This window comes from Muntiacus reevesi, chromosome 1, assembly GCF_963930625.1.
Source record: "Muntiacus reevesi chromosome 1, mMunRee1.1, whole genome shotgun sequence".
In the NCBI taxonomy this organism is placed as follows: Eukaryota; Metazoa; Chordata; class Mammalia; order Artiodactyla; family Cervidae; genus Muntiacus; species Muntiacus reevesi.
The window spans coordinates 64,898,812-65,187,169 of record NC_089249.1 but is presented as its reverse complement, the minus strand read 5'-3'; the positions used below and the strand labels follow the sequence as shown (position 1 = coordinate 65,187,169).

The window sequence follows — 288,358 nt, the reverse complement described above, 5'->3', positions numbered from 1 at the left end:
ACATGGCCTTGCTGACATTTTGTTCAGGGATACCTAACCTCTAAAACTGTGAGTCAACAATTACTTTTTGTTTTAAATCACCCAATTTGTGGCACTTTAACACAACAGACCTAGTAAACTAACATACCCAATATTGTAGCCCTAAAAACCATCTATATGTGAAGATTCCCAAATTTATGTCTGTGGCTCACACTTCTCTTTAGTTTTTTATTTCACATCCCCATTTGGAAAACCAAAAGACATCTCAAACTCAATGTGTCCAAACTGTGTTTCTGGCCTCCATCACTTACCTTCACTTCCAGGCTTCTCCATCTCCATTGATGGCACTCCATCCTTCCTGCTGCTCAGCACAATACCCCTGGAGTTAACCTTGACACTTTTTTCTTTTCTGAAACCCTACATCCAATAGATAAAGAATTCATATTACCTCTGCTGATAAAGTGGACTTCCCCGGTGGCTCAGACAGTGAAGAATCTGCCTACCAATGCAGGAGACCCGGGTTCAATACCTGGATCGGAAAGATCCCCTGGAGAAGGGAATGGCAACCCACTTCAATATCCTTGCCTGGAGAGTTTCATGGACAGAGGAGCCTGGTGGGCTACATGTAGTCCATGGGGTTGCAAAGAGTCAGACACAACAGAGCAACTTTCACTTACTACTTATAAAATACAGCCAGAATCCAACTCTTTCTTACGTCCTTCACTAATGGCATCCTTGTCCAAGACACATCATCCTCTGTTCAGATTTCTCCCAATTTCATTCCTAGTAGAAGTCAAAGTCCTTACCATGAGCTGTTATGTCCTATAAAAATACCTTCTTCTTTTATTTCTTACTTGTCTGACCCTGTCTGCTACTGCTCCCCTGCCTTGCTCAACTTACAGTTCTCTTACAATTCTCTGCTAGTCCCGAATAAACTTGTTTTTGCTGGTAAAATAACCCACTATTTCATTTTTAAGTTCAACAGGTGTATACTCTTCCTGCTCTTCAGACAATAGCAATAAGACTTCTTTTAGTATACATACAAAGATGCACACAGACACAAACATGTTTACAAAAATGGGATTTTACTACTTGTATATTGTCTGGAAGTTTTAATTTTACTATATCATAGGCAACTTCCCATGTCAGCAAAGATAGATTTATTTCATTATTTTTGTCTTGTGTTTTCTACTACATGGATAGCTAGAGATACTTTTATCGGCTTGTGGAAATGATTGTTACCTGAAGTTTTATTCTAGCAAAATATCATCAATTTTAAATTGAGATATTTGGCAAAGAGATTGTCCCAGTTTAGCATTATCTATAAATAAATAAATTGTAAAAAAAGAAAAAAAGATCATTGGTAAATAATATTACTAATGAACAGATAATTAAGAAAATAAGTATTTTAATATTACCATCTAATAACGGTCATACTAGAGAAGGCTCACTTATTTTGAAACTATATACTATATATTAACCAGAAATCATTTTTACCATTTACTAAACTGGTTTGGGACTGGAATATCAGAACTCTCTGGATGCTTCTCTGTTCTACTGCACCTGGAGATAGACACTGTGGATACAGTTCTGACTGAAAGATGCTAAAGCTGCAGAGGCAGCAGGGTGGAACATAATTCATATAATACTTATTGAGTGGCTGGGAAGTCCAAGATCAAGGTATCAGAAGATCTTGTGTCTATGAGGATATGCTTTCCGGCTTGCATATGACTATTTTTTTGTAACTTCACTAGGTGGAGAGTATATATATAGAGAGAAGTCAAGTTCTCTTGTGTCTCTTCTTATAGGGGCACTAATCCCACTCATAAGGGTTCAATCCTCTCGACCTAACTAGCTCTCAAAGGCACCACATCCAAATACCATTGTATTGAGGGTTGTTGTTTAGTCACTAACTCATGTCTGACTCTTTTGTGACTTCATGGATTGTAGCCCTTCAGTCTCCTCTGTTATGGGATTTCCCACACAAGAATATTGGAGCGGGTTGCAATTTCCTTCTCCAATATTGGGAATTAGGCTTCCACAAATGAATTTTGGGGAACACAGACATTCAGTCCATAGCAGTGTGTGTGACTGTGTATGCATTTGGATGGCTGCACTCACAGGTAGACACCACCCAGAATAAAACCCACCCCTGTGAAACCAATTTCTGGGAACATTTGCTCTCTGTTCCTTTCGTGGCTTTCAGTCTGCCGGAGCTATTTTATCAGTCATATTGAGTTCGTGTCTACTTTTGTAAGACTTCTCCAACATTTTCTGTAAGCATACACAATTCAAAGGTAGAAAAGAAAACTACCTATGTATAAGATCACAAAAGAAGAACTAAGCTGTAGGTTTGAAGGCTTGTTCCCCAACTTATGGGTCCTACTTGTATGCATCAGGATGACCTGGGGGTATCTGACAAGATACAGAATCCTGGAGTCCAATCCCAGAACTGCCATATTTGTCAGAGGAACATTTCTCAAATCTAACACACCTTTTTTACACAAATAACAAATATTTGATAACAACCTTTTAGTATCCTGAAATGAAATTTATAATAATATAATCTACTTACATATAGAATTTTGAAACTTTAAAAGGATACTCTTAATGTTAACAAGAGGGCTTCCTTTGTGGCTCAGCTGGTAAAGAATTCTCCTGCAATGCGGGAGACCTGGGTTCAATCTCTGGATTGGGAAGATTCCCTGGAGATGGGACCGGCTACCCATTCCAGCACCCTGGGCCTGGAAAATTCCATGGACTGTACAGTCCATCAGATCACAAAGAATTGGACACGACTGAGCGACTTCCAGCTTCACTTTCAATGTTAACAACGATAATGAGCGATTATATCATATTTCTATCCATAACTTTCCTCACCCAGAGAAAAGCCAAAGCATCTATAAGATGCTGCACCATCTGGCCTCCTCTTTCCTCTCTGAACTCAGATTCTATTTTTCTCCTCGACGTCATACTTCTCAAGCTACACCAGTCTCACTTTCCCTCTAACAGCCTAAGGATGTTTGCATCTTTAGGGCCTTTGCACTGGCTCTTATCCATGCCTGAAACACTCTTTCCCAGATGTCCACTTGGCTGACTCCCTCACTTCCTTCAAGTCTTTTTCTCAAGAGATGCCTTCTAAGTGAAAATTTCCATAACCAACCTATTCATGCCCCATCCCTACTCCTGAGACTTCATTTTCCTTTCTCCGCTTTATTCCCTTTCTGAGCGCTTATCATTACTGAAAACAGAAAATATTTTATTTTTTTATAGTGTCTTCTCCGTCCAAATATTAGCTCCATGAACTCAAGGATTTTTGTCTTTCTTGTCTACTGACATAAAGTGGGTACTCAGAAAACAATTGTTGAATGAATGAACAACAAAACTCTACTCATTTCAATATGTTAACCCTACTAGATGACACCATGAAGTGGTCAGACACTTGCAATCATAGACAGGATCACTGTGAATATGAGGTACAAAAATGCAGAACTGGTCACCTAACTTTTAATGGTAAACCTAATACCATGAGTAGCAGTGATTTTCCAAACCGATGAAGAAATCTTGGCGATATCTGAAGAAATCAAAGTACACTCTTCCCTCAACTTACACAGTAATGGTATGTGTTGCCTCAGTCATTTTTCAACTCTTTGCAACCCTATGGACTATAGCCCACAAGGTTCCTCTGTCCATGGAATTCTCCAGGAAAGAATACTGGAGTGAGTTGCTATGCCCAAGATTCCAAGGGATCTTCCTCACCCAGGGGTCAAACCCGCATTTCCTGCAATGCAGGCTGAGCCATGGGGGAAGCCCACACAGTAATGGCATTTCTGAACAAACTGGTATATAACAAAACCACGCAAAACAAAACAAGGCAAACACACCTTCAGGCTCAGATTAAAATAGTCTGATTCTAGACTCAAAAAAATGCTATGAAACAGGTTTGGTTTTTTTTTTTTAGTCATTTGTGGGCCCTTCAAAAGTCACAGGTGAGAGGAATTGTTCTTTTTGCTTAGGATGGTCCCAAGTACTACAAGATGTTTAGTATCCTTGACCCCCATTCACTAAATGCCAGGAGTGCCCTCTAATCATTGTGACAACTCCCAAATGCTCCCATGATTTCTAAAATGCCATATTGAGAACCACATATTGAGTTATACGCTTTTTGTTCCAAGTAACAGAGGAATTAAACCCATATAGACAATTAAAAAAAATATTTATTGGGTCCTGTAAATGATGGGCTCAAGGCTACATCAGCTTCAAGGAAGGCCTCATCCAGGATCTAATAGGTTAGTCAGGACCTAAATTCTCCTATTTCTCACCCCTTAGCACATGCTTATCAGTATTCTGTTTCCTAAGTTTTGGTTCCACCCAGTATTCTCAGCAAAATGTCCTTGAGGCTTCATTCTGACCGGTCTCCATCCCTGAACCAATCATGTGGTTGAGAAGGATGGAAGTCCACCACTGCAGCTGGAAGAGAGGTCAATCCTTATGTAAACCCCCTTGCTGACCCCAGGAAGAAGCAATGGTTTTCCAAAGGAAATTTGAGGGTATACTGCCTGCAGGAGAGGGACTGGATGCCAAACAGGAAACAGCAGCTACCCACAACTCCTGAAGAGTCTATCTCTGGGAATGCAGCCTGCAACTCAGCAGCTTAACAAATTCCCCAAGGGATTCTTTTGATTTCTAAAAGAGCTTTATTGAGACATAATTTACATACCATAAATTTCATGCATTTAAAATGCAGAATTCACTCTTTTAATATATTCACAGTTATGCAAGTATCACATGATCAAACTTTAAAACACTTTCATCATCTCCAAAAGATACCTTGAACCCCTTTAGCAGTCACTACTAAACCACTCCACCTCCAGTCCTAGGCAATAACTAATTTCTTTCTCACTTTAGATCTACCTATTTCAGATATTGCATTTGAAAGGAATCACATAATATGTGGCCTCTTGTGTCTGGCTTCTTTCACTTAGCATGTCGGCACTTCATTCCATGTTATGGCTGAATAATATTCCATTGTATGAATAAGCCACATTTTGTCTGTACGTTCATCCATTGACAGACATTTGGGTTGTTTCCACTTTTTGGCTATTATGAATAATGCTGCTATGAATGTTCATATACATATTTTTGTGTGGGTGTATGTTTTTGTTTCTCTTGGTTAGATATCTAGAAGTGAACTTACTGGGTCATATGGTAACGTCATGTTTACCACCCTGAGGAACAAACTGTTTTCTAAAGTGATCACATCATTTGACAATCCCATCAGTAATGTACACATGTTCTAATTTCTCTATATCTTGCACAATACTTTCTCATCATAGCCATCCTGGTGAGTGGAAGGTGGAAGCTTGATGTTTTGATATTCATTTCCCTAATGACTAATGATATCCAGTAGCTTTCTATGTGCTTATTGACCATTTATATATCTTCTTCAGAGAAATGTAAGTTCAGATCCTTCACCCATTTAAAAAATGGATATGTTTACCATCTTATTATTGAGTTGTAGAAGTTATTTATATATTCTGGATACATGTCCTTTATTAGATATGATTTGAAAATAATTTATCCCATTCTTTCAGCTTTCTTTTTGTTTTCTTGATGGTGTTCTAGGAAGCATAAAGTTTTAAAATTTTTTTAAAATCCAACATATCAAACTTCTGTCACTTGAGATTTTGGTGTTGTATAAGAAATCGCCAAGGGATCCTTGTATATCCCAAAGTTTGAGAACCAAGGCCCCTGAAGGCATACTTTACTTTTATTTTTTCATTGATATATTTTAAGTGTTTTATTGGGTTAGGCCCTAGTCCTAGAGTGGTAAATAAAACAGGGCTCCTGACATCATGGAATTCATGTCTATAAGTGTAGCTATATTATAAACAAATAAACAGAAATATATATATATATATATATATATATAATAATTGGAATACATTTTAAATTGTGGCTCTGAGAGAGAGCAGAGGTTAGAAAACATTATTTAGATTGGTCAGGGAAGACATTTAAACTGACATGTCAAGGGTAAAAAGGATTTGGTGTAAAGAGTGAGGGAACAATACTCCACGTGGAACATGCAATATATTTCCCAGTTTTGTTCTGACTAGCTTTATGTAAAGTGCTGTCTTGAAAAGGTATTATAAGGACTTCCCTAGAGCTACAGTGGTAAAACATCCACCTTCCATGCAGGGGACACATGTTCGATCACTGGATGCGGAGCTAAGATGCCACACCCCACTGGGCAGTTAAGCCCATATGTCACAACTTGAGAAGCCTGTGCACTGCAACTAGAGAAATCTGCACTACAGTGAAGGCCAAGCACAGCCAAAAGTAAAAATAAGTGGAGTTCTATAAACAAGGAAATTTTATAACATGGATGAGTCATCATAGGTAGATTCTTCAGCCAGCATTTAAGATTCACTTGGATGAGGCCTCTCATCATCTTAATTCAGAAGTCTTTGGGGAACCCCAAATGAAATGGCTTATGAAACTCATTTGGAAGAAGAAAATTATTATATATCTTTTGTTTAAAAATTAATCCTTGCACAAAATCAATGTCATGTTTTTCACATGACTGTAATCTATACAGTGATATATACTTGAAGAATATTTTTCCCTTTTCGCTGTGTTTGACTGAATACTGCTCATACCTCAATATTAGGTTTAGAAGAAGAAAAAAACCTTGAGAGAGCAACTGAAAAAAATGCATTTGTTGCTAGCAGTTTCTATTCTTGAATGCACAGTAAGTTCTCAGTTTATGAGCTATGGGAGGAAAAGCCTTTGTGATAAATAACATATTTGATAATGAGCAGCAGGAGAAAAAAAGCTGTTTTCAGTTGAAGAGTTCAAAATGAAATAGAGTAAATCTGGGAAGGACATCTTTTGCATCATGGGTGGATACAGAGCTGAAAGAGCCATAACTGTTTTTGATTCTCATTGTCTCCATGCCAGTCCATGGCATATATTACCAGATCTTCCTTGAATGCTAACTTTCAAAAGGGTTTAGCTCTCTATAGCATTGAGGATTTACTTCCATTATCTCATTTCATCTTTCTAACTCTACAAATAGGCAGGTGTGAGTAGGCCTATTTAATATGATGAGCAGAGGTTAGAAAACATTATTTAGATTGGTCAGGGAAGACATTTAAACTGACATGTCAAGGGTAAAAAGGATTTGGTGTAAAGAGTGAGGGAACAATACTCCACGTGGAACATGCAATATATTTCCCAGTTTTGTTCTGACTAGCTTTATGTAAAGTGCTGTCTTGAAAAGATATTATAAGGACTTCCCTGGAGCTACAGTGGTAAAACATCCACCTTCCATGCAGGGGACACATGTTCGATCACTGGATGCGGTGATGAATATGATGAATAAGCTGAGAGCTGAGATTCGGGAAGGTTAAATGACTCTCCCAGGGTCACAATGCTTAGCCAGTGCCTGGGTCAACGCAGATTAAAAAAATAAACAGGGATTTCAGAATAAAAGTCCCAAATACCCTGAAGAACAAATTACTTTAAGGTCTTTCAAGCATCTGGCTTGCTGGTGACCTAGATTCTGTGTGGAGTTTCAGCTTCCAGTTTTTGACCAAATAAAGCAGCTGTCCCATAGGAATATTAAGGCATCCGTGCACTTTTTGTGTCCCTATTATCTCCTTTGTCCCTGAAGACAAGCTGGGAGTTTGGCAGGTGCTAGATAGTAAATTATCATTCTAAAACAGTAACTCAGCGGCCTAATATTAATACGGAAGCAGGTCCCACAGTGCCAACTTGTAGACAAGGGAATAACTAATACATTTATCAAAGTGCATGGATTTTAGAGTTATTTGAATCCTGTTCTGGGCATAGCATCTGTTTTTGCTGGAGTTTGGTGAACTGGGCTTTATAATTTCTTACCCAATTCATTTGCTACCCCTTTCCTCTCCCTTTAGTTTCTTTCTTCCTTCTCCACCTTCATTTTTAAAGCAGTTTTATTGTATGCTTCAACTTTTTGTCCTTTTATTAAGACTGCTGCACAGAAAACGCATGAGACTAGGGATGCTACACAACATGGGAACTGAGGAAGGGGGGTAAAACCACATGTGAGAAGGAACTGTTTTGTTCCCTGAACCCGCAGCGCCCTGGTCTGTGTATTGTAATTACTGCTCCCTGGCCTTGGCTCAGAGGTAGAGAGTAGCCTTGAAAAGATCTGTTTACATTCACCCTCCCACTCTCAGGAGTTGTGGGATCCACAAAGGCTGGTTTCGCGGGTGAATTCACTGTGATATTCCCAGGGCGCGGGACAGTGCCTGGAAGCAGGCAGATGCTCAGACACGTTGGCTGGATGAATGAAAGGTGAGCAGGGAAGGCGATGCCAGGAGTCGTCCACGGCGAGGCTAGAGGAGGAGAATGGGACTGTGCGGAGCCTACGGGAAGAATCCGAAAGTATCGGCGCAATGCAGAGAGAATGGCAAAGACGGCGTCCTAACAGCTGGAACTGGGACGGAGGAACGGGACTCGGGGAAGGCCCGAGGAGGGCCCACAAAGGTTTACGGGCCGAGAGGGTGGGGGCGAGACAAAGAGCAGCAGCTGAGGCCGACCGTGGGAAGAAATGGAAAAGTGGCCGGGAGGGAGGGGGGGCGCGAAAAGAAGGGGTGTGAGGGATGGGGAGCGGCGGCGCCGGGTGGGGAGGGGCGGCGGCGCGCGGAGCCCGGGCGGGGCCGTGCGGGGCGCGGGGGGTTCGGGGGGCCCGCCGGCAGAGGGGCTGGGGACGGCGGAGAAGGGGCGGGCGGCGCGGGCGCCGCGAAGTTACTCGGGCTGTGCCCTGGCCGGGTACGCGTGCTGGCGGCGGGGCGGCGGGAGGAGCGAAGCGGGGCTCCGCGGGCTGAAACCCGAAACCTCCGGTCCCCGAGCGCGGCGGGGAGGAAGGAAGCTGCTGCCGCGGCGGCGACGGAGGCGGGGAGGCGGCTCGGGCCGACCCGGCCCTCAGCTGCCGCGGCGGCGGCCTCTGGGTGAGTACCCGCCGGGGCGCGGGCGGGAAGTGGGGCGCTGACAGGCATGGAGCGGCGCCGAGTTCTTTGTGGCGTGCGGGAGGGCGCGGGGGTGCAGCCAGGCGGGGTCTCCGCGCCCCCGTCCCCCACGCCTCCCCGCCCCCACGGCGCTTTTTTATTTTTCCTCCGCGCCCCTTGGAGGTAGGCAGTTATCTTCCCCGCGCACTCCGCTTTCCTTCGGGGACCCGGGGCTCTTTGTGGTAAGATCTTGAGGGCGCGCCCCTCGCCTGCGGCCAGGGGCTTCTGAGAGGCCCATCCCACCAGGCCGCCTGGCTTCGCCCGCGCTGCCGGAAGCCCCTTTCTCGGACCCCCGGAAAGCGAGGCCCGCGCTGCGGCCCCGTGCCCCCAGGTCCCCTCCGGGGCAGGTGTGGGGGCAAAGCGGCCTCGAGCCTTAGCCGAAATCTGGGAGGACCAGGTGCGCTGCATCCTCAGTCGGGGCTTAGGGTGCTGTCTCCCGAGCTGGGCGGAAGGTGCGCTCATAAGTCGGGCGCCGGCGCGGCGTCTCTGCCCCTCAGGTCTGCCAGAGGACATTCGGTTAGTTTGGGGGTACTCGGCCCGCCTCCTAGGCCAGAGCTTAGCCCCGGTCCAAACCTTTTGACAAAGGCATGTGGGATAAGAACGTCTACCGAATAGCTGTGGTGTTCTGGGTTGAGCTCTCGTAACCACCCAGCGGTGCGTTCTTATCAGTTTATCTCACATCTTTGAGGCTGGTTTTGTGTTTTTACTATACCTTTCATCCGTTTTGTCTGTACTTTCAAGAGCCCTGAAAGCACCTCCTCCCTGTGAAGGTGGTGTGGTTTTGGAGGGAAAGAACTTTGGTTCCTTGCTGTATCCAGTTCAGTATTTGCGGGGAGGCTCGACGTGGTGGTGGTGGGGTGAGCGTCACTGTGCCCCCTCCCCATCCAGCCAACAGACTCAGCCCAGCCTCTTTTCCACCTGTGACCTGGACCCAGAAAAGAGCTTTGGAGAGCTACTGCATCGAAAAATATTAGATGGCTTTCCCTCATAATCCCTCGTGGCCACTGAGGTAGGTGAGGAAAGGTATTTCCCAGGCCCCCAGCAGAGAGAGGTGGTGGGAAGTACCTCAGATTGCACAGACAGGAGCTCTTCATCCAACTTTCTTTAACTGGGATTCTACCACCCGTTTGAGTCACTTCTTCCACGGTGCCTCTCTTCTTGTCTTAGTCTATACTCATTTTAGCTTCTAAGATGCTTCCAAGCACTTTAATACACACTTTTAAATTTCATTCATGTAACAGCCCTCTGAAGTGTTACTAGCAACTTTTACAGGTGAGGAACTGAGAGTCGAGAAAAGTACTCTGCTCAACAAGTAAGGAGCTAAGATATATTCAGGTCTTTTGACTTGCCAGTACTTTTCACATGGGCTTGCAACATACGTGGGTCCTTGATCTCAGGATTTTCCTTGCCCTCCAACTCCACCACCTTGGTGGGAACTTTTCACAAGGAGGCCTGCTTGGCATTTAGAAGCTAAGTCCAAGCCTAAAGTAGTCAAATCATTTTCTTTGTGTTGCAGCCCTGTGCAGGGGGAGTCAGAAATGAGGCCTGGCCATGTGATCAGAGGGTTGAGTTCATTGCTTGGGTTCTGTGAAAGACAGAATGGGGTGAACTGGAACTGATCTAAATGCCACCCAAAGGAGATACAGTTCTGTGATGTAAACTCTGCTGGGACCAGTCAGGAAGCCTGAGTGTAGAATGGCTATGTGGGGACTGTGTGTAGATGGCTATGTGGGGACTGTGTGTAGAACATACCTTCTGTAAAGAGATAGGAGCAGGTGTGACAAGGTTCTAGCACTTTGCTTAATCTGAATTGGGGAGGGGGGAGTGGTGGAAAGTTGCAAATTTTTAAGGAAGAAAGCTCCGTGTTTTTAAAATTGGCAACTAATTCAAAACAGTTTTCAAAGTATGCTGGGCAACCAAATCGTGTGTGTAGCCTGCCAGCTTGCAACCTTAGGAAGTACTTGCGGTCATTCTGAGATGCAATAAAGCATAACTGGAGGGCAGAACTGATGTTTTCTTGCTGTTTTTCTTTGAGAGCAACAAATATCAACAAAGTTGGAGGTAGTGCTACCTGGAGTTTGGAGTAAGGATTGACTTTCTGGCTCAATACTTCGTTCATTCAGCCAGTATTAGTACTGATCTCTGTGATTCTAGTCCTGCACCAAGAGAATACTTCCAACTAGTTTTTGTTAGCCAGTTTAACAAATCTAAAAACAGAGATGAATATGAATGCATAATATATAGCTTATTGATATTATATTATAAAATATGATAAAGTACTATTTGCATTTCCAACTTTAGGACCCACCTGAGTATATTGGATATGCTTTTAAAACTACATAAATGGGGATCATATATAATTATATGCTCCATGACTTAATTTTTTGAGTTAATAATCAGACTTGGATGTCTTCTAATGTCAATAACATAGATATACTTCATTCTTTTTAATGGCTACATAGTATTTTATAGTATAGATTCACCAGAATTCATTTAAACATTTTCCTGTTGAGGGGCTTTGAGATTTTTTTCCCAGCTTCATCTTTTATCAATGCTATAGTGAACATATTGAATGGTTTTCCTTGGAAATGAACAGAGATCATTCTGTCCTATGCAATATTGTTCTTTAAAGCATCGGACCTTACTTCCATCACCAGTCACATCCTCAACTGGGTGTTTTTTTTGCTTTGGCTCTGTCTCTTTATTCTTTCTGGAGTTATTTCTCCACTCAACTCCAGTAGCATATTGGACACCTACTGACCTGGGGAGTTCATCTTTCAGTGTCCTAGCTTTTTGCCTTTTCATACTGTTCATGGGGTAAGAATACTGAACTGGTTTGCCATTTCAGTCCCTTCTCCAGTGGACCACATTTTGGTCTTCATGGCCCAGATCTTTGCATCACAAAAATATCTTCAGGACCCAGATAACCACAATGGTATGATCACTCACTTAGCGCCAGACATCCTGGAATGTGAAGTCAAGTGGGCCTAAGGAAGCATCACTCGGAACAAAGCTAGTGGAGGTGATGAATTTCAGTCAAACTATTTCAAATCCTAAAACATGATGGTATGAAAGTGCTGTACTCAATATGCCAGCAAAATTGGAAAACTCAGCGATGGCCACAGGACTGGAAAAGGTCAGTTTTCATTCCAGTCCCAAAGAAAGGCAATGCCAAAGAATGTTCAAACTATAGCACAATTGCACTCATCTCACACGCTAGCAAAGTAATGCTCAAAATTCTCCAAACCAGACTTCAACAGTTTGTGAACTGTGAACTTCCAGATGTTCAAGCTGGATTTAGAAAAGGCAGAGGAACCAGAGATCAAATTGCCAACATCCTTTGGATCATAGAAAAAGCAAGAGAATTCCAGAAAAGCATCTACTTCTGTTTTATTGACTATGCAAAAGCCTTTGACTGTGGGTCATGACAAACTGTGGAAAATTCTTTTTTTTTTTTTAATTTAATTTAATTTTTTTTTTTTTGGAAAATTCTTAAAGAGATGAGAATACCAGACCACCTGACCTGGCTCCTGAGAAATCTGTATATAGGTCAAGAAGCAACAGTTAGAATTGGACATGAAACAACAGACTGGTTCCAAATCAGGAAATTTTTGAGTACATCAAGGCTGTATATTGTCACCCTGCTTATTTAACTTATATGGAGAGTACATCATGAGAAATGCTGGGCTGGAGGAAGCACAGGCTGGAATCAAGATTGCTGGGAGAAATATCAATAACCTCAGATATGCAGGTGACACCACCCTTATGGCAGAAAGTGAAGAAGAACTAAAGAGCCTCTTGATGAAAGTGAAAGAGGAGAGTGAAAAAGTTGGCTTAAAACTCAGCATTCAGAAAACTAAGATCGTGGCATCCAGTCTAATCACTTCATGGCAAATAGATGGGAAAACAAAGGAAACAGTGAGAGACTTTATTTTGGGGCACTCCAAAATCACTGCAGATGGTGACTGCAGCCATGAAATTAAAGGACTCTCACTACTTGGAAGAAAAGCTGTAACCAACCTAGACAGTATATTAAAATGCAGAGACATTACTTTACCAACAAAGGTCTGTCTAGTCAAAGCTATAGTTTTTCAAGTAGTCATGCATGGATGTGAGAGTTAGACTATAAATAAAGCTGAGTGCTGAAGAATTGATGCTTTTGAACTCTGGTGCTCTAGAAGATTCTTGAGAGTCCTTTGGACTGCAAGGAGATCCAACCAGTCCATCCTAAAGGAAATCAGTCCTGAATATTCATTGGAAGGACTGATGTTGAAGCTGAAACTCTAATACTTTGGCCACCTGATGCGAAGAGCTGACTCATTTGAAAAGTCCTGAGGCTGGGAAAGATTGAAGGCAAGAGGAGAAGAGGGTGACACAGAATGAGATGGTTGGATGGCATCACTGTCTCGATGGACATGAGTTTGAGCAAACTCCAAAAGTTGGTGATGGACAGGGAAGCCTGGCGTGCTGCAGTCCAGGGGGTCACAAAGAATCGGACATGACTGAGTGACTGAACTGATAGTGAACATGCTTATACCTAAGTCTCTGTATGTGTAGAGTATTTCTGGATAAAAGTTGTTCTTAGGAGTGAAGTTGGTGGGTCAAAGGAAATGTATGTTTTAAACATTTATTTAAGCAGAATTCCTTTTGTTTATTGGGATCTGGGGATTATTCAGAAAAAGAGATTGAGTTTATTTAATTACTTAGGTTTACTTGTTTGGAAACAGACATGTACATAAGGCGTAGGTAGTATTCAAAGGCTATAAATGGTAATACCTCCCTTCTACTCTGGCCCTCTATTTCCCTTTTTTGGCACAACTAATTTTGCCACTTTTTATGCATTTATAGGTAAATAAAATATTCAATTGTATTTTCAATTTTCTTCCTCTAAAAAAATTATTATAGTAGCACCTAAATACCCCATTTTGCTTATAGAATGTTAAGAATTTAGCATATATCGTGGAGACCGTTCCGTATCAAAGTTGTGTGCGTTTTAAACGCTGGCAGATTCTTCTAACTCTGCTCTTAAAAAGTACACTAATGGATTTATACTTCTTCAGATTCCTTAACAATTTTTCCACTGAATTGTTGGTGATTTCATCAGTTTGTGAGGGTTTTTTTAAATGCTAATTCTTTTCTTGTTAATAAATTAAGTATCTTGCCTTTTTTGTCTTCCCAGATTTGCTTATTGTACCTTTGGTTGTTTGATGTTTATGAGTTAGTGTTCGGAGAAGGCAATGGCACCCCACTCCAGTACTCTTGCCTGGAAAATCCCATGGACGGAGGAGCCTGGTAGGCTGCAGCCCATGGGGTCCCTAAGAGTGGACACAACTGAGCGACTTCACTTTCACTTTTGACTTTCATGCATTGGAGAAGGAAATGGCAACCCACTCCAGTGTTCTTGCCTGGAGAATCCCAGGGACGGGGGGAGCCTGGTGGGCTGCCATCTATGGGGTAGCACAGAGTCAGACACGACTGAAGCGACTTAGCAGCAGCAGCAGCAGCAGCAGCAGCAGCATGAGTTAATGTTGGTTCCTCAGTCGTGACTGACTCTTTGTGACTCCATGGGCTGTAGCCCACCAGGCTCCTCTGTCCGTGGGATTTTTCAGGCAAGAATACTGGAGTGGATTGTCATTTCCTTCTCCAATGTTTATGTGGTTAAGTCTATAAGACTTTTCTCTCTGGCTTCAAGTTTTCTGTCATTTAGGAAGCCTTCTCCTATCTGAAAATTAGTTTTTTTCCTAAATTCTCTCTTTCCTCTCCATTTTTCATTGCATTTTTCATCTAAAATTATTGAAAATTATTGCATCTTTTACTTTTTTTCAGTGTCTTTCCTTTCTGACACCAGGGAGGTCAAAGTTTGAATTTGAGATCAAGGTTGAAGGTCCAGGTTTGTTGGTGAGCCTCTAGCTAATGTAGCCTGTCTATTTCCTTTCACTTTTATTGTGACTTTTTTTTTTTTTTAACGAAATCTTAAGGATGAGCTGTTCTCCAGGTGGGAGAGAGAAAGGGCATTCTAGACAAGGGGACCACTGTCATGTGCAAAGTCGTGGCATTGGAGAGAGCAGTGCATGCTTTGAGAACCGTGATTTGTTCAGTATAGCTGAAGTGTTGGCTCCTGTAAGTGAAAACATTCTGCAGATGCCAGAGGATGGTATGTCATGACCAGGTTTGCGTAGCGGTGTTCAGCCTTGTAGCAGTGGGGAGGACAAATTGGAGTAGGGGTGAGGTTAAAGACAAGAAGGTGAGATAGAAACATCTGGTTGTCATTCAGGGAAAAGATGATGAGGCTCTGATCTGTGGTAATGGCAGTGCAGATGAAGTTTTGAGTTAGGAGTCCGTGGTACACTAAATGTCTATAAGGAATGGAGCCCACCAGCATTAATTGCTTTACATACATTCTCTCATTGAATCCTAGCCATTCAGTATGGATATCCAAAGCCCAGATATATCCATTAATCTGCCCAAGGTCACATAGAAAGTGTCAATCATGGCCATCGGGATTATCTGACAAGAGTGATCTAGGATGTCCTAGATTTCTGTCCTGAGTGATTCTGGTGGGTGGTGATGTTTTTTTCTAGAGTAGAGAAAAACATGAAGTACAGCATATTGAGATGATAGAAGCAGAGCTGATGAATTCTGAGGTATCTGGGTGTGACATGTGGGAGAGAACATCTTCTGGGTAGAAATGAATCTGGAGCCCCCAAGAGTTGTCTAGGCTATAGATGGAGATTTTGGAGTCAACCTTGTTTTGGTGAGTACAGAGAGGGAACGTACACAGAGAGAGGGAGAGGGAGAGATGAGCTATCAAACAGGACTCTTCCTTTTGAAAGTGGTAGAAAATCCAGTTCAAATTGGCAAAAGCAAAAAAGAAAGTTACTGGCTCATGTCACTAAAAGTCTGTAGCGTGTATTTGGCTTTATGCATGGATCAGAGTTCAAATGATTCATCAGGACTTTTTTTCTTAACTTCCCTGACTCATGCTCTCCCCTCATGGTGGCTAGGGGAAGTTGCAGATTCAAATCCAGTAGAGGGGGAAGTTGTGTTTCTCCCAGCAACAACCCCTTTATGTCTCAGAATCTGATTGGGTCAGAGGGAGTTGGAAGATGTTCTTGGTAAGGCTTCAGTGGTGTCACATCCATGAAGTCACATGAACTCAGAGGAGGAAAAGGATGACTCTTCACAAGAAACTCAGGGGCAACTGCAGAGCAAGTGGAAGAGATTAGAGGGAAGTAAAGAGTTAATTTCCTTTGTAGATGAGGAAGGAAGAAGTAGTGCCTCCCAGACAATATCTTGGGAAACTGTAATATTTAGAGTGCAGAATGATTCCAGGTAGATGTAAAACTGGTAGGAAACTGAGTGGGGAGAGGCAGAAGGGAGCGGGAACAAGGGAGACGAAGGAAAAGTCTCAGGAGAAAAATGAAAACTGTCAGAGGTGTCCGATGATGGAGAGACCACAAGGAAGGGCCCATTGGATTCATTTTTGATTCATATCTTTGCCCTCAGCAAGGATAGTCATTTATTTTAGACTTGGGGTTGCATTCTAGAGGTTCCTATTCCTACATGTATTCTGGGATGGCCAGGTAAGGGCAGAGATGCAGTCAGGAAACTTGGGTTTGTCAACGATTAGGTATTTGACTATGAAAAACTCACTTCACCTCTTTGGGCCCTCCAGTCCGTCATCTATAAAATAACACATTAGAATGAGTTACTTCCAAAGCTTCTTTAGGCTCTCAAGTGTTGGAGATGAGTGAACCTGATCCCTCCTTGACACCTGTTACCACAACCTTGGTCCAAGCCTTTATCTCTTTCTAGGGATATAGCAGCAGCCTCAAACTGGTGTCTCTGCCTCCATATATGGGTCCTACAGTCCATTCTTCACCTAGCAGCAGAATAACCCTTCTAAAACATGAGTCATATGCATCATTCCAGGGGCCTCTGTTCCCACATGGAATCTTATCCACACTCCTTACCACGACCCACGGTGCCCTGTGTAATCTGGCCCCTTGCTGTTTCTACAGTCTGCCTCTTTCCTCACTCTTCTCCAGCTTCCTTGCTATTCCTCAAACATCCCAAGCTCATTCTAGCTCAGGGCCTTTGCAAGGGTTCTTCCCGTGGCCAAAAATTCCCTTGTATCATTTTTTGGTCTCTGCTCAAATCCTTAGCTCTTTGGAGAGACTTTGCTGACTCCTCACTCCCAGCTCACCCACCGTTACTCCATTTTACTTATCCTTATAGCACCCACCACTCTTAGGAATTATTTTGTGTATTTTTTTATATTATTGTTTTTTATCAAGTTATTTTTTTCTTTTCATATTTTTCCAGATTGATTGAGATATAATTGACATACAGCACAATATGAGTTTAAGGTGTACAGCATAATGATTTGACTTGCATGAATCATGAAATGATTATCACAATAAGTTTAGTGAATGTCCATCATCTCATACAGATTCAAAATTAAAGAAATAGAACAATTTTTTTCCTTGTGCTGAGAACTCAGAATTTACTCTTGACAATTTTCGTATATAACATATGGCCATATTAATTATACTTATTATGTTGGACATTACATCCTTAGTATTTATTAACATTATAACTGGGAATTTCTACTATTGATTATGTATTTGTTTGCTGTCTGAGTCCCCTGTTCCCTAATGTAAGCTCCAGGAGAGGAGAGGTTTTGGCATGTTGCTCGGTGCTATGTCCAGCTGCAAAGTAGAGCTTAGCTCTTTAGGTATGCAGTAAATATTTTTTTGAGGTAGCTGAAGGAGGAATAAGAAGGGGGAAGTTAGAAGTGTCTCGGAACAAGTAGCAGTGTGATAAGGGAAGGGGCCTCCCCTGCTCCTCAGGGCTTTGTATTCTGGCATCTGTCTCAGATATGGTCTTCAGAAAAGTATATTCAGAGGAATACCATTTTAAGCCGAAATCTCAGTTTTAGCATTATGAGTTTAGTTTGCTGGGCTCTAAGATCTTCATGACCTGGATAATCACGATGGTATGATCACTCACCTAGAGTCAGACATCCTGGAATGAGAAGTCAAGTGGGCCTTAGGAAGCATCACTATGAACAAAGCTAGTGGAGGTGATGGAATTCCAGTTGAGCTATTTCAAATCCTAAAAGTTGATGCTGTGAAGGTGCTGCACTCAACATGCCAGCAAATTCGGAAAACTTAGCAGTGACCACAGGACTGGAAAAGGTCAGTTTTCATTCCAATCCCAAAGAAAGGGAATGCCAAAGAATGCTCAAACTACCGCACAGTTGCACTCATCTCATACGCTAGTAAAGTAATGCTCAAAATTCTCCAAGCCAGGCTTCAGCAATACGTGAACCGTGAACTTCCAGATGTTCAAGCTGGTTTTTGAAAAGGCAGAGGATCCAGAGATCAAATTGCCAACATCTGATGGATCATTGAAAAAGCAACAGAGTTCCAGAAAAACATCTATTTCTGCTTTACTGACTACGCCAAAGCCTTTGACTGTGTGGGTCACGATAAACTGTGGGAAATTCTGAAAGAGGTGGGAATACCAGACCACCTGACCTGCCTCTTGAGAAACCTGTATGCAGGTCAGGAAGCAACAGTTAGAACTGGATATGAAACAACAGACTGGTTCCAAATAGGAAAAGGAGTACGTCAAGGCTGTATATTGTCATCCTGCTTATTTAACTTATATGGAGAGTACATCATGAGAAACGCTGGGCTGAAGGAAGCACAGGCTGGAATCAAGATTGCCGGGAGAAATATCAATAACCTCAGATATGCAGATGACATCACCTTTATGGCAGAAAGTGAAGAAGAACTAAAGAGCCTCTTGATGGAGGTGAAAGAGATGAGTGAAAAAGTTGGCTTAAAGCTCAACATTCAGAAAACTAAGATCATGGCATCCAGTTCTATCACTTCATGGCAAATAGATGGGGAAACAGTGGAAACAGTGGCTGACTTTATTTTTCTGGGCTCTAGAATCACTGCAGATGGTGATTGCAGCCATGAAATTAAAAGACGCTTATTCCTTGGAAGGAAAGTTATGACCAACCTAGATAGCATATTGAAAAGCAGAGACATTACTTTGTCAACAAAGTAGTCAATGCTGTGGTTTTTCCAGTAGTCATGTATGGATGTGAGAGTTGGACTATGAAGAAAGCTGAGCACCGAAGTATTGATGCTTTTGAACTGTCATGTTGCAGAAGACTCTTGAGAGTCCCTTGGACTGCAAGGAGAGCCAACCAGTCCATCCTAAAGGAGATCAGTCCTGGGTGTTCATTGGTAGGACTGATACTGAAACTGAAACTCCAATACTGTGGCCACCTGATGGGAAGAGCTGACTCATTTGATAAGACCCTGATGCTGGGAAGGATTGAGGGCAGGAGAAGGGGATGACAGAGGAGGAGATGGTTGGATGGCATCACCAACTCAATGGACAAGGGCTTGGGTGAACTCCGGGAGTTGGTGATGGACAGGGAGGCCTGGTGTGCTGAGGTTCATGGGGTCACAAAGAGTCAGACACAACTGAGTGACTGAACTGAACTGGAATAAAGATAATGGGTAAAAGAAATAATAAAGGATAAAACCGATTAGCTTAGTAATCATTAGTTATCTTGTGACAGAAGTAATCAATTCAGCCTTATTCTCAGCATAGCTTCTGTCTCTTGTCTTCTTGGAGCATTTATGTAAATTTGTTTATGGAGGGAATCATTTTATTTTTCTTGATCTGTTCGTTTAGTGTACATAGGAACAAGTAGAATGAAACCAATTACTCCTATACAACAGGCTTTCTTAACCTCAAAACCACTGACATATTGGGCTGGATATTTCTTTGTTGGGGGTGAGCAGTAGGCTTCCCAGTGCATTATGGGATGTTTAGCAGCATCCTTGGCCTGAGATGTGACAACCAAAGACGTCTCCAGAAATTGCCAGATATCCCTTGAAGTGGAAGTGAAGGTAAAATCACCCCTCCTTGAGAACCACTCTTGTAAAATATTGGGGTAGTAACTGAGTTTGATTATTATCTAGAGTCTTCTAATTAGACATTTTCAGACCCTCCCAGCCATCCTGCTTCTATCTTTAGCTTTAAAAGATGAGATTTGCTCTTTCAGGGAAGGGGTTGTGGCCTGGAATATCAGTTCCCCTCACCACAGATGTAGGTAAATTAAAATTGCATGTTTTTCAGTCAGCTGGTCACCTGGGTGTCTGAGAGCCTGACTCAGCTGGAGCCTCTGCTTTAGTGGTTACCAAGCAGCTGAGTTCTTGGCTGAGTGCTTTCCTGCAGACTGAGTTGTCAGCCCTGAGCCCCCAGTGGGGTCAGATGTGTTTCCATTTTTCAGTCTTTCTCAACAGCCTTTCTCTCTTCTCTTTTATTCACTTAGTGGTCAAATGAAACCTCTTTGGTTTTAATTAAAATTTGAAAGGGAAAAGGAGAATTTTCTTTTCTTGACTTAAGTAGCTTTCTTAAACATTTTTTATCTCCTGACAGTCACTCCACTAGCTGCTTTCACACATGTTACTTCATATATTCTCCTTGGTAATCATATGAAGTTGGTTAATTCCACTGTTTTGATCTTTTTGGAGAAATTGAGGCTCAGAGATTTAGAACATAGCATGTAGTCACATGAAATTCAAACCAAGGTTTAGTTAAGTTTCTGAAAAACATGTTCTTTCTATTGAATATCAGATCAAAATGGATATTACTATGAGTAGGGGGGATATAAAATCCCACATTCAAAGTACTGTTGCATATTCAAAGGGGAAACTGAGGAAGAATTTATAATCCATCTGCAAGGGAAAGCATACTCACCTAAAACAGAAATTTTTGCTAAGACACGCATGTCTGAAAACGTAATGTTAAAGAACTAGATGTAAAGGGTGATCAGGGTCATTGTGAGGATGGGATGTTCCAGAAAGACTTCTTGAGACTTTTGCTGCTACGGTAGATGTAAGCAACTTCGGATGTTATTCGTATAAATGTCAGTAAGGACTTATGATAGTGATCACCAAGCTCTGCCAGACTGAGTGGATTCACCTGTGCTTTTGGTATCACTTCAGTTGGAAAAAAAAATTGCGTAATTACAGAGAGCTCATGTGAATCAATAATAGTGTAAAAGATGAATTCAAATTTTATTGACCACAATAGCATATTTATTGTGAAGAATTTATTATTGAAGAATAATAGTTCACATATGTGTGCAACATCATTTATTTGGTCTATAGACAGCAACGGCCACCCAGAGTTTGGGAATGCATGACTTAGATAATGTGTGATAGGATGGTTTATAGAAGAAATAAAAATAAGAGGGAAGCAAGGTAACCAAGAAATAATCTCTACCTTGCTATGCAAATCTATGCAAATAATGTCTGAAAATATAGCTATAGTCTCTTCAAGAAATTCATGTTTTTTAGATTTAGCCTTTTGGAAAATTCTAATGTAAGTCATTCGGTATATAACTAACATTATCTGCACTTATCTATTTGTCTTTCTGGTAGCATAAAATCCAATAGGACTTGACAATCTTTTTTTTAAATTCAGCAGTTTCCCTTTTATCATTTAAGAAAATATTAAAGTTGAATGGAGAGCTCTGAACTGTTTCAAGGGCCTTTGTTTTTCTTACTCATTTGGGCCATATAAGTACAGTTAGCATATCTTGCAAAGTGCTGAGAAGTAGAAAATTGACCTTCCCCAAAGGTGCAGAAGGGAATGGCATCTGTCTGACAGAAGCCATACCTGGAGGACTTTGCACTGTAGCCCTTCCTCAGTATATCAGCTTCTACTTTACATAGACCTTTCCTAAGCTTGACAAGGAAAGCTGCAGGTAAATATTCTCTGTAAGGGAAAAGGGCAGCCAAGGTTTGAATAAATGACAGAGAAAGTTTCAAAAGGAAACAGAATATGCAAGGCACACTTGGTCCTGAGTTGACCAAAAAGTTCATTCTAGGTGACTTCCCTGGTGGTCCAGTCACTAAGAATCCATCTTGCAATGAAGGGGTCACAAATTGGAACCATGGTTGGGGAACTAAGAACCCACATGCCATGGAGCAGCTAAGCCCTCGTGCCACTACTAGAGAATCTTTGTGTCACAGTAAAGATCCCATGTGCCAAAACTAAGACCCGACTTAGCCAAATAAGTTTGTTGCTGTTTAGTTGTTCAGTCTTGTGACTTTCTGTGACCCCATGGATGGCAGCACGCCAGGCTTCCTTGTCCTTTACCATCTCGCAAAGTTTGCTCAAGCTCATGTCCATTGAATTGACAATGCCATCCAACCATCTCCTCCATCACCCTCTTCTGCTGCCCTCATTCTTTCACAGCATCACGGTCTTTTTCAAAGAGGTGGCTCTTCGCATCAGGTGGCCAAAAGATTGGAGTTTCAGCTTCAGCACCAGTCCTTCCAATGAATATTTAGGACCGATTTCCTTTAGGATGGACTGGTTTGATTTCCTTGAAGTCCAAGGGACTCTCAAGAGTCTTCTCCTTCTCCAACACCACAGTTCGAAAGCATCAATTCTTTGGTGCTCAGCTTTATTGTCCACCTCTCACATCCAGACACGACTAATGGAGAAACTGTAGCTTTGGCTATATGGATCTTTGTCAACAGAGTGATATCTCTGCTTTTAATACACTGTATAGGTTTATCATAGCTTTTCTTCCAAGGAACAATCAGCTTTTAATATCATGGCTGTAGTCACCATCTGCAGTGATGTTGGAGCCCAAGGAAATAAAGTCTGTCACTGTTTCCATTGTTTCTCCATCTATTTGCCATGAAGTGATGAGACTGGATGCCATGATCTTAGTTTTTTGAATGTTGAGTTTTTTTTTTTTTTTTTTTTTTTAATTTTATTTTATTAGTTGGAGGCCAATTACTTCACAACATTTCAGTGGGTTTTGTCATACATTGACACGAATCAGCCATTGAGTTACACGTATTCCCCATCCCGATCCCCCCTCCCACCTCCCTCTCCACCCGACTCCTCTGGGTCCTCCCAGTGCACCAGGCCCGAGCACTCGTCTCATGCATCCCACCTGGGCTAGTGATCTGATTCACCATAGATAATATACATGCTGTTCTTTTGAAACATCCCACCCTCACCTTCTCCCACAGAGTTCAAAAGTCTGTTCTGTACTTCTGTGTTTCTTTTTCTGTTTTGCGTATAGGGTCATCGTTACCATCTTTTGAATGTTGAGTTTTAAGCCAACTTTTTCACTCTCCTCTTTCACTTTCATCAAGAGGCCTTTTAGTTCTTCTTCACTTTCTGCCATTAGGGTGATGTCATCTGCATATCTGAGGTTATTGATATTTCTCCCAGCAATCTTGATTCTATCTTGTGCTTCTTCCAGCCCAGCATTTCTCATGATGTACTCTCCATATAAGTTAAATAAGCAAGGTGACAATATATAGCCTTGACATACTCCTTTCCCGATTTGGAACTAGTCTGTTGTTCTATGTCCAGTTCTAACTGTTGCTTCTTGACTTGCATTCAGATTTCTCAGGAGGCAGGTCAGCTGGTCTGGTATTCCCATCTCTTGAAGAATTTTCCACAGTTTTATTGTGATCCACACAGTCAAAGACTTTGGCATAGTCAATAAAGCAGAAATAGATGTTTTTCTGGAACTCTCTTGCTTTTTTGATGATCCAAAGGATGTTGGCAATTTGATCTCTGGTTCCTCTGCCTTTTCTAAATCTAGCTTGAACATCTGGAAGTTCACAGTTCACGTACAGCCTTGATGTACTCCTTTCCCAATTTTGAACCAGTTCGTTGTTCCATGTCCTGTTGTGATTGTTACTTCTTGACCTACCTACAGATTTCTTAGGATGCAGATAAGGTGGTCTGGTATTCCCATCTCTTTAAGCCAAATAAATAAGTTGATTAAAAGAAAGAGGTTTTTTTTTTTTTTTTTTTTTAAGTTCAGGTTTTTCTGTAAGATGTTTTGAAAAGACCTGAACAGACTTTTTGTCCAACCCAATATAAGAGGGAATCACATCGCCCTTACCCGGCTTGAGGGAATCACTGTGTTTTCAGTCGTGTAGTGAAGACTCACAGGGATAGCCCCCTATTGAGTAACTGGGAAGCTGAGCAGTCTTCTCTAAAATTTCTAAAGAGAGCATTCCATTAGCACTGAAATCTGAGGTCAGAATTCCATTTATATTGGTATTTAATGACCTTGCGTCATCATGAAAATCATTATGATCTGTATACCTTATTTTAAAATATAGGAAAACATGTGATAGATTTTCATGAATTTTGCCTAAAGGCATGAAACAGAGTTTTGACATTTTAAGGTGATAAAACCCCACCAACTCATAAAACTCTGTTTCTAGAATGAGGCATTTCCAAGGATCAGCTTGGGTTTTGGTGCGTTTTTGAAGGGGAAATTGTTACTGGAGGCCCTGTCTCTCTCTCTCTTTTTTTGTGTATGTGTGTTTTTTAAAAAATTGAAGTAAAGTTGATTTACAGTACTGTGTTAGTTTCAGGCATATAGCAAAATGGTACAGTTATACAGACATGTTTTGCGTCTTCCCTGCAAAAAGTTGTCAAGATGCTCAGTGAAGTGGTAGTCGGTTGCTGAGAGGTCAGGTGAATATGGTGAATGAGGCAAAAGTTCCTGGCCCACTTCATTCAGCTTTTGAAGCATTGGTTGTGAGACCTGCAGTCAGGTGGTGTTGTGGAGAAGGACTGGGCCCTTCCTGTTGACCAGTGCCGGCTGCAGGCGTTGCGGTTTTCGGTGCATCTCATTAATTTGCTGAACAGATGTCATGGTTTCTCTGGGATTAAGAAAGTTGTAGTGGATCAGAGGGGCAGCAGACCAGCGAACAGCGACCATGACCTTTCTTTGGTGCAAGTTTGGCTTTGGGAAGTGCTTTGGAGCTTCTTCTCAGTCCAACCACTGGGCTGGGCATTGTGTACAATCCACTTTTCATCACACATCACAATCCAGTAGAGAAATGGTTCATTGTTGTGTAGAATAAGAGAGGACAACTCTTCAAAAACAGGAGTTTTTTTTATTTGAGGTCCATTCCCCTCCTCATTTGAGGAGGGCATGGCAATCCACTCCAGCATTCTTGCCCTGGAGAGCCCCATGGACAGAGGAGCCTGGCAGGCTAAAGTCCACAGGGTCACCTAGAGTTGGACATGGTTGACGCAACTGAGCTTTTGCATGCACAGCTCATGAGACACCCACTTGTTGAGCTCCTTCACCTTTCCAGTTTGCTTCAAATGCTCAATGACTGTAAAATGGTTGACACTGAGTTCTTCGGCAACTTCTCGTGTAGCTGTAAGAGGGTCAGCTTTGATGATCCTCTCAATTGGTTGTTGTCAACTTCTGATGGCTGGCCACTATGCTTCTCATCTTTAAGCCTCTTGTCTCCTTTGCAAAACTTCTTATACCACCACTGCACTGTACATTCATTAGCGGTTCCTGGGCCAAATGTGTTGTTGATGTTGTGAGTTTTCTCTGCTGCTTTATGACCCATTTTGAACTCAAGTAAGAAAATCCTTCAAATTTTCTTTTTGTCTAGCATCAGTTCTATAGTCTAAAATAAAGATAAAATCATTAGCAACTGATAAGTCATTAGCAAAAAAAAAAAGAGATAAATGCACATTAAAATGATGTATAACATGACTATTATTTAGAATGTATTTAAAAGATACATTTTGACAATGCAAAAACCACAATTACTTTTGCATCAAACTAATAGTACACCACATCAAGTCAGGGATCTGTTGACAGGAAAAAGGGGAGGATGGTTATTGACTGGATAATGAATAGTGTTTGCTACATCTGCAAAAATAATTCTCTAAAGGCAAGATAACACCTTGTGTGCAAAGATGTCCAGTGTTCCATTGTTAATTCACATTTTCATTTATCCCATATATCGGGCACCTTTCATTTGCCAGGTGCTGTTCTAGGTGCTGACCCCAAAATGTACAGACCCAAGATTTCTTACTGTCTTGGAGCATACAGTCTGGTGTGAGAGAGAGACATTAGCAAGATAAGTAAATAAGTACATACACGTGCAGTAAGGAGGAAAAGTAAAGAAAGAGAATGGGGCCATGAAATGTTAGAGAGGGGTATGAAACGTTAGGTTGTGTTGATTGGGAAGGTTTTGCTGAAAAGGTGACTTGAAGACTGAAAGGAAGTGAGAGAGCGACCTACAAAGATACCTTGGATAAAGGCATTCCAGACATAGGAAGCAGCAAGTGCAAAGGCCCTGAGATGGACACATGCTTGATGTGTTTGATAAATAGTATTGGCAGTTAAAAAGTAATTTTTTTAATGAAATTGGACCAGTAGTGGAGAGCCGGATCATGCAGGGCCTATTCTAAGTGATAGGGGAATACTTTTGGGGTTTTGAATAAGCAGTGACTTGTTCATGTATTTTGACTTCTGTTTTCATAGGCTCACTCTGGTTTCTGTGTTGAGGATGGGGACAATGGTGGATGCAGATGCTTTCTCTTTAGTGAGAAAACGATTTTAATAATTGCAGAGAAGACATAACCTGGACCAGAGTGACGGTAGCAGAGATAGAAAGACATGGTTGAGTACTAGATACATTTCAAAAGTAGATCCATTAGCCTATAGATTTGCTAATGGATCAGGCAGGAGATGTGAGAAAAAGTGAGGAGTCAGGAGTGACTTCAGAGTTTAGGGTCTGAGCAACTGGAAAGATGAGGATACCACAACATGAGTTGAAGAAACAGAAAGAGCAGATTTGAGAGGCAAAAGATTTGAAGTCTGATTTTGGACATGTTAGGCTTGTGGTACCTGTGCCATTCAAGTAGAGATAGTGAGTAACCAGTCAGGAACTCCAGGGAGTGGTATTGGCTTCTCTCTGCCTGAGCACCAGCTCCTGACCAGACCCTTGGTCCATTTGCTCTGGGAATCACCACGGGCACATCTGGCAGCAGCATCAGGTCGACGTGGACCAAGCTTGAGCAGGCCTGACCTAATCTGACCCAGCTTTGCCTTTGGGGTTTACTGAGGTCTCAGCTCCAGGCAGGCTGGCCTTTGGCCAGCATCTGTGGAGGCTTTCCTGAGTCTGCCCTGGGAAAACGGGCATTTCTGCTCTTCTCCCACCTGGGGAAGTAGTGTGGTCCAGGCTGAGTGTCTGGCTCAGAAAGCTGTTTCTGTAGTGAGGTCTTGCTTGACCTTCAGGCTGCTAAGGCCTCCCCAGAGAGCTGTGGTCAACCTGCCACTGCTTTCTCTCCCTTTTCCTAAAGCACTTTTCTGTTGTCTTCATCATGACTTCAGCTGGCTGTTTGTAGATTTTCTGGGAGGCTGAAGTGAACCCTCCCCATCTGTGTTGGCCAGAAAACACAAGGACAATGATGGCTGCTTTCAGTGTTGCTGGGGGAGGCTTGGGAGTCAGGCCAGAGGCCCTTTGAAAAAATTTGACAGTCCATGGCTCAGAGTCCAGCTTGGCTTAGTACTGAGTGTTCCTCACATTCTCTAACATGCATAACAAAACTGCACCAGAGGAGCTTGATGAACAAAAAGTGAGTTTCACTTTATCGTGTGATCTGGGGACAGTGCAACACGATGAATTGTTTTACTCAGCGATTTTTACCTTGGAAGTCACTGCTGGACTAGTCCCTAGTGAGGAATAATCTGGTGCAGACATAGCTTGTGTTTCCTCCTCTACTGCAGGAGGAGTTTACTCTATATATGTCTGAAGTTCTTTTCTTCTTCATCAGTGGTTGAGACACCGTGAAGATAGCTGACTTCCTTCATTTCATGACTGTCTAAATCCCATGGGGAGAGAAGTTAAAAAGAAGATACCCTGGTATATTTTCTCCAACTTTTTTTATTGCTGTAAAATAAATATACCTAATATAAAATTTATCATCTGAGCCATTTTTAAGTGTACAGTTCAGTGGTATTTGAGGCTTCCCTTGTGGCTTAGAGGGTAGAGCATCTGCCTGCAATGCAGGAGACCGGGGTTCGATCCCTGAGTCAGGAAGGTCCCCTGGAGGAGGAAGTGGCTACCCGCTCCAGTATTCTTGCCTGGAGAATCCCAAAGATGGAAGAGCCTGGTAGGTTACAGTCCACGGGTTCGCAAAGAGTTGAACATGACTTCACTTTTCACATTCTTTCAGTAGTATTTACTACATTTATATGGTACAGCCATTATCACCATCCATTTCCAGAACACTTTTCACCTTGCAAAACTAAACCCATTAAGCAACTCTCCTGTCTCCCTCTTACCAGCCCCTGGCAACCACCATTCTATTTTCCGTCTCTATGATTTTGACTACTCTTAAGTACCTCATACAAGTAGAATCATACAATATTTGTCTTTTTGTGGCTGGTTTATTTCACTTAGCATAATGTCCTCAAAGTTCATCCATGTCATAGCGTGTGTCAAAGTTTCTTTCCTCTTTAAGGCTGAATAATGTTCTTTTATGTGGATATACCATATTATGCTTATCATTTCACAGTCAGTGGACACTTGGATTTCTTTCACATTTTAGCTGCCTTGAATAATGCTGCTATGAACCATGGTGTACAGATATCTCTTTGAGATCTGTCTTACAATCAGTTGCTTTTTCTATCTGTTTGTATATTTATTTGGGCTGCAGTGCATGCTCTGTGCAATCTTTCTCTAGTTGTGGTCTGTGGGCTCTCCTGGTGGTGGCTTCTCTGTCACAGAGCACGGGTTAGGGCTTGTGGGCTTAGTTGCCCCATGACATGTGGGATCTTCCCAAACCAGCGGTCAAACCCATGTCCCCTGCATTGGCAGGCAGGTTCTTAACTACTGGACCACCAGCGGAGTCCCTCTCTTTGAGATCTTGCTTTCAGGTATTTGGGGTGTATATCCAGAAGCAGAATTGCTGGATCATATGGTAATTCTATGTTTAGTTTTTTGAGAAATTGCTGTACTGTTTTCCACAATAGCTGTACCATTTTACATTCCCATCAGCAGTCTACTAGGGTTCCAGATTCTCCACATCCTCACCAGCACTTACTATTTTCTGAGTTTTGTTTTGGACAGTAGCCATTCTAATGAGTGTGAGGTGATACCTCATAGTTCTGCTTTGCTTTTCCTAAGGATCAGTGAAGTTGAGCACCTTTTCATGTGCTTATTGGCTAGTCATGTATCTTTTCTGGATATGGAATTTTTTGTTGTTGAATTTCAGGAGTTCTTAATATATGCTGAATATTAATTTGTAGTCACATGTATGATTTGCAAATATTTTCTCTCAATCTGTGTGTTGCTCTGTCCCTGGGATCTTTTGATATACATATTTTTAAAATTTTCATAAAGTTCACTTTGTCAGTTTTTTCTTTTGTGCTTATACCTTTGGCATCATATCCAAATCATTGCCAAATTCAAGGTTGTGACTTGGAATATTTTTGTATCTCTTTAAAGCCTCACTCCCCCATATTTATTTATTTATTTCTCTCTTTCAATCAAGTTATTAGACCAATAGATCAGTAACACATTTTAGAATTCATAAATCTTTATTAATTCATTCTGCAAGCAGGGAGAGCATTCCAACTAGAGGCAGAAACCAGAGCAAATTGGAAATGGCAGCATGTAAGCATAACTGGCTGGAGCAGAACATACATAAAGGGGTTGGTGGGTGAAAAGACTGGAATTTAGACGAGGCCACACCATGTTGAATCTTAACTGCTGTGGTGAGAAGATAAATTGAAAGTAGTCTCATAGCCATAGGACCAAGTTGGAGAGCTGTTAACAAATATTCTCTTGAACTGGGCACTTAACCTTTCTGAGCCTCAATTTCCCCACTTTATTCATTTAACAAACACTTATGTGGTGCCAATTTCTATTTTAAGCACTCTATAAATATTAACTCATTGATTTTTTGTCCATCAACCATATGAGATACTTATTCCTGAGCAAGGAGTATTATCTCCATTTGACAGAGTGGGGAACTGATGCCCAGAGAGGTTAGATAACATGTCAAGATCATAGAACCAGTAAGTAGTGGAGCTGGGATTTGAACCCAGACTCTCTAGTTCAACTCATCCTCTTAACCATATGTTGTGCTGCTTCTCTGAAACAGGGAGAAAAATAATTTGTACCTCTAAAAGTTATTCCAGAGATTAAATGATGTATGTAAAATTACATTGTCTGTTGCACATTGTTTTGCCGATACTGATTATTATTAGTTAGTAATAACTAAAGAACACTTTGGAAATGGGTAAGATTCTCAAGGGCATAGAGAGAAAGGAATGGATCAAGTACTGAGTCTTGGGAAATGTTTTTGCTGAGAAGCAAGAGCTTAATTTTGGAAAGACATCTGACAGAGTCATGGCTGACACCTTTGGGGAGAGGGTCATGGTCAGTGAAGAGCCCTAGACTCCAGACTTTCAATCCTTGGCAAAGAAGATTGTTGAGGTTGGTGATGTTGTTTGATGTATACACAGAGGGGACCAAAGCCAGGTCTTTCCCACTGGCAAACCAAGAATTCAGACAAGGACCACAGGGTCACTGGGGTGCTGACTCTAGCTTCTTCTCCATCTTATGGTGCATGCTCCCAAACAGCCCAGGGTTCAGACCTGCTTTACAGGTGAAGCGGGATGTTTTGGATGAGGAAATTACTAGGTTTATGGTGCCCTTGTGGGGACAAGAACAAAGCACTGTGCATTGTAACAGACCCTGGGCTGACTGGGTGGACACATCCCTCTGGGGCTGCAGAGGTCAAGTTATCAGTCCCCCGTCTTGGGAACAACTTTCATGTGTGTGCTGGGGAAGGACAGAGGAATGCAGGGAAGCAGACCCAGGGATCCTGGGATCTCTCTCTGGCTATCAACGAGTTGTGTGGTCTGGTTTGTGGGTGGGGTGGGGGTGGGGGTTCACTGTCTCGCTCACTTACCTTGGTGGAAGACAAGGTTGTTAATTTGAATATTTTCCCCAGCTCCACCTCCTCAGCTGCTCCAGTTGGTGATTGATGTGTAAAATGCTTTGAAGTGCTGAGTTGAAGATCCCCTGAAAATGTGGCCAAAATAACATCACAGTGATTTCACTTGAGTTTGTCTGAAGTGGTGTTTGAAAACATTTCCTCACCTGGAGGGTTTTTTATTTGAACCTGTCGTACACCTACCTGTTGGCATTTGATTTCTTTAGATGAGGGCATCTGGCAGTCCCAGCTTTTAAGCTGCTCAGCTCTTCATAAAAATGGGAGGCCACAGAATGAGCCTCTGCCCCAGTTGTGTTTGTTTAAGAATATCAGAAGAGATATCCTAAAAGAAACTGTTTTCTCTGGAGAAGACTTTCGAAGAGGTCAGGTATATCTTGTCATGTCCATTACCCGTCTTAGAGAGGCGCCAAGAGTCTGCCTCCTACTGACTAGCATGATCTCACAAGACTCACCTGAGCCGTGGCCTGTGGCCCGTGGAATCTCAGGCCGTCCCTTGGATGGCCCTGTTTGTAATGGGTATCTTAGGGGTTAACGAGGCCTTCTTTTCCTCCTGGTGGTTTGTGGACTGGATCATGGATCTCCTGGGAAGTGAAAAACTTACTTATGCTTCCATGTGAAGAAACTCCATGATACTAGGGTCCATGGGTCTGTGGCATGGTCTGTGACAAGAAGAAAAGTTCTCAAGCAGGAGACTGAGGTAGGCAGAGCTTTGCCTGAGGAGTTGGCCTAACCTTGAGAAAGGGAACATTCCTGGTATCAGTGTCCAGAGAGGTGGAGTCTTAATGTGCTATATCAGATCATGTCAGGACTCTTCAAGTTGCAAGTGACAGAAACCTAGTCAAATTGGCATAAGTGAAGGAGAAAGTCACTGGGTCCTATAACCGAGAAGAACAAGATTCAGAGCCACATATTATTTCACCAGCATTTGTGAATGGACTCATTCAGTGTTCCCCCCACCTACCTCTTTCTCTCTCCCTTTCATTCTCACTCTCTTACCTTTCTTTGTCCGTGAGTTCTTTCTTTGTAGTGTCCAAGATGGTCAGCTGCTGCAATGCTAGGCCCACAGGGGTAGGCTAGTCCGTCCTCCAGCTGTTCCAGCAAGTGTCCTAGGTCCTGTGACCATGGCCTCAAAATATGGGAAGGTCCTTTCCCAAAGTAAAATCAGGGCAAACTCTTCAAATAGAAACTATAATATGAAGTGAAGGCTTACTGTGCGCCAGATCCTGTCCTAGGTGCTTGATACAAATAAACTCACTTGGTCCTCATAATTATTTGATGAGGAAGATAATGTTCTTTTAAAACTTTCTTTTTTTTTCCTATTTATTTTTATTAATTGGAGGCTAATTACTTTACAATATTGTAGTGGTTTTTGTCATACATTGACATGAATGAGCCATGGATTTACATGTGTTCCCCATCCCGATCCCCTGTCTCACCTCCCTCTCCACCCAATCCCTCTGGGTCTTCCCAGTGCACCAGGCCTGAGCACTTGTCTCCTGCATCCAACCTGGGCTGGTGATCTGTTTCACCATAGATAATATACATGTTTCAATGCTGTTCTCTCAAAACATCCCACCCTCACCTTCTCCCACAGAGTCCAAAAGTCTGTTCTGTACATCTGTGTCTCTTTTTCTGTTTTGCATATAGGGTTATCATTACCATCTTTCTAAATTCCATATATATGTCTTAGTATACTGTATTGGTCTTTATCTTTCTGGCTTACTTTACTCTGTATGATGGGCTCCAGTTTCATCCATCTCATTAGAACTGATTCAAATGAATTCTTTTTAACAGCTGAGTAATATTCCATGGTGTATATGTACCACAGCTTCCTTATCCATCCGTCTGCTGATGGGCATCTAGGTTGCTTCCATGTCCTGCGATGAACATTGGGGTGCATGTGTCTCTTTCAGATCTGGTTTCCTCGGTGTGTATGCCCAGAAGTGGGATTGCTGGGTCATATGGCAGTTCTATTTCCAGTTTTTTAAGAAATCTCCACACTGTTCTCCATAACGGCTGTACTAGTTTGCATTCCCACCAACAGTGTAAGAGGGTTTGCTTTTCTCCACACCCTCTCCAGCATTTATTGCTTGTAGACTTTTGGATAGCAGCCATGCTGACTGGTGCGTAATGGTACCTCATTGTGATTTTGATTTGCATTTCTCTGATAATGAGTGATGTTGAGCCTCTTTTCATGTGTTTGTTAACCATCTGTATGTCTTGTTTGGAGAAATGTCTGTTTAGTTCTTTGGCCCATTTTTTGATTGGGTCATTTATTTTTCTGGAATTGAGCTGCAGGAGTTGCTTGTATATTTTTGAGATTAATCCTTTGTCTGTTGCTTCATTTGCTATTATTTTCTCCCAATCTGAGGGCTGTCTTTTCACCTTGCTTATAGTTTCCTTTGTTGTGCAAAAACTTTTAAGTTTAATTAGGTCCCATTTGTTTATTTTTGCTTTTATTTCCAATATTGTGGGAGGTGGGTCATAGAGGATCCTGCTGTGATTTATGTTGGAGAGTGTTTTGCCTATGTTCTCCTCTAGGAGTTTCATAGTTTCTGGTCTTACATTTAGATCTTTAATCCATTTTGAGTTTATTTTTGTGTGTGGTGTTAGAAAGTGTTTTAGTTTCATTCTTTTACAAGTGGTTGACCAGTTTTCCCAGCACCACTTATTAAAGAGGTTGTCTTTTTCCATTGTATGTTCTTGCATCCTTTGTCGAAGATAAGGTGTCCATAGTTTCGTGGATTTATCTCTGGGCTTTCTGTTCTGTTCCATTGATCTACATTTCTGTCTTTGTGCCAGTACCATACCGTCTTGATGACTGTGACTTTGTAGTAGAGTCTGAAGTCAGGCAGGTTGATTCCTCCAGTTCCATTCTTCTTTATCAAGATTACTTTGGCTAGTCGAGGTTTTTTGTATTTCCATACAAATTGTGAAATTATTTGTTCTAGTTCTGTGAAAAATGCCATTGGTAGCTTGATAGGGATTGCATTGAATCTATAGATTGCTTTGGGTAGTATAGTCATTTTCACAATATTGATTCTTCCAATCCATGAACACGGTATGTTTCTCCATCTGTTTGTGTCCTCTTTGATTTCTTTCATCAGTGTTTTATAGTTTTCTATGTATAGGTCTTTTGTTTCTTTAGGTAGATATACTCCTAAGTGTTTTATTCTTTTTGTTGCAATGGTGAATGGTATTGTTTCCTTAATTTCTCTTTCTGTTTTCTCATTGTTAGTGTATAGGAATGCAAGGGATTTCTGTGTGTTAATTTTATATCCTGCAACCCACAGCAAGCATTACCCTCAATGGTAAAACTTTCTTTATATTTAATTTTTTTCTTTTATTTTGGCTGTACCCAGTCTTCACTGTGGCACATGGGCTCTTCATTGCAGTGCACAGTCTTCCCTAGTTGCGGCGTGTGGGCATTTGTGTTGTGGAGCACAGGCTGCAGGCATCTCAGGCTTCTCTAGTTGTAGCACATGGGCTTAATTGCCCTGCAGCATATGGGTTCTTAGTTCCCATGGGAACCCACATCCCCTGCATTGGAAGATGGATTCTTAAGCCCCTCAGAAAGATAATATTCTTTCTTACGGAGCTGGGCTTCAAGCCTAGGTAGTCCTTAGAGTCTGTACGTTTAACCACCATGCCACACAACCTCTAACAAGTACAGGGAAACAGCAGAAAAAAAGTCCATTGTAGGTTGATGAAAATCAGAATTCTAAGGTAAAAATAAGAGATGGAACCAGAACTTATCTGAATTTATCCAATTGAATAAGGGAAAGTGAGAGAATCCACCTTTATATTGTAGTAATTCTGCTTTTGCAATGCAAGACATTTCTAGAATTATTTCTTGGGAATTAGTATGCAGGCTGGTTTATAAAACACAATAGATACCTGTCTAAATATCCTACAGTGTTGCCTTGTTTATTAGCCCAAAATGTTATTGATCTCTTCCCTTGAGTGACAAGATTTGGCTTTGAATGATTTGAGGTTGCTGTCAGTAATCTAACCCAGCAGACAAGCCAGTGTCTTGGAAATATTCAAGAAAACCAAAGGCAGTTCCCAAAGAGGACTGACTGTGATGCTTGGAGCCATGACAGTAAAGACAAGGATACATCCAGCCTTTCTTGGTGACGTGCCTCAGTGGGCTAGCTCTCTTTCCCAGGAATAATTTCCGATATGTTTATTCAAACCTCAGTTGTGTTCTAGTCATATTGTTTCTTGGAGTTGCAGCCCAGGGTGATTTATTTGCTCAGGGCAGGACGTAGGGAGAGTGGGAGCCTGAAACACCTTTGTGTCTGGCAGCATCACTGACCAGGAGAGTGGTGATGTGAGTCACCCTTGAATTTGCTTCCATTCAATATGCCCTGACTTGTTGAGCCCTGAGTAGGCTGGTCGCCTGCCAGGAAGCCTTCCCTGGCTGGGATATTCCCAATCCTCTGTCTTGTTAAAGTATACCCCTGGGGGATTTGTTGGGACTTGTGCCAGAGGCTAGGATTCTGGATCCTGGGTGGGCAGCTCTTTGACCACATTCCCCTTCTGCTTTCTGGGGAGGACTGGACCAGATGATCTCAAGGACAGCAGCCAACCCTGGGTTCTCTGATTCTGAGTTCACTAGTGTCCCTGCTAATAGGACCACTGGATAGGAACCATGTCAAACAGTACTTTCTCCTTTTTTCAGCCTATCTTTTGGATTGGAAACTTTAACATCCTATTTTTATTTTTTTAGTGGCTACATTTATTATGCTAACACTCATATTTGACTTAACAATGACAAACTTTTGAAGGCTGGTCATTTATCAACAAATAATTACTGATGTACCTACTATGTGCCAGGTACTTGTCCAGGTGTTGGGAAACAGCCATAACCAAGTCTCTGGCCTGAGTATAAACTAACTTGTTAGGAATATTTTTAGTCCAATCATACCTTTAAGAGCTTCCATTTTGCTTAGAGTTTTAATTTCATCTTGGTTTTAAAGCTCCCAAGTTAGCTATTTTTATAAAACTTGGTGTTGATGTTTAACTTTTTAAATTTAGATTTAAATCATTTTTTTGCTGTTCTTATTTTAGATTCATCCATGTATTTACCATTTTCTGTTCTAACAGTTGATTCTTATACCCTACCCCTTATTTCTGGATTCAGTTTCCTTCATGAAATGTATTTTTAAAGGGATCATTCAAATAAGGAATGATCAGTAAACATTGAGTCTCTGTTTGCCTCAAAAGAATGTTGTGCCCCCTCTTGAATGGTATAGATTCCAGTTCTTTGCCTTGTGACCCAAAGTCATCCTCTCACACAAAAAACCTCAGCCCTAGGGGTTTTGAACTAGGTCTAATAAGCTTTTGGCCACAGTTGTCAGATTTCAACACTGGCTTTGCGTTTTCTCTCTGTTTTCTGTTACCTATGGATTTCCCTTTCTTTTTTCAAATTTGGCATTTTAAAAACTTTTGGATCATATTTAACCCAACATTTCCATGAATTTGGAGCAGGAAAAATGTTCTTATCAGCTGAGTTATTCACGTTTCCAGAAATGATTTCCATAATGAGTAAAAAACACTACGCGTTGCTCAAGTCAAGTAATTATACTTATAAAGTACTTCCTGTTCATTCCGTCATTTGCCTTTTTTATTTAAAGCATTTGTGTTTTATTCATGTTTATTCTATTTTACTGAAGTATAATTGCTGTACAGTATTGTGTGTTATAGGTGTGCAAAGTAGTGATTCGTGATTTTTAAAGGTTATAGCCCATTCATAGTTATTTTTAAATGTTGGCTATATTCCCCATATTGTACAGTATATCCTTGTAGCTTGTTTTATACCAAATAGTTTGTACCTCTTAATTACCTATCCTTTTGTGCCCCTCCCCTCATTGTGTGTGTTAATCTCTCAGTTGTGTCTGGCCCTTTGTGATCCCGTGGACTGTAGCCCACCAGGCTCCCCTGTCCTGGAATTTTCCAGGCAAGAACACTGGAATGGGTTGCCATGCCCTCCTTCAGGGAATCTTATCGGCCTAGGGATCAAACCTGGGTCTCCCACATTGCAGGTAGATTCTTTACCATTTGAGCCACAATTTACACTTTATTGAAGAGCTTTAAAAATAGTGATGGAATCCAGGTGGGTGAACCTATGATGGTGGAAAGACAAGAGCAGAACATACCTGGAAACAGGGCACTTGTGCTGTGACCTGAGCAATCTCCACTCTGCATGACCAGGCGATAAACACAGGCATTGCTTGTATTTGTACCCCTCATTGTAGCTTATTTTATACCTAATAGTTTGTACCTCTTAATTAATTCCCTCTCATATGCCTTTGGTAGCTACTAGTTTGTTCTCTATTATCTGTCTGCTTCTTTTTTATTATATTCATTAGTTTCATGTTTTAGATTGCACATATAAGTGATAACACACAGTAATTGTCTTTGGTTTATTTCACTTAGCATAATACTCTCCATGTCCATTCATGCTGTTGCCAATGAAAAAAAGTACTGTGTTTTTATGAAAGGTGAAGTTCATCCTCACTCCCAGGGAGCAAACAGTTTAGTGGGAATAAAGAGGAGCATGCTGGTAATTATAAGACATATTACGGGGACACTGCTTTGCTTGGCTAAAGTAATTATACCTCATGAAGTACTTCCTGTTCATCCTCTCATTTGCCTTTTATGTTTTAAATTTCTTAATCTTTCTAACTGCATTCTGGGAAATTTTCTTGAACCTGTTTTTATATTTATATTTGAATAGTGAGTTCATACAGATACCTGCAGTAAGCAAGCTAACACCACAGGGTTCTTCCTCACCTGTCTCTATTCTGTGATTTGTTTCTTCTTTCTCCCATAGTTAGAAATGTGTTTCCCAATGTAAGCGTGTATATTCAGTTGCTCTACACTCGGAAAGAATTGTAAACTTAAAACACCATTAACAACATCTCACCTGCTGTGTAAACATAGTGGTTCTCTTGTCTATACAATATATACCATTAAGAGTTTATAGTCAAAACGCTGCATTTAAAAGCTACTTGACTTAATTCTTTTCTTTGTTTGATTATTAACAATCTAGCACATAGTTTGGCTTATTTTTTTCTGTTTGCAATCAGTTACACATTTACTTTTTACATACATTTTTATTTAACTTAGTATGTAAAATATTTACATGGTTCAAAAGTCAAAACTGTGGGACTTCACTGGTGGCTCAGTGGTAAAGAACTCAGGAGACCCTAGTTCAGTCCCTGATACGGAAAGATCCCACATGCTGCACGCAGTTATTGAGCCTGTGCCCTAGAGCCCAGGAGCCAAACCATTGAGCCCACGTAACCCAGCTGCTGAAGTCCGAGCACCCTAGAGTCTGTGCTCTGCACCAAGAGAAGCCACCTAATGAGAAGCCCACACACTGCAACGAAAAGTAGCCCCTGCTTTCTGCAACTCGAGAAAGACCCACACAGCAACAAAGACCCAGCATAGCCAACAATAAGTAAATAAAATTTAAAAAATTTTTTACATAATCTACCTTTCCAGAAAAAAGTAAAAACATACTTCGAGAAGTCTACTTCCATCTGTATCTTAGTTTCTGGTTATCTTTCCTACTTTTTGCATAATTAAATGTGAAGAGTGAGAATGTGCTAAGTTGCTCAGTCGTGTCCGACTCTTTGAGGCCCCACGGCCCCTCTGTCCATGGGATTCTCCAAGCGAGAATCCCTGGAATGGGTTGCCATTTCCTTCTCCAGGGATCTTCCTGACTCAGGAATCAAACCCAGGTCTCCTGCATTGCAGGCAGATTCTTTAATGTCTGAGTCACATATGTTTATGTATATTTAATGTGCAAATCTGTTATTTCTCCCCCTTTCTCAAACATTTTCTTATAACTGCCTTAATGAATAAAATAACCTGTGCATCTATTATTTTATATTATGAACTTATATCTTCAGAGTAAATATCTAGAACTGGAATTGCTAGATCAAAGGTTAGGTGCCTTTGTAGCTTTGTTACGTATTGCCAGATCCTCCTCCCTTCAGTTCTTATACTCCGCATCTCATGTGAAGGGTAGGAGAATGCCTGCTTCCCCACAGCCTCCCCAGCAGAGAGTGTTGCTAAACTTTTGAATTTTTACTGGCCTGAAAGGAAAGAAATAGTACTTCAGTGTAATTTTAATGTCCATTCCTGTTATTTTTAATGAAACGGAACATCTTTTCATACATTTAAGTACAATTAGTGTATCTTTTTCTGTGAACTCTCTGTGTATGTTTTTTTTCAAGTTTTATTGAGATATATTTGACATATAATACTGTATAAGTTTCAGAGGTACATGATGATTTGATGTATGTGCGTATTGCAAAACGATTACCACCATAAATTTAGTTAACATCCATCATCTCATATAGTTGCCATTTTTTAAAAAATGTCTTTTACCCACTTTTCTACCTTTTTATTTTTAGGAATTCCTTATAAATTAGAATGATTAGTCCTTCTGTGATATATGTTTTAAGTATTTTCTCCCATTTTGTCATTTGTCTAATGACTCAGAATTTGTTTTCTTTACTGCAGTGTCATCACTTATACAGTTAAGCATAACATGCTTGAAGTGAAGTGAAGTGAAGTGAAATCACTCAGTCGTGTCCAACTCTTTGCGACCCCGTGGACCGTAGGCCACCAGGCTCCTCCATCCATGGGATTTCCCAGGCAAGAATACTGGAGTGGGTTGCCATTTCCTTCTCCAATAACATGCTTATAGGACCTTTATTTGAGATGTGCCCTTTATTTGAGATGTGCTTAATTGCTCAGCCGTGTCTGACTCTTTGTGACCCTATGAACTACAGCCTACCAGGCTCCTCTGTCCATGGAATTTTCCAGGTGAGAATACTGGAATGGGTTGCATTTCCTTCTCCGGGGGATCTTCTCAACCCAGGGATTGAACCAGTTAATAATTTACTTATAAGAATGAACAAAATTTAGAACTCAAGGAATAAAATCCAAAAATAAGCTAACAAAGAAACAGAAGGTGTAATTATAAAGTATATTTACCACACAAAACTTTAATACCTAACATACTGCATAGCTGAATCAAAATTCAGAATATTTTAGCAGCCTGGAAATATGAACCAAAATGCATAAAATGATGTTTTGTGCTTAGGCTTAAAAACACTAATTCCATAAGCAGGTGTCCTGGGGACACTTGCCTTTACATCAACTCATATGTGTATAAACAAACCTTGGGTTTTAACTGACCACACATTTGTATAAGTCCAACAGGGTAATAACAGTCGTTAAAAGTAAGTGCACTCTTAGAATGAACAATAGTAGAAGATTATCCTGATGATGGAGAAAATTTTCCCTTTATACTCACCATTTACCAGATATCCAGAATGGTATGTTCAATTCAGAGGACCACAAATCAATAGGGTCATTGAAATTGCTGAGCAACTGAGGAAGTCTGCATTAGTAAAGAGTCCAGAAGTCCCATCAGGAACCTGGGAGATTTAATCTGGAGAAAAGAAAGCAAGTCATTTGTGAAGTGTTTGAAGGCTGTCAAGGGTAGGTGGGGTGAGAATTGCTTGATGCTGTTCAAGCTGGCAGGATCTGTGGTTGTGACCTGTGAATGAGGCTTGCTGTAAAGGGAGAATTTCTAAACTGACCCCTAGGGCTGCTGGGAAGGGGAAGGGCTGCCTTCCTTACCTGCCAGCTGCTTATGGCCAAAGGTGTCTGGACAGGGGGTTCTGGTCCAGCAGAGACCATGGGCTGCTGCTGTGTAGGCAGTCTAGGCACCGGGGTTCTTGCTGCCTGGCTCGTGGAAAGCGATCTTTCCTTCCCTCTGGTGTCTTCTCTTTGTCAGGAATAAAAGCAGGTGGGGAGAATGATCTGTGGGATTTTTTGGCTAATTAAAGCAGATGAAAATTTTGGAGAAACATTTGTATGTAGGATTTGATGTTAAAATATGTCAACTTTGAGTTTTTGCTGAGAACCTGAGCCAGCATCCTGAGAGCAGGGACTGTCCCCAAAAAGGGTATTTGTGGGCAAAGACCTCAAACTCTTATCCTCTTATTCATGTATCTTTAGTGTTGGCTCCTTGCCCTTCATCCCCATGGCTGATAACAGCAGCAGTGTCTCGGTATGAATTGCACTTGTTAAAACCCTGTACTTGTTAAAACCCTGCTTAGAGGTCACAGACTGACCCCTATGGTAATCTTATTGTCCAACTTTAATGGGCACAAGAATCAAACCAGGAGTGGGGTTAACACACAGGTTCTGATTCGGTAATTCAGAGGTGGGCCCAATATTCTGCATCTCTGGTAAGCCCCAGTTGGCACCGATGCTGCTGGTTCAGGGTCCACACTGCATCCCAGGGGTCCAGAAGCAACAGTCCACATAAGCTATGTGGACTGAATCAGAGTCACCTGTCCCGTGCTTGTCTGAAATGCAGACTCCGAGGCTGTACCTCTGTTCTCTGGGGCTAGAATCTTCAGGGGTGGAGCCCAAGAATCAGCTCTTTGAGCTGGTACTGCAGGAGATTCTTAAGTACACTAAAGGTTTTTAACCACTGGCCCTGGGGAGAATGGACAGGAGGTTTTAGACTGGGGGAATGCATTGTCCAAGGGGATACAGTGAGTCACATGAAGAGTTGATTGTAGAACACCGGCTGCCTCTGTAGAGCTTGCATGAGGACAACTGACTAGGACCCTGGGGGCCGTGGCTGCCCTTCTGTCAAGTGCACGTGCTGTGGTTTGATGACTCCTCTTCTGTCCCCGGGGCTTGTCTTTCCAGTCGTCCAGCATGCTCTGCCCACCCCCTGCTGAGGTGCACTGACCATGAGCCTCAACTCCTCCCTCGGCCACAGGAAGGAGCTGAGTAACCTCACCGAGGAGGCTGGTGACCAAGGGGGCGTCGTCATCACAGAGTTCATCGCCATCGTCATCATCACCGTTTTTGTCTGCCTGGGCAACCTGGTCATCGTGATCACCTTGTACAGGAAGTCCTACCTGCTTACCCTCAGCAACAAGTTCGTCTTCAGCCTGACCCTGTCCAATTTCCTGCTGTCTGTACTGGTGCTGCCTTTCGTGGTGACCAGCTCTATTCGGAGGGAATGGATCTTCGGAGTGGTCTGGTGCAACTTCTCAGCCCTCCTCTACCTGCTCATCAGCTCAGCCAGCATGCTCACCCTTGGGATCATCGCTGTCGACCGGTAAGCTTGCCTCACGGAGAACTGAAGGATTTAGGAGGATGGGCCAAGGGGCAGCCTGAGAGAGCATGCCTTCCAAGCTGCTTCCGTTCCTCAGTAGGGTGCCAGGGGCTGTGCTGGAGGGGGTGAGAAAGCAGAGTTTTTCCTCTTCTTCCATCCCCTCAACCAGAGCACCTGTGATTTTATCTGATCTAGCTTGCATGTAGTTTTATTTTTTAAAAAAATTTCCAATACTTAAAAAAAGTTCTAGAAGCCTCTGCTTTTCAGGTGATAGATGGGAGACGGAAGCTGAGACAGGTGAGGTGGCAAAGAGGGCGCCAAATCCAGTTCTTCCCCAGGGTGCCGCCTGCTCTCTTTTGCTCAGGTTGGGCCAGAGCTGCACCAGGGCAGCCTAAGAGGAAATATTCTCTATCCTCCACAGTGCAGGGGCCTGTCCCAGATGGAAATGAGAGCAGGGGAGGGAAGACAACTGAAGGAATAAAGATAGTGCTACCTGGGAGAGACCGTCTGTGCCTTACAAAATCTGAGCTTTCCCTTCTTGTGGGATGGGTGGCTCTAAAAGCAAGAGACAGCCCCCAGCTCTACCTAGAAGATCCTTGCAGATGGTGAGTCGGGCTGTCAGATTTAGTTGTGCACATTCTACAGGGTTTGACAACAAGTTTCCAATCCCTAGAGTCATCTTCTTTCTTAGGATTTTGCCAGCAGTCACTTCGTTCATCCCAGGCAAGGGTTCAACTGCACAGAAACAAAGGGGAGATTCAGATTCTGTATGATTTGCAGAACCGGGGAGGGAGCTAGCAGTGGAGTCAGGGGAAACACAGAGGGTGCTCGGCAGGGCTGTCATCACTGGGTGACACGGGTCTCCTGGCTCCCTTAGAATTGTCAGGTTTTGACCCAATGAGTGGTGGCTGGATGGTCCACCCAAGGTGCAGCCCTCCACTAGGCCCAAGGCCAGACTCCTACTGGTTCTCTCTGACTGGAGGGTTAGAATGAAGGTGACTTCTCCAAGTATGTTCTTCCCCCACCAACAATAAAAATAATACTGAAAAGATAAAGAGTAAAATAAGACATGTATACATTCTATGCAGAGTTCCAAAGAATAGCAAGGAGAGAGAAGAAAGCCTTCGTAAGTGAACAATGCAAAAGGTAGAGGAAAACAATAGAATAGGAAAGACTAGAGATCTCTTCAAGGAAATAAGAGATAACAAGAGAACATTTCATGCAAAGATGGGCACAGTAAAGGACAGAAATAGTATGGACTTAACAGAAGCAGAAGATATTAAGAAAAGGTGGCAGAGATACATAGAAGAACTATACAAAAAAAGTCTTAATGACTTAGATAACCACAATGGTGTAATCACTTTCCTAGAACCAGACGTCCTGGAGTGTGAAGTCAGGAGGGCCTCAGGAAGCATTATAAGCAAAGCTAGTGGAGGTGATGGAATTCCAGCTGACTTATTTCAAAACAAAAGATGATGCTATTAAAGTGCTGCACTCAATATGCCAGCAAATTTGGAAAATTCCGCAGTGGCCACAGGACTGGAAAAGGTCAGTTTTCATTACAATCCCAAAGAAGGGCAATACCAAAGAATGTTTAGACTACCACATAATTATACTCATTTCACATGCTAGCTAGTATGTGAACTGAGAGTTTCTATATGTACAAGCTGGATTTAGAAAAGGCAGAGGAACCAGAGATTAAATTACCAACATCTGTTGGATCATAGAAAAAGCAAGAGAATTCCAGAAGAACATCTACTTCTGCTTCATTAACTATGCTAAAGCCTTTCACTGTGTGGATCACAACAAACTGAGGAAAATTCTTAAGGAGATGGGAGTACCCCACCACCTTACCTGCCTCCTGAGAAACCTGTATGTAGGTCAGGAAGCAACAGTTAGAACTGGACATGGAACGATGGACCGGTTCAAAACTGGAAAAGGAGTACGTCAAGGCTGTGTATTGCACTCTGCTTATTTAACTTTTATGCAGAGTACATCATGCGAAATCCTGGACTGGATGAAGCTTGAGCTGGAATCAATATTTCCGGGAGAAATATCAATAACCTCAGATATGCAGATGACACCACCCTTATGGCAGAAAGCAAAGTGGAACTAAAGAGCCTCTTGATGAAAGTGAAAGAGGAGAGTGAAGAAGCTGGCTTAAAACTCAACATTCAGAAAACTAAGGTCATGGCATCTGGTCCCATCACTTCAAGGAAAATAGATGGGTAAAAAGTCGAAACAGTGACAGGCTTTATTTTCTTGGACTCCAAAATCACTGTGGATGGTGTCTGCAGGCATGAAATTAAAAGATGCTTGCTCCTTGAAACAGAAGCTATGACAAACCTACACAGCATATTAAAAAACAGAGACATCACTTTGCTGACAAAGGTCTGTATAGTCAAAGCTATGGTTTTTCTAGTAGTCATGTATGGATGTGAGAGTGAAGAAAGCTGAGTGCCGAAGAATTGATGCTTTTGAACTGTGGTGTTGGAGAAGACTCTTGAGAGTCCCTGGGACTGCAAAGAGATTCAACCTGTCCATCCTAAAGGAAATCAGTCCTGGGTGTTCATTGGAAGGATTGATGCTGAAGCTGAAACTCCAGTACTTTGGCCACCTGATGCCTCATTGGAAAAGCTGCCTCTTTGGAAAAGACCCTGATGCTCAGAAAGATTGAAGGCAGGAGGAGAAGGGGACGACAGAGGATGAGATGGTTGGATGGCATCACCGATTCAATGGACATGTGTTTGAGCAAACTCCAGGAGATTGTGCAGGACAGGGAAGCCTGGCGTGCTGTGGTTCATGGGGTTGCAAAGAGTCAGTCACGACTGAGCGACTGAATAGCTACAAGACATCCGTAGACATAGACATACCCATAATCCTACTAATAAGAAGCAATCAATCACTGTTTACATTTTAGCATATTTGCCTCCAGGGATTTTTGGCTGTGTGCTATACATTTAGAAAATAGGCTCAAGGCACTGTGGTTTTGTGACCTGTTTTTTCACTTAACATGTGATTGTGAGCATTTTTCCCATGTGCAAATGTCCTTTGAGAACATGTCTTTAGTGGTTACATGGTATTCCATCTTCTGGATGGACTATAGTTTGTTTTTACAGTTCCCTGTTAGCTTACTATTTTATATAATAGCACTTTTGAAGAAGACATAGGTTTGTGAAATTGTGCTTTCAAAGTAAACACACTTTCAAGATTCTTGGTGTGTGAAAGGCAGGCTCCCCTTCAGAAGGCTGTACAGACGTTCACTCCAGTAGCCACTTGTCAGCATCCTATCAAGACTGATGATAAGCGTTACAAACATAAGTGAGATTTTGTTGGCAGTGGGATGGAATGGATCTCACTATTGTTTGATTTTCTTTCTTTTTTTTAATCATTACTTTTGGAATATCCCTTTCTGGGTCCTATGGAAGGTGGAGTGGGGGCCAACAGCTCAAGAGCAAAGTGGGGGAATTAGTTTTAAGTGCCTCTCACAGAGCTCTCTGTACATAGATGTTCAGTAAATAGTGGCAGCTCTTGAAGGCTGTAAGCTGCTTACTTGGATCTGAGACCTAGATAAGCTAAGAGTGAGAGGTTTTTTCACCAGCAAGCATGACAGATTCTCAAATCATGTCATCCAAATGCATCAAATGAGAGAGAATTTGCCTCTTTCAATGCTTTATTCTTTGATGCTGGGAATATTTGCTGGTATCTACTTTGTGAAAGGGTCTGTACTAAATCTCCAGATGGTAGGATACAGCATGACTAGGATGTAGCCTCTGCCAACCAGGAGTTCCCGGTTTTGTGGCAGAGGCTGATCCACAGGTGCTGATATGAACACAAAGCAGAAATAAATGCTGTCACAGCTCCCACTGCCACTGATTTTTTAAAAAATATTTATTTATTTGGCTGTGTTGGGTGTTATTTGCTGCTTTCAAAATCCCTAGTTGTGGCACATGAACTCTTTAGTTGTGGCCTGAGGACTTTTAGTGGCAGTCCAGTGGCTGACTCTGCCCTCCCCATGCAGGGGTCTTGGATTCAACCCCTGGTCAGGAAACTAGATCACATCCCACCGCTGAACCTGATGGTAGGTTCTGGAGCCCATGGGTGGGGAAAAGGTGGCATTTGAGCTAAGGTCTAACAGTGAGTCGAATTGCAAGGGCCCCTTCCACTTTTTCTCATACTCTTGTCTTTTTTTCCTCCCGCCCTACCCCTCGCCCACACACTGTCACATACACAGGAGCTGCATCATTAGGTTTCCTGCATAAAAGCCTCCACTTACTCATTTGATAAAAAAATCTACTGAGTACCTAATTATGCCTGACACAGTTGTTGGTGCTGGGAATATGCAGCTGAAGAAGCACATGGAGGATTTCACAGTGTAGGGGGAGAGACACGTGGCCAGGTAATTTCAGGACCGTGTGACGTACATATAATGCCGATGTGTTTAACATACTGTGAGATCACAGAAAGGAGCAAGGCAGAACGTGGTGAAAAAGCATGGTCCGTGTTACATAGCCGGACATCAGAGGAAATGGCTGCAGTGGCAGAAGTGACGTGTACGGACAGATTGACATCACAATCATCCCACTAGAGCTTTAACCCAGGCATCCCGGACCGTGCAGCCTGGCCCCCCTGTCACTCAGGGACAGAACTATGAGTTAAGAAAGGGCTTCTGCCTTACTATGACAACAAGTCACCAAGGCCTGGTTGTCCTTTGAAAATCATTCATTTCCTTCTGCAGGCACAGCAAGATGGATTTGGCCAGCACAGTGCTTTGCCCAGATCTTTGACTATAATATGCTTATATATAGTGCTATGAATTTTGATGTCTTCAAGTATTTTCTTGGCAAGTGCAATTTATTTTTTATTATTGGTCACTTGTGTGGCTGAAAGTACAAATTGACCGGACTGGCTAATTGATATAAGTGATTACCATCTGATCAGGATTTCAAATACCCCTTCTAACACCCCTGGATGTTAGTAGTTTTGGAGGTTGCATATTTGCCTTTTATGTAGGAAGCTTAATGATGCGGCTCTTGTGTATGTGACAGTGTGTGTGTGGGGAGTAGAGTGAGAGAGAAAAAAAACAGTGAGAAAAAGAGGAAGAAAGAGGTGGAGGAGGCAGGGAGTGAGAGAGAGAGGGAGACTGGCAAGAGGAGGTGGCAGGAAATGAGAAGTGAGGAGAGCGGGGTAAGAGAGAGATTGAGGTAGAAGAAAGATGGAGACAGCTTAAGAAGGTCAAAGAAAGCAAGGGTAGGGAGCATGATCTCAACTGAAGTCTTGTTAGCTGCAAGCCAGGCACTACACCCTGCTGTTAACATTTATCCCAGCGACTCCTCACAGCAACTGTATCAGACTCTGTTTGCAGATGAGCAAGTGCAGCTTTGCAAACTGGCCCAAGTCCTCATGGCTATTAAGTAACTTGTCCAATTCCAAGGTGCCAGAGGTTGGGCTTTTAGCCTTTAGTACAGTATGCAAAGTCAATTGTTGATCATCTCTTCCACCCAGTGTATTTGGCTCAGGGTTTGTCAGTCTCGGCACGACTGACATGTTGCGCCAGATAGTCCTCTGTTGTGACACGCTGCTCTGTGTAGGGTGTTGAGGGGAACCCCTGGCCTCTGCTCGCTAAATGCCAGTAGCACCTCCCGACTGTGACAGCCCCCATTGTCTCCAGACGTTGACATGTGTCCCCAGTTAAGGACCCTATGAGCTGGACCCAAAGAAATCCATGAGCCTGGTCAGCAGATGAGCCAGAAAGTCCATCTTGTAGCCCCATGATGAGAGAGCAAAGGTAGAGCGTAAAAGAATAGTTGGCTGGAGTGAAATTCACCGTTGAGATGTCAGTGTCCTAAACCTGCAATGTGGGTGCAGATCCGGGTGGGCAGCATCGTTTGAGCTGGGAGGATGTTCCCTGTGAACAAGCCCAATGTGGTCGCCTCTGACTTAGCCTTGAAGTTGTCAGGGTTTAAGGTCCTGTTAGGATATTTATGTTTTCATTCTGGACTGGAGTGAATGAAACTTCAGCTCTAAAATAGTATTTTAAAAGAAAGTAACTAGCATTGTGGGATGGTTACTTATAGTGCTGTCAGGAGATTTTTCAACATAATATAACATGTTCATTCCAAGGTAGCTGTAGTTGGCTTAGACTTTGCTTGTGTTTTTAGTGAAGCCATCTTATAAAAACAGGGGTTGTTTTCTAAGTGATTGGTCTCGTTGCAAGAGAGCTAAGCATTGGAGCCCTTATGGCCATTACAACTTTTGAGTTACACGTGACATCATGACAGCCTTTTTTGGGACCAAGAGTGGTGCTTGGGCTCATGTCTAAAGATGAGTTGTTGGAGAAAAGATAGAGCATTTCAGAAGACAGTTAAGAGTATGAGAAACAAAGGAAGAAACCCTCCATTTTGGCCTGTATTAACTTGCAGGGCATAAGGAGTTGCCTTTGTTCTGTATTTTCTTTTGAGCTTGCAAACTAGGCCTAAGTGAAGCTTAAGTTTAAAAAATGAAGTTTCAAAGCAATGAAACCCATTTTTTGTGTGTATGTGGGCAGATGTTGGCATGTTTATATCTTGATGAAGGTGTAGTAGATTTGTGCGTTTCAATGTACATAAATTTTTCCCCCAAAACCTTAAAACCAAAGCAGCCGCTGGAGGGTGTGGATATATACAAGCAGCACGCTGGCCTTTCAGGGGCTCTTCTGATTCTAGGAGACTGATCCCTCAGGAACCAGCACCAGCCCCCTGCTTGGGCACCCTGATGGGCCTCTGGGATTCAGCTGGGAGAAATCACTGTTACATCCCAGTGGAATTGCTCATGCTCCAAACTCTAGATAATCAGTGATACAAAGAAATTTTACCATTGAATAATAATCCTAACTGGTGTTGAGAATAGCCAAAAGGATATGTTTCAGAGGACAGTTTACTAATTGTAATGATTTTTATGACTGGTTGAACAGGGTTCGTCCAAGGAGCCCGGGACAGCTCACATTCCTCAGGCCTGGCCTCCCACACCCAGGTATTCTCCCTGAGGTATTGTCTGAGGTCAGAGGGCCTGCATGATTTTTAAATGGGCAGAGGAAAGTAGAAATCCCTGCTTTCTTTTTTAAAAGTGAAGAAAACCTTCCTGGAAGTGCCCCCAATCCTACCCTAGCAAACTCCCCTCACATTTCATTTGCCAGATGTTACACAGGTCAATGCCTCAGCTGGTCAGCTGGCAAGGGGTCGGATACCACCAGCACGGCCTGGTTCATCCCCTGGTGCTCAGCAAAGCCACGTGTCCCCTGTGGTCACAGCAGTTTTGTAGGAACAGAATGAAGATCCTATCTTCAAGAAGGAAGGGGGTACTTCCCTAATGATCTAGTGGTTAAGAATCTGCCTTGCAATGCAGGGGACATAGGTTCGATCCCTGGCCAGGAAACTAAGACCCCACGAGCCATGGGCAGCTCAGCCCCTGCACCATCGTTACTGAGCTCACCCACCTCAACTAGGGGATCCGTGTACCTTGATGAAAACCCCGCACGGCTCCGTGAAGATCCCGTGTGCTGCAGCTAAGACCTGACCCGGCCAAATAATTAATTAATTAACTTTTTAAAAAGAAGGAAGAGGGAAGGTTCAGTGGACAAAGACCCGGCTCTGTCCCTATTGCTGTTTAAAGAGAGGCCCCACCCAGCTCTTTCCCCCATTCTGGCACATTCTGTCCTTGAACCAGACTTGCATCCACAGTTTATTTGAAGGCTTTAACAGAGTAGCAGGACATCCCAATCTCCCTTGGAGACTAATTACTGACAACCTCTCTCTCTTAGTGTTAAGACCTGATCCCCATCCTAAGTGTTTCCCATTTTACGGCTGAAGGAACTGAAGCTCTGAGAGGCCTGATAACCCCCCAAGGACACACAGCTAGTAGACTGCAGAATCAAAATCTGAACCCAGGAAATTTCAGCTGCAAAGGCATGCTTCTTTCATGTGGCTTCAGTGCCTTCGCAAGACGCAAACCCAGATGTCAGTGTGAGACAGGACCTGCTTTACCATAGCCTGTGTGCAGGGTGTCCATAGTCTGTGTGTGATCTACCCCGTAATTACGGTCCCCTCCCCTCAGGCCTCACACTCAGAAGCACTCTTTCCAGGCTAGACCTTGGCAGGGCCTCGAGGTTTGAGACCAGCAGCCCGTCTTGCCACTGATCACACAGTCTACACAGAGGTGTAGACTGAGGCAGCGGCTCCTCCATGAAAGTTTATCCAGGCAGCTGGTGCAATTCAGGCTGTGGCCGCCGTCTCTGAGCTGCTAGTGCTTAGGGGTGATTCAGGAAGGCCCTGGTGGAAAAGTGGCTTCACAGTCAATGTGTGGTCATTTCCTGTGGTCCTGCCTGGACCAGGTGGCATCAGTGTGGTCATCCCTGCCCCTCCACACGGTGCCTCATGCAGAAGCCCCATCACTAAACAGCATTTGTTTTGGATAGAACGTCCGAGTCAGGAGGATGGTGATTTACCTTCAACTCCACGGTCTTACTCCTCCCACCCATTCCAGTTAAAGCATCAGTACTCAGCTGGCCAGCAAGGCTTGGTGCTCCCCAGCGCCCTGGCTCCTTGTCTCCCTGCCCCACCTTCACTCCTTGCCTGCCTGATTGAGCTACAAGCAGCCTCCCTGCTGCGCCAGTGCATGCGTGCTGAGTCGTCTCAGTCATGTCTGACTCTCTGTGACCCCTGGACTGAGGCCTGCCAGGCTCCTCTCTCCATGGCAAAATTGCTGGAGTGGGTTGTCATTCCTCCAGGGAATCTTCCTGACCCAGAGATCAAACTCGCATCTCTTATGTCTCTTGCATTGACAGGCAGTGCTCATGTGCATCTCTGCACCTTGCCAAGGCTGGCTTTCTGCCTCATCTGCTCCTGGACCAGTACCTCTGATCTCTTAAGAGACCTGTGTTTATGTGCCGTCTCCTCCAAGAAGTCTGCCCTGATTCTGCACTCTGGATCCAAGGCCCCATCAATATGAATCAGTAACTCTCTAGGCCTCCCTCCCTCACAGAGCTAAGGGATTAGCAACCACCCCTGGTCTGTGGATTCCAGAACAAGAGGATTTGCGGGAAATTGCTGGCATGTGCGTTGGGGACTATAGAGTCAGGTTGCCTGGATTTTTATCTTGTTTCTTCCTCTTCCTTGGCTGGGACAGATTATCTATCCGTTCTCTGCTTTTGGGGCCTCATCTGTAAGATGAAGATAATGACACTGTCCCCATGTCAGACGTTTGTGAGGATTAAATGGAGCCCTTTGCACTCCAGAGCCTCGTACTCTGCTTCTGTGCCTGTCGCCCTCTGCGTCTTTTCACTGGTGTTTCCAGCGTGTAGCCAGGGGAAATGGCAGTCCGCTCCAGCATTCTTGCCTGGAGAATCCCGTGGACAGAGGAGCTTGACAGGCTGCGCTCCGCAGGGTCCCAGAGAGTTAGACACGACTGGGTGGCCGAGCACACACACCAGAGCATAGCCCAAGGCTTGGCATGTGGCAGGCCTTCAGTTCATTGAGTGAATGAACCCCGTAATCCTTAGAAGTTATTCTGGTTTCTGAGAACCCTCTGAAAACTGCTCTAAAAGGATTAATGTTAGAAACACAAAAGTGATTTGGTTTGATGCATGATTCCTTAGAACTCCTGCAGATGCCTCAAGACTAGCCACAGCCCCAAAATGAGTGGACTCTGGCACGGCAGCTTGGAAGCAGGGCTGCCCGAGCTCTGTGTTCTTCCTGGGCAGTCATTCTCTGATGGAGAGTCCCACAGGGCTGCGTGATGTGGCCAGTCTGTGACTTGTCCAGGGAGGGCTGGGAGAAGGTGCTACTTTTAGAAGTACTCACCCTGTGGCTGAGTGGAATGAGAGAAATCCAACAAACTCCCTACCTCGGAAAGCAGTGGGCATCCATCCTGGTGTGCTTCTCCTCCATTTTGCCTCTTCTCACCTCCCTCCATCCCTTTTCCAGCTACTACGCTGTCGTGTACCCCATGGCGTACCCAATGAAGATCACAGGCAGCCGGGCTGTGATGGTGCTTGCCTACGTCTGGCTTCACTCCCTCATCGGCTGCCTGCCGCCTCTGTTTGGCTGGCCGTCAGTGGAGTTTGACGAGTTCAAGTGGATGTGTGTGGCCGCGTGGCACCGGGAGCCCGGCTATACCGCGTTCTGGCAGATCTGGTGTGCCCTGTTCCCCTTCCTGGTCATGGTGGTGTGCTATGGCTTCATCTTCCGAGTGGCCAGGGTCAAAGCACGCAAGGTGCATTGCGGCGCTGTGGTCGTTGTGGAGGTGGACGTACAGAGGGCTGGGAGGAAGAGCTCCAGCACCTCTACCTCCTCCTCGGGCAGCAGGAAGAACGCCTTTCAGGGCGTGGTCTATTCGGCTAACCAGTGCAAAGCCCTCGTCAGCATCCTGGTGGTCATTGGGGCCTTCATGCTCACCTGGGGCCCCTACATGGTCGTCATCACCTCTGAGGCCCTCTGGGGGAAGAACTGTGTCTCCCCAACCCTGGAGACCTGGGCCACGTGGCTCTCCTTTACCAGCGCCATCTGCCACCCTCTGATCTATGGACTCTGGAACAAGACGGTGCGCAAGGAACTCCTGGGCATGTGCTTTGGGGATCGGTATTACCGGGAACCATTTGTGCAGCGGCAGAGGACGTCTAGGCTCTTCAGCATTTCCAATAGGATCACAGGTAACTTGGAAACTTGTCAGAAAAGTGATGCCCACTCTCAGGTGTAGCCTCTGGTCCTCTTGGACACTCTGGCAGGTTGATGGGTGAGATCTCAGACTGACTGCAGCCTCGGGGCTTAAAGCATAAGTTTCCTTTAGGGAAGGAGCATCCCAGTGATTCCCAAGCAGATTTCCCAAGCTGTCAGGGCAGAGGACACGAGTTCTGTGACCCCAGCCATGGCCCACTGGCCTGTAGAATACAGTTATTTCTATCTAGAAAAAAAAGAATTTAAGCATTGAACTAGGCCACCTCCTCCTTTCAGTGTTCCTTGAAGCAGAGTCCTTTTTAAAGTGCTCTTTCCCTCCTCAGCTGCTCCTCCTGGACATCCTCCTCCTTGAGCCCTTCCCTCCGAGGTCAGTGGTTCCCATGTACTGTCCCTAGTAATTCAGGATGTGTTGAGGGCAAGCCTCCACTCCGTCATTGAAATGTCGCTATCTGATATGTATTAAAGCTGCCTCTCCATCTGATAATTGATTTCAGAGCTAAGTTTCTCTACACAATCCCATGCCCTTTGATAAGGAATTACTCTAGTTGGGATAAATTTTTTTAAACCTTTTTCTTTTGAGATAATTTTAGACTCAGTGAAGAGTTGGAAAAACAATAGAGAATTCGCATCCCCTCAGCTTCTCCTAGTGCCAACTTCTTGCCTAACCATAGCACCATGAGTGCATGGCTATTAACAACTGCAAACTTGACTCAGATTTCACCTATATTCCTATTGATGTCCTTTTTCTGTTCCAGGATCCAGTTCAGGATCCCATGTTGTATTCAGTCACAACATCTCCTTTGTCTTCTTCAATCTTTAACAAGTCTTTGTTTTTTGTCTTCCCTGACTTGACACTTTTGCAGAGTTCTGTTCAGGGATTTTGTAGACAGCCCCTCAATCTCTGTGTCGCTGATGTGTTCTCAAGGTTGCTGTTTTGGTAGGATGCTAGGCAGGTGATATGCTCTTCCTAGTAAGTATACCAGGGGCACATATATCTATAGGTCTTATTACTAGCTAGTTTTATTCTCGATCTCTTGGTTGATATCTTAGCTTGGGCTGCTACAACAAAATACCATAGAATATGGCTTAAACCAAAGACATTCATTTTTCCACAGTTCAGGAGGCTGGAAGTCTGAAGTTAGAGTGGCAGCCTGGTTGAGTCCTGAGGAGGGCTTTCTTCCTGGCTGTCCTCTTGCTGTGTCCTGCCATGGTGGAAGGTTAGGAGAGAGCAAGCTCTCTGGTCTTCCCACCCTCATGACCTCTTCTAAACCTAATTATCTCCCCAAGAACTCACTGTGAATACCATCACACTGGGAGTTAGGGCTTCAGTATAGGAATTTGGGGGAATACTATCAGTCCATACAGTTAGGTTGATGTCTGGCAGATTTCCCCACTGCAGATTCACTACTTTTTCCATTGTCATTAATAAGTACAGCAGAGGAGATACTTTGAGGTTATGAAAATATCCTGTTTCCGCTTCAACCTTCACTCACTGTTTGTAGCATGCGTTGGTGGATCTTGCCTCCAAAGTTACCACTCTGTTGTTTGAGGGAGATTGTCACCTGGATGAGCTGTTGGAAGGGAGACTCTGAGGGCACTTATCAGATCATATTCATGAAAAGAGCCACATAGTTCAGAGTGCAGTTCCAGTCTCTTGCCAGATGACTTTGGGCAACTGACTGCTTGAGTTAATTTTTCATTTCCAGGAAATCGACTTTCCACCTCCCCTCCCAAGAGAGTGAAAATTACAACTCTTAATTATGAGTACTCTGGAGTAGTGATGATAGGAGATCTGTTCCATGTGGCAGCAAACCAACATCACTAATTTATCTCATGGACTAATAGAGTGTTTTTTCTTGAGAAAGGAAGGAATTCTGGGACTTTTAAAAAAATTATTTATTTTTTAATTGAAGGATAATTGCTTTATAGACTTTCGTTGTTTTATGTCAAACCTCAACATGAATGAGCCATAGGTATACATATATGCTCTCCCTTTTGAATCTCCCTCCTTATTTTGACCATAGGAGAGAAAAAAATCTCTCGGGATAGGAGAATTTTAGCTCCTGAACTTCCACCCCTTGCTACTGGCAAGACTGTGATATCAAGTGTGACTTGTGAGCCAGGAGAAATACATTCAGGCTTTGGTTTCATTTTACTGATTATTTGTTCAGATTTTGTAAAATCAATTATCTTCCGGGCAAAAAAAAAAAAAAAATTGATATTAAGAATGAGGAAAGAGAATGGAGGAGGAGAAGGTAGATAGAATAAAAAGAAACATCTGTCTTGGGGGCCAAGATTTTCTGTGTGAGCCACTTGGGATTATCCTAGAAGAGCTTGTAAGGCTGTGGGCACAGATGGGAAACACCATCTGTGTTGGCAAGCTCAAGGCAGTGAGTGGTCTCTTCACTGAGGGAGAAGCAGTCTTGTGGGTTGTTGTTGGGCTGAAGAGTGTGTGGGATGATGGGTTCTGAATTGTTGGCCTTTCCTTGAATTGGAGTTGGGGGCATCCCTGCTATCTCTTCCCCAGATGTCCTGACTTTAGGAGGAGGGGAACACCATTGGCAAGAGTCTTAAAAAGAAAGCAGAGTGCAGTGCCCATCCCATCCCCGAACCTACTCTGGTCATACCAGGAAAACCCATGGCCTTTCTGATTAGGAGGGAGAACCCTGGCCTCCACCTTGCGTCCCTGTCCTCTGGCTGAGCCAGGGCTGTGAGCAGACCCGGATCTGGCACTCTCTGTAGGCATGACTTGCATCTGCAGACGCCTAAACCCCAGTGGGCTTTCCCTGCCCAGCCTGCTTCAGGCTACCTCTCTTACACTCAGAGAAGGGACTTGCTCTCTCCTGTTAGCACAGCATTAAGAAGGGTGATAAGATTCGTTCCAAAGCCAGCAAGAAAAGACTCAGAAGCCCTCTCTCGGTTTTGTTCCTCTCCATTTGCATGAGCACCTGGAAAGTTCTCACCAAAGGATTCAGCACGTGGAATTTATAAACTTTCCTAACAGTGCTTGTGAGCAGGTGCCGTGGCATTCCACAAACACCTGGAGTTTTCTACTGCCCCTGAGATGACAGGCGCTCTACACAGGCAGTCATGTTTATTAAGATTTCATATGTAGATTTCACCCATAAGCCATTAATTTTGGTTTTCTCATCCTATTAACCCCAAACTGAAAAAGTGCATCAGTTTAGGTTTTCCCTGGGTGCCAGCTCTCACCAGGCCACTATGATACCTTCTGCCTGTGAAGTCTCATTAGCAGATTAGCATGGCGCTCCCTGAGGAATTGAAATCTCTGGCCTCCCTGAGAGTTTCCAGGCAGGGCCACCTCATGGTGGGTAGGTCAGCTCTGGAGTGGACATTGATCCTAGCGCTGCAAGGTGCTGCTGCCGCAGCTGCTGAGTCGCTTCAGTCGTGTCCGACTCTGTGCGACCCCGTAGACGGCAGCCCACCAGGCTCCCCCATCCCTGGGATTCTCCAGGCAAGAACACTGGAGTGGGTTGCCATTTCCTTCTCCAGTGCATAAAAGTGAAAAGTGAAAGTGAAGTCGCTCAGTCGTGTCCGACTCTTTGCGATACATGGACTGCAGCCTACCAGGCTCCTTCATCCATGGGATTTTCCAGGCAAGAGTACTGAAGTGGGGTGCCATTGCCTTCTCCGGCTGAAAGGTGCACTAAAAGCTAATATTTGGTCTTAGGAGTTCAGTTCAGTCCAGTCGCTCAGTCGTGTCCGACTCTTCACAATCCCATGGACCACAGCACGCCAGGCCTCCCTGTCCATCACCAACTCCCGGAGTTTACTCAGACTCATGTCCATTGAGTGGGTGATGCCATCCAACCATCTCATCCTCTGTCGTCCGCTTCTCCTCCTGTCCTCAATCTTTCCCAGCATCAGGGTCTTTTCAAATGAGTCAGCTCTTGCATCAGGTAGCCAAAGTATTGGAGTTTCAGCTTCAACATTAGTCCTTCAGTGAAGGCCACACTACAAATCCAAAGCTGATAGTTGGCTGCAGGCGATTGGAGCAAAGCTGAGGATTTCGGGAGAAAGGGCCAGGAACTCATCTGGCAACACTGCCGCCAGGCCGACACCCAGGCATGGAGGGAGGCGTCTCCAGATGCCACTCCCACCTGCTGCTCGAAGCTCCTGAAACTGGGGATAGAGCCTTCCCAGTTATCTTCTGGAGAAAAGGACACTGACTTCCATTTACTAGAGGAAATGGCCCACCTCAAGGCCTTCATAAGGTTTGGACTGGAGGGTGAGAGGCCTGGGGCCTCTGAATTTTCCCCCACTTGCTTCTCCAGGTTCCTTTCCTGTGCCACCGAGCGGTCTTCTGGTTACTTCAGAGTGCCAGTTTCACCCCAGAATTGTATTCCTGTTCCTTTAGCCTCTGAAAGACACTCGTGCCTCTTTTGGCTGCGCCAGGCTTCTGATCTGACCTCTGGGCCTGTCACTTTGTGCCTTTTTCTTTCTTTCTTTAAAGAAAAAATTTTTTTAAGGGCTGGACTGAGCCCAGTCTAGTGTGTTGTTGCTTCATGTGAAGAAACTCAGGGTTGCTGCGCCCATTCTCTAGTGATAAATGCTGGATAAACACAGAGTAAAGAGTCTCCACTTGGCTGCCCTGTTTCCAGATCTCTTAGCTGAGCTGCACTGGCCTGGTGCAGAGTCCTCCCACTGGTGGAGACCAGGACTTGTGTCTCGCTTTCACCGCAGCCTCAGAGATGTATCCAAAGCCCACTGTGGCCTCAGCCATCCCAGTTGGTAGTGGATGCTCCCCCACAGGCCGCCTTCCTCGAGCCCGGCTTCCTGCTGAGACATAGTCATATTCTGAGGCCAAGACCCCGCAGGTGGGTGATCACGTTTGGAATCTTCTCTGGACCCAGCCCCCGACACCAGGGGGCAGCTCCTTGCGAAAGTGTTATCCGCATGTTTCATGTTTCATGAAAAGAGAAGGTCTGTCTGCATGGGCTGCCATGCCCCCCCATCTCCTCCTTGACTCTGAAAGAGGAAGGAGAGCATGTGTACTGTCGCCTTCTTCCCTTGAGGAATTATGATGAAAGTGTAGGCGGAGGCCTCACCTGTCTGTAAGCGTGCTGTGGGGAAACACAGGTGGTCGGTCATGGCAGGGCCTTCACGGCAGGTAGGTCTTCCTCAGGAGATGGGAGGATTTTCGCTTTTTGTGCTGTTTTTTTAATTGCTAAGAGTGCCTTTCTGTTGTCTCCATGGTCTTTGTGGTCTCCAGCTCTTTTGTTCATAGATTGGTTGTTTTCTTAATTTTCTGAGGACACCCAATTATAATTTTGTTTTCCTAAGCTCCCTGCATGGTGTCCTGCAGATCCTTTTTTTACTCCTTCCTCTTTTGTTCCCCCATTTCTGCTAGTGCTTTTCCTTACATGTCTCCTGATCGTCACTGTCCCTCATGGTTAATAAAGGCAGCCCTGGGCGCGTAGACTGAAGGCTGGAGGGGCTGGGCCGTTTTACAGGCTGCCCAGCTCTCGGGGTCTGTGGGGCTTTTCCCTCTGACGGGCTGGGTTTCCCTAGGGACGAGGCCTCTGGCCCCCTGCCCAGGATGAGTAAGGCAGTGGGGCGGGGGTCCCACTGTTAACAAGCAGCCTCTCATTGTTCCCTCAGTTTTTACCCCGTTGCCATGTGCCTGGCATCACTAAGGCCAGAGCTGCCCAGTTCACTCTGTCTGCTCTCCTGCCAACATGGAGGGCAGGTCCCTGGGGCCTGAGTTGGGACTAGCAATAGAGGGGACCCACTGCTTCCTGTAGAGTCTGACCACTCAGCCCGACCTGCTCAGAGACTCCGAGCCTTCAGTTCTTAAGCTTTTGGGGATCTCCTTCCAGTCCTCCCCTGTTGCCAGCCTCTGCTCTTTTTTGGGTCAGTTTCATTGCCCACCCCCTACCTTCCAACTTACAAACATCCTCTTTGCTTGGGGCTTTCAGCCTCTTCTAAAAAAATACCTTTTGGTATTCAGATAGGCTTGGAAGTTAAAGGAGCACCCACGTGCTGTGGTAACTGGAAGATCTCCCAGGACTGTTCACTGTATTTTCTCTCCCACCTGCCTTGTTGGTGTCTGACATTTGTCATGAGCTCTTCCCCTCTGGTAGGACCCAGTGAATCCTGTCACAGACTCCCTGGGATAAGAACAAGGGGTGAAGCGGAGGACAGGCAGCCAAGACCTTCGTGTCTTCAGTGAATGGGGAGCACCCTTTGCAGGGAGAGCAGGGTGGGCAGGAGAGTGGGCCTGGGAACAATCGTGTGGTCAATGCCGACCTTGCTTTGCAGACCTGGGCCTGTCCCCACACCTCACGGCCCTCATGGCAGGCGAGCAGCCCCTGGGGAACAGCAGCAGCACCGGGGACACTGGCTTCAGCTGCTCTCAGGACTCAGGTAAGCCTCCCACCTGCTGCATTTCTCCAGCTCCAGGCAGGAGCATGTGGGCGGGAGGAACGTCTCCCAGGGTGTAAGGGTGAGAGTCAAGAGTCTGGGTTCCAGTCATGGCTTTTTGCTTTTCAGCATCTCTGCGCCCCAGTTTCTCCCTCTGTATAACGGGAATCTCAGCTCCTGTTCTCTCTGCCATGCAGGGTTGCTGTGAGATTCGAATTAAGTGAAAGCCTTCAAAGTTAAAATGCCCAATGATCATGAATTGTTATGTGAATTATAATAACCACTGACCAGTACAGGCTCCAGAATCAACCTGCCTGGTTTTCAGTCTTGAGTTGGCTTTTTAAGAGCTGTGTTATCTCAGACAAGCTACTCAGCCTTTTTCTAAACTTTTGAGGCTCCCCATGTGCCCCAGAACTTGGGCGCCATCCCTTTCTCCCTTGTCACGTTTTCACATGTCCCAAGATCTACCTATGGGGAACTTGATCTCTCTGATGAAACATATCTCCATCAATATCCTCTAGACCCTCCCTTAGCTGCTGCCCAGGGGATGGTGCCAGCCCAGGGCTCTTCCCCTCAGCACTGGGCTCTGTGATATCACAATCTGCTTCTGTGCTCGCCAGCACATAGCTGGAGCACCTCATGAGGTGAGAGGCTCATGGCAGGGGTGGGCAGTGTCCCTGCATCAGTCATTCACAGAGCTGATGAAGCGCCGCATCCCAGGGTGGCGTCTGTCCACCTGCAGGGCATGAACCCAGGGTTCTGGAGCCCAGACCTCAGTGCAGCAGGCTAGCCATGAATATTTCCCTCCCTGCTCTTCCAACTCCCCAGCGGGAACCTTTCGGAAACTCCTCTCTGTCTTGATCTGTTTCCTCATCTGAGCCTGTATTGCGGAATTCTAGGGTGAAGGGCCATGGGCAGGGACCCAGATCAGGCCTCCTGTCTTGGAGCATCTCCCTTGGAGGCAGAACGTTCCCTGAGAATGCACCCCCACAGGCAGCCCAGAGGGTTAAACAGCTGGTCACAGCCTCCCTTGTAGACCAAAGTCCCTCTTGTAACTTGAAGGACAGGAAAGTCGCTGTTGCTCCTCAGGCCCTCTTACGTCTTCTCAGACAACCAGTCGGGATCCAGAGGCAGGGGCATTTGTTCACTAAACAGATATTTACTTGCCAAGCCCCTGCCTTGAGCAGATACTGCCCTATGTCCTAGAGATGTGCTGGTGAATGGCCCTCATGCGGCTTTAAATAGGCAAATTGTGTGGGCTGCAAATTATACCTCAGTAGTTCTGCTATTTCTAAAGGTCATAACAGTGATGAGAGCTGTGGGAGAGGAAGCCGAGTGCCATGAGGAAACATAGCGGACTTGTATGTGCTCCCCCTTGGGGAGAGCTCTTGGGAATGGGAGCGTTAGAAAGTTTCTCTGAAGAAGTGATAGTAAAACCTGTAGAGTGAATAGGAGGTGACCAGGTGAAAAAGAGTAAGGGAACGTGCTGTAGCCAGAAGAAAGAGCTTGGGTTGCGGGCTCGAGCAGACTGGAGTGTGAGCTTCAGCCTCCCTGCTCTCAGCCACGTCCTCGTGAGGGATGATTCCGCTGACTCGGCTCCTGCTGTGCCCCAGGCACCACTTCACAGCTTCACACGGCCCAGCTCATAGTTCTCATGACAATTCTGTGAGGTGGACAGAATTATCCCCATTTTGTACACTTTGGAGGATGCTGAAGGACTAAGTAACCTGTTTGTGATCCTAGATCTGTCCAACTTGGGAACCCCAGTTGTATAACATAGCCACCATATTGTAAAGTCCGCCGGAGGAGCACATCTGTGCAGGTTGTCCTGGGAGAACATACGTGGAACTCCTGGCTCTGCTTTCTTCCTAATTTGCTGAGCACCAGGCTTTGAAGGGTTGAAAGCTACAGACTAACACAGAGGAGGGCTGGTCCCAACCTCTGCCCCGGGGTGGGTCAGGGTTCCGCTAAGCTCTGCTCCCCTCCCCACCCCTCACCACCTGTCTACCCATTTCTCTCTAATAGAACTTCCTTCCTGTCTGCCTTTCCCCCTACTTTTTGAGGGGCATATTTTTCCCCTTTTTGATCCCTTTTTGATCCCTGAAGAACTTTACACATTCAGGGTTTATATGTTTATTTAGCACAGCATATTTTAACTAGAATGATAGAAATTCGAACTGTAAGAAAAATCCCTCTGAACACAAAGCCCCTTGAATAATGCCTCCCTCCCCCGCTCAGTCTGACTGCCCTTCCCCAGTCCAGGTCTGGCTGACTCAGCACTTCTGAGTATGTTAGTTCTGGCTGTAACCCATCCACTTGGATAACATCGCTGTTTTTGGTGTGCCTGAAAAGCAGCCCCAGTGGCTGGCTGCAAACTCCCTGAAATGGGACGAGAGACACTGTGTGTCCTGGACAAATCTGCAGGGCAGTTGGTTGCACCTGGTTGTGGGTTTGAATAAACGGGAGAGGGGTGCACGGGGTGTTTAGAGAGGGTGGGACAGAAGGTGAGAGGATCTGGCGTTGCCAGTTAGAGGTGCACAGTCTGCCCTTGGTTTTAGGAACAGATGTCATGCTGCTTGAAGACTACACGTCAGATGACAACCCTCTCTCCCATGGCACGTGCCCACCCAAGAGGAGGAGCTCGGTGACATTTGAAGATGAAGTAGAACAAATCAAAGGTTTGGTTTCTGTGACTGATGGCTTCAGGGAAATGGGGAAGTGAAAGGATCTTAGGAAAATTCCTCGGCTGAGCCTGCCCCCACGCCCACCACACTAGGGGTTCCGCCTTTGCCCATCCGCATGTCACTCGGGACCCGACCGCTCTCACTTGAGTCCTTAGGCTTCTAATCTTAGAGCACACAGCGTCTAAGGCTGGGCAAGCAGTGGGCTACGTAGACACACACTCACACGCGCACACACACACACACACAGCTGATTCCCATCTCCTCCCTCAGGATGTTACCTGACCAGTACACCAGTCTCTGAGCCCTCCAAAGTTTCTTTCCCTTATGGATGCTGTGTGGATATGAATCTGAACTCGGCCTCTCTGAGCCTCGGCTTTCACGTGTGGAAGGTGAAAATAATGGCCCAATAAGTGCTCCAGCTCCATGGCAGGGGAAGCTGCCGCCTCGATGCTCTTGCCCTCTTGAGGGTGCTGGGGCACTTGGGTCCTGTGAGAGGAGTGAGTTCTGCTGTGATCCGGTTCCTGCATTTTTGGCCCCACCTGTTCTGAATTCAGCCCCCAGCACTCTAGTTGCCTCTGGAATTTGGGGTCTAGTTTCCCTTCCAGATATGCTGACAGAAGTGCCATCCAGGCTGCCCAGAGATGGGAGAATCTCTTTTCCTCTGAATGAGATGTTGAGGGAGGGGCCCAGGAACTTTGATATAATTTCTTCAGAAATGCTGACTGAAAATAAATATGGGCCACATCAGAGTTTATGTTCATAATTCGTCCTATCTTTTCTATCCCTTCCCACCCCGATTCCAGATGAGTGGAAGTGTTCGTCATGGATGTCAAGGAGGCAGATAATGTCTGTTTTATGGGGAAAGTAGATTCAAGAACAGAGCTTGGATTAGCAGCCTCGTGGGCCTTATAACATGTTACTCCCAAATTTAAAAAAAATGGACTGAAGCCTTCCCCAATCCACCCAGCCCACATATGGCCAAGCTCGCTCCATCAGCCTCCATGTTGGGGGACCATATACCAAAGGCACTCTTCTTTGCAGACAGGGCGAGGGCCAGGCACTTTCAAGACCACATCAGTCCTCATGGGAGCGAGTGGCAGGGCAGGGAGAGATCACGTGTTCCTCCCTTCTCTTCTTGGAGCGTGGCATGCGAATTGCCTACTCCAAGCAACATGAGGATTAGGGGATAAGCTGTTCCCTCCAAAATGTCAGGAGAAAAATAGGCAGAGAGGTTAAGTCATCAGGATGTGAAATTGAAGCCCCCCCCCCCCCACCTGTTCACCTAAGTTGTCAGGGATCCTAGTCCTTGGGGAAAGGGCACCTGACCTTTAATGTCCTTTAAATCCTGAGGCTCTCCATGGCTCTGAGGCGTCTCTGAATGGGTGTGGAAAGGCCAGAGACAACATTTAGGTTTGTGGAAATTTATAGCCCAAACTGCTACACATTCCAGGGAGCTGAAAGACCAGAGAACTCTTTCACAGATGTAAAGTAAATGAAATTACTCAGTCATGTCCAACTCTTTGGGACCCCATGGACTACACAGTCCATGGAATTTCCCCAGGCCAGAATACTGGAGTGGGTAGCCTTTCCCTTCTCCAGGGGAACTTCCCAACCCAAAGATCATACCTAGGTCTCCCGCATTGCAGGCAGATTCTTTACCAGCTGAGCCACAAAGGAATCCCAAGGATATTGGAGTGGTAGCCTGTCCCTTCTCCAGCGGATCTTCCCAACCCAGGAATTGAACTGGGGTCTCCTGCATTGCGGGTAGATTCTTTACCAACGGAGCTATCAAGGAAGCCCAATAGAAAGTATTTATCAAGCCTTTCCTATGAGCCAGACCTAAGCTAAAGCACCTTAGGAAGAACTGTTTAATTATCACAGGAACCCTTTGACATTAGGGGTGTGCCATGATCTCTTTACAGATTAGGAAACTGAAATTAGATTAAATGACTTCTAAGATTTCCCAAATAGTAAGTAGGGAATTGTCGCCTAGGGACCCTCAACTCCAGAACCCACACTGGTCACCTGTTTGTCTCCCCTCCCCAGGTCAGTGAAGCAACAGCAGGCCAATCCTGGCCCCTCACTAACCCTTCTTCTGCCTTCTCTCTTAGAAGCTGCCAAGAACCCCATTCTTCATGTGAAAGCTGACGTGCACAGGTCCTTGGACAGTTACGCAACCAGCTTGGCCAAAGCCATAGAGGCTGAAGCCAAAATCAGCTTATTTGGGGAGGAGGCTTTGCCTGGGGTCTTGCTCACAGCTCGGACTGTCCCTGGAATTGGCTTTGGGAGCCGCCAAGGCAGCAGAACTCTCGCAGGTCAGAGGCTGCAGCTTCAGAGCATCGAAGAGGGGAATGTTTTAGCTGCAGAGCAGAGATGAGGGTGGACGCCCGTTACCATCTGTGCCAGGGTCCCAGGAGCAACATCTGATACGCAGTCATCTGAAAAAACACTGAAAACAATGTCTGTAAGTGACTTCAGTGTCTGTGTGAGACCACACGCGGGCTTCTTGTTGATCCCAGTGATGGGACCAGAGGCATCGAGAGCACAAAACAAAGCAGGTGGAGGCGTGGCCGAGACGATGTGGGACGTGGGGTGCAGAGGGGGCTAGAGGCCTCAGCTGGGCAGGAAGCCGCCGCGTGGGTCACTTCCTCTTCCTCACCACTGTGCCCTTGGGAGTCCCACCACGCACTAGAGGCCTCGGGACACTGGGGGATGGCACTTCCTCTGTGTGGCTGATGCGGGCCGTGTGGGGCCATTGGTTCTACCCTAAAGGGTCCCCAGAGGAGAGCCCAGGAGCCAAATACCCCAGACCCATGGTTACAGCCTTGCCGCCACTGGGGCCATCTGCTGATTCTAGCAGGGACTGTTGCTGGCCACTGGGCGGAGGCAGCGGGTCTGGGGCGGTGGTTGCTGATGACAGGCCTCCCTATGGACTGGTGCTTTAGTATTTTAAAAGAAGAGAGAAACCACTGTAAACAACAGGAGCAAGGAACAGATGCCAGATGTTTCATTTCTAGAATTAAAAAGAAAAACAACCCATTTGGTTAGGAAGCACCTTCATCTTCCGGACCTGAATAGGGCCGTGGGCCAAGCACTGCCGCGAAGCAGTGACTGCTGTCGTTGGAGGGAATCCCCTTCACACGGGAAGATCCCATGGAATAGGTTCCGTATGTGATGCTTGATGTACTCTTTAGATTAGCAGGCCTCCAGGGAAGACTCCCATGGTCAGCAGCTACTATCTTCCCGCCCTGAATGGCTTAAGACAAAGACTTGAAGGAACTCTGGACTTGGCCTCGGCAACTGTGTGCCGGCCCAGCTCTGCCTTACATCACTCGGGTCGCTGGGCTCCCTGTCACCTCTCGGTCATCCGGAAGATGAGATAGGGATGTGGAGTTGGACTGAACGGCGTGTGTGTGCTTCGTCATCCAGCCATGTCTGAGTCTTTGTGGTCCATGGACTGAGTGGCGGCAAGGGTCCTTCCTAACTCTGATCTTTGATGTTCCCTGAATTTGTTAGTGGGAAAACAGTGACCCATGGATCAGTATTTGCACAGCTTTTGGGTGCGATGTCTAATGGGCATGTGACACACTTCAGGCCTGATCCTGAGGGCATGGGCTGATCCAGTGTGTCTGTTTAGAACACAGTCCTGACAGGCTGCCAACCAGTAGGTCAAATAAATGGGTGCAGAGGGCGTGTCCTCACAGGTGGAAAGTGGGGCTGTGGATTGTGATGCGTATGTTAGATCTCTCCCCGCCCCCTGTGAGATGGGATGGCCTAATGTGTGGGCTTGCAACAGTGGCTGTGGTGGCTGAACCATCTGTTCCTGCCCTTCAGCCTAGATGATAGCAGCCAAGTGCAGGTCTTTCCCCACTTCTGAATTCCAGGTGGTCAGCAGGGGATAGATTCTGAGATCTCCCGCATCTGGTATAAGGCAGCTGTTGCAGAAAGTGCCTCACCTGTGCAGTGTTTTCACTGTGGTCTAACTGGTTCTCCAGGAGGCAGTGCGTCTTTGCTGTGTGGCAGAGACCAGTGGTTGGCCTGTCCCTTTGTCTGCAGTTTACAAAAGTCTTTTCCTTCGACTGGGGGCTGCTACCTTCACAGCAATCAAATTCATCAGTCTGCATTCTGGATGGAAGAGGGAAGAAGCAGAGGGCAGTCTCACCTGTGGGTTCTGCTGAGGTGATGTGCAGATCACTCAGATTCTGCTCTCACTACTGGCTGGCATTCCTAAATCTGAGGGCATTTTTGCTTTCTGTATTTTTTCCTAGCATTTGTCCGTATCTAGTTTCTAGAGGGACCATATTCCTGAGCTTCTAGTATGCTCTGAGGTGGAACAGGGCAAGAACCTAGGATGACCCACCCCCCACTGACGCCCTCCACCCCCATTAGGCCATTTTGAGTGCAACGAAGTGGCTTGCATCCCAGGAGTTGGAAAGTGCCTTCTCTGGACTATACCTGGCTGGGCTCTAAGAAGAGTCCTGAGACCTCCCAAGTCCTCACAGGCTGATCCCAGCCTAGCTGGGATACACTAGATTTCATCTAAGCCAATCTAGAAATACTGTACTTCCCAAAAGCATTCTGTGTTTCATCTTTTGTACTGAAGTCCATTGATTCATTCATCTACCAAGCACTGCACATCTAGTGTGTGCAAGGCATCAAGCTAGGCTCTGTGAGTAATAACATTAAAGTGTTTTCACTCTAATGTAGGAAGAGACCTAGAGGAGACTGAGGCTAATAAACAGCAAAGTCAAGTAATGGTTCTCGAAAGAACTGCAGGCTCTATAGGGAGGTGACTATTCCCAATTAGAAGGAGTTAGGGGTAGCACCCTATAGGAGGTGACTGAGCCAAGACTTGGAGGATATCTGGCAGCTAGAACCATATTCTGCATATTTAGGAATTCAAATACTCCTTATTCAGCCTGAGTGAGAAGGGAGCACAAACGGAGGTGAGTGGGGAGAGGACAAAGACACACTCCCCATACACTGAGGTTTCTGGGAGGCAGTTTTGGGGACACTTGTCCTTAGGGCAGAAAGTCAAAACCCCAACTGCCCTTGCTGAACGCTGGCCCATCAGCTTTCTTCTGCTGTGCAGCGGCAACCTAAGGCCTTCCTGAGGGGGCCGTGTGGGGAGTGGTAGGTGGGACATTCGGCCACTTATTAAGATAAAAACCTCAGTTCTGCATCTTCTAGTTTTGACAGAACCACCTGTAGGACTGTTGCCCATCTCTGCTTCTTTCATTGAGATTACCACTTGACTAAGTGCCCCCCATGCTCTCTCCCAGACACCAGGTTTGGGGGCTAGTGTGACCTGGAAGGCACGATGTCCCACATTGCCAAGCATACAGGTCACTACCTAGGCTTCTCCGAGGCGTCAATTCAGGGCCTTTGACGGCAGGTGGCAGCAGCGCGGCGGTGGTGTCACTAGTGGGAAGGAGCCAAGGATAAAGCTGAAGGCTTGTTTGCTTCTGGCTTAGAGCACCTTCTCTCATCTCGGGGTCTCCACTGCTGTCCTCAGCCTTTAAAGGACCACCCAGCTAGCTTGCTGACACTGCTCAGCTGTGTGATCTTAAACAAAGCACTGCTATAGAAATGGGGTTGAGAAATACAAGACAAGGGCCATCTGTTGCTAATGTTGCTGATGTTACTTGATTCTCATTTAAGGAGCTGCTGTGTAGTCTCTGAGCGACTGGCGACACTAACTCAAGTATTTGCAAAGGACAAGGAATCCTGGGGTGGACAGGACAGGAGAGGGAGGAAAAGGGCTCTGATACAGTGAGAGATAAGAAAGCTTTCTTAAAAGTGAACATGTATATTATCTAGGGTGAAAGAGATCACCAGCCCAGGCTGGATGCATGAGACAAGTGCTTGGGCCTGGTGCACTGGGAAGACCCAGAGGAATCGGGTGGAGAGGGAGGTGGGAGCGGGGATCGAGATGGGGAACACATGTAAATCCATGGCTGATTCATGTCAATGTATGACAAAAACCACTACAATATTATAAAGTAATTAGCCTCCAACTAATAAAAATAAATGGGAAAAAAAAGTGAACAATGCAAAGAAATAGAGGAAAACAACAGAATAGGAAAGACTGGAGATCTCTTCAAGAAAATTAGAGATACCAAGGGAACATGTCATGCAAAGAGGGGCTCAATAAAGGACAGAAACATATAGGACAGTAAGGACCTAACAAGAAGAAGAGATTAAGAAGAGGTGGCAAGAATGCACAGAACTGTGCAAAAAAGGCCTTAATGGCTGGGATAACCAAGATGGTGTGGTCACTCATCTAGAGCCAGACATCCTGGAGTGTAGTTCGTAGTTTGTTACTACAAACAAAACTAGTGGAGCTGATGAATTCCAGCTGACCTATTTCAAATCCTAAAAGATGATGCTGTTAAAGTCCTGCACTCAACATGCCAGCAAATTTGGAAAACTCAGCAGTGGCCACAGGACTGGAAAGGCCAATTTTCATTCCAGTCCCAAAGAAAGGCAATGCCAGACAATGTTCAAACTACTGCACAATGGCACTCATTTTACATGCTAGCAAGGTAATGTCAAAATCCTTCACAGTTAGACGTCAACAATATATGGACCAAGAACTTCCATATGTACAAGCTGGATTTAGAAAAGGCAGAGGAACCAGAGATCAAATTGCCAACATCCACTTGATCATAGCAAAACCAAGGGAATTCAGAAAAAGACATACTTGTGCTTCATTAACTATGCTAAAGCCTTTGATGGTATGGATCACAACAAACTCTGGAAAATTCTGAAAGAGATGGGGATACCAGACCATCTTACTTGCCTCCTGGGAAACCTGTATGCAGGTCAAAAAGCAACAGATAGAACTAGACATGGAACAGCGGAATGATTCCAGATTGGGAGAGGAGTACGTCAAGGCTGTATATTGTCACCCTGCTTATTTAACTTGTATGCAGAGTACATCATGCAAAATGCCAGGCTGGATGAAGCATAAGCTTCAAGATTGCCGGGAGAAATATCAACAACCTCAGATATGCAGCTGACACCAACCTCATGGCAGAAAGTGAAAAGGAACTAAAAGCCTCTTGATGAAAGTGAAAGAGGAGAGTGGAAAAAGCTGGCTTAAAACAGAGCATTCAAAACACTAAGATCAAAAAAAAAAAAAAAAAAAAAAAAAACACTAAGATCACGGCATCTGGTCCCATAACTTCATGGCAAGTAGATGGGTAAAAAGTCAAAACAGTGACAGGCTGGGCTCCAAAATCACTGCAGCTTGGTGACTGCAGCCATGAAATTAAAAGACGCTTGCTCCTTGGAAGAAAAGCTAAGACAAACCTAGACACCATATTAAAAAGCAGAGACATCACTGCTGACAAAGGTCCCTATAGTCAAAGCTATGGTTTTTCCAGTAGTCATGTACGGATATGAGAAATGGATCATAAAGAAGGCTGAGCGCCAAAGAATTTATGCTTTTGAACTGTGGTGCTGGAGAAGACTCTTTAAGAGTCCCTTGGGCTGCAAGGAGATCAAACCAGTCAATCATAAAGGATATGAATATTCATTGGAAGGTCTGATGCTGAAGCTCCAATACTTTGGCCGCCTGATGCAAAGAGTCAACTCATTGGAAAAGAGCCTGATGCTAGGAAAGACTGAAGGCAGGAGAAGGGGATGACAGAGTATGAGATGGTTGAATGGCATCATTGACTCAATGGACATGAGTTTGAGCAAACTCCTGGGAGATGGTGAAGGACAGGGAGGCCTGGTGTGCTGCAGTTCATAGGCTTGCAGGAAATTAGACATGACTGAGCAACTGAACAACAGCAACAGTGAGAGACCTTACTGGCTTGTTCAGATTTAATGAGTATTATTCTGTCCTGACAGTTGGTCCTTGAAATACAGATTAGACAGGTCTCTGGATGGACCACAGGATATATTCATGACAAGGGTTCAGCCTTGAGCCCCAGCTATCTCCAGTCTAGAAGGACTGTGGAGGTGATGTGGCTACAAAGGTTGAAGAAGGAAAGTAGTGTGTACTGAGTTACTACTCTGAGCCTGACATGTTAAGGTACCTGAGTGCCTGTTGTGTGCTGGACATTATTAGGCACTTCCAAATGCTTTATCTCATTGCTTATCAGCTCAAATGTGATATAATGGGGATAGCACAGGATTTGCTTTGGGAAGTTCTGGATTCAGATTCCACACTGTCACTGGTATAGTCAGTGTCCTTGGGCCAACTACTCAATCTTTGTGTATTGCAGTTTTCTCCTCTATAAAATGAATGTTGTATTCATTTTATATATTCATTTTCTGTGGGGACACAGAATCCAAGAGGGTCTTCCTTCTGGGTGATAATGTGGATTAAGGCATTTAGCACAGTACCTGGGGCAAGGCTGATACTGGGCCACTGCTGTTTTTCCTCCACTCTGCAGGTGGGGGTAGTATTTGTGCTTTACAGGGTTCTCAATGACAAGACGAGAATCTTGAAAAGTTACCAGTTACCCTACATAATCAGTGTCGAAGGTTGTTGCCACGGGTGGTCATGTTTGCCGTACACCACAAAGGGACGTGGTGAGAAGGGACGACAATAGAGGCGAGGGAGCAAAGGGTAACTAGCATTTGGGGTTCAGGAGATCAGAAGGAGTGGAGCTGAGCTTTTCTGTTAATGGCCATTGCAGATGATGGAGTCCCAGGCTGGTGTGGCATCTGGAATCAAAGCACAGCTCAGCTCTGACCTCCCTTAAGGGGCAGTCAGAAGGGACACCCGCCTGAGGTGTCACCAGGCTTCTAAGGGCAGCTCCTTCCTGCAGTGACAGTGATGCTTGGCAGTGGCCTTGGCACTTGGGTTCAGGCTCTGTGCCCCTCAGAGCCCCTGAGGGAAGAGGCAGTGCAGGGGCAGCAGACTGTGCGCCCACCCACGGGATACAGAGAGCCCCAGGTAAATTCCACGGGAGAGTGAAGAGAAATCAGAGTTTTCACCCTCAAGCAAAGGAAAGTGGCTGTGAGCACAGCCGTATATGACTACAAGAGGGGGCAGAGCTGGATCATCCTTCTGATTTGGGAAAGGGGACACACAATCCAAGGAGGCCTCAGGAAGTCCAGAGAATTGTCCAAGGTCTCAAAGCGTCCTTGGCCATGTGACTGAGAGAAGCAAAAACACAGCTCTGCAGCTTGAGGATGAGAGATAGTTGACAGTCATCATTAATAGAAGAACAGACCAGTGGGGCTTTATTGGGTCGGTAGAAAAAACTATTGTAAACCAAGGAATTTGGGGATTAGAATATCTGCTTGCCAGAACTATAAAAAACTGCAGGCCTAAGGAAAGTGATCAGATTTCACTGGAAAGAATTCGAAGAACAAACTCAAGTCTGTATGATTACCAAGAACACAGTTCTACTCATTGTTATTTTTAGGAGAACAAAATAGACAAAGCTGTTTTCATTTCCCTCAGAGAGCAATTCCCTGAGCAATATTAATAGCTTAAGAATTAAAAGCCACTTATGTTTTTCCTTCTGACACCACCATTTTGAAATACCACTAATCATAAGTGAGTCACACTTTCTCAGAGGAAAAGACAGTCCGGGAAGGATCACAGGCCTGAGCAAGCAAGGCCACACTGAGAGTGCAGGGGAAGGAGCCTGTGTGGCTGGAAATAGGTCAGTCAGTGATGTGTAAGGAACAGAGTCCTGTGCTGTGTTCTGATAATGGACTCCTGGATGCAAACCCAACCTTCAAGACAAAAGCAAGCTGATTCAGAAATACAGTTCACTTGAAGTTTTTGGATTTTTTTTTTTTTTAATTAAAAAAATGCTTAGTGTTAGTTGCTGAGTCATATCTGACTCTCTGTGTCCCCATGGACTGTAGCCCACCAGGCTCCTCTGTCCATGGAATTCTCCAGGCAAGAATACTAGAGTGGGTTGCCATTCCTTTCTCCAGAGGATCTTCCCAACCCAGGGGTTGAACCTGGGTTTCCTGCGTTGTAGGCAGATTCTTCACTGTCTGAGCCATCAGGGAAGCACCCCCCCGCCAAATGCTTAGGATCTTTATAAATCAGTATTTATAAACAAGTACATTTAGAATAATTTTGTTTGCCTGATTAAATATCTGGGTTTTGGCCTGTGTAGAGCTGTGCAAATTGTGAGTTCGTGCTTATGGACTGTGGACTCTTCTGGGCGTCTCCTCCTTTACCCGTACCCTTTTTCTGCAGATGTGTCCTTTTCTCAAGCCTCCCTTCCCACGGGCTGAAAGGCGGAAGGAGACTAGGCCAACTGTGGCACAACCCATACCACAGTCACCTAGGTACAGCATCCATGTGTTTTTAATAAACTCGTGCAAGAAAACTAGATTCACGGAATACTGTTAAATGACTGGGGAGTGACCAGGAAATACACAGCAAACACTGTTAAAAAATTCTAAGTTTTAAAGGATTAATGAAGAGCAGCGCTCTCTTGCTTGGTCTGCCCCACAACCAAAGTCAAAGGGCAGATGGTAGCGATTATCAGACTTGGTACAACCTCAAGGCATAGAGCCTACCACATTTATCTGACCCTGTACCTGCCAGCCCTAAAGCCATATTCCTTTTTCTGAGTGATTGAGTGGAACACTGAGATCCAGAGTCTAACCTGCGATCTTGGCATCCCCCCGCCCCCCCCCCACACACAAGCAGTGGATCATTGGAGTGGCCAGGACTCATCAACTCTGTCTCTGTATAATCTTTTCTCTTTGCTATCTTCTTGACTACTTGTCTGGCCTGCCCTGCTCCTTTATAACCAATTGGTGATACGTGCTCAATCATGTCCAACTCTTTGTGACCCCACAGACTGTAGCCCCCCCGGCTCCGGGGAATTCTCTCAGCAAGAATACTGGAGTGGGGGTGCCATTTCGCTCTTCCAGGGGACCTCCCCAACCCAGGGACTGAACCTGCGTCTCCTGCACTGACAGGCAGATTCTATACCACTGAGCACCACAGAAGCCCGTTGTAACATACAGCACAAAACTATAAAATCAGTAAAACTAAAGCACCTAATTCCTTGGACAAATACCATTTTTTAATGTGTGGGTTGCAGTTTGGGGTTCCTAGCGAAGTTGAACCAGAAGTTCAGAACTCCTCCACTCCCAGCTGCCCAGCCTCCTTCACTGTCAATATCTTGTGCCAAGTGAACGCAGTGAAGGGAAGTCATTGATTGTCTCCTGTTGTTTCTCCTGCCAGTCACCCTTGACCCCACTGCGTACTCCAGGTCTGCTCTATTAGTTTTCCAGCACTTCTCCATGCCTGTTCTAGTGGAGGAGACTGTTATTTTGTGTGCTGCAGTCATCTTTTCAGTTATTCTGTAAAGCCCTCTGACCTTTCATGTGGTCCTAACACAGCCCCTGAGACTTACAGGGTGAAACAGGACTGCCTCCAATTTAGGGAGGAGGACACAGAAGCCCAGAGAAAGCAGATGGCTTGAGCAGGTCACATAACTATTTGGGAACCAGAAATAGACCCTAATGCTTTTTGAAAATCATGCAGCTGCCCTGTTTCGTTAAACCTCTAATTCCTTTCCCTTTTGACCATTTAGCATATTCCTAATACAGATACATATGTGTCCTGCCCAGACTAAGAGCTAGACATTGAAGGTCAACTGAAGTTCCTGAGCCAACTAGTTTTCCCCTCTATCCAAAAGCCATCTGTCTTCTCTTAGCAACGTGTCCCTGGGTCCGCAGTCATCTGGGAGGAACCATCCCTGATCTCCACATGGGAATCTGGCCACACCTGTGAGTCTATTTGTGGCTCAGTCAGAGACGGCAGCATGACAGTTTAGGGGACAGGAGACAATTACTGAAATGTTAAGTCTATAGGAACCTGTAAGGTAGACCTGGGTGTAGATGCTTAAGTGAGGTGAAGGTGGACAGCAGCGAGGAGCAGGACCAGGAATTAGGAGACTGGATGGTCAACATATTCAGCTGAAATCTAGAAGGTGGAGACAGGAAGGCCAGAAGCCAGAACTCTTCAGAACAAACTTGTGTTAATATGTTACATGAGTATTCATGATGCTCTGAGATTGCATGGGGACTAACCCCTGTACTTGGGTAATGAGGGACCACTAATCATGAAAGATGATCATTAGAGATAAAGCACTTTGAAAGGAGAAATGAAAAAAAGGTCTTGTATATAATTCTGTCAAAGAGAAGTCAAAACAGAAAAGGTTATTAAATCTAGAAGAGATTTAGAAAATGGGTCAAGATAGAAAGGCATTAAATAAAAAGTCAAATTCAGGATATCATAAAACAACCAACTTCTTTAATTAGAAAGCAATAAACATGCAAATGGCAAGTATAGACATTTCTTTGAACCAATATTTTCACTATAATGAAAATTCATCTTCAACATTGATCCAAGCTCCCACATCTGAAGGTTAGGGAAAATATTGCACTTTGCATTTTCTAGCACTCCTCACACATGGCAAAAAGTTTTAAAAACATTTTGCTAGTTTTGTTTTACACACACTCCCAAATTCATGCACGCAATCATTCCAAACCAATGTTAGGTTATCCCCCTCAAAGGGAAAAAACTCAAAAAAACCACAACCTTAAAATTGCACTAAAGCTCTGTAAAGAAAAAAATATATATAATAAATGTCTTATACAAATTTCAGAACATCTAAGTGCTTGCCAGTAAGAATTGATTATTCTTCATCCTCATTTTCATTCTCCTGACCAGAGCCTTCTGATCTGTCACTCTCCAACCGGTCTGGAAAACACAGAAGACAAAAAAAAAAAACAAACACCTTTAGTATTACAATCAAAATAACTGTCAATGCCTTAAATAAAACTGATTAAAATGTCTATAATTCAAAATATCGTCATGTAAAAATCAGCTCACAGCTATGCGTAGAAGTTATTTTTGCCTCTAGAGGCAAAGAATAAAGGAAACAGCACTATTAACTTAGAATATTCATGTAATGCTAAAGATTAAAAAAAATTACAAAGTAAAAAAAAAAATAGATCTTGATCTATTGTGGTCTACTGCAATGATTTCAAACTGTGTTCCTTGGAGTCTAGGAGCCCTAGGAGTTATATCAGGTGTCACCAAAGGGAGTGAGAGGGAAGCTGTGCAAGAGAATCTGGGAATCACTCCCTAGTTGGCTCAGATGGTAAAGAATCTGTCTGCAATGCAGGAGACCTGGGTTCAATCCCTGGGTCAGGAAGATCCCTGGAGAGGGAAATGGCAAGCCACTCCAGTATTTCTGCCTGGAGAATCCCATGGACAGAAGCCTGGCGGGCTGCAGAGTTAGACACGACTGAAGCGACTTAGCACATAACACACATATTTCTAGTTATAAAAATATTTCTTAAATATCTGCTATGTTCCAGGATATAGTGGTGACCAAAGCAGCCACAGTGTCTTCTCTGTCCTCAAGGAGCTTATCTAGGTTGAACACTCAAGGGAGTGTACAATTACAGCCTGGTGAGCCAGCTATGGCATGTCCTCTCAAATTCCAGGCTTTACATTTGCTGTCCCTCTGCTTGGGACACTTTCACCTAGTTCTTCAGCTATAAAGGTTAGGCTTACTCAATACAACTATTTTTCCCTTTGTGAAACTTTCCCCAGACTTTCTCAGATACCCAACTTGCAGAATTATGAACTCCTTCCTTCAGGTTCCAGAATATTTTATATGTACCATATGATGATGATTCTAATTACAGTACTAGTCTATTTTCACATCTTCTTGCAGACTGAGCTCCTGGGAGGGTAGGAGTTATTTCTTTTTATCTTTTATCCTCAGGGCCCTAGTACAAGAGGTTCAATGAAGGCTTATCAAATAAATGAATATAAGTTTTACTAAGACAAGATATATTACATTAGAGTGTATAAAGAAGGCAAGGGTGTATAAAGTATCAAATCACTACTGCCACTAGGATGGAATCCTTTCTATCATAGAAACACTTCTCCAGGAAACTGGGAGAGGTAAAAGTTAGATGCAGTGGAAATAATTCAGGCTTCTCAACACCAAGAGAAGATGGAATCCTGAGATTTTATTATTCACAGGGGTTTAAATACTCCCAGTGAATTCTAAATTGTCAACACCAGTATACAGAAGGGATGTATGTTTAATTGTCCAGCACCAACTCCATTTCACTGTCAACCTAAGGAGATAATATATGTGTATATGATTTGTAACCTGAGTTATACAAGTTTTAGTTATTATATAAAAGTGTTCAACATACATTTGTAAGATAAAATAAGATTATAATAAATCTTCACAGGTCACTAAGGAATCTAAACACAGTGGAAGACTTTCTGATCAATAATAAGTTACCTAAGGGATGTGAGTATAAAAGAGATTATGCTATATTTATTGTGTGATATACTTTCATGGGAGAGAACAAAACATGAATTTGCTGTTCTGCTTACCTAGAGTATCATTAAGTAAGATGCCTGTCATCTTAGTGGAACATGTTTAAATCGCATCCACATATTTTAAAATGTGCAGGATGACCCAGTTCTTTTTGGTTGTCACATTATGAATGAAGATGGGGAAATGGAGGGTTAAGATGAAATGTCACAGCCTTGAAATCAGGGAGTTTACAGCAAAGTCCAAAGCAAGCAACATAAAGTCGAGTGAGGGCCTAGGGTCTCTTATACAGGTCACAGAGTAACTGACAGTGGCTTCTGGAATGAGGAAGAGGGCAGGATGGTGGTTCTTTTTTCAGATATTTCTCACACAACTTCGGCAGAGTCATCTCTCTCAGAATATAAACCCAATTTTCAAGAACAAAAGTAAATAAAATATTTTTGTCCACAGAGTACTACTGAGGTAATAAAACTGCAAAGCAGTTCAACACTTTCACAAATCTCTGGTTGGCAATTACAGGCCAAGGAGGGCTGAGGACACTGTTCTTTAAAATGAGAACTAGAAATAATGACTTAGAAAGCCACTGTTTTCAAAAGCAAGACAACACCAAGTTCCTATTATAAATAAGGGTTACATTTGTGGGAAGGCTCCTTTAATTCTCTTTTAGAAATACTTCTTTCTGAAATTATTTTTGATCAGGAAAAATATGAGATACTATTAATAAGCTGGCTGGGGCTGGAGAGAAGGGACAACAGAGATGTGAAAACAATTACCCAAAGGAAACCTGTATTACACAAAGAATCAATACAGTACTCCTGGTTAGCTAGAGATTTGATGCTAGAAGTTCATTCATTCACTCACCCATTCATTCACAAAACACTGACTGGGCAACTATTATGTGCTAGGCACTGTTGTTCTAGGAACTAGCTACCCAGATGTAAGTAAGACAAACTAGGTCTCTGGTCTTAATGAACTCAGTTTCTAGAAAAGAAAAACAGAAAACAAGACAATGTATTTTTCTCCTTTAATCTGTGTAACAAGACAAAAAATAAATGAAGTTAGAATAAGTACTTGAGGAAAAACAGGCAATGACCAGAGAGTGAGTGATGAGGAGGGTGTGCATATTAAGCAACTTCATACTGAGTGACGAGGGAACACTTCTGTAAGGAGGTGACACTGGACCTGAGACTCAATTGTATGTTCAGTTATTACTGAAGCTGGCAAACAAAGCTGCCTAAAAGGCAGAGAAACAGCCAGTGAAAAGGTCCTAAATATGCTAATAGCTTTATGAGTCTGAGGAGGAAAGCAGTCACTTATGGCTAATATGTAGTGAGCGAGCAGAAAACGAACTCAGTGGCTGGCAGGTCTATCTCTTATAGACCAGAGTATGAAGTCTAGGTTTTATTTTATGAGCAGTGGGAAGCCCCTGAGAGTTTTAAGCAAGGGTGACATAACCTAATAAACTTATTAAAAAAGGGAGTCAGCAAACTATGGCCTCTGGGAAAACCTTCCCTTAGCCTATTTTTGTAAATAAAGTAGTATTAGGGCATAGCCATGCCCTTGATCTACATATTATCTTTGGCTGCTTTTGCAACACCATGTCAGAAATGAGCAGCTGCAACAGTAACCACATGGCCCACAGTCTATTTACTTTCTGGCCATTTAAATAAAAGGTTTACTAACCCACAAGCAAGGAGGGGTAAGAAAGCCTTCCTCAGTGATCAATGCAAAGAAATACAGGAAAACAATAGAATGGGAAAGACTAGAGATCTCTTCAAGAAAATTAGCGATACCAAGGGAACATTTCATGCAAAGATGGGCTCAATAAAGGACAGAAATGACATGGACCTAACAGAAGCAGAAGATATTAAGAGCTGGCAAGAATACACAGAACTATACAAAAAAGATCTCCATGACCCAGATAACCACGATGGTGTGATCACTCACCTAGACCCAGACATCCTGGAGTGTGAAGTCAAGGGGTCCTTAGGAAGCATCGATATGAACAAAGCTAGTGGAGGTGATGGAATTCCAGTAGAGATATTTCAAATCCTGAAAGATGATTCTGTGAAAGTGCTGCACTCAATATGCCAGCAAATTGGGAAAACTCAGCAGTGGCCACAGGACTGAAAAAGGTCAGTTTTCATTCCAATCTCAAAGAAAGGCAATGCCAAAGAATGTTCAAACTACCACACAATTGCACTCATCTCACACACTAGCAAAATAATGCTCAAAATTCTCCAAGCTGGGCTTCAACAATACGTGAACTATGAACTTCCAGGTGTTCAAGCTGGATTTAGAAAAGGCAGAGGAACCAGAGATCAAACTGCCAACATTCATTGAGTCATAGAAAAAGCAAGAGAGCTCCAGAAAAACATCTACTTCTGCTTTACTATGTCAAAGCCTTTGATTATGAATCACAACAAACTGTGGAAAATTCTTACAGAGATGGGAATACCAGACCACCTGACCTGCCTTCTGAGAAACCTGTATGCAGGTCAGGAAGCAACAGGTAGAACTGGACATGGAACAACAGACTGGTTCCAAATCAGGAAAGGAGTACATCAAGGCTGTATATTGTCACCCTGCTTATTTAACTTATATGCAGAGTACATCATGAGAAATGCCAGGCTGGATGAAACACAAGCTGGAATCAAGATTGCTGGGAGAAATATCAATAACCTCAGCTATGCAGATGACACCACCCTTATGGTGGAAAGCAAAGAAGAACTAAAGAGCCTCTTGATGAAAGTGAAAGAGGAGAGTGAAAAAGTTGGCTTAAAGCTCAACATTCAGAAAACTAAGATCATGGCATCCAGTCCAATCACTTCATGGCAAATAGATGGGGAAACAATGGAGACAGTGACAGACTTTATTTCCTTGGGCTCCAACATCACTGAAGATGGTGACTACAGTCATGAAATTAAAAGACACTTGCTCCTTGGAAGAAAAGCTATGACCAACCTAGACAGCACATTAAAACGCAGAGACATTACTCTGCCAACAAAGGTCCGTCTAGTCAAAGCTATGGTTTTTTTAGTCGTCATGTATTGATGTGAGAGTAGGACTATAAAGAAAGCTGAGCACCGAAGAACTGATGTTTTTGAACTGTGGTGTTGGAGAAGACTCTTGAGAGTCCCTTGGACTGCAAGGAGATCCGACCAGTCCATCCTAAAGGAGATCAGTCCTGAATATTCCTTGGAAGTACTGATGCTGAAGCTGAAGCTCCAATACTTTGGCTACCTGATGCGAAGAACTGACTCACTGGAAAAGACCCTGATGCTGGGAAAGACTGATGGCAGAAGGAGAAGGGGATGACAGAGGATGAGATGGTTGGATTGCATCACTAACTCAATGGACATGAATTTGAGTAAGCTCAGGGAATTGGTGATGGACAGGGAAGCCTGGCGTGCTGCAGTCCATGGGGTCACAAAGAGTCAGTAACAACTGAGCGACTGAACTGAACTTACTGACCCACATTTTTTTTTTTTTTGCATACCAAGTCTATGTCTCTTTATTATTTTTTTTATAATTCTCTTTTCCCTTTTTTTATTTTTATTTTTTTTAGTCATTAAAAAGAATTCATTTGAATCAGTTCTAATGAGATGGATGAAACTGGAGCCCATCATACAGAGTGAAGCCAGAAAGATAAAGACCAATACAGCATACTAATGCATATATATGGAATTTAGGAAGATGGTAACGATAACCCTATATGCAAAACAGAAAAAGAGACGCAGAAGTACAGAACAGACTTTTGGACTCTGTGGGAGAAGGCGAGGGTGGGATGTTTCGAGAGAACAGCATCGAAACATGTATATTATCTAGGGTGAAACAGATCATCAGCCCTGGTTGGATGCATGAGACAAGTGCCCGGGCCTGGTGCACTGGGAAGACTCAGAGGAATCGGGTGGAGAGGGAGGTGGGAGGGGAGATCAGGATGGGGAATACATGTAAATCCATGGCTGATTCATGTCAATGTATGACAAAAACCAGTACAATATTGTAAAGTAATTAGCCTCCAACTGACCCACATTTTTAAAAAGCCTCCTCTTACTGCTATGGAAATCAGACTATATGAAGGCGAGAGCAGAAGTGGGGAGACCAAGATAGATGAATATGGACTGTATTCTGGAGTAAAGCTACCCTTACTGATGGAGTGAATTTGTACATGACTGGGTAAGTGCCTGTACATTCAGTGTGATGTTAGTTCTACAGATATGGCTATCTGGATCTATATGTGCCATGTTCCAGAGGTATGAATGAATGCTTCAGGGTTTTATAAACCATGTTAACACTTTGGACTTTATCCTAAGAGCATGGGCAGGCACAGAAGAATTTTAAAGAGGGGAGTAAACTGAGTAGATTGTAACATATTCTAGAAGAGTTTGGAATGGTTCACACACCATCTCTCCAAAGCCTGTCAAAGCTTCTAGGAATCTCAAAAGTGCCTTTATCTCTCATGAAGTTGCCTAAACTAAAAGTCTTTAGTACAGCATTCATGAGAATAATTTTGGGTGCTTTTTTAAAATGCAGAAGCTCAAATCCTATTCAGATATAATGAATCAGGATCTTTAGTGTACAGGAACCAGGTTATTTGTAGTTTTGAAAAGATTTAAAGTGCACTCTTCATTAAAAATCACAACTATAGCAGGATGGAGCTGACTTCCCAGGAAGCCTGTGGAGTAATGGAATGGCTGAAGTATTCTGTGGCTAGCTTGTGCTTCCACAATCAAAGTCTGTTAGAAACTGTCCTTGAATATACAGACATCATTGTACTTGGAATACAGGACAATGAAGAAAAGCAGAGCAAAGGAGTAGCAGACTCATCAAATAACTAGATATCTTAAGAATAAAAGCAGCAGAAATATCAACTCTTGGTTACCTTTTCGTATCAAGGATTTTACCTAAGAGAAACAAGAGGGTAAGTTAGGTTGACTAAGCCAACTACAAAGTGTCTCCCTTTGATTGCTGGCAAAAAACCACCATAGAAGGGAACTTTATATTATAAGCATCTAATTCTAAAATCAAAGAAAGACAGTAATAACTGAGTTAACAAACCATTGATACATCAGTACCCATTTAAAATAGATTCTTGCACAAATGAAAGGAGAAAGTTCCCTACAGGCAAACTCAGAAAGAGCCATTCACCAGACGAACTCTTCATATGAACAAGCACATTTATTTATCATAATCAGCAAATGTTTTTCCTGTTCTATAAAATGGTGCCTCCTCAAATCTGAGGTCAAGTGAATTTTAAGAGTTACTTATTCTTATTGAAGAAAACAGATCAAAAGATGTCATAGTGAATAACAAGGGGGCCAAAAGAAGTACTATGATAATATTCTGTTGGACTGCAAACATTTTTCTATTTTCATTTTAGGTTTATTTTTTGTTTTGCTTTGACCATTTGAAATTTTTATTCTTTCCTTGTAATATTTGATATTGACAATTTGAGGGTTTTCTTTCCAGCTCCTTTAATTACAGACATAAGGAGCTCCTTTCAATTCTTAGATGTACCACAATCTTCCAGGACTTAAGACAAATGCTATATACTCTTTTTTTCTGCCAGGAATACTTATGTCTCCCTTCCCCACTCTCTGAGGAAATTATATGCAATCTGCCGTTTATATAGACCTGAAAATCTGAAACAGAAAGGTGAAAGTGAAAGTCACTCAGTCGTGTTCAACTCTCTGTGACCCCACGGACTGTAGCCCACCAGGCTCTTCTGTCCATGGAATTCTCCAGGCCAGAATACTACAGTAGGTAGCCCATTCCCTTCTCCAGAGGATCTTCCCAACCCAGGGATCGAACCCAGGACAGAAGTTATCCTAACAAAGAGTGAGGGTGGGAGGGGACAGCATGACTGTAAAGATTCTGAGGTAGGGAAGAGTTTGAGGTACCCACAGATTTAGAGAGGGCCAGAGAGGATGGAGAGGGAAATGGCAACCCACTCCAGTGTTCTTGCCTGGAGAATCCCAGGGACGGTGGAGCCTGATGGGCTGCCGTCTATGGGGTCGCAGAGTCGGACATGACTGAAGTGACTTAGCAGCAGCAGCACAGAGAATAGAGAGGACAGAGAAGGAAAGAATGGAGCAGAAAAGCAGTAGTTTGAAATCAGGTCATCCAGAGGACTGCATGTCTTATTCACGACTTGAATACATGTTCCTGCAACTGAAATTCATAGGTAAAAGGAGAGTGAGTGCTTGAAAGCTAGTTTCAAATTCAGGCTTTACCGTTTATCAGTTGTGTGACCTGGAGTGAGTTATCAAAAATAATCTACTATGTAGAGGGCAGGAGCTAACTGAGGATAAATTTGTGAAATGATTGGCATGCTGCCTGATTCATTAAAGGTACTCTATACATGGTTGTTGTTGTTGTTATTAAATAATACTCAACATATAAAGAAATTTGTGTTATCAGTGAAGTGATAAACATTTTGTTTATAATCGAACTGGATACTTTCTATTGTTATGAACACATGTTATTCCATTCCTTCTTGAAAATTAAGTTGTAATATAATGTAATTAATTGTAATGTGAAGTTTTGTATCTGAAGCACTGAACCCCATGGTTTATCATCTAAAACAAACAAAAATTTGAAAAATACATTGAGCTATTGTTTCAAATCTTTGTAGTAATACATTTATTTTTATATGGGTTGTGATTGATTTTGGCCAAATGTATGATTAAAAGGTACTTACTATAACACATCTTAAGGTTTATGGTATGATATTCCACTCTGAGAAGAAAACCACAGCTGATAAAGTTTTGAAGTGACGTCATCTTTTTATTATGACAATTCAATAAAGTTGGCTCATGGGGATACAAATTACTGTACTAAGATCAAGAATTCATACCACTTAGTTCAAAAGTTAAGCTGCCTTCTATGTAGTCTGAGAGGACCTAATGCCAGCAAGAAATAAATTTCTTGTATTTAAAAAAAACAAGTTAAAAAGTTAAGGCCAAAAAAAAGTTGGCCTTGATTTTGTAATTTAAGGAAATTAATAAAATCTCTTTATTTTTTGGCTGTATCATGTGGGATCTTAAGTTTCCCAACCAGGTATCAAACCCCTGCCCCCTGCAGTGGAAGTGCAAGTGCTAGCCACTGGACTGTCAGGAAAATCCCTTTTTTCTCCCTTAAATATAAACCCCTTTAATGTCAATCTTAAATAATGTTTTTTCAAATATAATAATGATTTTAATAGCACACTGACAGTTCTTACCAGCTCGAATATGGTTCAGTGAAGCCAACATCCTCAACATGAAAGAAGCTGGAACTGTAATGGTGTTTCTAGTCTCTTCCAGCATGAGTTCATTTCGAGTTATAACCTATGAGGCAAGTTAAATAACCATGTCAAAGATCATAAAGTAACTGTATGTTTTGCTTAGATACTAGGAGAACTGTAAAGAATTAACAGGAATTACTTCATTCTTCACATGTATCTATATGGGTCTATATTACCATCTTAAGGCTACCCAATGCCAAATAATTACTTAAGCTTGTAATCAACAGAGTAAGGTCAGAAAACACTACTCTTTAACTGGAAGAAAGACAAAGGTCAAACGCTGAGGCTACCTGAAACTTGTAAGAATTCAATTTACTTTTACTTAAAATTTGTTTATAAAAGCAAAGCAGTCTACTTTGTGTCCGCTTATTATTTTTTCCCTCTAGTGGAACTAATATTTTTAGTGAGAGCACTGCTAAAATTATTATCCCTGGGTCATTTGGGCCCCTCAAGGAAAATGTTACATTAACTTCAAAAATAAACCTTTGGATGAGAGTTACCAATGAACTGTGTCTTAAGTACGGAGAACAGGACTAAAGGACACCCATGAACATCTAGGGATTTAATGTATAATTACAGGCAGAGGGAGAAAGAGGAGACCAAAGGGAATGGCAAAGAGAAACAGGAAGGAAGGAAAGCAGCAGAGGAAGAACAGACCCTAACCTGATCAGCAGTCCCCCAGTGACATTACACTTTCAACTCCTGCGGGTGCCCCACGGGGCCCTGTACGGCCCGGCCTCATTTGTCGGTCCCACTGAGCTGCTTTCTTAAGTGTCCTCTAGGTGTCAGCGCACGGATGGCCCATCTACCTTACAGTAACTTGAAACACGCTGACCCTTCTGTCTCAAAGGCTCCTTTGATCCTGGTCCACCTGGTAAACTCAGTTCAATTCTGATTTCCTCTGTGAAGAGACCTTCCCATTCCATTTACTCCAACTGAAAATTCCTTTCTACGAGTTTCCAGAACACTATGTGTACATTTCTGACATGGACCACACTGTATTCTGGTTGTTCATACATATGCCTGTTTTTTCTCACTAGTCTTTGGGTTCTGAAAGAAGGGGTTTATTTTTTTTAATTCAGGACTCTATCTGATATAGGGGCTTCCTACGTGGCACCTGCTTGCCAATACAGGAGACAAAAGAGACTTGGGTTCGATAGCTGGGTTGGGAAGACCCCCTAGAGTAGGAAAGAGCAACCCACTCCAGTATTCTTGCTTGGAAAATTCCATGGACAAAGGGGCCTTAAGTGTTTAATATAGGTCTATTGACATAATGAGTAAAAATATATGTGGGAATCTCACTATGAACTGTCAACTGTGATCTAGAGAATGAGTTTTTCAATTTATTAAGAGAGGGCTGTTGTTCAGTTGCCAAGTCCTGTCCAACTTTTTGCAACCCATGAACTACAGTATGCCAGGCTCCTTCACTATCTCCCAGAGTTTGCTCAAATTCATGTCCATTGAGTTGGTGATGATATCCAACCATCTCATACTCTGCCTCCTCCTTCTTCTCTCACCCTCAATTTTCCCCAGCATCAGAGTTTTTTCCAATGAGTCAGCTCTTCACCTCAGGTGGCCAAAGTATTGGAGTTTCAGCTTCAGCATCAGTCCTTCCAATGAACAGTCAGGACCGATATCCTTAAGGGTTGACTGGTTGGATCTCCTTGCAGTCCAAGGGACTCTCAAGAGTCTTCTCCAACACCACAGTTGAAAAGCGTTACTTCTTTGGTGCTCAGCCTTCTTTATGGTTCAACACTCATATCCGTACATGACAACTGGAAAAACCATAGCTCTGATTATATGGACCTTTGTCAGCAAAGTGATTTCTCTGCTTTTTAATACACTGTCTAGGTTTGTATTTGCTTTCTTTCCAAGGAGCAAGCATCTTTTAATTTTATGGCTGCAGTCACTGTCCACAGTGATTTTGGAGCCAAAGAAAATAAAATTTGTCACTGCTTCCACTTGTCTCCTCAAGCTGCCATGAAATGATGGGACTGGATGCCATGATCTGTTTTTTGAATGTTGAGTTTTAAGCCAGCTTTTTCACTCTCCTCTTCTATCCTCATCAACAGGCTCTTTAGTTCCTCTTTCAGTTCAGTTCAGTTGCTCAGTCATTTCTGATTCTTTGCAACCCCATGAACTGCAACATTCCAGGCTTCCCCATTCATCACCAACTCCTGGAGCTTATTCAAACTCATGTCCAAGGAGTCAGTGATGCCATGCTATCTTCTCATCCTCTGTCATCCCTTCTCCTCCCGCCTTCAATCTTTCCCGGCGTCAGGGTATTTTCCAATGAGTCAGTTCTTCGAATCAGGTGGTCAAAGTATTGGAGTTTCAGCCTCAGCATCAGTACTTCCAATGAACATTCAGGACCGATTTCCTTTAGGATGGACTGGTTTGATCTCCTTGCAGTCCAAGGGACTCTCAAGAGTCCTCTCCAACACCACAGTTCAAAAGCATCAATTCTCCAGCACTCAGCTTTCTTTATAGTCGAACTCTCACATCAATACATGACGACTAGAAAAACCATAGCCTTGACTAGATGGACCTTTGTTGGCAGAGTAATGTCTCTGCGTTTTAATGTGCTATCTAGGTTGGTCATACCTTTTCTTCCAAGGAGCAAGCGTCTTTTAATTTCATGGCTGCAGTCACCATCTTCAGTGATGTTGGAGCCCAAGGAAATAAAGTCTGTCACTGTCTCCATTGTTTCCCCATCTATTTGCCATGAAGTGATTGGACTGGTTGCCATGATCTTAGTTTTTTGAATGTTGAGCTTTAAGCCAACTTTTTCACTCTCCTCTTTCACTTTCATCAAGAGGCTCTTTAGTTCTTCTTTGCTTTCCACCATATGGGTGGTGTCATCTGCATATCTGAGGTTATTGATATTTCTCCCAGCAACCTTGATTCCAGCTTGTGTTTCATCCAGCCTGGCATTTCTCATGATGTACTCTGCTTATAAGTTAAATAAGCAGGGTGACAATATACAGCCTTGACGTCCTCCTTTCCTGATTTGGAACCATGTCCAGTTCTACCTGTTGATTCTTGGCCTGCATATAGATTTCTTAGGAGGCAGGTCAGGTGGTCTGGTATTCCCATCTCTGTAAGAATTTTCCACAGTTTGTTGTTATCCACAACAGATCTGTGCCTGGAGAATTTCATGGACATAGAAGCCTGACAGGCTACAGTCCATGGGGGGGGGTCACAAAAGTGATGGACACAACTAAGCAACTAACACTTTCACTTTACCTAGTGGAGGAAGTAAACTTTCCTCCATTATAGTGGTATCACCCCCATATCTGAGGTTGTTGTTATTTCTCCTGGCATTCTTGATTCCAGCTTGTGAGTCATCCAGCCTGGCTTTTTGCATAAGGAACTCTGAATATAAGTTAAATAAACAAGGTGAGATCTCTAGTCTTTCCCATTCCATTGTCTTCCTCTATTTCTCTGCACTGATCACAAAGGAAGGCTTTCTTATCTTTCCTTGCTATTCTTCGGAACTCTGCATTCATATGGCTATTATCTTTCCTTTTCTCCTTTGCCTTTAGCTTCTCTTTTCTCAGCTACCTGTAAGACCTCCTCAGACAACCATTTTGCCTTTCTGCATTTCTTTCCTTGGGGATGGTCTTGATCACCGCCACCTGTACAATGTCATGAACTTCCGTAAATAGTTGTCCAGGCACTCTGTGTATCAGATCTAATCCCTTGAATCTACTTCTCACTTTCACTATATAATAGGAAGGGATTTGATTTAGGTCATACCTGAATGGTCTAGTGGTTTTCCCTACTTTCTTCAATTTGAGTCTGAATTTGGCAATATGGAGTTCATGATCTGAGCCACAGTCAGCTCCTGCTCTTGTTTTTGCTGACTGTTTAGAGCTTCTCCATCTTTGGCTGCAAAGAATATAATCAGTCTGATTTCAGAATTGACCATCTGGTGATGTCTATGTGTAGAATCATCTCTTGTGCTGTTGGAAGAGGGTGTTTGTTATGACCAGTGCATTCTCTTGGCAAATCTCTGTTAGCCTTTGCTCTGCTTCATTTTGTACTCGGCCAAATCTACCTGTTCCTCCAGATATCTGTTGACTTCCTACTTTTGCATTCCAGTCCCCTATAATGAAAAGGACATTTTTGGGTGTTAGTTCTAGAAGGTCATGTAGGTCTTTATAGAACCATTCAACTTAAGCTTCTTCAACATTACTGGTTGGAGCATAGACTTGGATTCCTGTGATACTGAATGGTTTGCCTTGGAAACAAACAGAGATCATTTTTGAGATTGCATCCAAATACTGCATTTCAGACTCTTTTGTTGACTACGATGGTTACTCCATTTCTTCTAAGGGATTCTTGCCCACAGTAGCAGATATAATGGTCATCTGAGTTAAAGTCACCCATTCTAGTCCATTTTAGTTCGCTGATTCCTAAAATGTTGATGTTCACTCTTGCCATCGCCTGTCTGACCACTTCCAATCTGCCTTGATTCATGGGCCCAACATTCCAGATTCCTATGCAATATTGCTCTTTATAATATCAGACTTTACTTCCATCACCCGTCACATCCACAACTGGATGTTGCTTTTGCTTTGGCTCCGTCTCTTCATTCCTTCTAGAGTTATTTCTCCACCGATCTCCAGGGGCATATTGGGCACCCACTGACCTGGGGAGTTCATCTTTCAGTGTCCTATCTTTTTGCCTTTTCATACTGTTCATGGGGTTCTCAAGGCAAGAAAACTGAAGTGGTTTGCCATTCCCTTCTCCAGTGTTACTTCCTCTTTACTGTAGTCCATTAGAGTGGTATCACCTGCATATCTAAGGTTGTTGTTATTTCTCCTGGCAATCTTGATTCCAGCTTGTGCTTCCTCTGGCCCAGCATTTTACATGATGAACTCTGCATATAGGTTAAATAAGCAAGCCTTGATGTATTCCTTTCCCAATTTTGAACCAGTCAGTTGTTCCATGTCTGGTCCTAATTATTGCTTCTTGACCCGCATATTGGTTTCTCAGGAGACAAGTACTAAGTGAGTGTTTTCCTCAGTCATGTCCATCAATTTTGTGACCACTTGGACTATAGCCCACAATGATCCTCTGTCCATGGAATTCTCCAGGCAAGAATACTGGAGTGGGTTGCCACTCCCTTCTCCAGGGTATCTTCCCAACCCAGGTATTGAACCTGGGTCTCCTACACTGCAGGTGGATCCTTTACCATTCAGCCATCAGGAAAGGCCGGTGGCAGGTAACGTGGTCCATCTGTTTAAGAATTTTCCAACACTTGTTGTGATTCATAACAAACTACAGTTTAGCATAGTTAATGAAGCAGAAGTAAATGTTTTCTTGGAATTCCCTTGATTTCTCTGTGATTCAACAAATGTTGGCAATTTGATCTCTAATTTCTCTGCCTTTTCTAAATCCAGCTTGTACATCTGGAAGTTCTTGGTTCACATACTGTTGAACCCTAGCTAGGATTTTGAGCATAACCTTACTAGCATGTGAAATGAGTGCAATTGTGAGGTAGTTTGAACATTTTTTTCACATTGCCTTTCTCTGAGATTGACTTGTGGCCACTGCTAAATTTTCCAAATTTTGCTTACACGGAGTGCACCACTTTAACAGCATTATCCTGTTTTAGGATTTTAAATAGCTGAGTTGGAATTCCATCACCTCCACTAGCTCTGTTTGTAGTGATGCTTCCTAAGGTCCATGTGACCTCACACTCCAGGATGTCTAGGGCTCTAGGTGAGTGACCACATCATTGTGGTTATCTGGGTCATTAAGACTTTTTTGTATAGTTCTGTGTATTCTTGCCACCTCTTAATATCTTCTGCTTCTGTTAGGTCCTTACCGTTTCTGTTCTTTATTGTGCCCATCCTTACATGAAATGTTCCCATGTTATCTCCAATTTTCTTGAAGAGTTCTCTAGTCTATCCCATTCTGTTGTTTTCCTCTATATCTCTGCATTGTTCATTTAAGAAGGCCTTCTTATCCCTCCTTGCTATTCTCTAGAACTCTGCATTCACTTAGGTATATCTTTCCCTTTCTCTCTTGCCTTTCACTTCTGTTTTCTCAAATATTTGTAAAGCCCCCTCAGGCAACCACTTTGTCTTCTTACATTTCTTTTTCTTGTGGAAGGTTTTGGTCACTGCTTCCTGTATGTTACAAACCTCTGTCCATAGTTCTTCAGGCACTCTCCACCAGATCTAATCTCTTGGACTTATTCATCACCTCCATTGTATAATTATAAGGGATTTGATTAAGGTCATACCTGAAAGGCCTAGTGATTTTCCCTACTTTCTTCAACTTAAGCCTGAATTTTGAAATAAGGAGCTCATGATCTGAGCCACAGTCAGCTCCAGGTCTTACTTTTGCTGACTGTCAAGAGCTTCTCCATTTTCAGCGGCAAAAAAATATCAATCTGATTTTGCTATAGACCACCTGGTGATGTCCATGTGTAGAGTCTTCTCTTGTGTCGTTGGGAAAAGGTGTCTCTGTGACCAGTGTTCTCTTGGCCAAATTCTGTTAGCCTTTGCCCTGTTTCATTTTGTATTCCAAGGTGAAACTTGCATGTTACTCCAGTATCTCCTGACTTCCTACTTTTGCAATCCAATCTCCTATTATGAAAAGGATATCTTTTTATGGTGTTAGTTCTAGAAGGTCTTGTAGGTCTTCACAGAACCATTCAACTTCAGCTTCTTTGGCATTAATGATTAGGGTATAGGCTTGGATTACTGTGATGTTGAATGGTTTGCCTTGGAGACAAACCAAGATCATTCTGTCATTTTTGAGATTGCACCCAAGTACTGCATGTCAGACTCTTGTTGACTATGACGGCTACTCCATTTCTTATAAGGGATTCTTGCCCACAGTAGTAGATACAGAGGTCAACTGAATTAAATTCGCCCATTCCTGTCCATTTTAATTCACTGATTCCTAAGATGTTGATGTTTATCCTTGTCTCTCGTGCTTGACCAAGTCCAATTTACCTTGATTCATGGACCTAACATTCCTATGCAATACTGTTCTTTATAACATTACTTTCAGACACATCCACAACTGAGTGACATTTCTGCTTTGGCTAGGCCACTTCATTCTTTCTGGAGCTATTAGTAATTGCCCTCTGCTCTTCCCCTATAGCACCTTCTGACATGGGGGCTCATCTTCCCATGTCATATCCTTTTGCCTTTTCATACTGTTCATAAGATTCTTGCAGCAAGAATAGTGGAGTGCTTGCCATTTCCTCCTCCAGTGAACCACGTTTTGTCAGAACTTTTTTTCTCTCTTGGGTGGCTCTCATGGCATGGCTCATAGCTTTACTGAGTTACAGAAGCCCCTTTGCCATGACAAGGCTGAGGTCTACGAAAGGGTAAGAGGTAGCAGTATCAACCTTAGCTGCACTCACCTCCTCACAGAAGCTCAGTAATTCGTTAGTAGCTGACTAATGCAATGGATCCTTATTTTCCTTATAAGAAATACTTGTAAGAAATCTTAAATGAAACCCATAAATGGAAACTCTGGAGTTGAGGAGGAAATACCCAGAGTTTAGCTTTCATATCATACATCTTCCTGCTCCCAATCCTGCAAAAAACCTACAGCTTCTGAGAACTTAATTTCAAGACTAGTGATATAACAGCAGCTTCAGAAGCTGAGGAAACCTTAAAATAAAATCATAAGGTAAAGATTCTCTGATCATTTGTTCTGCTACTCATTTGGCTATGATTATGGAGAAAAGTTATAGTAAAACTACTTTCTTAAAAGGACACAAGTTGTTTTCTTTTTTAATTATTCTTCATTGCATCAAGCCAAAATAGTCAATCTATTCAACTATAATAAATTTTATCTGTTACTACCAATAATCAACATTCTAATTATCAAAATAGTATTTCAGTTTTTACCTCTCTAGTATTGTGGGCATGTTTTATTCTTTTCTTTTTCTTAAAATTTGACCTCATTAAGTAAATTAACTTGTTTTATGTTACCAAGTAACAAAAACTGAGCTGCTTTGATTGTTCTTAAAACAGTATTTCAGGGGCCTCCCTGATGGCTCAATGATAAACAATCTGCCTGCCAATGAAGGAGACACGGGACTGACCTCTGACCTGGGAAGATCTCACATGCCGTGGAGCCACCAACCCTTTGTGCCACAACTATTGAGCCTGTGCTCTACAGCCCAGGAGCTGCAACTACTGGACAACTGTAACAACCTCATGCCACAGCTACTGAAGTCCACATGCCTAGAGCTCAAGCTCTGCAACAAGAGAAGCCACTGCAATGGGAAGCCCACACACCGGAACTACAGAATAACTCCCACTTGTTGAAACCAGAGAAAGCCCACACAGCATCGAAGGCACAGCACAACCAAAAAACATATACATAAATAGATACAATTATTAAAGCATTTCAGGAACAAAATGAAATATGTTCTATAATAAATGTAACAAAAATCTTACTTCATCAGCAAGTTTTCGGTTAAAAATCCTTGATTCTTCTAGTGGTGACCAGATTTTTATGTCATAATCTATGCCAGATGAGGCAAGAACTAGAAAAAATCATTCACATTAATATAAAGCTTAGAAACATGCCATTAAGTCACGTAAATGTATAAAATATATATGCATGGATGTATATGTTCAGCAAAATTGAGTTAGAATGGACATTGTTCTGATACATTTAACTGTTAACTGAGAATACTGTTTTGAAGATTTCCTAAAAGTTACCCTATAATACAGTTTTAAGACCATCTTGAAATCACTCAAACTTTTTTCTTATTTACTGTTCTTTTATGAGAAACATGGGAATTTCAAATGGAATGCAAGAACAAGTCATTGCTCCTTTGTTCTGGTAAATTAATTCTGATATGTAAATACTAAAAGGCATGGAAGTTCAATTTGGTTAAGCAGGGAAAAGTTCAATCAACTGAAGCTCTTACAGCTTGATAAAACTTAGAAGAACTATTAGGAGAATAAACTCTTTAATCTATTTCCCTCTGTTTTCTGCCAAAAGTAGGTTGTAAACGTTTTTTTGTTTTAAACCCAAGAAGAGCAATACTTGACCCTAGTAGCTGCCTACTAGGATAATTTGGATTATTCTTATATATTTATTCTTAAAACTAGAAAAAAGTTGAAGCTGATTAATCATACTAATGCTTTTGAACCCTTGCCTTATTAAAGGCCATCTTACTTGGGTCAAACGGGTGTGGCTGCAGGCAGTTTACCACATGGTTATCAGCCTCCAGGAGCATTAAATGCTCAGCGGTGTGACGATCCCAGATGAAAATGTGGCCACAGTCAGAACCACTCATTACAAAGTTTGCACCCCAGAAATTGGCTTCTTTTATCTAAGGGTTAAGAAAAGCAGAAAATTATAAGAGATTTCAAATCAAAGTTATTAAAAAAGATTTTTCTATTCTCAAGTTTAAAAAATTAATTGGCTTAGAAAATAAAAAATTGAAGAGAGTCTTTGTCTTCCAGTATATTGACCATGACAGAAATTTATTAGTAGGGATAAAATGGAAGAAAATAAAGTCCTCCATGATGAAGATAGGTATTTTATTTTGTTTAATACTATATTTACAGTGCTTGAAACAGTACCTGGGCACATAGTAGGTGTTGAGTTAATAACTGCTAAATGAATGAATGAGATTTCTGGGTTATGGATAGTATAATGAAAATTTATATATATATAGATGTCACTGAACTTTCCAAAACCAGTTCCATTTTAGCTCTAAAAGATAATAAAAACAATTCATAGGAAAAAATGAATTGTTCCCCCCAGTATTTTGCTTTATGCCAAAAGAACAAAATTACCAACCTTTTTATTAGCTATCAGAAGTTCTCACAATCAAGAAGGAAAGATATAAATACATATTTACTTACATGAAGCAATGAAACAAAGGACATGTTAAGATTATTATGATGGAGTTTTTCAGCAGATGCACAAAATGAACCATCAAAAATCTTTGTATTTCAGATCAGAATTTTTGAAATCATATTATGTACAGCTGCAACTTTGATATTTTGGCAAAGCAAAGGAGGGGAGCCAATTTTCTTGTTACTTGGAACTACTATTATATTTATTTGTCTTCTATTTTTTTCCATTCCTATCCCTAGTTATTTCCACCCAAAATTTTAACCATAAAAACACAAGAAATACAAATTGATTGCTTCTATTAATAATGAGTAGTCCTTGTAAAATGAGTAAATTGCTACATGATATCTATAAAAAGAGCTAATTATTTCCTCATCCTGAAGTTACTTTTTGCCTCTACCCTAAAGAAAGGAGATTGAAATCAATTCTGTAGATACTTTTTGAAAACTCAATGAATATATGAGAACACTTTCAGATATGAATGGTTCAGAGTGACAGTTGTTAATCATCTAACAAGATTTTCTCAGTAAATAATTAATATTGCATTAGGTAGACAGACTTCTGGGTTATAAACACTAGAAAAGATCTTAGATATCATCTGGTCTGTTTTTACTTCATAGATGAGGAAATTAAAGTTTAGAAAGACAAAGTCTAAAATAAATCTTTGTCAATCTTTAAAAAAGTTATAATTGATCTGACTATATTTTGTAATGAAACTGGATTTTATACATCCAAATCTTTCTCTTTACAACCAACAAAAGAAACTAATATGAACTAAAAAAAATCTACTAGGAAGGTAGATAGCAAGTGTGAGAGAGCAAAAGAGCAGCAATGGTTACCTATACAAGCTAACATTTTTAAAGTTCTATAATAGTTCCTCAGTAGGGTAGAGTTTTCTTATAAAAAATAATGCTCTTTCACAACATATTATAGGACAAAAAGAACTATGTTTGGGTAAAGAGATAACTGTGAAGGGGCAATAAATGTTATGTACAGAGATAATTATATAGAATATAGTAGAATCAAACTGGCATATATAAAAACAATCATTATGGAAAAAAATTCATGCTATGAAACTGCAGTTCTTCGAAACAATGTCATGAGTATGTGGTACCATTGTCCTGGAGTTGCGATGGCCCTTATAAACCATCTTTACTAGTGGCCTTCTAATGTTCAAAGTATCCAACTCCTCCATTTCTTTCCTTTCTTTTCTCCGCCTGAAGAACTCCTGAATGCGGGCAACAGCAGAGCGTCTATGAATTACATATTAAAAGAAAAATACAGAAATAAGTATAAAACATTCACAGGCCACTACAGAATGATAGTGAGCAACATTAAAATCAAGTGAAATCTAGAAATTATTTAAACTCAACATTATCTCAATGAGGCATCCCCAGTCAAAAGCATAAAAAGGCAGACAAAACAGTAAGACTACATCAAACTAGTTGAGTTACTAAAACAAAATGTTTTAGTTGAGAGATCACTTAGAAATTTGGTACTGGTTGAGAGTAAATGAAATAGCATGCGGCACACTGTTTAAATGGCTATTTTATAAAAATATAATACAGACAAAATTAATATGCAATTTACTATAGATAAAACAAAACCTAGTCAATATTATTGGTCCTCTCCATATCAGGAAATGTAAAGGCATAAAGAGAAACCAAAATAAGAAACTAAAGGTAACATATAATTGCAGTGAATGTTTTGAGATTTTGTTTAAAGGTGTTCTCAGCAAAGAACAAACTAGTCAAGGAAAGAATATTGATATCTATGAATAAAACAAGGATCTTCTAATAGAATCTATTCTACATGAACTTCATATTAGAGTACAGAATGGAGCTAATGAGGCTGATTTTTACTCTCCTAAGAACCCAGTTGGGTTACAGGCTAGAAAGTGAAGAACAATGGACCCTCTTTAAGATTGATTTTATTACTAGAAGAAACTTTCCCCAACATCTACTACTAAATAACTGTTAGTTTGAACTTGTTGTTTAAAACATTATATTCTGAAGTATAATAGACAAAAATTCAAAATATATCAAGTGTCTACAAATCAGTACGAAAAATAAGTACTATAATAGAAAAATAAGGACATGAACAAGGAAATTACAGAAGAAAGAGACTGTTAAGAAATAGGCAAAAAGATGCTTAGCCTCACTAATAATAAAACAAATTCATCTTTTGGTATGTCTATCACATTAAAAATTTTTTACATCTATCAGAGTGGTTAAGAGCACAGGAAAACAGGCACTACTGGCAGGAGTTTGAAGGTTTTATGTATATAAAGAAAAAGCACTCTTTGGCTGTAAATTTTTCACTTAAGTAGAAACATATACAGGAAGGTATAAGTCAAAAAGGTGTAGCTCAATGCATTTTTGCAAAATAGCCCCATGTAACCAGCACAAGTATTGAGAAATAGGGAATAAATAGAATTCAGAAGTCTCCCCATTCTCCATTTCCATTATTATGCTGCACTATTCTGACTTCTAACATGATGGGTTAATTTTGCCTGTTTCATTAATTAAACAAAATCATATGATATATTTTGTATCTAGCTTCTTTAGCTCAATATTATATTTGTAAGATTCATCCATGTTGCTGTATTTAGCTGTAGTTCATTCATTCTCTTTGCTGTATGATACTACTTTACATAACTACATTATAATTTATGTAACCATACAACTGTTGGTGGACATTGGGTTGTTTACAGGTTTTGATGACAAAAATAGTGCTCTGATGAACATATGCACATATTTCTCTTGAGCATACATTTCGAAGTGGATATGCTGGACCACAGTATGTGCATATGATTATCCTTAATAGATACTCTCAAACAACTTTCCAAAGTGGTTACAGCAGTTTATAATCCCACTGGCAGTATATTACTGTTCCAGTACAATATATTTTTGAGTAGAAATTAAATAATATCCATTAAAACCTAAAACATGTATTTGTTTTGATGTAGCGATCTTTTAATGAATGTATGCTATAAAAAACAAGTTGCAAATATGTATTTTCACAATATATATATATACACACATACACACATGTATTCACCGCACTACTTTGAGAAACACTGGAATAATCTAAGTGTTTTATACCTAGAAAGGATAGGTTAAATAAATTAAGGTACATCTGTACACTGGAATACTTATGTCATTAAATAATACTTATGTCATTAAAATGACATAATGATCCATAAGCAAGAATATAGAAAATATCAGCATTATCTTAAAGAATCTATAATATAGGTTAAAAAATAATTCATAGAGGAAAAATTTATATATACATTGAGAATCTAGAAAAACAGACACTAAACTTAATAACACTTTCTAAAACAATTCTATAACAATTATGTGGTCTTATGAAGTTTTCTTTTTCATAAAATGGTATATTATAAATTCTATGGGCTATTTAGAAAGTGTTTTAAAAATGTTATCCTATGTCACACATATTTAAAAAGGGGGGGGGGTTCAAAATTTTAAGCTAGACATGATTAGAAACTTCCACAGAGAAAGCTGATATGTTCAGTTTACTCTGATTATCTCTTTCTGATTGGGAAGTGATAAATGGGAAGGGTTGAGAGTTCAAATGCTCTCAAATGAAACAATTAATATGATTAAAATTCTCTTTTTTCTAAAGTAGAAGAAAAAAGGACACTTAATCAGTTAAAAATATGTGAATGGCCAGAAACTGAAAAGAAAAATCTCTTGCTAAGAAAGTTGAGTATCTAGAAACTAATGCAACACTGTAAATCAACTATACTTCAATTAAAAAAAAAAAAAAAGAATAAGTAGAGTATCAGGTAGCAGAAGAAACAGAAATAACCTTGCTGATAAAGCAGAGGCCTTAGGAGCTATAAATGGAAAAAGAAACTATACAACACAGCAAGAATCAGAAGTTCAAATCATTTTTAAACAGCAGTGTGGCCAAAATTAAAGCTGAATGAGTAATGGGATGATAATAATTAAGAATTAGTGAAGATGGTACCAAATCGTAAGTGTTCATTTCACTTAAATGTTTGCTCTAGGGACTTCCCTGGTAGTGCAGTGGATAGGAATCAGCCTGCCAATGCAGGGGACATGGGTACAATTCCCGGTCTGGAAGGATTCCACATGCCAGCAGAGCAACTAAGCCCCTGCGCCACAACTTCTGATCTGGCACTCTAGAGCGTGCAAGTGACAACTACTGAGCCCGCGTGCTCCAACTACTGAAGCCCACTTGCCCTAAAGCCATGTACCATACAAATTCTGAGCCTGTGTGTTGCAACTACTGAAGCCTGTGCATCTAGACCCTGTGCTCCATAACAAGAGAAGTCACCATAATGAAGAAGCCTGCATACTGGAACAAAGGGCAGCCCCTGCTTGCAGCAAATAAAGAAAGTCCTCACACAGCAACGAAGACTGAGTACAACCAAAAATAAAGTGAATTTTAAAAAAGTTTTCTCTACAATATGGTCTAATTTACTGCTTAATGTTTGTTTGGCTTACCCATCCTGATAAAGAATAACACAGTGCAGCTTGTACTGTACAATTTAGGTCAAAGATTAGGGTACCTACCACTGTAGGAAATTATCTAAAACAGAAAAAAAGCTTAAAGTGCACAAATTTCAACTTAGAAGATAAAAAGTGACAGTAAATGCTATACTTGTATATACAATCAGATAATTCCAACACAGTAAACAGTTCTAAAGAAATTAATAAACTTAGAATGAAAACATTGAAGGGAATTCCCTGGCAGTCTAGTGGTTAGGACTCTACATTTTCACTGTCAAGAGCCTGGGTTCAGTCCCTGGTCAGGAAGCTAATATCCCACATGCTGCATGGTGTACATATATACACACATCACACATACATCACACACATCATACATAACGCATGTGTGCACCACATATAAAACACATGCATGTATCAAACAGATGTGCTACATATCTTCCAACCCAGTGGAACAAAAAAATGAAAAAAAAAAAAAAGAAGGATAAAAATCTTCATCCTAAAAATGACAGGAAAGTTAAAAACAAGGTATAACAGGAAAATCAGAAGTAAAAAGCTGGAAAGTGAAAAGTGAAAGGTTCTCAGTCATGTCTGACTCTGTGCAACCCCATAGACTATATGTAAGTCCATGTAATTCTCCAGGCCAGAATACTGGAGAGGATAGCCTATTCCTTCTCCAGGGGAATCTTCCCAAACCAGGAATCAAACCAGGGTCTCCTGGATTGCAGAGATTCTTTACCAACTGAGCTATCAAGCAAGTCCCCCCCACCCCAAAAAAAGTTGGAAAACAAGTCCAAAAATAGCCATGATAATAAGAAACTTAAAAAGACTAAATTGACGAAAGGAAAGAAAAAGAAACTGTTTCAGACATACCTAAAGTATGAGAACAAGGCAAGGGTTTCAGGCAAAAGGATATTGTGAGAATAGTAATCAAATGAAAATGGCATAGCTATGTTAATATCAGATAAGAGACTATGATAAAAAGTAATGTCAAAGGTAGAAAGGATTACTAGATATATAGTAAGTTCAGTTTACCAGGAAGAAATAACAATTTCATATATATATACCAAATAAAAAGCCTCAAACCTTGTTAAAAAAAGAAAATGACAGAACTACAAGGACATAATGACTTCAATACATCTCTCTCACTATTTTACAAGTCAAGCTACCAAAACACAGAGATAATTTGAACAGCACAATTAACAGTCTTAATCTAATGCTAAGCCTTAAATCAGAAGTGGCCACAGGTCTGGAAAAAGTCAGTTTTCATTTCAGCCCCAGAGAAAGGCAATGCCAAACAATGTTTAAATAACCATACAATTTCACTCATTTCACATGCTAGCAAAATTATGCTCAAAATCCTTCAGGCTAGGCTTCAGCAGTACGTGAACCAAGAACTTTCAGATGTACAAGCTGGATTTAGAAAAGGCAGGGGAACCAGAGACCAAAGTGCCAACATCCACTGGATCATAGAAAAAGCAAGGGAATTCCAAAACACAATCTACTTCATTAACTACGCTAAAGCCTTTGACTGTGTGGATCACAACAAACTGTGGAAAATTCTGAAGGAGATGGAACACCAGATCACCTTTACCTGTCTCCTGAGAAACCTGTATGCAGGACAAGAAACAACAGTTAGAAATGGACATGGAACAATGGACTGGTTCAAAATTGGGAAAGGAGTATGTCAACGTTGTATACAGTCACCCTGCTTATCTAAATTACAAGCGGAGTGTATCATGCAAAATGCTGACTCAAAGCTAGAATCAAGATTACTGGGAGAAGTATCAACAACCTCAGATAATACAGAGGTTAATGCACTCAGATAAAGCACTTTAGCGGCAGAAAGTGAAGAGGAACAAGAACCTCCTAATGAAGGTGAAGGAGGAAAAAAGTGAAAAAAGCTGTCTTAAAACTCAACATTCAAAATACGAAGTTCATGGCATTCAGTCCCATGACTTCATGGCAAATAGACGGCGGGGGGTGGGGGGGATGTGGAATCAGTGACAAGATTTCGTTTTCTTGTGCTCCAAAATCATTGTGGATGGGGACTACAGCCTTGAAACTAAAAAACGCTTGCTCCTTGGAAGAAAAGATATGATGAACCTAGACAGCATGTTAAAAAGCAGAGACATCACTTGTCGACAAAGATCCAGAGAGTCAAAGATACAGTTTTTCCAGCAGTCATGTACAGACATGAGAGTTGGACTATAAAGAAAGCTGAGTGCCGAAGAATTAATGCTTTCAAACTGTGGTGCTGAAGAAGACTCTTGAGAGCTCCTAGGACAGCAAAGAGATTCAACCAATCAAACCTGAATATTCACTGGAAGGACTGATGTTTAAGCTGAAGCTCCAATACTTTGACCACCTGATGTGAACAGTCAACTCACTGGAAAAGACCCCAATGCTGGGAAAGACTGAGGGCAAGAGAAGAAGGGGGCGACAGAGGATGAGATGGTTGGACTCAATGGACACAATTTTGAGCAAACTCCAGAAGACAGTGAAGGACAGGGAAGCCTGGCATGCTGCAGTCTATGGGTTGCAAAGAGCTGGACACGACACAGCAACTGAACAACATAATATCATGGTCACATAGAAAATTCTACATTAAAAATTAAAGTCACATGCTTTTCAAGCACACATAAAACATTTACAAATTTATCACATAATAGGCCACAAAGCCAGTTTCTATAAATTTCAAAAAATAGGTCTAAATCAACCATGTTCTCTGACTGCAAATTAAATGTTAATGAAAAAAAGCTGAATGCTAAATGTATACAACTAACAAAGTTAGAAAAAGAACCAAAGAGGAATTTTAAATAATAAGGAAGGAAATGATAAAAAAAAAAAAAAAAGTAGAAATATAAAACAAAGAGGTTAACAAATATGAGAGAAAACAGTTCAGTTGTTCAGTCATGTCCGACTCTTTAAGACCCCATGAAGTGCAGCATGCCAGGCTTCCCTGTCCATCACCAACTCCCAGAGCTTGCTCAAACTCACATCCATTGAGTTGCTGATGCCATCCAACCATCTCATACTCTGTCGCCCCCTTCTCCTCCTGCCTTCGATCTTTCCGAACATCAGGGACTTTTCCAACGAGTCAGTTCTTTGCATCAGGTGGCCAAATTACTGGAGTTTCAGCTTTCAGCATCATTCCTTCCAATGAAGAGTCAGGACTGATATCATTTAAGGTTGACTGGTTTGATCTCATTGCAGTCCAAGGGACTCTCAAGAGTCTTCTCCAATACCACAGTTCAAAAGCATCAATTCTTCAGTGCTCAGGCTTCTTTATAGTCCAATTCTCACATCCATATATGACTACTAGAAAAATCATAGCTTTGACTAGACAGACCTTTGTTGGCAATGTTATGTCCCTGCTTTTTAATTTACTGTGCTGTCTATCTTGGTCATAGCTTTTCTTTCAAGGAGAAAGCATCTTTTAATTTCATGCAGTCACCATCTGCAGTGATTTTGGAGCCCAAGAAAATAAAGTCTCTCACTGTTTCCATTGTTTCCCCATCTATTTGCCATGAAGTGATGGGATGGATGCCACGATCTTAGTTTTTGGAATGTTGAGTTTTAAGCCAGTTTTTTCACTCTCTTTCACTTTCATCAGGAGGCTCTGTAGTACTTCTTTGCTTCCTGTCATAAGTGTGGTGTCGTCTGCATATCTGAGGTTATTGATATTTCTCCCAGCAATCTTGATTCTGGCCTGTGCTTCATCCAGCACGGCATTTCGCATGATGTATTTGGCATATAAGTTAAATAAGCAGGGTGACAATATACAGCCTTAACATATTCCTTTCCTGATTTGGAACCAGTCTGTTGCTCCATGTCCAGTTGTAACTGTTCCTTCTTGACCTGCACAGAGATTTCTCAGGAGGCAGGTAAGGTGATCTGGTATTCTCATCTCTTGAAGAACTTTCCAGTTTGTTGTGATCTACACAGTCAAAGGCTTTGGCCTAATCAATAAAGCAGAAGTATTTTTACCCATTTCTCACCATTGTACATGTATTGAACCATTTGTCTACTAAAAAATGTTAGTCTTCATGAATCCATATTGATGGGGAAATAAGGCTGCAAAGTGCCTAACACACTTTTCCCAAGTACAATCCAAGGAAGACTGTTCGTACTATTCCCAGACATTTTAAACCGCCTAATGGACCATTAGAGGCCTGGTAAATGAATGTTACACAATTTACTCCATCCAATAGACATATTTTATTTGTGGTCTGTATGTTTTCACAGTGAACCAAAAGCCAGGCTACTGTCTCTTCTGAGGATAATCTTCTTTTGGAAAAGATTATCCCTACCTGGGGAAATTCTTAACTTCACAGTGACTGGCCAGGCGCTTCAAAATGTCTATACTCTTTGGCTAATTTTACAACCTTAATACTGAACCCTCAATCTTCTGGTTTAGTTGAACGCACTACTGGCATTATTAAGATTCAACTGGCAATATTTTTAAAGGCCCTCCAAGTACCCTGGCCAAAAGCATTGCAGCTGGTCCTTCAAAAACCTCAAGTCCACCTCTTGTAACTCATAAACCCTTCGCCTTTCACATAGTCACAAGACGCCCAAAGCACTTGGCTCCTGCTTCTTTTGATCTACAACTGACAAAAGAAGAGATACTCTAATATTTTGAAAGCCTAATTGCTTCTATTGAAAATAATGTTTTGGGAATTCCCTGGCAGCCCAGTGGTTAGGATTCTGTGCTTCCACTGGGAGTGGGCTGGGTATGATCTTTGGTGAGAGAACCAAGATCCTGCATGCCACACGGCAAGACCAAAAAAGGAAAGTTTTGACAGAGCAAATTTGGGGAAATGAAAACCTGAAGCATCACACCTTGCAACCTGGAAATTCCCTAGAAATTCTGTCTATTAATAAAGGCACTTCCAGGGAATTCTCCGGAGGTCCAGTAGTTAAAACTACATGCTTCAATTGCCAAGGGCACAGGTTTGATTCCTGGTGGAGGGGACTAAGGTCCCACAAGCTGCAAGGTACAGAAAAAAAAAAAAAGACACTTCCACATGAACTCTCTTCAACCTTGCTGGAAAGGATCCAAGTACTGCTACCAACTCTTGTGTCGCCAAACGTCAAGGAACAGACTCTTAGATTCACATGAGACACCAAAAGAAACCACCAAGCATATGTGTGTGTGTGTGTGTGGTATGTATAATATATATTTTAGAAAACTTATGAATTTTTACCTAACTAAAAAATTTATGACATTTTGATTCCACCTGTTTGACTTTGTATGAATAGAATACTAGATTTCTAATTTTTAAAAAAGATATGCAACAAGCAACAAAGATTTACTGTACAGCACAGGGAACTATAGTCAGTATCTTTTAATAACCTATCATGAAAAATAGTCTGAAAAATAATATATTTGCATATGTACAGCTGAATCACCTTATTGTGCGCCTGCAACACTGTTAAGTCAACTACGCTTCAATAAAATATATATATACATATATATAAAGAAAAAAAAGAGTGAAAATTTTAAGTAGAGAAAGAAAAAGAACAAAAGAGGGACACTCTGATACCTGATATTTTGAAAACTTCAAGTCTCACAGCTGAGACTTGCACATCGGCGGTTACTAGGAAAAAGAGCGTGACATCAGAAAATAATGAGGAGTCCTGCCCCAAGGTCACAGGTGTGAGGCCTTGCACCAGGGCTCCAGAAGTGGAGCCCAGAACCAAGGTCAACCCCAAAGCTGACTGAGCCCCTTTGTAACTGTTGCCAAAAGCCCCTGATCATCACTAACAACCATTCTGACTCCCAATTAGGCAAAGATGTCCACTCCAGTAAACACCCTATAGCACCCTAATCACCTAACACCAACCAGCAGGAATCCCGTCCAGCAGGAATTTTGTCTTGGGACTATAAAAATTGGCTATTAACTCCCGAAACTGTCAACTCTTCCTGATCTGTCAGGAAGTCGGCTCACTGTGCTCTCAGTACCCACATTATCCCTGCCCTTTCTCCTTAATAAACTTATTCCCTTCTGAAATGCTCTGTGTCTGAAAATTCTTTTCCAATCTGCACTCGGACTGCCTCAACAAATAAGCTCTGAGGCTTTTCTTAGGAATGCACTAAACTTAATTCTAAAAGTATAATATACTTCAGAAAAATCTGTAGGGGTAAAAAAAAGAACTGTGTATGTTGGCAGACAGATTCTTTACCACTGAGCCACCAGGGAAGTCCCTAACTTTACATTTTGAGCCTTTCCTCTTCCCTGAAAGTCTTTATATTTAACACTTCATATTCGAGAAAATTCTATTTCTAAAATGGTTCAACAAAACATTTTAAGACATCTCCAAGCTTAAATTCCCTGGGGGCTTAGTTTTAATGAAACTTCTCTTCTTTAAAAAAAATTTTTTTTAATATATAATGTATTTTTTTTCATTTATTTTTATTAGTTGGAGGCGAATTACTTTACAATATTGTAGTGGTTTTTGCCATACATTGACATGAATCAGCCATGGATTTACATGTGTTCCCCATCCTGAACCCCCTTCCACCTCCCTCCCCATCCCATCCCAAACTAAGCTCCTCAATCAAAATCAATTAATGATTTTATACAAATCAACATGCTTCTAGACAACTACTTTAATTACATTTCACAAAACATAGATGTTTGGTCAAAGACTTTGTGTTAAGCTGTTGCTGCTGAGAACCTATATGTACTCAAATCAATATTTCAAATTTCCTGGAAATCTTTCAATTGTACAAAACATTAAAAACTAAAGTGGATGATCCTGAATTTAATCTTGTATAAACGTTTGTGAGGTTATTCTTAAAGCTGCTGTAATGAAAACCTTAGCTCCAAAAACAAACAAATTCCCTGGGGGCTCAGATGGTAAAGAATTCAGCTGCAATGAGGGAGACCTGGGTTTGATCCCTGGGTTCGGAAGACCCTGGAGGAGGGCATGGTAACCCACTCCGGTACTCTTGCCTGGAGAATCCCCGTGGACTGAGGGGCCTGGCGGGCTCCAGTCCGTGGGACTGCAGCGTTGGACACGACTGAGCCACTAAGCACAGCACAGGCTTAAATTAGAAGCTTATACCAATCAAAGGGTCCATAAGCCTTATTTAAAAAATACAAAATTGGCACACTTTAGTAGTTAAAAAAAGCTTTGGCTAAACTAGACTCATTGGAAAAGACTCTGATGCTGGGAAAGATTGAAGGCGGGCAGAAAAGGGGATGACAGAGGATGAGATGGTTGGATGGCATCACCAATGCAATAGACACGAGTTTGAGTAGGCTCTGGGAGTTGGTGATGGACAGGGAAGCCTGGTGTGCTAGAGTCCAGGGAGTCGCAAGAAGTCAGACACGACTAAACGACTGAACTGAACTGAAGGCTAAACTGTAAAGAGACATTCTTAAACAACACTAAAAACATAAAGTAAGTTACTTTACCTATTGTTTTCAACATGGCCAAAAAAAAAATTCATTGTAAAACACACTTACACATAGCTAGAGTTGGGAACTCCCTGGCGGTCCAGTGGTTAGGACTCCATGCTTCCACTGCAGGGGTCATGGGTTCAATCCCTTGTCAAGGAACTAAGATCCCCCAATCCCATGTGGCATGGCCAAAAGCAAAAATATATATATACAGCTAGAGAGGTACAAATTAATCAATACTATTATTAAAATAGCTTACAGAAGAACAGATTTTAAGGTAGAAAAAATGGCTTAAACAAAGATTAGGAAAGAATTGATTTATTCAACCTGGAATTAAATGACTTAAAGGGTAATTCAGTAGCCAAAAATAGGTTAATATAAAAGGACACTATACTAACGATAGAATATGAGGACAAGAGTTATACCAGGTGAATTTTGAAGTAACCTGTAGAAAGACATTCTTTACTAAGCAGGTGTGAAATACTAAAAGGAAATCCAAGAGTCTCCTGGTCTAGATATTTAAAGAACTCAATACTCAAAATGTAGAATGAAACTTCTAGACTGTTGTCAAGAGAACACACTGGTCATAGCAAACACCCTCTCCCAACAACACAAGAGAAGACTCGACACATGGACATCACCAGATGGTCAACAGTGAAATCAGACTGATTATATTCTTTACTGCCAAAGATGGAGAAGAAGCTCTATACAGTCAGCAAAAACAAGACAGGGAGCTGACTGTGGCTCAGGTCATGAACTCTTTTATTGCCAAATTCAGACTGAAATTGAAGAAAGTAGGGAAAATTACTAGACCATTCAGGTATAACCTAAATCAAATCCTTTATGATTATACAGTGGAAGTGAGAAATAGATTCAAGGGATTAGATCTGATAGACAGGGTGCTTGAAAAACTATGGACGGAGGTTCGTGACATTGTACAGGTGACAGTGATCAAGACCATCCCCAAGAAAAAGAAATGCAAAAAGGCAAAATGGTTATCTGAGGAGGCCTTACAAATAGCTGAGAAAAGAAGAGAAGCGAAAGGCAAAGGAGAAAAGGAAAGACACACCTATTTGAATGCAGAGGTCCAAAGAATAGCAAGGAGAGATAAGAAAGCCTTCTTCAGTGAGCAATGCAAGAAATAGAGGAAAACAATAGAATGAAAAAGACTAGAGATCTCGTCAAGAAAATTAGAGATACCAAGGGAACATTTCATGCAAAGATGGGCTCAATAAAGGACAGAAATGGTATGGACCTAACAGAAGCAGAAGATATTAAGAAGGGGTGGCAAGAATACACAGAAGAACTATACAAAAAAGATCTTTATGACCCAGATAACCACAGTGGTGTGATCACCCATCTAGAGCCAGACATCCTGGAATGCAAGGTCAAGTGGGTCTTAGGAAGCCTGACTACAAACAAAGCTAGTAGAGGTGATGGAATTCCAGTTGAGCTATTTCTAATCCTAAAAGATGATGCTGTGAAAGTACTCCACTCAGTATGCCAGCAAATTTGGAAAAACTCAGCAGCAGCCACTGGACTGAAAAAGGTCAGTTTTCATTCCAATCCCAAAGAATGTTTAAACTACCACACAATTGCACTGATCTCACACTCTAGCAAAGTAATGCTCCAAGTTCTCCAAGCCAGGCTTCAACAGTGCATGAACCATGAACTTTCAGATGTTCAAGCTGGATTTAGAAAAAGCAGAGGAACCAGAGATCAAATTGCCTACATCCACTGGATCACCAAAAAAGCAAGCAGTTCCAGAAAAACATCTATTTCTGCTTTATTAACTACACCAAAGCATTTGGCTGTGTAGATCACAACAAACTGTAGAAAATTCTGAAAGAGATGGGAATATCAGACCACCTGACCTGCCTCCTGAGAAACCTGTATACAGGTCACGAAGCAACAGGTAGAACTGGACATGGAAGAGACTGGTTCCAAATTGGGAAAGGAGTATGTCAAGGCTGTATATTGTCACTCTGCTTATATGCAGAGTACATCATGTGAAATGCCGGGCTGGATGAAGCACAAGCTGGAATCAAGACTGCCAGGAGAAATATCAATAACCTTAGGTACACAGATGATACCACCCTTATGGCAGAAAGCAAAGAAGAACTAAAGAGCCTCATGATGAAAGTGAAAGACGAGAATGAAAAAGCTGACTTAAAAAAAAAAGAAAAAGCTGACTTAAAGTTCAACATTCAGAAAATTAAAGATCATGGTATCCAGTCCCATCACTTCATAGCAAATAGATGGGGAAACAATGGAAACAGTGAGAGACTTTATTTTCTTGGGCTCCAAAATCACTGCAGATGTGACTGCAGCCATGAAATTAAGACACTTGCTCCTTGGAAGAAAAGCTATGACCAACCTAGACAGCACATTAAAAAGCAGAGACGTAAAAAAAAGCAGAGATGTTACTTTGTCAACAAAGGTCTGTCTAGTTAAAGCTATGGTTTTTCCAGTAGTCATGTGTGGATGTGAAAGCTGGACTTTTAAAGAAAGCTGAGTGCCGAAGAATTGATGTTTTTGAACTATGGTGTTGGAGAAGACTCTTGGAGTGCGAGGAGATGAAACCAGTGAATCCTAAAGGAAATCAATCCTGAACATTCACTGGAAGGCCTGATGCTGAAGCTGAAACTCCAATACTTTTGCCACCTGAAGCGAAAAACTGACTCACTGGAAAAGACCCTGATGCTCGGAAAGATTGAAAGCAGGAGAAGGGGACAACAGAGAATGAGATGGTTGGATTGCATAACTGACTCGATGGACATAAGCTTGAGTAGGCTCCAATAGTTGGTGATGGACAGGTAAGCCTGGCATGCTGCAGTCCATGGGGTTGGCAAAGAGTCAGACACAACTGAGCAACTGAACTGTAGACTGCAGAATGTAAATTGAAATGATCTGAAAAGCATTTTCCAAGTTGTGGGATTTTTGGAGGCTTTCCACATAACAGGTTTGTGTTCAAATAAGTGTATAAAACAATGAATTAAGAAGAGCTAAAAAGGTTTCCTTGTTGCAGGTTTTCTTACAGGCTTTATTATACTAATGTGGTTTATAAAGTTTCAGACACAGGTATAGACAATGTAGGATTTTGCAAACTTTGTGACATCACTGTAATGTATCAGAACACTTAAGGCAACAGTAACCTCCATCTTCCTAATTTTATAACTAAATTCTTCCATCTTAAAATAAATTGAGCATGCATTTACTTACAAAACTTGAGACTGAGTTTCCCATTCAAAGACCAAAATATTAGGTTTTTATAAACATATAGAAACTATTCTCAGTCCCTATCTCCTACCCTGTCCTCTGCAACAGGAGAGTTTATGTAATAAACACTACATTTCTATGTCTCTATTTTCAGAACACCTATAAAACTTTGGTATGAGATCCAAAGTTGCTACAGTATATGCTAAGGAAACATTCCTAGGCAAATGATACTATAACCAACAAATAAGTTAAATTTCACTTAGTTATGCCTCACTGAATGCTCACTTTAACTCTAAACACCAGTATATGAAGTCTACTATATACACACTTTTCTCATATTTACGTAGTGGTTTTTAGAGAGAAAACCTCACTGGCTTGAACCTCCAAATTTAGAGTCTTGGATTTTTCAGAGTTAAGCTCAAATTTACCTTTAAATTATTTTTTTTTTAAAGTTTCATGGCCATATGGATCTATGAATAAAAATTTAGAAAAGATGCTACTTGTGTTTTTTAAAAATTATACTTTTAAGTGCTTTAAAGCCCTTGTTTATAGGTTGTCTATTGTTACCAATAACAAAGGCCTCTGGATTGGAATTTCAGTCACTATCTTTTACAAGTACCAGATATAAGAGATATGGATGAGTTGCTGGAGAGTATCTTGCTGTTTCTACTTCTGTGTTTGGAGTGGGATGGGAGTGGGTGAGAGAGTTTCAATTCTTTGCCTCAAAGTGTATTAGTAAATAAAAGTAAAGGATAGCAGGCTGAATGCTGCTATCTTTAGAAGGGTCTGTTTCCAAGGCTGGCCCTTGGCTGGTGCCTGGGAACTTGACTTTATGTTTCCTCCATTGTTCTGCCTGCCTGAGACAATGAACCCTGATATACCTGGTTGCCAAGATGGTCTGTACAAATAATGTGATTTATGGCGAACATCTACTTTCCTTCAGGATCTGGAACTCAGGTGGTTGTGGTTTGGTGCAGAGGGTGCCTATATGACTTGCCTTCAATAAAACTGGTGGATTTTGAGTCTTAAGCAGGCTTCTCTGGGCAGAGACATTACACTAGTGTCAAATGCCTTTTACTGCTGGAAAAAGGAGCACGTTGTATGGACCATCTTGGGTGGGAGAACATTGGAAGCTTGTGCCTGGATTCTTCTAGATTCTGTCTGATGTGTTTTTCCCTCTTCATAATAAACTATAGCCATGATTAAAAGTGACCCTCAGTTCTTTCTAGGAAGTAATCAAATGTGTGGGAATGCTGTCAGACCCCTAAGAGTAATTTATAGATTTTCATTTATTTCAAACTTTAGGAAGCAGAAGAAGAAAACAATAAGCCAGATCATCTAAGGAAATATGAATAAAAATTTGGTAGCTAGAATTTTAGATAAAAAGATAATCTTCTTTGCCAACTTTTATTTACGTATGCATGTATATATTATGCTGGCCTTAAAAGGAACTTACATCTTACACAGGGAAACATATACATACATATATGCAATAAATGTTATAGGTAGCATAATATATATAAAGGCATACAAAAGAAATGTTCAGTCCTACTTGGAATTATGCAAGGTATAGGCTAAGAAAAGTTTCAAAAGGAGCAGCTTAAGATGCATGTTGAAAGATGAAATGGCCATAATGATGATGATGGTTATAGGAGGTCATTTCAGTTAGAGGGGCATACAGTAAGTAAAGATATGGAGACACAGGTGCATTCAGAGACACTCTGAATATGGCCGATGTAGGGAGTATAAGCAATTCTTGGCAACAATCATAACACAGAGTGCCCTCCACTTCAATGTTTTAGCTTCTCTATAACTCATTTAGAGTGACATGGTACTTTTAAGTTGCAATCTTCCCTGTAAAATCAGATTGAGTGCTTAGGATTCAAGGTATAAATCAGAAAACCAAATAGGCCTGAAACAAATCCCATTCTACTATTATATAATTAGAAGTAGTAATTACCAATAGAATAATTTGCCAAAAGTTACATTCAAATATATTTTATGTTAAAACAACCTAGAAACACTAATACAAAAGTAAAAATAACTTTGAGATGTTTAAAGGCTCCTCATGAGAATAGGACTTTACCAAGGATTTCTATCTACTTAAAATATTTTTGGCTTATTCCATCAATTCTGGATCCCCACCAGGAACTCTTAATTTTACATTTCTGATGGTTGCTATATATTATGTTTTATGTTTTAGAAACATATGATAAATAACATACATGTGCCACTATAATTTTAGGTTAGTGAAAAGTAATTGTGGTTTTACACTACTAAACTTTGCCATTTGATATTGGAATACATTCTTATGTAGGGTTATGTTACACGTCATTTTAATGAACATCTCTCACTTTATGTTTTTTTGCTAATAACTTATTAATTGCTGTTGATTTTATATTTATTTTAGATTAGGAAAATGATGTTAGACAAAAAGCAAATTCAAACGATTTTTTAATTCGAGATCAAAATATGTCATATAGCAGCGGAGAAAACCTGCCACATCAACAACACATTTGGCCCAGGAACTGCTAACCAAAGGACAAAGCAGCAGTGGGTCAAGAAGCTTTGCAAAGGAGATGAGAGCCAAAGATGAGAAACGCAGTGGCCAGCCATCGAAAGCTGACGACGACTAACGGAGAGCAATCATCAAAGTTGATCCTCTTAAAAACTACATGAGAAGCTGCTGAAGAACTCAGTGTTGACCTTTCTACACTCATTAGGCATTTGATGCAAATTGGAAAGGTGAAAAGGTTTGGTAAGTGGCTGCCTCAAGAGCTGACTGAAAATTTTTTCAAAATTGTCCTTGTAAAGTATTGTCTTCTCTTATTCTATGCAACAACAACAAACAATTTCTTGATCAGACTGTGACATGTGATGAAAAGTGGACTTTAAACAACAACCTGCGACAACCAGCTCAGTGGTTAGACAAAGCAGCAGCTCCAAAGCACTTCCCAAATCCTAACTTGCACCAAAATAAAAAACGTCTCGGTCACTGTTTGGTGGTCTACTGCCAGTCTGATCCACTACACCTTTCTGAATTCCTGAAAAATCATTACATCTGAGAAGTATGCTCAGCAAATCAATGAGATGCACTGAAAACTGCAATGCCTGCAGCTGGCACTGGTCAATAGAATGAGTCCAATTCTTCTCCACAACAACGCCTGACTGCATGATGCACAACCAATGCTTCAAAAGTTGAATAAATTGGGCTATGAAGTTCTGCCTCATCTGCCATATTCACCTGACCTCTCATCAAACAACTGTCAACTTCAAGCATCTCAATAACTTTTTGTAGGCAACATGCTTGCAAAAACAGCAGGAGGCAGAAAATGCTTTACAAGAGTTTATAGAATTCCAAGGCACAATTTTTATGCTACAAGAACAAACTTAGTTCTCCTTGGCAAAAATGTATTTGGTGTAATGGTTCCCATTTTGATTAATAAAGATGTGTTTGATAATAATGATTAAATGATTAAAATTCTCAGTTTGAAACTACAATTACTTTTGTACCAGCCTAATAAGTACAAAGTTGATTTTGTCAGTAAATCAGGTTTTGAGTAAATGAATAATAGAACTGAAACTTTAACTTACATTTTAAAATGTGTCCCCCTGTTAGTCTTCAAACTACAGAAGTCTCTGAGGGCTAGGTATCACTTCATGTGTGATACTAAGTTACTAAGCTATTCATGAGAAAGTCCCTTTCTTAAAAAAAAAAAAAAAAAATCAGAATTTTAAACCTATGAAGAGACTTAGATTCAAATCCATTTTTTGTTACTGATCTCAAGCAAAAAGCTGCTAAATGCTACCCCAACTGAGTTTTTTAAAAAACACAACCTGCATTCTTCAACAAATTAGCTAATATTAGCTACTTGCTTTGAATATTTTGTTGAAGAATGCAATCCAGTAATTTAGTATCACACATCACTATTAGTTAATATTTAAAGTACATCATTTTAGATTATGGGCTTCCCTGGTGGCTCAGCAGTAAAGAACCTGCCTGCAGGAAACGTGGGTTCATCCCTGGGTTGGGAAGATCCCTTGGAGAAGGAAATGGCAACCCACTTCAGTATTCTTGCCTGGGAAATCCCGTGGACAGAGGAGCCTGGCAGTCAGTCCATGGGATCATAAAAGACTAGGACACAACCGAGCCACTAAACAACAATTTCAGATGACAGTTACTTTATCACATGACACACCTGAAGTGAACGTCAATCACATCTGCACACAAGAAATCTCTTTTGTTCTAGTCCCATGCAGTGCATGCAGCTAAACATGGTTTCTGAAAAGCAACCCAGTTTATAATGCTTTAGCACTTAAAGAGTTCAGTTAAGTTCAAAGAAGTATTAACTGTTAATAGGAAAAGTGGTTAGCTGTGGAAAAAGACCTAGCATATTCATCATAAAGTAAAATAATGAAGGAACATACTGAATTACCTCATTATTCTATCACCTATTGTTGTTCCTCTGATATTAAATCTAGTGAAGGGAACACAATAACTAAAGTCACTCACAAAGACTTCACTTCAAAGAACCAAATATTTAGAGCATGAAGGCCACGACTTTTATCTTTAATCATATAAATGTAAAATATTTTGTTACCCTTTGTGACTCAGGGTATTATGTGAGAATATGTCATTCGACTAAATGTATATGAGAAAATTAAAGACACAAATAGTTCACTGAAGATAGATTAGAAGGAAAACATTGTACTTAATCCCTTTTATCTTATAAAAAGATTAGAACCTAACCTTGTTACAGAATACAGGGAACTTGCACAGAGTCATATACCATCCACTGGAACACCTACATTAGCTCTCCAGAGCTGAGCTGCTCTTTAGGAACTAAATGATTAAGCCCTGAGCTGATTCATTTGTCCTAACCATAAGACTGGATAACAAGCAAGTAAAGAATAACAGAGCTTTTAACTCCCTAGGAGTTCAGTTCTTTCTCTATGATTATTTTTTTCTCTGCAATTTTAAAAAGAATAGACTTGAATCACTAGAAATACTGAAAAATGATTATAATGATGATTCAATAGATGACAACAAATTTACAGTATGCAAAGAATTTTGGCTTTAAAAATGAAGGCCATGTCCCAAAGTCCAGAGTAGGTAAATAGAACTGAATTTCTATGCAAATAAGAAACATATTTTTTAAAAGTGGTATCTTTAATCTTCACAGAAAAAATTTTTAGAGCATCTTAACTGAGTCTATAAAAACTATTCAAGACTATTTGAAAACTTCTTCAGAAAGCTTACTTAGATGCTTGTCTCTTTTTATAGAGTAAAAACCTGTTGGGTTTGTCAAGAGGATAAACTGTCAGGCCATCCTATCATTTACTAGAAGATGGATTTGGTGTGCTGAAAACAGTTTACATGAAGACCATCTAAACAATAAACCTCTAAACAAAAAACCACTTTTCTTTCATTCCAAGGGCACCTGTTTATGTCTCTAAATCCAATACATAAAATCCCTAAGAGATGTACATACTACTTTTATTTATTTTTTAAACCATATTAGAAAGTAGATATGTTTGATTATTTCTTTCTTCAATTTAGTTTCCATTTAGTGTTCTGTGTTCCTGCTATAAACAAAGTTAAAGGAGCTCTAACATGGTGACTCACATTTGTTTTCAACTTTGGTAACCTGTCAACAGAGGAACTTTACCATATACTATAGCTTGGTTTCTCTCTGTAAGGCTGATCTGCTATAAAGCAGGGATCAGTAAACTACCGCTCTTGGGCCAAATCTGACCAGCTGCCTATTTTTGTAATGAACCACTAGAGACCAGTGGTTTTTATAAATGGTTACATCTTATATGGTTATGTAAGTGCTTACATAATAGCCTCCATTTTGCCTCCTGGCCAGTAAAGCCTAGAATATTTCTTCTTTGGCTTTTTAGGAAAAAGTCTGCTGACCTCTGCTATACAGAGTCCCAGTTATATTTAGACTGAGACTAGCTATATTTAATAAGAAGGGATTTTAAAATACCTATGTTAGTCATTAAGGCTAACATTTTATTTTCTAAGACATTTCCTTCTCATGCTTGAGCTCAGCTCAAAAGTGAAAACGTGGGTCATATTTATTTAACCAAATTATAAGAATGCAAATCTTTATTTTAAAAAATTGTTAACTTTGTACTGCAAATAACTGTTTTGATATTTTCATTAAATGTGTCAAAATGGCTTAGCTACAAACTTTTTAGGTTTCATTTAAAAATTAATTGTGTGGCAAAAAATTTATGAGGTCATCAAATTAAAGTACAAATCTAAGTATATACTCTTTAACCATTTTTAATTTGGGGACCATTTCTCTGGCCTTACTAAACTAATCTTGACTGGGTTTCTCAAATGGCAGCAAGAGATGACATGTATCCTTTTAGTTTGGCATTTCATCCAAGTGAGATGTTTACTTAGACTCTAAGAACCAAATGTATGATTTTTATGGCAGAGTTTTGGAATTCTTTATTCCTTTGGAAATAGAAATTCTCAAAAACAAAAATCATATGCTTATTCTTAAGCTGGTGAATGATTTTTTTCATGTTCTTAAGAAGTAAAATTTCTTAAACTTTCTATCTTTAGAACAAAAAGTCAACATACTCATTCCTCCAAATTTTGGAGGTAAGATAAATGACCAGGGATGAAGAGCCTTAGAAAGGTACAGAAATAAAAAGTATACTTTATATAGGTAGTTCAAAATTTAATCAGTTTGGTACTCAGAAGTTAGGAATTATCAAAATTATTTATAGAAAAGTCAAAAGGAAGATCTTACACCATTTGCAAATTTTTTTTGGTAAATAGCTAGGGAAGAATAATGCAAATTTCAAAGGAAAACTGAGGTAATTATGAAACAGCCACTCTAATTACCTCAGCATTAGCTCAGTATGTACAACTTTGTGTATGTATGTGTACACACTGATATATATATAATATTGCACCTAATTTCATATATTTATTAAAACTGTTTTCTATTTATAAATGGCTTTTGTACTTGTCCTCTTCAATAAATTAATTTTCTCAAAATTAATTTTATTAATTTTGAAGAAGAATTTTATTATCTTTCTATTACTCTTTAGTAAGTTTACTGCTATGTCCTATAGAATAATATATAGGACAAATAACTAAATAATATATAGGACAAAAAAAGGCTAAATACCTAAACTGACTATACAGAATATTAAATAATAGTTTAAAAAAAAAAAAGCAGGGAAGCAAATACAGATCAAGAGGTGGTTTCAAATCTGGATCTAACCACGAGAGCACAAATTTAAGAGTACATGCGAGAAGTGGGGTCACTTTCAGGCTGTTGAACCTGATCATCTCTCCTCTGAAAGATTCTGCTAGTCTAGTTCAGCAAATGGGTTTCTTGGGTCAATGGCGCTATCAGCTGCCAATTCTGTGGCATGTCTAAACCTCAGGAGAATCCCTAAAATATATAAATCATGTAAGTATTACAAAAATGATAAGTAAATGATAATGTTCAATAGAAAGATAATATAGCATCTAGTAAGATATCCAAAATAAGGACAATATGCTGCAAGATGTTCTGCATTCTCTAGGACCCATTCTCCCCACAAATTCTCTTTTCTCATTCATGTTATACTACCGTGTTAAAAAAAAATTTTTTCCTTAGGTCTAGAATATACAAAATCTCTGCTTAGCACCTCAGTTTCCTCATCTATAATGCAGGCCAAGTAAAAGTGTTACATAATCAGCCTGAATACAAGATGCTAAATAATTATTTTTTCAAGTATCTAATATTTACCAAAAATATATAATTCCTATTTAAGCAAACAGACCTGGTAAGTGACATGGTACATTTTACCAGAAGTGGATACTTAAATTTCATTTTCAATTACTACCTTAGTATCATTTAAGCTTTGTAAGTATAGATAAAAAATGAAGGACATATGTTTGCTTACATAATTTGAAAGCCAAAAATATACAAGCATAAAACAGTTATAGTCTCTGGTTCTCCATCCTAGGTTTTAGAAACCATCAGTCTGATTTTCAAATTGTGCCATGCTTCCCAACCTTATTTGCATACATCAAGTGGTAATAATGCTCTATGGGACTCCCTCTGAGTATGGAAAGAAATGAAACTAAGTTTTACTTATCTAAAATATATACTAAGAATTTGAAGACTAATGTGTGTCAGGTGAAGACAAAATATTTGTTTAAAAATCACTGCAAAGGAAACACTTTGACCAAGTATGACTAAAGGCAGATACCTATCCATCTTTTCATAGTTAAGAAAAGGCAGCTAAACTGAACTTCAAGTTACTATATTCAGGAATTTGCTTGTCTTCTCTAGAGCCATTCTTATTATAAGTAATTGCTTCTTAAAGTCTAAGTAGTTACATGGAATGTCTTGGTTGTTTAATACACCGATCATTTATTTAGTGCTTTCAAAGTGAGACAAGTCCTTTGACTGATTTTTTTCTAAGTTCTGACAACAATTCTAAACAATTATAATCTCATTTTATAGATAAGGAAACCTAACCTTTAAGAGATACTAAGTAATTTGAATGAGGAAATAGCTAGTAAATGATAAAACCAGAATTCAAGTCATTATGCTCTTGATCATTGTATAACATTGCCACTCTTTAATGGTAAATTAATATTTTCATTGTATTTTTATTTTTCACTTGACAGAAATGTCAGAACATTTTATAAACAGCAGTACATTGAGCATAAATACACGTGATACAATGTCATGCCTGTGAAAACTAGGATATTTTAAAGGTAAAATTTGATTCTCTGGACTAGGACAGAACTTACAATGAGATATGATGGCACTAATTACAGAAATAATTTTAGGAACGTATGGAATGCAATATACTTTGAAGATCTACTTTACTTACTAAAAAAATAAAATATATCCTTATGAATACATAAAATCAAAAATGGAAAAAGTTATGAACACATAAGCAATTTAATTCTTTACTGCAGTTAAAATATTTGTTACTTGGTATGACTTTTCATTTCTGAAACAGAGTTACTTAGTAGAAGTCAGAGAAAGAACACAATGTTCTCAAAAAGAGAACCTTATCACACTACCTTAATCCAGGGTTAAGAGAAAAGTAGAAAAACTAAATGCTAAAAAAAAAACCAAATTGATAAAGACCAAGATCTCTATGAGGCAATGTGACAACTAAAGATAACCCTAACTCAGTAAATAACCTGTTGGTCATTCTCAATATTCCTTCCTCTGAATCTGTAAACTGAAGACCAAGCCTTTGTGCTGAAGATAAATAGCAATTCTTTCTATCTTCTTTATATTCTTTTGCTCAAAGAATGCAATATGTAATATGTGAAATTACTTATAGTTTACAAAATTCTATGAGTTTATATGACTGAGACACACTTAGAGGAAGTAACTGTCAAAAATGGAGAGACTCTTTTACATCACTTCAAGCAAAGAAATAAAGCCTTGTGAATTATACTTTTGTAGTTCATGTTAATTAAAAATTTACCCACCTGTCACCAGGTCCTGCTCGATACCTTGCACCTGGGATCAGGACTGGGTCGTCGTCACTATCATCCGTGTCCTGGAGAGCAGAGTCCCTGGTCAACGTTTCCTCACGGGCCGGGGGCCCAGTGGCTTCTGTTTGTGACTGAGGCTCAGGGTTGCTGGTACTATGTCTGGAAGCACTTGTAGTGCTAGTTTGATCTGAAGTTCCTGGTTCTTTGCCCTTTTCAGACAAAGTGGATTCTTCTGCAACCCCACAAGGGCTATCAAGATTGAAGTCATTTCTTTCTCCTGAGCCAGAATCCAATGACTCAGAAGTAAACTTATCTGATTGTGCTGTCAGAAAATAAAGTAGTAATAACTGGTCATGTCAGCAACACTAATTATTTAATCTAACTTCAGACATTTTCTAACATAAGTCTAATTCCCCTACATGAAGAACAAAATTCCACAATACATCTATTTGGAAATGGTCTCTAACTCTGGACAGACTAACACAGATTAAGGCTTCTTGTTTTCCTATATAAAGGAATTATCTAAGGAGAACAAAACAACTCACCTGTATCTATATAGTTTTGAACTGTGCTTTCTGGAGATGCACCTTCCTGAAGTGTCACATCCTCTGATGATTCTTCAGGAGCTTCTGGGAATTAAACCAAATTATCATTAAATCCTAACCTTTTTTTTTTTTTAGAAAAATAAACACCAATTTAATTAATATTCTAGGTTTCCTATACACAAGTAGTTCTTCACCCTTTTAGGGTCATATATATTTCTGACACTCAGATAAAAACTCCCCCAGAGTATAATACAAATACCATCTTTGTACCCACAAAACTGTAAAATACTATCAGGAACAGATGTGGGTATTTGCTATTTGTTTATCAGTTCTGCCCGCTGCCTCTTCCCAAAGTCTATGCATGGACCTTCATGAACTCTATGTGAAAAATCCTGCTTGAGATTATTCCTCCCAACTGACATTCCTCAATTTTGATTTTATTTTCCCCCTAAATGTCAAAGAATATAAACTTAAAAACTGAGTATTTTTCTTCCTTTTGTCATATACTTGGTCTAATTTGAACTATCATGAGCAAAGAGTAAAGTTAGCCCCACCATAAATTCTATTTGGCTACTGAAAATATTTATTGCTGGGATTTAATTCTAAAGACCTATGAAGGATTGGGTTTTTTTGTTCCTAATTGGACATTTGCTTGCTAGACAGTCATCTTATATGTATTTTATTCTTGTAAGCTCTGTTACGCTGAAGTATGTATTCATTTGATGAAAAACAATTCATGAATTCATTTATCAATTATGTACTGAAAATCTACTGTGTTCTAAGGCTGTACTAACCCCTAAATTTTATATGATGATCACATAAAAATATTCCAGGAAAGGGTTCTAAAAACATTCTCCAAATGGCTCTTCTTATATGAAACAGGATTCATTCATAACCTGTTTAGATTTTATTCTTTTTTCTTTTCCTCCATAAACAACCTATATACTTTGAAAAAATCAAGATAGATACTCCGGCTTTCACTGTTAGGTATAAAAATGGTAAAGATAACTCAAACCAACATTTATATCTAATATATTGTCCGTATGATGACTATCTATCCTGGCCACTGTGCCCACACAGGGGAACTATGCTTCTCTGTGATGCCTCATCTTACATGCTTAAGGTCCCTATCTTTTGCATTTGCTATTGATAATTCATCAGCAGCAGTAAGTGGACTACTGAGGCAAAAGTGAAAAAACAAAACTGTAGCACTGATGTATCAGAAAAATAGATAAACATCCAACATCGGGTTTTGTCAGGACAAAAGCAAAATATCACCTTACTTGCTTCATTCTCTCCTTCGGATGGTTGCACTGGGCTCTGTGGGGCCAAGGATTTCTCCTGATCGTCAGATTTGCAGTGGCTCCCATTTCCTCTGGAACTTGAGGCAGTACTGCTCCTACAATCAAGACAAGCTATTTCACCAAGAAGTTAATAAATGTCAACTTTTAGGATAATTTTTGTAATTTACAACTAGAGAAGCTGATCAAAAATCTCAGACTATAATATTTTACAACTAGAGAAGTTGATAAAAAAAATTCAGGATACAAATAAAACACAAGATTTATATTAGCAGTACCTGTGAAACATCACTTAAAAAAATCAAGGTGATTATTCTAATCCACTTTTAATATTAAAAAGAGATTAAAAAATATAAATTCTTCACTGACTGATGCTCCTATGATCTGGTATATATATACAAGTCTCTCTATTGAATTTTAACTTAATTACATAATCTCTCTTCTTGTCCTCACTACAGATGTTTCACCATATTAAAATTCTTACTGATTTTACAAACTTTGATCATACACCCTTTTAGACTTTGTTGTTCTAGGCTACTTTTAAATTGATACTTGAAAAGAGGCCTGGAAGTTCCTTTGGTCTTTGAATTGCCCTTTGTAGATCACTGCCAGTTCTAGATTGCTGTTCAAACATGGCAAGTGATCAACACCATAGTTTTCTAGAAGGAGAGAATGATGTTTTCTGTTTTAGTTTTAATACCTACCTGATGATAACCATAATCCTGTTAGAATTTTTGGCTAGAGCAGAACACCATACCAAGTTAAATAAATAATTTTCAATGAACATTCTCTGACAAATCATGATATATGTATAAGAAGGGCATTGAGTGGGAAAGAAAATAGAAGAAAATGTATAACAATCTTATTAAGGTTAAAATTAAATTCAGAAAAATGGAACAATTTCTTAAATTTAGTAAAGATGTGAACAAGAAAAAACTGAATGGCTACAACAACTTAAAAAACATTAATCATAGACAAATAGCAGTGACTCAATAAACAATGCAAATTATCATGGAATGTTTGTCAAAATTTTCGAAAAGCTTTTTTTGGCTAATTATGGAAGTCAATTTAACTTTTTAAAAATAGCATCCATATATAATGTATTTTTAAGAAAAATGCATATCTACATGGGTATATACACAGAGGAAAATATCAGAAAGGATATTTATCAGAAAAATATCAGAAAGATGACACCAATGTTAACTGTCATCTCAGTTGGGTTACTGTAATTTTTTTTAACTTTTCTTTAGATTCTTATTTCTTTTGCAATGAACATGTATTTCTTTTTAACCAAAAAATAATGTACAGCAATTCTGATAAAGATAAGCCAATGTGATATATAAATTTTTTTTCCCCCATTGAGAAAGCTATGATGCACAGTTAAATAGAATGCCCAGTGTAGAATAGTTATGATAGGGCACTGATGTAGGAATACAGAGCCATTAGTGGAAAAACAAGTAATCAAGTAAATACATTTAGCATGTGTGAATATGGTATTTTAAAATCATAGATAAATGACTAACTAGATTGTTCAATAAAAGGTACTGGGATAAAGGAAAAGCCATGTGGAAAAATTGAACTATAAGCCCTATATCATACTTTATGGTAAAATAAAATATAAAAAGATTATACATATTTTTCATATAAAAGCACAGAACTATAAAAGGAAATAAAGAAGAAATCTTCGCCTAATTCTGAGAATGACAAGGAGCATTAATTACCTCACAGGCTGAAACCATAAAGTGAAACTACCGTAAGCAAACTTAAAAGACAAACAATAAACTGGGAAAAATATCTGCAACAAATGAAAGACAAATGATATTCTCCTCACTTAATTCTATATAGCTCTTATAAGTCAGTAAGAAAAACATAACCACCACAGTAAAAAACTGGGCAAAGGATTTGAAAGGCAATTTATAAAAGATGACAATTGTAGCTATCAATTATATAAAGCTTATCGTGTGCCAGTCAACGAACTAAGCGCTATGTACTTTTTCGGCATGGTCTCATTAAATCTTCCCAAAATCCCTGAGGAAGGTTGTATTAAATATTCCCATTTTCAGATGAAAAAACTGGTATTTACAGAGGTCCAACAGCTAGTCCTGTTCAGAGTCCCAACTCTCTGTCTGTGTGCTCTATTGCCTTCCTGTCATCAAAGAAACTAAAATAAAAGCAAGACACCATACTAGCACAGATGAAAAAGACTGCATTTTTAAAATCTTTTTTACAATGAATACAGAATATTTTTATAACCAGAAAAAAAGGCTAACTACTTTTTTGATAAAGAAATAAGAAACTAGTGAATAAGAGAATATAATTCAGGTTAGTTTTCAAAGAAGAAAAAGCACCATTTAAAAGAAGAGTGGGACTAAAGATGTTTGGTTAAAATATGCTCAGATGAGATTCTTCATAAGAAATCAGTCCCTTCAGTACAGAAACATAAGAAAAGACTTAAGAATAAATATGATAATCTTTTGTGGTCTTAAATTACGTACTAAGAAAAAGAGCCATGGATATCATGATTTTTAAAAGCTGAGGTCAAACAGTAGAGATCATAAAGAAATTCTATTGACCATGCCTTCAAATATACATCTAGAATCCAATCTCCTTACTACCTCCACTGCTCCCATCCTGGTCCAAGACACCACCTCAGCCTAGATGCTGCAGTCCATGGGGTCATAAAGAGCAGGCCACAACTAAGTGACTGAACAAGACCTCTCACCTTGCTTACTGTCAAAGCCTTTTAACTGATCATCCAGTTTCTACCGAAGGCCTATTCTCTACACAGCAACCAGAGATATCCTTTTTCCTTCTCACTTCCCTGACTGACCTTATCTATTACTACCCTCTCCTTTGGTCACTCCACTCTAGCTACACTGTTGTTTTTTTCTTTGAAGATCTTTGAACACATTGAGACTGCTCCTACTTCAGTGCCACTGTACTAGCTTTCTCTCTGCATAGAATGCTCTTCCCCCAGATATGCATAGCTCACTCCTTCTTACCCTTGAAACTGCCCAAATGTCATCTTCTCAATGATGCCTACCCCTTCTGGGGATTTTCCAATAATCTTTACCTGCTCTACTTTCTTCCATAGCACTTAGTACCACTTAATAGGCTTCTGCTATACAATTCATTTATTTATTATGTTTATTATCTGCCTCCCATACCTAGATAGTAAGCTTAAATAGGGCAGGGATTTTTTTTTTTGTCTATTTTTTTCATCAGTGTATTACCAAAATCTAGAGCAGTCTTTGAAACACAGAAGGTATTCAATAATAATAAATGAAAATCCTATTTAATCAAAGATTTTAATATAAAAAAACACACAGAAACACAAATGGAAACCTGTAAATTAGAATAAATATATCAACATATAATTAATTATATATCAATAAACAATATATAACTATATTATATATCATTTATACACAACATATTATATATTATACTAACATATAATATATAATAATGTACAATTTAATATATCAATTATCTAGAATAATTAATATATTGGTTATTAAATGATTAACATAACCACCATACATTAATCACATGTGATCATATTAATATATAATTAATTATATTAAGAAAGATTGTATTGCCTATATATTAATTTATATAATAACAGTAATAAATTTAAATACAATATTTTGGATGTTGTCTCTCATGCAAAAGGCAATGAGACAGTGGCAAAGAATTTAGGAAGTTCACATAACTAATTTTTAAAAAATATTTAATTAGATTAATGAAAAATAAATATAATCAGAAACACCATCAAAAAGAATCTATACAACCACTGAAGTTCAAACTCACTAATAATAACCTAAATAAAGATTATTTCAAAATCAAATACATAAGTTACAAATAAATGAATACACTGATATTGAATACTGGCCTGGAGACAGCAAAACATGTACTTTCATATGCTGTTGGGAGAAATGTAATGACAGATGATCCTTTTGAAAATAATTTTTCAATATCTTTTAATTTAGATACAGTTTTATTTCTGGAAAAAAATACCCCAAATAATCATCTTAAAAGTAGAAACAAAGCTTGTAAACAAAGATATTCATAGTCTTATTTGGCAAAAATAAGGAACTTGACTGCCTAACTAAAAGGAAATGGATTAACTAAAGCTATGGTACATCCTTTTGGTGGATTCTATTAGCTGACAAAATAATATTTATGAAAACTAAGGAGTAATATGGGAATATTTACTATAAAGTTAACTCAAATAAATGTAGGGAAGAATTAAATATATTCAGTATCATTAAAATAATGTCAAAGCAAAAATATATATGTATACATACATAAACACACAATTTTACATAGGACCAAGCCTGCAAAAAGCTCCAAAATGTTAGGCTTATTAATTTTTGCACTATTAGTATACTGATGATTGATCTTCTTTTGCATTTTCTATCAGAGAAATATCCCAGGACCAGCAGTATCAGTATCACTTGGGAAGTTTTTAGAAATGCAAATTCTCTGACTCCACCTCAAATTCTGATAGTGGGGTCTAGTGATCTGTGTTTTAAGAAGCTCTCCAAGTGATCCTGAAGCACGCTAAAGTCTGAGAACCAAAACATTATTACAAAACAAAGATGAACTATTAAAAATAATATCTAATAAAATCCTACAAAATGGCTAAGAACATCTTTACAAAAATATTAACTTACCATTCATCTGTAAAGTTCAGTTTTATTGTGCTTGTAGTTGTTCCTTCTGTGCTGTAGTGCAAACTTAAAACTGGTTCACCTGTCCCTGGTTTGGGGCTCAGCTTTTCATTATTGTTATCTGAAAATTGTGTTTAAAACATTTGAAAAAAGTCTCTGAAATCAATAAAAAGATGACATTTCCTAAAATTTCTAAAACTTAAACTAGGCTGTCCTTGTCATAACTTTTTCTCACATCTGTTATGGTTCTCACTTAAAGTTCAAAAGCAAGTGTTACAGAAATACTCTATATCTCAAAGTGGCATTGAATCAAATTCTAGCTTTGCAACATGACTCCCTTTGATTCAGATGAAAATAACACACATTTGAGAACCATATTTAGTTGTTAGGGAATCAAAGAACATTAACATGAAATGACATACTTTATAAACTGGTATTTTTATTTAATGGAATTCTCAGGACTTATTTTCTTCAGCTGCTAAAGCACTAAGAATAATTATCATTGGCTCCTTCAGAAATTCTGAGAAGTAAGATGCAAGGGCTCCAAAAGAAGCTGTTTAGTAAAAACTTTGTTGCAATTAACTGCTATCAAATTCTTTCTGTTCTTTCAAATTCATAGACTTACAATCTAGGGAGGGATTATAGCCTGTACTCTATTGGGAAGGAGGGGGGAGAAAAATCTAGTTATTTTCTAAAACTCTGTTATAAGATCATACCTTTTGGTATATTCCATTCCCCCCTCCTGACTAATCTTGAAAGAAATTTGTTTTCTAAATTATGGGGAGGCAACTCCATCTTAAGATTCCATAGATAATACTCATAATACATGTCTATCTCAACATATAAAATCTTTATAAAATGGTAAATAAAAATTAAGAAACTCAGAAATTAATACAAATCACTTTAAAGTCACCTCTGCCTTCCTCTACAAAAGGAGTACTCAGATATTTAAAGACAAATTTGAACAGGGCTTTATAAATTTTTCATTTTATGATGAATAACAGCTAGGAGGAACACTAAAATGTATAGAGAATAAAAACTGCTATATAATCAAACATGTAATATTTCTTCCAGTTCCTTGCAGAAAGAAAACTCATCTGTAACAATTATTTTCTGGATACTATTTCGAGCACTTGATATAGTACTTGATGGTACTAAAAAGAAGCTTTCTGTCATGGAAACAGTATCAATTAAATCAAAATTACTCAAGATTTTTGGTTATTGGGCCCACTTTTTATTGCAAAAAAGAACTTTTATCTTTCTGTATTTCTTTTGAACATGCTAGAGCACTTACTAAAAGAGAATCTGACAGAAACTCTGCTCTAGCGTTTATCCTGTAAGAGGACAATTAACAGGACTTAAGAATACAGAATAGTAGCAGAAAGGAAAAAGGATTCTCTCCAAGAGAGGAGAAGCCAAGCTGATAAAATTCAGGAGTATCAATTCTTACATCATCACTTCTAACTCATGTGACATCCTCTCCTATAATATTAATTGCTTTTTGAAAGTAAAAGTATGAATCAAGTTATAAAGCAGGCCCACCAAACGGTATTCATTCTGTTTCTGTACTACTTCTGCTGACTATGTCCTTGATATAAACAGCTGCTGAGAAAAAAAAATTAACCATCCATTACAACTTTCAAAGATACGATAATTCAATGTTTTAGAGGAGGTATTTTACCATATGGCTTTCTTATAAAATAACCAAATTAACCTATCTTGAGCTTATGTAAAATTATCAAGAACAGGACTTTTTTTTGGTCCACACCATGAGGCTTGCAGGATCTTAGTTCCCTGACCAGGGACTGTGCACTCTTGGCAGTGAAAGACAGAGTCCTAACCACTGGACAACCAGGGATTTCCAAATGGCACTTTTAAAGCATCTGTCCTATCCTTGAAAACCTTTGAAATATTTGTTGTTAGTCATCTGTCCACATACAGTTTTCCCTTATTCTTTAGTTATGTTGCTGAAATTTCTGTTCCACTAATGCCAAAACCACAGTCATTCTTAAGATATGGAACTGGTGATGACAGCCAAAAGGCTGAATGATAAGATTAAGAGGTTAGTTAAGAGGTAGAGTTGGGGCTATTTTTTTCATTATCTCTCAAAAATTGTATAAACTGCTTTGCTATTATTTTTCTTTTAAAGTAAAGAAGGAATGGGGGGAGAAAAGCAGGTGTGAGAACTGTAGGACTGAATTTCTTAAGCCTACTTTGGTTAATAGGAGCGTAAGTTTTAAGAAGACATTTAACATCTGAAATTAACAGAACACTGTAAATTCAACTATGCTACAATAAAAAAATTTTTCTTTAAAAAGCTATTTACTGATTCATGTTGATGTTTGGTAGAAACCAATGCAATACCGTAAAGAAATTATCCTTCAATTAAAAAAAGTTTAAAAAAAGAAGCCATTTAAATGTTTTACCAAAACTTCCTTTTTGAGTAAAATTAGAGGCAGCTATAGATATCTACATGCTAAGACTAAAGGAATTTAGTAGACAGAGAGCTAGCTGTTGAGAGGTCAAAATGGTGTAGAAAACATCTACCAACCTCCAAGACCACCTCCAACCTCCAAAAGCAAGAAGCATCCTTAAGATGATCAGTGTGAATTAACACTTTCTTCCGAGGTTACCTATTACCAAGTTATTATTTAATCTCTCTGGAATATAACCCACACATTATAAAAATTCATGCAAAGCACAGCAGTACCTTTTAATTTACAAAATGACTACAGTTGACAGAATTTGTTCATTTAAACTGTCAATGAAGTCATCAGCCTGGAGTAAAATGGGCCCATCACTATATTAGTTACAAATACTTCAGACCACCCCTTGCCCCCATCTAGTTCTCTCTTTGCAGCATTAAATATAAATAATATCTCAGGCAGAAACAACGCACAGCACAGAACCTGGTTTCGTCAACTGAAGCACTGATGCAAGTATGTATCTGAAATTTAAAAATTTATTTCCTAGTCTTGTTCATTCTACTCTTCCTAATTTAATACTCCTCTTCTTGACTGTATACAATCTATCAGATTGAATTTTCTCAGAAATGTAGATAAATAAACAAATAGTTTCTAATAAAGTGCAAATTTTAAGCTAAAAATATCTGTAAAAATCTAAAGAACCAACAAACCAAATTTATTTTATTATCAACTTATTTAAAAAAATACTTGTAACCATTTTAATTTTCAGTAACTTGCTCTGTGTGTTAGAATCTGGATCAGCAAATACATCCTAAAAACTGCATTATTCAAATGCTTACTCAGAAATATATTACTGAAATATTTTTCTTAGAAAGTAGAGATTTTAATTTAGGAGGAGTCTTGGGGTTGAGAACTTAATCAAACCCAATGATTACATAGAATGCACCATCATGACAGTAACTAAAGTTTGTTGAACATTACTATGTCCCAGGATATGTATAACCTTTGTAGCACATACTTTTATCTCCATTTTACAGATGATGAAACTGATAATATTGTAGTAGATTCTTTTTCTCTAAGTTTCTTTCTATATGAAGTTCTTACTATACTATCTTGGAAATACTTCGAATACTAAGTAGAAAATAAGATTCCTTCAACACATATTTTAATTGAGAAATATCAATTGTTGGTATTATTTCTCAGAAATGATATATAATCCATATCAGCAACTTTGACAAAGTTCTGGTAATGCAAACTGTCACTCTGGCATCAGACTACTGGAAACTACACTGTATCTTTTCCAGAGCACCAAGAGATTAAACTGTAATAGAACTGTGGTGCGCTCAGCACAAGGACAGTGTGAGGGAAAAAATCACTTTAAATTTGATCAGCCCTGCTAAGGTGGCCACACACATCGCTTTGAGTTCAACCATTAAGAACAACAGGTGACATTAGTAACTTACAGTGATCTGTATCCAGGCAAACTACCACCCATTCAAACACATGCTTCAGAAGCACAGTCATAACAACATGAAAATCAAGACAATATACTGTAAAAAACTTCATTTTTTGGAGTTAGAAGTGAATAGTCAGTAACAGGAGATTCTGGAAAGCAAATTTAAAAGAAAAGATCCTTTCCAGAAAGAGCCCTTTTCAGATTAACGCACTGGCTCAGAAAAAAAATTATAGAATGGGCTGGAATATAATTTGAAAGGAACTTCTTTGACCTTTACTTAATTAGGGAGCTTCCAAGCCTTTCACAGTAATAACCACAAATAAACTTTTGTTGTTGTTCTTTAATACACATGTTTTCAAGTCCATGCATTTTGACTATGAAATGATCATTTATGGCTCTAAAAAAAAATGCTCAAAGTAGATAACAAAATATGCTATCTTGGTAACTAGGTTTGTATATCATCTAAATATTGATATGGATGTTTGGTCTTTTAGCTAGGATGTCCCTGGAGACCTATCCTATGTATAAATTTAAACAAAGTTATCAAAATGATGGTAATTAAGTAGAATATCACAATAATTAGTTCAGAACCACTATGCCTAACATTTTCTCTGCTGCTAGGTCACTATTCTAACTATACAATCATCCATTAATCAAGTATAGTAGTTGAGATAAGCTATGGATCATGTAGAAATAATCTATTCTTTGCCGCAGGGATTTTCTATTACACAAAGAACTTGTCAATATTTCTCCTTTTGTTATGACCAATGTTTAAAATAAAAATCAATTTACAAGGAAACAAAATGTATGATGAAATCCTCTGAAAAAATATTGACAGATCAATAATGAAGCTCAACTATCTTCACAAATTTTGCACCCCCAACTTGCCTGGCATACATAGAAAAGGCAAACATCTCAAGTATAATTTCTAGGCCAAAGTAAAATTTCCATTTTTATATGTCAGGAACTTATAACTTCTCTGCATAACTCAAGACTATTGGACATCCAAGTCTTCCAATCATTTGTATAAGCAGGCATATTCTGATTCAAAGTGGAGAAATTGTTTCTAGGAGTAGATTCTAAACAGAGAACTCCTATCCACTATATAGATGACTGTGAGGCAAGGCTCTTATTTTGAAACTCAGTGTTCTCACTAGTGTAATCTGACTTTATACAGAAATGAACTATTTTATGAAAGCCAAAAACAAAGTACAACTTTAACACTAATATTTACCAGGAAATCTCTCCTATATAATCTTTTGGAAATAATATTCTAGTCAAATTTTACTCCTGACAATCAAAATCCACCTGTATATCAATAACAATCATTTTAATCCAATATACTTTTTTCATGACATAACACAAAAACGTGAATTAACTTAAAACACGGGGTTGGGACACACACAGAATCAGCCTGTGCCTGGCTCCTTTTTCCCTCTGATATTTAAAATTTACGGACTGAAATACAGTTGTTGTTTTATCTATGCTTCATAGGCTTTCTTTCTCTGTACTTCAGAACTGTTAGTCTTATATCCCTCTGTTCATAAGTCGTCTATTCCTATTTCACTTTCAGTTTTGAGGGAGAACAGATAGTAAGAAATTAAGTAAAAATGTATACCCCATGTGGCACATAAACCCTACCAAAATTCTCATCCAGTGTTTTTCTTTTCATGACTCTTTCCTCAGCTATACTCTATTTTAAAAAACTCAAATCTGTCTGTCACTCTGATTGATCAGATTACCTAGCATGGTAAAATGTGACTTCCAGATGAAAATGAAAATGAACAGCTTAGAAGAACTCTATCACCACTTTCCCCTCCAGCTACCATTCTCCTTGCTTAATGTTTTGAAGTACTTTTCTTATTTTTCATCTTCATTTTTTCTCCTAAATCTGCCCTATATCAGTCCAGTGAAACTGCTCTCACTAATGAGACTGACCACCTCTGAACTTACTAATCTAGTGGGAGAATTTCTAGAACTCACCTACCCTACACTTGACCTCTCAGCAGCAGACGACTCTCTTGCATTTGAAAACGCTCCTCTCCCCGTCTCATGCTCTATAATACTTTCCCTATTACCTCTCAGTGTGGTCGTCGCTTCTCCATCCCCTTTATCAGCTCTCCTCTAGCAAAACATTTAATTCTGGAATTTTTTCTGATTTTTTCTGAGATGTTCTAGACTTCTCACGTTTTACTTTCATCTTAGATGATTTCACCTATTGTCATTTATCATCTACATGCAATACATACTTCAATTATCATCTACATGCATAAAGTTCTGATTTACTTCTCCAGCTCTGCCATCTTTGCTAAACTCCATAACCATACAATCAATTGCTCAACAGATTTTTTTACTTTGATGCCTCACACAGATTAGTCAAATTAAGCATATTCAAAGCTAAGCTTGTGATCTCCACCTCCTTCTACACATCCTCTTCCATATATTCTTCCTTTTCCAGGGTTACCTATTTTAGGAAGTAGACGCTCATTTAATTATACTCAGTCAAAACCTGGGAGTTATCCTTGGAGTGCTAGAAATGTCACCTAATCTCTATTATTATCTTGCCCAAACCATCACAAATAAATGTATAATCTAAGTCAAAAACACTGCATTTACTGTATAAAAGCATGTTTAAGACATAGCCTCACCCTGCTCCCTCCAAACAGGTTTTCACTGCTAAACCACCCCCCAAATAGAAATTCTGGAGTTGTTACTGCAGTTTATACTCTGGACTCCTCTTCAATTATTTGCCACATTCATCAAATCCTATATACTCCCATTCTAAATATTTCTTGACTCTCTTCACATTTCCACCTTATTTCTATCATCAGGTCAAAATCCTTACTGGAGATAAGAATTTTAAAGAGAACCTCCTAAGTGATTTAGTCTCTAGTCAATTCTTCATATTCTATTCAGAACAGACGAGATCAGGCCATATGTTCCATTTTAAATTCTTCACCAACTTCCTATTGCTCTTAAGATCTAAAACCCTAAAAAGTTCAAAAGGTCCTTCTCAATATGGACTCCACCTACCTCTTGAAGCCACAGCACACCCCAGCCATACTGGGATTCTTCTAGTCATTCTAATGTGATCCTCTCAGAGCCTCTGCACATGCTGTTAATATCCACTATCCCCTTTACTCCTTCTCCTTGACCTAACTTACTCACATCATCATCTTTCAGATTGCAACTAAAATGCCTCCTCCTCAGGAATACCTCATTTGAGACTGTGCCAGAAGAAACAAAGACTCAGTCATATGTTCCCCACTAAACCTTGTTTCCTCTTTTAAAATTCTTATGACACTTGTATTTATTTTCCACATCATCTTTATTGTTAGATGAGGCAAAGGGTAGTGGTTACCATCAAAGACACTGGAACCAGACTGCTTTGATTTGAATCACATTCCTAACACAGACACAATGTGTGACTTTAGACAAGTTTCTTAACCTCTCTTTACCTCAGTTTCCTTATCTGAAAATGGGGATAATAATGATACCTGCTGTATAAGACTGTGATGAGGATTAAGTAAATAAACATATTAAAGTTGCTCAGAATAAAGTTTGACACACACACAAAATGCAAAAGTGTCTATGTTATTATTATGGTTAATAACTATATTATTATTATTACTATTATTAATCAACTCTATGTTCCAAGCACAGGAAGCATCCTGGTGCCAGGCCTAGAATTTGCCACAAGATAATAGGCATCTAATATGAGTTGAATTAATGAAATAGATATGCAGATATGACTCTACTACTTATTTCACTTGTCTTTACGTATGTCTTGGAGTCTTGGCTTCTACATCAGTAAAATGAGGATCGTATCACCTCATTAAACTGCAACAAATGGGATAGTAGATACACACGGTGCCAGTTACATACTTAAAGCTCAGTGAGAGCTATTTTTATCATAGACAATTCTGAATTAGAAAACAATTTAACTAAAAATGTAGACACTGATTTGGGTAGCAAGAGGTGGAACAAGTGAGCACAGGCAAATGAACTATCTTACCTCCTTTTCCCCAACTTCCAAACAATGAAATATATCACTAATTGTTAGAATCTAAACTAGTAGTTGGGGAAAAGGAGATGACCTACTTCATTCTAAGCAACTAAGTGATAACTAGTTCGAGAGAATACAAAAAAAAAAAAAAAACAACTAAATGAAATATGATTTCACTAACTTTTTTCTTCTAGAATTTACATACAGTATACACAAATATTTTCCAGTGTGAATATTGAACTTAATTTCCCAACTAATACAGCAGACTTCAATCATTAGATATTTAATAAAAATTAAAGTTGTCAAAGTACATTTAAAATATCACTTGATGTAATACTGTCAAAATGACATTATTAAACTTTCAACTTGCTGACAGTATATAATCTTGAGGGAATAATACTTAACACAAGACACATTCAGTTTTTCCATTCCCAATCTACCCTAGTAGAATTAGTAAAATCTGTTTTACTGGTTTCTGACCATCCACAAGTGGTTCTGTAAGTAAACATTTCGTTAATGTCAAACGAAATCTGCTTATTAAATAATGGACAATTAGTATTTATGTTTCTAATGTACCAAATTAGCATTTTTATTTCTTTAAATCTAGAATAGAAAATGAGTGTCTGACATATGCGTAATTGCCTACAGGTCTAAGTTTCAAACTTAATGGCATTATCAACTTCCACTTAATGATTATCACTGTAATAAATATAAAGTAACTTACTACAGTCATGGCCATAATTTAAAACTCAGGCAAAATTATTTCCTTATACCCTCTCAAAAATTAAATGTTAAGATTATACATTTCTTTTGTTATTGTTGTTATTGTTACTAAAAGAAGGGGGAATTTCTGGCCTAAATATTTTTAACAGGAAAAATTTGCTAGTTTTATCAAGAGGTAAGAGCAGTACATGTCAGAAGAGGCTTTTTCCCCTTATGATTAAGTATGAGAGAGATATAAATAAAAGAAAAATCAAAACTACTCATTAGAATATATTATTCAAACTAAATGCATGACAAATGTAACTGTGCTTATTCAAATAGTTTCTAATTAGCACAGAAGGGTTGTCAATGTGTGTACACACAGCTCTAAGTTTGGAGAATAGAGCAAAGTACAACAGGAGAAAAACAACATATATGCTGTACACTTATTTCTTTAAAAAAATATTTCAATAAAACAAAAACTATTGAGGCAACCAGACAGCTGCATTTATGGTCTTAAGGTTCAAACTAAATATTTTAGACTAAGCTTTTTTTAAAAATTCAAAATAAATACATGAAAACACTGATTGGAATCAATCAGTTCAATTATGTATATAGAATTATTGAAAGAAAATAAATCTTTGCAGGGAAACATGTCAATTACTATTAAAATTTTTTTATTAGTAACATTTTTATCCTGGTAATCCCTAAATCAAAATAAAGAAAATCTATGAACTCTATGGGAAATTAAGTACCTGGACATCTGGAAGATGAACACTGTCAGGTAAGTATAAAACTGAATTATCAATTTAAAAATGTAATAGTGTCTCCTTAAAAGTAAGAAAAAAGAAATTTAAAATATGCTTAAGACAATCATTATATACTCAGGAAAAAACAATGTACTACTTTTTCCATTCTATAAGGTAAAATGGAGAACCAGGGTCTCATCAAAGATTAAAATAGCTTATCTGAGGACATTAATTATTCCCTATACATACTCTTCTACAAAGATTCTTTACTTTGTAAACATACTCAGTTATACCCTCCCAGACATTACCTTTTCTCTGTGTTTTCATTTCTAATGAAGAGCTTACTGAAAGAGTCGTCTACATAACAATGTCTCCACTTTAAAAAAAAATCTTTCTCCTCCAACCACTACAATCTGGCTTCTGCCTCCACATAATAACTGCAGTGCCAAAGCACTGCCAAATTCAAGAAAATTCCTCTGTCCTTTTCATATGTGACAGCCTTACATCACAATGCACTTACTGACCAGTTCCTCCCAGAACTTTACTTTTCCTGTGACTTTGGATGCAGCATTGTTTCTGCCCTATTTCCCAGCTCACTCTTTTTCTCTCTCCTCAGCCAGTTCCTTTTCTCTGCTTGCTCTTTGTAGTGTAGACTTTCCTCTTTTCACTTAATCCTCTCTTCCTAGACCATTTTATTCATTCTCACCATTTCAACGGTTATCTGTAAGTTGACAATTCCTATTTTTATCTCCACCTCAGACTTCTCTGGTGACTTCCAGAAACTATGATATTTCTCCATATGATGTCCAAAGGTAATTCAGACTAAACATATCAAGAAAATCTCATGTATCCTTTTCCCCCTGTAACTGGCAGTTTCTCCTGAAATCCCTATCTCAGTTGACAGTATTACTATCTATTGCCCCATCGAGACACCTGGGTTATCATTCTCTCGTTTTTAAAAACTAACCTTTCTCAAAGTCCCATCAATTCTAGCCCTTAAATATTAAAACAAGCAAACAAATAGGTCATGTGACCTTTTACATGGTCTTGCCACCTTCAACTTTACTCCCTTCCAATCAACCATCTATAAAGCTGCCAATATGATCCAACACATAAATCTGGTCATGTTTCTCCCAAGCTAGAATAATTTCTAGGGCATCTCACTGCTTAAACAATTGTTTTATTCACTCATTCAAAAAATATCTACTGTTTAATGACAACAGATATGGTGTTAGGCAGTGAATGAAAACATTCACAGAATACAGAGAAAGACAGGTATTAAACAGTCCCTAAAATAAAGGTATGATTATAAATTTTGACAAATGTGATGAAGGACAGCAGGTCACAAAGAGATAAAGAGAGGAGAACTACTTTAGATTAGAATGTCATACTACTTTTGGAAAAGTAGTATCTAAGTGAGTTTTGATGAGTAGAAGTTGCTGAAGACAAAAACATTTTGGTAGAGACAATAGCATTCACAAGAGATTTAAGAGGGAAATGAGCTTAGAGTGTTAGAAAAACGAAATAAGGCCGAATTGTCAAGAGCTTAGTGAGTGAGAGAAAGGGCCAGGTGTGTATGGCTCTGCAAGCCAAGGTATGGATTTAGATTGCCTTAAGGGCAAACAGACCGTTTAAAAGTTTTATGCAAGTGGATAACAATATGCTTAGATTTACATTTTTAAAAGTTTACTCTGCCTGGTGATAAGAGAACAGATACAGCCTGAAAGGATGTGAGGAGACCAGTTAAGAGGTTACTGTATTAGTCAAGGTGAGAAAGACAGTAGTGGGAAGTTTCAGTTCACTTTTATAGTAGAGGTTATCTCTAGGTGATAAAACCCTGTCATGTAGAAGTCCCCAGTACATTAAAAGATGTACCGCTAAACAAAAAGGCATGTAAAACCTCAGGACTTAATTCATTTGGATATGCTGTCATGTGAACATTTCTGCTCAGAGAACTTCCTACCAAGTTACACTGTTGATGGTCTATCATCATGCAGCTTCTGCCAAGCCTACTCAGTATCTGACCTTTTATATAACATCTCCACTCATAACTGCAAAGCAAATATGCTTTACATGGCCCAAAAAATACTCCTGATTTCTGCCCCCGAACTAGCTTACCCTAGTAAATGGAATCGTTTACCCAGGCATTGATGGCAAAAATCTGGGAGCTATCCTTTATTCTCATTTCTTTCTGTCATATGTCATAACATATATAAATTAATTACCAACATAAATATAACATTCAACATAATTCTATGGAAATTTTTCTGTAAGATTAAATAAAATATGAATTTGGCTATAAACTCTTCAGTAGTATTTACATTCATATAGACTTACCAAAAAAAAAGATTATCTGACTAGAGAGCAGTTCTAAACAGTAGTACAATATATTATATATAATATTATAATTGTGTTTTACACTTTAATCATTCTTTACTGTTAATACCTCTACCATAAATGTATAAAGATAAAACATGCATAATTTCTTAGTTCTCAAATTCACTTATGAATTCATTCGTTTTCAAGAACAGAAAAACCTATAGCAAATATTTGCCATCTCAGGTCTATAAAGAATAATTTAAGATCAGATGTACAGAAGGAGTTTTTAAATTTGTTTCAAAATTAGTTTCTGAATAATTCTCCAAGAAGACAGTTAAAATTAGATCTATTTCACACTAAACAGGTACTTCAGCAATATTTCATTTCCCAATGACAAATGAGTCACCCTACATACATACGTAAACTTAAAGCTTATGGCTTTAGGGCTAAGTTACATTTTTGAAAAATATTTGTAAAATCTACTTCATCAACCTCTGCTTAAGGCTCCAAAGTAGACTGTACACCTCTCCTACTTCAGAAGGCAAGTGGAAATGGAAGTTATTTTCCCTTCTGATTGGTGACTTTGGAGCTTATCTCTGCATTGACAATCGTATTTCTTAAAGCTACCTAGAGTTCAATCATCAGATAAGTGAGACATAAGACAAAGTATTATGACAGCAATGTAGTAATGCAGAACATTTTTATGCTCAAATAACTTTTTCAAAAGTAGCCACTAGGTAATATGCTAACCTCACACCTAAGTTCTACACACAATTTTATGACAGCTAGAATTTGTAAAAAGGGATCTTTTTTATATACATATAATACTATTATAGGAAGAGATTTCAAAGAAATTAGCTTACACAGAAAATAATTTGTATGGGCCAAGGAGGCTCTTTGGGCATAATACCACCTCAGATAATTTAGCCCACAAAATACTGGCTAATTAGACCATAATCACAATGAAATGCTATGAAAAAGTGAGAGAGAGCTTGGTTTATGCATTGCAATAAACTATGGATGGATGGGCATAGCGCATCTCCTGTTGCACGCACCCTGTTGCTCGTCAAGTGACATGGATCCAAGCTGTTTGTTAACCACAGAAGAAGGAGAATCTGAAACAAAAATGAGATTTTAACTTAAAAGTAAGCAGCAGAAAACTGCACAGCAATGTCATGATCATCTCTAAGCTTAAGAAACAAATGTATAATGGTGGTGAATAGAAGTAAGTACTGTGGTGTATTTCCCAAGCAGTGAGTAAGCAAGGCCATGTGCTTAAGATATGTTATTCCAGGCAAGCATTTAGCAACTTTGAGAATGAGTTGAGAAAATGTTCTTCTACTTCCATGCATATACTTTTTATCAAATTCATTTAGCACAGGCACAAGGTGCAAGGTAGATAAAATAGAAACAGAGTATCTCCCTCACCAAAAGAAAGACTCCTTGTCTTTCTCAAACCCTCTTTCCAGCTCCTTAAGATGGCTTTATTTTGGATTGGAGGATTCAAAGCATGAAATGAGATGCTCACTACACTTAGCTAGATGTTATCTTGAGTTGAAAAAGGAACTCAAAGACATAAGACAAGGAAAATGGTTTATGAGAAATATTTAATGACGTAATTACCATTATAGAAACATAGTAACTTTTAAAAACTCTACGGTATGTGGTACATATTAAAACTGTACTGTGAAGCCTTTGGTTTCTTTAGGTGTCTGGTGAGAAAAGGAAAAGAAAGGCAATGAAAAGGCTTACGGTTTGGGCTTCATGCTTTCTACCTTGGCTTCAAACAGAATGTTTTATTTTTACCCTTTGGATACACTGAGTTTCTATGTAAAAGAATTTGTTTTATAAATAAATGGGTTCTACTGTTTGAAAAACACTAGTATAAAGTAAGGCAGCATGATGAAATGGAAAATGCACCAGTCTAGGATTAGTCAGTGTTAATTCCTTTGGTTTTGACAATAAATTAGCTGTGTGACAGATGACAAGTCACAATATTTTTAGGTCTAACACTCTCCTTTCTTCCTGGTCATTCTAGAGATCTGGTAACTAAGAAAGGCATGAGGGAACAGAAGGAGGTAGCTACTATTACTGGTTTGGGTTCCAGTGTCCTAGTAGAGCTACAGGAAAAAAGAAAATGTGGATAGCAAGCATACATAGCTCTCCACTAAATGTAAGAATAATTCCTAGTTTCTAACAACCTATGCTCTGCTGCTGCTGCAAAGTCACTTTAGTCATGTCCGACTCTGTGTGACCCCACAGACGGCAGCCCACCAGGCTCCGCCTTTGCTGGGATTCTCCAGTCAAGGACACTGGAGTGGGTTGCCATTTCCTTCTCCAATGCATGAAAGTGAAAGGTGAAAGTGAAGTCGCTCAGTCGTGTCCGACTCTTAGCAACCCCATGGACTGCAGCCTACCAGGCTCCTCTGCCCATGGGATTCTCCAGGCAAGAGTACTGGAGTAGGTTGCCACTGCCCTCTCCGAGCCTATGCTCTAGTTCTTGGCAAATGTTGTTCATAAAAACTCTGCACTTTTGACTGATCAGTAGCTATTTATAATGACACATTATTCTCCCAACGTAAGTATTTCGATTTATGAGTGACCATAACTCAATAGCTAAGTTTTCTAATGTATCCTTGATTCTTAGCAATTTTATACCACTTGACTGCTTGTACACTTAAAACTCTGAATCCCACTACCAGGACTACTTTTATTAATTTCAAACTGTCTACCTTCTGAGGTAACCAGTTTGGTCATAAATTTTTACACTACTAGATTTTCATAAAGCATGATCATTATTTAAATAATAGTATCCTTATCACTGCTTCATCAGAATATTCAGGTCAACAAATCTGTTGCTGTTGTGTAGTCACTAAGTCGTGTCCAACTCTTTTGCGATCCCATGGACTGTAGTCCACCAGGCTCCTCTGTCCATGCGATTTCCCAGGCAAGAATAGTGGAGTGGGTTGCCATTTCCTTCTCCAGGGGATCTTCCTGACCCAGAGATCAAACCCATATCTCCTGCAAAGGCAGGCATTCTTTACCTATGAGCCACCAGGGAAGCGCCAACAAATCTGTACTAAACAAAAAAGAAAATGGAAAGACGGTAATTTAACTGGTTCCCTAATCTAGCCATACTATTCTTTCTTTTATAAGACTTCTCAAATACCAATCTCTGAGTTAGATACAATATTCCTGTTTATGTTCTTTCTGAAGAGCAGATGAGTCGATCTTTGGAAAAAAACATAATTATATTCTTTAAGAAAAACGAAAAAATGTGAGTCAGTGAAATAAATATTGGAAAATCTTTCTAGAAAGTCTCTTATGAAATATTTTTTATCCCTTTGGATCCATTATACATTCCATTATACTCTTCCTAAGAGCCTGAGAACAACTTTCCATGCAATCTTTTTTCAAATATTTAATTTTGTCACAAATATTATGGAATGCACAAATCTTAAGAAATAAAGTGCATCTTATGCAAGTTTTTAAATAAAACACACTGAGAAAGGATCAAAATGCTGTCATCTCAAAGAACTGTGTATTTTCAAACTCTTGAAGTATTTAATTAATGAAGCTTAGGTTAAGGCAGAAAGATAATGTTAAATTAAAAGGTCTTCCTTCTTGGTTTTACAGTCTGTCCAGATATTATACATATCTGGGGAATAATCTTTCTTCACATGTTGAAGATCAATTTTTAAGAAGAAATCCTTCTTGATCATTGCTTCCATTCTATTTTTAATTTTGGGTACTATGCAACTGTTTTTGAAATGATTACTTTCCTGTTACATAAACATTTGAAGTAAAATGTTTCTATATCACTAGATATTCATAAATATAATACCTATAACTTCTAATTTACAGAAATACTTCTAAATATTAACATAATAATCATCAGAATATCTAATATTTAAAAAAGTAAGTATTATTTCAATGGTTTTTGCTTCAATGTTTGCATACTCTACTCCAACTCTCTGTGAAATATCTTCTAGAAAGCACTATTACAAAATAAAAATTGACTATATGGTCCCATGATAATTTATTACAAAATGCAGTACAGTTGGTCAGCTTATTGCCAGTCTCTTAAATTATTATTATTTTTAAAGTAGAGATAAACTTTAAGCAAAAACTCCTTCAGTCTAACCCAAGGTGTCTCATGCCTAACTACTATATATCCCCAAATATTTTGTGTTCTAGTTTTGAGAGAATTCTTTAGCCCCTTGACATTCAAACTTTCTTAACTGTAGGAAAAAATAAAGAATTATAATTTAAATAACAAAGACTCTAGTCAGACTCCCTGGGTTCAAATCCGGCTTTTCTACTCAGTAATATTGTAATCATGGGCAAGTTATTTAACATCTGTAAGTCTCAGTTTCTCCATCTGTAGAATGGGGATAATTATGATATCTACTACATACTGTTCTTGTGAGGATTTAATGAGATAATCTATGTAAGCTACTTCAATAGCACATAGGAAAGGGTCAACTAATGTTATTACTTGCTTGTTTTTCTCAAACACAGTACTGAATGAAAAACATGGAGCACAGTCCCACGTTTAAAGTTCTAAGCGACCCATCACTGTGTTGCTTAGGACCCTATCATTTAAAGTTGTTAAAAAGTACTTGCAGAACTAAGTCAACATCACATCTGATTTACTACATCCTCATGTTATAAACACTAAAAACCTGGGTCAAACGCATCCACTTGAGAAGTGCTACCTGCAGTTAACATCATGGACACTGTGGGCAACTGGATGTTGTACAGAAGACTGTTTTCACAGGACTGGGTAAATGCTGATTTTTTCCAATATGGCTCAGTTTTGAAAAGCCCTTTAAAATATTCACCAATGTTTTATACCCTTTACGGGGTATAAAAATTACTTTTTTCTTTTCCAATTGGCAAAACCGTGCCATAAAGTGAAAAAACAGTTCCTACCTGACACCCCCTCTAGGCTGGCTCCATGCTCCAGTGGGGCTCTGTGGTGGTTGGGCCAGTACCAGCAGACTCCACAGGGTGCTGTCACTCTGAGCAGGAGCCAGCAACCCATGACTTCAGGGGACCTGAAAGGGAAAGAAAGAGTTGGGTTCAAAATCAGCCATATGCTGAATGCCTCTGCCACAGCTGCTTATGGCATTCATCTGAGAAACATACATACAGCTCATTCAAAACCCTGAATATTATCAATCTTTCATGGTCGTAATATGAGGATAACTTTAGGTATTTATAGTAAGTTAAAGCTACTATAATTAAGATAGTCCAATATTATGTGTACTTTTTTCTATTTAGGAGTATAAAAACTTTATACAGTATTCTCTATTCCATCTTTATGCCACGCTAACTAAATAAATCAATAGCTGGGAAACTGAGGCATAAAGCAGTCAAATGACCTGCCCAAGGTCGTTTTTCATAAGGCCAGGAATAAGAACTCAGCCAGTCTAACACCTAGACAGTGATCTGATGAAAGTAAATTTATCTCTTTATGATTAAAAAGTCACTGAAAGATTAGAAACGAGTTGTGATGCATTTCCTAAAAGTCTAAAAAAAGTGCACTTTTTAAAAACTAAAAATGTGAATATTTTACAGAAATATATACTAATTTTGAAAAATAAAATATTAGAAATTAGCTATGAATAATTGTCATTTACAGGTGTCAAAAATTGTTTTAGAGCAGTGGTTTTTGAATTGTGCTTCTGAGAGCAGAGGTGGCTTGGGTGTGGCAAGGAGGGACGAGGAATTAGGCTGTCATTTCTTAACACTCTTCTTTTTGTTCAATCACAACAGTGTGTCATTTATGTATTTTATATTAGAATTTCCCCATGAAATTCTAATTTCACAGCTGAAAAAATGGGAGGGGGAGAATTGTTTAAAATGTATATTAACATCTATCTTATACAGCTAATTTTAAATACTGCTTGGCGCCTTGGAGAATTGTTTAAAATACAATCTATCTTATACAGCTCATTTTACTGTTTGATGCCTTAGAATGTTTTAGCTTTCAATTGCCAAGAAATATTGGCATCAGACATGTTCTCATTTGATCCCATTAAAATGTAGACTCTATAAAATGGCTTGAGGGTTTGATGCCATTTTCCTACAGAAATTAGGTATTAGGTAGCTTCATCTAATATTTTTCCTGTCACAAAATATTCTCATGAGTCCTATACTTTGAAAAAAGAATAAAATATTTACCAGACAATGTAATCACTCAGAAATTCTGCATTTGTTAAAATTTCTTGGTTTCCAAAATTACATTAATGCCTCCTTTGAATATCTTATACCTCAAAGACTTAAACAGGTGAGATGATGATAGAAATATAATTTACTGAGAGTATCATCATTTGCTGACACTGTGAGGATATCAAGACAAAACGGTATTATCTATGGTGAAACAGATCACTAGCCCAGGTGAGATGCATGAGACGAGTGCTCGTGCTCAGGCCTGGTGCACTGGGAGGACCCAGAGGAGTCGGGTGGAGAGGGAGGTGGGAGGGGGGATCGGGATGGGGAATACGTGTAACTCTATGGCTGATTCGTGTCAATGTATGACCAAACCCACTGAAATGTTGTGAAGTAACTGGCCTCCAACTAAAAAAAAAAGACAAAACGGGAAAATGTTTTATGAGAACTGAGCATTAATCTATTGCTAAAAAGTTAAAATATAGAATGTTAATTTTCTGCTAACCATATTCATGATTTTAGTAGAAGTACCTAGCATGAGTGAATGGATCAATTAACGTCCATAATATACACACACAAAATTGTATTCATACATTGTGAAATGTAAGAAAATGTTTTGTGAATTGTTGTTCAAATATAACCAATCTCTCTGTTGAATTTCATAAATTTAATTTCTACTCTGTATTTCTAAAATTTGGATGTTCCAAAATGAAGAATTTTGCATTAACTCAACTCATCTTTCCTCCTTCTCAAGATTTACTAAATGGACAAGATATTCTTTGTAACAAACTAACAATACATTATTCAGCTGTTCTTAAAGTTTTTAGTTACCAAGCAGTGTTCCTGCCATGTGAAGAAAGAATAAGATAAAAGTAAGGCTAACAAATGAACCTAGGGCATGTTAGAGGTTAGATTACCAGTAGTCTTACATGCATGCTGCGTCAGAAAGCATACGGTACAGACGTATACAGCCTATCTCACGCTGTAGGGCAGAGCAGACACACACTGAGTAAGGGGCCTCTAACGTCGGTCCATGTGGGCAGCCTCAGGGGCCCAAAGGAGTTGTTCAGTAACAACAAATAAGATTAACGTGTTTCTCAGCTGCAAAACTGGCAAGGTATCTGACTCAACACTGGCTTTGTAAAAATTACCACAAGTGCACTGGTTATCAAACTAGGTATTATTTAACAAGAATGATGCTAAGAGTGGGGAAAACAGCATCTTATTCACAAAAAACATATAACCACCCTAAAGTTTTTTGATTCTAAAAAGAACTGGTTTCAATTCAAATTAATGAACTAGATATAAAGACTCAGTGTCAATACTTTCCTAATGTCCACAATGTGTATTTCTCTACCAATAATGTAGGCAGTTTTGTTTTATACTCAAATTCACTCTAATGTTTGGTTTGTTATCTGCTAAATTTCAGTATTTTAAAAATATTTATACATGTAGAGACTTCCTTCTTATTGCTTTATATGTTGCATATTTTTACTTTTAAAACCCCTGTGCTAACCCTGTGTGTGTCCTCAGTCATGTCCCTCCCACTCTGTAACCCCATGGACTGTAGCCCACCAGGCTCCTCTGTTCATGAGATTTCCCAGGCAAGAATACTGGAATGGGTTGCCATTTCCTTCTCCAGGGGATTTTCCTGACCCAGGGATCAAACCCAGGTCTCTGGCATTGGCAGGTGAGTTCTTTACCACTGAGCCAACAGGGAAGCCCTGTGCTATACAGCACAAAATCATAGCAAAATGTCTTAATACTAAACGTTACAACTGTAATCGAATCAAACTTTCTTATTAATGTATGGGAAAAGATTGCTCTACGGTAAAAAAAAAAAAAAAAAAAAAATGAGAGAAAAACATCTTTGCCTCACTGATATTCTATTTATATAATACCAAGTTAAAAATCAGGTCCATAATTTGTCACAAATATCATAGCTATATTGCAGTTATTTAAATCTATTTTATTTCACCATGGTATTGTATAATATGCTTTTGTTACCACAGCACTTAGTGGAAACAGATATTTATTTATAAAGAAGAGGTTATCCACTTCTAACAATATACAGATTAATTCCAAGTAATTTAGTCAGTTCTCAAAGTAATTAATTCCCAACTCATCACTCCTTAGAGTGGCAAAATAAAGTATGTCAAAGTAGTAAATCTCATTAGCATGACAGCACCTACTGTAGTACCTATAAGATGTATATTTATTATCTTTCTTGAAAGAATTAAGCTGACATTACTCTATGCTGTGTCTCTCACTAATTCTTTCAACAAATGTTTACTGAGCATCATGAGCTTTTTGGCTATTAAAAAGAAGTGAGCCACTAAAATACTCAGTGAAAAAGAGAGTAGTACAGATTATTACTGTCTTATCAGAGTTTTATATATTAAGAACAGGAACATAAAACCAGAATATTTTTCCTGCCCTACATATGAGAAAGTTGAGTATGTGTAGGAGGACTATGAAAGCAAATATTGAAAATTTTCAAATGATTACAGAATTTTAGCCAATGGCTAAAATCTAGCATTACTATGTTTATGTGGTAATAGAAGTACTGGTTAACTCTCAAAGCAAAAAAATAAAAAAGAGGAGGAGATAGGAGCCATAAGCACAGATATCATTTCAAGATACAGGAAATTTCAATAGAAATATCAATGCAAGCTCCAAATTCACTAGATTATTAGATGGTAGCTCATTAGTTGTAGAAGTAATAAATATTTGCCCTTCTCTAAAATTACAAATAAAATAATAGATTATTTTGTATTCTTCTCGCTAGCAAGTGCTGTTGGCAATCTGTCCTTCTAGCCATGTGATGATAAATTTCACCATATACTAAAAATGAAGAGAAAAGCTTCAAGCGCATCAGCTTTCTTTGAAAGGGGAAAAGAGAAGCATCTTATACACAGCAGCAGTGTTAAAAACAAACAAAAAAAACTATACCAGCTGCTTAATGACACTTGATATTAATAACCTGAAGTCTGAGGGTCCTGTGAAGAGCCCTCATGAGAAGACTGATCAGAGGTGGAAGGCTGTTGCTGGGTGCGCGCAGCTAGCTCCTGCTGCCTCTGCTGCTCAGCCCTCTTAAGCCTCAGTTGTTGCAGGCGCTTACGGAGCAAAGCTATCTCAGGCCCCCTTAGAAATTCTGATACAGATAGGAAAACAAAGATGAAAAGATAGTAATGAAACAGAAAATAGTAAGAATGCAATTATACTTTAAAGAGAGAAGGGTATAAATAAAACACATCTCACAGAAGAATACTAAAAGCAAACTACTCATAAAAAATCACTGATCATTAAATTATGATAAACTATACACACTTATATACCCAAATGCTTCTGCTTAACTACGATGAATAAGACAGAGTTCTCTAAGAACATTTATGTAATTATACAGAGTGAAAGTAAAATCTTTCATAGTGAAACATTGAAAAGTGAACATTCCTTTCCTAATTGCATCTCCTTTTACAATTAGAAAATATCAGTTATCTCATTTAATCTATACACAAAAACTACTTTACAAATTTCAATCAGATAATAATTAAGATTATGAAAAAGTTATACATTTGGAAACAATTCTTGAAATTTATTAGTAGAGAGCCCTTTAAAAAGGTAAAAGCTACATATTTTTCAGCTAAAATGTTTCTTTTTATGTTAGAATTATCATTTACTTTATCTTTTAAGATGAATAATATACATAATCTTTAACATTTTCTTATACTTCATCTGAAGCAGTGGCCATAGATAAAAAATAGTATAGCATGAAATTGTGCAGAAAATGCTGAGTACCTAACTAAGTATGAGGCACTGTTTTAGGTTCTTCAGATAAGTAAAAATTGAACAAAAAAACAGTTCCTACTGATGTGTTCTGAGAAGAAAACATACTGCTTTGTATTTGTATGTTTGTATCGAGTAGGGATAACTGCCATGAAGTACACTGGGCAGGGTGAGATGGGGTGATGAAGACAGAGGGGACTGGCTGCTGTTTCATACATGACCACCATGGAAGCTTGTTCTCCTAAGATGACTTTTGAAAAAAGACTTCAAAGATATATGGGAGTAACACACATGGCTATCTGGAGGAAAACTGTTCCAGGCAAAGAAAAAAGTACAAATGCTCACAAGGGGAAGTGTACTGGATGTGGGATATATGTTACAGGTAATGAAAGAAAAATTTGCTGATAGCTTGAATGCAGAGTAATCCCAACGTTTTCAGTGTAGATAACAGGAAAAATGAAGTTGCCATTTATTGTGACAGGGAAGAGCAGAGAAGGAGGAAGTAGTACTTAACAAAAAAAATTAGTATCCAAATGGAGAAACTGAATAGGGACTCACTATAATAGGTTAGAATTCACCAGTAAATCTGGATGTCAATGACAATGTTACTTTCAGTAACTGAAACAGTAAGTAAAAGTAAAGAAGTCTAAGAACCTAACTGAAGGGAAGAACAGCAAGAATAAGGAGAATGCAAAAAGGAGATTGGGGGACTGAGTGAACCAAGTTCTATAAGCTCAGGGATCAAAGTATTTCAGGAAGGATAAAGTTAGCAGCTGTGTCTGCTGATAAATGAAAAAGACACTGACCAAGAACTAACCACAAAAAAAAAAAAAAAAAAGAACTAACCACAAAGAAAATGGCTTGACAAGAGCCATTTGAGTGAAGTCACAGAGGCCAAAACCTGACTGGAATAGGTTCAAGAGAAAAGGGAAGTATAGAAGTAGAGGGACAAAGCATATGTACTTTTTCCAGAAGTTTTGCTGTGAATGGGGAAAAGAGAAACTGGCTGACTGTTGGTGGGAGAATAGAATCAAGGGAGGTTTGCTTTTTGGGACAGACTACATATATTCGTAGACTGATGGACATACACTTAATTGGAAAGAGAAGAGAAAATAATAAGTGGGCAAATGCAGGAATGATGTCCTTGAATAGACCAAAAGAGATGAGTTGCAATAGATAAGAGGAGGAATTGACTTTAGACATGTACATAAAAATTTCATCCACTCTAACAAAGTGGATGTACTACCAAGTATATGTGTAGAAATTAGTTGTAGATCTGATGTAGGGAGTACATGGAATTTCTCTCAGTGACACAGCAAATTATATAAATTACCAAATAACTTTCAGTTAGTTCAGTTCAGTCACTCAGTTGTGTCCAACTCTTTGAGACCCCATGGACTGCAGCACATCAGGCTTCCCTCTCTATCACCAACTCCTGGAGCTTGCTCAAACTCATGTCCACTGAGTCAGTGATACCATCCAACCATCTCATCCTCTGTCATTCCCTTCTCATCCTGCCTTCAATCTTTCCAACATCAAGGTCTTTTCAAATGAAGTCAGTTCTTCACATCAGGTGGCCAAAGTATTGGTGCTTCAGCTTCAGCATCTGTACTTCCAATGAATATTCAGGACTGATTTCCTTTAGGATTGACTGACTGGATCTCCTTGCAGTCCAAGGGATTCTCAAGAGTCTTCTTCAACACCACAGTTCAAAAGCATCAATTCTTTGGCACTCAGCTTTCTTTATGGTCCAACTCTCACATCCATACATGACTACTGGAAAAATCACAGCTTTAACTAGACGGACCTTTGTTGGCAAAGTAATGCTCTGCTTTTTAATATGCTGTCTAGGTTGGTCATAACTTTCCTTCCAAGGAGCAAGTGTCTTTTAATTTCATGGTTGCAGTCACCATCTGTAGTGATTTTGGAGCCCAAGAAAATAAAGTCCGTCACTGTTTCCATTGTTTCCCCATCTATTTGCCATGAAGTGATGGGACTGGATCTTAGTTTTTTGAATGCTGAATTTTAAGTCAGACTTTTCACTCTTCGGCTTCTTTTATATAGATTATAAGAGTGCAAATTTGGTTTATTGTTTCAGAATCAATCATGCCAGAGATACGTTTGTTACCACGTCCTCTATTTATAAAGAATTTTATTCAATTAGCAGTTAAGATTTCACAATTCAAGTATCATCAGTCTTTTACTGCCAGTTCCTCCTAGAAAATTCTCCATACCAAGTAGGATAGTATTCACTAACAAATAAATTGTAATGCTCAATATTATTGTGTCTTCTTTTTAAGTATATATGTACTCTACAATTATTGTCAGCATAGGAGTAACACTTCTAGCAATATAAAATAAAGCACTATTATGCAGCCATGAAGTTTGTCATTTTATACTTCAAAAGAAATTACCATAGAGAGATAACAGATACATCAAGTTTTGCTTAAAAAAAAAAAAATCACAAAATATTCATCCAACTTCATGGTTGTTTCAAACCATCTCTCTTGCAGAGACAAAAGTTTTATGGGGATATGAGTCTCCATCCTTGACCCACAAGACAATGACGATATAGCAAATCTACTGTAGCAGGCTCTAAGTATAAGCAGTGATGTTCTATAACTTGGAAAATTAAGATTTAGTTATGATAATGTCATGAACATTAATTCAATGCTCCCAGTGCCTTTTAAAGAAGGATTTGTTTGCTTACTTACAAGGCTGGTTGTATGTTTAAAAGTTTAAAAAAAAAAAAAAATGAGGCTAGGGAAAGAAGTCATCACAGATCTAAATAGAAAAGGCAAATTTTGAATTAAAATTCCAAGCAGAAATACCAGTCTGAGCAAATAGTACTGTTAGCAGTTTGAAATATTAAAGGCATGAAAGATACATATATATTCTTTTAAAAATGTATGAACAAACATATACCACCTGTGATACGAATAAATACTTGGAGACTTAGTCTTCGCTAACATTAACCAAAATCAAAAGTGAATACGAGTATCTTTGGGCTGAATTTTAAAAACAATAACAACAACAACAACAAATGCTCAACAATGATCCAGGAACTGCTAACGGGAAATTTGTACTTCCATCTGATACTACTAACTCTACTCTTCTTGTTTTTAAAGGATCTAGGCAAGTCTCCATAATGACAATTCCTACTGATGTAAAACAACAATAAACTATAGGTAAGCTCAGCCAGTAAAGAATCCACCCGCAATGCGGGAGGACCTGGGTTTGATCCCTGGGTTGGGAAGATCCCCTGGAGGAGGGCATGGCAATCCACTCCAGTACTCTTGCCTGGAGAGTCCCCACGGACAGAGGAGCCTGGCGGGCTACAAACATGCCATGGGGTCGCAAAGAGTCAGAGACGACTGAGCAACTAACGAGCACAGCACAGACCCGAGGAAAGTCCATCTGGTTGTAACCTCCAGTCCTGCCTCTCTTCCAGTACATAGGTTCTTTTGTCCTGGATGCTGGATTATTTTTACATGTCATTTGGTGGTACTTTATCTGCTTGCCATCACTCCCAACTTGCTCCTTCGTTCAGGTGATCCTTGGGTATTTTTCCTCCTAGAATAGAGGCAGGAAATAGATGGGCTCCAGGCTAGGTATTTACAACTGGCCTCATGTTTACATTTCTTGGGGCTAAAAAGATGGGCTTCAGGCCAGACACTTACAACTAGGCTCCTGTTTGCATTTCCTGAGACAGGAGATAGGCTAGATATTTACAACCAGCCTCCGTCAGAAACAGAAATAACAGAAATTGGGTAAATAGCCTGACTTCGTCTCCTTGAGGACACTTTAAGACAATAGTCATGGCAGACACTAAGAGGGGCTAAATCCTGTTGAGAAAAGATCGAGAGATCGAGTATTATCTACCCTTGGGGCAAGGGAGACATTGCACATGTTCAGAAAGGCTTCTCAGGGGTCAAAAGGAGGGGATACCAACCCATAATGTGTGATGTCACAGGTGACCCACTGGCCTCTGAGCTGGAAATCATTTTGGAAAAAATTGTGCATGCATACTGGAGAGGGTCCTAAAGAATTTCAGATGTGGAAAAAGAAACCAAGTAATTGGCCAAAGATAAAGACCCGGAAGAACTGCTCTATATAAATGATTTAACTTCCTCTTTAGGAAGTTAAATGTGCTCCTCCACATTAGGGAGGATGCTCACACCCTTTCTCTCAGGATGTGCATCTCTGCCTTACTTCAATTTTAACTAAACCATTTCTCTGCGTGCTCTCTCACTTGTTGTGCTGTCTCTCTAATAATAAACTTTGTACCTGTTTTAACAGTTTTGCCTCCATGAGAAATGCATTTTTCAATGGGGCCAAGAGCCAGGGAAAACTTGCTTCTAGCCAGTAGCCCTTGCTGGTCTGATGGTTAGTATTTCTGATTTTCATCCAGGTTTTTTGTTGTTGTTGTTTAATCATTAAGTTGTATTCAATTCTTTTGTGTGTAGCCTGCCAGGCTCCTCTGTCCATGGGATCTCCCAGGCAAGAATACTGGAGTGGGTTGCCATGACTTCCTCCAGGGGATCTTCCTGACCCAGGAATCAAGCCTGCGTCTCCCTCATTGCAGATGGATTATTTACCACTGAGGCACCAGGGAGGCCAGGCTACACACATTCAATTCCTGGACAGGGAACTAAGATCTCACTTCATGTCACCATTCACTGCTATTTTCAAGATCAGAACTGGTCATTCCTTTACTGATTTACAAGTTCCTCTGATCTCTTCTTTAGTTTTCCCAAAGTGGTCATTAACCTAATAGTTCCACTTTTTTCTACTCTCTAAACTGCATATATCTCATCTGATTAGACTCTGACCCTTTAAAGGAAACTGTAAACTGGATTATCTCAGCTTTGAAAAGGTTGCTTTGCTATGCCATACAACAGAGTTTTTACTTCCCCAGGAATTTTTCAACAGAGCTCAATTCCGCCATAAAGATTCTGAATAGACCTAAATAAATGTCAAAACTTGAGCTGACACAGAAATCTGTAAATAAGCAGGAATCCACACATAAGTTATTATGTACTATCATAAAAAAATTCAGTTCTCATGGTCTGCTGCTGCTGCTAAGACACTTCAGTCGTGTCCGACTCTGTGCAACCCCATAGACAGCAATCACCAGGCTCCCCTGTCCCTGGGACTCTCCAGGCAAGAACACTGGAGTGGGTTGCCATTTCCTTCTCCAATGCAGGAACGTGAAAAGTGAAAGCGAAGTCGCTCAGTCGTGTCCGACTCTTAGCAGTGGTCCATTAATTAGAAACACATGGATCCTCTAGGTGACGCGCCGCTCAAGGTGAGCCCCCCAAACTAAATTTTTTATGTACTGATATCCTTTACCCAATCCAAAGAAACCACTTTCTCTTTCTTAGATTAAAGTAAGACCAAAGGATGAAATTAAAGTATAACACATTAGAATGACTGTCTCATTTAACACACTCTCATTACAAGAAGCTCCTTATCATGGGAAAAAATTACAAATAACACACAAAGGCTTAGTTTGAGAAACAACTAAAACTAATGTCTGATAGGCATTATTGAGAAAGAAAAAAATATTTTGTAGTTACTTTGAAATATTTTTTATAAATAAAATTATGAAGATCTCATTTTAACCTTATATAGTTTCAGCTCATATTCATACCTTTCTGGTCTTTAAATAGGTAATCTTATAACCATATTTTCAAAAGCACCATCTTTTGTTAAACATTCAAGAAAAGACCATGAATAAGAAACAAAATGTCTAATCAGATTCTGTGCTATGTATACAGAATGTAGTTTCAAATGGTCTATGTGAATAAAAATAAAATTCAAGAATACAAAGGGTGAAGAAATTCAAATTTTAAAAGAGTGACCAACTGACTTCAAATTCCACTTGAGTATATTATCTTCCTAATTCAGCTATAAAACTCAAAGTCAATTCAGTGGCCCCTCTAGATACACTACTCTTCAGGCATGTACTTTATATATTCATGTCACTGTGGCTCCATTTTTTCTCCTACCCATATTTTACCTGTCCTGATTTCATCATGTATCAAAATGATTTTTTAGGACTATTTCCATAAGTTACCATAAAATATTTCTGGAACAAAGTAAGAAAAAAGTATCCAGTCTTATGTTGTCTGGAAAGCCAAGGGCAAATAATGAATCCAAAAACAATAAATTACTGGATATCTATTCACAGCATCTTCCCTACATATCATCAAATTTGTGGAGCCTACTGGAAACATCCAGAATGAATGAAATGGAACTGAAACTATAAAGACTATCAAATACATTACATAGGTTATACCAGCTTAAAGGACTTAACAGTATCTTTAAGAAACTTATGATAGATAAAATCTCTGTCCTTATGAGAGCATATTTTAATGAGAAAATAGTCATAAACGAATCAATAAAAAATACAATAATGCCAATAGGGCTACACAAGACACAATGAAACTCTGGGGCAGGAAGGGAAGGAAGATGAACCTCGCTGTGAGAGCTATGAAAGGCCCCTCTGGGTGACATCTGAGCTGAGAACCAAAGAAAAGGGAGAACCAAGGGAGAGTTTCTCAAGTACAGAGACCAGCAAGTCTGTTACAAAGACTCAGAATCCAAAAGAAAGCTTACCATATTCAAGGAACTGAACTGAAATCAGTACAGCTACCTATGATGATCATTAGGAAGACAGAGGATGGTACGAAATTAGCCGAGAAAGGTAGACAAGGCACCAGCCATAAAGGTTAAGTTCTTTTTCCTCTTTTATTTATATTTAAAATGCAATCAAAAGTCTTTGAGGAGTTTTAGATGGCAAGTTACAAAATCTGATTTAATAATAAAGTACTCATTTTGGCTGCTGCATGGAGAATAAAGTATAAGGGAATAAGAGTACTGGGTTGGCCAAAAAGTTCATTTGGGTTTTTCCATGACATCTTGTGCAAAAAACTTGAAAGAACTTTTTGGTCAATCCAGTAAGATGAAAAGTAAAGGGTATTTGAGACACAGAGAAAATAGATGATGAACTGGGTGAAGGACATGAAGGAAAGCAAGGAATCAGATCAGTAACCCATAGTCTGTTAAAATAAGAAAATAAGCAGTAACTATAATTTACTAAGATATGAAATGATCAAAATGAAAGAGATTAGTGAGACAGGAAGGGTAGGAAGATAAATTATAGCTGGACATATTAGACCAAAAACAATAAATTACTGGATATCTATTCACAGCAAAGATAATCAAAACAAAGTGTTAAATAAGCAGTTGGACACAGGAGTAAGTAACTCAGCGTAGAAGATCAGATTGTCAGTATACATTTGGAGATATTAAATGCTCCAGGAATTGATACAATTTTATGAGGGACAAGAGTCCATGTAGAGAAGACAGCACAGGCTATGGGGTTCTACTAAAATATTGACAAGTAATTATAGAATGAGAAATATCAACAACGGTTACTGAAAACCAGAGATGCTAATAAGAGTTAAGTAGGCAAAAGTGGTATCACAGATGCCAAAAAAGAAAAGTGCTTCAAGAAAGAAGTGACAGACTATGCTAAATACAACTGGGTTAAAAGAAAGAAGTATACTTTTGGGGCAAAATGGAAGTCACTAGTGATTCTGACAAAAAGTTTCAGTGAAAAAGGAAGTTAAAAGGCAGATTAGGATTGGTCGGTAAGCAAGTGGAACATGGTGAGAACAAGGAGACAGTGTATGTCAGCTACTCTCATGAAGACTGATTATAAAAGGAGCAAAGACATGGGTCTGGAGGGGGATGTGGGACAATTAGATTTTTTTTTAAGACAAGATAATAATAGAGCATGTTTGAGGAGGAAAAGAAAAATTCAGTAGGAAAGGTAATAATAAAGATGCAGGACAAGGAGTAAACTCCTTGAAAAGATGGAAAGAGATGGAAACTGCACTGGTTAGCTTCTGTTAGGAGCAGATATACTTCTTCCCACAATGTGACCACTTCTGTCATAGACAATGTGAGTACAGATGCTGGAAAGTTGAGAGATTCAAAAGTAGGAAGGTGAATGCTTTTTTCCCCCCCACTATGAATGAAAGAAGGTTATCAGCTAGCGAGCAGGATGAGGACAAAGTGTAGTGCTAAAAGTCTGAGAGACATAAGGTGTGAAACTGACAGTTGGAGAGCAATTGTGTTAAAAGACTATTCTAACACACAGTGCGGAGCACCCAGTGAAATCTGTGGTCATAAATTTCCTCACTAACATTCAGTGACTCAGTTACAGACTAAGAGAAGGCAAATAATTCAGTTCAATGAGATGGAGTGCTGCCCAGCAAGTCTTCACATTCCCATTGTGCCTCTCCTTCACCCCAGCAAAAGTGACAGAAGAAAGGAAGGGACATAAATGAAAAATACAAACATTTACAATAGAGAGATATTCACAGAAAAAGCAAGAAGGATATGTTTTCATTTTCTCTATTTCTATGCAAGACAATAACAGAAATCATGGTTCTAAGATGACACTCCCACCAATATAGGCAATTCCTACTACTCAAAAACCCATCTAGACTTAGAACTGAAAAAAAGATTGAAAAAAACAAAACACAACATAAACAGCATTAAGTCCTTACTGTTAAAATGCTAAAGCCTAATGTCAAAACAATCAGTGACATAATCTTTAGATGTTACATCTAACATCAAATCATTTTCCTCAGTAGCAATACTATCTTAGTAACATGGAAATATCCCCATTTTCCATAGTTTAGTCAGCCGAAATTCTTTCCATAACCTACCAGTTAAAAGTCTTTCTTATCTTTGAAAAATTTATAGACAAAAGTGCTAAGTAATGTTCAATGTCAGAGGATCACCACAAAAATGTTTTTTTTTCTTCAATGATTCAATGACTGCAGTATCTAATACTTACATCAAATATTAAAAAGGATTTAATAATCTGAAATGCAGTACTAGAATGTGTTAAGAAGCTATGACAAAATGGAAAAATGAAATTCCCTACAAGGTAGTATAGTCAGAAATGTGTTTAAGAAACAACTGGAATCAGGTTAAGACTCAGTGGAGCATAAAAATGAGATAGACAATCTTCTTGCTAAGCTGAGATCAAACTTACAATTGATCAGACTCTTTAAGAGTATTCCCAAGAATGTTATCACTTCAAAAACTCTTATTTTTACCAATTTTACTTGTTTTGGAAAGCAAACTTTTAGCTGATTTTGTCCCAGCTTCCCAAACCCTCCAAAATAAGTTATTTCCCCAAAACTTGAAATGCTGAATCGATGAGAATGTGGAAAACCTAATTTTATAGCTCATCTTTAGCTCACTGTTATAGGTAAATTATACACATCTATTATTTAACTGTCATGTAACTGACTCTGGCTTCTACTCTCATAAAAATTGAAAATAAATTACCAAAACTGGGATATACTGATAAAAGTGCTTAATTTAAAACACCTCATATCTGGTGATCTGGTATCAGATTTCAGAGAAGCAAGAATAAAGTACCAACCTGGCAGTTAGGAAAGCTGTTAGGAATTTTTTTTATAGGTTTTAGCTTAGGCCTCCCAGCTGTATCTTTAGTTGCTAACATTTTTAATTATATATGAGTAAAATACTTCCTTACAAATCCCAAAGAAAAATATGAATGAACATCTTATTGGTTATTATAATTACATGTATACAGTTAAAATGCCAAGTAAACTACAGACATATATGCTAAATTACTGATGTAAACAGTAGTACATTCCATGGAGGAGGGGTGTGTGAACATGAGGAATACTGAAAAGAAAATACAATTTTAGTAGAATTGAGAAGTTGATTTTTTTTCATTAAGATCAAATACCAAGAAGATCAAGATCTGTTAAAATTTTTTTCATGTAAACAAAGGAGAAATAATTCTTTTGGTAAATTGCATATACATATAACAAAAGACCATATAAAATTCACCATAAAGAATGTATTGAAAGTATTTCATGATTTGAAGAAAAATAATTAAAAAATAAATAAATACAAAGTAACTAATAATAAATAATAAACAAATAAATAAATTAATTAAATAATAAAAACTAAAAATAAAACTATATTTTCATTAAAGCCTAAGAAAGAAATTTTGTTCCATAATGGTCTATAATGGCCTATAAAAATAATCATTAAGTCAATACATTAAACTATGTCTAAACACTATCTTCTGATACTTACATTTTATAAAGAATTGTCTTGGGTAAACTGAAGGTTCCTGCTATGTGATAAAATTCATGCAAGTGAGGCACACTTGAATTCTGTTTTTAAGTTACATATTCATGTATTACAAGTAATTTTGATCATTTTTTTCAGCAAGAATAAGTTGATGTAATTCAGTTCCTTTCAAAATAACCCATTAAAATGTTTTCATTATCAAAAATCATCAGATGAATCACAGCCTATTTAAAGAATAACATCCTCACCAGACTGATGATGTGTATGGTGTCCAGACGCCTCAACAGACTGCCTTTGTTCACTGTCTGGAGAAGACAGCAAAGAAGTAGAATGAGGGCTTTCTGTAGATGATGTCAAATGACCCTGAGTTGACACAGTAGAGGATGTAGAAGGCTGAAGAAACTGTTCATCTGGAGTATCTACTTCCATTGCAGTTTCACCCACTTCCAAATCAGTACTTGATGGGACGGTAGGAAGAGTTGAAACATCTGACTGATTCGTCCCGCCTTCAAAAAACACATTGTAATACAAACTGTAATACTAAATGCTTTCCAAAACTAACTGCTCTAAAGAAATATGTTCAAGAAATATATGTGCACACACATACACAGAGAAATAAATAGATAATTTCAGGGTATCAAAAGCACCCACTGGTGGTTTGGGTGCTTAACCAAACATGCTAATTAATAGGGGTAAAAAACCTACCTATGGCACATTCCTGTTAAAATAATCAACCTTCCAAGCAAAATGCTCAACATCGTAGCTTGACTTAGACAAAGCTAAATAACAGCTTGCAAGATGCCTGTAAATAATGTCTTGTTCCTTAAGTTTGAAGATGATAATTCTGATTTAATAGATGGACAGGGAAACCTGGCATGCGGCAGTCCACAGGGTCACAAAGAGTTGGACACCACTTGGTGACTGAACAACAACAAAAGGATAAGGGACTTATATTAATATATTTCCATTCTGTAACATAATAATATCCTTGGGAAAATATTTAATAAAAAATTTTACTAACAAGAGTAAAGCTACAATTAGGTTCCCAATTGCCATTTCACTAGCAGTAGAGCTTTAACCACTAAACTAACATGATGCAATCATGATTTTAAAAGGCTTGAATATCTGCTATGTGTTGCGGCAGGCCTTGTGCTATCTGCAACAGAATAATTAAGAACACTCAATAAACATTAAAAACTTTCCTGATTTTGCTTCAAATCTATATTATTAAAACAAAGATACAGAATGAATTAATCAAGTTCATGTCTTAAAATAGAAGCTACTATAGAATATAAATTTTTTTCCTTTAATTATCTTGATTTAAATATATCTTAGTTTAAATTTAAGCACAAATGTGATAACCCTTAAGCAAATCCATAGTCTAAGAAATTTTTTTAAGTTTATATATGCAGAATTTAACAAGAACTATTTATAAAAGAAATTCAATAGAAATTTTCATTTTGGGACTTAAAGCATTTAGGAATTAACTTTCATATTCATGATTTTTGACAGAGATAGGTAACTTGCCAAGATCATAAAGCTGGAAAGTAGTGAACCAAAATATGAAAACAGGTCAGCTAATACCTGAAATAGCAATTAATAACCATTGTATATAAATAACCAAAAGAAGAAACTATTCAATTATATAAAACTTACTTATCCACAGAGTTTAATCTACATCCACTCTCAAGAGTACATACAAATGGACTTACAAGGCAGAGTATCAGATTCTCTTACTTTTCTTGAGAAAAGCAAACAATGAGGGCTAACTAAAGGAAAAAACAATACCCAACACCCTTTGTCCTCTACTGTTCCACATAATACGGTAAGAACTTTATGATCCCTAAGGATATAAAATATGGTATACACTAAATAATATAAATAAAACTGACTTCAAAAAATAGTCTTTGCAAGCTTTCTGGTAGCTTTAATTAATAATGAAAATTACCTCTGGATCGAGATCTTCCTCGTCCTCTGTTGCTTTGTGCAACTTCACTTGCTTCTTCAAACCACCTTGATAACATGTCAGACATTCTCTGCATCAATGACACATTGGGACTTTGCTCTCCTATGATAACAAAACAGGTCTTATCAGTGAACTTAGTAATAAGTCAGGATCTTTCATTAATGTAAAAATCTATATTTGAAGGCCTTTAAAGTGAAAGTAATTTTAAAAAATCAAATTGCTTAAATAAATTATATGAATGCACATGTAAATCTACTAGGGCTGTCATCACATTTTATAGTAAATGTATATATGAATCACTCTCCGTCTGTATTTTGAATTCCTCCTACATCTCTGCCAATCGTGAGGTACTTCCACACTCCTACCCTTACTCCAAACCACATCTTTAGATCTAAGAGTACACAGATAGGAAGAGCTCATGAATTTTAAGTTGAACAGATTGAAAACAAAGCATGAGCTCTCACTTAAATTTCCTTAAACTGAATTTATTTTCATCATCATTTACTGCAAATTACATATAGTTGAAATCAAATGAAACCAGAAAATGTTTTATCTTTTTCCTCCCCCCTTTTCTTCCTTCAAATATTTGAGTAGTCTTAAGGGCATTATCAAATTAACTATCCCATCAAATTGAAACTGTGATAATTCTATTCTACAATCATATAATTTAAAATAAAAACTATTTTTGTATTTTCTATGAAAATAAAATTTATTCTATGCTTTATTACCTTTATATAATATAGCCTTATATTTTAAAATATGATGTCAAATAATACAAACACTAATATATTGGAAAATATGCTTTTGATCTTAAAAGCTTTCAGAAATCATTAGAATAAGACTTTGGCTATAGACCCATTTATTATATAAAATCACAAACATTACTTCTATTTTACATGTGCACCTTAACACTCCCAAATAGTAGTTTCTTATGCTTACCAAAGGCATCTGATAGAAGGGAAAAAAAAATTTTTTTATGTGCTCTTATAAAACTCTCAGATTGGAAATTGGGAGCTTTCAATTCTCTCTATATCAAATACAAAGGCAAAAATTATAAAGTCTGATAATACCCAATCTTTCTGTGGCAAAGAATGTATTCTTAGACTTTCAGTGTGAATGCAAAATAGTATATACTTTTCAGAGGGTAATTTGATAACTATCAATATTAAAATCCACTTATCCAGTGACCCACACATTCCACTTTTAGGAATTCATCCTAAGACAGACTTACACAAGTACATGTACAAAGATATATGTACAAAGATGTTTGTCACTATATCACTTATAAAGCAAAAAAATAGAAACAAGCTAAAATATTAATTTTTTTAAAAGTTGACCAAATATAGTTACCATCTCTTTCTCGTTCACTCTCAGGCCTTGCTCGGGGTCCAGTATCTGACCAATCACCACGAAGTCTCAAACGTTTAACTGGAGGCTGTCGTAACTAAAAGATGAGAAGAAAACTCGTTTGCTAAATTCTTAAAAACTGGAGGCTGTCGTAACTAAAAGATGAGAAGAAAACTCGTTTGCTAAATTCTTAAAGCACACCGTAAGTCTAATAGAGTCTTTCCATTTTTTTGTTTAACTTTCTTTATTGAGATGCTTAAATCAAAATATGGGACTTACCTGGTGGCTCGGTGGTAAATAATCCACCTGCCAATGCATAAGACATGGGTTCAATCCCTGGATTGAAAAGGTCCCATGGAGAAGAAAATGGCAGCCCAGTTCAGTATTTTTGCCTCAGAAATCCCATGGACAGAGGAGCCTGGCAGGCTACAGTCCAAGGGGTTAAAAAAGAGTTAGACATGACTTAGCAACTAAACAGCAACGAAAAACCAAAATATGAAAGACAGCCATAAATATCCATTGATGTTGACAGCCTATACTTAGTATCTTCAACCTAAAGACTGAATGCAACTTTAAAATCATGTAAATGTGATATCAAATCCCATCATTTTTCAACTGACAAGAGAAAAGTTGTCTAACTACATTAAGCCCAAGCTTTCTATTACGAATGATAAATACAGTATAGGTAAAGTAGCTACACACCTAGCTGGCAATAGGAGTACCCACTATTCTCTTGTTATTACTGGCCATCTGCTCTCCGGTTCTCCCCCAGCATCTACTCCAACCTGCATTACTCACCTCAGTGTCTTTACTCGACCTCGTTCTCATCCTCAGCTACTAACTCTTCCTACTACTTCAGAAAAGATAAAGTCAGTTCTACAGAAACGATAGCAATCTCCTCAACTTCATTCTATAAACTTATCTACTTCCAAATTTCTTCCAATCTTTGTTAGCAGATGGATCATTTGTTGTGTTTAAGCCTAATCTCTATTTGTGCTTTTTATTTCATTCCTTGAATAATTATTCTATTTCTATACCTACATTCCTCTCTTCTTTCTTGATTCTTCCTCACAATATACTAAAGGTTCTTATCATTTTTAATAGGTAAAACACTGCAATTTCTTATTTCTATTCAGCTACATTCTTTTCACATGCTTTCTGAAGTTTTACTGTCAAGCTTCTTTTAAAAAGTCTGTACTCATTCTATTTTTACCTACCACTCTTCACTCAATTCACTGAAGTCAACTCATTTTTCCATTGAATTCTCACCCATATCACCAGTGAATGATCAATTGCTAAGTTCACTGATCAATGATAAAATGATCAAAAATCCATTTCCAATTTGAATGGCACCTTTTAGAAATTCTTCTATTTGATACATATGGTATCTGACACTCTTAATCACTCCCTTTAACTTTCACATTTTTAACATCTTTTTATTGATGTATAATTCACATACCATAATATTTACCCTTTTAAAAATATTTATCCTTTTAAAGCAGACAAATCAGTGGTATATATTCACAAAAGCTATGCAGCTACTTGTATCTCACTAATCTAGATCATTTTCATCACTCCCCACTTGCCCCTCAACTCTCCTCCTGATAACCACTCATCTACTCTGTCTCTATGGATATGCTTATTCTGGACACATCATGTAAGTGTAATAATATAATATGTGGCCATTGTGTATTACTTCTTTCACTTAGCATAGTATTTTTCAAGGTGCATCCACACTATAGCATGTATCAGTATTTCATTGCTATTTTTATGGCTCAATAACATTCCACTTTTTAAATATACCACATTTTGTTTATTCATTCACCAGCTGATAAAAACAGCTCTTTCCACTTTTTGGCTATTGTAACTAATGCTGCTATGAACATACGTGCAACTTTTTATGGGGACATGTTTTCAATTTCCTTGGGTATATAACCTAGCATGAAATTGCTAAATAATATGATAGCTTCCATGTTTAAATTTTGAGGAATTGCCAAGCTGTTTTCCAAGGCACCTGTACTATTTCATACTCCTACCAGTAATGTATGAGAGCTCTGATTTCTCCACATTTTCATGAACACTTACACTTGTCACTGGCTTTTTTAGTCAATCTATGAAGTGGTGCCTCACTGTGGCTTTGATCAGTGATGTCGAACATCTCCATATGTGCTTAATGGCCATTTGTATACCTTTTCTGGAGAAATGTCTATTCAAATCCTTTATCAATTTTTAAAATTAAGATATTTATCTTTTCATCGTTGAGTAGCAAGTGCTCTTTATATAACATATTCTGGATACTAGATTCTAAATCATAAACCAGATGTATGATTTGCAAATATTTTCTCCAATGTTGTGGGTCACTCCCTTATATTTTAACATAACATTCACTTTTTCCTCCTCACAATTTAGCAAGTTTTGATAGAAATTTAGTGATAGCTTAGTGGTAAATTTTCTATTTTCTCCTGGAAACTATACTGAGCAACAAGGAGAATGGGGGACTTTCCATCCTCAGCAAAGGAAACAGAAACTCCTCTAAAATAGTCCATATTATATTATAAGTATGGTTAAAAGCAACTGAGAATAACAAAACCTGCAGAGGAAGTCACAAGTGTGAAAAGGAATAATTAGAAGATGCCTGGTGTGGTAGCTGTTTAAATGTCAGACATATAATCATTTCCAGAGAGAACCTCACCTGTATATAAATTGTACTTAGAATAACAAACTAGAGCTCTGTTCCATGGTTACAAGAGAGAAATTTTTATATTGTACAGGCAAAGAACTAATGTTATAATCTCAGCAAGTATATCTGGAACAAGATCTTCAAGTTAAAAACAGTCCCAAGTTTGATTTTTTGAGATATGCAAAATAATCTAGTCAAGAATCCTGAAAATGGTACAGTCATTCCATAAAAAATCCTAAAAAAGATATTCAGTCAGTCATTCCATAAAAAATTTTTCAGCACATTTTATGTGTCAGCCACTACACTTGGTATCAGGGAAAGATCAACAGACAAAACATACAAAAATTCTCAATGTCACGGAGTTTACAAAATACGTGAAATTAAACAAGTAAAATATACAGAGAAAGTTGTGTTACAGAATAAAATCAAGTGGAAAAGGGAGAGGTAGTACCAGAGAATTGACAGATACAATTCTAAATAACATGGTATGTTAGGGTCTAATGGAGAAAAAAACAAGTGCAAAGCACTGTAAGAGGTAAAGGAAGAAGAAATCCAGCTAATCTGGGGGAGGTCATTTCAGGCAAAGTAAATGCAAAAACTGTAAGACAGAAGCACACTTAGCCTGCCTGAGTCAATAAGTAACTAGATGTGGCTAGAGGAGAGCAAACAAAGGAGAGAGCCACAGAAGTGACAAGAACCAGGTAACATAAGATCCACTATATGGGCCTCAGTTGTGAGTGAGGTGGTGGGCCATTTTAGAGTGTGGATCAGAAGAGTGGCATGATTTGACTTATGTTTTAAAAGATTCCTTTGGCTACTGTGTAACTAAGGATTGGAGAGGGTGGTGTGAAAGCAGGGACCTAGTAAGAAAGCTATCATAATAATCCAGGAGAGGTGCTGATGCCTTGATCAGTGTTAGTGGTAAAACGGGAAGTAATACTAGCACATTTTAGATACAGGTTTCCCCTGCTATCTGACAGCAGAATGCTCCTATGAAACCCTTTTTAAGTGAAAGTGGAGTAACACAAAGAAGCAATTACATTAAGACACATCTTGCTAACTGATGCACAAAATAAATCAAGATAAGGCACAGATGTTTACAGACACAATTCAATACTACAGAGCTTAATGCTGAGATATAAACACAATTCAAAGCCAGGGCAGCTTGACACTGAAATGCCAAGTGTAGTTCCCTGGAAGGAGTGTGGTGGTAGCACTTGCTGCTCAGGGTGCGCACTGCAAGCAATCACTAGGTGCTATTTTCACTTTTCACCTTTCTTTTCTGTAAAAGTGAAAATCCTCTTTGGAATTTTTAGTCAGTGAAATCAGGTACTGATGCAGGTCTTCAGTAAAAGCAAAGTGATACAGAAGCAACCTTTCGAAAAGCTGAGGACATGTGTAAAACTTTTAGGGATAAATCATGAGGACCAGGAGAAAATGAGAGATGGGATTCAACAAAGCAATCCAATAATGTGCTAGGTAGGTGGGGAAAAAAGTTAAAAAGATATGAGAGAAAGAGAAAAGAAGAAAGAAAAGGCAATAAAAAGAAAAAAGGAGTACCAAAATAAAAGAAAAGGAGAAGTGGAAAAAAAATTTGAATAAGACAAACGAATATGGTAAATAAAGAAGGGGAACATGAACTCCCTGGTGGTCCAGGGGCTAGGACTCCATGCTTTCACTGTGAGAGCCAGGATTCAGTCCCTGGTGGGGAACTGAGACCCCGCATGCTGTGCAACATGGCCAAAAAAAGGGGAACAGGAGCAAAAGAGAAATTATTAGAGGATATAGGAAATAATCCTGCAGAAGGAAAAGGCTACCCACTATAGTATTCTGGCCTGGAGAATTCCATGGACTGTATAGTCCATAGGGTTGCAAAGAGTTGGACACGACACGACTGAGCAACTTTCACTCACTCAAAGGAAATAATATGGAAAAGAGACCCCTACAAATTAATAAAATATAAAAATATGAAAACACAAGAAAAAAATCATATATTTACTTTTATTCAAACTTCAAAAACCTGCTCAACAGTTTCTTATGCTCCAAATTAAATACAATTATTCTGTCTTTGGTCTACTTATATGGAACATTAATTATTACATATAATTGTTATTTTAACTTTCACAATTTGTTTGTAAATCTTACTCTTTTATCTATTCATTTGCAAACTCCTGAATAACAGGTCATATCTTTGTAACAGTCAGCCTTGATTTTCTCAAGTTTAATATATTTCTCAAGTTTACTGTACTATCATACAGTAGATACCAAATAATTATTTGGTGAGCTGAGAAGAGCTTGTCTGAACATTACTACAAAGAATTTAACATAAAACACTGAAAGAAAAGATGGTTATATTAAGAGGAAGACAGTTTATTAATTTCTTTTCCTAGACAAACCTGTAAATTGTTTCATTTATTACAATAAGCATAATTTTTATACTTTTAATCCATTTCCAGAATTATTTTTCTTAATTTAGTTAATTCAACAAAGAACATTGAGAAAAACATGTTAAAAAAACAACTGCTCATGACTCAGCCTCATTCACTCTGATTATATAAACATCCTTTGGTTAAGTTTTCTATGGCATAAAATCTAGTTGACTCGCTTAAAATGTTTCTGCATTTCCAACTCTTTCATTATGTAACAACATTCACACAGTTTGACTGTAACATTACTAAAGTTCAGTCTTTCAAGAGGAAATTACATAGTAACAACAGAACAGATTTCACATTTTCAATCAGACCAATAATCTCAAAAATAGCTTTCATTAGCAACATACTCTCTTCATACGCTTCTTAATTCAGTTAAATACAGTGCCACAAGTAATGTTGATTTTTTGTTTTATAGCCCTGTCAACCTGGAAATATAAGAAATGGATTTAGTTTTCCATCTCTAGGAAATTACAAAATAATTTAGGAATTAAAAAATCATTGTCGTTCTTTAGTACCTTTAAAATGTATTTATTAGTAAGAGGTGAACCAATACGTAACAGTCACTGATAACTAATAAAAAGCAATGGTTTACTTCAAAAGACATTAACAATCCAAAGAATAGAGTGGTTAAACACAGGACATGTAAAAAAAAAACAACAAAAAAACCCAAAGTGAAAAATACAAGGCGAAACAAGCTTAAGAGGCAAACATTATTCTACTGCTATATACTGTCAATGACATATTATTTCTGGTGTCTGCTTTTCGTAAGAAAATGACTGATTATTTTAAAGGCATTTTAGAAACAGTAATTCTTTCACCTATCTTTCAAAAGATAATATATCTCTATCTAGAAATTGATGAAGAAAAGGGTATCTATAGATACCAGTTCAGTTCAGTTCAGTTACTCATTTGTGTCCAACTCTTTGCAACCCCATGGACTGCAGCATGCCAGGCTTCCCTGTCCATCACCAACTCCCAGAGCCTGCTAGATATAGGTATGTACACAGATACATATACATATGTATATGTATATAAAATGTAATGTATCAACTTCCAAGACACAAAATGTTTATATACATGTACCAACAGGAGTTTCACCTATTACCATTTACTATTCACAGGAGACAGCAAGCTCCTCTTCTCCTGATTCTGTATATGTGTTGTATTGTGTGTGAATGTAGACACATTTTAACTTACCTTTTCTCACTCACTCATGTGTATTTTATAAAGTGTACCTACAGATAATAATACATGCCACTAGCTCATAATTGTGAACAAGGCAGAATTCGAAGAGAGGAAGGAGGGCTATCCACACGTGAATAGTAAATATTTTTGCATGAATATAAACATTAAGTCTCCTGGAAGCTTATACATCACATTTTTTTTTTATTATTTTAATTACCTTTTCTGCAACTATCAGAACTGTTACTCTTTCTTGGTGCTGCTATACATTCATTAACATGGAGAAACATTTTGCTATTAGACATTTACTCTTTAAAATATTATACAATACTTTCATCTGCTACCTTTTCCTAATTTATTACTCCCATTCTTTCATGCATGTTTCATGTCTTTGCTCCACAGACTGTATATGCCGTGAAAACAAACTATTTTTTGAAGCCCTTAAGGCTTCAAATTTAGTAGTTACTGAATTAATGCCCCAAGAGTTACTGAGTTAATGTTTTCTGAATCGAATAAAAGAACATAGTTTTCAGGAAATTTACCTCTTCTCTTCTCTCTTCTGCAGAAGGAGTTTTAAGTTCTCGTGCTGTATCATCTTTCGGGTCAAAAAGATATATATAGTCTGAAGAGTAACTAACAAGAATCTCTTGACCATCTTCACTGTAACACAGAGATGTCACCCTGCATGACTTATTATTAAGATGGGAAGGGATAAAACGAGCGACCATTCCAGTAGTTCCTCGGCCTGCATAATTCCCTAATAAGAAAAAAGAAATTGTTTAAAATTTATAATTTTTTTCAAGAAAAACACTTTAAAAACTCATCTGAATTATAAGATATGTATTTAATGTAGCAAAGTAAATCCAAGCTATCATATTCTATTACTGGAAAAGACTCTGTTATCAACAGTCAGATTTTGTAACAAAATGAAAAAGAATACAGCATAAACGTTATATTATCTTCCAAAAAGAATTCATGATTTTCTAGAATTCCAGAATGAGTCAATGTGGTTTTTTTCCAAAATATTAGCTATTTAATCATTTTAAATGATCTATTATTAGAGGCTTAGAGTCATACTAAATCATCTCTTAAAATTCTCCAAATTAAGATAATTTTCATAAGGTAAATCAGAAAGTTGACATTTACTAATATACTAGGTAAAACAGTATAGTATCTTTTTAATAAGATTTATCTTTTACTTTATATCATTAAAGGATTTTATATTGCTGTGAAATTCTCCTCTTATAAAATAACAGAGTGGGAATATCACTTTAATTTTAATTAATTTTGACAGTCATCAATATAATGCAATATGACAGGGAGAGGTACAGTTGGCACTTGGTGCTTTGCAGGCCCAGAAATGCTAAATTTACATAAAGCTGCATTATCTTGCACTCTGAGGTTTTGCCTTGCCCAAAAGAGCAATCATGTCTCATCCACTGAGAAATGATAGTTGGGCCTACAGTTTCATATTATATCACTACCATTCCCATTAAATATGTCTATTCAAATAGATAAGACTTCTCAATCATAGTGCAAAAAATGAAAAAAGATGCCCTCTGGTTTTCCCATTTCAATATTGTATGTCCACTTTCACTGGACATAAACTGACATTGAGATAAACACTGTTAATTTATGATCAAGTCCACTTTTATTTTTATTTATAAATCTTTATGTATATATGGGGTGTGTATGTGTGTGTGTGTGAAAAAGAGGAAATCTTGACATTCCTTGGCAGAAAATTTTGACCTTCCTAACAGAAGTTGGCTTTGAAGTGAATATTTCAGAAGTGGTTTGATCTCAAAGCAAAGGAGGAACAAATAAAGAGTTTAATGCAAATTCAAATTCAGTACTGCAGCACCATTTACAGTACTTTAGCTAGGCTACATGAGATGATTAGATAGCATTACCGACTCGATGGACAAGAGTTTGCGCGAATGCCAGGAGACAGTGAAGGGCAGAGAAGCCTGGTGTGCTGCAGCCCACTGGGTCACAAAGAGTTGGACTCGACTTAGCAACTGAACAATAACAAGCTAGGCTCTGAAGTAGGCATGAACATATGACATACATTAATACACACCCAAGTCACTGTTCTTTCCTAAACTTTTCTCCCCACCACGCTTACTACTGATTAAAAAGACGGCAAACAAAAACCAGGAGAGCCAAATGTTGTGGGCTGAAGTGTCTCCCCTGAAAACGTATGTATACCAAGAACCACAGAATGCGACCTTGTTTAGAAATAAGGTCTTTGTAGATGCAATAATTATCAAGATGAGGTCATAATGGAATACAACTTAACTAGTGTCCTTATGAGGGGGAAATGTAGACAGAGATACACACAGGAGAGAATGGAACGTCAAGATGGAAGCAGAAATTCAACTGATACATTTAAAAGCTAAGGGAGATGCTAAAGAGTGTCAGCAACCTCCAGAATATAAGAAAAAAGCAGGCAAAAGATTCTTCCAGACAGCCTCCAACAGAAAACCACTCTGCAACACCTTGATTTCAGACATTAAGCCTCCAGATATATGAGAGAATAAATTTGTTATTTTAAGTCACCCAATGCAATTCCAGTTGAGCTATTTCAAATCCTGAAAGATGACACTGTGAAAGTGCTGGACTCAATACGCCAACAAATTTGGAAAATTCTGCGGGGGCCACAGGACTGAAAAGGTCAGCTTTCATTCCAATCCCAAAGAAAGGCAATGCCAAAGAATGCTCAAACTACCACACAATTGCACTCATCTCACACGCTAGTAAAGTAATGCTCAAAATTCTCTAAGCCAGGCTTCAACAGTACATGAAACTTGAACCCCCAGACGTTCAAGCTGGTTCTAGAAAAGGAAGAGGAACCAGAGATCAAATTGCCAACATCTGCTGGATCATCAAAAAAGAAAGAGAGTTCCAGAAAAAACATCTATTTCTGCTTTAATGACTGTGACAAAGCCTTTGACTGTGTGGATCACAATAAACTGTGGAAAATTCTGAAAGAGATGGGAATACCAGACCACCTAACCTGCCTCTTGAGAAACCTATATGCAGGTCAGGAAGCAACAGTTAGAACTAGACATGGAACAACAGACTGGTTCCAAATAGGAAAAGGAGTACGTCAAGGCTGTATACTGTCTCCCTGTTTATTTAACTTATATGGAGAGTACATCATGAGAAACACTAGAGGGCTGGAGGAAGCACAAGCTGGAATCAAGATTGCCGGAAGAAATATTAATAACCTCATATATGCAGATGACACCACCCTTATGGCAGAAAGTGAAGAAGAACCAAAGAGTCTCTTGATGAAAGTGAAAAGGGAGAGTGAAAAAGTTGGTTTAAAGCTCAACATTCAGAAAACTAAGATCATGGCATCTAGTCCCATCACTTCATGGCAAATAGACGGGGAAACAGTGGAAACAGTGGCTGATTTTATTTTTCTGGGCTCCAAAATCACTGCAGATGGTGACTGCAGCCATAAAATTAAAAGACGCTTACTCCTTGAAAGAAAAGTTATAACCAACCTAGACAGCATATGAAAAAGCAGAGACATTACTTTACCAACAAGGTTCGTCTAGTCAAGGCTATAGTTTTTCCAGTAGTCATGTATGGATGTGAGTGTTGTAGTTGTACTATAAAGAAAGCTGAGCGCCAAAGAATTGATGCTTTTGAACTATGGTGTTGGAGACTCTTGAGAGTCCCTTGGACTGCAAGGAGATCCACCCAGTCCATCCTAAAGGAGATCAGTCATGGGTGTTCATTGGAAGGACTGATGCTGAAGCTGAAACTCCAATACTTTGGCCACCTGATGCGAAGAGCTGAGTCATTTGAAAAGATCCTGATGCTGGGAAAGATTGAACGCAGGAGGAGAAGGGGACAACAGAGGATGAGATGGTTGGATGGCATCACTGACTCTATGGACATGGGTTTGGGTAGACTTTGGGAGCTGGTGATAGACAGGGAGGCCTGGCGTGCTGGGGCTCACGGCATTGCAAAGAGTCAGACATGACTGAGTGACTGAACTGAACTGAACTGAACTGAATTTATAATAATTTGTTATGACAGCTCCAGGAAACTAATACATGAAGTGCTACAACATTCTAAAGTGATAAACTGCAAAAGCATCACCTTGATGGGGTCATAAAAACTTGGAGAAATGCTATTTTTTATAACAATCCATAGTATTTAAGTAAGTTCTATATATTGAATTTTATGTCAAACTAAAGAAATTTTAAAATCATAACAGGTCATAAAGATGTATCCCTTGAATTGATACAGCCTCATATTTTCTCTAATATATGTCTTCTTACCTGTAGCTCTTGTGCCCAGCATTCGCCGATCATATATACGTACTGAGCTATCAGAACAACCAACAGCAAGATAATATGGTATTGGTGGACAAATAGCTACAGATGTGGCAGCACGTCGGCAGTTAATTAAAATATCCTACAAGATATAAAAGAATATTAGTTACATATGTTTTACAACAGATAATAATCTACTTAAAATATTTTCCCTTCAATTATAAGAAAATCTGTCTCAGAAATCCTAATTCAGCCAGTATGACAAATGAAGCAGAAAAAACAACATGCTTCCAAAATATTCCCATACTCAAGAATAAAATGAACATTATAATTAGAAATACTAGAAAACGCAAATATTTCCTATGTAATATGTCATTACATTAATATTATTAAAAATGCCTGCTATTATTGGTCCACTGGACAGTAAAGATGGAGGTATAATCCACCTTTGTCTATGATAAGTATATGGATTATTTATATGGTACTCATGATATCTTAATTTTAATTAGTTATTAACATATAACAAAAGTATCATGACCTGATTTTAAAATATCATGACCTTATAAAACCATCCTCCTCACCAGTTCAAAAACAAAGTATGTACACACATATATACAAACTATGCCAAAGACAGGCTTTATGGTAATGTCACTACTTCTCTCTACACAAGCATTAGAAAATGTAAGGGCTATCATCCCAAAGATACAGTCTTAAGGTATCCTGTTAATATACTCTTTTGTCTATAGGCTAATCCCTCACTCCTCTCAGAAAAGTCAAGTTTTTAAGTTACAGTTATGCTGTTTTATGTATTTAATTATTGACCTCAGAACTTTATTCCTATTACAAAGAACGTATTCATCAAATTCCATTCATCATTCTAAATTGTTAGTACTTAAGAATTACCCTACTTACCTGCTTTTTTTATACTGTATCTATTTACTTTTACATATAAAGACTTCAGAAGTATTACTGAGGAAAAATACAACAATATTTTACTGTTGTTGTTTTAGTCTCTAAGCAGTGTCTGACTCTTTTGCAATCCCATGGACTGTAGCCCACCAGGCTCCTCTGTTCATGGGACTTCCCAGGCAAGAATACGGGAATGAGTTACCATTTCCTCCTCCAGGGGATCTTCCTGACCCAGGGATTGAACTCACATTTCCACATATTGTCAGGTGGATTCTTTACCACTGAGCCACCAGGGAAGCCCTTATTAGTTTTATTTATTCTTTAGTTTTACAACAAAGTTTCTGATTATAAAAGCAAAATTAACTCCAACTACACTGTACAATACTGCTTAAAAGAATCTGACTTAACAAATTTTAGGACTTATTATTTAACAAAAAACAGGTATACTAAATGCCCCTCATAAATAACTGACTATTTCAAACTTATTTCTGCCTTCAGTTCAATACTCCTAGTTGTATGTGTATACACATATATACAACACAAAAACTGATAAAAAATTTTTATTTCTATTTTTTCTTTTTCTTCTCTGTTTTGAAGTATAAAATAATCTCTTCTCCTAAGGCATGTTAACAACAATAACTAGTTTCATTAGTGAACACTCAACCTGATTATGGCAACCCACTCCAGGATTCCTGCCTGGAAAATCCCATGGACAGAAGGTCCTGGAGGGTGGGCTACAGTCCATAGGGTCACAAAGAGTCAGACACGACTGAGTTACTAACAACCTGGATACTAATAATTTTTTTTTTTTTTTGGGTAACTGTCAAGAAAAATGTATTTAGAGTACTTTAAAAATCTTTTTAATTGGAAGATAACTGTTTTACAGTATTGGATCTCAGCCATAGGTTGGCAGTACTTTCTTATTTCATTTACAACTCCAAAATGATCTGAGACAAAAGCTCCTGTCTCTGAGTAACATTTAGGGTTAGTAGTCTGGGGCCTTAGACTGACTGATTTCACAGGTGTTTTTCAAGTTTAAAACACCATTTTAAAAAATATAAAACTAAGGCCACTCTCAGCTTCTGACACAGCCCACACTCTAAATAAATCCACTTCTTATTCAACTCCCCCTTCTTATTCAACTCCCCCCCAAAATACAAAATTGACAGTGAAGCTCTATGTTTAGAGAAATGAGCTAAATCAACAATGAACATATTGATAAATTGGAACCTAATTGTCTAAAACAAAAGATATATAAATAAATCTTGGATTACAGGACAGGGTAAAAATAAAGAGAAGACATCAAATTACTATATGCTTTTATCAGTGCTACTGGTAAAGCCAAAGCTGCCTCCATACATAAATTAAATACTTCAAGTTTTTACAATGCCATGGTATATACTGAACAATTATATAAATCTTCATAAATGTATTTGAATTGCCTGGTTTAATATACCTTCCTTAACTTCACTACCAACATTTTAATTAAGAAAATTTTTAATAAAAAATTAAAATTTATAAAATAATTTTAATTATTTTATAATTAAAATACATATTTATTAAAGATTTTAAAAATAAAAAAATGTTAAATTTACTGATAAGCTCGTAACCCAGAGATAACTTACTGTCCAACTTTAATCTTAATTTTTTTCATTATTTATATAAAAACTTGATTCTTACATCTTTGCAATCTTCTTTTGTACAGCTAGTTTTGATGCGTGTATCAAACCACCTAACAGTTCCATCTTCACCACAAGACAGAAAGGTATACGGGTCATTAGGTACAGTCATAATCTGAAGATGGAAAGGTAATTGTACAGGTAATGTTAGTGAACATTTAAACAGATGGCTTTGAAAAATATTACTGCTATAACATAAAATGATTAAGGCAAAAGCAACTAAGAACCATTTATTGGAATTATTTATGACTTACCCATACTATAATGCAAAATAGAGCTATACATATAGATATATGCAAAACATAACTGCTGAATTAATGTGATTCATTTACTTTCATTTGGAATCAATGTACCTCCAGATACAAAATTCTTTAAAATTATAAACGCCTTACAACATGACAAGAAAAATCTTACCCTTGGAAGCCTGTTCAAACTTTAAATAGTCAAATTTTTATGTTTTCTGGATATGAATTTACACTTGCTTTAGAAACAAAGTATAAAATTTTCTTCTCTGACAATCTTTATAAAAGCCGGTAGTGCTAAATCAAGCACTCAAACTGACCTCTCAAAAAATTTTTGAGTGATGGTAATGGTTCTATAACCACATAAAAGTACTAAATTGTCATGAAGTGTACAGTTAAAAATGGTAGGAATGGCAAATGTTACATTATGCATATTTTACAAAAAATTAAATTTTTTAAAGAAATGAAACATTTTAGAAATTCCTGTATCTATTTCTGGTTTAGCAATAAGACTATAAGTTGAGGCTCTGTGTACCCTCCTATCCAACATATTCCCCCACCCTTCTCTGTCCCAAGAAATAGAAACTACCAAAATTGGGTGTTTAGCAATCCCACAGAGACTTTTATGCACCCATAAACAATGAAAAGTAGGTTCCCATGTTTTAAAACTTTGTATACACAAAAAGGTATTCGGATTAACTAGTCTTCAAGGAAAAAAAATTATATTTGTATTAATTAGGTATTTATTAGGATTTGTATTTATTAGGATTAAATACAAATTATAATCCTAAGTAAATATCACTAGGCATTACTGGAATGACCAAAACGAAAGGGATTTGATAATATCAAATGTCACTGAGGATACAGAACAACTATGACCCAGCAATTCCACTACAAATAAATGTCTGCATAAAGTCACCTAAAGATGTGTACTATAATGTTCAAGGCAGCACGATTCATATCAAATACTTGAAAGAACCCAAATAACCAGAAAGACAATAGGAAGAGAAATTTTGATTTATTCTTAAAATAAAATACTAAAGCAAAAACAATAAACACATTATTTTCAAGTTACATAAAACTAGTGAGTAAAAGTAAGAAAATTTCTTGCCAGAAACGAGTGGAGTAACATCTTTAAAGCAGCAAAAGAAAAAAACTGTCAAACTAGAACTCTATATCCACAGAAATATCTTTTTAAAACAAAAATAAAAGACTTTTTCAAAAATAAAAAAGCTGAAAGATTATTCAATAACATAGAAGTTAGCAAAGGACACCTCTTACCTATCAACCACTATTTTCATAAGAGTTTATATGCAACTCAGCCATATCAAGTCATTTACATATTACCCAAGTCTGTTTTCCTCATACAATGACATATTTGAGTAGTTGTGATAGATTATATGGCTCCCAAAGCCTAAAATATACACTATACACTATCCTGTTACAGGATAATTTTCTGTAAAACCCTTGCATTAATAGACCAGCACAATATAACTGTATTTTTTAAAATTCTTCATGTAAAAAGAAAATAATGCCAGTAGTAATCTGGATCTATGCAAAGGAATAAAAGATTGGAAATAATAAATATGTAAGTAAATATAACATATTTTTTGTTTTAAAATAATTTTAAAGATAATTAACTATTAAAGGAAGAACATTAACAACATATTAAAGAGTTCATAAAATATGTAAGAATAAAAGATTTTTAAAAAATGAATTTCTAGGGAAGGAAAAATGGAAGCAGAGTGTTGTAAGATTCTTATACCATATTTGAAGTGGTACAATATTACTTGATGGTACACTGTGATAAAGTTTATGATGTGTAATTCCTAAAGCATACACTAAAACAACAACAAAGAGTCACAGCTAATATATCAATAAAGGAGATAAAGTAGAATCACAAAAATACTCAGTTCTTCTAGAAGAAGACAGGAAAATTGACGGAACAGAAAAAGAGAAAAAACAAAACCCAAGACACAAAATTTAAATTCAGCAACTTCTATATCAATTATATGAACTGTAAATGATTAAACAGCCCAATTAAAAAGCAGATATTGCTAGACTGGATTAAAAAAAAAACTATAACTTGATTATAAGAATGAAATATAAAACCACAGATAGGTAGACTAGAAGTAAAAGGATAGAGGAAAGAAATATCGCAATAACTGCAAAGATGAGAAAGCTAGATCTGCTGCGTGTGTCATATGTGTGTTTGTCACTCAGTCGTGTCCAACTCTGTGATACGATGGAGTATAGCCCGCCAGGCTCCTTTGTCCACGGAATTCTCCCGGCAACAATACTAGAGTGGGTAGCCAATCCCTTCACCATGGGATCTTCCCGATCCTGGGGTCAAGCCCAAGTCTCCTGCATTGCAGGCAGATTTTTTACCATCCAAGCCACCGGAAAGTCCCAGATTTGCTATATAAACAGCAAATTTCAAGGCAAAGAGTATAATGGGAATAAAGAGAGTCATTTTACAATTATAAATGAGTCAATCCATGAACAGAAACATTAAAATCCTGAATGTTTAGGTACTTAAAAATAGATCTTCAAAATATATGAAGCAAAAATTGAGGACTGAGGAGAAATCAACAATACGAAAATATTAGATTTCAACATTCACCTTTCAATAACTGATAGAACAAGTTATCAGAAAATCAATAACTACATAGAAGAACTGAACGTGGTTATCAGCCACTTATTGATATAATTGATACTTATGGAACATTCCACAAACAAAAAAAATAACACTTTTTAAATGCATAAGATAAATTTACCGATAGACTATATTCTGGGATGTAAAATCAGACTGATTAAAGTTAAAAAGATTCAAAAAATTAAATAGATTTTTAAAAATTTAAAAGATTCACATCATATAAAGTACATATTTAACTATAAATTAAACATCAGAAATCAGTCCATACAAAGACAGTTAAGCAAATGATTAAAACACCTTCAACTGCAATAACCCAAAGGGGAAAAATAACTCAAATGTTCAAATATTTCCAAGTATTTGGAAACTAAATGACATACTTCTCAATAAACAATGAATCAAGAAAGAAATCACAATGGAAATTAGAAAATACATTTAATACAAGAGAAATGAAAGTTCAGTATATCAAAATTAGGAAAACCTAAGGAAATACTCAGATTTCCCCAGTGGCTCAGCAATAAAGAAACTGCCTGCAATGCAGGAGACGCAGGTTTGATGGATCCCTGGGTGGGGAAGATCCCCTGGAGGAGGGAATGGCAACCCACTGCAGTAACCTTGCCTGGAAAATGCCATAGACAGAGGAGCCTGGTGGGCTACAGTTCATGGGGTCCGTGGAGGAGTCAGATACTACTGAGCAACTAAAAAACAACAAAGAAACTACCCAGCAACTAAAAAACAACAAAGAACTACTCAGTGGAAATTTTGTTTTACTTGTTGCCTCTATTGGAAAGGATAAAGGTCTCAAATCAGTCACTTCAGCCTCTACTTGAAGAAACTAGAACAAAGAGAACATTGAAACCCACCACAGTAAAAAGAGAAGGAAAAAGTAGATATCAAAAACAGAAAAAGAAAACAGGAAAGTAGAGAAAATCATGGAAACCAAAGTTGGTTCTTAGAGATGATCATTAAAAGCAACTGAATCTATCAGGCTGATAAGAAAAATAAAAAGGCAATACAAACTATCAATATCACAAATGTTAGAGGTGGTATCACTATAGATTCTACAGATGTTAAAAGGATAAGAGGACTTTTCCTGGTGTCTAATGGCTAACACTCCCTACTCCCAACACAGGGAGCCCAGGTCCAATCCTTAGTAGTGAGCTAGGTCGCACACACTACAATTATTAAGACTGTGCTTCCCTGGTAGCTCAGCTGGTTCAGAATCTGCCTGCAAAGCAGGAGATCTGGGTTCATTTCCTGGATTGGGAAGATTCCCCTGGAGGAGAGCGCTCATATTCTTGCCTGGAGAATCCCTATGGACCGAAGAGCCCAGCAGGCTACAGTTCATGAGCTCGCAAAGAGTCAGGCACAACTGAGAGAATAAGCACAGCACAGCAAATAAACAAAAATATTAAAAAAAAAAAGCATAGTGAGTACTGTGAACAACTAACACCCACAAACTCAGTAACATAGGCGAAAGACAGGTTCCTTAAAATGGGTAACATACTGAACCTATTAAAGCATAAAGATACAGCCTGAATAACCAAATATTCACTTTAAGAATTAAATATGTAGTTATAAACATCTTACAAAGAAAACTCCAGGATCACATGGCTTTATTGGTAAATGTTCCCAAAGGTATAGAAACAAATACTTCTATACAAAAAATGAAACGGACAAACATTACAAGTTACCCCAACGAATCAGCATTATGCTGACAACAATAGATAGTGCTTAGGAACACATCTGCAAAAAAAAAAAATAAACCTTAACAAAATAAACACAACAACACAGAAAATGGGTAATATATAAAATATGACTATGTGAGGTTCATCACTGGAATGCTAAATTGGTATTAACATTTGAAAAATAAATGTAGCTCACTGTGTTAAGAAACTAAAAGAAAAAATATATAATTTTTTTTCAAATAATGAAGAGAAAAACATTTGACAAAACCCAACATCCATTCCTGGTAAGTTTAATATATAAATAGAAAGGAATTAACTGGATAAAAAAGTATTACTAAAATATACTTGCTGTTATACTTAATAGTGAAACATCAAAGATCAGGAAGAATGTTTAGTCTTACTATTTTTATTCAATATTGAACTGAAAATTCTAATAACAACAAAAAGAAATAAAAGAAGTCCAGATGGGAAAAAAAAAGTAAAAGTGTCTCTATATTCACAGATGACATAATCATCTAAGCAGAAAATTTCTATGTGATTTTTTTCCTAAAAAGTTATTGAAACTAGTAAGTGAATACAGCAAAACAGGGGAATACAAGATTGAACATGAAAACACTAGCAACAAAACCATCAGAAATTAACATTTTAAAAATAGTACCATCTACAATAATATGACAAATATGAAACATTTAAGAGTAAGTCCTAAGACACACAAACGTAAGTCACAAAGCACTGCCAGTGGCATAGAGCCCGCGTAAGGGAGACATGCCGCGACCACAGACTGGGTGAGCAGCGCTGTCGGTGCTCCCCAAGCCGACACACAGACTCAGATAAACCACAGGAGAGCTGCAGTGAGCACTGGCCATTACCAGAGTCATGTGGAAACACAGAATCTAAAATACCTCAAACAATTTCAAAAAAGAAGAAAGGACTTATACTACCTGGTTTTAAGAGTTAATATTAAGTTACAGCAATAAAAACAGGGTGGTACATGCATAGTGATTAATCACTGGAAGAGAAAAAGATACTGCCCAGAAAGAGACAAAAATAGATATGGTCAAATGACCTATGATAATGATGCAAAAAAAGTTCAGAGCCGAGAAGCAATGTTGGAAAACTGGATAGCCACATGCAAAATAATGGACTTAAAGCAGTATCTCAGACTTCAGTAAAAAACTAACACAAAATGGATTATCAATCTAAATGGAAAACATAAAACTACAGAACTTTTAGGAGAAAATTTTTGTGACATTTGGTGAAATAAAGATTTTTTACTCATGACATTGGCTCCCCCTCCTCCAAATAATAAACTTGATAAAACGGACTTCTTTAAAATTAAAAAATTTCTTTTTGAAAGACAGTGTAAACAAAATGAAAAGACTAGCCACTGACTCTGAGGAAAAAAATTATAAGTCAAATGCCTGAAAAATATACAGAACAAACTTTTAAAACCCCTCAAAATTCAATAATAAGAATTAAAACAATGGGCAAGGGCTTCCCTGATGGTCCGGTGTCTAAGACACTGCCCTAATAACACAGTGGGCCTGGTTCAATCCCTGATCGGGGAACTAGATTCTACATGCTGCAACCAAGAGGTCACACGCCTCTTAGCTGCCACTGCAACTTAAAAGATCCTGCATTCCACAAGACCCAGAGCAGCCAAATAAAGAAATAAAAATGTTTTTTTAAAAAATGGGCAAAAGACTGAACAGACAATTCACCAAAGAAGCACATGAAGAAATGGGAAAACATGACTCAAACAAAAGAATAAAGTAAATCTCCAGAAACTGACTCTAATAAAATGCAGATATATGAATTACCTAAAAAAGAACTGCAAGTAATGGTAATAAACAGATTCAATACGCTATGTGCATGTGAGTGTGTGCACTAGGTCGCTTCAGGCATTTCTGATTCTGCAATCCCATGGACTGTAGCCAGCCAGGCTCCTCTGTTCATGGGATTCTCCAGGCAAAAATACTGGAGTGGGTTGCCATGTCTTCTTCAGGGGATGTTCCTGACCCAGGGATTGAACCCAGGTCTCTCATATCTCCTGAATTTGCAGGTGGGTTCTTTACTACTAGTGGCACATGGGAAGCCCCAATATGCTACAAGGGAATACAAATAGATAACTAAACAAAATCAGGAAAACAATGCATGAACAAAATGAGAATATTACCAGGGAGAAAGAAACTGGAAAAATGAGAGAAACAGAAATTACAGAGTTGAAGAATGTAACTAAATTCACTAGAGGAGGATCAACAACAGGCTCAATCAGGCAGAAAAAAGAAACAGCAAATTCAAAAACTGCCATTTGAAATTACGAAGTCAAGAACAAAAGAAGAATGAAGAAAATTGAAAAAATCCTAAGGGAACTTAGAGGATAACACTAAGATGACCAATATTTCCACTATGGAATTTCCAGAAGGAAAAAGGCGGAGGGGATGGAAAGCTTATCTGAAAAAATAATGGCCAAAAACTTCTCAAATCTGAGGGAAAAAAAGAACATCCAGATTCAAGAAACTCAGGAACTTCAACTAGGATGGACCCAAAGAGGCCCAAATCAAGACCCACTATAAACTACTTGTCAAAAGTAAGTTAATCTTGAAAGCTGCAAAAGTAACATGAACCATTACATATAAAGGAGCTCCCACTAGATCAGTGGGTTTTCTCAACAGAAACATTACCTGTCAGAAGGGAGTAGGATAATATATTCCAAGTGCTAAAAGAAAAAACCTGCAAACCAAGAATACTATATCCCCCAAAATTATCCACTACAACTGAAAGGGAAATAAAGACCTTCTCAGATAAAAAGTACAGAAGGTTATCACAAGACCTGTCTTACAAGAACTGCTAAACAAAGTCTTTCAAGTGGAAATTAAAGACACTAGACAGCAATACACAGCATATGATAATAAAAAGATTGTCACAAAAGTAAATATACAAATACAGAAATCTGTAATACTGTACTGGTGGTGCAAAATCACTTTTAATTTAGGTATAGAATTTAAAAAATAGAAGCATTAAAAGTTATTATGCTTTTATGGTGTTTGTGACACTGGTAACAAAGCGGGATAAGGATGTAAAGGAACAGAATTTTTGTATGTGTTTTAAGTTAAACTGTTCTCAGTGCAAGACAGATTTTGTAACTAAGTTTCATGTAGTCCTCATAATGAACACAATGAAAAAAATCTATAAAATATGCCCCCAAAAAGGAGTTAAAGCATGCCGCTACAAAAGAAAGAGCAATAACAACAATAAAACATAAGAGAAAGCAGACAAGAGAGAAAAAGAGTGAACAAATATTTGTAGGACATACAGAAAAAAATTTTTAAATGGCAGGAGTGACTATTTTCCTATCAGTAACTACTTTAAATGTAAACGGTACAGTACTAAGGGGGAAGTTTATAGTAATAAATATCTACATTAAAAAAGATTTCAAATCAACCACCTAACTTTACACTTCAAAGAACTGAAAAATAACAAATTAAAGCCAAAGTTAATAGAGGAAGGAAATAATAAAGATTAGAGCAGAAATAAATGATACAGAGAACAAAAAAAAAGTAATTAAGTTTTTTTAAAGAGCATCAAAATCAACAAACCCTCACTGAGACTAACAAGAAAAAAGTAACATAATTCAACAAAAGTCTGAAATAAAAGAGGAAACATTACAACTTATACCACAGAAATAAAAAGGATCCTGAGACTATGAACACCACAAATGGAATGACAGAAGAAATTAAGAAATTTTTAGAAACATACAGCTTACCAAGACTAAAAGATAGATAAACAAAGGGACAAACCAAACAAACCAACACTACAGTAAGGAGACTGAATCAGTAAACAAAACACCTGAAGAAAGGGAAGCTCAGACCAGATGGCTTGAAAACATGTATATTTAAAAATTTTTCTTCCAAGGAGCAAGCACCTTTTAATTTCATGGCTGTAGTCACCATCTGCAGTGATTTTGGAGCCCCCCAAAATAAAATCTGTCACTGTTTTCATTGCTTCCCCATCTATCTGCCATGAAGTGATGGGACTAGATGCCATGACCTTAGTTTTCTGAATGTTGAGCTTCAAGCCAACTTTTTAACTCTCCTCCTTCACTGTCGACAAGAGGCTCTTCAGTTCTTTGATTTCTGCCTTATCATAAGGGTGGTGTCATCTGCATATCTGAGGTTACTGATATTTCTCCCGGCAAACTTGATTCCAGCTTGTGCTTCATCCAGCCATGTATGAATTCATTAATCCATGAAATTAAGACACTTGCTCCTTGGAAGAGAAGTTATGACCAACCTAGCCAGCATATTAAAAAGCAGAAACGTTACTTTGCCAACAAAGGTCATCTAGGCAAAGCCAGGGTTTTTTCCAGTGGTCATGTATGGATATGAGAGTTGGACTATTAAGAAAGCTGAGCACAGAAGAACTGTTGTTTTTGAACTGTGGTGTTGGAGAAGACTCTTGAGAGTCCCTTGGACTGCAAGGAGATAAAACCAGTCCACCCTCAAGAAAATCAGTCCTGGGTGTTCATTGGAAGGACTGATGTTAAACTCCAATACTTTTGCCACCTGATGTGAAGAACTGACTCACTGGAAAAGACCCTGATATTGGGAAAGAATGAAGACAGGTAGAGAAGGGGACGACAGAGGATGAAATGGTTGGATGGCATCACCAACTCAATGGACATGAGTTTGGATAAACTCCGGGAATTGGTGATGGACAGGGAGGCCTGGTGTGCTGCGGTTCATGGGGTCGTGAAGAGTCGGACACCACTGAGAGACTGAACTGAACTGAAATAAAAATTCTCAGCAAAATGCTAATTAAAAAAACTCCAACATAGTAACATACTAACAAGATTATTCATCATGGTCAAGTGGAATTTACTTTTGGAAGGCAAGGATGGTTAAACATACACAAGTTATTAAACGTAATTTCATCATAATAACAGAATGAACAAAGCCAGTGGAGGAGATGGAATTCCAGCTGAGCTACTTCAAATCCTAAAAGATGATACTGTTCAAGTGCTGAACTCAGTATGTCAGCAAATTTGGAAAACTCAGAGGACTGGAAAAGGTCAGTCTTCATTCCAATCCCAAAGAAAGGCAATGCCAAAGAATGTTTAAACTACTATACAATGTTACTACCATACAACTACCATACCACTCATTTCACACGCTAGTAAGGTTATACTCAAGATCCTTCAAGCTAGGCTTCAGCAGTACATGAACCAAGAACTTTCACATGTAAAAGCAGGATTTAGGAAAGGCAGAGGAACCAAAGATCAAATTGCCAACATTCATTGGATCATAGAGAAAGCAGGAAATTCCAGAAAAACATCTATTTCTGTTTCAATGATTATGTTAAAGCCTCTCACTGTGTGAATCACAACAAACTTGAAAATTCTTAAAATAATGGGAATACTAGACCACTTTATCTGTCTCCTGAGAAACCTGTATGTGGTCAAGAAGCAGAAAGTTAGAGCCTTACATGAAACAACTGAATGGTTCAAAGTTGGGAAAGGGGTATGACAAGGCTCTATACTGTCAACCTTAACTCATTTAAAGAGTATATCATGCGAAACGCTGAGCTGGATGAATCACCAGCTGGAATCAAGATTGCCGGGAGAAACATCAATAACCTCAGATACAAAGATGATGCCACTCTTAACATCAGAAAGTGAAGAGGAAGTAAAGAGCTTCTTGATGATGGTGAATGAGCAGAGTGAAAAAAGCTGGCTTAAACTCTACATTCAAAAAGCTAAATAAGATTATGGTATCTAGTCCCATCACTTCATGGCAAATAGAAGGGCAAAAAGTAGAAACATTAACAGATTTCAATTTCCTGGGCTCCAAAATCACTGTGGACAGTAATTGTAGCCATGAAATTAAAAAAGATGACTGCTCCTTGGAAGGAAAGCTATGACAAACCTAGGCAGTGTATTAAAAAGCAAAGATCAGTTTGCCGACAAAGGTATATATAATCAAAAATATGGTTTTTCCAGGAGTCATGTATGGATGTGAGAGTTGGATCCTAAAGAAGGTTGAGCACCAAAGAATTGAATGCTGAGTACTTTATGGTGGTGCTGCAGAAGACTTCTGAGAGTCCCTTGGGATGCAAGGAGATCAAACCAGTCAGTCCTAAAGGAAATCAGTCCTGAATATTCACTGGAAGAAATGATGCTGGAGCTGAAGCTACAATACTTTGGCCACCTGAAGAGCAGACTCACTGCAAAACATCCTGATGCTGGGAAAGATTCAAGGCAAGACGAGAAGGGGGTGGCAAATGATGAGATGGTTATATAGCATCACCGAATCAATGGACAGGGATCCATTTGAGAAAATTTAGGAAATAGTGATTTTGAGAAAACTCTGGAAGATAATGAAGGACAGACAAGCCTGGTGTACTGCTGTCCATGGGGTCACAAAGAGTCAGACAGGACTTAGCAACTGAACAAGAGCAAATCAAAATCTAAACACAAAAGACAAAACAATAATCTTTCTAAAAGAGAATCTAAAACAGAAGAACATCTCCATAACATTCAGAAAGGAAAAGATTTTTTTGAGCAGGATACAGAAAGCAGGTACAATTTTTTTTTTGTAAAAAGACCAATATATTAGACAACACAGAGAACTTTTGTTCATGAAAAGATACAATCAGGAGAGTGAAAATACAACCACAGAGTTGGAAGAGATAGTTTCACATGCTGAAGGTGAAAGAAATTCCAATAAATCAACAGTAATAATGAAATAAAATGGAGAACCCAATAGAAAGATTAGGAAAGAATTCTGAATAGGCACTTAACAAAACAGTATATCTAAATAACCAATAATCTATGCAGTAACCTCAGCAGTAACAACAGTAAAAGGCATTTAAATAAGCCTGTTTAAAATTAGAGATTAACCATATTTACTGTTGGCAAAGATGAGGAGCAAAAGGAATTCTTCTTATACGCTCTTGGTGGGAACGTACGCTGTTACACTTTGGAAAAGCACTTGGCACTATCTCTAAAATAAACAAATACATATCCTATGACAGAAAAAGTTTACTTCTAAACATAAATATACTGAAAGTCATGTAAAGTATGTTCTTCAAAATAGAAATCAAATTTAAAATTTTCATCAGCAGAACAGATCCATCAGCTGTGGTTTATTCACACAATCAAACACTAAAAAGCAGTGAAAATAAACACACTATAGTGGTACCCAACATGGATGAGTTCCACAAATGTAAGGTAAGATTCTGTTCAGCAAATGATATCAAATTTAAAAATAAACAAAAGACCATTTAATATGACTCACTGCATATAATGTTCAAAAACAAAAAAACTAAAGTGGTTAGAAAAATAAGATGATGGAAATCAGGATAAAGCAGCTTCAGGAAGTCCTTAATGCCTTATATTTCTTGATCTTTGTGGCTGTTACATGAACAAATTCACTTTGTGATAATTTACTGAGATATACTCAGTGTTTCGTACTTTTCCTTTATGTTTTGTACTTCAATGGGGGAAAAAAGTTTAATGCTAGATGGAATAAGAAGGTCTTAACATATATCTAAGCAGAATTCCAGAATAAAAAAAATTCAGAGAATGGTAAAGAACTAAAAACTTATTATTTATAAATTTCCCTCATTTTTCAAGATTCCAATTTTTCAGACTAAGAAAACATATAAATTCCAAGAAATATCAAAAGGAAATCCATACCTCGATACACTGTTGTGACATCAATGAAGGAAAAAAAAAAAAAAAAAACACAAAGAAAAACAGAATTAAATTCAGTCAAGGAAGAGATAACTTAAATACAAAGGTATCACAATTAAACTGTTGATTTGACTGCTCAACTTCAAAAGTAAAGTCAGAATACAGTGGAATATCACCTGAAATAGAGTACCTGTCAAACTAGAAGCCTGTATCTAGTAAGACTACCTCTGAAGAACTGACATAAAAAAGGTATTTTCTAGAAAAGGATGAAAAGGGAAGAAGTGAATGATATAAAAGGAAAATAGGACTAAAATGGTTTTATATCTGCAAACTCTGACTTAAAGGAACTGGTAAAGAATGTACTTTAGCTCTGGAGCACTAGCACAATGGCATCTGGCTGCAAAATTGGCCCGTGCATCCACAACAGTGACCTGGCCAGTTTAGGGGCCGAGTACCTTCAGGTGTTGAACTCTGAGGCTTATTATCTGCACCTGGATGTAACAGACGGGCATTTTGTTTCCAACATCACCTTTGGTCACCCCGTGGTAGAAAGCCTCCAAAAGCAGCTAGGCCCGGACCCTTCCTTTGACATGCGCATGATGGTGTCCAGGCCAGAACAGTGGGTAAAAACCGATGGCTGTAGCAGGAGCCAATCAACATACCTTTCATCTAGAGGCTACTGACAACCCAGGAGCTTTGACCAAAGACATTCAAGAGAATGGAATGAAGGCTGGCCTTGCTATCAAACCAGGAACTACAGTTGAGTATTTGACACCATGGGCTAATCAATCAGATAGATATGGCCTTGGTTATGACAGTGAAACATGGGCTTGTAGGGCAGAAACTCATGAAAGATATGATGCCAAAGGTTCACTGGTTGAGGACCCAGTTCCCATCTTTGGACACTGAGGTTGATGGTGGAGTAGGTCCAGACACCATCCATAAATGTGCAGAGGCAGAGGCTAACACAGCTGTGTCTGGCAGTGCCGTTATGAAGAGTGAAGACTCCAGATCTGTGATCAACCTGTTAGAAAATGTTTGCTCAGAAGCTGCTCAGAAATGTTTTCTTGATCGATGAATTCACAAGGAGCCCAGTGCTCCTGCTTATGAGATCTTTACTAGAAAACGAGAATACTGACTACCAAATCATACCACAGTTGAGGCAATGCTGCTTTTCTGGGAAATCAGTCATTCCAATGACTAAAATCCATCATGCAGAGTGTTCCAAGAGGCTGAAAATTGTAGTGTATAACTACATTTTTAGTGATGGAATTGAAAGATTAGTGTGGTAAAATATCATTTTTACTGGGAGACTTGATTTTCATAAAGAGTAAATATATGGATGCATTAAGGTTACAAGCAGAAAAAAGTGTCTTAATGCGTAAAGAAGGCATGTTAGCTACTATGAAAAAAATTTTTTTTCTAAATTTCTAAAAAGAACTGTCTTCGGTTTCTTCACTGTTTTCTGAAAGCAAAAGAAGTTCTTCAGTTTTTCCTGTTTCATGTCATTTTTGATTTGTGTACGTGTGTGATAATTAAGTTTGTATGTGTGTGATAATTAAGTTTGTATCTGCCTAGGAATAGCATACTTACTCTCCTAGCTTCAAAAACATTTGTTTTTCACTTTGCACCTTATATTTGATACATTAAAAAAAAACTGTATAATAATAAAAAAAAAAATGTGCTTTAGGTACCAAATGACCCCACACAGAAAACCTGTAACAGAAAAGGCAAAAGTACAAGCAAAAATGTAGGTAAATCTAATAATAACAGTAAATACTAATAAAACAATTATAATATTTTTGATTCAGAAGATAGACTATACCTACACTGTGAACAATATAAGCATATAAAATTAGACAAGGGATGGAAAGATTATAATGAGCTAAGGTATACACTCAGGAGAAAGGCAAAGGTACTTATTGACTTTAGACTTTGTCAACTACTCTTGTAAAATACGAATGTCTATCTTCCTTGCGATAGCAGAAACAAAATGGGCCAAAGGCAAACTTTCAAGAAATTCAGAAGGATGTCAAAAAGAGGATGGGGAAACCAATAACAGAAAATATTTTCAAATAAAAAACTTATAATAAGATATATAAATAATCCAAATATATCAGCACTCACAATAAACACAAATTGACTGAAATCTCCAGTTAAAAGCCAGATTTGTGAGAAATAGATTAAAAAAAAATCCAGCTACAGAATACTATTTTTGTAAGGATGTATCATAACATGAGGGTACAGAAGAACTGAAATTCAAGTAATGAAAAAAATATACCATGTCAGCACCATATGAGAAAACAATGAATCATTTGATACAAAGAAAATGAAATGACAAGATTACAAAAGAGCTTTCTGAAGAGTAAGCAGTTTTTCTGAACCAAAGCAATATAACTGAGTCTCAGCTTCATTTCACCTCATTTTAATTCAGCTCAGGGCTTGAGCTTATTAATAACCTTTAGGAATCAGATTCCTTTGTTTAAGTGTACTAGCATCTCTTCTGACATTTTGAAAACCAAGCCAGCAATGACGTCATATAAAACAGTGAGAAAGTGGTAATGAGATTAAAGCCTAGTATAGAGCCCTATAGCACAATAAAGAAGCATCTTTAAAGTGTGATATCTGTTTTCTTATAGTTGCTCAAGGAATTACAAACCCCATTACTATTATTCACATCTTATTCCTTAACTTCATTCACAAGCCTATCAAGGTACAGTTTCTCAAAAACTGAAATCTAGACTTTTTGTCAATAATAACTTTACTTATTTATGCATGAGTATGTACATACACACATCTATCTACACATACATACACACTTACACAAAACACATACACTTATATATATATCTCATATAGATAAATCAAAGTAATACTGTACCTCATAGGTAGTTCCATAATGGCATGTAAATTGGCACTGTCTGTTAGTTTCTGCATCTTGCTCAACATTGGTATAAAATATTACTCCATCTCCAGAGCAGGATACAATCTGCTTATCATTTGTGCATGGTAAGAACTTTGCACTAAATATATTTGCTCGGTGCCCTGAACGAATTGTTGTCAAAACCTAAAACACAGAGAGGAGTTTTTAGTAATTTATTACTAAAGAGTAAATTTATTACTAATTACTAAATTACTAAGAGTAATTTTTAGCAATTTATTATTTCCTAAAAAGAAGCATTCAAATTCAAACTTAATATAATCTTAGCCAGGAATAAATTCTCATTAACACTCTCAGCTCAAATGAAAAATTATCATTTGATTCCAAGCTATTGGGTTGGCTAAAAAGTTTGTTCAAGTTTTTGTGTAACATGGAAAATCCCAAATGAACCTTTTGGCTAACCCAATATTATAATTAGAAGAAAAAAAATCAGAATCTCACATATTTTATTTCCCTCTGAGATGTAAAGAAGATTAAGTATATCAACAGGAATAGCGCTGAAACAAAGTCCCCCTAAAACTAAGTTCCTCTGCAGAGTTTATGATTAACTTCTCTATCCAAATTTTATTTCCTGTCTACTCCAATATCTGTTTCTCTCATGACTGAGGAGAATCAAAGAAAATGGGACTGAGACCAAGCAGGAACCTGTGAGGCCATCCCAGGCATAAAAGTCAGTGTCTTCCATCTCTTGTTTGTAGGAAAACGGCTTTCAGCCTCCTAGACCTTCCCTGAGTTCCAAAAGGCAGATTCAGTTACTAATTAGAAGACAGCAAATGTAGAATGGGTTCTGGTTCTTTGCAGTAACCGTTTGATATACTTCTCTGAGTTCTACAAGAACTTAAGGCCCCTAGCCAGAAGGAGGCTGGAGATTCCTAGAACAATGTTACCTCACCACCAGCCAATCAGTGGGGGTTACACACCTGGCAGCCCTCCCCCCAAATTCTGCTTGTAAAAATTTCTTCCCTGAAAACCATGGGGAGTTTGGGTCTCTTAAGCAGGTGCCTACCTGTTCTTCTTGCATGATCCTTGCAATAAACCTTGCTCTGTTCCAAATTCTAAAATTTTGGTTTGTCTGGCCTCATTGTGCATCAGGCACACAAACGGGCTTTACAACAGTGCCTTGCAAATTAAATATGTATATTTCTACCTATTTGGTATATGTGACTCATTCATAAACTCATAGTAAATATGAAAAGACTATCTTGATTGACTTTTGAAATTGTTTCCTAAATGATTATTAAGTCATTCCCTTTCAGGATGAAAAAATAAAAACAAACTGAATCTCAAAGAATCATAAAAGTAAAGCAATAAAATGGTACAGAAGTTCCCACTTCTGTAAAGAATAAAGAAATTCCTACACCTAAATCCTTAATAATTTAAAAGATCAGAATTCCTGTGACAGAAGTATGGTTTAAAATAAACATTGCAATATTTGTAACATACATAGCAGATAAAAGACCAAATCCCCCTACAGTGCTTAAAAATTGAAAGGAAAAAAAAAGGGCAAAAGATCTGAATAAAGTCCAAAGATAAACAAATGGGCCTTAAAATTTTGAAAAAGCATCAAGTTCATATAGGAAATGCAAATTGAAACTACATTGAGATCACCAATTTCAACTTTTTAGATTAGCAAAAATTCAAAAGCTTGACAGCATACTGTATAAGTGAGTGTGGTGGGGAGGGGGACACCAAGCTCTTTAAACAATTCTGGTGGGATGCTAAATGGTGCGAGCCCAATAGAAAGGAATTTAGCAATCCCTCACAAAACTACATATGCATTAACTCTTTGATCAGACAAGTCTATTTCTAAGAATTTACTCTGAAGGTATATACATTCAACAATATACATAAAAAAAAAAAAGCAGTTATTTACTGAGTCATTCACGATAGCAAACAAAACACAGGAGACTGGCTGAATAAATTCCAGTACATCCCGACAATGTACATACAATGGAGATTTAGCGCAATGGAAGTATCTGTTGTGGTTTTGTATTTTAAAATATGCTTGAAAAAAAGGGAGAGTATGTCAGAACAGAAACACAAAGTTTCTTTAGTTCACTTTAAATGTCTTACTGAACAAAACTAACATACTACTGTAAATCAACTATACTCCAATAAAATTTTTTTAAATAAATAAAAGAACAACAACAAAAAATGTTTTACTGAACAAACTGGAGCAATTTGAGGAAATGCTCATATTTACCAAATAATGTCAATTAGTAAATGTGGAAGAAATGATAGAATTAAAAAACACTATTTGTAATGACATTATAACAACTGATTAAGGCAAGAATCAGTGAATATTGAAACCACTTTATGAAAGATAGCTATGAAAAAGAGTATTTACACAATCTCAACACACTACTCCTTAGATAAAATCACAAAGGGTAAATACACCCTCACAATGGAAAGATCAAATTTAACATCACCAGTCAGGGAACAAATTAATATCACGTACCACAACATCATCCATAGAGAATTCTTAGCAAAAATGTTTACTTTTAATCAATTCATGAAGAAACAATCGGACAAATCCAAATGGAGGGACATTCTAGGAAGTGACTTGATAGTCAATATAACAATAAAACAACATATCAATGTCATGAAAGACCAAGAAGTTGCATGAACTATTCTACAGCAGACAAAGAAAATATGACAACTAAATGAAATGCGTGATGCTGCACTGGGGGCTAGATTAAGAGATGCAAGGCAGTGCTAAAGAACATTACTGAAACAAATGGGAAAATTTGAATGTATACATATATATTGTATATATGTACATGTACTAGATGTGGATATATGTAATATACTATAGATACATGGTAATGTATATATAATATGCTGGTTTAGTCAGTAAGTCATGTCCAACTCTTGTGACCCCATGGACTATAGCCTGCCAGGCTCCTCTGTCCATGGGATTGTCCAGGCAAGAATACTGGAGTGGGTTGCCATTTCCTTCTCCAGGGGATCTTCCCAATGCAGGAATCAAGCCTGGGTCTCCTGCACTGCAGGCAGATTCTTTCCCAATTGAGATATAAAGGAAGCTATATAATATACTACAGATACTATGCATACTATAGATATGGCAGGCATATACAAGGATATGCCTGCATAACACTAAAGAGAGGATGTTACATTCAACAGTCACTGCAGTCACCCGAAATGGTTAACCCTGAGGGGAACTTAGAACAGTGATAAATAGGCTGCCAGTCATCAAGTCATCAGTCTCTGCAGACACCCCCAATGGTGTACCCTGAGGGGATTCAGGATGGCGAAAAAAAGAACCTTACAAAGTTAAGGGACAGGACAAAGGAACAATTTCATTAAGCCCAGATTCCATTATCTTCTCCAAGAAAAGAAAAAATTTATCTTCCTAAATTTATTAACCTGAGATGTTTGGGTTTTTTTAAATTAGCATTAATCTTTTGATGTTCTGATTACCTGGAGTTTTGGGAGTTGTTTTTTTCTTTTGCAGAAACTTTTATACTTATCCTGGCTCCCCTTTACCTCTTCAGAACAGCCCTTCAGAGCTATCTGAGAGGCTGTCTCCCTGGCTTAAGTCCTCAGTATGTCCACTGAATAAAACACAATTCTCAACATTGAGGATGTGCATTTTTTTAGTTGACAGTACAAAATCATATATATTATATATATAGCATACAGGCAATTCTCATTACTACTGGTAGTTGTGTTCTATAAAGTCACCACTAAGATTACACTGTTTTTAATCAATAAGTTGTGTCTGACTCTTTTGTGACTCCATGGACTATAGCCCATTGGGCTCCTCTGTCCAAGGGATTTCCCAGGCAAAATCCTGAGTGGGCTGCCACTTCCTTCTCCAAGGGATCTTTCCTACCCAGTTATCGAACATATCCTGAACTGGCATGTGGACTCTCTACCACTGAGCCACCAAGGAAGTCCTAACACTGCCTTAGCACGTGCTGTATCCATTAGCAACTGCTCCTACGGACATACAGGGTTAGGTTTCTGTGAGGCTCTGTCGCAAACTTTTCATCAACAAATCAACAAGCAACTCTGTTGTATGTGTTTGTTTAAAGACACTTTATTTAATACGTAATGTTGATTCATTAACAATGAACTTAGGGCAAAGAGTAGTATAATTCACATCTAAATATTCATTGGAAGGACTGATGCCGAAGGTGAAGCTACAATACTTTAGCCACTTGATGTGAAGAAATGAGTTATTAGAAAAGACCCTGATGCTGAGAAAGACTGAAGGCAAAAAGAAAAGGGGGAGGCAGAGGATGAGACAGTGTCACTGACTCAATGCACATGAATCTGAGAATTACGGGAGATAATGAAGAACAGGTGAGCCTGGCAGGCTGCAGTCCATGGGGTCACAGAGTTGGACACGACTGAGCGACTGGACAACAAACAGTAACAAATGAAGCTCATCTAACATATTTTCTCTATAAAGTATATTCCAGGTTTCTTATACCTAGGAAGACTAGACGGTACTCAGCAAGATAACTGGGGACCCTTTTAACCATTGAAGTCACCAACAAAAAGCACAAAAATGCAAAATGAGTGATGTTCAATATATCACAAAAAGGATGCAGTATGCTTTCAGTATTCAATGTGAAACAAGAAGCATCAAGCAGCACCTTGTTTGATCTCATCTGAGAACATGTATACTGATGTATGAGTTATGCAATTCAAATTTTTTTGCCACTCTGTACATGTGAATGGCCATCATTGACCAGAAAAGCATTGAAAGTTATTGACATGGAAGGGTAAAAATAAATTTAATGAGTTCGTAAATTTGCAAACATAGAATCTGTTAAGTAAAGAGGATCAACTCTATATTCAATATTACACATCCTGACCATGGTAACTGCATTACAGTTATATAGGATAATGTTCTTGTTCTTAGTAGACAAATGTCAGAGTATTCATGAAATGCATGACACCTCCAAATTATTCTGAAATACTTTTTTCAAAAGTCTATTTCTGGATGTTGACTGTATTACGTTTTTAACTTATCAATCAGTTTTCAAATTTAAAAAAAAATTAGGAAAAGATACATCAATTTTATTTTTGGTTTGGTTTCAAGTAAGTATGTACAATATAAGACTAATTGACAAATTCATTAACTGACAGTACGACACTAAACCAGAACATAGATAAATATTAGCAGCTAACTACCCTGACAACTTAAGTGAAGCAAATACTTAAATTTAGATACTTAAGTATTACAAGTCACTTCACCTAAGTCCTGTGTCACAAACAAGGATTGCTGAGTACGGTACAGTACTCCACTGTAAGTCTTATCTGTTGCTGATCAGTCATTCAGTTCTGTCCCACTCTCTGCAGAACTCCAGGCTTCTCTGGCCATTAACACACATTTAATTAGGGTCAGAAAAAAAAAAAAGAGAAGAGTCTTTGCACCTACATTAATCAAAGCCAATGGACAATAAAAATTGTCTGTAAAACATGTTAAACTTTTTCATTCCTCTCTCCAAGTGTAAAACACTGAGACCTGCTCAAGTAAAGTACAAGAAATAACAGAGAATAATTAATGTAAAGCTTTTAAACAAGACAGAATTACAGACTTTAATGTCATCATATATTTCAGCATAATTTATCAACTCACATATATTTCAGCATGGTTTATCAAGTAGTTAAGTACATATAATTACACACAATGTATGCTAGGTCTTTCACAGTTTTAATCCGATAGGTCTTTGACTTTAGTCACCTTCAGCAGACATTATTAACAATTTGATTTATCTCCATTCAACAGGTTTATGCATAGCTTCAAAAACAAAAGCAGGAATCTCATTCAATATACTAATGTGTGTTGGCCTATCACATATCACTCAAAAATGGAAAGAATTTATTAATCAGAGTAACAATTAGTAAAAACTGAAGTCCTTTCCACTGAACAAATCTGTTCTCTCTGAAAAACATCTCTTCATTTCAGATATCCCACTCCAAATTTATTTCCTCTCTAGTATTCCACACCTTAATAACATCACTATCCACCCACACCCAGTTGATCACTATCCACCACACCTTGACCACCTAGTTGATCAAGTCAAAAACTAACATTTCTCTTTCCTTAATCCACTATATAAGAAAGTGGCAATACTAACAAAGGCAATGCCAAATAATGCTCAAACTACTGCTCAGTTGCACTCAATATGCCAGCAAACTTGGAAAACTCAGCAGCAGCCATAGGACTGGAAAAGGTCAGTTTTCATTCCAATCCCAAAAAATATTTAAACTACCACACAATGGCACTGATCTCACACGGTAGTAAAGTAATGCTAAAAATCTTCCAAGCCAGGTTTCAACAGTACATGAAACTTGAACTTCCAGATGTTCAAGTTGGTTTTAGAAAAGGCAGAGGAACCACAGATCAAATTGCCAACATCCGCTGGATCATCGAAAAAGCAAGAGAGTTCCAGAAAAACATCTATTTCTGCTTTAGTGACTATGCCAAAGGCTATGAATGTGTGGATCACAATAAATTGTGTAAAGTTCTGAAAGAGATGAGAATACCAGACCATCTGACCTGCCTCTTGAGAAACCTATAGGCAGGTCAGGACACAACATTTAGAACTGGACATGGAACAACAAACTGGTTCCAAATAGGAAACAGAGTATGTCCAAGGCTGTATATTGCCACCTTACTTATTTAACTTACATGCAAAGTACATCACGAGGAACGCTGGGCTGGATGAAGCACACGCTGGAATCAACATTGCCGGGAGAAATATCAATAACCTCAGATATGCAGATGACACCACCCTTATGGCAGAAGGTGAAGAAGAACTAAAGAGCCTCTTGATGGAAGTAAAAAAGGAGAGTGAAAAAGTTGGCTTAAAGCTCAACATTCAGAAAACAAAGATCATGGCATCTGGTCCCATCACTTCATGGCAAATAGATGGAGAAATAGTGGAAACAGTAGCAGACTTTATTTTGGGGGGCTCCAAAATCACTGCAGATGGTGACTGCAGCCATGAAATTAAAAGGTGCTTACTCCTTGGAAGAAATGTTATGACCAAACTAGACAGCATGTCAAAAAGCAGACACATTACTTTGCCACCAAAGTTCGTCTAGTCAAGGCTATGGTTTTTCCAGTAGTCATGTATGGATATGAGAGTTGAACAATAAAGAAAGCTGAGCACTGAAGAACTGATGCTTTTCAACTGTGGTGTTGGAGAAGACTCTTGAGGATCCCGTGGACTGCAAGGAGATCCAACCAGTCTATCCTAAAGGAAATGGGTCTGAGTGTTCATTAGAAGGACTGATGCTGAAACTGAAACTCCAGTACTTTGGCCACCTGATGCAAACATACTACTCACTGGAAAAGACCCTGATGCTGGAGAAGACTGAAGGCAGAAGGAGCAGGGGTGACAGAGGATGAGATGGTTGGATGGCATCAACTCAGTGTACAGCCTAGTATGCTGTAGTCCATGGCATTGCAAAGAGTCGGACATGACTTAGGGTCTGAACTGAACTTCCCTAATTAATAGATAATTGTTGGACTAATTGTATTTATGTGTATACAGTTAAAAATTTTACCAAAGGTTGGAATTTGTTTTTAATTGTGGAAATGGGTCAATGTAATCAATAGAGAGGCATGCTACTGGAGGTAAACCGCAATAAGAAAAATTATTATTTTTCTTAATTTTAAGAAAAAACTTAAGAAATTTAAGAAAATTTCTTAAGAAATTTCTTAAGCAATTTAAGAAAAAATAGATGAGCAGGTGCAAACAGTTATAAATTTTAAAAACTGGAAGTATTTTCCTACGTATGCTTTCCTTGGATTAACAGAGTATAATCCTTTTTCAGAAAACATCTAAAACTAATGGCCAACAGAGATGTAAGTTGGCAGAGTAACAATATAAAATGAATATAACATATTGTAAAATACGATTAGCAACAAATGTGAAAGTGAACTAGCTACAATGTCTATCACTTTGCTGATCCTCAGGTTACTGTCACTCATCTAGCTGGACAAGCAGGTATTGCTTTCTTTGTGCATCAAGTTATACACAACACTTCTAAAACTTCAAGCTTGGTTCAGGAGTATCCAGTTAGAAGATATTAGCTCTTCAATCTCTTAGTAAAAATCACCCCTCCCCAAATTCACCCCTACTCCTGTCTAATTTCCTGACAGAAATTTCTTGCCTTCTTTTACTCACACTTATTGAGCACCTACTGTATAACAGATAATTTATTAAGTGTTGAGGAAACTAAAAAGAAATTGTCGTTGTCCCAAATAAGTTAGAATCTAATAGTGAGCAACATGCAAACACAAACATAGTCATTGCTGCTGCTGTTGCTGCTGCTGCTGAGTCACTTCAGTCATGTCTGATTCTGTGTGACCCCACAGACACCAGCCCACCAGGCTCCCCCGTCCCTGGGATTCTCCAGGCAAGAACACTGGAGTAGGTTGCCATTTCCTTCTCCAATGCATGAAAGGAAAAGCGAAAGTGAAGTCACTCAGTTTTGTCTGACTGTTAGCGACCCCATGGACTGCAGACTACCAAGCTCCTCCATCCATGGGATTTTCCAGGCAAGAGTACCGGAGTGGGTTGCCATTGCCATCTCCACATAGTAATTGAGTTATCCATAAAATACAAGAACATGGGGAAGGAATGCCTACATTCACCTAGAGGAAATTAGAAATTATTACATTATTTCAGATGAAGCTGAAGATCCAATACTTTGGCCACCTGATGAGAAGAACTGACTCACTGGAAAAGACCCTGATGCTGGGAAAGACTGCGGGCAGGAGGAGAAGGGGATGACAGAGGATGAGATGGCTGGATGGCATCACCGACTCAGTGGACATGAGTTTGAGCAGGCTCTGGGAGTTGGTGATGGACAGGGAAGGCTGGCATGCTGCAGTGCATGGGGTCTCAAAGAGTTGGACACGACTGAGCAACTGAACTGAACAGATAAGAACTGAGGCTCAAAGGATGAAATTAAACTTGCCAAGTAGGTAGGAGGTGCATGGGAAAGAAGAACACACCACTAACTGAGAAAAGTAGAAGCAAAGCATAGAAGAAACAAATAACATTTTATGCTCTAAGAACTAAAGGTAGCTGGATGAAGCCAAATCAAACTTTTGCATATATTCAGGGTTTCTTTAACAGAGTATGCTCCAAGGCTGCCAGAGGACTAACTTCCTTCTGTTCCATCTATACCACGAGAAGAACTTTCGGGAGTCCTCATGGTACAGACAGAGTCCCAAAATACTGCATAAAGTCTCTACAGGAGTCCACACATGATCGGGACCCTGAGCTCTGTTTCTAGTCACCTTGGCCTTCAAGGCCGCCGAAACTGAAGTGTAGATACAAGGCTGACAAGTATCTTCAGGGCAAAAGTTATCACGCTCACTTCTCTGGATTCACCTTTTTCCCCTCCATTTTGTATAATTTTATTTATTTATTTACTTTTGGCTATGCTGGGTCTTCGTTGCTGGGTGGGCTTTTCTCCAGCTGTGGAGGGCAAGGGCTACTGTCTAGTTGCAATGCACAGGCTTCTCATTGTGGTGGCTTCTCTTGTTGTGGAGCACAGGCTCGAGCATGCATGAGCTCAGGGTTGCCACTCCCAGGCTCAAGAGCTGTGGCTCACAGGCTTAGTTGCTCCACAGCACATGGAATCCTCCCAGATCACGGATTGAACCCGTGTCTCCTGCACTGGCAGGTGGATGCTTTACCACTGAGCCACTAGGGAAGACTTCCCTTCTATTTTAGACTGATAATTCTTTACTATCGAGATAGCTTTTTGTTACTTTTAGTATAACTTTTTAATCAAGTATTTTTGAGTTCATTTCAGTAGGAGAATTGGCTGGGACTTCCCTGGTGGTCCAGTGGTTAAGAGTCTGCCTGCCAATGCCAGTAGGAGAATTGGTCCAAAGAATCTAGCTGGTAACTTTAAGGGGTAAAAGCTTTTATATAAATATCTGAGATCTATGATATATATAATTAAGATATGATGCCATTAATAAGGAACACTTAAATCTATCTTTTAAAAGTTTCAAAAATTTTATATGCCATAAATTAAGTTTCCCATTAACTCACAGGATCTAAAAATAGAGAACTGTAAGAACAGGTATGATCTGACTTAAGATTAAAAAACTTTACTTTCCTATGTAATGAATTATCAGTGCTTGAAAACAATAAATATTCCTATATGACAGCAAATTTAGATCTATTAAAACCACTATAAGAAAACTATAAAGTTTTTTTATACTTAAAATCTATTAAAGTATTATCTGTTAGTCATTTCTCAAATTGAAAAGAGTAATCACTTTAAAGGGAAAACAAAATCTTTTAAAAATTATTCCAATAGGTATATTCAGAAAATAATTGAAAGCAGGGGCCTGGAGAGAGATTTGTACTGTTAAGCTCATAGCAGCATTATTCACAATAGCCAAAAAGGTGGAAATAACCCAAGTGTGCACTGGCAGATGAAAGCATAAACAAAACGTGATATATACATACAATATCAGCTTTAAAAAGAAAAGAAATCCTGACACATGGATGAAACTTCCGGACCTTATTCTAAGTAAAATGAGCCAGTCATAAGGAAAAATACTGTATACTAACACTTTATGAGGTACCTGGATTAGACAAATTCAAGGAGATGGAAAATAGAATAATGGTTGCCACGTGCTGGAGAAGGGAAGAAAGGAGCATTACTGCTTAACGAGCAGCGTCAGCTTTGCAAGACTAGAGTTTTGTGGCTCAGTGATGGTGATGATATCACAACACCATGAATCAACTTAATGTTAGTACACTGAATTCTAGAAAATGGTTAACATGCTGAATTTTATGTAATGTATATTTTCACAAATTTTACTTCAAAAAGGAAAGCTCTATATTTTTTAAAAAATCAAAAAAATTATTCCATTGGTATCTAGATGAGTGATTTAAATACTATAAACATTAAGCTTCTGATGTGTGCTGCATGCTGTCACTACGCTTGTGTGCAACTCTTTGCAACCCCATAGACTGTAGCCCACCAGGCTCCTCTGTCAATTCTCCAGACAGGAATACTGGAGTGGGTATTCCCTTCTCCAGAGGATCTTCCTACCCTAGGAACTGAATCTGGGTCTCCCGCATTGCAGGCAGATTCTCTATCTGACTCACCAGGGAAGGTCCAATTTCTGAATGTGATAATCCAAAAGTATTCCGCATATACATTATTCTAGGAAGTCTTCTCTGTTATAAGAAAAAAGTTCTTTGAGTATTTGCAGAGCTAAGACAACCAAGATTTGGAAACAGCAAGTTTCCCTCTGCTGTCAAGACAGTTAAGTAAAGTGCTCTCTCCTTCAATGAAGGAGCGCCTCAATATGAACCTCTTTAGGCTGCAGAACCACAGCATTTATTTAGTTATCTAAACTATTTAAATGCAGAAAAATTTTTTAAAAATGAACCATTTATTCTGTAAGATTGCTAATATTAAAACTTTAGTCTGATAACCTACAATGTTTTCATTCACATCAAAGTATCTGTATACCTAACTACTTATATAAAGTCAGAAAAAGAGCCAATAAGAATTAGAACATAATCCTAATTAAAACTCAGTATGATATCCCAGTTTACTGAATTGGATGTTATGAGCATTTTATTAGAACCTAGCCACTCTGTGTAAACTGATAAAATTCAGTTTCTTAAAATGCTTGGCTGATTTTGTGATTATAAGATTAGATTCTGTGAGCATAAAAGAAAAAAAAACACATTTTTCCCCATGAAGAATGGTTTATTGAGATACCATTTTTTGCAATTTTATCCACATGAATAAATGAAGCATATTTAAATTTTCTAGAGTTGAATGAAATCTAATGTTTTCCTAAAGAAACTAAGTAACTGCATGCAATAACTTCTAAATTATGTAATAAACTTTAGCAAAATAACAACATTCTTTGCAAATGCCCACTTCATGGTTATGCACCATTTGATTTCGGCTTCTTTTTTTTTTCTCATTAAGTTGTAGATTTTTAAAAACCACTTTACCTTTCTGCTGTAAGGATTACTAATTACTAGCTTGGTGTCATCTGAGCCAGATAAAATATATTCTCCAGTCTCATTCCAACAGATTGTATTAACCTAAGAAGAAAGCAAAAGAAGAAATATAAGCAGACTCAAAGTAATAATAAGTATGCCATCTTCACTTAGTTGATGGTTCAGAATTTTTTATCACTAATGAAATTACACCTATGGCAAATAATATTTACCAGTTTACTTAGTGAAAATATATACTGAATACCATTTAGCAAACACGATGTTCTATAAATTTATAAAGACACATAAATTAAGTATGGGTCTTTCTTAAATTTTATTTAAATTTACTTTAAATAGTCCATTTTATATACAGGGATATAAAACCAAGTCACCTAAAAAGGAATTAGAAAAACTCACTAAAGAGCTATAGCATTCAGGCTGTGTGGTACTGTCATGATCACAAACATATATATAAATCAATGGCATGGAACTGAGTCCAGAAATAACCCTTATACTTATGGTCAGATAATTCTTCATAAAGGGGCTAACTAAGACCATTGAATGGAGAAAGAATAATCTTTTCAACAAATGGTGCAGTAACCACTAGATATACACAAGCAAAAGAACAAATTTGGAACCCTACTTCACATCATATACAAAAAGTAACTAAAAATGATCAAAGATTTAAATGTAAGAACCAAAACTTTATAACTCATAGAAGGAAACAGGTCTCAATCTTCATGAAAACTAAAACCACAATAACCACTTTACATCCATTAAGATGGCTATAATAATTTAAGAAAAAACATAGAATATAAGAAGAAAATGCCAAGAAATTGGAACTCTGATACATTTCTGGTAGGCATGCATTACAGTACAACTATCTGGAAAGCAGTTTGGAAGTTGTCAAAAATGGAAACAGTTACCCTATGAGCCAGCAATTCCATAACAAAATGTATATACCCAAGAGAACTGAAGACATATCACACAAAATCTTGTACACAAAAGTTCATAGCTACATTATTCACAACAGGCAAAAACGGAAGGGAAGTAATTCAAATGTCTACCAACTCATACTGAGTGAAGTAAGTCAGACAGAGGAGAAATATCTTATGATATCCCTTACATATGGAATCTAAAAAGAAATTATACAAACGAACTTACTTACAAAACAGAAAGAGATTCACAGACTTAGAAAATAAACTTATGGTTGCCAGGAGGAAGGGAGTTTCAGAAAGTCATGTACAGGTTGCTATACTCAAAATGGATAACCAACAAGGACCTACTGTACAGCACATGGGGGTCTTCAGTGTTACGTGCCAGCCTGGATAGGACGGGGGCATGGGGGTGAATGGATACACGTGTATGTATGGCTGAGTCCCTTTGTTATTCAACTGAAACTACCACAACATTGTTAATCAACTCTAACCCAATGCAATAAAAAGTTTTGAAGTTTGGAAAAAAAAGATATTTTCCCCCCTACCAAAAAAGTGACTAATTCATTTGTTCACAATAAAATACCCCACACAATGAAGTATTATTCAGCCATAAAAAGAAATAATAATACATGGTGCAACATGGATGAACCTTAAAAATATTACAGTAAGTAAAAGAAGCCAGTCTGAAAGGCTACATATTATGTGGTTCATTTACATTAAAATTACAAAATAAGCTTATCTAGAGAGACCAGAAAGCAGATTTAGTGACTGCCAAGAGCTGGCAGAGGGGGAATGGGTGTGACTGATAACTGTTATGAACTTTCTCTTTTGGATGGTGAAAATACACTGGAATTAGGTAGTGGTGACTGCTATATAACATTATGAATATATAGTAAAAAGGCACTGAACCAAACACTTGAAACAGATGAATTTTTACGGAATATGAACTATATCTAAGTAGTTTCAAAAAAATTACTGACTTCCACTTTTCAGTCAAGATGGAATAACAAGAACCAGATTTACTATCACATCTGAAACAACCAAAAACAGCAGAATATACATTCTTTTTAAGTACACATTAAATATTTACCAATACAGAAAACATTTACTTATGGGCCATAAAATAAGCCTCAAGATATTTAAAAGACTTCAAGTTCCACATAAATATGCTCTGTGTCCAAAACAGAATTAAATTAGAAATCACTAACACAAAGAAATATTTGAAAACAATAAAATAACAGACGGTCAAAAAAGAAATCACAGAATTACAAAATATTTTTAACTTTTTTTTGGCTTTTATTAAAGCAAAGCATATCTCAATTTATGGACCGCAGGTAACACAGTGCTTAAAAGCAAATTTATAGTACAAAAACACTTATATTAGAAAGATAAAGGTCCTATAACAATGACTTTTGCTTCTACTCTGAAAACTATAACAAGGAGACCAATGAAATCAAAAGTCAAAAGACAGTTGGAAATAATGAATATAAGAGCAGACATCTATTAAAAAGAAAACAGGAAAACACAGAAAACTGGTAAAACCAGAAACTGGTGCTTTGAAAAGACAAATAAAATTAAGGCACCTCTACTCAGATTAATCAAGCAAAAGAAAGGGGTGGAGGAACTTATTACCAATACCAAAAATGGGAGCAATAACACATAACATCATTATGAATACTTGAGCATGTAATATAATACCGTGAACAACTTTATACAATGAATTCAATGACAGAGAGAGCTAACAAAAGTTTTGAAACATATATACTAAACAAAATTTACTCAAGACATTGTCCATTTTTTTTAAACTGTAGTTAAAATTTTCACCAAAGGAAACTCTCCAGGCCCAGACTGCTCTACTGGTGAAATCTGCTGAATATTTCTTTTAAATAATGAAAATTCTGCACCAATTCTTTCAGATAATTAAAAAGAATTGAACACTTCTAAACTCACAGGCACAAGCTGATGGATCAATATCCTTAATGTACACACAAAAATTCTAAAACAATGTAAGCAAACTGAATAAAACAGTGTAAGAAAATAGATAATACATCACGACTCAAGATTTATCTCTGAAATGCAAGAACTGTTTGACACTCAAATCAATACAATCCATGATATTAACAAACAAAAACAGAAAATCATATGATCACTGCAATAAATGCAGAATAGACATTTGAAATATATCCAAGTAACAATTCATAATAAGAGCTCTAAGCAAAATTGAAAGGAACTTTCTTCAATCTGACAATGAGTATTTATTAAAAAACAATCATACTAAATAATGAAAGACTGGATGCTTTCCCTCTACGATTAAACAAGACAAGGAAGTTGGCTCTCACCACTTCTGTTCAACACTCTAGAATTTTAGAGAGTACAGTAAGATAAGAAAAAGAAATAAAAGGAAATCAGACAGAAAAGAAGTAAAATATATCCTCAGATTACATGACTGCTTATGTAGAATAATAAAGCTGGCTTAAATAAGCTCAACATTCAGAAAACAAAGATCATGGCATCCGGACTCATCACTATATGGCAAATAGATGGAGAAACAGTGGAAACAGTGGTTGACTTAATTTTGGGGGGCTCCAAAATCACTGCAGATGGTAACTGCAGTCTTGAAATTAAAAGACGCTTACCCCTTGGGAGAAAAGTTATAACCAACATAGACGACGTATTAAAAAGTAGAGAAGTTACTTCGCCAACAAAGGTCCATCTAGTCCAGGCTGTGGTCATGTATGGATGTGAGAGTTGGACTATAAAGAGAGCTGAGCACTGAAGAATTGATGCTTTTGAACTATGGTGTTGGAGAAGACTCTTGAGAGTCCCTTGGACTGCAAGGAGATCCAACCAGTCCATCCTAAAGGAAATCAGTCTTGAGTGTTCACTGGAGGGACTGATGTTGAAGTTGAAACTCCAACACTTTGGCCACCTAATGTGAAGAACTGACTCATTTGAAAAGACCCTGATGCTGGGAAAGATTGAAGGTGGGAGGAGAACGGGATGACAGAGGATGAGATGGTTGGATGGCATCACTGACTCAGTGGACGTGAGCTCCAGAAGTTGGTGATAGATAGGGAGGCCTGGCGTGCTGCAGTCCGTGGGGTCACAGAGTCGGACACAACTGAGCTACTGAACTGAGAGAATCATTAAAAAACGGAATGGACTAACAAGTTTAGGAAATTTGATGCACACAGATCAACACCATACTCCCTTGCTATCCATGAGGATGAGTTCCAGGACAACCTAACAAATACCAAATCTGTGGATGCTCAAGTCTCTTACACAAAATGGAACAGTACAGTCAACCCTCAGTATCCATAGATAAGAAACTTGTGAACATGGAGGGATGACCATATGTAAAAATAGACAACATCAGGGATTAAAACCACATTTTAGGGACTTGCCTGGCAATCCAGTGATTAAGATTTTGCCTTCCAATGCAGGAGGCATGGGTTTGATCCCTGGTTGGGAAGCTAAGATTCTATATACCTCACAGCCAAAACATCAAAACATAAAACAGAAGCAATACTGTAACAAATTCAATGGTCTACATCAAAATAAAAAAAATTTTAAAAAAAACACATTTTGATATCACTTTTTGATATCTACTTGTTGTTCGGTCACTAAGTCGTGTCCGACTCTTTGTAACCCCATGAACTGCAGCACACCAGGCTTCCCTGTCCTTCACTATCTCCCACAGTTTGCTCGAACTCATATTCATTGAGTTGGTGATGCCATCCAGCCATCTCAGCTTCTGTCACTCCTTCTCCCCTTGCCTTCAATCTTTCCCAGCATCAGTCTTTTCCAACCAATTGGTTCTTTGCATCAGGTGGCCTAAGTATTGGAGCTTCAGCTTCAGCATCAGTCCTTTCAATGAATATTCTGGGTTGATGTCCATTACAATCGACTGGTTTGATCCCCGGGCTGTCCAAGGAACTCTCAAGTCTCCTCTAGCACCACAATTTGAAAGCACTCAGCATTCAATTCTTCAGCATTCAGCTTTTCTTTAGGGTCCTACCCTCACATCCATGTATGACTACTAAAAAAAAAAACATAGCTTTGATTACACAGTCCTTTGCCAGCAAGGTAATGTCTCTGCTTTTTAATATAGTGTCTAGGTTTGTCATAGCTTTTCTTCCAAGGAGCAAGTGTCTTTTAATTCCATAGCTGCAGTCACCATCCACAGTGACTTCAGAGCCCAAGAAAATAGTCTCATTGCTTCCTTTTATTTCCCATCTATTTGCCATGAAGTGATGGGACCAGATGCCATGATCTTAACTTTTTGAATATTGAGCTTAAAGCCCACTCTTTCACTTTTGTTTCACTACCATCAACAGGCTCTTTATTCCTCTTTGCTTTCTGCCATTAGAGTGGCATCATCTGCATATCTGAGGTTGTTGATATTTCTTCCAGCAATTTTGATTCCAACTTGTAAGTCTGCCAGCCCAACATTTCACATGATGTACTCTGCATATAAGTTAAATAAGCAGGGTGACAATATACAGCCTTGACATACTCCTTGCCCAATCTGGAACCAGTTCCTTGTTCACATCTGGTCTTAATTGTTGCTTCTTGTCTTGAATATAGGTTTCTCAGGAGGCAGATAAAGTGGTCTGATATTCTCATCTCTTTAAGAATTTTCCAGTTTGTTTTGATCCACACAGTCAAAGGCTTTAGTGCAGTCAATGAAGCAAATATAGATGTGTTATGGAATTCCCTTGATTTCTCTATGAGATCCAGTGGATGTTGGCAATTTGATCTCTGGTTCCTCTGCATTTTCTAAAACCAGGTTTTACATGTGGAAGTTCTCGGTTTATATACTGTTGAAGCCTAATTGAAGAATTTGAGCACTACCTTGCTAGTATGTGATATGAGTGCAACTGTACAGTAGTTTGAACATTCTTTGGCATTGCCTTTCTTTGGGATTGGAATGAAAACTGACTTTTCCAGTCCTGTGGCCATTGTTGAGTTTTCCAAGTTTGCTGGCATGCTGAATGCAGCACTTTAACAGCATCATCTCTTAGGATTTGAAATAGCTCAGCTAAAAATCCATCACCTCCTCTAGCTTTGTTCATAGTAATGCTTCCTAAGATGCACTTGACTTCACACTCCAGGATATTTGCCTCTAGTATCTACTAGAATGTCTAAAATTTTTTTTAAAATGAGTATATCAGGTTTGAAGGAAGAAAGCTAAAACAGTGTAATAGTAGCAAATTTCAACATACCACGTAAACAATGGATAAATCATACCAACAGAAAGTCAACAAGGAAACATTAGATTTGAAATATTTAGATCAAATGAATCTAATACATATAAAGAATATTTGATCATCAGCAGCAGAACATTCTTCTTAAGTGCACAGAGAACATTCTCCAAGATAAATCATATTAGATCACAGAACACGTATTAGCAAACTTTAAAGAATAAATCATACCAAGTATCTTTTCTGACCGCAGTGCTATGAAAATAGAAATCAACAGGAAGAAAACTGAAAATTTCACCACATGTGGAAGTTAAGTAACACACTCCTGGACAACCAGAGCATCAAAGAAAAAAAAAATCAAAAATATCTTGATACAACTGAAAATAGAAATAAAACATATGGGATGCAGCAAAAGTAGTTCTAGGTAGGAAGTTCACAGCAGTCAATGCCTACATTATGAAAAAAAAGAAAGACCTCAAATAAACCACCTAAATTTACACACCGAAGAACTAGAAAAGAGAAAGCCCAAAGTTGGCAGAAGGAAAGAGACGATAAATATCGAGCAGAGAGGACTGCTGTTACCAGGGACCCTATCGCCTCTGTGAGCCACTGCTGACCCACGCCCCCACAGGAGACCCTCCAACACTAGCAGAGGATGCTGTAATACCCTTAATGATACCCATGGCAACTGTATTTCTAACTGGAGGATTTATTTGAGCCTTATCACAAAGAAGAGCCAGTGCCCTCATCTCACAGTAGAGCTCAGGCCAGAGATCTAGGGCTTCTTACATCCATGGCCTCAAGAGAACTGGATTTTACCGTCACAGTGCCTGTGAACATCAAAGCAACCTCAGCCTGGCGAGCCTCACTTTTCAGCAACAAGCTTCCTCGGAACAAGCTGATTCCTTTCCAAGAAAATCAACCTCCAGGAACTCAACTTTCCATCCTTTCCTGCAAAGTTCACCATTTCCCGTGGAAACTGAGTCATCTGGTGACTCTCCCTTCTTCCAGTATCTCCTTCACCATCAACACTTTCCACAGTCTGGGCCATCCTGACTTCCAATGGCACAATAACAGTCTTCGAACTGGCCTTTCAACACCACCCTCACCTGCCTAAGTCAATCATAAAGGTTTTCACCGAATCCTAAGTAGGAGCTTTTGTTTTCATTTCTTTTTTATCTTTTACTGAAAGGAAATCACAAATATACTAAACAGAATTTTGAGGATATGACTTAAATGCCTAATGAGTTTCCAAGCTAAAACGTACACACACTAGTTGGATACGAAAGAAAGTGAAAGTGAAAGTCACTCAGTCGTGCCCAACTCTAACTCTATTCTCTATTTTATTCATTTCTGCTCTGATCTTTTTTTAACCACAAATTATCTAAAGTTTTTATTTTAGTCTAAGATGTGCTGTGCTAGGTTGCTTCAGTCGTGTCTGACTCTCTGGACCATACCCACCAGGGTCCTCTGTCCACGGCAGTCTCCAGGTAAGAATGCTGGAGTGGATTGCCATGCCATCCTCCAGGGGGTCTTCCTGACCCAGGTACTGCACCTCTCTGAGGTTTCCTGCACAGGCAGGCCTGCTCTTACCTACATACCCTGGGATTCCCAGGTTGAGCAAGTGGTAAAGATGCAGGAAACCTCAAAGAAACGGGTTCAAAAAAAAGATCAGAGCAGAAATGAACAAAATAAAAAAATCAGAGCAGAAATGAATAAAAAAGAGAATAGGAAAATAATAGAAAAAGATCAGTGAAAGTATGAGTTGGTTTTTTGAAAAGATTAACAAAATTGACAAACTTTGTGTTAGACTTAACAAGATTATAAAAATATAGATGAAAGAAAAGACATTACAACTGAAACCACTGAAACGTAGAAAATACTAATATGAAAAAATATACAGCAACAAATTACATAATCACCAATAAATTCAGAGGAACATATACCTGACCAAGACTGAATCATGAGAAAAGAAAATCTGAAGAGACAAATAATGAGTAAAGAGATTAAATTAAAAACTTCCCAACAACAACAGGAAAGCCTTTGGCCAGATAGCTTCACAGGCTTTAAATGTTTTCCACACATTTAAAGAAGAATTAATACCAATCCTTCTCAAACTCTTCCAAAAAACTGAAAAGGAGAGAACACTCCCCAACTCATTTTCTGAGGTAAGCCTCAGAAACGTAACCTTCACATCAAGGCCAGATAAGGATACTACAAGAAAACCACAAGCCAACATTTCCGATGAATACAGAGGCAAAAATTCTCAACAAAATACTAGCAAATCAAATTAAAAAGCACATTAAAAGTATCATACACCATAATCATGTGGGAGTTATCACCTGGATGCAAGGATGATTCAATATAAAGGAATCAATAATTGTAACACACCTCATTAATGGAATGAAAGGTAAAAATCATATGATTGTCTCAAAAGATGCAGAAAAGTTTCTAATTCAACATCTTTCAAAATAAAATTCTTAGCAAACTAGGTACAGAAGGAATATACCTCAACATACTAAAGGCCATACATGACAAGTCCACAGTACAGGTAACGTCATACTCAATGGTGAAGCTGAAGAAAGCTTTTTCACTATAATCAACAGCAAGACGAGGAGGTCCAGTTTCATCGCTTTTATTCAACACAGTACAGGAAATTCCAGTCAGAGTAATAATTGGACAGGAAAAAGAAACAGAAGGCATCTAAACTGGAGACGAAAAAATAAAACTCTCTCTGATTAAAGATGACCTCATCTTATATACAGAAAATTCTGAAGAATTCACCAAAAATTTCTCAGTGCTAACAAGTGAATTGAGTAGCTTTAAGATATAACATAAACAAAAAACAGTTGCATTTCTATACAACAAAACAATGAACTATCTGAAAAAGAAACAAAGAAAATGGCCCATTAGCATCAAAAACATCAAAATATATTCAGGAATAAATTCAATCAGGGAGCTGAATGATCTACCTGGTATCTATATAACCAAAGATGAGAAACACTGAAGGCACAAATAAATGGAAAGACAGGTGTCCTCATGTATGAGAACAGTTAATATTATACTATACTACCAAACAGCCGTATATATATATATATATATATATATGTATATTCATGGCTGCTGCTGCTAAGTCGCTTCAGTCATGTCCAACTCTGCATGACCCCATAGACGGCATCCCACGAGGCTCCACTGTCCCTGGGATTCTCCAGGCAAGAACACTGGAGTGGGTTGCCATTTCCTTCTCCAATGCATGAAAGTGAAAAGTGGAAGTGAAGTCGCTCAGTCATGCCTGACTCTTTGTGACCCCATGGACTGCAGCCCACCAGGCTCCTCCATCCATGTAATTTTCCAGGCAAGAGTACTGGAGTGGGTTGCCATTGCCTTCTCCAATATTCATGGCAATCCCCATCAAAACACCAAAGGTATTTTTTCACAGAAATAGAATTCTAAGAAATCCTAAAATTTGTATGGAATCACCAAAGACTCCAAATAGCCAAAGCAATCTTAAAAAATTAAAATAAGGCTGAAGGCATCAAACGTCTTGATCTCAGACTATATTGCAAAATTGTTTAATCAAAACAATATGGTATTGTCTTAAGAACAGATACATAGACCAATGAAACAGAACAGAGCCAAAATAACCCACGCATATACGGTAAATTAATTTACAACAAAGGAGCAGAGACTACCCAATGGGGCAAGAACATTCTCTTCACTAAATGGTGCTGGGAAAACTAGATGGTCACATGCCAAAGAAAATTACCATGAAATGGATTAAGGACTTAAACATAAGATCTGAAGGCAATAAAATTTCTAGGGGGGGAAAAATGTGAAAAGCTCTTGACAAAGATATTTTTGGACATGACAAAATTAAAAGCAAAAATCAACAACTGATAATTACATCAAACTTAAAAGCTCTGTATAGCAACAGAAGCAACCAACAACATTAAGCAACCTACAGAAGAGGAGAAAAATATATGCAAATCTTCTATTTGACAAGGGATTAACATTCAAAATATATAAGGAACTCATATAACTCAATAGCAAAAAAAAAAAAAAAAAAAAAAAAACCACAAGTAATCTAATTTAAAAAATGGGCAAAGGCTCTGAATAAATATTTTTACAAAGAAAACATACAAATGGGCAAAAATGACACTAAAAGGTGCTCAACATCACAAATCATCAGAAAAATGCAAATCAAAATCACAATAAGGGAGGTGCCTCATGGTCTCACGGTTAGGACTTGCTGCTTTCAATGCTCCGGCATTGGTTCAACCCACAAGATGTGCAAAATGGACCAAAAATATATAAATAAATAAAGCACAATGAGATATTTTCTCACACTGTTTAGAATGGCTATCATCAAAAAATACAAGAGATAAGAAGTACCGATAAAGGCATGGAGAAAAGGGAACCCTTGTGCATCATTTGTGGTGAGGAAAACTGATACAGTCAACACAGGAAACAGTACGGAGGTTCCTCAAAAAATTTTAACTAGAACTATCATATAATCCAGCAATCCCACTCTTGGGTATTTATCTGAAGGAAATGAAAACACCATCTTACAGCAAACATTGTCCTCAATGGTGACAAACTGAAAGCATTTCCCCTAACGTCAGGAACAAGACAAGGGTGCCCACTCTCACCACTACTACTCAACATAGTTTTGGAAGTTTTGGCCACAGCAATCAGTGAAGAAAAAGAAATAAAAGGAATCCAGTTGGAAAAAAAGTAAAACACTCACTGTTTGCAGATGACATGATCCTCTACATAGAAAACCCTAAAGGCTCCACCAGAAAATTACTAGAGCTAATCAATGAATATAGTAAAGTTGCAGGATATAAAATTAACACACAGAAATCCCTTGCATTCCTATACACTAACAATGAGAAAACAGAAAGAGAATGAAACAATTCCATTCACCATTGCAATAAAAAGAATAAAATACTCAGGAATAAACCTACCTGAAGAAACAAAGGACCTATATATAGAAAACTATAAAACACTGGTGGAAGAAATCAAAGAGGACACAAATAGATGGAGAAATATACCATGTTCATGGATTGGAAGAATCAATACAGTGAAAATGAGTATACCACCCAAAGCAATCTATAGATTCAATGCAATCCCTATCAAGCTACCAACGGTATTTTTCACAGAACTAGAATAAATAATTTCATAACTTGTATAGAAATACAAAAACCTCAGTCAAAGCAATCTTGAGAAAGAAGAATGGAACTGGAGGAATCAACCTGCTCGACTTTAGGCTATACTACAAAGCTATAGTCATCAAGACAGTATGGTACTGGCACAAAGACAGAAATATAGATCAGTGGAACAGAATAGAAAGCCCAGAGATAAATCCACGCACCTATGGACACCTTATCTTTGACAAAGGAGGCAAGAACATACAATGGAGAAAAGACAATCTCTTTAACAAGTGGTGCTGGGAAAACTGGTCAACCACTTGTAAAAGAATGAAACTAGAACACTTTCTAACACCATACACAAAAATGAACCCAAAATGGATTAAAGATCTAAACATTAAGACCAGAAACTATAAAACTCCTAGAGGAAAACATAGGCAAAACACCCTCTGACATAAATCACAGCATGATCCTCTATGACTCACCTCCCACAATATTGGAAATAAAAGGAAAAATAAACAAATGGGACCTAATGAAACTTAAAAGCTTTTACACAACAAAGGAAACTATAAACAAGGTGAAAAGACAGCCTTCACAATGGGAGAAAATAATAGCAAACAAAGCAACTGACAAAGAATTAATCTCAAAAATATACAAGCAGCTCCTACAGTTCAAATCCAGAAAAATAAATGACCCAATCAAAAAATGGGCCAAAGAACTAAACAGACATTTCTCCAAAGAAGACATATAAATGGCTAACAAACACATGAAAAGATGCTCAACATCACTCATTATCAGGCAAATGCAAATCAAAACCACCGTGCGGTAGCATCTCATGCCAATGAGAATGGCTGCTATCAAAAAGTCTACAAACAATAAATGCTGGAAAGGGTGTGGAGAAAAGGGAATGCTTCTGCACTGTTGGTGGGAATGCAAACATGTACAGCCACTATGGAGAACAGTGTGGAGATTCCTTTAAAAACTGGAAATAGAACTGCCATATGACCCAGCAATCCCATTGCCGGGCATACATACACAACAAGGAAACCAGAATTGAAAGAGACACATGTACACCAATGCTCATCGTAGCACTATTTACAACAGCCAGGACATGGAAGGAACCTAGATGTTCATTGGCAGACGACTGGATAAGGAAACTGTGGTACATATACACAATGGAATATTCCTCAGCTATTAAAGAGAATGTTATTTGAATCAGTTCTAAAGAGGTGGATGAAACTATTATACACAGTGAAGTAAATCAGAAAGAAAAACACCAATACAGGTGTTTGTCAATGGATTAACACATAAAGAAAATAACATAAACATACTCACACACACACACATACATACAATGGAATATTAGCCATAAAAATGAATAAAATCCTGACATTTGCAACACAAAAATGAACACTGCAGGCAAGATAAAGAATGACAAATACTGTGTAAGATCACTTATATGTGGACTCTAAAAATGCTCCACTAATAGAAACAGAGAAGACTGGTAGCAGAGGTTGGAAGATGGAGGAAATAAGATGTTAAAAAAATATAAACTTCCAGTTATAAGATGAGTAAGTTCTGGAGTCTAATGTACAGCATGGTGGTTACAGTCAACATTACTGCGCTATATACTTGAAAGATGCTGAGAGAGTAAATATATTAAATGTTCTCACAACCATCATGATGACAAAATGGCAATTACGTGACATGATAAATGTGATGACTAAGCTTACTGTGGTAACCATTTTGAAACACATATACATATCAAATTACTCTATTTTACACGTTAAATGTGTATAATGATATATGTAAAGTATATCACAATAAAGGTGGGAAAAAATAGAGTAAAAGAATATCCATGAAACTAAAATGAGTGGTTATACACTTCAGGGAGCAGAAAGAAATGGAGAAGACAGAAACAGAAGTGGGAGCCATATATACTTTTTTTTAATACCATGAGAAGTTCAATTCAGTCACTCAGTTGTGGCCAACTCTTTGTGAGCCCATGGACTGCAGCATGACAGGCTTCCCTGTCCATCACCAACTCCCAGAGCTTGCTCAAACCTATGTCCATCAAGTCAGTGATGCCATCCAACTATCTCATCCTCTGTCGTCCCCTTCTCCTTCTGTCTTCAATCTTTCCCACCATCAGGGTCTTTTCCAATGAGTCAGTTCTTTGCATCAGGTGGCCAAAGTATTGGAGCTTTAGCTTCAGCATCAGTCCTTCCAGTGAATATTTAGGATTGATTTCCTTTAAGATTGACTGGCTGGAACTCCTTGCAGTCCAAGGGATTCTCAAGAGTCTTCTCCAACACCACAGTTCAAAAGTATCAATTCTTCAGCACTAAGCTTTCTTTGAAGTCCAACTCTCACATCCATGACTACTGGAAAAAACAAAGCTTTGACTAGATGGACCTTTGTTGGCAACGTTATGTCTCTGCTTTTTTTTTTTTTTTTTTTAATTAGTTGGGAGGCTAAATACTTCACAACAACATATCAGTGGATTTTGTCATACATTGATATGAATCAGCCATAGAGTTACACGTATTCCCCATCCCGATCCCCCCTCCCTCCTCCCTCTCCACCCGATTCCTCTGGGTCTTCCCATGTCTCTGCTTTTTAATTTACTATGCTGTCTAGGTCAGTCATAGCTTTTCTTCCAAGGAGCAAGCATCTTTTAATTTCATGGCTTCAGTCACCATCTGCAGTGATTTAGGAGCCCAAGAAAATAAAGTCTCTCACTGTCTCCATTGTTTCCCCATCTATTTGCCATGAAGTGATGCGACCAGATGCCATGACCTTAATTTTCTCAATGTTGAGTTTTAAGCCAATTTTTTCACTCCCTTCTTTCACTTTCATCAAGAGCCTCTTTAGTTCTTCTTCGCTTTCTGCCATAAGGGTGCTGTAATCTGTGTATCTGAGGTTACTGGTATTTCCCCCAGCAATCTTGATTCCAGCTTGTGCTTCATCCAGACTGGCATTTCTCATGATGTACTCTGCATATAAGTTAAATAAGCAGGGTGACAATAAACAGCCTTGATGTACTCTACCATGAGAAGGCATTACCTATTTAAAAAAGGTGAGGGTGGGATGTTCGAAAGAACAGCATGTATATTATCTATGGTGAAACAGATCACCAGCCCAGGTGGGATGCATGAGACAAGTGCTCGGGCCTGGTGCACTGGGAGGACCCAGAGGAATCGGGTGGAGAGGGAGGTGGGAGGGGGGATCGGGATGGGGAATACGTGTAACTCTATGGCTGATTCATATCAATGTATGACAAAACCCACTGAAATGTTGTGAAGTAATTAGCCTCCAACTAATAAAAAAAAAAAAGAAAAAATGAAAAAAAAAATTGATGCAAAATAGGACAAAAATCTTTGTGCAAGCAGACAAAAAACAATGTGCAAGCAGAAAAGGTATCTTTAATCTTGTAAGAAAAGTTTACTTTCTACTCATCCTTAGAAAAATATTTGAGTATACCCAGTTAAATCTCACAGTGAATTCAAAACTGGAAAGGTACAGAATCCACAGCTTATAAAAACTTGAGAAAATCTTAAAGGCAGTCATACAGTATGGGAGAATCCATTTGAAATCAACACCAGGAAACTCTCCTTTGAGGAAGGAGAAAGATTTGACCTCAGATTCTTAAAGAAGGAAATAAAATTCAACACGTACACATGATTTGTCTCTTCAATAAACACTTCGTAAGTACCAAATATATGCAAAGCACTCATCTTGACACTAGATGAAGAAAATAAATTTATGACGATGTATCTTGGGTCTAGAGTGCTGCAGCAGAGGGAGGCAGGTGGCTAGACTGCGAAAAAATAAATGCATAATTATAATGTCACTACAGTGGGGTAAAAAAACAAAAGACAAAGATATAGATGCGATGTGAGAGCTTTTAGGGTGGTCAAGGAAAGCATCTCTGTTAGGTAATACTTAGAACTAAACAAAATGAGGATGTAAGCTTAAAGATATGTGAGGAGGAGAGTTCTAGGTAAGAAACATAAAATACCTAAGGCAGAGGAGTACTTGGTATATTTAAAGAAACAGCAAAAAGATTAGTGTGACTAAAACAAATATGTGTAAGCCAGAAACCCACTGGAGAGTTTTGAGCAGTTAAGCATGTTCATGTTAAAACAGATGACATATTATATAATTTTCTTCCTACTCTCTCCTTATTGTGAAAAGTTTTAACAAAAACAAAGAAATGTACATAGTATAACATTGTTAACTGAATTTTGACTTTTAGAATACATAAATTTCAAAAAAAAAAAAAAGGATACATAAATTTCAGAAGACAACAATGGCTACAGAATACAAAGTAAATGTAATCAACATCAACAATATAGAATCATATATAGCTGAAAAAGATGTGAAATAGAGACAGGAAGGTGGAAGAAGGGTGAAAGCTTTAAATAACTATTTTACAGAATGGGGATTCAAGAAACACTGTCTACAAATGACAGGAAAAAAAGATGTTTAAGCATGTAATTTACAATTAAAGTGATAACTAGAGAGACTGAGAACAGTAACAAAATTTGGGGGAAGCCTATGTCTTATAAATTAGTTAGTTTCTCTTCTGTAATAACAAGAAATTAATGGACAATGCTCAACGTTGGCAAGTCAATAAAGATAAGAGTATCACAGAGATGAAAGAAATTACCAGAAGATCTGAAATAAAAATCGATTAAAAAAGTTTTCTTAAGAGGGTAAGAAAGAAATAAGGGAGTGCAGGATATGTCTGTTGCTTTTTGCTATATTCCATTTTGAACCATGGTTGTTCAGCCGCTAAATTGTGTCCAGGTCTTTGTAGCCTCATGAACTGCAGCATGCCAGGCTTTCCTGTCTTTTGCTATCTCCCTGAGTTTGCTCAAACTCATGCCCATTGAGTCAATGACACCATTCAGCTATCTCATCCTCTGTTGCCCCTTCTCCTCTTCCCTCAGTCACTCCCAGCATCAGGATCTTTTCCAAATGAGTCAGTTCTTCGCATCAGATGGTCAAAGAATTGGAGTTTCAGCTTTAGCATCAGTCCTTCCAATGAATATTTAGGAGTGATTTCCTTTAGGATTGACTGGTTGGATCTCCTTGCAGTCCAAGGGACTCTCAAGAGTCTTCTCCAGCCCCACAGTTCGAAAGCATCATTTCTTTGGCGCTCAGCCTTCTTTATGGTCCAACTCTCACATCCATACATAACTACTGGAAAAACCACAGATTTGACTAGATGGACCTTTGTTGGCAAAGTGACATCTCTGCTTGATAATACACTGTGCAGGTCTGTCACAGCTCTTCTTCCAAGGAGCAAGCGTCTTTTTAATTAATTTTGTGGCTGCAGTCACCATCCACAGTGATTTTGGAGCCCAAGAAAGTGAAATATAACACTGTTTCCACTTTTTCTCCCACCAGTTTGCCATAAGCATTTATCATTTTGATTCATTCACCTCAAGAATGGTTTTGAGTTTTAAAATACATAATACATTTCTAAACTGTATTTATACATTATTCCACAATCAAAGATAGGAAAAAAAAAATAACAGCTTAGTAGTCATGGCGCACAGGCTTAGTTGCTCTGTGGCATGCAGAATCCTCCCAGATCAGGGATCAAACCCAGGTCGTCTGCATTATCAGACATATTCTTTACCACTTTACCACCGTGCCACCAGGGAAGCCCAACACAAAGGATATAGAAACAAGGTAAATGACATCACAAGGAAATAAACCAGTATTTAGTATGAGGGACAATGTTTAGGAAAATTGACTCCATTTCTAAAACAAGTCAATGGCAGGGACAAAAAAGGGGAAGATTATTCTACATTAATAGGGATTTAAGAGGTACAGCCATCAAAGTACAGATGTCACTTGGATCCTCTTTTGAACAAACAACTATAAAAAAATATTTTTAAACAATGGGGAAATTTTTATTTTGAACTGTATATTAGATGATATCAAAAATATACTCAGTCATTAAATTATAAAATGCCATTTTGATTATGTAGGAAAAATGTCCATTACTCTAGCACATGAGAATGAATGACCCATCAATAACCAGCAATGAAACGGAGATCCTATTATGATAATTGTATAGCACTAATGGAACCAGAGTAGCCACAATTTTCATGGATTCAGATTTACAGAACATTAGCTAATAAATTTCAGGTATCTGAAGCTGCTTAAAAAAAAAAAAAGAAAAATGCCCGTTACTTTTAGGTTACATATAAAAGTGAAATGATATATCTGAGATTTGCTTTAAAATAATTCAGCAAGGAAAAAACATGAACTAGAAAATGTGCCAAAATCTTAACTGCTAAATCCAAGTGCTGAGTATATAACAAGCAGGACTCAAGTTTTCATAACAAAAATTTTAAAGGACTTTATTTTTATCTGATTAATTTCAGGGTGCTACTAGACAGGCAATTTGGAATGTTTAGTACATAATTTTATATATAAATTGAGTTCTGAGAAGAAGTAGAAAATTATAAGTTATGTATTCTAGCCATGGGACTGAATGGAATCACTTAGAAAAGTGGGAGGGTGGGAGAAGCCAAGATAGAGTGTTGGTATGTCTAACAATTGAAGGTGGAGAAGTAGAGAAGTCAGGGAAGAAGATAGAGTAGATGCAGGAAGTCACTGAGATAGAAAGAAAACCAAGAGAGTGTGGTGTTACCAGAAACCAAGAGAAAAGTACTTCCAAAGGGAAAATGTATTCAATGAATGTCTAAAAGTTTCTGGAAAGTTTGGAACTTTCCTAGAAGTTCAGTGGTTGGGGGTCTGCCTTGCAATGAGGGAGACATGGGTTCAATCCCTGGTGGGGAACTAAGATCCCATATGCCACAGAGCAGCAAGACTCACATGCAGCAACTAAGATCCAACACAGCCAAATAAATAAATACTTAAAACAAAAAATTTCTGAAAAGTGACTAATAGATTTGGAGACATGAAGATCACTAGTGACCCCTCACAAAAGCAGTACCAACAGTGAAAGAGATGAAGGCCTTTTGATCATCATTCTTCAAAAAATCTCCCATATATTTTCCTAAATTCAAAATATGTTTTAATGTAAAACAATTCTCCCATTTTATTACAGTTAGTCCAACCTCTTCTGGAAGCATTGGGGCATTTCCTCAAACATCTGAATACTTAGTATTACAGTTCTCCACAGTTGAGAATTAACTATTACTTACACAGCCATCATGCACATTCAAGGTTGCTTCAAGTTTTAATCTTTGGATAAATTCTCTTCTTCCTGTTTAAAAAGAAAGAATGCTTAGAAAAGTGTAACAGTGTTAAGAGCCTAGCAACTGACCTGAGGTAGATTCAAGCTCTAATTTGAGTGACACTGGGCAAATTAACCCCTCGTTAGCCCTAGTTTCCTCATTAGAGTACCTGCCTACCTCATGTGGTTACTGTTAAGAATTAAGTGACTCAAGGATATAAAGGGCTTAGCACATTATCTGGAACCACAATAAACACTCAAATGTTCCTTTCATTCATTCATTCATTCATTCACCAAATATACTACCTGCTTACTCCATTTCAGGTGGTGGTATAGGAGCTAGGGATACAATGGTAAAATAAAAAAGACTCCTGATTCTAGTTAGCTTAACAAAAGACAATATACAATATGTGACAGTACACAAAACGGTATAAGGAAAAATAAGGCAGCTAGAAAAAGACTTAAAGAAGACTGGAGGTGGGTAATACAGTTTTCAATTTTAAACTGGGTGGCAAACAGTGTTTTATAAGATTCCACCTATTTTTAAACACATCTCAATTTCAGAAATGCTAAAATACTTAAAATTCATTTCACAATGATGAAATGTGACAGGAAAAAAAATAAAATCAGCCTCACTGTCCATCAATAGCAGAACAGTTATAATACTTCAAAAGTAGAATAAATTACTCCTTTGAAAAAGAGAAACATGTTTCTTTAGGAACGAATCATCTTTACCAAAAATGGACCAAAAAAGCTTCATGTTTATTCAGAAGCTGTAATGAAAAGAAGCTGAATATATGACAAAGAGTGGTAATTAACTAAGAAATCAGCCTGATGAGATTTCAAAATTAAATTTGACTATGCTCTCTGTATACTGTCACAGGGGACAGATTTCTCTACTACAGTTTTCTTGTGTTCAGTGTGAAAAGCAAGATCTTGAAGCCAAACTGTTTTCTTTGTCCTTGTTTATAACTGGTTAAGGTGGCTATATAATGGATGAACAAGTGGTTAAAAATTCTGTGTGTGGGGAAGGTGGGAAAAGGGGGGTATGGTTCTTATTAGAATAAAACAACCTGCAGAAATTCAGCAAAGTATTTTCACAAATTACATTATACTTTATATATAATCAACTTTCCATATCTGATTTTCAGTTTTGTTTTTTTCTTTTTCTCATTGACTTTATAATTTATTTAGTTGCCCTATTGTCTATTTCAGCCAGTTTTAAAACATTTCCTTCACACAGGATATGTGATATGATTCATTCTATTTTTCATCAAGTTTAATTTTCTATCAGATCCATTACTACTATAATAGTGAAGTGAAAGTCGCCCAGTCGTGTTTGACTCTTTATGACCCAAAGGACTATACAGACCGTGGAATTCTCCAGGCCAGAATACAGGAATGGGTAGCCGTTACCCTCTCCAGGGGAATCTTCCCAGGTCTTATATGAACCCAGGTCTATAATACAGCCTACATAAACAGACAAATGTATTGATTTGTCTCTTCAAATAGGTAGCAAATTAAAACTGTAAGCCTTCTAAAAGAATATCAAGTTCACCACTGAATTAATGTGCAATGTCTTCAAGATGGATTTAATTTGTGCCACTTGATAACAACCTTTACTGGATTTGTAACTGTCTCTTTCCACTGGCTCACTGCTTCATGGTTACTGTTTTCCCTTATCCAAATCTGTCCCAAAAAATATCTTAAAAAAATGCTAACTGTGGTAAACAGATAAAATTTTTAGAAATCTTTCCTTTGGCTGTCAGCATCTGTGGTATTCTTAATGAGCTGCAAGTTAAGAGTTCAGAAATAAAGTATTCAAATTAAGATGATGGTAACTAAAATTCATTAAAATGCTAAGAAAAAAGTATTAAAAACTTTTTTCTAAATTTCTAAACATCTGGGTTTGAAAACATGGCTCTCGTCATTTCCAACTAGAGGAAATGGCAGTGCAACATGAGAGAACAGAAGACAAAGTGAGTAATTTGAGCAAGAGCTCTCATATTTGAGCCTGTACATAAAAACGTGCCCTGAGACAAGACAGCTCCCGAATGATATTTTTGTATGTGACTTAGGAGCTCAAAATGACTACTGTCCAAACATTCCATAAAAAGGGCTTCGAGAACAACCTAGTATAAACCTCCTCAACTCTTCTGATAATTAAATGCACTACACCAAGAAACAGAAGCTGAAACCTAGGACAAAATAAGAACTGTAAGTTAAAAAACTGAGTCCTCTCAAATTAAAACAAAAATAAATTATTACCTATTATCAAGAACTTTGGCCTAGCTGTAAGCTAACAAGTTACCTGCCACCATCTTATGGATGCTAGCAGAAGACACAAGACTCCAGTCAGAGGCAAAGAACCATTCTACTCTAGCAGAATGAGCTTCAGGATCAATGGTTCCTCTTGTCCAATTCCGACAGGGCAATGTAGAGAGGGGTCTGGGGGGATACTGCACATGCAATGGCTTTGAATCACAGCTGGAGTACCCTGAACTGGGGGAATCCAAATCTTATATCAAGCAAATCTACCTAACCTTTGTCCCAAAAGACATTATCTTTATTATTCTGGACAATAAACAAATCTGCCTTCTGCTTCACACAGATACTGAATGCTCTATCTCCCAAGCCTGTTCCCTAAAAAAAAAAAAAACAATTCTTGTAAAGACAGTCCAGAGCAAAGAAGCCAGTGCCTCTGCTCAAAAGACGTACAGAAATACAAAGGAGACATGGAGAACTGTCTCCCAGCTATTACACATTTATTATGGATCAATGTACCTACCATTGTGGCTTTTTATTCAAGTATTTCTGCAGCCCAAGCTGTCTCATTTAATTCCATCTCTTTCACATTCTATTCTATGTGATAGATTGTAAGCTGCATTTTAAAAAAAGGAACACTCTTTTGCTGACCGAAGTATCCTAAATGCCTAGAACAGTGCCTAAGACAATGTAGAAACTGAACATAAGTTTTCTGAATCAGTGAGTAAAATAATAGGATCATAATACTTATTTTGGTCTTTAACATGTTTCCTTTCAAAAAGGTGAACATCTTTCATTGCAATACTGCTCATATTTAATGGTTTTGTAACTTACTAAACTGTTTCATAACTCATTTATTCACGTACCTATCCCTGTTATTAGACCATGAGTTGCTTGGGACAAGAAATGTTAGGCTTAAATATATAACTTGGATCATTATACATGTATATGGGACAAAACTTAACAACTCAGGGCCTTAGTACTATATTTGTAAAAATTTTATATTTGATGGGAATAATACCATCAACTTCACAGGCTTATTGTCATAAGCAAATTAATCAGCATATGCAAAACTCATAGATATGTCTGATCTACTACAGACACTTAAGAATAGTTCTCTCCTAAAGGGAACCCTCCTACACTGTTGGTAGGAACATAAATTAGTTCAGCCATTATGGAGAAAAGAATGGAGGTTCCTTAAAAAACTAAAAATAGAGCTACCATATGACCCTGCAATCCAACTTCTGGGCATAGAGCCAGAGAAAAACATTATCTGAAATGATACATGCAACCCCAATGTTCACTGCACCAATGTTTACAATAGCTAAGACATGGAAGCAACCTAAATGTCCATCAACAGATGAATGGATAGAGAAAATGTGGTACAATGGAACATTACTCTCCAAGTAATTCTGCTTCTTTGATTGAACTCATTTATGACTAACACTTTCAGCAAACTAGCAACAGAGGGAAACTTCCTCAATCTGATAATAAGCACCAGTAAAAGACCTAAAACTTATATTTAATGGTGAAAGACTGAATGCTTCCCATTTAAGATCACACAATACAAGGAAGTTTCACTTTCACCACTACTATTAAACACGTTCCTGGAAGTTTTAGAGATAGAGATAATGTAAGAAAGAAAAAAAAGGTACATACTTTGGAAAGTAAGAAATAAGAGAGCCCCTACTGAAAGATGATATAATTTTCCATGTAAAAAATCTCCTGGTATATACCTCAAAATCTCATAAGATGTATATACAGAGAACATCATGCGAAATGCCAGACTGGATGAAGCACGAGCTGGAATCAAGACTGCTGGGAGTAATATCAATAACCTCAGACATGCAGATGACACTACCGTTATGGCACAAAGCAAAGAAGAACTAAAGAACCTCTTAACAAAAGTGAAAGAGGAGAATGAAAAAGCTGGCTTAAAACTCAACATTCAAACAACTAAGGTCATGGCATCCAGACCATCACTTCATGGCAAATATATGGGCAAACAATGGAAACAGTGATAGACTTTATTTTCTTGGGCTCCAGAATCACTGCAGATGGTGACTGCAGCCATGAAATTAAAAGACACTTGCTCCCTGGAAGAAAAGCTATAACCAAACTAGACAAAGCAGAGACATTACTTTGCCAACAAAGGTTCGTCTAGTCAAAGCTATGGTTTTTCCAGTAGTCAGGTATGGCTCTGAGTTGGACTATAAAGAAAGCTGAGCACCGAAGAATTGATGCTTTTAAATTCTGGTGTTGGAGAAGACTCTTGAGAGTCACTTGGACTGCAAGGAGATCCAACCAGTCCATCCTAAAGGAGATCAGTCCTGAGTGTTCATTGGAAGGACTGATGTTGAAGCTGAAACTCCAATACTTTGGCCACCTGATGCAAAGAGTTAAGTTACTGCAAAAGACCCTGATGTTGGGAAAGATCAAAGGCAGGAGGAGAAGGGGACGACAGAGAATGAGATGGTTGGATGGCATCACCGACTCAGTGGACATGAGCAAGCTCTGGGAGTTGGTGATAGAGGTGGCGTGTTGCAGTCCAAGGGGTCGCAAAGAGTCAGACAGGACTGAGTAACTGAACAGAACTGAGCAAGATTACAGAATATAAGACCAACACATACCAAAAAAGAAAAACATACTGTTATATAATAATAATGAATGGGCAGAAGTTGAACTTTAACACAATACACTTAAAACTGCTCTTAATTAAAAGAAAATTAAACATTTAGACATAAGTATAACAAATTTTGCTAAGGATCTGTATCCTAATAATTACTGAGTTGGCCAAAAAGTTCATATAAACTTGTAGCCCAATCCAATACAAAATGCTGATGAAGGAAACCAAAGAACTAAATAAATGTAGCAATATACGGTGTCTATGGATCAGAAGACTCAACACAGTCAAGATGTCAGTTCTTTCCAAACTGATATGTAAGTCCAATGCAATTCCTATCAAAATTCCAACAAGGTTTTTTGGAGATAAAGACGACTTTACTATAAAATTCATATAAAAAGGCAAAAGACCTAGAAGAGCTAAAACAATTTTGAAAAAGAAGAGTTGAAGGGGGAAACATCATTCAACCTGATGTAAAAACTTACTATATAGCTACAATAAGCAAACAGTATGATATTTACAGAGAGATAGACACACATACCAATGAAAGAGAATAGATAACACAGATTAGACACACACAAATATGCCCAAAAGGTACAACAGGAATTCAACAGAGACAGTTTTTTAAATAGTGCTAGAGCAAGTGGACATTCACAAGCACGAAAATGAACTTCAAGTTAAATCACATACCTCTTACAAAAATTCACACATCATTGACAAGAAACATATTAATTTATCTTTTGTTACTTGAAAGTATTGAACTGAAATGTTCAATATTCACTTATATAACAAATATCCAGCCACAGGAGTTAGTTTCTGCAAAAATTCCCCAGCCAATAATGTGACAACACAATGGACCCTGAAATTAAATGTAAAAATGTAAGATTATAAAACTTCAGAGAAAACACACAGGAGGTGATCTTTAGGACCTGGGGCTAAGTTAAGAGTTTTTAAAAATGATACCAAAAGCAAAAGCTATAAAAGAAAAACACTGATAAATCAAACCTCATCAAAGTTAAAAACCTTTACTCTGCAAAAAACTCTGTTAAGAGAAGAAAAAGACAACTACATGTTGGGAGAAAATATTTGCCAATGGCATATCTGACAAAGGACTAGTACCTAAAGTATGTAAATAAGTCTTAAAACATAACAGTGAAGAAAATAATAGTCCAAACAGAAAGTGAGCAAGAGACATGAAAAGACATGCCACTAAAAATATCAAGACAGCAGGACTCCTCCAAGCACCAACAACCAGCTGCCTTAGGACCTGGTCTTACCTGCCAGCAGGCAAAAACCAGACCCAGGATTCCTTCACTGCACAACCAGCCATACCATGACCTGACCCCAGCCACAAACAGCTGGAAGCCTCTGCGCTATTAAAAGCCTGCGAGCTGGCCCCATGTACCAGACTGCCACAGCAGTCAACCTCAACTACATCAAAAGGCCCCATGTAGTTCACACAAGGGATACCCCAAGATCATACAATTCTAGCAACCTGAGAGGAACGTACTTACTGACTCACCAAGATAACTACTATATTAGGCCACTTATCCAACATCAGGAAATACAATGGGCCTATCTAATACACAGAAATAGAAATAGATAATTAGGAAAAATAAGACGACAGAGGTTTCAACTGAAAGAAGAAAATAAAAATCCCAGAAGAAAAACTAAATTGGAGACAAGCAATTTATCTGACAGAGTTCAAGATAATGCTCAAAAGGATGCTCAGTGAACTTGGGAGAAGAAAGAACACAGTGAATAGTTTACTAAAGATTTAGAAAATATAAAGAAGAACCAAACAAAGCTGAAGAATACAAAAGCTGAAATTAAAACTACACTAGAAGTAAATAAGATGGCAGAGAGAAAAGAATCAGCAAACTGAATGATAGAGTAGTGGAAATCACACAAGCTGAACAGAAAAAGGAAAAAAACAATCTTATCAAGTAAGGATAGTTTAAGAAATCTCAGGATTTTCCTTCATAGTCCAGTGGTCAAGATTCTGAGCTTCCACTTCAGGGGACATGGATCTGATTCCTGGTCAAAGTACTAAGATCCTATATGCTGTAAGGTATGGTCAAAGAAACAAACAAAAAAAAAAAAAGATAGACTTTGGAAACAACATCAAGCACACAAAAATTCACATTATGGAAGTTCCAGGAAAAGAAGAGAAAAAAGGACACAGGACCTATTTGAAGAAATAATCACTGAAAACATTGCTGCGCATGTGTGCTAAGTCTTATCAGTCGTGTCTGACTCTGTGTGACCCTAAGGACTGTAGTCCTCCAGGCTCCTCTATCCGTGGATTCTCCAGGCAAGCATACTGGAGTGCATAGCCATGCCCTTCTCCAGCAGATCTCCCCAACCCAGGGATCAAACCCAAGTCTCTTACATTTCCTGCAGTGCCTGGCAGGTTGGGTTCTTTAACACTAGTGCCATCTGGGAAGCCCTGCTGCTGCTGCTAAGTTGCTTCAGTTGTGTCCAACTCTGTGCGACCCCACAGACAGCAGCCCACTGGGCTGGGATCTCCGTCCCTGGGATTCTCCAGACAAGATCACTGGAGTGGGTTGCCATTTCCTTCTCCAATGCATGAAAGTGAAAAGTGAAAGTGCAGTCGCTCAGTCGTGTCCGACTCTTCGCGACCCCATGGACTGCAGCCTACCAGGCTCCTCCATCCATGGGATTTTCCAGGCAAGAGTACTGGAGTGGGGTGCCATTGCCTCCTCCGCTGGGAAGCCCTAACCTGCCTAAACTTCCCTAACCTGGGTGAAAACAAAAGACATCCAGGTCACAAAGCTGATTATCCCAAAAACATCCACACTGAGACAAAATATAATGAAAAAGGCAAAACTAAAAGAAAAACAATCTTCCAAGCAATTAAAAAGGAAAAACAATCAGTTACCTACAAGGAAACTCCCAAAAGACTACTAGATCACTTCTTAACAAAAGCTTTGCAGTTCAAAAGGGAGTGGCATGATATATTTTAAGTGATGAAAGGGAAAAAACCTACAGCCAAAAATACTCTATGCAGCAAGGCATTCAGATTTGATGACGAGTTCATTTTACAAATAAAAGCTAGAATTCAGCATAAGTAAACTAGCTTTACAGTAAAATTTAAAAGTATTCAAGCAAAAAAAGAAAAGATTAAAACTAGAAAAATGAAAATTATGAAATAAAAAGTTTCACCAGTAAAGGCAAATATACAGTAAAGGTAACAGATCAACCACTTATAAAGCTAGTAGGAATGTTAAATGACAAAGGTAGTAAAATCATCTATATCAACAATAAGTAATCAAGAGAAATACAAAACAAAAAATGTAAAATATGACGTCAAAAACATTAAACAAGGGACTTCCCTGGTGGTCCAGTAGTTAAGATTCCACCTGTCAAAGGAGGGGACACAGGTTCAATCCCTGGCCCTTGAAGATCCCACAAGCCATGGAGCAACAAAGCCAGCACACCACAACTACTGCACCCAGGCACCACCATTACTGAAGCTCACGCACCTAGAGCCCGTGCTCTGCAAAATAAGAAGCTACCACAATGAGAGGCCTGCACACCATAATCTAGAGTAGCCCCCTCTTGCCACAATGAGAGAAAGCCTGCAAGCAGCAACGAAGACCCAGCACAGTCAAAAGGAAAAAAAGAAAAAAGAGGGAAGAAATAAAAATTCAGAGTTGTTAGAATGCTTTTGAACTTAAAATCATCAACTTAAAATAAGCACACACATATAAAGGTGCTTTATATAAACTTTATAGTAGCCAAAAACCAAAAAATCTATAAAACATACATATACCAAAAAAGGGCTTCTCAGGTGGTTCAGTGGTAAAGAATCTGCCTGCCACTGCGGGAGACTCAGGAGACACAGGTTCAATCCTTGGATCAGGAAGACCTCGTAGAGATGCAAATGGCAATCCACTCCATTTCTTTCCTGGAAAGTCCCATGGACAGAAGAGCCTGGTGGGCTACCATATATAAGGTCACAAAGAGTTGAACATGATTGAGCATAAACACACATACATATCAAAAAAAACTGACACTAAACACTAAGGACGGTCAACAAATCATAAGAGAGCAAAAGAAGAATACAACTACAAAAACCTCAAAACAATTAACAAAACTGCAATAAGTGCAAATTTATCAATAATTGCTTTCAAAGTAAATAGACTAAATACTTAAACTAAAGACAAAGAATAGCTGAATGGATGAAAAAAATAAGACCCATAAAAATGCTGTCCACAAGAGACTCACTTCAGGATGAAAGATGCAAAAAGACTGAAAGTGAGAGAATGGAAAAAGTATTCGACACAAATGAAAACAAAAAGAAAGTTGGGGTAGCAATACTTACATCAGAGAAATCAGACTTTATAACAAAGACTGTAACAAGAGACAAAGAAGGAAATTACATAATGATAAAATGATCGATCAAAAAAGATATAGGGAATTCCTTGGTTCTCCAGTGGTTAGTTCGTGGGGTTTTCACTGCTAAAGCCCAAGTTCAGTCCCTGGTAGGGGTCCCACAAGCTGCATGATACAGCCAAAAGAGACAAAAGAAAAAATATAATAATTGTAAATATATATGCACCTAACATAGGAGCACATACATACATAACACAAATATTAACAGAGAAACTGACAGTAACATAATAATACTAGGGAACTTTAACACTCCACTTACACCAATGGATGGATCATCCAGACAGAAAATCAATAAGGAAACACTGGCCTTAAAACAATACATCATGCCACTACTGGGCATTTATCATGAGAAGACCATAATAGAAAAAGACACATGTAACCCAATGTTCATTGCAGCACTATTTACATTAGCCAAGACATGGAAGCAAGCTACATGTCCATTGACAGATGGATAAAAAAAAGTTGTACTATATATATACAATGGAATATTATTCAGTCATAAAAATGAATGCATCTGAGTCAGTTCTAATAAGGTGGATGAACCTCGAGCCCACTATACATACTAAAGTCAGAAAGAGAAAACCAAATCTTGTGTATTAATACATATATATATATATATGTTTTTATATATATATATAATCTAGAAAGGTCATACTGATGAACCTATCTGCATGGCAGCGATGGAGAAGCAGACCTGGAGAACAGACTTAAGGACATGGCAGGAAAAGGGAAAGGAGAGGGTGGGATGAATGGAGAAAGCAGCATGGAAACAGTAATTACCGTATGTAAAATAGACAGCCAGTGGTAATCTGCTCTATGACTCAGGTAGTTCAAATCTGTACTCTGTGACAACCTAGAGGGTGGGATGCAGTGGGAGGTGGGAGGGAGGTTCAAGAGGACGGGGACATACGCATACCCACGGCTGATTCACACTGATATACAGCACAAAACACAACATTCTGATGCAAATATACCTTGATTAAAAAATACTTTAAGTAACTCCCAAATAAGAAAAAACCTATTCTGTTCATCAGTTCAGTTCAGTGGTCCAGTTGTGTGCAACTCTTTGTGACCCCATGCACTGCAGCATTGAGGAGGTGACGCCATCCAACCTTCTCAACCTCTGCTGTCCCTGTTATTCAAAAGCAGAATACACATTCTTCTCAAGTGCACAAGGAGTATCTCAAGGACAGATCATAAGCTGGGTGACAAAGCAAGTCACTATAAATCTTCTTAAGATTCTTCTTCAGCTGTTGAGAACAAGAGAGTGGAGGAATAGGTGGACGGTGGAAAACATCTGTCTCCACGGATACATCAGGAATACACCTTCAGACACAGAAGTGCATGCGGAACACCAGCTGAGAGCGGACAGGAGTACCTGACCAGCGGGAAAGAATATACAGAGTCATGCAAAACTTGGTAGGATGAAGGAACGAGGGGGGAAAATAGGAGTGTTAGCAGGACTGGACCTGCCCTCGGTGGATGGGGGAACTGAAGCAGGGGTCCAATCCCCACATTGGAGCAACTGTCTGAGTCAGAGGAGAAACATTTAAGTCTGAGTGAAAAAGCTGATCTGTGGCAGCCTAAATGGGATGAGAATCAGACAGTCCTTGCCGCAGCTTTACATACCCTGGATACCGACGCAGGTGCCCAGGAAGGTGCAGCAGCTGGGAGCTGTAGTTTAGGGGCTGTGGAGCAATCCCAGGGCGAGGGTTGCAGAGAGACTGCAGAAAGAAGTATCAAGGGTATGTGAGGGAGGAGATTGTGGTGGGAAATGCCTGTGGAGGAAAGCTGGGCAGCCCTGGAAGCAAGGCAGTACTGCTGAGTCATGCCTAAGGGGTGGAACCAGCCATAGCCTCTCTCTCCCCAGAGGCCAGCAACGGCGGCTGAACAATAGAGAGACTGGCCCACCAAACGCCTGACTCACTGAACTACAGAGCAGGAGCCCGCCCACAGTGCCACTTTAAGTGCCCGACATGCCAGTCTACAGAGCAGGACTCCAGCCAGGGGGGGCCTCTATGCGCCTGATGCCCCGAACAACAGAGAAGCACCCCAGGCAAGAGAGCCCTTTGAGTGCCTGACCAGGCGGAGCTACAAAGGAAGACTGGCCAAAGAGGCCTTCTGATTGCCAGCTACAAGAGGCTCAAAAAGAGACTCTGATAGGGCCATAACTCCTGTGGCTGGGGCAGTCCACTTTGCACTGCCAGGGTCCCCTCAAGCCAAGCAGCTGCACTATCTTCGTGCTCAACTCTCACTGGGGCAGAGCTGCCACAGGCAAGAAAATCTTGCATCTATGCATGCAGGGTCGGTTCGGTCATTTCCAACTCTTTGCTACCTGGCAGACTGTGGCCTGCCAGGCTTCTCTGTCAAGGGGGTTCTCCAGGCAAGAACACTGGAGTGTATTGGCCAGTACTGGTTGCCATAGCCTTCTAGAGCACTCTATTTCCTGCTACCCTAGCCGTCAACCCCCCTGAGTACCTGGTGCTGCCAGAACCCCTGCGACCCAAGCAGCTGCACCTCCTCCACACCTGGGCCTCACTGGGGCAGACCCAAGCCCTCCAGGGCAGCCTCAGGAGCAAACCCCAGTGGACAACCCACATGCAGAGGTGGAAATAAAACCACAATTGAAACCCAGGGGCAGTGTGGCTAAGGAAGAAGACCCAAAACCTTCCCACCAGCTGTACAAGCTGCAGATTAAATCCACAGGATCAACTAGGCAGACTGTCTATGGTATATATAAATGGTCACCGAGAACTCCCACAAAAGAAAACGCACTAGCTCTGATAGCTGTGGAGAACAGAGGCAAGAACACACAGGAGTAGGACCAGATAAGAATCTGAGCTGTCCCCACAGCAGGTCCAGAGATCAGTACAGTGTCGGAGGGCATCCTAGGGAGGTGAGGTGGACTGTGACTCCCAGCGAGGCAAAGGACTGTGACAGCAATCACTCAAGAAAAACATTTATTATTCTTATGCTTTGACTTGTTCTATAGATTTCTTTTTGATTTTTGTTCTTTGTCCTTATACCCCTCTGTTGTAGTTGTCGGTATTGTTGGCACTATGAAATTTAATTAAGCTTTTGAGCTTTTTTTTTCTTTCTCAGTCACATTTTTTATTATTGTAATAAACCTAAATGTTGGGCGTTTGCAGTTTTGTGGAGTTTTCCTTTTTTTTTTTCTCTTTAATTTTTAATTTCTTAAACCTATTATTAATTTTTCCACATTTACTCCTTTGTTTGCTTTTCCTACTGTTCTTTTCTCCTTGCAGTTAATCTTTAATGTATACAAATCTTCATCTACCTCTATTTAACTATTCTTTCTTTCTTTTCTTTCCTCTCAACATATTTTTTAGTTTTGTTTTCACTATGTTATTCCCCACTTGGCACCTTGCTTTAGTTTTGTTTTCTGGTATGTGCTTTAGTTAGTCTTGCTCTTAACTGGTAAATATAATTTTTTATTTCCTTTGTTCGCCAGCTCAATCTACTGTGTACTTTATTTTAGTTGGACTGTCTTCACTTTGCTTATGGGTGTACATGTATATTCCATTATTTTAATTATCTTTTGCCTGATTTTATAACTACCATTTGTCTGGGGTTCATCTTTGGTATCTCGTTTTTGGGTATTTGTTTTAATCTCACTTAATGCCCTAATAAACCACTTGTGGAATCTTTGTTCCTAACCAGAGATCAAGCCCTGAGACTTTGGAGTGGGAGTACTGACTCCAAGAGCCTAGACTACCGGAGAACTAATACTAGGGAGCATCAAATAGTGAGAAGTTTCACAAACGAAGCCACTTGAATACAAGACGGGGCATCACCCAACCATCAGTAGCATCCTGTGCAGGATGCCTCATCTAAACAACAAACCAAACAAAAATACAAACCCAATCATCAGCAGACAGGATTATCACCTCATTCAGCCTTGCCCACAAGAGGAAAAACAAACAAAAAAATTCAGCACAAATCTCACCCTATACAAAGCTTACACAAACCAATGGACCAACCTTGAAAGTGAAAGTGAAGTCGCTCAGTTGTGTCCGACTCTTTCTGACCCCATGGACTGTAGCCTACCAGGCTTCTCAGTCCATGGGATTTTCCAGGCAAGAGTACTGGAGTGGGTTGCCATTTCCTTCTCCAGGGGATCTTCCCGACCCAGGGATTGAACCCAGGTCTCCCTCATTGTAGGCAGACGCTTCACGCTCTGAGCCACCAGGGACCAACCTTAGTAGGGTAGAAACCAAAAGGAAGAAAGAATTCAACTTTGAAGAAAGGAGACCTCAAACACAATAAGTTTAAAAAAAAAAAAAAAAAAGAAAATGCAGAGAAATACTACACAAATGAAGGAACAAACTACAAACACAGAAGTCCAAATAAATGAAGAGCAAACAGGCAAACTACCTGAAAAAGAATTCAAAATAATGATAGTAAAAATGATCAAAAACCTTGAAAACAAAATGGAGAAAATGCAAGAATCAATTAACAAACACCTAGAAGAATTAAAGAATAAACATACAGAGACAACACAATTACTGAAATTAAAAAAACTCTGGAAGGAATCTATAGCAGAATATCTGAAAAAGAAGAACCAATCAGTGAGCAGGAACATAAAATGGTGGAAATAACTTCTGAAGAGCAGAATAAAGTAAAAAGAATGAAAAGTACTAAGGACAGTCTCAGAGACCTCTGAGACCATATCAAACACACCAACATTCGAATTATAGGGGTCCCAGAAGAGAAAAAGAAAGCGTATGAGAAAATTTTTGAAGAGTTGAAAATCTCCCCAACATGGAAATCAAAATAATCAATCAAGTCTGAGAGGCACAAACAGTGCCATACAGGATAAACCCAAGAAGAAACACGCTGAGACACATACTAATCAAACTAAGACTAAACACACACACACACAAAAAGACTAAACACAAAGTAAGAATATTAAAAGCAGCGAGGGAAAAGCAACAAGTAACATAAAGGGGAAACCCCATACGTTTAACAGCTGGTCTTTCAGCACAAACTCTGCAGGCCAGAAGGGGGAATGGCAGGATGTATTTAAAGTACTGAAAGGGAAAAATCTACAACCAAGATTACTGTACCCGGCAAGGATCTCATTCAAAATTCATAGAGAGAAAAAAAGCTTTTCAGACAAGCAACAGTTACAAGAATTCAGCACCACCAAAACAGCTTTAAAACAAATGTCAAAAGGACTTATATAATCAACAAACACAAGAAAGATCTACAAAATCAACCCCAAACAATTAAGAAAATGACAATAGGAATATATGTATCAATAATTACTTTAAATGTAAGTGGATTAAATGGTTCAACCAAAAGACACAGACTGGCTGAATGGATACAAAAACAAGACCCATATGCTGTCTACAAAAAACCCACTTCAGGCCTAAACACACATATAGACTGAAAGTGAGAGGACACAAAAATATATTCCATGCAAATGGGAAGCAACAGAAAGCTGGAGTATCAATCCTCATATCTGACATTATAGACCTTAAAATAAAGAAGATAACAAGAGATAAGGAAGGACACTACATAATGATCAAGGGATCAAGCCAAGAGGAAGACACAACAATTGTAAACATCTATGCACCCAACATAGGAGCACTTCAATACATAAGACAAACACTAACAGACATAAAAGGAGAAACTGACAGGAACACAATAGTAGGAGACGTTAACACGCCACTCACACCAATGGACACAGCATCAAAACAGAAAATTAATAAGGAAACACAAGTCTTAAACGATACATTAAATGAGATGGATCTCATTGATATCTTGAGGACATTCCGTCCAGATGCAAAGGAATACACCTTCTTCTCAAAGTGCACATGGAACGTTCTCCAGGACAGACCACATCTTGGGTCACAAATCAAACCTCAGTAAATATAAGAAAATTGAAATCGTATTAAGCATCTTCTCCGACTACAACGCTATGAGACTAGGTATCAATTACAAGAAAAAAGCTGTAACAAACACAAAGACAAGGAGATTAAACAATACATTTCTAAATAACCAACAGGTTACTGAAGAAATCAAAAGAGAAATCAAAAAATTTCTAGAAACAAATGACAATGAAAACATGACAACTAAAACCTATGGGATACTCAGCCGTTAAAAAGAATTCATTTGAATCAGTTCTAATGAGATGGATGACACTGGAGCCCATTATACAGAGTGAAGTAAGCCAGAAAGATAAAGAACATTACAGTATACTAACACATATATACGGAATTTAGATAGATGGTGGCGATAACCCTATATGCAAAACAGAAAAAGAGACACAGAAGTACAGAACAGACTTTTGAACTCTGGGGGAGAACGTGAGGGTGGGATGTTTTGAAAGAACAGCATGTATATTATCTATGGTGAAGCGGACCACCAGCCCAGGTGGGATACATGAGTCAGGTGCTCGGGCCTGGTGCACTGGGAGGACCCTGAGGAGTCGGGTGGGGAGGGAGGTGGGAGGGGGGATCGGGATGGGGAATACGTGTAACTATATGGCTGATTCATGTCAATGTATGACAAGACCCACTGAAATGTTGTAAAGTGATTGGCCTCCAACTAACAAAATAATATTAAAAAAAATAAAAAATAAAAAAAAATAAAATAAAATAAAACCTATGGGATGCAGCAAAAGCAGTTCTAAGAGGAAAGTTTATAGCAATACAATCCTACCTCAAGAAACAAGAAAAACATTGAATAGATAACCTAACTTTACACCTAAAACAACTGGAAAAAGAACAAACTGCTCCCCCCACCAAAATTAGCAGAAGGAAAGAAAGCATAAAGATCCGAGCAGAAACAAATGAAAAGAAATGAAAGAAACAATAGCAAAGATCAGTAAAACTAAAAGCTGGTTCTTTGAGAAGATACACAAAATTGACAAACCTTAGGCCAGACTGATCAAGAAAAAAAGAGAAGAATCAAATCAACAAAATTAGAAATTAAAAAAGAGAGGTTATAACAGATAATACAGAAATACAAAGGACTATAAGAGACTAACTATGTGGCAATAAAATGGATAATCTGGAAGGAATGGACAGAGTCTTAGAAAAGTTCAATCTTCCAAGACTGAACCAGGAAAATATAGAAATCATGAACAATTCAATTATAAGCACTGAAATTGAAGCTGTGATCAAAAATCTCCCAAAAAACAAAAGCCCAGGACCACATGGCTTCACAGAATTCTATCAAACATTTAGAGAAGAACTAATGCCTATCCTTTAAAAACTCTTTCAAAAAACTTCAGAGAAAGGAACACTTTCAAACTCATTCTACAAGGCCACCATCACCCTGATACCAAAACCAGACAAAGACAATCAAAAAAAGAGAACAACAGGTCAATATCACTGATGAACACAGATGCAAAAATCCTCAACAAAATTTTAGCAAACAGAATTTAGCAACACATCAAAAAGTTCATACACCATGATCAAGTTGGGTTTATTCCAGGAATGCAAGGATTCTTCAATGTATGCAAATCAATCAATGTAACACACCATATTAAATTCAAAGATAAAAACCATATGATAATCGCAATAGATACAGAAAAAGCCTTTGACAAAACTCAGCATCCATTTATGATTAAAACACTTCAAAAAATGGGCATAGAAGGAACCTACCTCAACATAATAAAGGCCATATATGATAAGCCTACAGCAAACATTTTTCTCAATGGTGAAAAACTGAAAGCATTCCCCCTAAGATCAGGAACAAGACAAGGGTGTCCACTTTCACCACTATTATTCAACATAGTTCTGGAATTCCTAGCTATAGCAATCAGAGAAATAGAAACAAAAGGAATCCAGATTGGAAAAGAAGTAAAGCTCTCACTGTTTGCAGATGACATAATACTGTACATAGAAAACCCTAAAGATAGAGTCAGAAAATTACTAGATCTAATCAGTCAATTTTGCAAAGTTGCAGGATACAAAATCAATACACAGAAATCACTTGCATTTCTATACACTAACAATGAAAAATCAGAAAGAGAAATTAAGGAATCAATCCCATTCACCACTGCAACAAAAAGAATTAAATATCAAGGAATAACCTTAGCTAAGGAGACAAAAGAGCTGTACCTAGAAAATTATAAGATACTGATGAAAGAAATCAAAGACGACATAAACAGATAGAGAGAGATTCCATATTCCTGGGTAGGAAGAATCAATATTGTGAAAATGACAATACTACAAAACACAATCTCCAGATTCAGTGTGATCCCTACCAAATTACCAAAGACATTTTCACAGAACTAGAACAAATAATTTCACAATTCATATGGAAACACAAAACACCCCTAACAGTCAATGCGGTCTTCAGAAAGAAGAATGGAGCTGGAGGAATCAATCTTCCTGACTTCAGATTATACTTCAAAGCTACAGTCATCAAGACAATATGGTACTGGCACAAACACAGAAATATAAGCCCAACAGAACAAGGTAGAAAGCCCAGAAATAAACCCATGCCTCTATGGGTACCTTATTTTTGACAAAGGAGGCAAGAACATACAATGGGGCAAAGACAGCCTCTTCAATAAATGGGAAAACTAGACAGCTACACGTTAAAGAATGAAATTAGAAAACTTCCTAACACCATACACAAAGATAAACTCAAAATGGATTAAAGACCTAAATGTAAGACCAGAAACTGTAAAACTCTTGCAGAAAAACACAGCCAGAACACTCGATGACATAAATCAAAGCAAAATCCTCAATGACCCACCTCCAAGAGTAACAGGAATAAAAACAAAAGTAAACAAGTGGGACCTCATCAAACTTAAAAACTTTTGCACAGCAAAGGAACCTATAAGCAAGGTGAAAAGACAACCCTCAGAATGAGAGAAAATAATAGCAAATGAAACAACTGACAAAGGATTAACTGCCAAAATATACAAGCAGCTCATAAAACTCAATACCAGAAAACCAACCAATCCAATCAAAAAAAAGGAAAAAAGGCATTTCTCCAAAGAAGACATACAGATGTCTAACAAACACATGAAAAGAAGCTCAACATTGCTCATTATTAGAGAAATGCATATCAAAACTACAATGAGATATCACTTCACACTGGTCAGAATGACCATCATCAAAAAGTCTACAAACAATAAATGCTGGAGAGGGTGTGGAGAAGAGTACACTCTTGCACTGTAGGTGGGAATGTAAATTGATAGAGCCACTATGGAAAATGGTACGGAGATTCCTTAAAAAAACTAGGAATAAAAGCAGCATATGACCCAGCAATCCCCCTCGGAGGCACATATCCTGAAGAAACCAAAACTGAAAAAGACACATGTATCCCATTGTTCACTGCAGCCCTATTTACAATAGCTAGAACGTGGAAGAAACCTAGATGTACACTGACAGATGAATGGATAAAGAAGTGGTGGTATATGCACACAATGGAATATTACTCAGCCATAAAAGGAAATGCATTTGAGTCAGTTCTAATGAGGTGGATGAACCTAGAACTTATACAGAGTGAAGTAAGTCAGAAAGAGAAAGATAAATATAGCATTCTAATGCATATATATGAAAACTAGAAAAATGGTACTGAAGAATTTGCTTACAGGGCAGCAATGGAGAAAGACATAGAAAATAGACTTGTGGACATGGGGTAAGGGGAGGGGAGGGTGAGATGTCTGGAAAGAGTAACATGGAAACTTACCTTAATGTATGTAAAATAGACAGCCAATGGAAATTTGCTATGTGGCTAAGGAAACTCAAACAGGGGCTCTGTATCAATCTAGAGGGGTGGGACGGGAAGGGAGATGGGAGGGAGGTTCAAAAGAAAGGGGATATATGTATACCTATGGCTGATTCATGTTGAGGTTTGACAGAAAACAACAAAATTCTGTAAAGCAATTATCCTTCAATAAAAAAATTAAAAAAATTGAAGTCATATCAAACATCTTTTCTGAACACAGTGCTATGAGACTTAGAAATCAACTATAAAGAGAAAAACCCCAGACACCACAAATACATGGAAGCTAAACATGCTACTAACCAACCAATGGAATCACTGATGAAATCAAAGAGAAAATTAAAAAATACCTGAAGACAAATGAAAAAGGAAACACAACAATCAGAAATTTATAGGACTCAACACAAGTAGTTCTAAGAGGTTAAGTTTATAATGATACAAGCCTAACTCAGGAAACAAGAAAAACTCCACACAGCCTAACTTTACACCTAAAAGATACTAAAGAAAAGAACAAACAAAACCCATAGTTAGCAGAAAGAGCTAATAAATAATAAAATTAATGAAATAAAGACTAAAAAACGAACAGAAAAGACAGATGAAAATAAGAGCTGGTTTGTTGAAAAGACAGACCAAACTTACACACCTTTAGCTACATGCACCAAGAAAAAAAGAGACACTACAAATGAATAAAATCAGAAATGAAAAAGAAGAATACAAAGGATCATAAGAGTTTACTCTGAAAAACTATAGAGGAATAAAATGGACAATCTAAAAGAAACAGAAAAATTCCTAGAAATGTACAATTTCCCAAGATTGAATCAGGAAGAAAAACAAAACTTGAACAGACCAATTATCAGTAAAGAAATTGAGTCAACAACCAAAAAAACTAAGAATTATCAAATGTCTAGGATCAGACAAAAAACAACACCCAGCTGTAGATGTGACTGGTGATAGAAGCAAGGTCCGATGCTGTAAAGAGCAATATTGCATAGGAACCTGGAATGTTAGGTCCATGAATCAAGGTAAATTGGAAGTGGTCACACAGGAGATGACGAGAGTGAACGTCAACATTCTAGGAATCAGCTAACTAAAATGGACTGGAATGGGTGAATTTAACTCAGATGACCATTATATCTACTACTGCAGGCAGGGATCCCTTAGAAGAAATGGAATAGTCATCACAGTCAACAAAAGAAATATAGTACTTCGATGCAATCTCAAAAATGACAGAATGATCTCTGTTCGTTTCCAAGGCAAACTATTCTATATCACGGTAATCCAAGTCTATGCCCCGACAAGTAACGCTGAAGAAGCTGAACACTTCTACGAAGACTTACAAGACCTTTTAGAACTAACACCCCCCCCCAAAAAAAAAGAACTAACACCCAAAAAAGATGTCCTTTTCATTACAGGGGACTAGAATGCAAAAGTAGGAAGGCAAGAAATACCTGGAATAACAGACAAATTTGGCCTTGGAGTACAGAATGAAGCAGGGCAAAGGCTTCATTTTTTTGTCAAGAGAACGCACTGGTCATAGCAGACACCCTCTTCCAACAACACAAAAGAAGCCTCTACACATGGACATCAACCAGATGATCAACACTGAAATCAGATTGATTATATTCTTTGCAGCCAAAGATGGAGAAGCTCTATACAGTCAACAAAAACAAGACCAGGAGCTGAGTGTGGCTCAGATCATGAACTCCTTATTGCAAAATACAGACTTAAACTGAAGAAAGTGGGGAAAAACACTAAACCATTCAGGTATGACCTAAATCAAATCCCTTATGATTATACAGTGGAAGTGAGAAATAGATTTAAAGGACTAGATCTGACAGACAAGAGTGTCTGATGAACTATGGACGGAGGTTCGTGACATTGGACAGGAGAAAGGGAGCAAGGCCATCCCCAAGAAACAGAAACGCAAAAAAGCAAAATGGCTGTCTGAGGAGGCCTTACAAATAGCTGTGAAAAGAAGAGAAGCAAAAAGCAAAGGAAAAAAGGAAAGATATACCCATTTGAATGCAGAGTTCCAAAGAACAGCAAGGAGACACAAGAAAGCCATCCTCAGTGATCAATGCAAAGGAATCAAGGAAAACAATAGAATAAAAAAGACTGGATATCTCTTCAAGAAAATTAGAGATACCAAGGGAACATTTCATGCAAAGATAGGTACAACAAAGGACAGAAATGGTATGGACCTAACAGAAGCAGAAGATATTAAGAAGAGGTGACAAGAATACATAGAAGAATTATACAAAAAAAGATCTACATGACCCAGATAATTACGAAGGTGTGATCACTCACCTAGAGCCAGACATCCTGGAATGTGAAGTCAAGTGGGCCTTAGGAAGTATCACTACAAACAAAGCTAGTGGAGGTGATGGAATTCCAGTTGAGCTATTTCAAATCCTAAAAGATGATGATGTGAAAATGCTGCACTCAATATGTGAGCAAATTTGGAAAACTCAGCAGTGGCCACAGGACTAGAAAAGGTCAGTTTTCATTCCAATCCCAAAGAAAGGCAGTGCCAAAGAATGCTCAAACTACCACACAACTGCACTCATCTCACACGCTAGTAAGTAATGCTCAAAATTCTCCAAGCCAGGCTTCAGCAATACATAAACCGTGAACTTCCAGATGTTCAAGCTGGTTTTAGAAAAGGCAGAGGAACCAGAGATCAAATTGCCAACATCCGCTGGATCATCAAAAAAGCGACAGAGTTCCAGAAAAACATCTCTTTCTGCTTTATTGACTATGCCAAAGCCTTTGACTGTGTGGATCACAGTAAACTGTGGAAAATTCTGAAAGAGATGGGAATACCAGACCACCTGACCTGCCTCCTGAGAAACCTGTATGCAGGTCAGGAAGCAACAGTTAGAAATGGACATGGAACAACAGACTGGTTCCAAATAGGAAGAGGAGTATATCAAGGCTGTATATTGTCACCCTGCTTATTTAACTTATATGCAGAGTACATCATGAGAAATGATGGGATGGAGGAAGCACAAGCGGGAATCAAGATTGCTGGGAGAAGTATCAATAACCTCATATATGCAGATGACACCACCCTTATGGCAGAAAGTGAAGAGGAACTAAAAAGCCTCTTGATGAAAGTGAAAGAGGAGAGTGAAAAAGTTGGCTTAAAGCTCAACATTCAGAAAACTAAGATCATGGCATCTGGTCCCATTACCTCATGGGAAATAGATGGGGAGACAGTGGAACAGTGTCAGACTTTATTTTGGGGGGCTCCAAAATCACTGCAGATGGTGATTGCAGCCATGAAATTAAAAGATGCTTACTCCTTGGGAGAAAACTTATGACCAACCTAGACAGCATATTAAAAAGCAGAGACATTACTTTATCAACAAAGGTCCGTCTAGTCAAGGCTATGGTTTTTCCAATAGTCAGGTACGGATGTGAGAGTTGGACTATAAAGAAAGTTGAGTGCAGAAGAATTGATGCTTTTGAACTGTGGTGATGGAGACTCTTGAGAGTCCCTTGGACTGCAAGGAGATCCAGTCAGTCCATCCTAAAGGAAATAAATCCTGGGTGTTCATTGGAAGGACTGATGTTGAAGCTGAAACTCCAGTACTTTGGCCACCTGATACGAAGAGCTGACTCTTTTGAAAAGACCCTGATGTTGGGAAAGATTGAAGGCAGGAGAAGGGGACGACAGAGGATGAGATGGTGAGATGGCATCACCTACTCAATGGACATGAGTTTGGGTAAATTCCAGGAGTCGGTGATGAGGTGGGCTGGCATACTGTGGTTCACGGGGTCGCAAAGAGTTGGACATGACTGAGCGACTAAACTGAACTGAGGATCAGACAGGTAATTTCCACCATTTAAAAAAGAGCTAATAACCATTCTCAAACTATTCAAAAAAACTAAAGAAGAAGAACTTCTGAATTCATTCTATGAAGCCAGCTGCACCTTCATCCCAAAACCTAATAAAGACAATACAAAAATAAAAAAGGAAATTATAGGCCCATATGACTGATGAGCACAAAAGCAAAAAATCCTCAACAAAATATTAGCACATCAAACTCAACAACATATTATAAGGATCATATACCATATTCAAGTTGTGTTTATACCAGGAATGCAAGCATGATTCAATATCTGCAAATCAATCAATGTGAGAGGCCAAGTCACGTGTCCCAAGTTGACCAGCTCATGCCATCTAAGGCTGAAGAAGGCTCTAGGCTTGCCCATAGCAAGAGTGCCGCACCATTTATTGAGTGCCTTCTGAGTGTTGACAATATCAGGAATCAAACCCTACTGTCTTTCCCAGCCCCTGTTCCCAGCCCTGGATAGGAAAGAGGGCAAGGCCCTGGTGGAGATTGGGGATATACCATATTAACCAATTTAAGAATAAAAATCGTGTCATTATGTGGTCATCTCCACAGATGCAGAAAGACTGTGACTTAATTTAATAATCACTTATTATTTTTTTAAAAAAGGGTATAAAGAGAACACACCTCAATGTAATAAAAGCCCACTTCACTGACAAGTCCACAGCTAACATCATACTCAATAGAGGAAACCTAAAAGCATTTCCCCTAAAGTCAAGAACGAGACAAGGATGCTCACTCTTGACATTTTTATTCAACATAGGACTGTTGAATAATACTGTTTAGTATTAAACAAAGCAATGAGAGAAGAAAAATAAAAGGAATCTAAATTAAAAAGAAAGAAGTAAAACATCACCATTTGCTAATGACATGATACTATACAAAAAAAGTTTTAAAAGATGCCATCAAAAAACTGTCAGAATAAATGAATTCAATAAAGTAACAGGACTCAAAATTAATATACAGAAACCCATTGCTCCTATATACTCAATGAACTATCTAAGAAACTTAGTTTTTTAGAGAAAGAAACTAAGAAGACAATCTCATTTACAATTGCATCAAAAAGAATAAAACACTTAGGAATATATCTAACTAAGGAGGTAAAAGACTCAAAAAAAACTATAAAACACTGACAAAAGAAATTGAAGATGACACAATTGGAATTATACTGATTTTGTGAACTGGAAGAATTAATATCATTAAAATGTTTATACTACCCAAGGCAAGTTACAGATTTCATCCAATGACTATCAAAACACAAATGGCATTTTTCACAGAAGAAATAATTTCAAAATTTGTATGGAAACACAAAACATCCCAAATAATCAAAACAATCTTTATTAAGAAGCTAAAAGTATCACAGTCTTGATTTCAAACTATACTACAAGCTAATGCAATAATAGTATTGTACTGGCATAAAAACAGATACAGACAATGGAACAAAATAGAAAACCCAGAAATGAATGCACACATATGTAGTCTATCAATCTATGACAAAGGAGGCAAGTATATACAATGAGGGTAAAACCCTCTTCAATAAGTGGTGTGGTAAATTGCTATATTTAAATGGATAACCAACAAAAATCTATTGAATAGCACATGAAGTCTGTCCAATGTTAAGGGCCAGTCTGGAGGGAAGGAGCTTTGGGGGAAGAATGGATGCATGTTTCTGCATGGCTGAGTTCCTTCACTGTTCACCTGAAACTATCACAACATTGTTAATTGGCTACATCCCAAATGCATGTTTCTGCATGGCTGAGTTCCTTCACTGTTCACCTGAAACTATCACAACATTGTTAATTGGCTACATCCCAAACAAAATGTCTTTTGTATTAAAAAATACTAAAAACTTTTTTTAAAGGCCAAAACAAAAAAATGGAGTAGTAAAATTGGACAGCTACAAGCAAAAGCATCAAACTGAACGAACTTTCTCACATCATATGCAAAAATTCAAAATGAATTAAAGATTTACATGTCAGACTTGAAACCATAAAACTTCTAGAAGAAAACATAGGCAGTAACCTCTTTGATATCAGTCTTAGTAGTTTTCTTATATGCTTCCTCAGCAAGAGAAACAAAAGCAAAAATAAACAGGGTTTCATCAAACTAAAAAGTTTCTGCACAATAAAGAAAACTATAAGAGGCCACCAATTGAATGTGAGAAGATTTTTGCAAACAATATATTTTATAAAGGGTTAATATCCAAAATATACCAACAACTCATACAACATAATATCAAGTTAAAACCCAATTACAAAATGAGAAGACTTAAATACACATTTTCTTTTTTCCTTTTAATAGACCCTTTTCCCAAAGAAGACATATAGATGGCCAACTCACACATGAAAAGTTGCTCAACATCACTAAACATCAGAGAAATGCAAGTCAAAATCACAATGAGGTATCATCTCACACCTGTCAGAATGGCTATTATTAAAAAGATAACAAATAAGTGTGTGAGAGGATGTGAAAGAGAGGAAGCCACACTGTTGGTGGGAATGCAAACTGGCACAGTCACTACGGAAAGTGATGTGCAGGTTTCTCAAAAAACTGAAAAGAGGACTACCTTACTATCCAGTGATTTCACTTCTGGGTATCTTCCAGAAGAAAAGAAAAACAGTAACTAAAACAATATATGCTCCCCCGTTTTCTTTGCTGCATTATTTATACTAGTCAAGATGTGGAAGCAACATAACAGACCATCAACACATATTTTGATGTGGACTACTTCTAGTACTTTGGCCACATCATGCGAAGAGTTGACTCATTGAAAAAGACCCTGATGCTGGGAAGGATTGTGGGGGGCAGGAGGAGAAGGAAATGACAGAAGATGAGATGGCTGGATGGCATCACTGACTCGATGGACATGAGTCTGAGTAAACTCCGGGAGTTGGTGATGGACAGAAAGGCCTGGAGTGCTGCGATTCACGGGGTCGCAGAGAGTCGGACACAGCTGAGCGACTGAACTGAACTGAACTTCTTGTTTAGTCACTAAGTTCTGTCCAACTGTCTGCAACCCCATGGACTGCAACATGCCAGGCTCCTCTGTCCTCCACTATCCCCTGATGTTTGCTCAAATTCATATCCAACGAGTCAGTGATGCTATGCAACAATAACATCCTCTGCCTCCCCCTTCTCCTTTTGCCCTCATCTTTCCCAGCATCAAGATCTTTTCCAATGAGTCAGTTCTTTGCATCCTGTGGCCAAAGTATTTGACCTTCAGCTTCAGCATCAGTCCTTCCAATGAATATTCAGAGTTTCTTTGTTTTAGGATTGACTGGTTTGATCTCCCTGCTGTCCAAGTGACTCTCAAGAGTCTTCTCCAGCACCACAGCTCCAAAACATCAAATCTTCACCACTTAGCCTTCTCTTCATGGTCCTACTCTCATATCCATACATGACTATCAGAAAAACCACAGTTTTAACTATACAGACCTGTGTCAACAAAGTGATGTCTCTGCTTTTGAATACGCTGTTTAGGTATATCATAGCTTTTCTTCCAAGGGGTATCTTTTAATTTCATGGTTGCAATCACTGTCCATAGTGACTTTTGGAAGCCAAGTCTGTCACTGTTTCCATTTTTACCCATCTATTTGCCATGAAGTGATGGGACTGGATGCCATGATCTTAAGTTTTTTGACTGTTGAGTTTTAAGGCAGCTTTTTCACTGTCCTCTTTCACTTTCATCAAGAAGCTCTTTGGTTCCTCCTTGCTTTCTGCCATTAGAGTGCTATCATCTGTATATCTGAGGTTACTGATATTTCTCCCAGCAATCTTGATTTCAGCTTGTGATTCATCCAGCCCAACATTCCGCATGATGTATTCTGCATATAAGTTAAACAAGTAAGGTGACAATATACAGCCTTGATGTACTCTTCCCAATCTGGAACCAGTTTGCTGTTCCGTGTCTGGTTCTAACTGTTGCTTCTTGACCTGTATACAGGTTTCTCAGAAGACAAGTAAGGTAATCTGGCATTTCCATCTCTAAGAATTTTCCAGTTTGTTGTGATTCAAACAGTCAAAGGCTGTTTTCATTTCATAGCAAAGAAGCAGAAGTAGATGTTTTTCTCGAATTCTCTTGCTTTCTCTATGATCCAGCAAATGTTGGCAATTTGATCTCTGGTTCCTCTGCCTCTTTGAATCCCAGCTTGTACATCTGGAAGTTCTCAGTTCACATATCGTTGAAGCCTAGCTCGAAGGATTTTGAGTATTAACTTGCTAGCATGTGAAATGAGAACTAGTACAGTATTTTGAACATTCTTTAGCACTGCCATTCTTTTGGACTGGAATGAAAACTGACCTTTTCCAGTCCTTTGGCCACTGCTGAGTTTTCCAAACTTGCTGACTTACTGAGTGCATCATCTTTCAGGATTTGAAATAGCTCAGCTGGAATTCCATCACCTCCACTAGCTTTGTTCTTAGTTATGCTTCCTAAGGCCCACTTGACTTCACGCTCCAGAATGTCTGGCCCTAGGTGAGTAACCACACCTTTGTGGTTATCCTGGTCATTAAGACTTTTTTTTGTATAGTTCTTCTGTGTATTTTTGCCACCTCTTCTTAATCTCTTCTGCTTCTCTTAGGTCCTCGCTGTTTCTGTTCTTTATTGTGCCCATCTTGCCATGAAATTTTCCTTTGTTATCTCCAATTTTCCTGAAGAGATCTCTAGTGTTTCCCATTCTACTGTTTTCCTCTAATTCTTTGCATTGTTACTTAAGAACGCTTTCTTATATCTCCTCATTATTCCTTGGAACTCTGCATTCAGTTACGTATATCTTTGCCTTTCTCCTTTGCCTTTTGCTTCGCTTCTTTTCTCAGTTCCTTTTAAGGCCTCCTCAGACAACCATTTTGCCTTTTTGTATTCCTTTTTCTTGGGGATGGTTTTGGTCACCACCTCCTATACATTGTTACGAACCTCTTTAGTTCTTCAGGTACTGTCTACCAGATCTAATCCCTTGAATGTGTTTGTCACTTCCACTGTATAATTGTAACGGATTTGATCTAGGTCATATCAAAAGGCCTAGTGGTTTTCGCTACTTTCTTCAATTTAAGCCTGAGTTTTGCAATAAGGAGCTCAAGATCTGAGCCACAGTCAGCCCCCGGTCTTGTCTTTGCTGACTGTACAGAGCTTCTTCATCTTTGACTGCATAGAATGTAATCAATCTGATCTTGGTCTTGACCATCCAGTGATGTTCATGTGTAGAGTTGTCCCTTGTGTTGTTGGAAAAGGCTGTTTGCTATGACCAGAGTGTTCTCTTGGCAAAACTGTTAAGACTTTGCCTTGCTTCATTTTGTACTCCAAGACCAACCTGCCTGTTACTCCAGGTATCTCTTGACTTCCTACTTTTCCATTCCAGTCTTCTGTGATGAAAAAGACATCCTTTCTGGTGTTAGTTCTAGAAGGTATTGTAGGTCTTTATAGAATCATTCGACTTTAGCTTCTTCAGCATTAGTAGTTGGGGCACAGACTTGAATTACTGTGATGCTGAATGGTTTGTCTTAGAAACAAACAGAGATCTTTCTGTAGTTTTTGAGATTGCACCCCAAGTACTGCACTTCAGACTCTTTTGCTGACTATGGTTACTTCATTTCTTCTAAGGGATTCTTGCCCACAGTAGTAGATATAATGGTCATCTGAATTAAATTCACCCATTCCTGTCCATTTTAGTCACTGATTTCTAAAATGTGTACTCTTCCTATCTCCTCTATGACCACATCCAAGTTACCTTGATTCATGGACCTAAAATTCCAGGTTCTATGCAATATTGTTCTTTACAGCATCAGACTACTTTTACCACCAGACATATCGACAATTGAGTGACATTTCCATTTGGCCCAGCCTCAGTAATATATTGGACACCTACCAGGGCTTCCCTCTTGGCTCAGCCAGTAAACAACCTGCCTACAATGCAGGAGACCTGGGTTTAATCCGTGGATCCAGAACACCCCTGGAGAAGGGAATGGCAACTCACTCCAGCATTCTTGCCTGGAGAATCTCATGGACAGAGGTGCCTGGCAGGCTATAGTCCATGGGATTGCAAAGAGTCAGACATTACTGAGCAACTGACACCTTCACCTTCACCAACCTGGGGGTCTCATCTTCCAGTGTCATACCTTTTTGCCTTTTCATACTGTTCATGGGGTTCTTAAGGCAAGAATACTGAAGCGTTCTGCCATTCCCCTCTCCAGTGGACCTTGTTTTGTCATACTTCAATTTAAAATATTAGGTCAGTGTAAAAGTAATCGAGGTTTTGAATCATGGAATTTTGCTGTTTGATACTAAAATACATTCTTAAATAAATGTGATTATGTTACACATTACTTAATGCACATTTCTCGATTTATGTTGTTTTGCTAATGGCATTACTTGCTGTTTATTTTATATTTATTTTAGACTAGACAAATGACATTAGACAAAAAGCAAATTTGAGTGCCTTTTTTTTTTTTTACTCAAGTTCAAAATGGGTCATAAAGCAGTGGAAACAACTCACAATGTCAACAATGCACTTTGCCCAGGAACTGCTAACAAAAATATGCATGCACTGCACTACAGTGCAGTGGTGGTTCAAGAAATTTTGCAAAGGAGATGAGAGCCTTGAAAATAAGAAGCACAGTGGTTGGCCACTAAAAGCTGACAATGACCAACTGAGTGGATTATCAAAGCTGATCCTCTGACAACTTCACAAGAAATTGCTGAAGAACTCAATGCCAATCCTTCTAAGTGGTGAACCACTTGCATTTGAAGCAAATTGGAAAGGTGAAAAAACTCCGTAAGTGGGTGCCTCATGAGCTGACCACAACTTAAAAGTTCATCATTTTGAAGTGTCATCTCCTCTTATTCTATGCAAAAATGAACCATTTCTTGATCAGACTGTGACATGAGGTGAAAAGTGGATTTTATGCAACAACCAGCGATGGATGGACTGCAGCTCAGTGGTTGGACCAAAAAGCTCCAAAGCACTTCTAAAACCCAAACCTGTACCAAAAAGGCCAGGGTCACTGTTTGATGGTCTGCTGCCAGTTTGATCAACTACACCTTTCTGAATCCTGACGAAACCATTACATCTGAGAAGGATACTCAGCAGCAGATTGAGATGCGCCAAAAACTGCACCACCTACAGCCAACATTGGTTAACAGAAAGGACTCAATTCTCCTCTACTCCAACGTCCAACCAAACCTTGCACAACCAATGCTTTAAAAGTTAATGAACTGGGCTTCCACATTTTGCCTCATATGCCATTTTCACCTGACCTCTTGCCAACCAAATAGCGCTTCTTCAAGCATCCCAACTTTTTGCAGGGAAAATGCTTCCACAACCAACAGGATGCAGAAAATGCTTTCCAAGAGTCAGATTTTTATGTTACAGGATTAAACAAATTTATCTCTCATCGGCAAAAATGTGTTGATTGTAATGCTTCCTATTTTGATTAATAAAGATGTGCTGAGACTTTGGACTGAAACAACAATTACATATGCCCTAAAACTTCAATCTTTAAAAAGTAGAAAAAAATATAAAGAGAGTAAAAGGAAAAGCATATGAAGAGATGTTCAACTCAGCCTTTAGGGAAATTATGACTTTAAACCACGATTTATTACTACATACTTATTAGAATTACTAAATTAAAAACAACAGCAACACCAAAAGCTGGTGATGATGTAGAGAAAATAGATTACTCATACATGGGTGATGGGAACATAAAATGGTTCAGCCACACTGGAAAAAAATAGGGCCATTTCTTACAGAAGTAAACAATGTGCTTATAATATAGTGCAATAACTACAGTTCTTGGACATTTATCCCAGAAATGAAAATTTATGTTCATACAAAAACCTTTATATGGATATTCTTAACAGCCCTCTACTAGTCAAAACCTGGAAACAATATACAAACATCAGTCAACAAATGAATGATTAGATAGTCATACATCCATTATCACAAAACAACAATCGACAATAGAAAGAAATAAACTATTGATACACACAACTTGGATGGATCTTAATGGAATTATGTGCAGAATGAAAACTCAATCTCAAAAGTTTACATGCTGTTATTTACAACATTTGTTACTGTTTAGTCACCAAGTCAGGTCTGATTCTTTGCAACCCCATGAACTGTAGCCCACCAGGCTCCTCTGTCCATGAGATTTCCCAGGTGAGAATACTGGAGTGGGTCACTATTTCCTTCTCCACAGGATCTTCCCAAACCCAGGGATTGAACCTATGTCTCCTGTATTGACAGGCAGACTATTTATCACTGAGCCACCAGGGAAGTCCCCAATTTATAATATTACATAACAACATGCTGTTTATATAATATTCTTGAAATGACAAAATTATAGAAATAGAGATTAGTAGTTACCAGGGGTTAGCAGTCAGGAGAAAAGGATGTAGCTGTGATTAAAAATGGTTTCACAAAAAATTATTGTGATAGAACTGTTCCATGTCTTCAATATGCTGGTAACCACTTTAATCTATTAACATTAACTGACAATTTATTAAAGTTAATTAAAACCAATGTTAAAATTGCATGGAACAAAATACACAAACGCACACATAAAACTGGGGAGATGGGAATAAGACTTCTCGATCTATGTCAATTTCAAGATTGTGACACATTAATATACCAATAGTTGTACAAGATATTACCACTGGGGAATTGATTGAAGGGTATATGGGATCTCTTTGTATTATTTCTAACAACTGTATATGTATCTACAGTTATCTCAAAATTAGAAGTACCAAACAAAACAAAACCTTCCCACAAAGAAAACTCCAAGCTCAGATGGTTTCAATGATGAAATCTATCAAACATTTAAGGAAAAAGTAACTTCATGTCTACACAAACTCTTCAGAAAAAAAGAACACTTCCAACTCATTTATGAGGGCAGCATTATCCAGACACCCAAAACAGACAAAAATATAACAAGAAAACCGTAGGCTAATAGCCTTAATGAATAAAAACAGCAAATTCTTACCTAAAGTGAAACCAGCAATACATACAGATTTATAGCCATAGCCCACAAATTGAATGTTGTGTCAATTCAAAAATCAATGTTTATGTATTAATATAATCTATAAAAAAGAAATCATATAATCAACTCAATAGAATAAATCTTGACAAAATTCAACAGCTAGTCATGATAAACACTCTCAGCAATTTAAGAGCAGAAAGGGATTTCTTCAATGGATACCTACAAAAACCTACAGTCGTCAACATTTGTAATAGTTAAAAACTGAATTCTTGCTAGGACAAGGAATAAAGCAATGATCTCCACTCTTACTACTTCAAGATTCTACTGGAGTCCTAAGTACAATTAAGCAATAAAGCTGAAAAAAGGAAGAAAAAAATAACAGAGGTGAAAAAGAGGAAATCTTTTTTTTTTTTTTTTGGCCACACCACATGGCTTGTGGGAGCTCAGTTCCCTAAACTTGGATTGAACCCAAGCCCTCAGCAGTGAGAGCATGGAGTTCTAACCACTGCATTGCCAGAGAATTCCCAAGAAAAAATCTCAATACACAATGACATAATCATCTACAAAAAATCCAGGCTCATGGCTCATGTGGGAAAGAATCCACATGCCAATGCAGGAGACATGGGTTCAGTCCCTGATCCAGGAAGATCCTGCATGCCGTGAAGCAAGTAAGACTGTGCTTCCAGCACTATTGAGCTTGTGCTCTAGAACTGGGGAGCCACAACTACTGAGCTCACATGCCAAGAGCCTGTGCTCAGGAACAAGAGAAGCCACCACAATGTAAGAGTCAAAAATGAAAAAATTCTAGAAAAAAAGCACAGTATATCTTTGTCACCTTGGATTAGGTAAAGATTAACGATAAAGATTAATCTTTAAACAGCACACAAAAAAGTATGAACTATAAAAGATGCTGTCAAGAAAAAGACAAGACACAACAGGGAGAAAATATCTGCAAAATATACTATCTGGTTAAGGATTTGTATCAAAGGCTACATAAAGAACTATTACAATATTGAGAAGGTAAATCTAAATATTTAACCAAAGTAAATGAATGGCAAATAAGCCATGAAAATATACTCAAAATCATTAATCATGAGAATTAAATGCAAATTAAAACAATAATGGTTTCATTATACCTACATATCTATTTAAAAACCTAAAATTAAGAAGACATAATGCCAAGTGTTGATGAGAAGTAACAACTAGAACTCTCAAACATTACAGATGTGAACGCCATATGGTTATGATTATTTTGAAAAAGTTTCTTACAGAGTTAAACACACCACACAACTCAGAAATCCCATGGTAAGCATTACTCAAGAAACAAGGATTTAGGAATTCCCCAGCATCCAGTGGTTAAAACTCTGGGCTTTAACTGTCAAGGCTCTGGGTTCAATCCCTGATTAGGGAACTAAGAAAAGGCCTCAAGACACAGGGGAAAAAAAAAAGCCAAGGATTTAAATGTCCTACCCTACTTATTCTTTGCCAAAGTATAAATTAAAAGTTTTATTATCTATATCTTCATTAGCTATCAGCAGTATTCAAAAAAAATATTTTTAATCTGCCACCCTAAGTCAGTCACCCTAACATTCAATGACAACTATAAAAAACACACACCACCTAGTAGTTTTGCAAACCTCAAGCCAATACTCGTTAGTGGATATTCTACTGGGTAAACACCAACATTTTTTAATAACATGATATGAAACAGAACGCAGCATACCTGCTGCTGCTGCTGCTGCTAAATCCCTTCAGTCGTGTCCTACTCTCTGCGACCCCATAAACGGCAGCCCACCAGGCTCCTCCATCCCTGGGATTCTCCAGGCAAGAATACCGGAGTGGGTTGCCATTTCCTTCTCCAATGCATGCATGCATGCATAGTCGCTTCAGTCGTGTCCGACTCTATGCAACCCCATGGACAGCAGCCCACAAGGCTCCTCCGTCCACAGGACTCTCCAGGCAAGAACACTGGAGTGGCCTGCCATTTCCTGCTCCAGCACCATACTTAGTAAGGTTAAATGTCATTCGGGAAATCTTTTTAGTTATGTGTGTATCACAAATTCCCATGTAACTGTAATATTACTGTGGATAATGGTCAAAACATTTGAAAAACACTGACATAAAACATACCTGTAATATAAATTTCATGCTATCAGAAGTTCCTATCCCTTTTAAACTTTAATTCTACACCAAGTAGGAATGAAATCTACAACAGAGCTATTCAATGGTCTGCCATCGTTATGATTAATAATGTGCATTTGGTGGCCTAATCTTCAAGAATTATCAGTATATTCTATAACATATATTTGTCATATCTGTCATTCACTATTACAATCAGACATTTTTCAGCTTTCATTGAGATTTTTTTTAAGACTAAGGAAACAAAATACAAATATTTTCACTTACTTTTCCCCAGTAGCTAACAAAGGGACAACACTCAGAATTTTCTGACCCTTATAAAATATATTGTGACTTTGCAACACTTTATGAAGAACTTTGTAAGTCTGAATATAGATGTACTCAAGATACACTACAAGACTAGTCTAAATGCAAAATTAACCATTTCAATACATAGTGACCCTAATGATATTCAAAGGACAGAGACATTCTAATCCCCTTACAAAAAGATATTTCAATCTTCACTATAAAGTTGTCACTGGCTTAGTGGTTTCTATTCCCCCAACCGCCTCCTCCGGACAAATTTCTCTGCTGAAATTCTAACCCCCAAGGTATTAGTATTAGGAGACAGGAATTTGGGGGAGGTGATTAGGCTTGGGTGTGTGCATGCTCAGTTGTGTCCAACTCTTTGCAAACCCACGGACTGTAACCCAACAGGCTCCTCTGTCCATGGGATTTTCCAGGCAAGAATTCTGGAGTGGGTTGCCATTTCCTTCTCTAAGACTTGGGTTAGGGCCCTTATAATCCCAGAGAATGAGCTCACCTCTTGTGCCTTGTGAGGTTACAGTGAAAAGATGGTTATGAACCAGGAAGCAGGCCCCCAACAGACTTAGAACCTGACCATGTGAACACACATAGTGTGTTCCAGCTTCCCAAATTTTGAAACATAAATTTCTGTTGAAATAATTTTCTTTGATAAGAGGAAGAGAGATAAATAACCAAATTTAAATAAAATCACCTGTAATGTTTCAATACTACTATTCAAAAGATACATGTTATGATTAATTTGAAATGCATGTTACAAAAAAGAGTCAGTTGCTTCTATCCCATTTTACTGTTATTTAGAATTAATTTATTATTATAAGTATATATAATGGTCATAATTAGAGAAATATTTAACCTATGATATTATAAACAATCAAAATGTTTAAATACTGAAGTCTCCAAAAAAAAGAATCCATTTACTTTTTAAAACCCTTTTTTAAAAGGGGCTTTTTAAAAAGATTTTATGAGTACTTCAGGTACAACCACTGACCAGTCAGAGAACCATATCCCACATGCGGCAACTAAGAGCTTGCAGGTCACAACTAAGGATTCATCATACTGCAACAAAAACATGCCCACACTAAGGCCCTGTGCACCAAATAAATAAATTTTTAAAAATTATTTTTAGAAAATCTCATTAATTCAGACAGTGCTAATATGGATTTTGCTGTTTCCTGAATGCTAAGCCAAGATTAGCACTGGAGTGTGGATGAGCTAGATAAACTAAAAGTGTAAAGAAAGTCTATTAAGGCCAAGAAATTACTTTTCAAACTATTTCTGAATACTTAAAAAAACCCACTTTTAAAAAAAACCCACTTTTAAAGGAAGCTGTTCCAAGAATGTAATAAAGTATATATTACTAGCACATTTAAAATATTATGTAAGATATGGAATTCATTGTATGAATACACATGTTTGAAAAATCTGTAATTTAGACTTTCTACTAAAGACAGTGAAGTCACATTCTTCAATTCCCCTCCACCCAAGACAAACTTCACTTCCATTATGGAGCTAGAAGAGAAAGGGAAAAAGAAAATTTATGATCTTACTATATTTTAATTGACTCTATCATAGATACAACTGAACTGTGCCAGCAGAAAACATTAATAATAAAACTAAATATAATCACTACTCATTCAAATGCTCCAACTAATTGAAATTCACTTATGTAGAACATGTATTCTTTTTATTAAGCTAAAATTAAGTTCTTTCTCAGCAAGTAAATATTAAAAGAAATATTGCACATCTTTTAGGTTAATGGTTTAAAAAAGCATTCTCTATTCATATTAAATTTTAAAATGATTAATCACCACTCCAGGTACTTATCCTAGAACAAATGCACAAAAACCACGTACTGATAAAAGGATGTTCACTGTTAATAACAGCAAACATACAGGAAAAGAAAGAAGGCTGAGTCAACCTTGACACCTTCATACCGTTAAATACTATGCAACAGTTTAAAAGACTGCACAGATATATTTCTACGACCATGCAACGATCTCCAAGATGTAATGGAAAGGCAAGTTGCAAAACAATATTTACAATATGACATCATACATGCAGGTCACTCACACACACACACACACACACACTCCTACAGCATTTCTATATGTATACACGTGCTTGTGAGAATTCAAAGGAAAAGGTTTAGAAGAATATTCAGGAAACAACATTGTTACCTCTCTAAGGATGTATGTGTGAAACGAACGGGAAGAATCATAAGAATTTGTGCTTCATTTTTACAAGGAAAATGTACTCATGTCACTTGAGACACTAAAAAGCAGGAGGAAAGAAAAAAATGCCTGTCAACTTCTCTCAAATAATCACAAACCAGAACTATTAGGTGCAATGAGATTTCAATTTCTTTCACTGATTTTTAAGTCAAAACCATCTGACTTAAAATCATTTAAATGACATTTAAAGCATTTAAATGACATCAACAAATACCTAAGATAAAAGTGACAAAATTGGTAAGAAAGAAATTTTAATGATGTTGTCTTGCCTTCAAATTAAAAATAAAAAAGAATAAAGAGTAACAAGATTGCAGAGGAAGGAAGAAAAAAAGACTCTTACTAAATCCATCCACTTTTAGCTCAGGCGTGACCCAGAATCCTCACAAATCCACTTATACAAAACGAAAAAAAAAAAAAAAAAACTGGACTACCGTTCCCTCAAGTATCGAAGGTTGTTTTTAGAAAGCTTAACTAAGAAACAGTAAATGCCAAGTGTTTCACCGGTGTGGGAATGGGAACGCGAAACCCTACACCTCCTTAAAGCAATCTAAACGACTGAACAGCAGAGTCCAACTGGGAAAGCGCGCGGGGGTGGGGACAGCTCAGCTATCACTTTTAGGTTCTGGCTCGCAGCCGCGGAACAGTTTACCCCCAGTCTGTTTGGAGCGTGGAGTCCCCGAGGGTGGTCAACGCGTCGCCGCCGACACCTAAGCCCAACCGAGACTTCAGAGGAGGGGCGGTCAACACAAACTTAGCTCCTTCGGCTGAGCCGGGAGAGCGCTGAAGAGCAAAAGCGCCAACTTTTGCTCTAAACGCGGCAGCTCCGGGAGGTTCGACAAGTCTTCCCCCAAGCCCCACTCCTGAAACGATCCCAACACCTTTCCCGGCCAGTACTGTCCGCCCCAGGTCCGGCCCCCGGAGGAAAACCCGACCAGGGCGGCGGCTGGCAGCATGAAAGAGTGCCTTGGCCACGGGAGGACGACAAGGGCGCGGGGTCCGTCGGCTGAGGGCCACCCGGCACCTCAGAGTCTCCGGGACGCCCCCGCCCAGCAGCTGTCCCGTCTCCAACAGACCGCGACGCGGCCCCCTCCCCCACCTCGGGGCGGCGACCTCCGCGCCCCTGCCCCGGGGCCCCTGCTCACCGAGGTAGCGGCTCCGCAGCCGGGACGGGTCCTCCAGCCCGAGGGACCTTTTCCTCACGTCCCACAACAGGTGTGGGCAGGAGCCACCCCGAGACATGGCTCTGCCAGGCTGGGGGAGGAGGGGAGACCACCGCGTGGGGGAGGGGAGAAGGGGGAAGAGACACGCGGATCAACACCCGAGCCGCACCGGGACCATCCACGCGCCGGGTCTCTCAAGCGCAGCGAGTTAGATGGCAGCGGCGGCGGCGGCGGCGGCGCCTTCGCCTGCGAAGTCCGGCCGTACCCGGGCTGGAGCTCGCTTCATACTCTCCTTCTCAGACTACCCAGAACAACCAGAGATCAGCAACAGTCCCCTCCCTCGGCACCCCCTCCTGAAGGAGGAGGCGAAGGCGGCCTCGACTCCTCCCTCTCCTCGTTCTCTACACCCGCCCTTCCAAACCTTTCTCGCGAGATGACTGCCACTGGGCTTTGAGGCAGGTGTGTGCTATGGCCGCCCTTACCCTAGGAAATTGGGTTCAGGCCATTCTAATTAAATCCTTAATACTCTATGGATAAATGAGGAATAGAGAAGTAGCTGAAGTCGTAAGTCTCGCGTTCACGAGTCTCATTCCAAAGGAAGCAAGAGAGTTATGCGGCGTCATCTTTAGTCGGGGCACGGAAGGCCCGAATAGTCCATTTTATTTAGGGGCCTCCTTAAGCAGAGTGAAAGGGTATCCGCCGATGCAGCTTCACTTTCCCTTCTCCAACATGGCTTCCAGAGCAGGAAGAAGAAATTGGAGGTTTGCTTTGGACCCTGCCCGCGCCCGGGACGGGCCAATCAGTGCGGGCAGCTCTGGTTGCGCAAGCGCGCTGCCGGTAGGCCTCTGGGTTGACTCGGTGAGGCCATCCTTTAGTTACCTGTTTTAGCCACTCCTCCCGGGTCCCGGCGGCGAGAAGCCAGTAGGCGGGCTCGGGGCGGGCCGTCGCAGAGTCTCCGCCCCCACAACCTTCTCTGGGCGCGGGCCAAAGGGTGGTTCGCCGGGGGGTCAGGCTCAGCCCGGGGAAGGGCAGGCACCCAGGGAGAGAGGGCGCGAGGCGTTGATACAGGGGAAAGTGACGAGCTGCCCTACATTGCCAGCCAGGGACGAGCACGCGGCCACGCTACCACCCGGCTGCCCACGATCACTCGTCCGCAGAAATGTCAGCCGCCGGCGTCCGGGGCCTGCGGGCCACCTACCACCGGGTCCTTGATAGAGTGGAGCTCCTGCTGCCTGAAAAATTGAGGCCGTTGTACAACCACCCGGCAGGTAATGAACCCAGAGTGGCTCCCACCGAGACCTCCCTTCATGTCCCTTTCCTCCCTTTACCGATCCGCTGACAACTCTGCCGGTGGACAGTTCACCCACAGCCCCAACCCCTGGTCCTCAAGTGAATCTGTGTACTTTCCCATGCTCCTTGCTTTTCACATTTTCTTTTCCAACATGTCTAAAACTCGTGATTTTCAAGTCTGCGCCCTTTGCGACCTTTGTTGCACTGCTTCTCTTAGGCACCACTCAGATCCGGACCAGGCCTCTTGGTTTGACCCTTCTCCGTTTCTGCGGCCAGGAAAGGGTCTGGGCCACCAGGAAACCTCATTCTCTCCCCTTTCCTTCCATGAGTAGTGATATATTGACCCACGCGCAGAAGAGCTGTCTTACCGCCCCAGAGTGTTTGGAGTAAAGGTCATACTTCCTTCAGCTCCAGCTGACAGGCCTGCAGAAGCCTTAGCCAGTTTCTGAGTCAGTGTCATTCCTAGGTCTAGTTTGTTTAAGTCTATCCTAAATTACTACTGAACAAGCTCCTTCTGAACCTTTTTGTGTTGACAGACCTGGATTTAAGTTCTGCTCTGCTGCTAATTCTAGATGTGACCTTGGGTAAAATCCTAGATCTTAGTTTCTGTGAAATGTGGTCGATGTGAAAGGTAAAGATAACATATGTGTTTGATTCGTCGTAAACGCTCAATAAATATTAGCTCTCTCTTTAACCTATTGGAAAACAGCGTTCTTGTAGTTGAAAAAATAATTCTGTAAGAAACTGGAAGATCCCAATGCCTCCAACTCTTTATTTTAAGGTCTAAAATCCTGTTACCTCTTATATAAACGTTAGTAATAGTACTTACTTGACTGGGAACTCAAACCAGATAACATTCTGAAGTCACTTTCAAGCCTAAGACTTAGCAAAGGAGAAAGTGTGTTATAAATAGAAAGATTGAAGTGCAACCCCCCTGTGGCCCTTTTCTCTACATAGTTAAATCTATCTCTGCAGTGGGTGTCATTAGGAAAGTTGTATATCTCCCCACATAGCTGACTATGAAGCAGCTCTTGGGAATCTAAGATGATTACTAAATCTGATTTCCAAGTTTGATAATGGATTAATCTGTGTCTTGGAATTATGCTTTAGTATAATATTATTTATTGCAGTAGTTTACCCTTTATAAAACTGACCTTTAAGGAGAGATTTTTATTAATGAAGAAGATTAGTTTATTTGCTTTTTGTTTCTTTAAGACACAGTTTTTGGAAATTGTCCTCTGTTTTGTGGCAGAGATTTTCAGGAGGAAGAGTTGAGCAACGCTTCTGTAATAATCTGGGCTTTTTTTTTTTTTTCATTTTTTGGCCGCACTGTATGGCATGATTTTGGCCAACTGTTTGACATGTGGGGAATCTTAGTTCCCCAACCAGGAACTGAATGCTCATTCCCTATATTGGAAGCTCCAAGTTTTAACCACTGGGCCACCAGGGAAGTCCCTCGGCTTTAGTCTCAACTGAATTCTTGTGGTCAGTGCTGACCCTCTTAAGCTTTGTATTTGGTCTATAGGATAAAGACAGGCTAGAGGAGAAACAATTTTAAACTACTTTAAAACAGAGTTGGAGGGTAGGTTTATAGTGATCTTTTCCAGGGTCTTGGCTTTAACCACTTATAGTCATTGTTCATAATAGTTGATTCAGCTTTTAGAATGAAAGGAAATTATCTTTCTTTTGAGATTGGTTTGTAGATCATGTATTTTATGTAGATACTCTTGGACTAGTTCAGTTACTGTAACCTTTTTTTCAGTGTGATGGAAGGAGCTAGACTTTGAAGCCAGATTGACCAGTGTGACCTTGATCTTAAATCCCCTAACCTTTAGCTCTAATATATAAAATGGGAATAATAATTATCTCCAAAATAATGGACATGAATTTGAGCAAGCCTCGGTAGTTGGCGATAGATAGGGAACCCTGGCGTGCTGCAGTCCATGGGGTCACAAAGAGTCGAACACGACTGGGCTAAACTGAACTGAACTGAATTATCACCATTTAAGGATTGTTGTGAAAGTTAAGTATGTATTGTCTGTAAAATGTAGCTGTGTTTGCACATAGACTTTCAACAAATGTTAGTGTTAGTTCTCTCTTATTTACTAATATCAGGAGTAAGAATACCCATCACTGCAAAATTGTGATTAAAAAGTTGTAGGCACACCAATGCAGAAATGAAGAAACATGAAAAATATAACTTGTTGATTGTCACAAGTATTGAATAAAATCTGAGGAAACTATTGTTCTAAGACTTAACAGGGAGTATTCAAGGTTTTTGTGTACTAGTTTACATTATAATGTGTTTTTGAATCATTAAATGATATATCTAATCATCATTAGACTGGATTCACATATTGGAGGTTTTCACAGTAATGTGCAAGGCTGGGTTCTAAATTTTTTGAGATTTAATCGTATCATTGACAAATATGTCTAGACAAGTCACAAGAATATGTCTTTATATAAATATTTATTAGACTTAGAATATTGCATTCTATATATACATAGTTAGACCTGTGGTCTTCATCGTTCATTTATCTACATATTGTCTGTGGCACATAATCATCTACTTCTTTAGAGTAAGAATAGAGTTCTATCCAAATGTGTGTTTCATTTGTATTTATGAGCTCCAGAATGGGGTGAATTGTCCCAAAGGATGCACAAAATGAAACTTTGGAATATAGGGAGAAAACAGTAGAACTTCTGTTAGTACTTACTTTATCTTTTTAAAGTTTCCATTTTGTGTATATTTTATAATATATAATGTATTAGTGCACATTTACATATATGTGTATGTGTAAATAGACAGTCCCTTTCTTAGGATGGTTCAACTTAAGATTTTTCAACGCTACACGATGGCTCAAAAGCAGTATAAATTCAGTAGAAATCCAAATTTTTATCTTTTCCGGGGCTAGTGATATGTGGTACAGTGCCCTTACAGGTGGCAGCGACAAACCACAACTCTCAGTCGACCATAGAGTAAACAGCCAATGACTCTCTTCTGCACCCATATAACCATTCGTTTTTCACTTTCAGTACATGTGTGCTTCATTCTTGGTCTCTCAGTCGTGTCTCTTTGTGACCCCGTGGCTCTTCTGTTCATGAAGTGATCTCCTCCAGGAGATCTTCCCTACCCAAGCATTGAACCTGCATTTCCTGTGTCTCCTGCATTGGCAAGCAGATTCTTTACCACTGTGCCACCTGGGAAGCCCCAGTGTTCAATAAATTGCATGAGATATTCAACAATTTATTATAAGCTTTATTTATTTATTATATATTAACAATTTATTATAAATAAGCTTTGTGTTAGATGATTTTGCCCAATTTAAGGGTAGGTTAGACTAAGCTAGGTGTATTAAATAAATTTTCAATTTATAATATTTTCAACTTTCAATGGATTTATTGGGGTTTAACCCCATCATAAATTGAGGAAAATCTGTACACACCTGAATTCCATGGAGTCAACATGTATATATAAATTGTATATAGAGGGTATATGCTGACATATTTTTTAAACTGATGGGGCAGTATGTTCAAAAGAAGTTAGGAAAGGACTTCTCTGGCGGTTCAGTGGTTCAGAATCCACTGCCAATGCACAAGTTCAGTCCCTGCTCCAGGAAGATCCCGCATGCCTTGGGACAGCTAAACCCACGCACCACACCTACTCTAGAGCTCTAGAGCCTATGCTCCGCAACTAGAGAGTAGCCCCCGCTCACCTCAGCTGGAGAAAGCCTGCATGCAGTGAAGACCCAGTGCAGCCGTAAATAAATAAATTTGTAAAAATTTTAAAAAAGTTAGGAGACCACAGCTCTAAAGAGGTGTACCTTAGAAATTACCTGGTTAGGACTCTGAACTTTCACTGCTATGGCCCAGGTTCAGTCCCTGCTTGGGGAACTAAGATCCCACAAGCGGTGAGGTGCAGCCAAAAAAAAAAAAAAAAGTTATATCTCAATAAAACTGGGGGAAAATTAAATGAGAAATAAATAATAAAAATAAAAACTATCCTTCAGTTAAGTCAGCACAGAAAATAACTATCTTAGCCATATAATTTTTGCTTACCATAGCTTTGCTTATAATGAGTTATATTTTGGCTTAAGTGGAAGAACTTTTGGAAAAATATTTCTGCAAAATGTGTTGCTGTGTTTAGCTTACTATTGCTAAGAATATTCTTTACATTACATGATGTTCTCTCTGTGAAGGCTGATGAGAAAGTTACGTTACGGTGTTCACAACAGGAATATTTGCTTTTTCCTAGACCAAAGAATTAGTTTTTCCTTTTTATCTTATAGACCTAGAGAGTATTTTTAAAATAAAAACATACTAAATGAACTATTAGCAGTGTTTAATATATCATGATTAAATATACAATAAATATATAAATATACATATGTTATTTATTATAGTACTAACTTCTATTAGCCTAAAATTAAGGAATGAGAACCAAAAGGGAAAGTTGGAATTTCAAATGTTTAAGTTATTGATGTCAAATAGAATGTCTTTAAACTAGTTAGCTCCAATAAAGTTGAATTATTTAATATTTATTGAGGGTCTACTGTATATTGGATACTGTTTTGGCATTTGAGTTATTTTCATGAATAAAATAAAAATCCCTAGCCACAGAGATTTTGTATTCTCAGAAGAGATCATAAAAGTAATACAATCCTTGCTGTAATTGTTAGTTTGACACTTAACATAACTTTTGATTTTAAACTAATTTTAAGAAGTTAAGCTTGTTTATGCCTCATCTAATTTGATTCATTAGATACATTAAAGGAGAAGCAAGCTCTTAGAGAAGCTATAAATAGTTATATACATGTTACTGTTTATAAAATAGATAACCAAATGTATAGCACAGGGAACTATACTCAATATTTTGTAGTAACCTATAAGGGAAAACAATCTGGAAAAGTGTTTACATATATATATAAATCAATGAGTCATTTTGCTGCACACCTGAAATTAACACAACATTATAAATCAACTGTACATCAATAAGTAATAGTTTATTATTTCTCAGACGTAATAATTTTGGCTATAAAAGGTGGAAATATGTTTAAAGTATGGTATGGCATAGTAGAAAGACGGCTGGGATCAAAGAAGCCTGCATTCTGGTTCTTACTCTATCTGGAACTATCTGAATATGAGACAATTAAGTTTGAAGAAATGCCTTTTCTTTTTCATCCTATAAAAATAAGAGGGTTTGTATTTTCTTTAAGGCCCTTTCCAACTGGAACAGTTTACAATTTGGTATTTCTGCTGTGACTTTTCTTAGTTTCAGAGGCTTCAGGAAATTCATCAGGGAAGACTATAATTATTGTTAGTTTAGGTTTTAGGCATCTAAATTTTTATCCTTGCTGTGCTATGTATTTTATATAAGTAATTTTACCTTTCTCGACCTCATATACCTGGCTTATAAGATGAATGCTTGCACTAGATAATTTAAACAATCTTTCTAAATCTAGAAGTCATTGAGTTTGTTATTGAAGAAATATATAAATTTAAAATGTATCAACCCTAAAATGCATATTACCTATCATAGTTAGTCACTTCACCTGTTATTTTCTTTGGCATTTTCACCAAAGCCTGTTTTCATTCAACATTTTAAAAATCATTATTCACCCATGATGCTCTGGGTACTATTTCAGTAAGCTCTTTCCAAGGCCTTACAGAAGATAGAAAGATTGCTTAACTCTGAAATGGTAGCCCGATCATGTTCTCCATGTGAAATCAGAACTAGGTTTAGTACAAATAAAAATGAGTAATTTTTGACAGTCAGTATCTGTGTCAAAGAATAATAACCTGTATGAATTCTAAGAATTTGTAAGTAGCTGGTTCCATGATAGCAAAAAGGTGGACTTCATTGACACAAGGAACTTCAGAGGAAAGTTCAGGGATGTTGGAAGCAATAAACTGTAAAGAAATGGTATGAAAGGATCTAGGTGGGGTAGTGGACGACTTTCAATAAGAATTTTATTTTCGACATTGGGAGCAGCTCTATTCAACATTTGTATATGTGTATATTTGCATGTGTGTAAAAGTTATTTATTCTGTTCCAGGAAGGAAATCTTTCCCTAGGAAGAGAATTATACAATAAAGGACATTCTTTCTGGGTAGAATTTATGAAGTATTTCATTATCAGAAATTCCTCTCAGATAAGGAAATTAGGAAATAAAATTATCAATATGTCATTGTTTTATTAACAAGTTCATCAAGGCAACTAGGTTTGTTAATTTGTTTGAAAATATGTCTTACATATTTGGTTGTATTATTCTCTTGCAGAATTCCTCAAATTTTCCCATAAAAATTTGAACTCTAAAGAACATCAGTTTCACTTTAAAAATCAGACAAACATTTAACAACACAAGAAAAAATGACCATTACATTATTCTTTGTATTTTTTTTATTATGCTTAAAAATAGTTCATAGTTTTACAGTAAATCCTTGTTGCGACTCTAGTTTATGTATAATAGTTTGTATCTGTTAATCCTATACTCCTAATTTGTCCCTCCCCACCTTCCTTTTCCCCTTTTGTAACCATACATTTGTTTTACATTACAGTTCATAGTTTTAAATAGTCAGCATTTGACATCTTTTTCAACTTCCAAAAGTGGAATTGTAAGAAACAAGATGAAAATGTATTGTTAGGTAATTGTTTGTCTAAAAGAATGTACGTTTACATCTGATGGGAATACATTTCTCTCATCTTAGACTTTAGGTTAAATTTCTTAAAAGCTGCTTTTTATTCAGTATATTTTCAGCCATTTAAAATTTCTGCCTAATCAAGTTTTTTCATTCATCATAATGATTGTTAGCTAGATACTCTAGTTATGCTTATCTTGATTTTAAGGTATTATAATCACTTCTGGTATCATGATTATTTAATGAGTTTATTATTTTAATGCTCTTCAGTGAGAACAGCTGTGTCATTGTAGAACATAAACCAGTTTTTCCCAGACAGACCTAGGAAAGATAGTGTAACATTGTATTCTCACTGTTTGAGTGGTACCTGTTTGCAAAACATTTTTGTCTAATCTTCATGTTTTAGGTAAATAGCAAGGATCTATTTTATACTTCAAGGACCAACTGTGAAAGTGAAAGTCGCTCAGTCGTGTGCGACCACAGAGTCCATGGAATTCTCCAGGCCAGAATACTGGAGTGGGTAGCCTATCCCTTCTCCAAATCCCAACCCAGGGATGGAACCCAGGGCTCTCACTCTGCAGGCGGATTCTTTACTAGCTGAGCCACCAGGGAAGCAAAACTTTCACTTTCACATGTTCAACATCCTATAATAACCTGTAATGGAAAAGAATCTAAAAAAGAAAAAAAAAATTTATATATACATTTATATATGTATAACTGAATCACTATGCTGTACCCCTGAGACTAACACAATATTGTTAATCCACCACACTTCAATAAAAAAAATGTTTTAACTTGTTTCATGTTTTAAATGTCAAAATCAGTTGGCATGTTTCCTCATTACGATTTTCATTATTGATTGACTGCTGTTTTTAAGAAAATAGCCTCTATACCTAAATTAATACATGTTTACATTTATTTGACTTCTTTACTTTTAAGGTAGAAAATGGCTACTTAAAAGTGGAAGGATAAAATAAAGTAAGTTTTCTTTGAAAATTTTTGTTTACTTATTGTATGATCATGGGTATTGCTATTTCCCCCTTTTTTTTAAACAATGAAGAAAATACTACTTGTTGTTTGCACTTACACATCTCTAATTATTTGTGTCAGTTGTTAGCATCCTCTAATATTTCAGAAAAATTAGAAATTTAGAATGTCTTATTATTACAATATATATATATATGCTACTTATGCTTTTAAATTCAGTGCTTAGCCGTCATTAAACTAATTTAGGCTTTGTTTTGTAGTTTAAAATTATTCCTTAAATAAAATATCTAAACTTCTTTTGGCCTTTGTTCTAGCAACAGTAATTTACTGTTTGAAGTTTTTGTTTGGTTTGGTTATGTGGGAGAAGGGCAATTGATATTTTAAAACCACCACCAAGCACAGGGCAGTCGAGTAAATCAGTTACCAGGCAAAGCTACTGAAAAGCTTGACTGTTCATTAACCCTGAAGGGTCAACCATTTCAGCTCGGAAAGAAACTAGAACCCTAGAGGAAACAGTTTGGGGGGTGATAGAAGAGGAAGCATCAGTTTTGAAAGAGAAGAGTGGAGCCTGTTTGGGATTCCAAAGCCAGAGACTAAAACAATGTATTGGCTTATCCTTGAGTGATGAAGCCAAGCTTCACGCAGGGATAAAAAATAAACTTGGTAATTGATACGGCATATGACCCTGAGACTTTGTAAATGACAAAGAAAAATAAGCCAAGTGTGATGACAGGAATCTCAGAAACTCAGGCTAAATAAAGTAACCAGAGAGTTTGAAAAGATTGACTTATAGGATTAGTACATTATGGCATCAGACTCATGGAAAGAATTTTCAAGAGCCAAAAAGAGGAGTATAGTGGTGTAACAGTAGCATAACTAATGAGTCAAAGTCTAGTACAGCCCTGATGTAAAGAGAACCTGGTGTCCTGAAGTTCATCCTTGAAGATGCAGCAGTATCAAGGCAAATATTCAAATTTCCTAAAATTTGAATATCTCTGATAAGCATCTCTCCTGGATATGGTTCATCCAGTTCAATTGTGTTCAAAAATATTTGTCTAGGAAAACTAAGAAACAGTCTTTAACTTCAGGACTTTGTCTAATTAAAGTAATGGATACATAAAGAGTTCAGTTTAATTGTTATGTGCAGTAAACAATAGAAGAATAGACAGGCTGCTGCTTTGAGAGTTCGGAGAAGGAGCATTTAATCTAGTCCTTGAGGAGACAAAACCTACAATGAGTTTTAGAAGGATGTTGGAGTTAGCCAGATGAAGACAAGGCCAAATATTGAGAGAAGATAATATGAACTAAGATTTAGAACCATGAAACAGCATGAAACTAGTTGCATGTTTGCCTAGCTTATCAGTCCACCTAGGCCAAGGTTTCCTAACCTTGCACAATAGATATTTTGGGGGCTGGATTATTGTTGTAGGGGATTGTCCTTTGCATTGTCAATGTCTCCTGAGGAGCAAAATCACCTCTGGTTGAGAACAAGTGACCTGGGCTAAAATTTAATTAACTTGGGCTTCCCTGGTCGCTCAGGAGTAAAGAATCTGCCTACCAATGCAGGAGATGTGAGCTCGACCCCTGGGTTGAGAAAATTCCCTGGAGAAGGGAATAGCAACCCACTCCAGTATTCTTGCTTGGGAAATCCCATGGACAGAGGAGCCTGGCGGCTACAGTCCATGTGGTCACAAAGAGTCAGACATGACTTAACGACTAAACAACAAGAAGTTCGTGCCGGGAGCCAACACACGGGACCCCACCCTTGGAAAGGCCATAGGGGAGAAAAACCTTCCGAACAAGGGCGAATCAGGTTATCAGGGATTTCGAAAAGGTCAGCTCACGAGACCCTGCCCCTAACAAGGGCGAATCAGGTTATCAGGGGTTTTTTGAAAAGGCCAGCTCACGAGATCCCACCCATGACAAGGTCATGAGGAGAAAGCCTGATAGGCAAGGCAGATCAGGTTTTCAGGGATTTCGGAAAGCTGCCCCCGGCTCTCACCTTAAAGATGATATCTGTCTTTCTGATGCCTGCCTCAATGGACTACTCCCTAATTTCTCTGACACAGGCAGGAAGGCCTTCCCCGATCTCTTCCCAAATAAGAATCAATTTAGAATTTTAATCAATAAGTTTCCCAGGTGGTGGTATTTTATGACATTATTTAGGGTGAAAGGAGTGTTTTAATTCAAACTCCTTTGCTGGTAGTTTTGTTAGCCAAATGCATTTATGCGCTTGGTACTAATATACATGATTGCTTATAATATCCTAATCATAAAATAACATAAAGAACCTGATTATATAAAAGCCCTAATAGATATAGAGCCCTTTTAAGGGGTAAAGGAGTCCTATTGGAAAACATAAGAAAATTATTCTATAGGTGGTTATTGGGTTGTGATTTGCTTGCTATGTTTTACTTGCTGTGTTTTGCTTGCTGTACTTTTGCCTTTGATGTGCTAAGGTTGTGTTATAAAAACCATTGTTAATATAGTTGAAGATCTAGGGAAATAAAAACTTAGCCCTAGTGTAGTAACATTGAGATGGTTGTTAATTGTCAGCCAGGAGTACTAGGTAGAAACTGCCTCACTGAAGCCGCAGAGTCTGTATGGGGTAAACTTCTTAGATAAACGCAACTGACAACTTTTGCAGAAAGATTAATTTTTGTATTAACAAGAATATAATTCTACTCTGTACTACTTCTCTATGACCCTGTTACCTTTCAGTTAAGGTCACCATAAAAACGGAAAATAGGTTTACAATCACCTGATCTGCATAGAATGTTAAGAGCCTCAAAGATAATATGCTAACAATTGCTATAGAATTTAGAAAGCAAAAAAATCCTGCTTTTCCTAAAAAACAAAATGATGTAATGCTAATCCTGTGTAATCATTAGTAAGCATCTTGTACCTTGAAAACGTTCTGTAAAAGGGTATAAAACGAGTTGTCAAAAAATAAAACACGGACTTGGCCCCATCAAGGCTAGTCTCACGTCTCTCTCTCTCTCGCCGACGCCGTTCATCCTGAGGGTACCCCCTGGATCCTGCCGAGGCTGGACCCCGGCAAGTTCGGATTAGGACTTTATATTTTGAAACTCAATGCCTTCATGTTTTCTATCCTTTAAACATTTCTTTCGAAATGCCAACCTAATCTACTAAAGATTTCCCTATCTTGTTCAAATATTGAGAAGAGGGAATCATCATGTCCCAGAGTTCTAGAAGTGTAATGGTGGCTGTGATCAGAACAGTACAAAATTTAGGACACTGGATTAAAGATTAACAACTCAGGAATTAAATATAGATTTTCACTCAGTTAAAAGAACATTAAAATTTAGAATTCCTTAATAGTTTTAATTCTCCCAGCAACCATTTCAGTACTGTCTAGATTTGCTCTAATTTAAAATATAGAAAACTACAGTACATAGTCAAGCATAAAAATGACTAACTGTCATATGTATGTAAGAAGATGAATAATTGTTTTGGGCCATAAGGAAAGACAGGGGCTATGCCATGATACTCTAGTGTTCGAAGAATTATTAGTTTAAAGATGGTATCCAGCTCCCTGAAGATTGAGGAAATAAGATAAATTACAGAGGAACTTTAGGATTAAGTTTAAATGTTCTAGGAGCAAGAGGGGAAGGCCCAATGCCCCTAGCCATCCCAGCTCAGCAGGAAATAGCCAGAGAGACCTCGACACCCCTATTCCCAAAGAATTGGGCCTCCCATCTCTTGAGGGGGGAATGTTAGAAAGTTAGAATAGGGAAAAGGAGCCCCAAATTGTGGTGGCTAAAAGACAAAGGAAAAAGCCTACAAAAACAGAACAAAGGAAAATCCACTGACACGAGTGAGAACTTCAGGTGAAGTTCTTAGCCAGCCCAATTTGCATAGGGCAGGCTCAAGGCGGGGAGAAGACAAACATCTAAAAGGAGGAGGCCAAAGAGGGATTGAGGCCTCTCCTTTTGGGCTGGCCCGCCCTCAGGCCTAGAGGGTGTACTATCCTTTGCTTGCCAATAAAACTGAGTTGTAAAATGTTCTAGGGAATCAATAAGCTTACTTAGAAACTCATATGTATAAGCCAGACTTATCAATATAAGTAAATACAGAGCTAATTACAGTAGATTATTAGTAAAATATTAGCAATAGTACATCTGATTTTTAAATCCCGTTGTATTTAAACCACATTGAACAATGTGAATTAGTTTGAGAGGACTACAAAACTATACCAAGGATATGTTGTATAGTGGCAGAGTCCAAACTGTAACATTACAATCACTTAGTATTGCTAAAGGTGAGCAATAGTTTATACTGTTTGATACTTTTTTAGAACTAATTAATAAGCAAAAGTTACACAAGGATCAGATACCATTTTTTATATTTTTCAAATTTCTCTCCTTATTGTTAACATTAACCAACTACTACTTTTGATAGTAATTCAGCCAAAATGCATCCAAAAAAGAAGTATTATCACTGCTTTAATTTTCACTTTTGAGTGGTAGTATTATATAACTGAAAATAGAGTGGTTTTGATGAAAAGCACTTTAGAATTATTTCCCTAAAATGTTTTTATACAGTTTACAGATATGATTTTACTTAACCTGCCTGTGCTTAAGTTATGAAAAACCAGCTCTGTGTTTTATTTGCCAATGTATCCTTAGTGCCTAGGGGACTATAAAGCATGAAGTAATTACTATGAGTGAATGAATGAATGATCTCTGCAACAAACTGAAGCCACAAATGCAACTAAATCTTAGCTTAAACCCCGGCTTTTTCTTTTTTTAGCTCCATGCTTTTTCAGTTTTACTATCTGTTATTTTTAAATAATAGGTTTAATTCAATTTTATCTTTTAAATGTTATTTATGTATGTGATTGGAAACATTTCTTTATTAATGACAGTGAATATTCACCTTGTTATTGTTGTTCAGTTGCTCAGTCATGTCCAACTCTTTGTGACCACATGGACTGCAGCACACCAGTCTTCTCTGTCCTTCACCATCTCCTGGAACGTGCTCAAACTCATGTCCATCGAGTCGGTGATGCCATCCAACCATCTCATCTTCTTTCGTCCCCTTCTCCTCCTGCCCTCAATCTTTCCCAGCATCAGAGTCTTTTCCAATAAGTCAGTTCTTTGCATCAGGTAACCGAAGTGTTAGAGCTTCAGCTTCAGCATCAGCCCTTCCAGTGAATATTCAGGGTTGATTTCCTTTGGGATTGACTGGTTTGATCTCCTTGCTGTCCATGGGACTCTCAAGAGTTCTCCAGCACCACAGTTTGAAAGCATCAATTCTTCAGTGTTCAGCCTTCTTTATGGTCCTACACTCACATCCATAGCTGACTACTAGAAAAACCATAGCTTTGACTGTATGGACCTTTGTTGGCAAAGTAATGTCTCTGCTTTTGAATGCACTGTCTAGGTTTGTCATAGCTTTTCTATAAGGAGTGTCTTTTGATTTCATGGCTGCGGTCACTGGGGCCCCAAAAGCCACAGTGACTTTTGGGGCCCCAAAAGACAAAGTCTGTCACTGTTTCCATTGTTTCCCCATCTATTTGCCATGAAGGGATGGGACAAGATGCGATGATCTAATTTTTTTCAATGCTGAAATTTAAACCAGATTTTAGACTCTCCTCTTTCACCTTCATCAAGGTGTCTTGTTCCTCTTCTTAGTTCCTCTTCGCTTTCTGCCATAAGAGTGGTGTCATCTGCATATCTGAGGTTATTGATGTTTCTCTTGGCAATCTTGATTCCAGCTTGTGCTTCATCCAGCCCAGCATTTTGCATGTATATAAGTTAAATAATCAGGGTGACAATATACAGCCTTGACGTATTCGTTTTCCAGTTTTGAACCAGTCTGTTCCAAGTCCGGTTCTAACTGTTGCTTCTTGACCTATGTACAGGTTTCTCAGGAGGCAGTTGAGGTGGTCTGGTATTCCCATGCTTACCTACTAGGGGTAAAATTGGGGAAAAAAATCATTCTTACCTGATAGTGCTATTGAGAAATATTACTGGAGTAGATGAAGAGAAATAAATGTGTTACATTTGGGTGATTATGCCCTTTTAGATGTGATTTATTTATTTTTACAAAGTAAAGTGGAATATTAAGGTAGAAATAATATTCATGAATATAATTAGACTTTTAAAATTTTGAATTTGCTTAAAAATCTTATGTGAAATTATGTTAAGAAATAAATGTCTTTTGTTGATCCAGTGTGTTGAGAACATTACACACCATATTAAGTGCTCTGATATGTATTAGATTTAGCTTTTGATTTACCATGGACAGATCTGTTTTTTTCCTGTCACTGTATGCCCTGAAAGATTAAAAGAGATCTGTGATTTGGAAGAGTAAGAAGTTATGTTATTGGTTATTGGTTAAAGAGCACAAGTTTTGAGAGTTAGAACATTTAGTTTCTAGTTACAATGCTGGGCTTACTACCCGCATGACTTAAGTAGGTCATGGAACTTCTCTGAGCCTATTGGTAAAAATGAAGGATGATCTGTGAGTTTACTTCTAGCTCTGAAACAAATTGCTTATTTGTTTCTGAAATTCACAGTGCTTCTCAAATCCCAGGTTATCTGGAAAACCAGAGTTGTTTTTCAAAATACTGTCACTATTTTGAAATACAAATATATTCAAAATACTGACAGTATTTCAAAAATACTGTCAACATTTATTGAACATTTTGCATGAGATGGATGAGTACCAGGATAACTAAAACAAGGACTTTTCCCTTTCCCATATGCCCTTTAAAGTTAGGTTAAATTAATTTAGGTTAAGGTCATTAATTTTTTACTAGGATGTATAGAATTTTTGTAAGAACTTTTATTAGAATACATGTGGTGACATCATTTATAATAATAAATATTAATAGAATTAGTGAATATATACATATATATATCTACTGAGGTTTATATCACAAAAATTCCATAATTTATCATTTCTTCAAATTGAAGATTATCCTTAAATAAAATGATATTAAGTTCCATGTTCAAAGCAAAATACACTGAGAATAGTTTCCAAAACCACCTCTATTATACTTTAGCTAATTTTAATAGTTCTCAAAAATACAGAGAATTGACATGGAAATCAAAACAACTTGTATGAAAAATTGATACCATGGTGACTCTCTAAATTTTAACTTAAATACAAAGCATGCAGAAAGCACAGTAATAATTATTAGAAATAGATTCATAAATCTTTGAGTTTTTGAAATGTGATGGCTGTTTAAAAGGCATATAGAAAATAGTTAGTTTATTGCTAAATTTTTCTTTCTTTTTTTTTTCCAGGTCCCAGAACAGTATTTTTCTGGGCTCCAATTATGAAATGGGTAAGTCTTGGGTTTTGGCTGATGCTACTGAAAAAGATATTCTTTAAAAGAGCTTATTAATTTGAAGTAATTTTTCTGAAGGATGTACTTTATTTATTTTTTTTTTGAAGGATGTACTTTAAATATTCATGATACAGCTTGAAATAATTTCATGCAAATACTCTCAGATGTATCATTTTTACTCTATAAGCATACTACCTACCTGGGGTCTTTTGAACTCCTTAGATAAGGAGCCCTTTGGGGAACCTATTATCATCAAAATGCTTATAATTTGGGCCCTAAGAACATGAAACTTCATTCTAAAATTTTGTGACTATGTAAAACATTAAATTGGTTTGAACTCCTCCCCCGCCCAAAATTAACTTTTGTTATTAACTTAGTTTGAGAACTTAAGATACTAACACCAAAACAGAGGCAAGGAAAATTAGTCTCAAAAAGTAGAATTTATCCAGGATATATATATATATATGTTTATATATATATATATATATAAACATAGTCTCAAAAAGTAGAAGAATTTATACAGTATATATACATAAACTTTTGGTAAACGATAGAATCTGGAACTTCTGACTCCACAGTAAATGCTTTTATCCTATGCCAGAGTTTCCATTCATAATGTTCTCATTTAGCTGAAAAGAAGTAGTTGTAATGGCTATTAATAACAAATCATTGATTTTATGTTGGAAAGGCCAGTTTTGGCTTGATGCAGTGCTTCTCAAAATGTCATCCCCGGACCTGCAACCTTGGCATCATCCAGGAACATGTTAGAAACACAAATTTTCAGGCCCCATTGCAGATTTACTAAGTTTGAAACTATGGGGATGGAGCCCAGTAATTTGTGTTTTAATAATAGGCCCTATATTTGTTGCGGGAAGGGGGACCCCTTCCAGGGCCCGAAACTGGGCTCTTGTCTAACACTCGGAAATGAATTGTCCAAGGAGACACATGTGCTGACAAAGCAAGAGATTCTACTGGGAAAGGGCACCCGGGCGGAGAGCGGGAGGGTGAGGGGACCTGGGAGAACTGCTCTGCCGCGTGGCTCGCAGTCTTGGGTTTTATGCTGATGGGATTAGTTTCCGGGTGGTCTTTGGCCAGTCATTCTAACTCAGAGTCTTTCCTGGTGGCCCACGCATTGCTCAGCCAAGATGGATGCTAGCGAGAGGGACTCTGGGAAATGGACGGACACGCGGTGTCTCCTTTCGACCTTTCCCAAACTCTTCCGGTTGGTGGTGGCTTATTAGGTCTGTATTCCTTATCAGGATCTCCTGTCATAAAACAACTCTTGCAAATGGTTACTATGGTGCCTGGCCAGGGTGGGCGGTTTCAATCAGTGTGCTTCCCCTAACAGATCTACAGGCTTTCTTTTTTATTGTAATAAAATGCACATAAAATTTAGCATCTTAACCTCTTTCTTAGAGTTGAGTATATCACTATTCAACCAATCTCTAGTACTTTTCTTTTAATTTATTTTAATTGTAGGATAATTGTTCCACAGTATTGTGATCTACTACTCTTGATCTTGCAGAACTAAAACTATTAACCCATTAAACCATAGCTCTTCACTTCCCTCTTCCCCAGCCCCTGGCAATTAGCATTCTACTTTCTCTGTGAATTTCTATAAATGAAATCATACAGTATTTCAGTATTTGTCTTTTTGTGCCTGGTGTTTTTCACTTAGCATAATATCCTAAGGTTTATCTGTGTCAGAATTCCCTTCCTTTTCAAGTCTGAATAATATTTCATTGTATGTATGTATCACATTTTGTTTTTTCAGTTTTCTGTTGATAGACACATGGGTGTCCATACAATATCTGTTCCAGACCCTGCTTTCTGTTCTTCTGTGTATATAACTACAAATAGAATGTTGAATCATATGGTAATTCTATATTTAATCTTTTAATGAACCGCTTAACTATTATCCACAGTGGCTGCACTGTTTTACATTCACAAGGCTTCCAGTTTCCATTCATCCCTGCCAACACTTGTTACTTTTGTTGTTGCTTTATAATACCCTTCCTAATGGTTGTGAAGTGGTGCGTTGTTTTGATGTGCATTTACCTGTGCTAAGCATCTTTTCATATGCTTATTGACCACTTTTACATTTTCTTTGGAAAACTATGTATTTAAACTCTTTGCCCAAATTTTAATAAAGTTGTTTTTTGTTGTTGGGTTGTAGGATATTTTAATTCTTTTAAATGTGTAGTTTTAAATTGTTAGAACAGTTCAGAAACTCAGTTGTAAATCTAAGTAGTTGAGAATGTTAGAACTGGAATTAGCTATCCCTCAATTTTATGGTGGAGAAGGCAATGGCACCCCACTCCAGTACTCTTGCCTGGAAAATCCCGTGGACGGAGGAGCCTGGTAGGCTGCAGTCCATGGGGTCGCAAAGAGTCGGACACAACTGAGCGACTTCACTTTCACTTTTCACTTTCACGCATTGGAGAAGGAAATGGCAACCCACTCCAGTGTTCTTGCCTGGAGAATCCCAGGGACGGGGGAGCCTGGTGGGCTGCCGTCTCTGGGGTTGCACAGAGTCGGACACGACTGAAGTGACTTAGCAGCGAGAGCAGCAGCAGCAATTTTATGGCCTTAGGCAAGTTCTACCTGTGCCCCTTTGTCTCACCTATAAAACAGGACTAGAGTAAATTAGTGGTAGGGGACTATATTTACAGAGAACTAGGGAGCAGTTCTTTTTTTAGATTTGTATATTGCAAAAAGGCTCTATCAGTTTAAAAAAGAAATTACAGAATATCAGCTTTAATGATTCTGCCCATACTCTTAAGCATTTAAAAGTAGTGTAGTATTAAAAAAAATACTGTGAAAGGTATATTACTATTTCCTTCCTCTTCTCTCCTACCAACACTTAAAATTATGCATCTACAAAGTTGAATTAATTTCTGAAATATTGTTTCTAGAAACATTATTTAAAAAGTAAGAATGATAAAATAGGTAACTAGTGAAGATCTACTGTGTAGCACAGGGAACTAGTGCATAGCAATAGGGAACTTTATTCAATGCCTTGTAATGACCGGTATGGTAAAAGTATCTAAAAAGAGTGGATATGCATGTATGTATAACTGATTCACTTTGCTACACACTTGAGCTAATACAACATTGTAAATCAACTATACTCCAATAAAAAATTACCAAAAAAAAGCTAAAAGAATGATTTACTGTATTTACAGTAAATTTATGAGGGGTCCTCTGATCACAGATCTGCCACAATTTAGATGTTTGTTTGTGTTACCAATAGCTTTGGTGGTTCTTTGGTCTGGTCTATCAGTGTTTTGAAACATTAACAGTATTATATGCTCATAGTGCTTTCTCCACTATCTCCTTTAAAAACTTCTATTTTAAGTTCATGTTGACATCATGCATAGTCTCCTGATGACAGCACAACCATAGAAACTCCTGTGTCTTGTTCTCACATAAGTTCTACATTAAGAATTTTAGACTGTGCTTCTTTAGATATTTAACTATGGTTGAATCCTTCTTAGCCACTTTAGTTGAAATCAGATAATCATAAAGGTCAAATTGAATAATTCTAAAAAATAATATTACATACTTTTAACTATTTTAACCCTAAGACTATAAACACATATTCATTTATCCATCATTTACTATAATGCCAGGGCTTCCTGTGTGGATCCACTGATTTTGAGTTCCACATCATTTATCATGGAAGAATTATAGCCACAGTGCATCCTGTATAATTTTAGTTTAGTTTTCTTTAAATCAGAGCAAGTTTATAGACTCTTTCATAAGAGTCTGATAACAGAAACCTGCTAGATTTCTGTTTCCCCCCTACCAATCTTTTTATATCTGTCTTGTTTACACCAAATTTGATAGCAAGTTTAACAACTTAACCTTTATTCAGTCTTTCCAAAGCAATCACTTTAGTTTCATAGAAATAGCAACCCTCTTTTCGTATATCAGCTATTTACCTAGTTCATTAAATTAGATAAATTATATTAGAAAATAAAACTGTTACCGAGTCCAAGCTCGCTCTGCTCTGCTCGCTGCACAACAGGCTGGTGAATCCGAGAGACGAGGGATTGAGGCAAGGAAGACTTTGATTGAGGAGCTGGCTGACTGAGAAGATGGCAGCCTAATGCCTCAAAATAACCATCTTATCGGGATCTGGATGCCAGGTTCTTTTATAGATCAGAGATGGGGGGAGGTGAGGAACCAAAGTAAAAAGACCATTAATCTTGCCAATCTCCTGGAATGGCAAGCCTCAGGCAGGGGATGTGTTGATTTCTTCCCTCCTTCCATCTACAGGTGCACAGGGTTCTGAACAAAGGCACTTTATAGTCAGACAGAGGGACAGGATTCTGAGGCAGGCTGTTCTGTGTAATTATAATAACAAAAGCAGCAAAAAGCAAGTCAAAGAAACAGTTCCAACATGGAGTCAAAATTGGCTTCTCTGCAACAAAACTGGTATAAACAGGTCTGAGGACAACTACAGTGACTTGATAAAAAAAAAAACTGGTGAGAGCAAAAATGCATGAGTACAATACAGAATGAACAGCCCAGTATACAGTCTATGGAATTCTCCAGGCCAGAATACTGGAGTGGGTAGCCTCCAGGGATCGAGCCCAGGTCTCCCACACTGCAGGTGGATTCTTTATCAGCTGAACCACAAGGAAAACCCAAGAATACTGGAGTGGGTAGCCTATCCCTTCTCCAGGGGGTCTTCCTGCCTCAGGAATCGAACTGGGGTCTCCTGAATTGCAGGTGAATTCTTTACCAACTGAGCTATCAAGGAAGCCCCTTGGCTAACCTGGGGAAACTATTATGTGAAGGTCAGTTCAGAGAGCTTTCTTTTCTTTCTGCTCATAGTCTTTTTGCACAGACTAGGTTATATTTAACTCTTGAACAGTATACCATATTGTGTAGCTAATTTTTTTTCTTTCTGTCCTTAGGAATAAGTCAAACTGTTTTAAGATTATCTATGCTGATTTTTAGTATCTAGCTCCTTGCTTTTCCAGCTATAACTCCTAACATAGGCTAATTCACAGTTTAGAATCTTGAGAACTTTGCTATTTCTTAAGTGTTTGGAATTGGAATATTATACAGTGGTTTTTCATTGTTTTTTACACTCCTCTAAAAGTGTTATATGAGATTTTTTTTTTTAACTAGAGGAGAAAATACTGGAAGAAAAGAAGGAAAAAAATGTTCCACACTATCTGAGTATTTACTCCACCCAGTGGCGATAACAAGGTGCCAAAAAGAATCACACACATTTGAAAACCAGTTTTTAATTAATGGAAGCAGAGAAATAACTTGAATCTGCTAGATGCCAAACTGTCTGTATTGGATTATTTAATACATTGTCTCATATTTAATCTTCACCAGAAAAAATCTGAGATGTAAAGATACTGAGGTTCAAAGAACTAAAACTGTAGTCTAATTTGACTTCAAAGCCTAGGCTCTTAAACACTTCATGACCCTCTTTAAAAGTCACTTTTGGTACTTTTTGGTACTACAATTGGTATTTTCTTCTTATGTTAGGGAGTAATTTACACAATCTTTTGGTATACTCTACGCACTCTCTGACTCTACAGTTCTATTATGTGAATAAAGTTCATAATAAAGAAGAGGAACATTGACCTTCTAGCCCCTGAGGCTAGAAATACAGGAAAGAGTACAGAGACTAATATTCCCTTACCTCTGTTTCTCTAAAAATGTAAACTACTATTTGTCGTTGCTAACAGTAATATTTTCCAGACACTATGCTAACTATCTTTAAATCATATTATCTCATTTAATAATATATCACTCTTGCAAGGGTAGCTATTAATATTCTCATTCTATACATGAAGAATATAAGACAAGTGTCATGGGGAATTCCATGACTGTCCAGTGGTTAGGATTCAGCGCTCCCACTGCAGGCTGCCCAAATTCAATCCCTTGTCAGGGAGCTAAGATCCAATAAGCTGTATGGCCAAAAAAAAAAAAAGAGAGAGAGAGTATTATATAACTTGACCAAAGTCATCAAACTTCTAAATGACAGAGATAAGTATATTCACAATAAGATTTTCTAAGGTAATTTACATGACATTAGAGTGGTATAGAAATTGAAAGGGCTTTTTAAAAATTCAGGAAAGGAAACTAAGTAATATAGTATTATAAACCAACTATACTTCAGTTTCAGAAGAAGACTAAAAGGTGTAACATCCAAATGCAGTGTATTCTCCTGACTTAACTACTCTAGACAAGAAAAAACAATTTTTTTAAGACATTTTGGGACAGTTTTAACTATGTCAAAATTTAACTGTGAACTATACATTAGACAACAGTGTCTTGTCCATGTTAAACTTTGTGATTAGATTATGGATTAAGAAAATGGGAAGATAGTCTTGTCCTTAGCAAATATACACTAAAATACTAGAGTCAAAGGGCATGATATCTCCAACGTCTTTGTATATGGATCAGAAAATATATACATCTATATTAAGAAAGAAGATGATTTCAAGAAGAAAAGAAAAAGAACTGTGGGAGCAGGCACTCAGGATCTTTGTGAGGGAGAACGATTACTAATATGTCCTAGAAAAATGAAATGTATACTCTGAGCATAAACACAATCATGGCTGTTAACTTCTTCCAAAAGACAATGCTAGAATATAGCCTCTAGTGTATTTGAAAAGCCACAATGTAGTAATACATGGACCGAGTAGAATAATGATGGAAACCAGTCCCCTTCTTCCCCTATACAAGGGCAGTATTTCACCCTGCCAAAGTGGAACAAATATGCAAGAGAGAAAATGTATGTTAGGACCTGGAAGAAAAAAGTAAGAGTGATGATTTGGAGCTATTTGAGAAGAAAATCACATGACTATGGGTGAAAATTAAGAAGAAAAGTAGTGTTAGTTATGATATACCTCTTACTTCCACTTCTGTATTTAACCATTTGCCACATTGAGCCAGAATCACTGCTTTCTTGAACCAATGACTTTATTAAATAAAAATCATTTTAATTGGTTTAAATTTGTATATAAATTCACTAGTATACATGTGTTCTATTTAGGAGAAAAAAACTGTTTTTTAATGTTTCATGCATCTTTTAGGAACTGAATAAAACCTGAAAATGAATTTATTTATTTATTTTTGGCTTTCTTGGGTCTTCCTTGCTGCACACAGGCTTTCTCTAGTTGCAGCGAGCAGTGGCTCTTTTTGTTGCAGAGCACCACCTCTAGAGCACTCAGGCCTCAGTAGCTGCAGCAGGCGGGCTCAGTAGTTGCTGAACTTGGACACTCGAACACCCAAGCTTCAATAGTTGTGGCTCTGGGCTTAGCTGCTCCTTGGCAGGTGGGATCTTCCCAGACCAGGGATCCAGCTCATGTCCTCCGCATTGGCATACGTATTCCTAGCCTCTGGACCTCAAGGGAAGTTGAAAATGAATTTCTTAAGACCGTGTTTTCTAATGACATGTTTAGAATTTGATTTAAAATACTTAAAGAAAAAAGGAGAAAGGGAGGAGAAAAGGTAAGTATGGCAGAATCTCAATAATTGTTGACTGGGTGATGGGTACATAGGGGTTCTTTGTCCCAGTATCTCTTTATTTTGTGTAGGAGTGAATTTTTCAGCAATAAAAATCATTCTATTATGTATTCTAATCTGTGTAGTAGAGTAGCATAACTAATATTCTATTAGGACTCATTACTCAACTTTCTGACTGATGCTGGTGGTGGAGTATGAGTAGAATGATTCTATAAAAGACAGTATTAAAAATATGCCAGAGAAGAAATGACCATGTATACTTTGACATTAAGGAAAAATTACCTAACTGAGAAATTTAAAATTATACCAACACTCTGATACTTCCACTTCTAAAAAAGAGTAACATTGAAAAAACATTTATTTCCAGGGGCTGGTGTGTGCTGGATTGGCTGACATGGCCAGACCTGCAGAAAAACTCAGCACGGCTCAATCTGCTGTTTTGATGGCTACAGGTAAATTAACTGAATATCTTCCATATAGGACATTCAATAATTAGTTTTACATCAATTTACTTGACTGTTTAACATTTGAAATACATACACGCACACTCACACACAAAGAAATTAATGGTATTACCTTTAGGCAGTTATTAGACTATAGCCGAAGAAGGCAGAAGGAGGGTTATAAAAGTTTTTCTTTGATGTAATAACTGAGCGTTCTGTGTAATCCTGAATTATACCAACTTCATTAAATCTCAGACTATAACCTTTTTCCCCTACTTTATGCTGCTGCTTTTCAGTCGCTAAGTCGTGTCTGACTCTTTGTGACCCCATGGACTGAAGCATGCCAGGCTACTCTGTTTCACTATCTCCCGGAGTTTGCTCAAACCCATGTCTGTTGAGTTGCGGATGCCACCCAGTCTCGTCCTCTGTTACCCCCTTCTCCTCCTGCCCTCAATCTGTCCCAGCATTAGGGTCTTTTCCAGGGAGTCAGCTCTATAACCATAGTACTGAAACTTCAGCTTTAGCGTCAGTCCTTCCAATGAATATTCTGGGTTGATTTCCTTTAGGATTGATTGGTTTGATCTTCTTGCTGTCCAAGGGACTCTCAAGAGTCTTCTCCAAGAAAAAAGAGTCTTCTCCAGCACCACAGTTTGAAAACATCAGTTCCTCAGCACTCAGCCTTCTCTGTGGTCCAACTGTCATATCCATACATGACTACTGGAAAAACCATACCTTTGACTATTGTTGGCAAAGGGATGTCTCTACTTTTTAATATCCTCGCTAGGTTTGTCATAGCTTTTATTCCAAGGAACAAGCATCTATTAATTTCATGGCTGCAGTTACCATCTGCAGCGATTTTGGAGCCCAAGAAAATAAAATCTTAGTCTAATTATTTTACTCTAATATTAAATGTTTAGATAAGATTGAGGCAATACCTATGCTGTTTTTTAAAAATATTTTATTTCAACAGGCTTTATTTGGTCAAGATACTCACTTGTAATTATTCCAAAAAACTGGAGTCTATTTGCTGTTAATTTCTTTGTTGGGACAGCAGGAGCCTCTCAGCTCTTTCGTATTTGGAGGTAAGCTCTCCATGTTTTTGTTGTCGTTTAGTCATTCAGTTGTGTCCAACTATTTGTGACCCTATGAACTGTAGCCCACCAGGCTCTTCTGTCCATGGGATTTCCCAGGCAAGAATACTAGAGTGGGTTGCTATTTCCTTATCCAGGGAAACTTCCCCACCCAAGAATCAAACCCGCATCTCCTATATTGCAGGCAGATTCTTTACCACTGAGCCACCTGGGAAGCCCTTGAAACTATTTATTCAGTAATTAATATTATTTGTCAGTGACTAGCTAACACTCTGGAATGAGCTTAGATGAAGGCTCTGGCTTTGTTTGAACCATAGGACCTTCCAAAATTACAAAAAAATGTTATGAATTTCTTTGGCTAAAAAAATTGAATGATCTCAATATAAAATTAGAGAACATTGAGTTGTGTAATATTCCTTCTTTTCAGAAAGCATTCTATTTTGTAGTGTATAGTACATTTAATTTCATTTATCTGTACCATATCTGGCTTTACTTGCAGCTTAATTGTGTAATCTTTTCATAATAATCTAGGACATAACAGATAGATGAATACTCCCTTATTCTACAAATGCCTGATAACCATTTTTAGGTCTTAATTAGGTCATAATTAGGTCTTTTAGGTCATAATTAGGTCTTAATAAACCTAATATAAATTTAGGTTTATATCAATATAAACTTCGGTTTGTGCAGTGATTTTATTCACAGAGTACTTTTCTCATACACCATCTTATTTTAACCTTATATTAACTCATGATAGTAAAACTATGAGAACACTAAGTGCCACATTCAAAAATGTTATTTCTAATAGCAGAAATTCAGATACAATTTAATAAAAGGATATTTAGCCTTACAATTAAAATAGCAGATTGAGAGATTTAGTTAGAAAAACAAATGTTGGACTCTCTGGAGCGCTCAGGAAAATAGGGTTTAATGTTTGAAATCAGGGCCTTTTGAGACGTATAGGAGGTATGATAGGCTTCTTAGAATAGCTTCCTTCTTGTGCTTGTTCAATTTTCCCCTCTATTTTCAGCTGAGAAGATTAGTAAATGAAGCCCAGGGTGTTGTAAAACAGAAAGATTCTGTAGCTTTGTGGTTAGTTCTTCTTTGAATTAGTGAAAATTGAGAATTAATGAGAAATGAAGAAATTGTCCTTAGTTTCAAAAAACTTAAATGTTACACCTCCTAAGCCAGTAGCCAGCCTGTGTCACAGAATTATATTTTTAGTGACTAGACAGGCTCATTCCCAACTGATTGTATTCTCAGGGAAGATGCTTTGTGAATATAAAATTAAAAGCTCTAGGTGACTACGTTTTGGTAAATTTTATACATATGTTCACATTTGTCATACTCTCATATAGTTCAAGAATGAAAATATTCTTACATTAAATTAATACTTTTGTATAGCTAACTGTAAGTCAGTTAAGACTTTTTGACAGTTTCAAGCCAGATTCAAATAAAGTCCTTAGGTTATTCTCCTTTCTGCATATTTCTACCTATAAGCCCCTGGCAAGATTGTATTTACAACTATATAGCCTCTTGACTAGTGAAAAAGAAGAAATGGAATATGCTTCTCATTCCCGTCTTATTATAAATATTATCTAGGGACTTTCTGGTGGTCCGGTGGTTAAGATTCCACATTTCCACTGCAGGGGGCATGGATCCTATCCCTGGTCAGGGAATTAAGATCCCACATGCTGTGCAGTGCAACCAAAAAAAGAAAAAAATTTTTTAGTTAAAAAATGAATGTGTTTATTGTGATTCATGCTTTTTTTTTCTGTTTTCTTTATAGATATAACCAAGAACTAAAAGCTAAAGCAAACAAATAAGAGTTCCTGATCACCCTGGCAATCTAGATATGGACGTAACCACCGGGACCTAGTTTGATTTATTACTCAGTTGATGATGAGCTGATACTAACTGTGCTAATGTTTGTAAGGCATAAAATGTAATTGGGAGATAGTATTGATACTTGATTCAACAGAAAAATAAAGCAAACTTTTAATAATATTGTCTCTTTACATTTGACTTAAGGAACTTATCTGTGGATATTAGTAGCATTTTTCCTACTATTTGTCCATAATAAATCACATTGCTCATACATACCACTGGCCTCCTTCTGTTCTAGTCAACCAAGTGTGTGCATATAAGAGCACACATATTCCAGTGAGTCAAAAGATAGTTGGAAGGTTTAATAACTTATACAGTGAAGGATGATGAAGTAGCTAATGGTAAAAGGAAATAGAGCTAAAGAGAGTAAGAAATGGGTCATGGAATATCCAGCAACATGACCTCAAACTGTCTTAACATATTTTAACTTGAACAGAAGAATAAATTTTTTTTATGTATTTGTGGCAGGAAGGGGGACCCATGGGGGCTCTTGTCTAACGCTCAGAAATGAATTGTTTGAGGCGACACGTATTGACAAAGCAAGAGATTTTATTTAAAAAGGGGCCCTTAATCATAAATGAGTGTTGAATTTTGTCAAAGGCTTTCTCTGCATCTATTGAGATAATCATATGTTTTTTATCTTTCAATTTGTTAATGTGGTGTATTACGTTGATCGATTTGCGGATATTAAAGAATCCTTGCATTCCTGGGATAAAGCCCACTTGGTCATGGTGTATGATTTTTTTAATATGTTGTTGGATTCTGTTTGCTAGAATTTTGTTAAGGATTTTTGCATCTATGTTCATCAGTGATATTGGCCTGTAGTTTTCTTTTTTTGTGGCATCTTTGTCTGGTTTTGGAATTAGGGTGATGGTGGCCTCATAGAATGAGTTTGGAAGTTTACCTTCTTCTGCAATTTTCTGGAAGAGTTTGAGTAAGATAGGTGTTAGCTCTTCTCTAAATTTTTGGTAGAATTCAGCTGTGAAGCCATCTGGTCCTGGGCTTTTGTTTGCTGGAAGATTTCTGATTACAGTTTCGATTTCCTTGCTTGTGATGGCTCTGTTAAGATCTTCTATTTCTTCCTGGTTCAGTTTTGGAAAGTTATACTTTTCTAAGAATTTGTCCATTTCATCCAAGTTGTCCATTTTATTGGCATAGAGCTGCTGGTAGTAGTCTCTTATGATCCTTTGTATTTCAGTGTTGTCTGTTGTGATCTCACCCTTTTCATTTCTTATTTTGTTAATTTGGTTCTTCTCTCTTTGTTTCTTAATGAGTCTTGCTAATGGTTTGTCAATTTTGTTTATTTTTTCAAAAAACCAGCTTTTAGCTTTGTTGATTTTTGCTATGGTCTCTTTAGTTTCTTTTGCATTTATTTCTGCCCTAATTTTTAAGATTTCTTTCCTTCTGCTAACCCTGGGGTTCTTCATTTCTTCCTTCTCTAATTGTTTTAGGTGTAGAGTTAGGTTATTTATTTGGCTTTTTTCTTGTTTCTTGATGTGTGCCTGTAATGCTATGAACCTCCCCCTTAGCACTGCTTTTACAGTGTCCCATAGGTTTTGGGTTGTTGTGTTTTCATTTTCATTTATTTCTATACATACTTTGATTTCTTTTTTGATTTCTTCTATGATTTGTTGGTTATTCAGAAGCGTGTTATTTAGCCTCCATATGTTGGAATTTTTAACAATTTTTTTTCCTGTAATTGAGATCTAATCTTACTGCACTGTGGTCAGAAAAGATGACTGGAATGATTTCAATTTTTTTGAATTTTCCAAGACCAGATTTATGGCCCAGGATGTGATCTATTCTGGAGAAGGTTCCGTGTGCACTTGAGAAAAAGGTGAAGTTGATTGTTTTGGGGTGAAATGTCCTATAGATATCAATTAGGTCTAGCTGGTCCATTGTATCATTTAAGGTTTGTGTTTCCTTGTTGATTTTCTGTTTAGTTGATCTATCCATGGTTGTGAGTGGGGTATTAAAGTCTCCCACTATTATTGTGTTACTATTAATTTCCTCTTTCATACTCGTTAGTGTTTGCCGTACATATTGCGGTGCTCCTATGTTGGGTGCATATATATTTATAATTGTTATATCTTCTTCTTGGATTGATCCTTTGATCATTAAAGCAGGAATAGAAGGAACATACCTCAACATAATAAAAGCTATATATGACAAACCCACAGCAAGCATCACCCTCAATGGTGAAAAATTGAAAGCATTTCCTCTGAAATCAGGAACAAGACAAGGATGCCCACTCTCACCACTACTATTCAACATAGTGTTGGAAGTTTTGGCCACAGCAATCAGAGCAGAAAAAGACATAAAAGGAATCCAGATAGGAAAAGAAGAAGTGAAACTCTCGCTGTTTGCAGATGACATGATCCTCTACATAGAAAACCCTAAAGACTCTTCCAGAAAATTACTAGAGCTAATTAATGAATATAGTAAAGTTGCAGGATATAAAATTAACACACAGAAATCCCTTGCATTCCTATACACTAACAATGAAAAAACAGAAAGAGAAATTAAGGAAACAATACCATTCACCATTGCAACAAAAAGAATAAAATACTTAGGAGTATATCTACCTAAAGAAACAAAAGACCTATACATAGAAAACTATAAAACACTGATGAAAGAAATCAAAGAGGACACAAACAGTTGGAGAAACATACCGTGTTCATGGATTGGAAGAATCAATATTGTCAAAATGGCTATTCTACCCAAAGCAATCTATAGATTCAATGCAATCCCTATCAAGCTACCAACGGTATTTTTCACAGAACTAGAACAAATAATTTCACAATTTGTATGGAAATACAAAAAACCTCGAATAGCCAAAGTAATCTTGAGAAAGAAGAATGGAACTGGAGGAATCAACTTGCCTGACTTCAGACTCTACTACAAAGCCACAGTCATCAAGACAGTATGGTACTGGCACAAAGACAGAAATATAGATCAATGGAACAGAATAGAAAGCCCAGAGATAAATCCACGAACCTATGGACAGCTTATCTTTGACAAAGGAGGCAAGGATATACAATGGAAAAAAGACAATCTCTTTAACAAGTGGTGCTGGGATAACTGGTTAACCACTTGTAAAAGAATGAAACTAGAACACTTCCTAACACCATACACAAAAATAAACTCAAAATGGATTAAAGATCTAAATGTAAGACCAGAAACTATAAAACTCCTAGAGGAGAACATAGGCAAAACACTCTCCGACATAAATCACAGCAAGATCTTCTATGACCCACCTCCCAGAATATTGGAAATAAAAGCAAAAATAAACAAATGGGACTTAATGAAAATTAAAAGCTTTTGCACAACAAAGGAAACTATAAGTAAGGTGAAAAGACAGCCCTCAGATTGGGAGAAAATAATAACAAATGAGGAAACAGACAAAGGATTAATCTCAAAAATATACAAGCAACTCCTGAAGCTCAATTCCAGAAAAATAAACGACCCAATCAAAAAATGGGCCAAAGAACTAAACAGACATTTCTCCAAAGAAGACATACAGATGGCTAACAAACACATGAAAAGATGCTCAACATCACTCATCATCAGAGAAATGCAAATCAAAACCACAATGAGGTACCATTACACGCCAGTCAGGATGGCTGCTATCCAAAAGTCTACAAGCAATAAATGCTGGAGAGGGTGTGGAGAAAAGGGAACCCTCTTACACTGTTGGTGGGAATGCAAACTAGTACAGCCACTATGGAAAACAGTGTGGAGATTTCTTAAAAAACTGGAAATAGAACTGCCATATGACCCAGCAATACCACTTCTGGGCATACACACTGAGGAATCCAGATCTGAAAGAGACACGTGCACCCCAATGTTCATCGCAGCACTGTTTATAATAGCCAGGACATGGAAGCAACCTAGATGCCCATCAGCAGATGAATGGATAAGGAAGCTGTGGTACATATACACCATGGAATATTACTCAGCCCTTAAAAAGAATTCATTTGAATCAGTTCTAATGAGATGGATGAAACTGGAGCCCATTATACAGAGTGAAGTAAGTCAGAAAGATAAAGAACATTACAGTATACTAACACATATATACGGAATTTAGATAGATGGTGGCGATAACCCTATATGCAAAACAGAAAAAGAGACACAGAAATACAGAACAGACTTTTGAACTCTGGGGGAGAACGTGAGGGTGGGATGTTTTGAAAGAACAGCATGTATATTATCTATGGTGAAACGGACCACCAGCCCAGGTGGGATACATGAGTCAGGTGCTCGGGCCTGGTGCACTGGGAGGACCCTGAGGAGTCGGGTGGGGAGGGAGGTGGGAGGGGGGATCGGGATGGGGAATACATGTAACTATATGGCTGATTCATGTCAATGTATGACAAAACCCACTGAAATGTTGTGAGGTGATTGGCCTCCAACTAATAAAATAATATTAAAAAAAATAAATAAATAAATAAATAAAAAAAAAATAAAAAGGGGCCCTTAGGCTAAGAGCAGGAGGACTCTGCTACGTGACTCAAAGCCTCCGGTTTGATGGTGATGAGATTAGTTTCCAGATTGTCTCTGGCCAATCATTCTGACTCAGGGTCCTTCCTGGTGGCTCGGCCATTGCTCAACCAAAATGAATTTCAGTGAGGAGGATTCTGGGAGATCAGTAGGACAGGTGGCATCTCTTTTTGACCTTTCCTGAATTCTTCTGGCTGGTGTTTACTTGTTGGTTCTGCATGCCTTACCTGGCCCACCTGTCAAAAAATAATTCATGCAAATGGTTGCTATGGTGCCTAGCCAGGGCAGGCAGTTTCAATCAGTTTTCCCTAACATACTGTGTGAAATTCTTTTACAGCTACAGAGTAAAAATGGATTTATAAATTTTTGAAATACATTCAAGAATCAATGAAGAATCAATGTGATGTGGCAGAAAAGCTCTACAGTCAGGTAGACCTGAATATGAATCCTAGCTCTGTGACATAATCTCTGACTTTGGGCAAGTTAAAGTGTCCTGCCGAGTGCCTGGGACATAAGTCAGTTTTCTGTAAATGTGGCCTTTGTCCCATTATGAAGGTTCATATTTGATTCAAAAACCCATTTGTAC

General features: G+C 38.4%; 3 protein-coding genes and 1 pseudogene across 15 annotated transcripts; 3 read left to right on the top strand and 1 right to left on the bottom strand.

Annotated features, from left to right (window-relative positions):
* The first annotated feature begins 8,238 nt into the window (after positions 1 to 8,238).
* On the top strand, positions 8,239 to 64,226 carry GPR161 (G protein-coupled receptor 161). Of its 8 annotated transcripts, none has more exons than XM_065946332.1 (8): positions 8,265 to 8,319; positions 27,714 to 27,802; positions 39,444 to 39,749; positions 41,658 to 42,075; positions 52,032 to 52,756; positions 59,064 to 59,168; positions 61,724 to 61,843; positions 63,961 to 64,226. In XM_065946332.1, exons 4-8 carry the CDS (start codon positions 41,702 to 41,704, stop codon positions 64,224 to 64,226), a joined length of 1,590 nt encoding a protein of 529 aa, XP_065802404.1. In that variant the 5' UTR covers positions 8,265 to 8,319; positions 27,714 to 27,802; positions 39,444 to 39,749; positions 41,658 to 41,701. The 8 variants fall into 8 exon arrangements, with proteins under 8 accessions (XP_065802413.1, XP_065802404.1, XP_065802406.1 ...); XM_065946334.1 differs by lacking the exon at positions 27,714 to 27,802 and adding an exon at positions 9,921 to 10,041 and having other exon boundaries at positions 8,267 to 8,319; XM_065946335.1 differs by lacking the exons at positions 8,265 to 8,319; positions 27,714 to 27,802 and adding exons at positions 8,912 to 8,975; positions 9,921 to 10,041.
* A 9,862-nt stretch (positions 64,227 to 74,088) lies between these two features.
* Positions 74,089 to 256,444, bottom strand: DCAF6 (DDB1 and CUL4 associated factor 6). 6 transcript variants are annotated; one of them, XM_065946324.1, is made up of 22 exons: positions 256,094 to 256,444; positions 218,396 to 218,457; positions 199,926 to 200,018; positions 187,867 to 188,052; positions 172,711 to 172,824; positions 170,128 to 170,263; positions 166,372 to 166,586; positions 159,539 to 159,632; positions 158,171 to 158,290; positions 156,471 to 156,728; positions 145,262 to 145,432; positions 137,157 to 137,216; positions 124,447 to 124,564; positions 119,750 to 119,865; positions 118,467 to 118,550; positions 117,916 to 118,243; positions 112,871 to 112,912; positions 94,422 to 94,560; positions 92,621 to 92,777; positions 91,891 to 91,979; positions 83,390 to 83,495; positions 74,089 to 74,558 (listed from the first exon to the last, which is right to left on the bottom strand). In XM_065946324.1, exons 1-22 carry the CDS (start codon positions 256,188 to 256,190, stop codon positions 74,494 to 74,496), a joined length of 2,850 nt encoding a protein of 949 aa, XP_065802396.1. In that variant the 5' UTR covers positions 256,191 to 256,444; the 3' UTR covers positions 74,089 to 74,493. The 6 variants fall into 6 exon arrangements, with proteins under 6 accessions (XP_065802396.1, XP_065802398.1, XP_065802397.1 ...); XM_065946326.1 differs by lacking the exon at positions 145,262 to 145,432; XM_065946325.1 differs by lacking the exon at positions 112,871 to 112,912 and having other exon boundaries at positions 256,094 to 256,443.
* Positions 185,372 to 186,063, top strand: LOC136160732 (ribulose-phosphate 3-epimerase-like; annotated as a pseudogene).
* A 616-nt stretch (positions 256,445 to 257,060) lies between the features above and the next one.
* MPC2 (mitochondrial pyruvate carrier 2) lies at positions 257,061 to 283,485 on the top strand. The gene is made up of 5 exons (XM_065946330.1): positions 257,061 to 257,379; positions 272,305 to 272,345; positions 280,219 to 280,303; positions 281,265 to 281,376; positions 283,175 to 283,485. Exons 1-5 carry the CDS (start codon positions 257,271 to 257,273, stop codon positions 283,209 to 283,211), a joined length of 384 nt encoding a protein of 127 aa, XP_065802402.1. The 5' UTR covers positions 257,061 to 257,270; the 3' UTR covers positions 283,212 to 283,485.
* Positions 283,486 to 288,358: the final 4,873 nt, after the last annotated feature.

What these genes read in the sequence shown, in the direction of transcription:
- GPR161 (XM_065946341.1), top strand. Translation starts at nt 41,702, where the DNA reads ATGAGCCTCAACTCCTCCCTCGGCCACAGGAAGGAGCTGAGTAACCTC. An exon ending in GGGATCATCGCTGTCGACCG is followed by an intron (nt 42,076 to 52,031) that starts GTAAGCTTGCCT and finishes TCCCTTTTCCAG; the next exon opens with CTACTACGCTGTCGTGTACC. An exon ending in CAGCTGCTCTCAGGACTCAG is followed by an intron (nt 59,169 to 61,723) that starts GTAAGCCTCCCA and finishes CCTTGGTTTTAG; the next exon opens with GAACAGATGTCATGCTGCTT.
- DCAF6 (XM_065946324.1), bottom strand. Translation starts at nt 256,190, where the DNA reads ATGTCTCGGGGTGGCTCCTGCCCACACCTGTTGTGGGACGTGAGGAAA. An exon ending in TGAATGTGCATGATGGCTGT is followed by an intron (nt 200,019 to 218,395) that starts GTAAGTAATAGT and finishes CTTTCTTCTTAG; the next exon opens with GTTAATACAATCTGTTGGAA. An exon ending in CGAGCAGGACCTGGTGACAG is followed by an intron (nt 112,913 to 117,915) that starts GTGGGTAAATTT and finishes TCCCTTCACTAG; the next exon opens with ATTTAATATCAGAGGAACAA.
- MPC2 (XM_065946330.1), top strand. Translation starts at nt 257,271, where the DNA reads ATGTCAGCCGCCGGCGTCCGGGGCCTGCGGGCCACCTACCACCGGGTC. An exon ending in GTTGTACAACCACCCGGCAG is followed by an intron (nt 257,380 to 272,304) that starts GTAATGAACCCA and finishes TTTTTTTTCCAG; the next exon opens with GTCCCAGAACAGTATTTTTC. An exon ending in TGCTGTTTTGATGGCTACAG is followed by an intron (nt 280,304 to 281,264) that starts GTAAATTAACTG and finishes TTATTTCAACAG; the next exon opens with GCTTTATTTGGTCAAGATAC.